Consider the following 273882-nt stretch of genomic DNA (forward strand, 5'->3'; position numbering starts at 1 on the left):
ATTTATTTCCCCCCCACCTCAGAATGGAGGGGGCAGATGCTCCAGGTTCTGTCCCTCACAATGCAGTCCTTGACTGCAAACACATACACACACACACACACACACACACCCTTCCTATGTTCTCCAGAAGCATTAGGCCATCAGAGAGGAGACATCCATTGGAAGGATTGGTGACTTCATAGGTACAAGGAACTTGTAAAGGGGTTGGAGAGGAATTCATAATGGATGATATATGCACCTCTTTGAGATGTCCTCTTCTGTTGTTGGAGGAGATGGGAGGACTCCACAGCCTGGTTTGAAGGGAAACAATTTGATTCAGTTTCCTAAGACTACTACTTGGGATGGTGTGTGTGTGGGGAGAGAAAGCAAAAGCAACTGAGAGGCTGAGAGTAAGACAGAGTGAGAGTATAAGGGTCAGAGGGAGTGGGAGAGTGAGAAAGTGAGTGAATGAGAGAGTAAGAGTGAGATTGAGAGAGAGAGTTAGTGTGTGTGTGTGTGTGTGAGAGAGAGAGAGAGAGAGAGAGAGAAAGTGAGGTGAGGTGAGAGAATGAGAGTGAGTGAGAGGCAGAGTGAGTGTGTGTGTGTGTGTGTGTGAGAGAGAGAGAGAGAGAGAGAAAGTGAGAGTGAGTGAACGAGTTCCTATGGTTTTATGGTTTTTCCAGTACATTTCACTTTTAATGCTGTTCTGCTTGTAGATTTCTTTGCTAGTCTGCTGAATTTATCACTTCCATCCAACTTCCAAACTCCATCATTCAACTTCTCTGCATTGCCAGGGAGTTGGACTAGATGACATTTGAGATCCCTTCCAACTTTATGATTCCAGTACCTCTGAGATGCTTTCTATCCATGGTTAAGTGTAGGCTTATTGCTCTTCTACCTTGTTCATGAAACATGGCAGTCTTCTGCAATGTTGAGATGAAGGACTCTTTACAGTTGCAGCGATGCCTGAGACTGAAATAATGTGATCTGATTCTTTTTCTTTTCCTTTCGTTTAAAAAGACACGATGCCAGAGAGCTCTTGCGAGGACTGGCAAAACAATCCAATTTGACTTGTAACTGAGCAAACAGGAGCAAAATAATTGGCAGGAATATAATACCACTAGGTGTGAAAATGGCCAATTTTGAAAAATATTTGTCACATTCATATCCTGCCCTTGACGACCTCAGGATTTTGAGGTCACTCTGAGAGAGAATGGCAAACGCAAGGTCACCCACTGAGCTACATGATTCAGCAGGGATTTGAACTTGGCTCTCTAGAGGCCACAGTCAACCCTCTATCTGTGATGCCACTGTTCTCTATTTTCCAAACATTTGTAGATTTGTAGTAATCTTGTGCTACATATATATTGAATTTCTGCTTTATGCTTTGTGTGGAGGTGCCTTGACAATTTCGAGAGATAAATATATAAATGTTGCAACAGGTTGATTGCATCAAGAAATTGCATGCACGCACGCACGCACGCGCGCACAAACACACATACACACGCACACAGCGGTGAGACTCTCAATGAGTCAGTACCATGGACAGATCACAGTGGCGCCGGTTCAGCACCAAGGACAGCAGCCAAGGATTATATATGTATGCATCTCTCTCTTCCCAATGGCTTCTTTTTTTCTGCCCAGCATGTTCTCCCAGACATTGTAACCAAACAAGTAGCAAGCAAATAAATAAAGGCATCAAATGATTTCAAGACCTGTTTCCTTGAAATAAAATATCGTTATAACATGCTCTTCAATTGTGCTGAATGCCCCAACCCCTCCATCCCCCTAGATCTACGCACAATAGGCTGGAACATGATGGAGAATGAAGGACTGAATTAATGGACTTCGGTAGCCAGTAGTTAGTCCATGCCACACTGTTCCTTGCTCAGTGAGGACTGAAAGAAGCAGCTTTTGCAGTCTGAATGTAAGCAGCATTGAGTGTTTGGGGGAGGAGTGGAGAGAGAGAAACAATCAGTGTTTGGAAATCATTGGAGAATTTTGCTAAGAGTTCTCTAATAGGCAGAAGGAAAAAGATTGTGGCACAATGTACCTCAGCTGAAATATGTGGTGCAATAAGAACATGAAGGAAGTGGATTTCCACTACTGTTGACCTCTAGCAAGTAGAATTCAGTGGCATACTGCTTCTGAAAATGGAGGCTCTGCTTAGCCATCACCACCATTCTTGCAAATCCTGTGTTACCACAAGGTCTAGTAGTCTGAGAATGGTCAGATAAAAATATGTTTGCCCATTTCCCTTGAGACTGGAACAAGTGTACACTTTTAAAATAAGTATACTATAGATGAACAGGCAACGGTAAAAACCAAAAAAAATGTTCTTTTTAAAAAGACCAAAAGAGGTTGAAAACATGTGATGTCAGATCAGATGCTGTTTGGGGCAGAGCAATTAAACTGGCACTGAAGTGTTGAGGGATAGGAGACTGTTTGGTGCAGAGCCAAGAAACATACTGTTTTGCTATTAAAACTCAAGCATTGAACTTCTTTGAAAATATTTTTTTTAGAAAATAACCAATAAAAACTAAAGTAAAACAACAACACATTCCAAGTTTCTTCCAGTCTATCAATTCTGTTGCTCCATGCCAGCTTTTCCTCTTCTTTCTGGTGTCTTGTCTATCTGCTTTCATCTCTTCTCTCTCTCTCTCTCTCTCTCTCTCTCTCTCTCTCTCTTCTCCCCCTGCTGTCCTTTCAGCAGCTTTCACTTGTCTTGCCCTTTCCCTCCGAGTGTTGTGAACTGAGCTCAGAGGAAGAGGTCAAGCACATGGGCAGTGGTAATGGTAGTGAGGAGGAAGAGGGCTCCAGTGAAGATATCTCCCCTGAAGGACCCACCAAAGCTTGAAGCCAGAACTGCTCAGGGTGGCTTACAACAATTAAAAAATAATAATCCCAGGGAAGTTTATTTGGCTCTCCTGTTATTGGCCTTTGGAGGGCTAGTAAAAACTATACTTTTCCACTAAGCTTTTATGGCAGAGGTTGGCAACATGTGGCCCTCCAGATATTTTGGCCTACAACTCCCATGATCCTTCACCATTGGCTATCCTGCTAATGCTCATAGGAATTGTAGGCTAAAATATCAGGAGGGCCACAACTTGCCCCCCCCCTTTAACTGATTAAGGGTTTCCATTGATTTTAGATGGTTCCCCTATTTTATCATTATGTATTTGATCAATTTTTGTTTTTGCATTGTTCGGAATTGTTGCATTCTATTGAGCTCATGGTTTTATTGCGAGTTGCCATGAGCACTCATTGAGTGGAGCAATTCAGAAATATTTGAAATATAGAAACAAGAGTGTGTTCTACCATGTAAAAATCATGACAAGTAGCCTTTGACAGACATTTCATCTGCCATGAATTTGATGGATCCCCTTTCAAAATGATTTTAGCTCATGGCCATCACAGTATCTTGTAGCAGCAAATTTTATAGATCTATTATGGTGTTATTTTAGCTGTCCTGGTAATAAGGAGGGAGGGAGGGAGCTCTGTTCGTGTGTGTGTGCATGTGATTACATTTATATCCCACCCTTTTTCCTCTTGCAAGTAGCCCAAAGTGGTTCACATAGCCCTCCTCCTCCTTTCCATTTTATCGTCATAACAACCTTGTGAGGTAGCTTAGGCTTAGAGTCATTGACAGGCCCAAGGTCACCCAGTGAGCTTCATGGCTCTGTGGGGACTCGAACTCAGATCTCCCAACCCCCAGTCCAAACAGTCTAACCACTACACCAGCCTGGGTCTCTATCTGCTTTCTCCATGCCATGCATAATTTTTCTTAATCCTTAGAATTTCCTATTTAGTCTTTTTTTGTGTGTGGGGGGGGGGACTAGATGTTTGAGTATATCCACGTTTTGTAGTCCCAAACATCCAGCCAAAAGAGAAAAAAAGATTAAAAAAACAAACAAACCCCAGACCATTTATTGAGCCTCCAGCTGAACCTGTTTCTGTAGAGTCTCTGGATATGGTGATCTCCAGCCTGGCTACGTAATGCTCGCTCATCAGAAACAACCTGCCCAGGCAATACTGCAGTCATTTGCTTTTGTGTCTAATTCTCACTTCCAGGACTACGACTGGAGGTTCAGAATGTTGAGTCTTTCGAGAGCGGCTGCCTCTTTCAGAGCTTCGCAGAACATTTGAACTCCCCGCAAACCATTTGTAAAAGGCCACTGTTCTTTTGGCTCAAATGCTGCTGTTCCTGCACATTGTTCCATGCTTTTATAATTGCTCCCTCACCAGCCTTGACTTGAAATGGCTTTTGCCTCCCATTTCTGTAGGGCTGAGTTCCAACCAGGGCTTGAATGTGGAACGCATGTAGGGAAAGACTTAGGGGGACATTGGACAGATAAGATGGATGTGGATCCAAAGCCTTGGTCTTCTTATAGGTCTATCCTGCCCAGCATTCTGTTTCCAGCAGAGGACGGCCAGATGCTTCCCAGAAACCCACAAGCAGCAGGGCATGAAGATAACAGTGTTGCTCCATTCCCCCTGATGTTCATTCCCGCATCTTGCACTCAGAGGTGCACATGTACTGAACATGAAGCTTCCACTGAGCAACCATGGCCAAGAGTGAAAGATCTATCTATGATCCCTTCCAGTTCACCATTGGGCATGCCGGCTGGGAATGATGGGACTGAGTGAGACTTTCAAAGTAGCGCTGCACCGAAAATTTCTTCCACATTTTTTGTGATCATTCTCATTCAATTTAATAGAAGAGAAATGGCTTAATTTCAATAGTGAAGACTTTTTGGAAAAATTCTTATGGGTTGGATTTGTGTTTCTTGGGCTTCCCTTACTTAGGAGGCAACCAAGGAGTGAGCACAAGTGTCCTGTCTTTCATTGTACAACATCTCTCCAGCAGCCTATAGCCTCCTCAGCTTCCTACACTTCAGTTAAAGGCCAGTTTAGGGCACCATGAGGTAATTCCTCCCATGGGGCTTTTTCAGATCAGGAAGTGCAGGCAGCCTGGGAGGCTGGCTGTGATTAGGTAAGCTCAAGAACACCCCCAAAAGAAATTCAACATAATTTACAAACTGTCTTGAGAATGAGGCAGAACAATGGAAGCCCCATTCATGGGGGAAGAAAACTTTCTGAAAATTCGAGGACAGATTTTGGCAAAGAACTAACTCCACCTCATCCCTGGAGCTTGACACAATACTGCCCCCCCACCTCTTACCTGCATTGAGGTGGATGCAAAATTGGGGCCCACCTGCCAGCACAGTTGATGCTGTTGCAGCACAAAAAAACCCAAAACCCTTCCCCCCAAAAGAAAGAAGCTGTGCTACAAGCCCTGCCAATGGGGAGCCCTACCTGTGAGAAACAGTTGAGAATGTCTCCTCCCCCTGGAGAAATTCAGTGAAATTATCTCCCAAATTTCTCTGCCCCCAAATAAGGTGGAGAATTTTGAGAGGCCATCTGTGCACAGCTCTATTTCAAACTGTAAGAGAAACAGGTGTGGGCAGGATGGGGTCTATAGAGTTCAGGGGGCCTTTATAGACATCTTTTCAAAGCATGATGATGAAAAGTTCCTACTGTGATATTGTGTAGGACATTTTTTCTCGTAAGTGCTCTTGATTCTTAACAAATTGCATTTCCAAGTGCTCAATGACCAACCCTAATGTTTTGTTGCTGGCAAAAGCAAGATTCTGCTCCCTATCTGGGACATCCACTATGATTGTGACTGTTGCGTGGCATGTGTTGAATTAGAATCATAGAATCATAGAATAGTAGGGTTAGAAGGGGCCTACAAGGCCATCGAGTCCAACCCCCTGCTCAATGCAGGAATCCAAGTCAGATAGATTAACGTCTTGAGTACCAATTGGCTAGTATCCATGATATCATGGGTGATAGACATTGCAACTCCTTGTCGTCATCCCCCCCCCCCCCAGGCCTGGTCATTTTATCTCATTTTAAACAGTTGCATTTTATGATGTATTATTTTTTTATGTTGAATCATCCCCTACAGAACAACATAAGTATGGGAATGCCCATTTAGCTTTAAACAAAAATGGAGGCAAGCTCAAAAAGGAGGGGGAAGCCCCTATGGCTATTTTCATCCTCCCCACTTCATACATTATTTTCTTTTTATTATTTTAAGTTGGGGTTTCAAGTCTGAATGTTTCCTCTCTTCAGAGCCCCTTTCTCCTCCAAGTAAAAAAAAAAAAAAAGCACAAAATTTGGGATATGACCATGGTTCTATCCCAGGAGTGTAGAACCTCAGACTTGGGGACCAAATCTGGCTTGCCTGGGGTCCCAATCCAGCCCTCTGAGGTTGCACAGAAGGCCACAACCCTTCCACTGGCCCCACCCCCTTTCCCCCAACATGGATTGTTGGGTGACTTCCTGTCTTTTGTGCAGTTTTTCCCCATTATAAAAGGTTGAAATGTCTCTCCTAAGACTCAGTTATTGGCAGTGAGAACTTTGAGCTACAATATGCTAGGTTTGTTTGTTTGTTTTTTGCCTTTGTCCCCACATGCCACTGGTATGCAGCCTTCGAGGGCTTCCCCGAAATGGAATTTGACCCTTGGGGTGAAAAAGGTTCAACACCCTTGCTCTATCCCATTGACAAGTCTTCCCTACACCAGTAGAGCTGCACCTCACAACACCCTCTGCCTTCCTGTCTTATCTTAGGGTCAACTTGCATGCTACATAAAATGTCTCTAGCTGTAGCCAGATGACCCTTTTTGAAGAGGAAAAGCCACATCCAGAGACACTGAGAGTGGAGAAGTAGCAGACAGGGGTGGGGGGTGGGGGGTGGGCAGGGGGCGGTGTACTTAACTCTTTCCCCCAACCACTGCCTTTCCCTCTTTTAAATCACCACCTAGGAAACTAATCTGCCCTCCCTCCATGTGTTTTCAAATGTTTGCACATTTGAAATACTATTTGCAGGGCTTGGGTGGGCAATTTGGAGTGGGGAAATGGCCAGCAGCGAAAGGGTTAAGACCCCACCACCACAGCCACCCAGTTTCCACTCCTGATCATCCATCTGGGAGCAGTTCTTCCTGTAAAAAAAGAAAGAAAGAAGGAAAGAAAGAAAGAAGGAAAGAAAGAACTTTTTCTGAAAGAAACAGAGGTAGATTTGCACACATATGTATATAGCATATTGTTTGGTCCTTAAATCATCACCAATTTGAGCACAGTGACTAACCTCTATCTTCGGTCACCCACACATGCTCCCTCCCCCTTTGCCTCTGAATGGCTCCATGCTTTATTCTTCCACGGGCCAATCCAGGACAAGAATTGTTGCAAATGGCATTAAGAAAAACAACAACCCATGGCCTAGCACCAATGTGCCCACAGAACCTCTCTTGGTGTTTGCCAGGCTTGCTCCTCCTCCTGGTTTTTATTTTATTCCTTAAGTGTTTGGTATATTTATTTTTAAACTGGGGGGGGGGGGCTGACATTCTGCAAAGCAAAGTGGTACCCTCCAACCAGTGCAGCCTGGTGGCTCCGATTTCAGTGGGGCTGTAAATCCATTCTGAGTTTCAGTCCACACCAGCCAGCCAGAACTCTAAAGGAGCTGTCCAAGGTGCTGAACCCTATCCCCAACATAGGCTCAGCACCATGGATAGCCCCTTTAGAGTTCTGGCTGGTTCTGACCGAAACCCAGAATGGATTCACAGCCCCACTGACATCGGAGCCACCAACCTCCTCTGCCATCTTTATTTGGGTTCAGAAGAATGGGTTTGTGTTTCATAGCTCAGATCTCAATGCTGCCTTGTAATTAGGTTCTTGGGCAAGTTGCTTTTCTTTGAGTCTCACCAATTTGTTGTCTGGGAAATCAGTATTTTGTGACTGGCCATGCCCACCATGGTGGCCATTTTGTGAGAGCACCCATAGGACCCTCTCTCAAAATTCCAAATTTGCCTGCAGTCCCCAAAAGGGACTCCTGACTTAGCACAGGCACAATCACACCTTCACAAGTGTGGCATTTGGAATCGGGAGCAGAATTCAACATTTTTTCATTAAAAAATTAACATTTTTAAAAAAACAACAACACAAATTTAACAAAGAATTTAACAGAGTCTACGCCTTGAGATAAAGCTGAAAAGGTGCGTCCTGTTCAGGGCTAAGGTTTGTGGAAGAGCTCCTGTCCAGGGGTGGGTTAGCACCGTGAAGAGTTCCAGAAGTAGGTGGATTTAGGCAGAAGCAAGTGGACAATTCAGGTCAGGCATTTGGGATGGCCAGCAAGGATTCAGCACCATGGATGGGGGCCACATGAACAGAAGGCCAGAAAACAGAGCCCGTGCAAAAACTACATCACCACATACAGCAAGGTGAGATATTTCATCACAGGGTGGCTGCTTCTCACAAGGGTCCTTGCTGATTGATGATGTCCACAGTGCATCTTTGCTGCTGCGGCAGCAGGGAACGTCAAAGCTGTAAAATGGAACGCAGGCCATCCTTGTGGCCTGTGCACCGTTCAGCTGGTGCATGGCAGAAAAAGGGGCTTGCTTCAGTGTGGGTGGTGCAAAGTCTCTTTCTGCTGCAGCTGCCAAAGGAGTGGAGGCTGGTGGGTCCAATTCCAGTGGGGTGGGGACTCCACTCCAGGTTTCAGTCAGAACTCCAAAGGAGCTCTCCAAGGTGCTCAACCTATTGGGGGCCTGGGCGCTCCTTGGAGAGCTCCTTTAGAGTTCCAGCTGGTTCTGACTGAAACCCAGAGCAGATTCATTGCCCCACTGACATGGAAGCCACCAGGCCTCCACTGTGCTAAAGGTGGATTTCAGGGTAGGCTGAAGCATGCAGGAAAGCAGTGCATTCAGGGAAAGAAATTTCGCAACTTTGGGGTGCTGTTTCAAGCGACTAGGTTGCTGGATGCCAAGAAAAATGAGGCTGGGGTATCCAGGCAAAGATACGATATGTCTTGATGAGAACCTAGACATATCTGTTGACTTATAGATGCCCCCATTCCCTTGCTTCCACTTATCTCTTTGTTCTTCGCTATATCCATGCCCCCTCCTGTGCTCCTTTTGGTACCCGAATCCTTTGTAAACCCCAGATTACATCTTCCATCCCCCCTGGCTCCATCCGTACTCTCTGACCCTTGGAACGCGTTACCTCCTGGCATCCGTCTGGCTCCTTCCGTTGCTGTATTTAAACTCTTGATAAAAGCTCGCCCCTTCACACACACATTCTCTAATTGATCTGGCACGTCTACTTTTTTTCTCTTCACTCCCCCGCCCTTGAGTGTCTTGTCTTACTCAGACAGTAAGCCCACAGGCATGGCCTGTGTCTTGTTTTTGTTGTATGCAAAGCACCCAGTCTTGTAAGCACTCTAGAAATAAAATCATCCCAGCATAACTGCCATGTTTCCCCCATCCCCAAATAATGCTGGGAATTTGAGTTGTTTTGTTTTATAGCAGGGTCTTAAGTCTGGGCTGGCTGGTGAGGACAAAAAATAAGAACTGGTGTATTCTAAGAGGGTTCTACAGACTGGGGTTGCAGCACCAAAGTATTGTGGGGGCTGGGGGGGGGTCCATGGTAAAAGCTGGTCATTATTCTGGGTGCTGTTACAGGAAGTGGGGTGGCTGAGCTGTTGATGGGGCAGAAAGCTAGCAGGGTGCTCAAAAGGTAGATTGGGATCTACTTGTAGATCTCCAGGTGATTTGCAGTAGATTTCCATTGGTGTCTTATTCTCAGTACTTGAACAAGAGCAAGTCAAGTTCCAAGAAAAGTGGGACAGGGATGTGGCGTGGCCAACTTTGTGTTCCTTGCTTATCTTTTGGCCTTGGTGTTCTTTATCTGTAAAATAGGAGTATTAGTTGGTGGTTTTTGACCAGGTCTTGGTTCAGCTCAGGTTCAGAGTCTTGTTTTATAATCCTCGATGTTGGGTAACTCACGTATAGATTTGTATGTATATGCCAGTGTATGGTTCCATATCCTGAGGCACTATTTTACATCCAGCTCTGGTCAATAGACTCAACATTCTGGAAGAAGGCAAAAATACATCCTGCAAGCCTGAAGTCTGCACACTTCCAGAAGAGTGGAACAAGAATGTAAACACAGAAATGAGGATGTATTTTGGGTAACAGGTGAGGAACTGGTGCAACTTTGCACTACTTAACTTGAGCTCCATTTTCTTTGGTGGAAAGCTGGGGTATAAATCAAACCAAATAATAATAATAATAATAATAATAATAATAATAGAATAAATAAAACCCCTCTAAACTAGGGGTGGGCAGAAAATAGATCTCCAGGTGTTTTGGACTTCAACTCCCAGCAGTCCCGATGGTTGTGGCCATGATGACAGGGCCCTCTGGGGGTCAAAGTCCCAAACATCTGGAGATCTACCTTCCACGTTCCACCCCTGCTCTAAGCCACTCCTAACCTGCTTTCATATGGGGTGGGATGTTTCAGAGCTGGGATGGTGTGTGTGAAAGGAGGTGGGGTGGAGGAATCCAATCTTTGCAGCTGTTTCTGCAGAAATCACCAAATCAGGATGCGATGTTTGTTTGAAAGTGTATGTGTGTGGGGGGGGGGGCGGGGGGATGGAGAGGATGGCACGATAACGATCCGGGGCAACTTCTGCTCACTTCCTTTGCAGGGCATCAGCTTTTGTGTACAGCCTGTGGGGAGACAGGTCCAAGGAGGTGGTGGGGTCGGGGACCGTGTCTGCGCCACCATACCGATTCCGGTGCTTTGCAAAGTTGCCCTGGCGCGCCACCTCGGAAGGAAGCGATGGGACGGCGGGGGGGGGGGGGCTTGTTAGCTCCCTCCAGCTGAAGGATGGCGGGCGGGGGCGGGAGAGGACGCCGGGGCGGGCACGCGGGAACGATGCCCCTTGGCTGCCCGGTGCCAGGGCTGAGCGATGGGGGTGGGGCGGGGCATCTTGGAAGTGGTGCCCGGGCCGAGGGACTATAGCAGGGGGAGGCCAGGTGGATCCGGCCCAAGCCGGCCACGAGACAGGGTCTCCCCGCCCTCCCCTTACACACACACACGAACACACACGCCAGCTCCCCCGATGCCACCCGCGTGGCAGTGGACGGACGTGTGGGGTGGTCTCCTTCTGCTTCCTCGCCCTTGCCCCCCTCGCGCTCTTCCCCGGCGCGGGCACTTCAGACCCGTCCACCCTTCCTGTGCGGCGGCGGCTTGCGGGTCTGGGAGGGAGGGAGGGAGGGGATGGGGGGGCCGGCTGGTCTTTAGCGCCTCCCCCCTCCTCCTCCTCCCCCGGAAGCGGAGGGGAAGGAAGGAGGCGGCGGCGGGGGAGGAGGAGGAGGCGGCCGTGGGTGTTGGGGAGGGCATCCCGAGCCCTGCGGCCGGAGGGGGCCCGGGAGGAGGGAGGGAGGGAGGGGAGGAGGGGGAGGGCAGGCAAGAAGGAAGGAAGGAAGGAAAGACGGGAAGGAGGAGGAGGAGGAAGCGGCGGCGGCGGCGGCGGCGGCGGAGGGCAGCGGGCGGGCGGGAGCCGGGCTGCCGGTCCGGGCAGCGGCGGGGGCGCCTGGCGGCGGTGGCGGCGGCGGCGGCGGCGGAGGCGGCCGGCGGCGATGGCGGCCAAGTCGGACGGCAGCGGCTTCTCGCAGCTGCACAACCTGGACGACCCGCACCGGCCTCCGCTCCACGCCCCGCCCCGCGGCGCCGGGGCGGCGGGGGGCGGCTGCGGGGGCGACGACGAGGCCGGCGGCAGCAGCTCCATGCACATCTGCCACTGCTGCAACACGTCATCGTGCTACTGGGGCTGCCGGAGCGCCTGCCTGCGCAGCCTGCTGGGCCGGGCCGGGGCGGCGGCGGCGGGGGCGGGCGCGGCGGCGGGGGGCGCCGACCCGCTGGCGCCGGGGGCCGGCGGCGGCGCCGGGGGGCCGGCGGCGTCGCCGTCGGCGGCGGGGGCGGCGCTGGCGGTGGAGCGGCCGTGGCTGGACTGCCTGTGGATCGTGCTGGCGCTGCTGGTGCTGCTGGGCGACGTGGCCACCGACCTCTGGCTGGCGCTCGACCACTACGGCCGGCGGGACTACCTGTGGTGCGGCCTGACGCTGGCCTTCGTGCTGCTGCCCTCCGTGCTGGTGCAGATCCTCAGCTTCCGATGGTTCGTGCAGGACTACACCGGGGGAGGCCTGGGCGCCGTGCAGGGCCTCACCAGCCGCGGCCCGCCCATGATGGGCTCCGTCGGAGCGGGCGCCGGGGGCCGCCGCGCCGGGCCGGGACACCCCGCCGCCGCCACCCCCGGGGCGCAGCGCCTCTGCAGGCTCTCCGTCTGGATCTGGCAGTCCGTCATCCACCTGCTACAGATGGGACAGGTCTGGAGGTAGGACGGGACGGGGCGGCGGGGGGCGGGGGGGAAGGCCGGAGAGAGCAAGAGCGAGGGGGGGTCGTGCCCCCGCACCGCGTCCAGGAGGAAGGCCCGGAGCCCCCGCGCCCCACATCGCAGGTCAAGGAAGGGTGACCTCGAAGGCGCCTTGTGCCCTCTCGGGGAAGGTGGCGGGAGGCGGCGGCTGCGGAGCCGAGCCCCTCTCCCCAAGCCGCACGTCCAGGCGGGAGGGCGACCCCGCCTCTCCTCAGGAGGCCATGGAAGTGGCCTTCTGTGAGGAGTCGGGCTGGGGCTGGGGCTGGGGTGGCTGGAGAGGAGAGATGCCCCCTTTCGGGCCACAGGTAGGGGAGGGAGACCCCCTCCCACGCACACCTCCGCACGGGAGGGCGCGGGGATCGGAGCCACCCGACTGCAGGTGAAGCAAGAAGAGCTCCCATCCTTCTAGCGGAGCAGGAGCGTGGCTGGGTGAATGAGGCTGGGGAGGGGGGTTCTCAGAGAGGGGCAAAGGAGGGGTACAGACCAGGCGTCTCCCCAGATAGACTGACTGCAACACTCTGGAGAGACAGGAGGGAGCGAGGGAGGGCCGGCAGCCCACCTCCCCAGGCACAAATCGCAGGTGATCACATGTCCTTGTTCCAAAGCTTATGCACCCTGCAGTCCTAGGATACAAACGGGGGCATCTCCCCAAAGGGAAAAGTGCAGGGCCAGTCCCTAGAATTTGGGGGCAGAGAGCAAGGGCTGCTCTTAAAGCCCACCATGATGAGGGGCTTAGGGGTGATGCTGTCCCCTCCCCAATACTCCATGTACAGGCACTCTGAAGAAATAGGGTACCAAGGGACATATTTTACAGCTTTCTCCAACCTGCTGCCTTCCAGATGTGTTGGACTCCAAGTCACATCATCCCCAGGCAGCATGGCCATGATGGGAGTTGCAGACCAGCTCATCTGGAGGGCACCAGGTTGGGGGAGACAGGTAGAGTCACCTCTGAGATTCCAGCTGGGTCATCCCCTCTTGGCAAAGGAAGGACACAGCCACTCTGGTAGGAATGGACGCAGCAGAAAGAGGGGGGTGGGATGTGCGGGGTGGGCTTTCAAGCACATCTTGGAGATCAGACCTCCTGATCCTGCCTCCAAAGGAAGCAGCAAGGCTCAGCTCCCAGGATGCACCAGTCCAGTTTAGATGGAAGAATGGAGGAAGGGAATACTATAGGCTTTTCAGATATTAGGAAGATGGGGAATTTCCCTCCCATGCCAAAAGCCTGGATTCATCTGCTGCGGCAGAGTAGCCCTTGAACCATGGCAGAGAGGAGAGGTTGTATTCTGGGGCAACTGAGCTGCTCAAGGACATCTCCCAGGAAAGACATCTGACAAGGGAATCACTCGGAGAAGGCCTTGGACTGAGAATGATATTCTATAGAGCAGGGGTGGGCAGGAAATAGGCATCCAGACATTTTGGACTTCAGCTCCCAGCATTCCTGACCATTGGCCATGCTGGCAGGAGCTTCTGGGAGCTGAAGTCCCAGACATCTGGAGGTCTACCTTCTGGCCAACCCTGCTCTAGAGCAGTCTCTCCCACCCTGCTGTCCTCCAGATGTGTCGATGGTCACACCAGCTGGGAATGATGGGGTTGAAGTTTGACACATCTGGAGGGCACCAGGTTGTGGAAGCCTGGCATGGACAATGCTGGGGGTGGCTGGACACCCTCTAAAATGAAGTGGGAAGTGTTGGGAGTTGTTTAGTGCTGTGCTTTCAGTAAACATAGGGATTGATCTGCTAACCTCAATGTGGGATGGGAAATTTTGGCATTCTCCAAAATCGGGGGGGGGGGAGAATTGTGTAGAGCAGCCTTCCCCAACCTGGTGCCCTCCAGATGTGTTGGACTACAACTCCAACAAGCTGCCTGGGGATTATGGGAGTTGTAGTGTGGGATATCTGGAGGGCCCAGGTTGGAGAAAGCTGGTGTGGAACAAAATGCCTTTAAGAGAACATATCTTAAAATTGCTGTCTTAGAGAAGTAAGGGCACCCTTTAGACTTCTCCTACAACAGTGGTTTCCAACCTTTTCAGAACTGCTTGGGAGCCATCATTAACCCTGGGGAGGGGGGAAAGAGGAACGATCACCACCCAACACATTCCAGGGGCCAGAAGATGGTCGTTCCTGACCTCTCATGCGAGAGAGAGAGAGAGAGAGAGAGAGAGAGAGAGAGGGAGGGAGGGAGGGAGGGTATTTAACTGTATTTCTACCAAAAAGGAGAGAGGGGGAAAGTCCCCCCGCCCCAGAAGGAGCTATAGATGCCTAGATGAATTCTTTGCACAGACAAGCATAGAGTAAGGCAAAATGGAAGTGTTGGGGGGGGGGACTCGCTCCTCCAAAAATGGGCATAGTAGGGAGATGGGGGTACCTCTGGAAAAAAAGAAATTAAGAGGAGCTGTTGAGGGGCTTACTTCCCAAAGGCAGTATAATTTGGGATTGGAGGGGATCTCTCTTCATCTTCTCTACACAGAGCCATAGGATCAGCCCCCACCCCGGACAAAAAAAAAGACAAGATTCACGCCTCGATATTCCAACCCCTGAACCTTCTCACATGGGATGGTGGACCTTGCTTTTCCTGTAGGGCAAGTGTCATGTGTGAATTGACTTGAGAATTTGTGAATGTAGAGCTGGACTCCCTCCTCCCCTCTCGGCCGGCCCCCCACCCCCATCCACCCACATGGTTTGGCTACGTGAAGGTAGAGTAATGAAGGGACAGTCTATGCCCCTGCCGGACAGAGGGGGAGCTCTAGGGCAGCTCAGGCTTCGTAGAGAGGAACTGTGGGAAAAGATGCAGAGGGTGTCCTGGAGAGACCTTTGCTAAGAGAGGAAACCTTTGCAGGGAGAAGATGGAGGACACTGGGGGTACAGAGGAGGCCTTTTAATTCATCCAGGCCTGTTCAGTGCATTCCTTTTCTAGAAACACACACCCATGCATGGCATGTGGGATTTTGCAAAAAGAGTCACAGCAGGATATCAAAGTGAATTAGTTTTTCCTTAAGTTTGTTTTAGGGGTTGTTTGTTTTTGGAGAAATCAAGGGACACAAGGCATGGCGGGGCAGGGGAAGTAACCCAAATAGCTGCTGGGCTTATGTAAACTGAACCAATGATTAGAAAGCCCCCCGTCCAAATGATGTGTAGGTGGGTGTGCATGTACATGGTGTGTGAAATTAGCAACTGGAATAAATTGGGTCCTCTTTCTTGAAATGATTTTGGGTCTGTGTGTGTGTGTGTGGGGGGGGGGATTTTGAAGATGAAGCCAAAATGAAAAGGAGGAGGTGAGGCAGACAGGAAATGAAATGGAGGGTTAAGAAATGTGTTCTTTTAATTATTGTCTTTAAAAAAAACAAACACCTTCTAGGTAAAATAAGAGGATGGGTTTGGATTTCAGGTGGACTGGAACATTTTCATATCAGTGAAGTGTGGGGGGAGGGGGGAACAAGAAGCAGTTGGATGTAAGATGCTGTTGAGATGAACTGGAAGGGTTAAGGTAGCTCCTGTAGAATTCTCTGGATTTGCTTTGAACCGATTTAAAATGGAGGCAACCTATTTGAGAGGGTGGGGAGAAGTCAGATTGGTGCTGGTGCGTGTGTGTGTGTGGGGGGGGGACGTTCAAGGAAAAATGGAGACTGCACAGCAAAGATCTGGAGCGGAGGAGAGATGAGGGGAGGGAGGCACCCGCTTGAGCTTGTGTGGGTAGCTTGTATGAGAGTGCAACCTGGGAAATATGACGGTGAAATCATACACTGCAACAGAATATATTTCTTGCTTCCCCCAAAGGTCATTTGCACCTCTTTATGCAAAGCAGATCCCTTCCACTCCTTTTACGTTAGCAAAACACGGTGTGTGCAAGCAGGGCAGGGTTTTCCAGAGGGATTTCTGTTTAGCCTATACCATGAGAAAGATGGAAGTGTGCACAGATTGTTTCTCCCTCCTCCTCCTCCTCCTCCTCCTCTTCCTCTGATGTACCCATGTACCAACCAAATAAGCCAAGGAAGCTGTTGGAATAAAACCCATGTCTGTCTGTCCATGTTCAGGTTTCCTTTGGCAGCTGCATGAGTGTATGGGACTGGGAAATGAGTGTGTATTTTCTAGGGGGGCTGATCTCAATTACACCTCCCTGATCCCCTGCCCCAAACATAATTCTGTGACCCACTGGAATGAACTGTGTGGCATGGGGAGCTTTTAACTGAGGACTAGAAGATATAAATGGTTGGATTCAGGAATCAGGACTGAGCGTTGCCTATCGTGAGACACTGGAAGAGGGCTTCGGTCTAACTTAATTTTTGCTCATCTCAGAGCCTCTTGCATATTCATTACAACCAAGTGGAATCTAACAAGAAAGGTTTTCTCCAAACTTTTGCTATCTGGAATGAGGGATTTGTGTTAACACTGGAGTATTTTGAATCTTCCCTGATGGAATAGTCCAGGAACCTCTGTTCGGAACCCCAGACAGCCATAAAAATCCACTGAACACCTACTTAAGAGGTAACCGTCATCAGTCTTCTGTGGGTATAATTTCATTTATTCTGGGTTTTGTAACATTTGTTCTCTTGCTGTTGTGACCATCATTTGAATGATTACTGATGCCGTGGTGGTACTAATCCAGAAAGACAGTGTTTTATGCTGCCTTTGCCAGTTGCAAATTATTGCATGGTGGACTGCTTATGTTTGGAGGGATTTCTTTGGAGAGAGACAAAACCAATTCATTGCAAAAAGATCCGTATCAGGTTCAGGTTTACTTACCTTCATGGTGATGGAGGTGGGTGTGGGAAACTCAGGAACGTGCATGCTCATCTAAACTGATGTATAAAATGTTCAGATGGAAGGATCCTTTTGTTTTTGTTTTTTAAAGGATGGGTTCCTTTGGAGACATGTTGATGTTGAACATATATTAACTTAATCTTTCAAATAGCCTGCTGTATGCATCATTTTCTGACCAATGACACTGAGTGATAGCAACACTGTTTTCTGGTGTCCCACACCGAAAGGGATGATGGTGTGAGGTTGCTCTCGCAGAAAGATCTGGAGAGACAGGGATTGATTGTACAAGAAAAGCTGTTGGAATCTCTGTCTGGAGATGTGGATGGCACTGTGATTGGTTACTTTTGAGGGGTGAGTTATGCCAATGAAAAACTCCTGAAGGTGAGATAGTGTCTGAAATGTCACCTGGGGAGATCTGAAAAGAGTTAATGGTTTACCTTAGGGAAGCTTTCTCCTGAATGAATATAGTTACTCCATGTGGTTATTCATACTGTAAACTGCTGGGTTGAGTTGCAATTCCGTCTTCCTTCTTGTGTAGTAGGCCTTTTTCACCTGGACACAGGTGAAAAAATGAAAGATTTCTGAATGTTCTTCTTGAAGAGGGAGTCCCCCTTCCACCAAATTTAGATGACTGCAGATGTGTATTTGGTTGCTGTTATGGGGAGGGGAATGTGTTGAGAGTCAGAACAACTCAATTTGTTCATCTTTAAGGTGCCACAGAGGCCCTTTGTTGTTTTTGCTCCAACAGGGCCATCACAGCTACGCCTCTGGAAATTCGTAACTCATCTCCATCTGACTGTCGGAACCAGAGGTCTTTATATAAAGACTTGGCCACACCCTCAAGCGACATCAGCCAATGGGAATTAGGGGGTGGGGCAGTGGAGGCTGGTGGCTCCAATATCAATGGGCCGGTGAAACGGTTCCAAGTTTCAGTCAGAACTGGAAAGGAGCTCTGCAAGGTGTTTTGCACTGTGGATGACTCCTTTAAAGTTCTGGCTGGTTCTGACTGAAACCCAGAGCTGATTCACTGCCCCAGTGACATCGGAGCCAGGAGCCTCCATGAGGTGGGGTGCAGAATGACGCCACATTCTGGGCATTTCTGAGGTAGGCAGCAAGTGTGGGAACTCCAGCTGGTGGTCTGCCTGCTGGAAGTGTCCTGTTTCTTTGGAGCTCTTCTGGCTGAACAGGTCAGGGGTGGGCAACTGAAGGGAAACCCTGGCCCCTGGTAATCCTGCTGAAACGGATGAACTTTGAATTCCCTCTACCCCATGAGTCTTTCGTTTTCTTTGATCGCCAAGGACAAATTTTGGCTGGGCTAGATAGCCAGTGAGTCTTTGCTTTCTTGCAAGTATATAGTCTGCAAGTAGGTCACTAGCTTGTGGCACAGATGCTGTGCCCTGATGTGGGAAGGAAATGGGGAGTTGCCATCTTCCAAGTTAGGCTATTGTTCCATCTAACTCAGTACTGTCTACACCAGGGGTCCCCAACACAGCACCTGCAGGCACCATGCTGGCCATGGGGACCTCCCAATGGTGCCTACAAAGCTCTCCACTCCCTGCCCCTTGGAAAATGTTGGGGTAGTCTTGCTTCTCTCCCTTTCTAGCCCCTGGCCTTACTCTTTCATTCCCCTCTCCCCCTTTGCCTTGCTGTTTCTCCCACCTCCCAGCCTCTAGCCTTGCTCTGTCTTTCCCCTCTACCCCTTTGCCTTGCTGTTTCTCCCACCTCCCCACCTCTAGCCTTGCTCTTTCTTTCCCCCCTACTCCCTGCCTTGCTGTTTTCCCCTCTGTCCCTGCCTCTAGCCTCACTGTTTCTCTCCCTGCCAAAAAACTCTTTAGGTCATTTTTGACAAACCAGGCCCCCATGGTAGCCATTGTGTGACTACTAGCCACATCCTCCATGGGAGCTATTTTGTGGTGGTGCCTGCAGCAGTTTCACAAATTCCCAAATTGCCCACAGGGCCAAAAAGATTGGGGACCCCTAGTCTATGCCAGGGGCTGGAAAACTTTTGGGCCAAGGACACATTTGAGAATTTGAGAAACTGTCCTGGGCACCACCACAAAATAGCTTCCATGGGGGATGTGGCAAAGGACAAGTAACCTGACCAAATCACTGTGCACAAGGCAGAGGTGAACTCTGAGCCCCAACACACTAAACAACTCCTTGGAACCCACAGGTTTCAACACCAACAGAAACCTGTTTCACAGCAATCTTAACTGCTGGTAAGAAAAGGTGTTAATCTTTCTTTTAAAAGTGGGAGGGGTAGGACACCTTGGCGGGTGCCAAGAAAGGTGTCCGGGGGCTTCACCTTGCCTAGACCTGGTTTACACTGACTGGCAGTGTCTCTCCAGGAGTTTCAGACAGGAGTCTTTCCCAGGTCTACCTGGAGGCTGGTGGCTGTGATGTCAACGGGGCGGTGATCCGCTTTGGGTTTCAGTCAGAACCAGTCAGAACTCTAATGGAAAGGAAGGCCTAAGTCATGTTTCTCAGGAGCTTTGTGAACAGGTCATCTGAAGCCCAATTGAAGGTGTTGTTGTAAAGTGACAAATTGAATACTGCTGTTTTACGGGCTAATATGGACTCTTGCTTCTAGTTTATTGACATAAAGATACAGGAGCTGATCAAACCAGCAGTTGGATCTTACTTCAACCATGGCCACAGGAAAGGATCCTCAACTGCATGCACATAAAGGCAGCTGGCTGGCTTAGACGAGGCAGGGCAGGGCGTGTGCAACACACATCACTCTGTCCTCCACCACCTGTCTGCCACACCTCAGTATCTGCCACCTGAGGCAGCTGCCTCACTCTGCCTAACAGTAGGGCTGGTCCTTCCTGAGTGTAATAAATGGTAAGTCAGGATAGAAAGGTGGCCTAGCTGGATCAGGGGTCGAGTCCGTAAACTGAAGCAGAACCAGGAAAGTAAGGACAAATGGGCAGGGAAGAGAACAGGTAGGATTTAGAGAAGATATGGGTCAGCAGCACCGAGGCCCACGACAGAAAAAGGCAAAAGTAAAAGCAGAGAGTGCAAGCGGGTTCAAAGCACAGGTTCAAGGAGCTTAAACTAGAGCTCTTGGCTGGCCGCTCCACCACTTTTTCCTGCTTCCTTTTTGTAGGGGCTGCTGGGATGAAAGCAAAGAAAACAGGTCTGTCACGTGATCAAGCCTCCCAGCACAGCTTAGGTTTGGAGGGAGATTCCAGAGAGTCTCTCTTTCAGACCAGGGGTACATCCAGCTTATCAAAGCAAAGGATGCCCGGGTGCCTCTTGGATTCCACGTTGCGTGCCTTTTGTAGAGGGTGGATGCAGCACAGCAGAGCGCAAGGGGGTTGAACCTCTATCAGCCCAAGGGTCAAATTCAGTTATGGAGGAGATCTCAGGGCACACACATTCCAGTGGTGGGTGGAGCTGAAAGCAAAGGGGGTGGAGCCAGAACCAAAAGTGGCAGGGCCCAAATGCCCCAAACCCAAGCCTATTTTAGCTTGGAGCTCTTACGGCCAGTAATTACACATTTCAACCTTTTAGAATGGGGGAAAAACCTGTGCGAAAGCTGGGCAACAACCATGTGATCAGTGGCTGGGGAAAGGGGGTGGGGCCAGGGGAAGGGGCGTGGCTTTCTGCGGGACCTGGAATTGGGGTGGTCTGGGACGCCCATAATGGCTCCATGTGGACGCTTGTACGAAGCAACAGGCAGCCTTGCTGGCCTCATACCCTTTCTGTTGCCACCCCATTTGCCCTGAGAAAGCGGCTCAGAATACACTGTTGCGTATTGGCGATTCAGAGGAGCAACTCCCAAGGATGCTATACTGTTTCTTCACTTCCCTGTTGGGGGTACCTTTTGTTTAAGGCTCTGTGGCTGCAAGTAGGTTACTGGGTCATAATTTGCTGCCCTGCAAAATGTAAGAAGTTTTGCGTGCGACCGAGGTTGTATAATTTATCCCCCTTCGTTCAGGGACAGATTGTGGTGTGGCATGTCTGGAGCTACATGGATTCCCAGCTGTCCCTCTGGCAGATGGTGCCGGAGAGAATCGCGTTAGAATTCATGCCCAAGTGCGGTGAGGTTCCAGTGTAGACACGTTTTACGTGCTCAAATACAACTCCAAACTGAAATCAGGGTCATGAGTCTGTCCTGCCTCATCCTCCTACTGATCATTGATATGGAGGCATAAATAATTATTTCTTTCTGCTTTAGGATGTGGAGCTGTGAATGCTTGTAAGGGTATTCTGGCTGCATTTCCCCATGCTGCTGTATGTTTCTTTTCTTTTCTTTTCTTTTCTTTTCTGGACACTGTGGGAAGTAGGACATGCTGAAGTATAGGGACCTTTGCTCTGACCCACAGTGATGTGGGTTTTCTGGGAGGGAAAAATGAATTGGAAACATTTCTGGAAAAATGTCCTAATCAAATTAATTTGCACTGGGTAATTTGCATCAGATTTTTTTTCAGTTTGCATTGGAAAACATTCTGATGCCCTAGGGCAGGGGTAGGAAACCTGGTGCTTCCTGGGTGTTTTGGACTACAGCTCCCATCAGCCCTAGCCAGCATGGTCAATGGTCAGGAATTCTGGGAGTTGTAGTCCAAAACATCTGGAGGGCACCAAATCACTTACCCCATCCAAGAGAGTGACCTAATTTAGCATGTTTATTTTACTTGTTTTTAGTAAGCAACAAAGCTATAAATAAAAAATTACCCCATGTTAATTTTGTGTCGCAGTACACCATTAGTATTTTGACTTGAAACGTTTGAGGGTGGGAAATGAAAGCACACTTAATGTGATTTAAATGTTCTATTACATCAACATTTTTAGTGGAATACTTGTAAAAGTGTAAAGACAATAGCATGTACTTCCCTTACATTGTTCAAAGTTAAGAAAAAATCAAGGCACCAAAACTGCTGACACACTAATAAATCAAAACCAAAGCAACCAAAAGTTTTTCCATGTGTTGACAACCACTCATCTATTTCACCACAGGTCAGCTCTCCTTCAGTGAGGTTGCTGGGGCACCTTCACTGTGTCACTACTTATTAATTCCATTCCACACTGAGATTTATATATGTAATTTCAATGACATGGATGTATTCTTTCACATACTTGCTAGGGATAATCGCCTGAAAACATTAATTACAACTTCGAAACTGCCAGGGTTGCCCAATATTATATTTCCAAGTTGTTCACTGTTATGAAATGGAACATTTTCCATGGAAAAATTAAGCAATCGAAAATACCTGTTTTGGAAAACCTTTCCCTGGAAAATCCCCCCCTCCCAATCACTGCTGATCCCGCATGACTCTTCTCAAGTTCTACCCTTCACCTGTGGAGAATTGGATCCAGGTGAGGTAAGGGAACTTTCCTCAAATTTGTGCTCTTTTTCTCTTTTATGTTGTGAATAACAAACATGGGGATGTTTAGGCAAGTGAGATCATAAACATTTTTGTGGGCCATTCCAGACCTCTTTGCAAGCCTGCCTTGATCAGTTTACCTTCTAATCCAGGCATAGCCAAGGTATTTGGAAAGGGACGCAGACACATGAAAGAAAAATTACAAGAATGACTCTGTGTGATTTACATGGGTAATAAAAGTAGAGAAAAACATTTTTAAAAGTATTAAGATACTACTGACACACTAATAAATCAAAACCAAAGCAACCAAAAGTTTTTCCATGTGTTGACAACCACTCATCTATTTCACCACAGGTCAGCTCTCCTTCAGTGAGGTTGCTGGGGCACCTTCACTGTGTCATGTATGTATGTATACTACTATGTATACTACTGATGTAACTTTGGTAAATGAAGGAACACAGAGCAAAGTCACGCCATCTGATCTAAGATTATGGGGAAAGCATATGGGAGAAAGTGCTTCCTAAATATTGTAGGACCAGTGCCATTTAGGGCTTTAGGTGTGATAATTTGCACTTTGAATTGGGCCTGGAAGTAAATTAGAAGCCAGTGAAGATGAAGTGGAATTATCGTAAGCTCTCTGCTACTCTCCCTTTTCAGTTGTTGAGCTGCAGAATTTTGGGCTAGTAATTTTGAAGCCATCTTCAAGGGCAGCCCCACACAGAGCACGTTGCAGTAGTCCAGTTAGGAGATAATCAATTAATGGATGACCATTTGCTCTGGCAGGCAGATAGGAAACTTTTGGCACAAAGAGCAAGGTCAGACAGATGGTCGAGGCTTTTTAGGTTGAGAGACCAGTAACAACACCAGAAGACTGGAAGGGAGATGAGTGCAGAGGTTTATAAAATAGTGAATGTTTTTGAAAGGGGTGAATAGGGAAAAGCAGTTCAGTCTTAAAATGGGGTGTCCACTGCACAGGGTATCCACTGAAATGAAGTGGTGGAGGAAAAAAACAGAAGTAATATTTGTTTGCAAAACACATCCTTTTTTAAATGAACCATTTTCATTTTCATAATTAAAAATGGGGAGGGGGAGATATACATAAATAATTTCCATGCTAGAGGTGTAAAAACATCCTATACAATATTTAGCATTTCTTGATGAGCTCTCTTTTCTGTTTTAATGTTGTTCCAACAGACCAAGAAAGACACGTAATTAAACTGTGGGACTGCCAATAGTATGAATTGCCTTGGAAAATAATTAGGTTTCTTGGCCAGCCAGTTATGTATTGATGGCCACTAGCCATGATGGGCAAAAACACAGCCTTCATGTCAAGAGATTCTGTCATTCTGGCTGCCAGATGTTATGGATTAATGGGATGGTCGCCACAATCCTGTGCGGCTCATGGCCATCCTTCTGGCATCTGGCGGGCCACAGCTGGCAGCCAGAATTCTGAGCAGACTGGACCATTGGTTTGAAGAAACAATGTTTGCTCTCCTATACTAAACTGACCATTGGTACGGAATAGTGGTTTAAGGCACAATCCTATGCATGTTTATTATTTATTTATTACATTTCTATACTGCCCAATAGCCAAACCTCTCTTTTAGACAGAAAAATGTGTAAAAATGTTTTAGGCAGACATGTTTAGACAGAAAAAAGTCCAACAACTCCCAATGTGGCCCCACACCTTTGGAACTCCCTCCCCAGGGAGATACGCAGTCATGATGGCCTCATCACTGCTGGCTTTAAAAACAACAACCATCTGAACACACATTTATTCCCATCTGCATGTGATGCTCAAAGATCGTTAGCTGCTTCTGCTACTGCTATGTGTGCATGTGTTTTTAATAGTAATTTGTATGTGTCATATTTCTGTAATATTGTAAGGGTGCAATCCTATGCATGTTTAGACAGAAAAAAAGCCCTACAGCTTGCAGTATTCTCCAGCCAGCTATGCTGGCTGGGGAATGCTGGGAGCTGTAGGGCTTTTTTCTGTAAACATGCATAGGATTGTGCCCTTCATGACTGGAGCTACAAATCAAGAAATTCAGAGGAAGGCATGCCATGTGGCTTATTTTTCTCGAACAAGCCACCTTGAGAACCCATGGTTTGTTGTTGGGTTGTTCAGGATGGTTAACAAGCCACATTGCATGGTTAACAAACTACCCTGTGGAAAATGTCCTGGGTTCAGATGACATGCTAACCCACGGTTCAACAAACAACCCATGGTTCAACAACCACACTCAACCACTGAGTGTGGGTTAGCATGTTGTGTAAACAGCCCCAGTGAAGATAGTGTGGGAAATCAATCCTAGGAGGAAAGGCTGAAGAAACTGCATATCTTTGACCTGAAGAAAAGTGGGGATGTAATAGCTCCCTTCAGTTACTTGAAGGCAGGGGCATTGCGAGGCCTGAGCCATTCAGGTCCTGGCCCCAAATCTACTTCCTAGGGTCCCCAATCTACCCCAGAGAGCCCTGTATGTCCATCAGTGCCAATGAAAGTTTTTTTTTTTTTTTCTCAGCTTAATTGTGGCAGAGGTGGCAGTCTTTCAGAGGGATTGCAGCTGGGGCAGGAAGGGTTAACTCTACTCTGCCCACATGATGTAACACCACACACACACACACACACACACTCATGCCCCTTCTCCTGTATGGCAGTAACACTTCTTTTTAACACTTTTCCCATTGGCTTGGGATGATCTGGGTCTGGGTACAAATTAATGGAAGACTTCATTTTATTTGAGATGATTCGGAGGAGAAATTAATTGGCGAAGTTTACCTCCTGTGAAATTTAAATAATTCCTAGTAATTATTTCTCAATTTGCATATACAGATATAAATCAGCATGTGGAGATTTATGCAGATATGTGTCCTGTGGTCATAGGCCCTGAATCTAAGTTTCTAAAGGCTTAGCAATGCCCCCGCCTGGAGGGGTGTCATGCAGAAGGGGACAAAGACTTTTTCTTTGCTGTCCCAGAGAGCAGTGACTAGATCGAATAGGGTTAATGGGGAGGGTAGATTTTGGCTGAACATCAGGAGAAGTGTCTTGATGGTTAGTCCTGTCTCGGTAAGCTTTTGAAGTTCTTTGAGAATGCCAGTAAACAGGTGAACTGGAGTGATCCAGTAGACATTGTACACTTGGACTTCCAAAAGGCCTTTGATGAAGACCCTCACCAAAGACTCTTAAGGAAACTTAGCAGTCATGGAATAAGAGGAGAGGTCCTCTTATGGATCAGTAACTGGTTAATGAACAGAAAGCAGAGAGCGGGAATAAATGGAAAATTCTCCCAGTGGAGGGATGTAAACAGTGGGGTCTCACAGGGATCTGCATTGGGACCAATGCTTTCCAACATTTATTTATTTATTACATTTATGTCCCACCTTTCTTCCATCATGAAACTCAAGGTGGCTACATGTGGTTCCCAGGTGGCCTCCGAGCACTGACCAGGCCCAGACCTGCTTAGCTTCAGCAAGGTGGCTGCCTCACGTGCCTTCAGACCACGTCTTGGGAACATGTTCATAAATGATCTGGAATTAGCAGTGAGCGGCGAGGTGGCCACATTTGCTGATGACACCAAGTTATTTAGGGTGATTAAAACAAAAAAGGGATTGTGAAGTCCTCCAATGGGCATTAAAATGGCAAATGCAGTTCAGAGAAAGCAAATGTAAAGTGCAGCATGTTGGGGCAAAGAATCCCAACTTCACATATACACTGATAGGGTCTGAGTTGGTGGTGACTGGCCAGAAAAGGGATCTCGGAGTTGTGGTGCGTAAGCGTGATGAAAACAATAAGCTGGTGTGCAGAGCCTGTGAAAAAGGTGAACTCTGTATTGGGGATCACTAGGAAAGGGATCAGAAATAAATAAATAAAACTCTCAATATAGAAATGACTTTATGAAAATCTATGCTGTGGCCATACTTGGAATACCGTGTACACTTCTGATCACCAAGGATAAAAAGGGTATTTTTTAGAGCTGGATAAGGGCCAGAAAAGGGCAACCAAAATTATGACAGGGCTGGAGCAACTTCCCAATGAGGAAAGGTTATAACATTTGCGCCTTTTTAACTTAGAATAAAAGCAAGTAAGGGGAGACATGATAGAGGTGCACAAAATTATGCATGATGTGAAGGAACTGGATAAGGAGACATTTTTCTCCCTCTCTCATAAGACTAGAACCCAGTGGGGTCATCCCTTGAAGCTGAAGTTTCTTGGCTGAACTCTGCATACCCTTCCCTTAACAGAATTCACGTTCTGTTCCAAGAAGACACAAATTGCAGATCAGGCTATGAAAATTAGCATGGAAACCCAACAACAAAAATGGGATGGCACCACAAACAAAAAAAAATTAGTGGGCCTAGGCCCTGAGGGCTTTTTCTGAGGTGGCCCCCAGCTCTGGAATGCTTTCCCAAGGGAGCCTTGCCTGGCACCCACACTCCAGTCATTTCGGCACCGGGTTAAAACTTTCCTATTCTTCCAGGCTTTTAAAGTTTTTTAAAGTCTTTCACATTTAAAAAAAATGTTTTTAAACATCTTAGTATTTTTGCATTTTATTTCTTTAGTCCCTGCAATCTGGTTTTACCTCATACCTGATATTGTATGCTATGCTGCATTGGCACATTTATTCGTTTTGTCTTGTTGATTTCATTGCAAATCTTATTCGTATTATTATGCTTTTGTAAAAAGCCTTGAGAAATGTATTTTATGAGATGTTTGATAAACGTAATAAATAATAAATGCAATTATACACTTGAGGACTAGAAACATGATTAGAACAGAGATTCTCAGGATCCCAAATTCTAGGCTGGGTACCAGTTTTATGCTTGTAGCTCTGAGCCTGCAAGCAGGCAGAATACATATAGCCCATATGTAGAAGAGCTGTGCGAGATCAGACCAAAGGTCTATTTAGTCCAGCATATCTGGGTGATATGAATTAATCTCTGTGTGCATGAGAAATGTGTGATGTGCCTGGAGCATAATATATCCATTGCAGATCTTAGGTATGTCATCAAAGTGTCATTTACAGGTCCTTCCAGCCCTATGTTTCTAAGGGGAGTTGCATTTTGCCCAGAAAATTTCTGAAACTTGAACAAGTTGAACTTCAGTGGCTTTGGAAATACGTTTTCTAAAGGTGTTTGTTTGTTTTGATGTATCTAGTCCTTGATCTGATGACTGTAAGTCCACAAAAGCTTGTGCCATAAGCCATTTGTTAGGCTTTAAGGTGCCACAACGTTCTGTTGTTTTTGCTGCAACAGACTAACACTGTGTTCCCTCTGGAAATCCTTGGTATGTGATGGTCAATAAGTTGCAACAAGCTGCCTTTCAGTAGGTGGTCGTGGCTGATAGCCTGGGCAACAGGGTGGCCACTTAGGGATGACCAAAACAGAGGACCCAAAAAGAGGACATACAACACCAAAGCAGAGGAGAAAAGAGGGGCACTTGTTTGCATAACATTGCACATCCTATTTCATATGTACAGATGCACATTTAGAAATAATCACTAGAATTTAAATAGAAATGCAAAACATCTGACTATGGTGGGAAGGCTGTGACCAGGTGGCTTCCTGGGTGCCTTCTCAGTCTGCTCTTGGCTAATTGATAGGCCATGTCAAGGCTGATGAGCTCCCTCCTTTTTTTATGGTTCTTTACCTTTAAGCAGGCTTTGGACTGGACAGTCCTTGAAATAGTGGACTGTCCACTGACCACCCTTCAAATAGAGGATTGTGCTCTGTAAAGTAGGGCACATGGCCACCCTAAATTGGGCAGTGTGGTTGAAGTTAAATCAGATTGCAACAGGACACAGACTAACGAATGATCTGTGCTGGTAAATCCACTCCGGGTTTCAGTCAGGACCAGTCAGAACTCTGAAGGAGCTCTCCAAGGTGCAATGGGGCAGTGAATCCGTCCCGGGTTTCAGTCAGCACCAGTCAGAACTCTGAAGGAGCTCTCCAAGGTGCAATGGGGCAGTGAATCCGCCCCGGGTTTCAGTCAGCACCAGTCAGAACTCTGAAGGAGCTCTCCAAGGTGCAGTGGGGCAGTGAATCCGCCCCGGGTTTCAGTCAGCACCAGTCAGAGCTCTGAAGGAGCTCTCCAAGGTGCAATGGGGCAGTGAATCCACCCTGGGTTTCAGTCAGCACCAGTCAGAGCTCTGAAGGAGCTCTCCAAGGTGCAATGGGGCAGTGAATCTGCCCCGGGTTTCAGTCAGCACCAGTCAGAACTCTGAAGGAGCTCTCCAAGCTGTGAACCTTGGCAAGCTCCTTCAGAGTTCTGACTGGAACCTGGGGAAGATTCACTGCCCCACTGACACTGGAGCCACCACCCTCCACCGAATCTAAGATCTCTTTAACTGTAGATGTGGAGAACTGTATCTAGGATGTTGTACATGCAGAACATGTCTTCTGCCACTGAGATATGGCCTCTTCCTGTTGGATAAGCTGCTGTATACTGGGTCAGGACTTATTTTGCCATACCCGCCCATTTAGCTGGAGACGTCAGCAGCTGAACCTGGGCTCACTTGCATCCAAAGCACTCTGCTCTGGGCTTCCTTCCCCTTAAGCAAGTGACAGGTAAAATAAAAAGGAAGAAAAGAAAAATTGCCCACTGTTTCAGTTGTAGTTCAACTGCTTTTTAAAAGGGGAGTGTATGAGAGAGAGAGAGAGAGGGGGGGGGACAGACGGACAGATGGACGGACAGACAGACGGACAGACCGACGGACAGAGGATGAGGAGTCAAGTCTGCAGTACTGCATCTCTCTTTGAGTTTTGGGTGTAATGCCCGAGAAGTGCGTGTGCTGCGTAACTGTGACATCCGCACTGTGAGAAAGAGCTTAGCTTAGTGGTGATGCGCACACTTTATGGGGCAACCTCCTAGGTTCCGGCTCCAGCATTGCCCATTGAAGGCTCTCAGCTGGCAACTGTGCATGAGAGCTGCTGCTACCAGTGTGGTGTGGTGGTTAGAGTGCTGGACTGGGACAGGAGAGGCCTGGGTTCTAGTCCCCCACTTCTCCATGAAGCTCCCTAGATGACTTTGGCCCAGTCACTGACTCTCAGCCTAACCTACCTCTCAGGGTTCTTGTGAGGATATAATGCAGAGGTGGGGGGTCATGTGCATTGTCTTGGGCTCCTTGGAGGAAAAGTTGGGATAAGAATGTAACAAAATTGAGGAGGGTCAGGGGAGATGTGAGAGAGGTGTACACAATTATGCACGGCGTGGAGAAGGTGGATGGGGAGACCTTTTTCTCCCTCTCTCAAATTACTAGAACTCAGGGTCATGCTATGAAGCTGATTGGTGGGAGAGTCAGGACAGATAAAAGGAAGGATTTCTACACACAGCGCAGAGGTAAATAATGGCATTCGCTACCCCATGATGTAGCAATGGCCACCAATTTGGATGGCTTGAAAAGGGGGTTGGACAAATTCATGGAGGATGAGGCTACCAATGGCTATGTGCTGCCTCCAGTACCACAGGCAGTGAGCCTATGTAGACCAGTTTCTGGGGAACATGGGCGGGAGGGTGCTGTTGCACTTATGCCCTGCTTGTGGTTTCCCAGTTGACAGCCGGTCGGCCACTGTGTGAACAGAATGCTGGGCTAGATGGACCCTTGGTCCAATCCAGCAGGGCTCTTCTTATGTTCTTAAAGAAGTAAATCATGTTGGCTGTTCCAAATAGCCTAGTGGTTTAGCTGACTACGAGATAGTGTCATATATAACCCCATGTTTTATTATCACTGGGATCCCCTGTGACCAAAGCATAGGGTGGCCACTTATGCATTGCCCCCCAAGCAAAAAAGGACAAACATCACCCCCCATAAAACTAAAGAGGATTCCAGTTTACATGCAGTTTGCATGTATAAACATAATTGTTATGTATAGGTGAACATCTAGAGAACTTTACTATATAATTGAACAGAAATACAGTACATCTCATCATAATAGGGAAGACTATGACCAGGTGACTTGTGCATCTACTTCTATTGCTGTCCAGGCACTAATTGTGGATGGGCGACTCCAAGGCCCCTCCTCGGTAATCCTTTCTTCTGGTTCTTTACCTTTAAACCAGATTTAGACTGGACAACCATTTAAATAGAGGACACCTTGAAACAGACACTGCCCTCTGACAACCTTTCAAATAGAGGACTGTCGGCTGTAAGGCAGGAGAGTTGGCCACCCTACCAAGCCATGGTTCATTTGCAGAGTGGTACTGCCCACAGCACATTTTAATTACCTGCCATTGATGTAATCAGAGTATCGTTTTCATGTATGACGCCAATGCCAAATGGGAGTAGGTGAATGTGTCTCTCTTGCTGGAAAATAACTAAAAAATGCCTGTCTTTTTAATGTCAAAAAAGCATAAATAGAATCTGGGACAGAAAAGACTTGGATATGGATTTGTAAAGTTCTAAGAATCTGGCAGAAACAATTATATTTTCATTAAAAGAAGAAGGAAGAGGAGAAGAGAAGAAGGGAAAGACATTGTTACTTTACAGATTTATAACTTTACAGTTTTTTTTTTTAATATGTAGATTTATCCATGAACTATAAAGGCTAGAATATATATTATTTATTCAAAGTATTTTATCCCAGAGTGGCATACATATAATCAGTAATTAAAAAAAAAAAAAAGACCAACAGGCTTATACTCTTAAGAAGGCATGACCCACAAGGAAAAGGGAATGGGGAGAGGAAAAAAGCAAGTGGCCTTTCAGCAGGTCTGGTGGAATGGCCCCTCTTCCCTCTCTTGTCCCCTTCTGTACAGCCTGCTGGAATGTCAACTGGTGGTGACTGTTGAGGGAGGGGGAGCCTTCATGGGGGTGGTCTTCACACACACACACACACACACACACACACTGGGGATGTCCAGGCTCCCCAAAATACTTTGGTGATAAGGGTGGTACCAACCCCCAGAATGGATAGTTAGATCCAAACAAGTACATAAGAACACAAGAAGAGCCCTGTTGGATTAGGCCAAGGGTCCATCTGGTCCAGCATTCTGTTCACACAGTGGCCAACCAGCTGCTCACAGGAAACCCACGAGCAGGACAGGAGTGCAACAGCACCCTCCCGCCCATGCTTGAGCTTCTTGGAAAGCCCCCTAGAAGACTTAGCTAGGTCTCCCATCCTTAAGAACATCAGAAGAGCCCTGCTGGATCAGACCAAGGGTCCATCCAGTCATGCATTCTGTTCACACAGTGGCCAACCAGCTGTCGACCAGGAACCCACAAGCAGGGCATGAGCACAACAGCACTCTCCCACCCATGTTCCCCAGCAGCAACTGGTGTACGTAGGCTCACTGCCTCTGGTACTGGAGAGAGCACATAGCCATCAGGACTAGTCGCCATGGATAGCCCTCTCCTCCAGGAATTTGTCCAACCCCCTTTTAAAGCCATCCAAGTCTTTCTGGTCCAGGGAACAATGTCTGCCAAGTGGCCCCTACATGCATGCAGCTGTATATGCATAGGTTCTCCATGTGCTTGGGAACCCTGATAGTTCAGAGTTCCCTGCCGGATGGAGGGCCAACGTTCATACATGGGTTAGCCTGCCCTTCCAGATGCCATGCCAAATGCGTGGCTGCCAGGGCACAGGACTAGAAGACACACAGACATTCCAAGCACGACCTCTGTGCGCTGTGTAAGCACGGAAGGTGTTCCCTTGAGCAGACATAGGAATGTAAGCAGAGCCCTGCTGGATCAGACCCAGGGTCCATCTAGTCCAGCATTCTGCTCACACAGCGGCCAACCAGCTGCCCACGGGAAACCCACAAGCAGGGCATGAGCGCAACAGCACCCTCCCACCCATGTCCCCCAGCAAAGTAATTGCTATTGTCTACTGATGTAAGATCATGCATTTGTGTAACATAAAAGCTTGCATATTCTTACACCTCTGATTGGGAACTGGCATGCAATGGGCCAAAGAAGGCATGCACATTTCCAGCCAATGTTGCCTCTACTTGTTCCCTTCCTTGCAAAGGACTCTAGCTTTTCTCCTGCTGCTGTGCAAGGAAGGAACCGAGCTGCAATGGAGGAGAGCACTCCCATATTGCTTCCTAGTTCTTCATGCACAGAGAAGGGGGACTGCGTCAGTTCCTCCCCTTCCCTCAGTTTTCCTTTTTGGATTGCCACTGCTGTCGCAACAAGGTAGAAAGGAAGAGTTTTGTCTCCCACTCATTGCGAGCATTGGGAAGGGGTGGCACGAGATGGGTTACAGGAGCCTTTTCACCAGTGCTGTGGAAGCGGCATTCTGTGTCCCAGATCAGGTCCACAGATGCCTGCCCACTAAACAACGCTGCCCCTAGCTGCCTGTAGGAGATGTGGAGGCATTTGGGCAACTAAACCTGTGAGGCCACCATGAGATTTCCCTGCCCCCGCCTAAGGGCTATCTAGTTGTGTCCCACTCATTTCTACCCCTTCCCTCCATTTGTTTTAGAGTTAAAATATGCTACTCATAATTTTTATAATTTTTGAACATAAGAACATAAGAAGAGCCCTGCTGGATCAGACCAAGGTCCTCCTACTCCAGCATTGAGTTCACATGGTAACTAACTAGCTGCCGGCGGGAAACCCACAAGCAGGACATGAGTGCAACAGCACCCTCCCGCTCCCGCCCAAGTTCCCCAGCAACTGGTGTCAATGTGCATACTGCTTCTGGAGGTACTGTATAACAATCAGGACTAGTATAGCCTTGCTCTCCACGAATTTCTCTAACCCCCTTTTAAAGCCATCCAAAGTGGTGGCCATCACTACATCGTGTGGTAGAGAATTCCATGGTTGAACTCTGCGCCGTGTGAAGAAGCCTTTCCTTTGATCCATCCTGAATCTCCCACCAACCAGCTTCATAGGATGACCCCACTGGGTTCTACTGTTCTGAGGGAGGGAGAAAAACATCTCCCTATCCACATTCTCCACACCGTGCATAATTTTGTACACCTCCATCATGTCTCCCCTTACTCACTTTCCCCAACAGGCCTTGGGTAGTCCAGGGAGGGGCCCCTGACCCCGTGGGGCTCTGCCCGCCTGGGTGTTTGGTGACGCACTAGGCAGGTGTGGGTGTCAGATCAGGGAGTGCATTCATCCATAAAAACTCTGCCTTGATCCCTGTCCTTGTTGAAGTGATTCTACAATGTCCTTCCAGGTAGCTGACCAAATGAGCATGGCTGGTTCTCTGAAGCGTGGCTTTGCAAAGTCAGCAAACCATGGCACAGCATCTGGTAAAGGAAGGGCTGCTTGTCTGGGGGAGGGAGCTAGGCACCTGGTTAATAAGGGATGGGATCTGGCTAGAAACTGCTGGAAAATCCTTTCCTCATGGCCAGTCAACTTCCATGACTCCATGGTAATGCATAGCATCTTCCTAGACTTGCCGTTCCTTCTTAACGCCAACCCTGCACCTCCCAAATCCACCGCAGACATCACAGTATGTCAGGGGTAGCGAACCTCTTTCAGTCCGAGGGCCAAATTCCATCTCAGAGAAGTTCTCAGGGGGCACATTCCAATGGTGGACAGAGCCAAAAGAAAATGGGGGCGAGGCCAAAACACAAAAAATGCCAGCCTATTTCAGCTGAAAGCTCCTCCTGCCAGGAACTCAGCCTTAAAAGAAGCATTTCAACCTCTTAGAATGGGGAAAGAACTGCACAAAATCTGGGAAGCCACAAACAATCAGGGGGTGGGGCCAGGGGAAATGGGTGGGGCCTTCTGGGGAAACCCAGAGGGCCAAATTTGGCCGATGGGCCTGAAGTTCCCCACCCCTGTGGCATGGGAAGGAAGAACATTTAAAGAAGAAAAAATGTGGAAGCTTTTCTTTCAGTGGAGCCCTGTAGGACAGGGGTGGGCAGAAAGTAGATCTCCAGATGTTTCTGTGAGCCCAAAGTAATCACCCAGACAGCTTCCTGCTACTGCCCTGCATTATGTGACCTGTTGAGTCTGACTTCTTCCAAAAAGGCTTCACTGAGTTGTAGCTAAGCTTCCACACCCCTGTCTCAGGTGTTTGAATCCTAGAATCCTAGAGTTGGAAAGGGCCATTTAGGCCGTCAAGTCCAACCCCCTGCTCAGTGCAGGAATCCAGGATAAAGCATCCCTGACAGATGGCTGTCCAGTCTCTGCTTGGAGACCTCCAGCAACAGAAAGCCCACCACCTCCCTAGGCAGTTGGTTCCATTGTCTGTCTGCTCTGACCATTAGGAAGTTTTTCCTGATGTTCACCCAAAATCTGCTCTCCTGCAACATAAACCCATTATTTTGGGTCCTACAGCCTTGGATGATAAAGAACAGATTGGGTGCCTCTTCTATGTGACAACCCTTTGGGTACTTGAAGAGCCCAATCATCTCCCCCATCAGTTTTCTCTTCTTAAGGTTAAACATGCCCGGTTCCTTCAATCTTTCTTTGTAGGACTTTGTTTCTAGTCTCCCGATCATCTTTATTGCCCTTCTCTGAGCTCATTCCAGTATATCACTCCCAACACAGAGATGCAGAAGAAGTACTGGTCTTCAGAGGAGGCTGCTCACCAGATCTTTGCATGAATAGCTTCCTCTCAATCACTCAGAACAGGGACTCACACAGAAACACACAGGACCGAGTTATCTCCTCTGCACATGCATCATTCTTACTTCTACGCTAGTCTACCCCAACCCAGCTCCATTCAGGTGGCTTGCACTACAACTCCCATAATCCTCAGCCAGCATATTTGTGGGTTGTGTTGGCTGGGGATGATAGACATTGTTACCCAACACATTTTGAGCACACCAGGTTGGGGGACACTGCACCCAGGCTGCCATGGAGAGTGCACCTGTCAGGAGTGTTTCTGAGCGCAGGGAGTGGGATGGTAGTCCAGATTCTGAAGAAGAACTGCCAGACATGGGGAAGGAATTTTCCCAGGCTAGTCCAGACATGGCTAGGCAGGCTCCACAGGTTTCAAAGGTCCAGCTGGAGGAGGAGGGTCCCTCTTCACACACACACACACCCTGTGAGAGATAGCGAACAGGGAGAGGCGGGGTTCGGGGAGTCTGAATTAATAGATGCCAGACGCAGACGCAGAGCAAAGAGGGAGAATCATAGAATCATAGAATAGTAGGGTTGGAAGGGGCCTACAAGGCCATCGAGTCCAACCCCCTGCTCAGTGCAGGAATCCAAGTCAGAGCATCCCTGACAGGTGGCTGTCCAGCCTCGTCTTGAACGCCTCCAGGGTGGGAGAGCCCACCACCTCCCTAGGGAATTGGTTCCATTGTCATATTGCTCTAACAGTCAGGAAGTTTTTCCTGATGTTCAACTGGAATCTGGCTTCCTGTTACTTGAGCCCATTATTCCATGTCCTGCACTCTGAGATGATCGAGAAGAGATCCTGGCCTTCCTCTCTGTAACAACCTTTCCAGTACGTGAAGAGTGCTATCCTATCTCCCCTCAGTCTTCTCTTCTCAAGGCTAAACATGCCCAGTTCTTTCAGTCTCTCCTCATAGGGCTTTGTTTCCAGTCCCCTGATCATCTTTGTTGCCCTCCTTTGAACCCTCTCCAGTTTGTCTGCATCCTTCTTAAAGTGTGGTGGCCAGAACTGGACACAGTACTCCAGATGAGGCCTAACCAGTGCTGAGTAGAGGGGAACTAGTACTTCCTGGGATTTGGAAGCTATGCTTCTATGAATGCAGCCCAAAATAGCATTGGCCTTTTTTGCAGCCACATCACATTGTTGGCTCATATTCAGCTTGTGATCAACAACAATTCCAAGATCCTTCTCGCTTGTAGTGTTGTTGAGCCACGTATCCCCCGGGGCGAAACTGCCGGGGTGGAACTGAAGGCCAGGGTGGAACTGAGACCATCTACCTGCTTGGCCTTGCATGAACAGCTGCACCTAGAAACCTCACGAGAGAGTCAGAGACCCCCCCCCACCCCTTAAGTTAGGCTAGTGAGACCATCTTCCTTTCAAATGGCGGGCAACATTCTTAGCTACCTTTTGAACCCGCTGAAGGCATTTCCTTGTAGGCTGAGAGTCACTGAGAATTTGCATCTGTATGCCCCTTTGAAGTTTGGATTAAAAGCTGCAGACTGAAGCCTCTTGTCTGTGTTTGATTCTGTGTTTGAGGTTCAGTGGGGGCAATAGGAATCCTGACAGCACCCAGGGTTAATTTAGGGGGGAAATGCCTTGGCTGACAAATGTTTGAGAAATGAATAGACTTGGGCATGGGGCGGGGGGAGATCGCATGGCTGGCACCCACTGCCGAAAATGGAAAGCAGGCAGATTCGCCCTCTCTAGCACCTCCGTCAATTTGCTGACGGCGTTGGAAACGCCAGCAGCCCACAATGCAGCAGGCGCACAGAGCTATGGACGGCTTTGGGCTCGGGTTGGACGGCATCCCAGTTCTGTCGAAGTCGAGGAAACACTCAACAGATTGTTTATAAACAGAAGGCATTTGACAAAATGTACACATAGTCTGACGCAAACGGAGAGGTGGGAGCCGTTCCAGGAATAAAACATAAAGTAACTTTGGGAGGGGAAAGAGAGAGACCAAAGCAGATAAAATCTACCGACTCTTCAGTTCCTGCCTTATACCGAGTCAAACCGTCGGTTCATTTAGCCCAGCTTTCCTAACCTCTAGATGTGTGGGATTGCAATGCCTATCACTCCCAGCCAGCATAGCCAATGGGACATCTGGAGGGCGACAGCATGGGCAAAGCTGACCTAGCCCACGGTGCTCGGATGGACAGCTGCCGTGCTGTCTGAGGTTTTGGAGCACATGAAGCTCAGGAGGCTTTGAAGTGGCATGGCAGAGATGAACGTGTGCCCTGCTGATAGGGATGTTAGAGAATTCTGCCATGGACTCCAATGAGTCCACCGGAGTCCGTGGCGGAACGGAGCACTCCCCCCCACCACCCCGTGAAATTTTCCCAGGATGGACCCTACCTGGCGTCAGCCAGTCGGGTCCGTCCCCTGCCCCGGTCTGTGGCCGCGAATGGCTGCCTCAGTCTGCGGCCACCATTTGCCTCCCTGCGTTAGCCGTGATAGGCTACGTAAGTATTTACAGAGCCTATCACAGCAAAAAGCAGGGGTGCAAATGGCGTCCGCTACGCCATTTGTGTCACTACTCTTTGCCGTGATAGGCTACGTAAATATATACGTAGCCTATCACGGCTAATGCAGGGAAGCAAATGGCAGCTGCTACGCCATTTGCGGCCGCAGCCCGGCAGCGGACAGAAGTCTGGCTACGGGCGGGCCCAGACTCACCACGGAGCAGAGCTGGCCAGGGAGGATTCCGGGGGGAGGGACAGATGGCCTCCCCCGCCCAGCGGATGCCCCTACCTGGAACGGGGTAAGTAATCCACCCATCCCTACCTGCTGACTGGGGTTTGGCATCCACTTAAAAGCCAGGACTCCCTTCCAGGAGATTCAGGGGGGCTTGACAAAGAAAGGCCACTTTTTGGATGTTCCTAGACTTGAGTCTGTGATTGCTCTGGCCACCAAACCTAAAAAAGGCTATTGTAGAGTTGAAAGGGGCAACTAAAGTTCAGAAAGGGGCAACTAAAATGATCAAGGGGCTGGAGCAATTCCCCTAGGAGGGAAGGTTACTACATCTGGGACTGTTTGGCTGAGAAAAGAGGCAAGTAAGCAGAGGCAGGATAGAGGTGTACAAAACTGCATGGTGTAGAGAAAAGGGACAGGGAGACATATTTCTCCCACTCTCAGAATATAAAAATCCAGGGTCATCCCATGAAGCAGAACAGTGGGAGATTCAGGATGGATAAAAGGAAGGGCTTCTTCACACAGCGCAGAGTTAAACTATGGAATTTGCTACCACGGGATGTAGTGATAGCCACCAATTAGGATGGATTTAAAAGGGGATTGGACAAATTCATGGAGGAAAAGGTTGTCAATGGCTGCTGGTCCTGATGGCTACGTGCTACATCCAGAACCAGATGAAGTGAGCCTATGTGCACCAGTTGCTGGAGAACAAGGGTGGGAGGGTGCTATTGCACTCATATTCTGCCTGTGGGTTTCCTTTTTACAGCTGGCTGGCCACTGTGTGAACAGGATGCTGGACTAGGTGGACCCTGGGTCTGATCCAGCAGGGCCCTTATGTTCTGAAGTCGAATGAAACAAGGCTCCCTTTTTTGCTTCCTACCAGCTCAAGTCATCTTGGATATGCCTGGATCAAGACAAGAGATTAGGCAGGTATCTTTCCTGTAACTGGCATAAAGTTTTCTGTTTGCAGAGAGCTCGTGGAATGTCAGCTTCACACAGGTCAGAATTACGGTCTGTTGGTTTTCAGGAAACAAGTAACACTTGGCATATTTGGATTATTATTTTTTTGAACCTACAAAACATTTCACATTAGCTCAACGATTTTTACAACAACCTTGTAAGGTGGCCTTTATTATTTTCATCCCTGTTGCGTTGCATGCTTATGGGGCTGAAATATTTCCAATGGCTGTGCTGGCTGGGAATTATGGGAGTTGTAGTCCAACACATTTGGAGGGCCCCAGGTTGGGAAGGCTGGCTTATACAACTTCATGGATAGATCTCTCCCTGTTAGCTGCGGTTGCTCAGTGGAAACTTCATGTTCAGTGAAGCTGGCATGAACGTGGGGGTGGGGGCATGGAACAATGCTGTTGCCTTTGTGCCCTGCTTGTGGGTTTCCAGGAAGCATCTGGCTGTCCTCTGTTGGAAACAGAATGCTGGGTAGGCCAGACCTTTGGCCTGACTTGGCAAGGTTCTACTTAAGTATCTGCATTTATTGTGTGCTTTTAATGTGGGCTGGAGGAAAATTCTGAGACTGCCTTGGACTGCAAGAAGATCAAACCAGTCCATACTCCAGGAAATCAAGCCAGACTGCTCACTTGAGGGAAGGATATTAAAGGCAAAACTGAAGTACTTTGGCCACATAATGGGAAGACAGGAGACCCCTGGAGAAGATGCTGATGCTAGGGAAAGTGGAAGGCAAAAGGAAGAGGGGCCGACCAAGGGCAAGGTGGATTGATGATATTCTGGAGGTGACAGACTCGAGCTTGGGGGAGCTGGGGGTGGTGACGGCCGACAGGAAGCTCTGGCATGGGCTGGTCCATGAAGTCACGAAGAGACAGAAGCGACTGACTGAATAAACAACAACAAATGCTAAGGATGTCAGAGGAATTCATCCGGGGGGTGAAGCTCGCCGAGCTTTCATTATCTTGGCCCCTCAGACTTCGGCTCGTTTTTCTGTGAGCTGGCCCGACTTCATCTGCATCACGTTGGGCCAGTTTGCAGATTTTCTGGGGGGAGGTGGATTTGCATATTGTGCAAATCACGCAAATTAATTGTGCAAATTACACAAATTCTGGCCACCATTTGTGCGAATTGTTATTTGTGCAAATGGAAAAAAAAGAAGAAACCCATGGCTCGGCTTGCAAATCCAAGCTGAATCGGGGGTGCCATAGAAATCCAGTAAGCCCCAAAAGGGCTGGATTTCCCGGTGGTGGACATCCCTAGTTTAAGCAGCTTGTTTAGGGCCAAGCCCCCAAAGCCCAACGGTAGAGGACAACTGTGTGCAGAAAATCCCAGATCCAATCCCTACCACAGGAGTGGGGGACCCAAGGCCTTCCAGATGTTGTTGGACTTCAACTCCCATCTAGGGATGGACAGACTCACCCCCTACCCAGCTTTGTTGGGTGCTCGCTTCACCACAGCCCGGCGAGTGCCCGACGAAGCTGCAGGGCCCACCGCCCTTCTAGCGAGACACCACTGTGCGCAACAGGAGCTTCTGGGTGCGTAATGCTGCATCATTGGTGGCCGTGAAGGGTCCATTTATGCAACATTACAGGTGTGGATGCTCCATTCATGCCTGAAACGTTGCATAAATGGGCCCTTTGTGGCCGCCAATTATGCAAGATGATGCAAGCACCTAAGCCGCCATTGTTGCACATGGTGGCTAGCTCACTAGGAGGGCCGGGCAGCTACTGAGTGCTTGCTGGGCCCCGGGGTGCTTGCCAAACAGGCCGCAAGTGCCCTGCAGTTCCACGAGCAGGGTCCTGGAGGGTGGGCAAGGGGAGTCCGTTGGACTCCGCCCCCCATGGACTCTCGCAACATCCCTACTCCCATCCTCCCTGATCATCAGTCATGCTGGCTGAGGCTAAGGGGAGTTGGAGTCCAACAACCCTGCCCTATCATCTCTCCTTATATCAGGCTTCCCCAGCCTGGTGCTCTTCCAACTCCTACCACCCTCAGGCCATGGCCATGGGATTTGCAGTCCAATACCATCTGGAGGGCACCAGGTTGGGGAAAGCTGAGTGAAAGGGTCTTGGATGACATGGCTGAGAAATAGCACTTCTGGAGAGTTGTGGCCAGCCACAACAGACAGGGCCAGTGTCGCAAGGACCAACAGCTCCGTGCAAGGCAGTGTTGTATGTTCCTAGAGCAGGTGTGTGGAATCTCTTTCCATCCAAGGGCCAAAGTCCTATTTAGAGAAGCTCTCGGAGGTCGCGTTCAGTGGTCAGTGAGGCCCAAGGCAAAAATGGCAAATACAGGCAAATACCAGCATATTTTAGCTTAAAGACCCTGTTGCTAGTAATTTCACCTTGGGGAGGCATCTCAGCCTTTTAGAATGGGGGGGAAACAGCGCAAACACCAGGAAACCACACTATTGGAGGTTGGGGAAAGGGGCGGGGCCATGGGAAGGGGGCAGGGCCATCTGGGGAACCTTGGAAGGCCAGATTGGAACCCCAAGATTGCTGGTTTTGGACCATGGGCCTGAGCTTCCGGACCCCTGTTCTGTCGGTATGCTCGTAGGATATAAGAACATGACAGCATAAGAAGAGCCCTGCTGGATCAGACCAAGGGTCCATCTAGTCCAGCATTGTGTTCACACAGTGGCCAACCAGCTGTAAACAGGAAACCACAAGCAGGACATAAGTTCAACAGCACCCTCCTGTCCATGTTCCCCAGCAACTGGGGTACATAGGCTCACTGCCTCTGGTACTGGAAGTAGCACATAGCCATCAAGACTAGTAGCCATTGATAGCCTTCTCCTCCAGGAATTTGTCCAACCCCCTTTTAAAGCCATCCGAATGGGTGGCCATCCCTGTGTCTTGTGGTAGTGAATTCCATAGTATAACTATGTGCTGTGTGAAGAAGCCCTTCCTTTTATCTGTCCTGAATCTCCCACTAATCACCTTCATGAGATGACCCTGTTGGGTTCTAGTATTTGAGAGAGGGAGAAAAATCTCTCCCTGTCCCCTTTCTTGACATCACACATCATTTTGTAGACATCTATCATGTCTCCTCTTACCCTCCTTTTGTTCCTATTGACCCTAAGTGGTGCACCCCAAAGGTCTGGGGTCTCCAACGTAGTTCCTGTGGGCACCAGTATGTTCGCAGACACCTCCCTTGGTGCCCAACAGGCTCCCTGCCCCTCCTAAATTTTATTTTATTTTGTAAGATGAAAATGGGCATCAAACTGGCAAATGGAGTTCAGTGTAAGCAAGCGTAAAGCGATGGACGTTGGGGCAAAAAATCCCAACTTCATGTATCTAAACTAGGAGTAACTGACGAAAAAAGAAATCTTGGGGTTGTGGTGGACAGGTCAACCCAGTGTGCAGCTGCTGTGAAAAAGAGGCAAATCTCATGTTCGGTATAATTAGAAAAGGAAGTGAAAACAAAACTGCCAACATTGTACTGCCCTTATACAAATCTATGGTGTGACCACACTTGGAATACTCTGTACAGTTCTAGTCACGACACCTAAAAAAAGAAATTGTAGAGCTGGAAAAAGGACAGGAAAGGACAGCTACAATGATCAAGGGGCTGGAGCATCTCCCCTGTGAGAGAATGTTGCAACAACTGGGAGTGTTTAGCTTGGAAAAAAAGGAGGGTCAGGGGAGACATGATAGAGGTCTACAAAATTACGCATCGTGTGGACAATGTGGGTAGGGAGATTTTTTTCTCCCTTTCTCAAAATACTAGAACCCAGTGGGGGTCATCCCATGAAGCTGATTGGTGGGAGATTCAGGACTGATCAAAGGAAGGGCTTCTTCACACAGTGCATAATTAAACTATGGAATTGACTTCCACAGGATGGAGTGGTGGCCACCCATTTGGATGGCTTCAAAAGGGGTTAGGACACATTCATGGGGGATGAGACTATCAGTGGCTAGTAGTCCTGATGGCTATATGCTACCTCCAGTACCAGAGGCAGTGAGCCTATGTACACCAGTTGCCGGGGAACATGGGTGGGAAGGTGCTGTTGCTCTCATGTCCTACTTGTGGGTTTCCCATGGGCAGCTGGTTGGCCAATATGTGAACTGAATGCTGGGCTAGATGGGCCTTGGTCTGATCCAGCATGGCTCCTCTTATGTTCTTAAGATTTTTTTTTTAAAAAATCTTCTATCTTGGAGGTTGGTATGCTGCAAAGAGAACATCTCCTCTCCAGCACCATTTTTATTTGGATTCAAAATGTGGTTTTGTGTTTAGGAGCTCAGCCTCCACCTCTGCCTTGTATGTAATTTCTTAGGCAAGCGAATTTTCTTTTAGCCTCACTAGGTTGCTCTCTGGGAAATGAGTGTTTTGTGATTGGCTGTGCCCACCGATGGTGGCCATTTTGTGAGAGTACCCATAACACGCTCTCAAAATTCCAAATGTGCCCACTGACCTAAAAAGGCCAGAGACCCCTGGCCTAGGCCAATGGCTTCTGATAGCAATGCACGAAGAAATGAGCCAAGAGGGAAATTAGACATTTTGACGCTCGAGTTACAGCAGACGGCCATCTGGCATAGAGAGGGAAGGCTATGCTCCAGATTAAAAGCTTTTGGTCACTGGATGTGGGCTGGATGCGTCTTTTGCCAGGTATCTTTTTAATTAATTTATGGCCCATGCTGGAATGGTAGTCGACAGCTGCAGCCATTTATGTCACAAGCCAGGTCAGTAGCCAGGAGATTGAGTCCATTGATTTCAGCCATGTAGAAGGACAGCAGTATCAAGGCCAGCCCAAGTTTGTAGAACAAAAATCATGTGACAAGCTCTGAACTGGAAGACCTCCCAACTCAGTTCTGCTTATTGGCTTGAGCAAGAAAAGGCCTAATCCTGCACAAACATATAAAGCCCCCCCTTTGTAACCACTTTCTCAGTGATGCTCCAGTTCCCTTTAACTGACATGACATGCTTTCTGCTACTAGCAACATGCTTTTGTTTGTTTTCTGATTTCCAGAATGGGGTGAGGGTTTTTATTAGCCATTTTCAACATTGTGCTGGTGAGCTTTTTAAATGGCAAGTTCACCCTTCCCAACTCCATAGGGACACACTGACAAAGGATTCGGATAAATCAGCATACTAATTATGTTGTGCTCTCCCTCTTGAAATGTGAGATTCAGTTAAGAATGCTTTACTGATACTCGCTGTCCACATGTACCAGTGATGGGATGCCAATATCCTACTGCCCCAATACAAATCTATGGTGCGACCACACTTGGACTACAATGTACAGTTCTGGTCACCACACCTAAAAAAAATAATTAAAAAATTGTAAAGCTGGAAAAAGTGCAGAAAAGGTCAACAAAAATGATCAAGGGGCTGGAGCATCTCCCCTGTGAGAGAAGCTTACAAGACCTGGGATGGTTTAGCTTGGAAAAAAGGAGGGTAGGGGGAGAGATGATAGAGGTCTACAAAATTATGCATGATGTGGAGAATGTGGGTAGGGAGATTTTTTTCTCCCTCTGTCAAAATACTAGAACCCAATGGAGTCATCCTATGAAGCTGATTGGTGGGAGGTTCAGGACAGATAAAAAGAAGGACTTCTTAGTGGGCTTTCCCACACTGGAGGCATTCAAGACGAAGCTGGACAGCCATCTGTCAGGGATACTTTGACTTAGATTCCTGCATTGAGCAGGGGGTTGGACTCAATGGCCTTGTAGGCCCCTTCCAACCCTACTATTCTATGATTCTATCATTCACACAGCGCAGAGTTAAACTATGGAACTTGCTACCACAAGACGTAGTGATGGCAACCAGTTTGGATGGCTTTAAAAGGGGGTTGGACAAATTCCTGGAGAAGAAGGCTGTCAATGGCTACTAGTCTTGATGGCCATGTGCTACCTCCAGGACCAGAGGCTACTAGTCTTGATGGCCATGTGCTACCTCCAGTACCAGAGGCAGTGAGCCTATGTACACCGGTTGCTAGGGAACATGGGCAGGAGGGTGCTGTTGTGCTAGAGTCCTGCTTGTGAGTTCCCGGTCGACAGCTGGTTGGCCACTGTGTGAACAGAATGCTGGACTAGATGGACCCTTGGTCTGATCCAGCAGGGCTCTTCTTATGTTCTTGTTGGCATTATGCTGTTCTTATCACTGTCTTCCCTGCCCCCTCAAAAGAGGACTCTCTCTCTCTCTCTTCCAGTATACAGCTGATCTCTTCCACTTGTCCTTCCTTTATGTACAATCTGGAAACTTGTTCACAAGAGGCCTGCTAGAACACACCAAAAGTCCTTCTAGTCCACTTCCTGGAGTGACCGATGCCACAAGGAAGCCCACCGCAGGGCATGATGCGCTCTCCCTGCTAGTATTCAGCTCTGAATGCCGATGTTCCATATAGCCATAGGAACACAGGAGCGTGTTTAAGGTAGCCTTGTAACCTGGAGATTCCATGCAGCAGGGTGTTGAATCCAACTGGGATCCCAATCTGAGCCTCCAGGGTTCTCCTGAAGGCCCCGCTCCTTCCTTGGCTCCACCCCCTTTCCCTCAACCCTCTGTCATTGGACGGTTCCCTAACTGTTGCACAGTTTTTCTCCCCCATTCTCAAGGGTTAAAAGGCCTCCTCTTAGTTACCGGCAGGAAGAGTTTGGCTTAAAATATGCTGGAATGTTTGCTATTTTGGCCCTGCCCTCTTTTGGCTTTGGCTCCACCCACACTTCGAATGCGGCCCCTGAGAGCTTCTCTGAAATTGAATCCGCCCCTTGGAATGAAAGTGGTTCCGCACCCCTGCTATATAGCCACCATGGCCACTACTGGCCATGAAGAGATCTTCCCCTCTATGAATTTGCCTCGACCCCCTTCTAAAGCCTGTCACTTCTTCCTTTGAAGAGGCATCTGACTGTCCACTGCTGGAAACAGAATGCTAGAGAGGATGGGCCTTGGTCTGCTCCTGTGAAGCAGTTTTTAGATTCTCCTTGATTGCTTCATGCTTGCATCGGTGCTTGATTTGCACCATGTTGGGCCTTTGTCACGTTCCTTCATCCTCTCCCTCCTCAACCAACATACTCCAAGAAACAAGGCTTTGAGTTACACTCCTGTATTAGTTAAGGACTAGCTTCTTTACAAACGCAGATTCTAGGAAACTCTCAGACTGCAGTGAAACAGCTAATCCACACATGTACGAATATCAATAGGGGAGACAAAGTGGAAGTTAGAGAAGTTGCCAGCAGTCTAGGCAAGAACTTCTTGGCCAGACTAGCTTCTCAGAGATGCCCCTCCCTTAGGGTGGCTTGCTCCTGCATTAGCTTCCAAGAGTGGCCAACCTGATGGAGCGTCTGAGCCCTACCTCTAACTTTTCCCGCTTCACTCTGTGACGGACCCTAGCATCCCTCAAATCACACCCCTTGACCTCCTCCTCCTCCTCCTCCGAAACTTGAATTCTCATGGTGGAGGAAAGGGGGAGGGGGCATTCAGGCTGGGCCTTCTGTGTGTCAAGGTCTTGGGAAGAAAGCCTTGCCATATCTGAGCTCGCTGTGGAGGGAGCCTCCCCCTGTTCTGGCTGTTCCCAATTCTAAATCTGAGCTGCCAGACATCTCCACATGCTCAGATTCATTCCTGACAGCCTTTGGTGGAGAGCATTTGTTTGTACCCTGTTGGGTCATTGGCAAAGATAGTTTGTGCCCTGCCGATTGAAGAAGGTTAGCAGAGGAGGACATCAAACTGTGTTTGTGGCTTGAGGCACACTGCTTTGGTGGCGTGCGTGTGCTTTTTCTGCATACCTGAAGTGTATGCAAAGGCCACGCTTCACATGCCTTCTCCAGGTTGATCATAAACATTTGTGTGGAAGAAACAAATGGCCACAAATATACGCTTGCAAAAATGCTTCTTTTAGAGACAGCATTTCGTGTTCCTTGGCATGGAGCAGCTTCTGGTTATAGCTTCTAGTGGAATCCTTATTACATCTCTGTTGGGAATGTTTATTGCAGCCCAAAGAATTAAAACATTCGTGGCTGATTTTTGGATCTTTTACATGATAGTGACCCTTCTGATCAACAAAGGTTTTCCTGTCTTGGTAACAGAGTCTCCTTTGGGGATGGTATTAATTGGATGTGTGAATTAATTGTAGACTAAATTTCATTAGGCAGTCATTATCATTGCATTTATATTCTTTCTGTCCTAAATCCTTAGTGAAAACATCTGTTAGTCCGACAGAACAGGACTACGCATTTGGGGAACCATTTTTTCCTTTAGGAAAAAAGTGTGAATTTTAGCATTAGATGTTAAAGCTCAGATGGACTCTTTGAGAAATCCTTCCAGCCACTTCATAAACTGTATCATTTTGATAAGATATCAATTGTTTGACTGCAAATTGATCGTATTAGAATTTCTTAGTGCTCCAGTGCCAGATTTGTCCGGCCTTGGAGGCATTAGAACAAGGTTGGCCCAGCGGTGCCCATGTAGATGTTGTCGGGTTCCAGCTCCCATCATTCCTGACGACTGATCATACTAGCTAAAGCTGATGGAGTCCAGCCACAGGTTCCCCTCCCCTGTTTTAAAGTAAGTGAATAAATATTAGTTTTGTGCAAATATTACACTTACATGAAAGCTAAATTGGAGGTCCCAGGTGAACAGATGACAATGACGTATTTGTTCATTTGTTTAACAGATTTTTACCCTACCTCTCCTGAATAGGGCAGATAATTACTACTATCATCATTTATTTTAGGCAAAGAGCCCAGCAAAGATGAGAGTGTTAAAGATCCCATTAATCTCAGCTCTCATTAGAATTCTGGGGAGCTCAGCTTTTCTTTAGAAGTCACTAGTCCTCACTGAAGCATTTCAGGATTGATGAAAACATTAATTCTTCGGAGTTTTAAACGACACCTTTTTATTTATGTCCTGTAAGTTGACACAAGTATAATGGCCCCACATGAACAAACATCTTTATAAGAACCTGTCCAATGAAGCATGTGTGTTTTCTGCAAGAAATGAAAATGGAAAGTCTTACATAAATATCAATAATCAAAGACAAGTTTAAAAAGTAAAGGATCTAACCTTTTCCACCACACCTCCCAAATGATCTTGTAACACCCTCCCAAGAAGTTCCAACACACCGTCCTCATAATCTGAGCTATTTCATACACGTTACTTTTGTGATGCTAATACAAATTAATTGGTTCCCTGCAAACACAGTTTGCAGAGAAAAATCAAATCTAACAAAAGGTTTAACTTAAGTAACTGTGTTTATTGAAACATTCAAACTGTAGGTGTCTCTTAATCCCTTCATGATTTGGTTACAGGCTATATGTTACTGGCATATCGTTGTACTTTGGCCTGCACCTGTGTGTATAAAGGTGTTCAGATAATTTTTTGTGTGTGCTCATATTTCATTTTGTTCCAATTTGCAATTAATTATGTTTGCTTAATTGTACTTGACATTTTTGATATGAAAAATAAAACTTTATAGTATATTGTTACAGAGATAGCCTAATTCTTAAAAAGTGGGGGTTATGGACAGAAATCAACTCCCGACTTTGACTTACAGTGAAAAGTGTTGCTGTTTGTGGAATCTGCATGGCAAGAGCTTTCCAATGACGTGTGTTTCATGAGGATCAGTCAATGGGAAGTCAGTCAAAAAGGGATGGCCAATTCATGGAGAATTATAGGAGCCTTACACAGAGCCAGACCACCGTTCCATACAGACCAGAACTGTCTACGGCTCTCCAGGGTTTCAGACAAGGAGATTCTCTCAGCCCTACCCGGAGATTGAACCTGGAACCTTCTGCAAGCAAGGCAGGGGCTCTACCACTGAGCCACAGCCCTTTTCCTGCTTGCTTGTTTGTTTATTCAGATTTTCTTACCCTTCCATTCCACTTTATTTCTAAAGTGCTAAAACCACAAATGTTAAAACAGGCAGAAAACAGCAGATAAAAGACATCTGGTGTGGCGGTGTTTCCATTTGGCATAGGCGCATATTGAGGACATGCGTACAACAGCATCCTCCTGTTCGTGTTCCCCAGCAACTGGAGTATATAAGCATATTGCCTCCCATACTGGAGGTAGTTTATAGCTATCAGGACTAGTAGCCATTGATAGCTTTATCCTCCATGAATTTGTCCAGTCCCCTTTTAAAGCCATCCAAAGTGGTGGCCTTCACTACACTTTGTGTTAGCGAATTCCCCTTTGCAACTTTCATTTAATGTGAGAACTTTCCCTTTATCATAAGTATTTTGTCATGTGTTGTCTGTCATTTCTTTCTTTCTTTCTTTCTTTCTTTTATTTATTTAGTATCCTGCCTTTCCACCCATTGGTGCTCAAAGCAGATAACAACAACAGTACAAATGCAAAACAGCAACAACAATAAAGCAGCAATAACATTAAAATAGCAGGTGAAACATCGATTTAAAAAATGACCAGTTAAAACCAATGTCAATACATTTACAAGTCAGCTCAGTGGCCAAAGGGTTAGTTCATAACCAGCACTTTGAATTGTGTCCGGAAACTGACCATTAGCCAGTGAAGATGTTGTCGAATAGGAGTCACGTACTCCATATAACTGGCCAAGGTCATAATCTCGCTGCAGCATTCTGAACCACCTGAATTGTCCAACCACAAACACGCATCAAAGGTAGCTACACGTACAGTGTGTTACAGTAGCCCAAATGAGAAGTACTGAAGGCATCTGTTCCCATGGCCAGCTCTGATATTTCAAAGAACGGGCACAGTTGGCATGCTGGCCTTAGCTTATACATTGGCATTCTATCCCCTTTCTCAAATCTGGCACTCACAACTTTTGCTGCTAACAGCAACAATAATTATGTATTTATTGATTTGATTTGATTTGTACCCCACCTTTCTACCAAAAACGACACTCAAGGTGGTTTACAATCACTGATGAAGATAACAATAAGCAAATACATTAAAACACAATTCAAAACAGTTAAAAAACACAACAACACCAGAGGAAAAACAGCATCCAACTCAATAGACCCACTTACACACTCAAGGCCCGCTTGAATAAAGCAGTCTTTGCCTGCCACCAGAAGGACAGCAAAATACTAAGATGTTTTTAAAACCTCTTAGTTCTTCATGATTCCAACTGAACAGAGAAATGGACTGAGATTATTAATGTTATTCTGATGTTTGAGGCGCTCTTTATGATTTAATAATAATAATAGTTAATGAAAGTTGTAATTTATCACATGACCCTCACACATGCAATGTGCCTCTCTTGATTTATACCACCACCAATAAGCATTGGAATCGTTTGTTAGGAATGCAATTTTTACACATTTGTCTATATATACAAGTAAATTCTGGACTACTGTAATTTATTGTACATGGAGCTGGCCTTGAAGACTACTCTGAGACTTCAGATGGTACAAAATACATCAACCAGATTACAAACGGGGAGCAGTCAAAGGGAACACGCCACTTTCAAAACAACTGCACTAGCTAGCTGTCTATTTCTGAGCAAGCTATTAATTGCACCAGCTATGTGTCAAATTAAATACAATTAATATCCCAGATCACTTCTTGTAGGGGATTGCATGTTTGAATGCTTCCTCATGAAAACAAACCAAAAACAAACTCCCCACACTAAATAAACTAGCATGTCATGAGAAAGTATTTGGCTTATCTTTCTGCTTGCACAGTAGATCTCTACATGCAGCGAATTTATTCTTTTCTCCTTTTTCATGGTGGGGGAGCATTCAAACTTGTAAGCTCTCACCTGGAGTCTGAAGCGATACAGTCTAGAAAAAGCACTGATGCTTGATACCAACTATCACCTCTACTGGCCTGTAGTTATTTAAAGCTGCTCCGAAAATGAGGCATGACGGGTTACGCTGTCCCCCCAACAAGCTGAGATATTAATAAAAGTGATTAGAGGCACAATGGACTAGGTGGAAAGCTTTTGCCACGCAGAAGCAATTGGAATTCAGGCAATCGGCTCGTTTAAATTAATAACGTGGAGATTTGTTGCGATGGTGTCTGATTGTCTCATTACCGCCAAAGCTGCATTAACAGGCCTGTGTAGCTGGAAAGCAAGTGGCTCAGCGTTCGAACTTCCACCCGGGGTGGGGGTGGGGGGATGTCTTTCTGCATCAGGCAGTGTGCTGTGTGTGCAGAGGGTTGTATATCCTCTAACAGAGACACTTTCCGTCCTTGTGACACCCCTGCTTTTACACCAAGGAGCGAGTGCAATTACACATTACCCCACTGCACACTCTCTGTGCCTGTACATACTCGCATTCACGTGTGCACACACACACACACACACACACACACACACACACACAGCAATAGCCTGTCCTGCATGGACTGTAAAGCCAAGAGGAAGTTTGTTTTTTGGATTAAGGATGTAATAAAAATGGGGGATGGAATGTTGCCCTTTGCTTACCTGCAGTTCAGAATGAACTAATATAACAAACTGAGACTCAGTCCAGACAAAATGGAGGTACTGTTAGTGGGTGGTTCATCTGCCCAGCTAAGTGATGTTCAACCTGTTCTGGAGGGGGTTGCACTCCGCCTAAAGGGGGTACTCTTGGACCCAGCACTGTCACTCGAGGCTCAGGTGGACTCGGTGGCATGGACTCATGGAGCATCTTTTATCAGCTTAGGCTGATATACCAGCTATGGCCTTGTCTGGGCGGAGATAGCTTAGCTACAGTTATCCATGCTCTGATAACCTCTCGCCTGGATTACTGTTATACGTGGGGCTGCCTTTGAAAATGGTCTGGAAACTCCAGCTCATCCAAAACAGGACAGCAAGACTGTTAACAGGGAATGGCCAGCATGATCATTATTATGCCAGTACTTTTCCAGCTGTGCTGGCTGCCAGTCCATTTCCAGGCTCAATTCAAAGTGCTGGTATTAACATTCAAAGTCCTAAATGGCTTGGGGACAGGTACTCTGCAGGATTGTTTCCTCCCATATGTACCTGCCCAGATCCTAAGATCATCTTCAGTGGTCCTTCTCCGGGAGCCCCTGCCAAAGGAAGTGAACAGGGCCTTTTCTGCTGTAGCACTCCAGTTGTGGAATGAGTGGCCCAGAGAGGCTCGCCAGGTGCCTACATTGTGCTCTTTCTGGCACCAGATGACAGCCTTTTTATTTTCCCAGGCATTTTAGTCTTTTAGCTCTGTTGTTTTAAATTTGTTATTGTATTTTAAATCTCTGCATTGCTGCTAGGTTTTATTTTTGGGTTGTACTTTTATACTGTTGTTTTAAACTTTTGCATTTTATATTGTATTTTATACTGTACTTTGTGGTTTTAAATGTTGTGAACCGCCCAGAGAGCTTTGGCTCTTGGGTGGTATAGAAATGTAATACATACATACATACATATCTGAAGAATGACAGACCCAGCAATGCTCACTCACAGTGGTTTGGGGGTTTTTAAGGCACCCCTGAAATCTCACTGAGGCAAAATTTGGGACATCATGACAGAGAGAGTTATTTAACAGAGAAAGGGGCCAAGAAACCTGGACTGCCCCTGGTAAATTGGGACAGCTGGGGCGTCATGGTATTGGCAAAATGGCACAGACCACATAGGTGCTGGGTCAGGCCCCTGAAAGCAAGCCCAAGCCCAGAGATTGCAAGCCCCCAAATGCATACCACTAAGGGGCCGGCATCTCCCCTCCGGGTGCCTCACGTTCCATAAAGCCCACTGGCTGAGGACGGAGGAGAGAGATGGCAGAGTATGGTAAGGTATGATGCTACAGGCTGGAGGGCTGCCCCTTGAAGGCTCTCCATTCCTCAGCAAAGAGGTGGAGCCTCAGAGGGGGTGGAGCCTCAGAGAGGCAGTATATAAAGCAGGTTTCCCCAAACTGGTGTCCTCCAGGAGTGTGGGACTGCAACTTCCATCAATTCCAACCAGCCTGGCATAAGGCAAGATTTGAATTAGGGACTTCCCAGCGTAGAGTACATACCATTAGCCACCGGTTGCCAACACTCCCTGGATTATAATACAAACAACAATACAAGATCAAGCCTTCCCCTTTTCTAACTGATTTTCCCTTCAGATACCCAAAACGTGGTGGTGGGTGGATTGTCTCTAGCATACTGGCTAAAACAGTGTTGTTACTCTTGCCATTCACACCTTCAGGAACTTGTGAATCTGATCCCAATTAAAGTAGGGAGACTCTTGTGCAGGAGTCAAGTGCAAGAATGTGTTATTAACGAGTTACATCTCCTGTCCTTCATGGCAAGACTGATTCGGATGACTTCCGGAGCCTAATGAAACATTGCCTGCAAATCTACAGAAATACACACCTGTGCCCTTTAAATGTTTTTGTTTTGTTTGAAAAATCCAGCTGACGTTCCTGTTCAGATTGATGAATTTCAACGTTGCTGTTTCTCTGGGCCAAAATGGACATTGATTTAAATCTGTCTAGCAGCTACATCTCCCCCCCCCCATTTGTACTCTAGAGTAGGCACAGGGGGTCCAGTCTGGACTGAGACCCCAGTGTGAGGAGTAGGGCGACTTTTAAGATCTGAGTCAAGCCTCCTGCACCTACGCTAGAGTAAAAATGAAAAGGAAGGAAGGAAGGAAGCCACAGATTTAAAGTAATGTCTGCTTTGGCCCTTGATAAGGCAGATTTGGGGAGGGAACCCAGGAGGCCCTGGAAGTGGAGAACTGGCAAGCAGGAATGAAATGTTTTGCCACATACTTCCAAGTCAAGGCTGAGTCTCTGCATCAGGAGGACAAAAGCCACACTGCTGCAGGCTATTTAAAGTTGCCAAGGGATGGAGCCTGGAGCTAATCCATGGTGCCTGGTGGGTACTGCCCCATTTTATTTATTGAAACTCTGTGTTTATGGTTTAATAGTTTCTTCATACATGTGAGATTGCCTGGAGAGTGAGTATGGGACCGTGTGATGGGTTGAGTGCCGGGTTACGGGTCAGTGAGGGTGTTGGATGGGAGGGGGTGCAGGAGTGAAGGAGTGTCAGTTAAAGGGAGCAGTTGAATATATAGGTGGTACAGACAGGGATTGGCTTGCTTAGCATCATCATCTCCGGGGGGTGAGGGGTGCGGGTGCTGATAGCAGCCTTAGGCCTTAGGTTAGCTTAGGTTAGGAGGATAAATCATAATTGTTTGGTTTTAGTTTTTGTGAACCGCCCAGAGAGCTTCGGCTATTGGGCGGTATAGAAATAAATAAATAAATAAATAAATAAAATAATGTAACCAAGAACAAGAACATATTAAAGAAATCTTTCTATAATTTAAATATTTATTTTAAAGTATATAAATGGCTTTGGTTATATTACACAGAGTCTGTACTTGATTCATAATCATGCTACTCATACATAACCCAGGTAAAAAACGAAAGGGCGCCTTTCACACACTCCACGACTCTTAAAGCAATATAAGAGTATCTTCACGGTTGTTAAAGGCGGAAGCCTGAGGTGGATGGGGACAACCTGCCCAGGCTGAAGTGAAAGCGAAGCCCCTCTTGAGGGACCGTAGGCTGGGAGAAGAGAGATGAGGGTTTCGCTACAGGGGCATCTACTTCTGCTTGGTGGGGCAGAGGTTGGCACCTGGCTGGTCAAGGGAAGAGCCAAGGTGGACCTCAGGAAGGCTGTGTGAAGTGAATGGCGAAAGCTTGCTGAGCTGGAAGAGGAAATTGCCTGCCCGCTTTGATTCAGGGCCCTCGCCCTGAGATTCTCCTTCTTCCCCTACAGATCCTGAGAAGGAGGAGACTTCACGGGGAGTAGGCTCCATTGTACACAGTGGAATTTACCTCTGATCAATCATGCACAGGATTGCATGGTAAAACGCTGAAACTCCAGGTCAACTGTATGCCTATTTCTCTATCTCAGGGGTAAGGGCCTTGTGGACCTCCAGAAGTGGTTGGACTCCAACTCCTATCAGCCTCAGCTCACAAGGCCAGTGTTTGGGGATGATGGGAGTTGTGGCCTTCCCGATGTTGCTGGACTACAGGTTCCCTACCCCCTCTCCATTCGCTCTGCCTGCTGCCAGTCTGTCTCCTCATGCCAACCTCCTCCCTGATTCGGACAGGTGCTCCATCCCACTCTGGTCCCAACCATGCTGGGGCTGGGCCATTAGCTCCCCATGTGCTTGGCAGATGATCTGCTTCATGTTGTGTGGTGGGAGAGCCTTCTAGCCTCTGGATGCCAGATGTGTATGGAAGCATAATGTGCAATGAGGACAAGCTAGAGAGCTGGCATGAGAAGCCAGCGGATCCCTGCTTGGGTGTAAGTTGTGAGGGACACCATCATTACCTATGTCCAGTGGGGGCTGGGTGTTCCAATGTCAGGGTGGTGGTGAATGTGCTCTGGGTTTCAGTCAAAACCAGTCAGAACTCTACAGGAGCTCTCCAAGGTGCTTCCGCACCTTGGAAAGCTCCTATACAGTTCTGACTGGTTCTTCTGACTGGTTCTATCCAAGGCGCTTCCACACCTTGGATAGCTCCTATAGAGTTCTGACTGTTCCAATTGAAACCCGGAACGGATACACCACCACCCTGACATCAGAGCCACCAGCCTCCACTGCCTATCTCTCATGGATGGGTAGTGTCTAGGTGCTCCCCAGCATTACTAATCGCCTGTGATTAACTGTATACACACACACACACACACACACACACACACCACCTTGTTTTTGTTCTTGCTCGGTCTTTTTAATCACTGTGATTGAAATGTTGTGCTGCCCCTGGAAGTAGGCACTGGATGCATTAGGAGAGGAAGCAAAGCTGAACAGATGGGCCAAAATAATTTGTAAGTATCTTAGCTTACAAACACTAGGTTCTATCTCCAGTGTCCTCAGAAGGGATTAAGAAAGAATCCTGCCTGAAACTCTGGAGAGCCACTGCTGTCAGTCAGTGACATCAGTACAAATTTTGTTACCCGCCCAGAGAGCTTCGGCTATTGGGTGGTATAAAAACGAAAGGAATGAATGAATGAATGCTGGGCTAGATGGACCAAGGGTCTGACCCAGTATAAGGCAACTTCCTATGTTCCTTTCAGATTGTTGACTGTTAACCCCGAGGATGCGGAAAGACACCTTCATTGGAGAAGTGAGACCAACCAGGTTTATGCTTGACCCTTGTCCATCTTGGTGGCTTCAAGTGGAAAGACTGGGCATGTTGAATGGGGTTTCAAGGGTAGACAGTGCCTTCTTTAGAGAGGGAGCAGTGTCTGCATTCTGAAGGAGGCTGTGGTGAGACCCTTATTAAAGAAATCAACCCTTTGCCTTGACACTATTAATTCTTATTGCCCTGCCTCTGATTATTTGTACCTTAGTATGCTTGACTACATGGTTGCATCCCAGGCCCAAGGCTTTCTGAATGAAACTAATCAGTTGAACGCATTCCCATCTGGTTTTAGGCCTGGTGTGGGGACAGATATATTTACGTAACCTATCACAGGCGACCATAGGGACACAAATGGCGTCCCCTACTCAGGATGCCATTTGCATCCGCAGCAGCCCGGCAGCGGCTGCAGCCGCCGCCACCGCCACCACTGGAGCCACCGCCGGAGCCGGAGCTGCCGCCGGAGCCGCCGCCAGGTAGGCTCCGTTCCGGGGGGTTTCACGGGGTGGTGGGGTGGGTTGCTCCTTTCCGCCATGGATTCCAGGATCACTGGAATTCAGCCCCCCTGGGATCCATGGCAGAATTCTCTAACATCCCTAGGGGGTGCACTTTTTGCATCCATGCTTTAAAGCCCTAAGGGCTTAATCCTATGCATGTTTAGACAGAAAAAAAGTCCTACATCTCCCATGCTGGGGAATGCTGGGAGTCGCTGGCTGGAGAATGCTGGGGGATGTAGGACTTTTTTCTGTCTAAACATGCTTAGGATTGAACCTTCAATGTCTTAGGACCAGGTTACCTTTGGGACCACTTGCTCCCATATAGGCCTGCATGGATGGAGTTAAGATTAGTGTCAGTGGCCTTGCTGTTGGCCCCACCTCGGGAGATTCAGCAAGTGAGCATGAGAGGCAGAGTCTCTCTGTGATAGTGCCATGACTCCGGAATGCCCCCCCCTCCCCAAATCCATCAGGCACCTTCTTTGTGCATCTTTCCCTGGAAACCAGAGGCACTTTCGTTTCGATGGTCTTTTAATGCTAGTTTTATTGTTATTTTTAATATAAACCATTTTTTACTCTTGCTGGCAATAGGTTTGTATTTTGCTTTGTTTTTAAGCATTGGCTATATTTTCTTATTGCTTTTGGAAATTTACCTGCATTGTTATTGATTATGCTATTTTATTATTAGGTTGTACTTTTAGTAGGAGACCACGTTCTTGTTGTTCTTAGCGTGTACTTCATGTAACACATCAAATGCGATGATACATTTGGACCTGCTGTAGCCAGTTGTTAGGCTTTGATGCTACTGGTATGCTTGTTGCTTTGTTTGTTTGCATTGTTTAATCCTATCACCTATTTTTTATGAAGATCCCACTGGAACCTATCAGTTCAAGAAATACAGAGCAAAATTGTTAACTCCATTCTTGATTTCCGTTTGTTTGGAAAAGTTAGGAAAGACCTGTGCTTTTTAATAACCTCTGTAGCTGCTTTACGCAATGCAAGGCCCTTTGGGACCTCCGATGTGACCCACAGCCATCCTTTTCTGGGCCAAGAAGCCACCTGGAGCAGGCTGGCAGCCTCGCTGGCAAGTAGAGTCAATGTTGCAACTTGCCACTTCAGTTGCATCATGTGCTAGAAGGTTTACTGTAGGCCAGTGTTCCTCTTGCACACTGCAGAGTAGTGAGCAAATATATAGAAGTGGGCTGTGGGTCAAGATGACTGCAGTATTTGTGAGGATATTTGAGTAATGGGACACAATTTGTTGCAGTGGGGGGGGCAGATTGGATGCACATTCCCCATGTACCTTTTCTTGCTAGGTGGAATGGTGGTGGTGGTGGGGAGATTCTACAACAGGGGTGCAGAAACTCTGGCCCATGGGCTATGCTGGCTGGAAATGATGGGAGTTGTAGTCCAACACACCTGGAGGGTGCCAGGTTGGGGAGAGCTGGATTAGCCCATCCTAAACTTAATGCACCCATTGTCAGGATTGATTCTGAGTGCAGGGAGATAGCAGCTCAGATTCAGAAGAGGAGCAGCCAGAACTGGGGGAGGCTTTTTCACAGGCCAGTTCAGATATGGGTAGCCGTGCTTCTCAGGTTACCAGCTCCTGGATGGCTGGGCCTGAAATCTCATCCTTACCCCTCTCTGTGAGAAGCAGCGAGCAGGAGGAGGAGGGGCTTGAGGTCTGTGACCTAAGAAACACCAGGCGGAGAGGCAGAACTAAGAGGGCATCGTCAGGGACAGAGCTTAGATGTTCGAACCAGTTAGCAATGCATGATAGGCTACGCAAGGGAGCAGCAGGCGAGGGGCGGGACCTCCCTCCCTAAGTTAGCCTAACCAGACAGCTGCCCTTTCAAACTACCGGCTACTTTTGTTTATCCCATTTGAATCTCCTGGAGGCGTCCTTTGTAGCCAGAGAGTCTTCGTGGATTTGCATCTGTAATGAACCTGTGAATAATGAATTAAAGGCGTGAGACTGAAGCCTCTCTTTTTGTGTGTTTGTGAGTATTTGAGGAAAGAGGGGGCCAAGGGAATCTTGACACCCATGGCCTGGCTCCATTTGAGGCAGGTTTGCATATTTGGGCAAGTTTGGGTTTTATGCCCTGGCTGTCCGCTCTGCTCTATACATGGATTCAATTCTCAGTAGAGCTAAGTGAGCGATTGGGGGAGGGGGGAGGAAAGAGAAGGAAGCATTTAGAAGTGGACGAGCTCTAGAAATTTTGGCCAGTAAAGCAAGTGTTCTGACATGCATGAGGCTGGCAGAGAGGAAGACCCTTGGCCAGACGCCTTGGTTAAGGTCTTCCCAAGGACCGTGTGTTGCCTTGGCAGTCCTCTGAGCCTAGCAAACTCCATATGCTTCACCAGAAAGACTTCGTTAAAAAAAAGAAAAGAGATTAAATTCATAGGCCACCTACCGCCAAAGAATGCTGCTCCCATACATCCAAATTCTATTATTAAGAACCAATATAAAATCATTAAGGATGCAATGCTATTCTTATTTACTTAAGGATTACTCCCACTGAACTAAGTGAGGCATTAGTATTATTATTAGCCCCTTGTACCATCTGAAAATATGCTCCAAAGGCTGCAAGCTTCCAGAATAGCATGGTTGGTGGCTGGGGCTGGCGACAAGGGTAGGCCTGGATTGGCACCTGTTGAGGTCCTACACCCCAGGAGGGGCCCACTGACATAAGCCCCCTGGCGTTGCTCCTCCTCTTCACCCTTGCACCCTGCTTGTCATAGAATCATAGAATCATAGAATAGTAGGGTTGGAAGGGGCCTACAAGGCCATCGAGTCCAACCCCCTGCTCAATGCAGGAATCCAAGTCAGAGCATCCCTGACAAATGGCTGTCCAGCCTCGTCTTGAAGGCCTCCAGTGTGGGAGAGCCCACCACCTCCCCAGGTAATTGGTTCCATTGCCGTATTGCTCTGACACTCAGGAAGTTTTTCCTGATGTTCAGTAGGAATCTGGCTTCCTGTAACTTGAGCCCATTATTCCGTGTCCTGCACTCTGGGATGATCGAGAAGAGATCCTGGCCTTCTTCTCTGTGACAACCTTTCAAGTACTTGAAGAGCGCTATCATATCTCCCCTCAGTCTTCTCTTCTCAAGGCTAAACATGCCCAGTTCTTTCAGTCTCTCTTCATAGGGCTTTGTTTCCAGTCCCCTGATCATCTTTGTTGCCCTCCTTTGAACCCTCTCCAGCTTGTCTGCATCCTTCTTAAAGTGTGGTGCCCAGAACTGGACACAGTACTCCAGATGAGGCCTAACCAGTGCTGAGTAGAGGGGAACTAGTACATCCCGGGATTTGGAAGCGATGCTTCTATGAATGCAGCCCAAAATAGCATTTGCCTTTTTTGCAGCCACATCACATTGTTGGCTCATATTCAGCTTGTGATCGACGACAATTCCAAGATCCTTCTCGCTCGTAGTGTGGTTGAGCCACGTATCCCCCATCTTGTAACTGTGCATTTGGTTTCTTTTTCCTAGGTGCAGAACTTGGCATTTGTCCCTATTAAATGCCATTCTGTTGTTTTCTGCCCAGCACTCCAGTCTATCCAGATCACTTTGAATTTTGTTTCTGTCTTCCAAAGTATTAGCTATCCCTCCCAATTTTGTGTCATCTGCAAATTTGATCAGCATTCCCTGCACCTCCTCCTCCAAGTCATTAATAAAAATATTGAAGAGCACTGGGCCCAGGACTGAGCCCTGCGGTACCCCACTCGTTACCTCTCCCCAGCTTGAGAAGGTCCCATTGATAAGCACTCTTTGGGTCCGATTCTGTAGCCAACTGTGGATCCACATGATCGTTGTTTCATCTAGCCCACTTCGAGCTAGTCCACCTGCCCCTTGCTGTCGCCCAGACAAGGGTGGCAATGAGAAGGAGGAGCAGGAGATGCCGCGGCCCCCTTGCTCACCGGCTCTCTGCCTACCAAGCAAGCAAGTGGCAGCAGTGATGAGAAAGGGGAGGAGGAGGAGGAAGAGCAGCTCGTGACGGTGGTGGCGAGAAGGTAGGCCTGTGGAGCAAGGACGGGGCCCTTGAGGGCGTCTTGCCCATGGGCCCTCAAAAGCCTGGAGAGAAGGTGATTCCATTTGAAAGTTGGGATCGGAAAGCAAGTATTAAAATCCTGAGTCTATTGTTGTTGGGGTTATGGTTTGAGAGGGGAATTTGGGATTACCTCAGAAACGGAAGCAGCAGCAGCAATAGCAACAACAACAGCAAGAGTCGAGGGTGGATAAAGCTATTTTTAAGATCAGGCTTGGTTGGCATTACAAGCCATTCATGTCAATTATATCAGAAGTCTGGCAGTAGTGAGGGAATGAAAAGGAGATTTGATTGCTGAGGCAAATGTAATTTACACAGCATTAAAATCAGGGATGAGCAGCTCTCCAAGGTGGCAGATTGCGTTCTCATGAGATGGTTGTGCCTTTTCCCCTTGCGTTGGCTGAGAAGAGGGTATTGCTATTCTGGTCATCCAACGCAGGCAGGCTCCTGACAGGTATAAGTTCCATCCAGGCTCCAGCTGTTTGTGCTGGAGAATTCCTGGTTGGATCATGCCCTGTGTTGGCCCGTCTTAGTGGAAACGAGAAGTGTCTTCTCAATTTTCCAGCGCAAGCCCCGCAACACCTTGGCCGCTCACTCTCCTCCTTCCTTGCCGAGGGTTACCATGCATGGGAATCCCTCTACCCCAGCATGACCTGGCTGGAGATGATGGGAGTTGTAGTTAGGGATGTCAGAGAAATCTGCAACAGAACCAAATGAGTTTGGATTTTCATGAATCTGACCCACAGATTCCACAGCAGACTGGCTTTTCCCCTCTCAGGTGGACTCCATGGACTTGTGGGCCAATTTTCTAACTTTCCTAGATTTTGTACAAATTTAGTTGCAAAAAAATACATTTAAAAACAAAAAATGGCCCAAAATGCACATTTTCCCCAAAGGCTAAAGTGAGGAAATGTGCATTTTGTGAAATTCGTGCATTTTTGCACAGGCAAAATTGTGCAATTGTGCATTTGCACAAATGTGTATTTGCACAAATCCAGAAACAAAAAAATCCAATTCCGTCGACGATCCATGAAACAGAATGGATTTTACACACTCCATACATCCCTAGTTATAGTCCAACACAGCTGGAGGGCACCAGGTTGGGGAAGGCTCACATTCCCTCCTTATTCATACTTTTTCCATTCTTTCATGGCAGTTCTTAAAAAAAAAAAAAAAAGCAATCCAAGATTCTTTGAAAACCTGGATGTTGAGAACGAAACAAAATAAGATAAATACAGATGCCAGATTATGAAAGAAAAACCAGTGATTCGTCATTGGTGACATGACAGTAATAACACTTGACATGTCTATAACAACCTCAAACACACAAAGTACTTCACGTACAACACGATCTTGTTGTAATGCTTTCAAGAAGTATCGAACATTGGTCAGTACTATCATGTCCATACTATGCATGATGGTGGAGCGGGGACACACACGGGGCTTCTTATAATAAATTTATATCTTGCATCCTGAGAATTCGTTTCTCTTCTTTGTGATCAAACTATTTCTCCATCTCATTCAGCATTCACCATTCCAGCCTTCTCCAAGCTGGTGCCGTCCAGATGTTCTGGACTGCATTACCAGTTGGCCATGCTGGCTGGGAATCATGGGACTTGCAGTCCAGCTGTCCAGCACACTTGGAGGGCCCCAGCTTGGGAAAGGCTGGTCTATTCTGACCAGCAGTGTGTCTCCATCATCTTAAGTCACAAGGCTTTCCCATCATCTGCTCCTTGATCCTTTTAACTGGAGACACCTGGGGTTTGAACCAGGGACCTCCTGCACGCAAAGCAGTGCTCTGCTACTGAGCTGCAGCCAAATGTAAGGTGGAAGATGCTTCTTAGGGCCTTTAGAGAGTGCCAAGTTCCAGCTTCTGTTGCCCTGGTGAGACTTCTTGAATTGTGGAACTTTTTATCCTGGGGTGGAGTGGTGGGGGCAGTCTGTTGAGCATCAGCATAGAATTTTATGAGCTCAATTCTTCCACTTCCCAATTCCAGCCATTGCTTGGAACTGTAGATGGCACATGTATGCCTCATCAGAGCTTGGGGGCACCAGCAACCCACAGAGCAGGAAGAAGAGAAGAAGCCCAGTGATAGGAGGGCCTTTCCCTCCTTTCATCTTTGTCCCCTTTGGAGCAGTTGCTTGCCAGTCCTACCAGTTGCCCCTTTAAGAGCAAAGTAATACCAGTGGAGCGAGCTGACCTAGACAGAAGGAGAGACAATTCAATGCACATGAATCAGCAACTGATCGGACTATGGCACACGGCTGTCAGAAGAGCACTTATTGATGAACTGCCCAGGTAGAGTCTAAGCTGCATGGGCTCAGGTGTCCCAGAAGCCCTAGGCAAAGAGTTTCTGTCCGTTTTAATATTGCAAGTTAGCCTGGATATTTGGAACAGTTTGGGAAGCAGAGCTGGAAGAATCTTATTTAGCTGATCTGCTCACCTAGGTGTCTAGATCACTCATGCCCAACCTGGTGCCCTCCAAATGCTTTGGACTTCAACTCCCATCAGCCCAATGGCCAGGAATGCCGGGAGTTGTAGCTCAAACCATCTGGAGGGGAACAGATTGGAGAAGGCTGTTCTAGCATCTAGAAATGTGCCTCTCCACTCCTAGGTATGGCTGGCTCCTAGAAATTTTGCATATTTTTCTAGTTTTGATGAGGCGTCAAACTAAAAGCGTGCATAATTCAGCCAAAGGAAGGTGAACTTGACTCTGTTTGATTTCATCAAGAGAATGAATCATGTGCTTAAGGGTGCATTCCTACACACCTGATAGTCCTATTGAACTCAATAAGGCTTCTAAGTAGAGGTGTATATGTTGCACTGAGAATCAATCCAAGAGAGATTCATGGGATTTCAAAAATCTCACCTTTGCCCAGATCTTGGCCTAAAATAAATGATGATGGTGATGATCCACTTCAAACTGTTCAGGAGGAAGAGGGTGCAAATCTCTTAAACAAATGAACAAACAAATGCGTTTTGGTCATTTGTACACCTGGGACCTCCAATTAAGAATTGGATACCCAAGTCCTCTGGGAACTAATATATTCAGTTGGTTACTTTAAAATGAGTGGGGGCCATGTGGCCCTCCAGATTGGACTCCAAATTCCCATCAGCCCTAGCAAGCATGGCCAATTGTCAAGGATGATGGGAGTTGTAGTCCAGCAACACCTGGAGACCCACAAGTTCCTCACCTCTACTAAAATGTATATCCCCGTCTTGTAGCCCAAAAATGATATCTTGCATGTTAAAAAAAAAAATCCAAGCACAAAATCTGTGATAAATCATTTTTTAAAAAAACAAGAAAATTGAATAAGTAAATGCAAATAAAATAGAATATAAAAATTTACCATCGCTTGCACCTACAAAAAGGCCCCCTCACACACGCAGTGGTAGCTAGTTTGTTAATCGGAGCAGCAATCCACCCCGCACCTGCTTCACAGGGTAACAATAAGCCACTGCGACAGCCTGCAGCACCTTGAGCATTCACAGTGGCTGCCAGCATGTGCTGTTACCCACCATGGCTTAAATAAGCCATGGTGGGCTGTGGCCAGTGGTGGCTGGAGCCTCCTATTTCAATGGGGCTGAAAATCCGCTCTGGGTTCCAGTCAGACCCAGTCAGGACTCTAAAGGAGCTAGCCAGAGTGCTGAACCTTATCCCTAAAATGAGTTCACCATCTTGGATAGCTCCTTTGGAGTTCTGACTGAAAACCAGAGCAGATGCAGAGCCCCACTGAAATAGGAGCCAGCAGCCTCCACTGGCTGCAGGACTCTTGCAAACCAGGCAATGTCTCCAATCCGTACAAGTGTGCAGTGCTTTTTTTATTCAGGGTTCAGCTCTATTCTGTTTCCCCTCCTTCTACTTTTTAGGTTCCTCGAGCCCCCAACAGTCAGTCAGCATTCCATAGCTACGAAATATCCAAAGTCCTCGTAGGGCTGTTCTTGGATCCCCTGACACATAGGGTCCCCCCGCCCCCGGAATACTTTTTATACATCTGCAAACCTGGGAGTTCCCCTGAACCTGCTGATACCTCTCGTGTGCAGGTGGCTGTTTCAGCTACGTAAGCAATGGCACTCGCAGCCTGGACACCGGAAACAGAAGGGTGGTTGCTATTGTGCCATCAGTGTGCACTTCAGAATTTCGTAGGCTAAAACAGACAGGCCCCTGCTCTCTAAAACAGGTAATGGGGGAGACTACAGAGAAGGTCAAGACAAGTAACGATAGGAAAGGAAGAATGCAGACAAATGTCCCTGCTTATATAAATAACTATTTGTACAGTGCTTTCCAGTGTTCATAGCACTCACATGCACTACGGAGTTGTAATCCTTACAACAACCCTGTAAGGAAGGCCAGTATTATGATCTCCGCAATTGCAGGTGGAGAGACTGAAGCAGAGAGAGAGTGCCTTGTCTAGCGAGTTCATAGCAGAGACAAGATCAGAACAAGGGACTTTCTGATTGAGAGCTCATTTCCGCAGCTCTTAGAACTTGGTTACAGCTAGGGATAAAGATAAAGAGGATAAGTCTAAATTCACTCGGGAAAAACGTGGGTTTGGGGAGAGGGATTTCCAGAAAAAGGAAGAAGGGGCACCATGGATGTGTTCTGGGAGGGAGTTCCATGCAGAGGGGGGAGGGAGGGAGAATGGGTGGAGCAGTAAGCCTTTGGTCAGCTGCTGAGGACGGTGGTAGATTTGGAGGGGGGGAGATACGCTGAAGGGCAGTCTAACATTTTAAAAGTTTTCTCTTATGCACAATATTTTACACTCTTACTTCAAAGTAACCTACTTTGAATGTGGCAGGATTTATTTCTGAGTAGACAAGCGTAGAATCAGGCTGTATACCATATTAACAAATTTGGGCTAACAGGAGACATTCCTTCAGGTACCCCCATTCTCAGGACTTTTAATAAAAGCAACACCAATCAGTTTTGTCAGGTCCCCAGTCTATCGTGTTTCGTGTACCCTGCGTTAAGTTGCCCCCACCCACCTGGATTCTGCAGTAACTGAACTGTGATAAATCTTTTTTTCTCTTCTGAGTGGTAGTAGCATCACTATTTTCTTCTTGCGAATGGCAAGGAACGGCAATTAGCAGAGAATAACTGTGTAGGACAAACCCCAGTAATTGGCGGAACAGAAAGTGGATCAGGCACGGCTCCTTGGTGGAACGCGCAGCTGCTCAGGGTTTCCCCCCCCCCCTTCTCTAGTTTTCCTGAGCATCTAATAAATCGTTCATCTGCAGAGGCTTGTAAAAAGGAACAGCGATTGCCTTTTATCAGCCTGTAATGTGCTTTCATCACCCAGGAGAAATATGTGATATTGATATTAAGTTGGTCTCCGGAGAATTCTAGGAAGACATCGTTAGCCGTTCTGTATTTAAGAACACCGAGTTCCCCTGTTTTTGTTTTAAGTCTGAATTCCTTTGTTAAAGGAGGCAGACAAAAGGGCCCCATCACCAAAACTTCATGAGTTGCAACAGACAGATTTCTTTTTATTTTACACTGCTGCATATGCTTGGTGAGGTGGTCAGTGATCAAGGGAGTTAAAAATCACTTTTGCTTGAAGCGTTCAAGATATCCATCTATTACATATTTATTTGTGCTTTTTTGGCATGGTGCTGGTCATGGCTGTGCAAAAACAAGTTTGTGCAATTAAGACAATAGTCTTTGGTGGAAAAGAAAACATGCCTTGATTGATTGTTTTTATGTTTTATCACTTTAAATATTTTAACTGTTTTAGGGCACAATCCTATGCAGATAGGTGGCTGCCTCCGAACTTGGAGGCAACCGCCTATACAATGTAGGGCAGGAGAAGCACGGAGGGGATCGTTCCCTCCAGGCTTCTCCTGCCCTGCATTTTTGGCTAGACAGCCGATTGCGGCTGTCTAGCTGCAGGAAGGCAGAGCGGGACAGGAGGCTGCCATTCGATACATTGGATGTGTCGTACATTGGATGTTTCTGCTCTCCCCACCCCAGAACGCCCCCCAGGAATGCTGTATATTGGCTGCTCCGTGCTCCTCTTGCAAGCACAGAGCATGGGGCTTTTCCACGCTGCCTGCAATGCAGTGTGGAAGGGGGGGCAGGTCGGTTCTCCGGGAACCGACCCAGAGTGCAGGGTCCAAGGTCGGTTCCCGAAAAGCCAGATATCCTGTGGCCGTCTAGCTGCTGACTAGCAGCCATAGGATTGCTCCCTTAATGTATTTTATTGCTGTAAGCCTCCTTGGGAGGGCTTGTGCCCTGAAAGGTGGCCAGGAAATATTTTAAATAAATAAATGAATGTCACAATGGCCAGGTGTAAAAATGGAGGTAACAACTTGCAAAGTTGGGTATGTTTCGCCTGGTGAAGAGGTGATGAAGAGTCAATACAATAGCAACATATTTAAAGAGCTGCCACGTATATTAATTTGTGTTCTTTTACTCCAGAGGGACCTGAGCCCATGGGTACTTTAAATAATTAGAAAAAGGATTTAAACTAAACATTATGAAAAACTTTCTGACAGTGAAACAGATTGCCTTGGAAGGTGGTGGACTCTCCTATGTTAGAGGTCTGCAAGCAAAGGCTGGATGGCACCTATCAGGGATGATGTAACAGCAGTTTTACTGCATCTGCTGGAGGCTGGGCTACATGATCTTTGAGGCCCCTTCCAACTCTGATGCAATTATTTCATCCCCCGGCTTTCTCTGTGATTTACACCCCTGTGATGCTTGTGGAGTGATACTGACATTACAAAGAGGCAGGTCTGTGGACACTTGCTGGTCTACATGTATGTTGAAAACACAACTAATGGAATGTATCATTTTGAAGCCCCTAGTATTTTGAGACCAGGAGACCTCCTGTGTGCCTACTCAGTCTACTTCTAACTGTGGATGGGCAACTTCAGTCCCTTCCCTGCCCTCCCTTCTTCTTGTTCTTTATCTTTAAACTGGACAGCCTTTCAAACAGAGGACACCTTCAAATAGAGGACTGTCATCTGAGAGCCCTTCCAAATGGGCACTATCCACTGTAAAGTAGGACACATGGCCACCCTATAGGGGGTGCAATCTCCCCAAGTCCTCTAGCAAATTGTTGATGCTGGAGTGTGTTTTACCAATGGAAGGAGGGCATTTGGATTTTCTGCCTTGGAGGATCAAGGGTTGTGTGCATGTGCTGATTTATGGGGCTGTATCTCTTTCCTTCGTTCCCAAATCTATTGAGGTTGAAAAAAAAATTGAGCAGGTGATTGCAAAGTAACACAGTGCTGCATGTGATATGAAGAATGCTCTCTTTTCAGCTCAGAAACCCGTCAACATGTTACTGTCCCAGGCGGAAGAGAGATTGTCAAGATTTTTCATTTGTGCATTCATTGGGGAGTTAGGTTTGTTCTAACTAGCATGGCCCAGCAACTTCTCATACTTTGGGGAGTGTGTGAAAATGCCCCTTGAACATTCAATTAACTTCAGGAGGTGAAATCAAAGAATGCCAGGTGGGGGTGGACTTACTGTTAGAGATGGAATAGCCTACTGTGATAAGCTTTTAAAGATAATGCCTCTCGAGAGTTGGCTTAGTCTCTCTAAACTCTTTGAGAAAGCTCAATATTTTCCAGCATGGCCTTAAACAAGAGATAATAACTGGCTCATCATAGAGGCTGATGCTTTTCTCATATATAGTCCCAGGGTCAATTAGTCCAACTCTAAATCTAAATTAGCTCCTACAGTCCTTCAAAACAAAACTTGTCTGTCTCTTGTATGGCTTCACACACAGGGCTCCTTGTGTTCTCCTCCATCCATACCTTCCTTCTGTCTTCGGTCAGCTTATATTTTTTCCTGGGCTTATTAGCTACACGTGACAGCCTGCTCCCACCTCCTTCAGGAATGCTTCCATTACTTTCAGGCAGAGTAGTTTCCACCCATGCACAGCCTCTCACACACCCCTTCCCTTAAAGAAATCACCCTTACATCCTTGCTGGCACTTCCTGAGCTTGCCACCCAGCAGGACAAGAAAGTGGCATTATTATGTTTACTCACAGCCCTGTGCTTTACTGTAAACCCCAAAGGTTGCAAGTCTAGCATCCACCATTGCACTTCAGCATTGAGGCAGTTCATGGTGGGGTCTATAATTACAAGAATGGAGTTGTTCAGAATAGCGTATGGTACATGTAGGCCATTTCATAGTGAGAGCTTCCTTTTTTACTGCCGAGTAGTTGCATTTCCTAGAGAACAGTTTCCTGCTCAAGTATAGCACTGGATATTCTATCCCTCATATTCCTGAGACAGGACTGCCCCTGTTCCTACCTCTGAAGCATCACAGGCTAGTAAGAAGGGTCTCTCAAAATCTGGGCCTTTGAGGAGTGCAGGGTGTGCCAGTATTGACATTTTTGACAATCCCCAGTCCAAAGCAGAGTTTCCTCATTTTCTTCTGAAGCAAATTTCTTAGTGGAACTGTTAAAGTAGCAGAATGTGAATCTACTACAATAGACCATCAGCCCTAACAACTGCTGTACTTGTTTTTGTTTTTTATGGATGGAATGGGAAAATCTTGTAATGCTCGTATTTTATTTACTACTGGTTGTACTTCCCCTTGGCCCATGAGATACTCCAAATACTGAACCCGGGTCTTCACTACATGGCATTTAGCTGGATTGAGGTGTAGGCCTGCTGCCTTGATGGTCATGAAGACCAACTCAAGATGATGCAGATGGGCCTCCCACAAGTTGCTGTATACCGTTGCATCATCAATTCAAACAGTGGCAAAGTCTTGAAAGAGAGCCAACAAAAAATCCACCAGTCATTGAAAGGTGGCTCCCGCCCCCTTTCACCCAAACAACATTGTCCTGAACTGATGGAAGCCCCATGAGAATCTGCCAGTAGCCTTTGGTGATGTCGAAAGTGGTCAGATATCGAGCCTCTCCCAGATGGTCTAGTAAGGTGTCTTTCCATGGCATAGGAGAGGCATCAAAATGACATATCTGATTCATGGCTCTAAGGTTGATGCACTGTCATATAGAACCATTGGGCTTTGGTACAATAACCATGGGGGTACACCATGAACTATAGGATATCTCTATCACGTTCAACCAGAGCGTCTCTTGTACGTCACTTTTTACTGGCTCCCTGTTTCCTGGGTAGAATTCTCAAAGGATTTTTTTTTTTTTTACCACCTTGCCAGATCATTCTGTGAATCTCTTGACATATAACTGGTGTCCATCCTGGCAAGGCAAAGAACAAAGCCCGATTCTTCTGTAGTTGTGAACCTGCTGGTGCTCATCTTCCGTGAAATGTGAGGGAGTCTGTTACTGGTAAGGTCTCCTCACCTTTCTTTTTTTTCGGGCAAAAGCACTCTTCCCAGGAGGAAGAATGTATCCCAAGAGCACCTCCTGCTCTTTCAGTTTCTTTTCAACTGATTTATATACACAATGAATTTATTTATTTATTCATTACCTGAAAATGGGCCCATCCCACGTTCACCTCCAACTGGAGCAGGCCCTGATGTTCACAAACTACTGGTTAACAACCTTGCATTAACTTCTTCATTAATAATTATGAGAGATTTTACAGCTATAAAATAACTTTTAAATGCAGAGAGAAATATACTTGTGCCAATACACCAACCTTGCAATTAAAACCTAACAATGTATTCCAAACTTTATATTCAATATAAACACATCAAAATTATATTTACTCACAGGAACTGTGTATTTAAGTACAACTACTAAGTAGAAACATGCAAAATACTTTTGTATAAGTTAATGCTATTACTCAGTGATTGACAATGTCACTGCTTGCTTGCATATTTTAAAACCAAAACTGCACATTATTAATCTGCTAGATTTTGTTGTTGTTGTTCAGTCGTTCAGTCGTGTCCGACTCTTCGTGACCCCATGGACCATAGCACGCCAGGCCTTCCTGTCCTGCGCTCTCTCCTGGAGCATGCTCAAGTTCATATTCATTGCATCGGTGATGCTATCTAGCCATCTCATCCTCTGCCGTCCCCTTCTCCTTTTGCCTTCAGTCTTTCCCAGCATCAGGGTCTTTTCCAGGGAGTTTTCTCTTCGCATTAGGTGGCCAAAATATTGGAGCTTCAGTTTCAGTATCTGTCCTTCCAATGAGCACTCAGGGTTGATTTCCTTTAGGATGGACTGATTTGACCTCCTTGCAGTCCAGGGGACTCGTAAGAGTCTTCTCCAGCACCACAGTTCGAAAGCATCAATTCTTCGGCGCTCAGCCTTCCTTATAGTCCAGCTCTCACAGCCATACATTACTACTGGGAAAACCATAGCTTTGATTAGACGGACCTTTGTCGGCAAGGTGATGTCTCTGCTTCTTACTATGCTGTCTAGGTTTGCCATAGCTTTCCTCCCCAGGAGCAAGCGTCTTTTAATTTCATGGCTACAGTCACCGTCTGCGGTGATCTTGGAGCCCAAGAAAGTAAAATCTGTCACTGCTTCCATTTCTTCCCCTTCTATATGCCAGGAAGTGATGGGGCCAGATGCCATGATCTGAGTTTTTTTAATGTTGAGTTTCAAACCAGCTTTTGCACTCTCCTCTTTCACCCTCAACAAGAGGCTCTTGAGATCCTCTTCGCTTTCTGCCATTAGGGTGGTATCGTCTGCATATCGGAGGTTGTTGATAATTCTCCCAGCAATCTTAATTCCGACCTCTGATTCATCCAACCCGGCATTTCTCATGATGTACTCTGCATATAAGTTAAATAAGCAGGGTGACAATATGCAGCCTTGTCGTACTCCTTTCCCAATTTTGAACCAATCGGTTGTTCCATCTCTGGTTCTTACTGTTGCTTCTTGACCCTCGTACAGGTTTCTCAGGAGACAGGTAAGGTGGTCTGGTACTCCCATCACTTTAAGAATTTGCCACAGTTTGTTGTGATCCACACAATCAAAGGCTTTAGCATAGTCAATGAAGCAGAAATAGACATTTTTCTGGAATTCTCTTGCTTTCTCCATGATGCAGCGAATGTTGGCGATTTGATCTCTAGTTCCTCTGCCTCTTCTAAACCCAGCTTGTACTTCCGGTAGTTCTCGGTTCGCATACTGCTGAAGCCTAGCTTGTAGGATTTTGAGCATCACCTTGCTGGCATGTGAAATGAGCGCAATGGTGCGGTAGTTTGAACACTCTTTGACGTTGCCCTTCTTTGGAATTGGAATGTAAACTGACCTTTTCCAGTCTTGTGGCCACTGTTGAGTGTTCCAGATTTGTTGGCATATTGAATGCAGCACTTTAACAGCATCATCTTTTAGGATTTTAAATAGCTCGGCTGGAATACTGTCATCTCCGCTAGCTTTGTTGTTACTAATGCTTCCTAAGGCCCACTTGACTTCACTCTCGAGGATGTCCGGCTCAAGTTCAGTGACCGCACTATCATGGCTATCAGGGACATTCAGATCTTTCCTGTATAGTTCTTCTGTGTATTCTTGCCACCTCTTCTTAATCTCATCTGCTTCTGTTAGGTCCCTGCCTTCTTTGTCCTTTATCATGCCCGTCTTTGCACAAAACGTTCCCTTGAGATCTCCGATTTTCTTGAAGAGATCTCTAGTCTTTCCCATTCTGTTGTTTTCCTCGATTTCTTTGCATTGTTCTTTAAAGAAGGCCTTCTTGTCTCTCCTTGCTATTCTCTGGAACTCTGCATTCAGTTGGGTATATCTTCCCCTTTCTCCCTTGCTTTTCGCTTCCCTTCTTTCGTGAGCTACTTGTAAAGCCTCATCAGACAGCCACTTTGCTTTCTTGCATTTCTTTTTCTTTGGGATGGATTTCGTTGCTGCCTCCTGAACAATGTTACGGACCTCCGTCCATAGTTCCTCAGGCACTCTGTCTATCAGGTCTAATCCCTGAAATCTATTCCTCACCTCCACTGTATATTCATCAGGGATATGATTTAGGTCATACCTGAACGGTTTAGTGGTTTTCCCGACGTTCTTCAATTTAAGCCGAAATTTTGCAAGAAGCAGCTCATGATCTGAGCCACAGTCAGCTCCAGGTCTTGTTTTTACTGACTGTATGGAGCTTCTCCATCTTTGGCTGCAAAGGACATAATCAATCTGATTTCGATATTGACCATCTGGTGACGTCCATGTGTAGAGTCGCCTCTTGTGCTGTTGGAAAAGAGTGTTTGCTATGATCAGCATGTTCTCTTGGCAAAACTCTATTAGCTTTTGTCCTGCTTCATTTTGTACACCAAGGCCATGCCTGCCTGTTATCCCGGTGATTTCTTGACTTCCTACTTTAGCATTCCAATCCCCTATGATGAAGAGGACATCTTTTTTTGGTGTTAGTTCTAGAAGGTGTTGTAGGTCTTCATAGAACCGATCAACCTCAGCTTCTTCAGCCTCAGTGGTTGGGGCATAGACTTGAATTACTGTGATGTTGAATGGTTTGCCTTGGATTCGTACTGAGATCATTCTATCATTTTTAAGATTGTACCCCAGTACTGCTTTTCCCACCCTTTTGTTGACTATGAGTGCTACTCCATTTCTTCTAAGGGATTCTTGCCCACAATAGTAGATATGATGGTCACCTGAATTAAATTCGCCCATGCCTGTCCATTTTAGTTCGCTGATTCCCAAGATGTCGATGTTCAATCTTGCCATCTCATGTTTGACCACCTCCAGCTTACCTTGATTCATTGATCTGACATTCCAGGTTCCTAAACAATATTGTTCTTTACAGCATCGGATTTTCTTTTCACCACCAGACACATCCACAGCTGAGGGTCCTTTCGGGTTTGGCCCAGCCGCTTCACTCTTTCTGGCGCTACTTGGAAATACCCTCTGCTCTTCCCCAGTAGCATATTGGACACCTTCCGACCTGAGGGGCTCATCTTCCGGCGTCATATCTTTTAGCCTTGTGATACGTTCCATGGGGTTTTCTTGGCAAGAATACTGGAGTGGGTTGCCATTTCCTTCTCCAGTGGACCACATTTTGTCAGAACTCTCTGCCATGACCTGTCCGTCTTGGGTGGCCCTGCACGGCATAGCTTATGGCTTCACTGAGTTACGCAAGCCCCTTCGCCACAACAAGGCAGTGATCCATGAAGGGGCTGCTAGATTTATGGATACATTATTTTTAAATACATATTTAACATGTAGCAGTCAAATAGAACACAAATGTCTGCTCATGTTGTAAGTTACTATAAATGATTAGTTAGGTTTGGAGTGGCAAAGATAATTTGATTTCTTATTTTTGTTAATATTATATATATATATATATATATATATATATATACACACACACACACACTTATATATAGTGGCTTTCTTCAAAGTGCAAACACATCTCATTATTATTGTTAAGTATAAGAACCATGTGAAGACTTTATGCGCCTGTCCCTCTTTAGTGGCCAATTGTAGGGATGTGCGAAACCACTTACCTGTTTCATAAGTGGCATCCGCGGTGGGGTGGGGGGCACTCCGTCCCTCCCCCCAGAATCCTCCCCGGCTGGCTCCGCTCCGCGGAGCTGCTGGCCAGGTGCATCCGCAGCCAGGCATTCAGCTGCGGCAGGGCTGCGGACACAAATACAGCTGCCATTTGTGTCCCTTCGCTGAGCCGTGATAGGCTACGTAAATATTTATGTAGCCTATCACGGCAAAAAGTGGGGATGCAAATGGTGTAGCAGATGCCATTTGTGTCCCCGCTCTTTGCCGTGATAGGCTACGTAAATATTTACATAGCCTATCACAGCTCAGCGAAAGGACGCAAATGGCGGCTGGTGTAGCGGCCGCCATTTGCGGCCACAGCCCGGCAGTGGCCGGAGCTGCCACCGCCGCCAGAGCCACCACCAGAGCTGGAGCCAGAGCCGGAGCCGCAGCCAGGTAGGCTCCATTCTGGGGGGCTTCCATGGGGTGATGGGGTGGGTTGCTCCGTTCTGCCACGGATTCCAGGGGGCCATATTCACTGGAATTCAGCCTCCCTGGGATCCGTGGTGGAATTCTCTGACATCCCTAGGCCAATGACTAGTAGCCATTGATAGCCTTATCATCCATGAATTTGTCTAATCCCCTTTTAAAGCTGTCCAAATTAGTGACCATCACTACATCTTGTGGTGGCGAATTCCAGAGGTTAACTGTAATTAAATTATTGTGGATGAATATCAATGTGGTCGTACACTGCATAGTACTGCAAACAGGTCTAACATCAATATCAAGTAGCATCCTTGGGCAACTAGCTCTCAGGACCACAGCAGGATCCACCAGATCCACTGGGTCACCCCAACCCCCTCACAAACCTTCCCCATACCCCTAGCACAGCAGTTCTTGCCCAACACCCAGGTCTGGAAAGTAGCATTTCAATTTCCCACGCTGTCCCTGCTGTGACATCATTTCAAGGCATTGTGGGAAATTAAAATGGCAGCTCCACAGACCCAGCACTAACTAAAGCACAGCAGCTGTCTGTTCTGGCTGCCTCCACTGCCAGACATCTCTGATGGAGGATGGGGTCCGTTGATGCTGGAGGGGCTCCAAGGGAGGGCGCTGTGCCATGTGCCCCTCAAACCTGGAGTCAGACCACGCAGTGAGAGGTCTACTGTTTTCTCTCACATTTCTTGGCCTGTTGGGCCCAGATTTTGTAAACTGGCCTTTTCTCTCTGTACCTACCAATTCAGAAAGCCACACTTCACATGTAACACAGTGTCTTCCAGCCCAGTGAAAACTTATGTCACAAAATATTTGTTAGTCCTGAAGTTGCCACGGGACTCCTCATTTTTATGAAGTTCCGTCTGAACCTGAAGTGACACGCTCTGCCCCTCGCGACAGAGGTCTGCCTGACAAATGCGGAATGGCACGCTGATGTCGGTGGAAGAGTCATGCAGCTCCCCTCTGGTCCATGATGGAGGATGTTCTGTTTGTTTGCAGTCTATTATTCCATTATCGGAGATGACAGAGATGCACAACAGTGAGGTTCCAGGGGGAAAGTGTCCAATGAAACTAAGACAGTGGTCTCTGCTAGCTTTTATCTCTGAAGTAACTCAGAATCTTTCAGTAGATCACCAAAGGCCTCTTCGGAGGTGTCTCTCCAGGTGTTCATTGAATGCAGGTAGAGTTGTACTCAGAGAGCCCCACAGGCCAGGGGGTCCATATTATCACCCAAAGAGTGACAGGTGATGGGGGCAGCTGCAACTTCCTTTCTTCACATCACTGCAACATCCTTTCTTATTTTTAAAAATGCATTATCTCCTTTAAAGCCACCCAAGTTGGTAGCCATCACTACGTCTTGGGGTAGCAGATTAAACCAAAGTAAAACCAGCAGCAAAATAGAAGAGTGTTAAGATTTAAAGGCACTACGAACAGGTCTTAAAATGCCTGGGAGAATAAAAAGGTCTTCGTCTGTTGCCAAAATGATAATGTAGGTTCCAAGTGAGCCTCTCCAGGGTGTGCATTCCAGAGATGGGGTGCCACTACAGAAAAGGTCCTCTCTCTTGTAGCCACCCGCCCCACCATATGTGGCGGGGCACCTGGAGGGGAACCTCTGATGATGACCTCAGGGGTTGGGTAGGCATATATGGGAGGGGACACTCCTTCAGGTAACCTGGCCCCAAGCTGTTTAGGGCTTTAAAGTTAAAACTAACCCATTGAATGGGGCCTAAAAATGGACTGACAGCCAGTGCAGAAGGCAAAAAAACTGGTGTAATATGTTCAACTTGGCCAGTCCTAACGTAGCAGTCTGGCCACCCTGTTTTGGACTTCAGTTATTGTGTGTGCAGAAGAGACAGACAGACAGACATAGACTTCTCTATGACCAGATCCAATTTCTCAGCTTTCTCCAATTCAAATTAAGCACTAGGGTGGGTTATTAAATATTTGCTCTGAAGGAGGGGCTGTGAAAGAGGCCCTTTCAGACTCAGGAAAGGAAATAATAGGATTAATGCCAATGTGACAAGGTGGGTTTTTTTTAAAAGGCATGCCTCCTGCTGATATCGGCATGTGCTCTCTTCTTGAGGGCTGCGTGTGAAATTGGGGACAATGCAAAAAAGAAAAAAGAAAAGTCCAGCTTCACTAGAAAGACATCCAGTTGAGCATTCATTTCTGCATGGATCTGCATGCAAATACCACTGTGAATTTGTGTCCACCTGGTCACTTCTGTTCTTGATTCTGCTATAGGGGCTTTAAAACCTTGTTCTGGGGAACCAGAGAGCTGCTTGGGATCTTATCAAGTAAACCAATATTATTATACACTGGCTACCAGTTGTTTTCTGGGCCAAATTCAAGGTGTTGGTTCTGACCTTTAAAACCCTATACGGTTCTGGCCCAGCCTATCTTAAGGAGCGCCTCCAGCAACACCAGATAGGCTGCTCAACAAGATCAGCCTTGGATGGCCTTCTCTCTGTCCCATCAGCCAGGACAGCTAGGCTGGTGAGGATGAGGGAGAGGGCCTTCTCTGTGGTGGCCCCCACTCTGTGGAACTCCCTCCCTAGGGAACTCCGCCATGCCTCCTCTTTAATGAGCTTCCGCCACACATTAAAAATGTGGTTGTTCAGGAAGGCATTTGGGGTGGGCTGGGGTAATTTTAGAAATGTGATGTTTTTAATGTTTAATTTTATTGTATGAACTGTTTTTATTGTTGTACATCACCCAGAGTGGCTGGGTGACTGGGCAGATGGGCGATTAATAAAATAAACAAACAAACAAACAAATAACACATACTGCAGATGGGGAGGCTGAGAGATTTTGTAGCTTGCCTGAAGGCCACCTAGTGAGTAGACATGTGACAGCTTGAAAACAGTGGCAGCCCGTGACTCCAGTTCTAGAGGGACTGTGATTCCATTCAGGGTTTTAGTTACCACCAGCCCAGTGATGCTATCCAAAGTGCTGAATCCATTGGGGTTCAGCACCTCAGATAGCACCTTTCAGCACTTTGGCCAGCACCATTAGCAGTTTGGCTGGGAACGAAAACCCTGAATGGAATCCCAGCCCTTCCGGAACTGGAGTCTCCAGCCACCACTGCTTGAAAGGATGAACTGTCCTTTCAAAGCACCCTCTCCTGCTGCTCATAATATAACATAATAACTGAACATCTGACCTCCATTTTCAGAGGCTGTACCCCTTCCTTCATTGAGCGAGGGGTTGGACTCGATGGCCTTGTAGGCCCCTTCCAAACCTACTATTCTATGATTCTATGATTCAGTCACCAAATCCTTGGTGGGGGAAGGACAACAAAGGGCTTGCTTCCATCTTACTTTGATTGTATCTCTCTCAGCAGGACCTGGTTGACATGTAGGGTGATCCAGCATAGGCGATTCTGTTGGGGAAGGGCCTGGAGCTCTGTAGTGCAATATGTGCTTTGCATGTAGAAGGTCCCAGGTTCGAACCCTATCTTCATTTTTTAAAATTTATTTATTGACTGTACTTTTAAACTGCCCAATAACCCAAGTTCTCTGGGTGGTGTACAATACATTAAAAACATAACATGCAAAGGTTCAAATAAGCGAACAAACAAACAGCCCATCCCCAGGAAGGACTGCAAAGTCTCCCATCCAGAGCCCTGGACAGCCACTGCCAGTTGGTGAAGTCTAGCCTTCCCCACCCAGTGCCCTCCAGATGTTTTGGACTACAATTCCCAACATTCCTGACCATTGACCATTGCCCATTGGTGGCTGGAGCTGATGGGAGCTGAAGTCCAAAATATCTCAAAGGCACCAGGTTGGGGAAGGCTGATTTAGGCAACCCTGGGTAAAATTCAATGTAATCCTACTTAGAATTCACCCATGGAAATGAATGGGACTGAAATTAATCATGACTAACTTAAGTCTCATTTATTTCAATGGGTCTACTCTAAGTAGGATTTATGTTGGATTTTACCCACTGAGCTTAATGGATCAGTGGGTCAACTGTGTATGTTCCTGCCTTAATTGGAGATGCCAGGGGTTGGACCTGGGGCCATCTGTATGCAAAGCAGGGGTGCTCAGCCACAGAGCTGGTTTCCTCCTTGTGGCTGTGGCTGCCCCTAAAACAAACCTTGTCAGTTGCTTTCCTCCATGCAAACTGCAGCCCTTCGAAGCTAAACCCTTCTTGCAACACCAGAACAGACTTGTACACCATCAGGGGGCAGTTCGTAACAGAGAGTTCATAAAAGTTCTTGTAAAATGAAAATTCATTTGCGGTGGCCGTGCTGAATTTTATTTTACAAGACCCTGGCTGCCCGGGAGCTTACTGAACGTGTCAGTGGGCTGGATTCCAAAGACTGCCATGCCTGCCTCATACCTTCTGGGCCATGGGCTTGTGTGTCTTCCTGGCTTTTAGCCTGAGATCCACCGCAGGAAAAAGGAAGGACCATTCACAAATGGGAACTGATTCCTTTCCATGCCAATAAACCCATTTTCATAGTCCTGAAGGGAACTTGGTGTTCCTAAGCAGACCCAACTTGGGACTGATGCATTGTCCCAAAAGAGGGCTCCAGTTTCATTTTCACTTGCGTGAAAAGGTACATACAATCTGCATGTTCCAAATGATACGTGTAGATGAACATTTAGAGAAAATTACTATGTAACTGAAATAGAAATACAGAACATCTTACCATCGTGGGGAAGGATGTGACCAGGTGAGCTCCTGTGGACCTGCTGCTGTTGTCCAAGTGCTGCAAACTGCGGATGGGCAACTTCGAGGGCCCAGCTCTGCTCTCCCTTCTGATGGTTCTTTATCTTTATAGTGGCTTTGGGTACAAAAGCCAACCAAAGAGAGGCCAACTTCACACAGAGGACTGTCCTTTGACAACCCTTCAGATAAAGAGTTGCCCTCTGTAAAGCAGGACACATGGCCACCTTTGTACGGTGGTTTTGAAAGGGGGAAGGATGCATACTCTGCATATGGCTGGGCTCCAGAAAGAACGTAAGAAGAGCCCTGCTGGATCAGAGCAAGGGTCCCTCTAGTCCAGCATTCTGCTCACACAGTGACCAACCAGCTGCCCATGGGAAGCCCACAAGCAGACATAAGTGCAACAGCACCCTCCCATCCATGTTCCCCAGCAACTGGTGTACACAGGCATACTGCCTCTGGTACTGGAGGTAGCACAAAACAGGGCAAGCTTTGTTCTTTGCAGCAGAGGCCCCTCTCCGATCTTCCATGCGTCATTGCTATGTTTGTATTCCAACCCTCCTCCAAGGAAGGCAACATATCCAGATCTCCCCCAACCCCTGTTTTATAGTCTCACGACAACCCTGTCAGGCAGATTAGGTCAAGAGATGGTGATGACCCAAAGGCCATTCGGTGAGCTTCATGACTGAGTGGGGATTTGAACTCTGGGCCAATGGGAAGGGTAGACATGGTTGAGCATCTGATGAGGGCCCACACCCCAGCAGGGCCCCACTTGCAAGACCCCCCTGGAGTTGCTCCTTCCCTTCACCATTGCAACCTGCTTGTTCACCCGCCTCTCGGTCTGGCCCAGACAACAGTGGTGGTGAGAAGGAGGAACAGGAGATGCCATGATGGCCTCCTTGCTCACCGGCTCTCTGCCTATTGACTCAATTGAGCAAGCAAGTTCTAGCAATGATGAGAAAGAGGAAAAGCAGCAGCAGCAGTGGTAGCTGGTGCCAATGGCCATGAGAAGGCAGACTCACTGAGGGAGAGGACCCATAGAGGGTGTCTTGCACAAGGACCCCCCAAAACCTGGAGCTGGCACTGTTTGATCCTGGGTCTCCCAGTCTTCTTCACTCCATTCACTATACCTGGAGTTGCCTGTCAGGTGTTGGCTGGTTGGAGCGTGCTGGAAGCCCTGCGTTGCACATGGGACCAGCATAGGTTGGGTACTCTCTATGATGGGGCTTCTACTACCCCTCCCCCCCCACACACACCCCTACATAGTACCTGTTAGATGTTTTTCTTACCCTTTCAGATGTCAATTTTTTATGCCCCTCGCCTTGAGGCTGAACATTCCAGTGGCATGGGAGCAGGTTATCTGAAGGACTATCTGCTCCCATGCAAAGCTACTCCTTCTTTGAGATCTTGGTTTGATGCCCAGCTCCCAGTGCCATCACATTCAGAGCAGGGGTGTCAGTCACTTGGAAATTTGCCCCTTTGCAGGCTCAACAACTTCTTCTGCCTGCCCAGCTCAGCTCACATATGTGGGCTGAGCCACAGGCTTTTCCCGAAATCCAGGAACTTTTTGCGCATTTTGAAAAATTTGCGCAAATAGAGATCTGTGCAAATCCCAGCCAACATTTGTGCAAATCATGCAGATTATGGCTGCAGTTTTAAATCTCTGTGCAAATAAAACTAAAATACAGAAAATCCGCAAACTGACCTGACTTGATGCAGATCAAGTTGAGCCAGTTCATGGAAAACAAAGTGAAGTCTTGGGGGGGGGGGGTGGCGAACCAAGGGAACCTCACTGAGTTCCACCCCAAAATGGGTTTTTCCGACATCCCTACTTCAGAGTTGAGGTGAGTGGCACCAGGAGAATGGGGCCTTTTATGTGGTGGCACTTTGACAGTGGAAGTCCTTTTCCCAGGGATATTCAAATATCTGGCATGCTCTTACACAGAAGGTGGAACAGACTTGCTCTCTCCTGCTCCAGAGGACAGGACTAGAACTAATCGGCAGAAATTGCAGAGAAGCAGGTTTCAGCTAAACATCTGGAGAAAAGTCCTAATGGTGAGAGCTGTTCGACAGGGAAACAGAGTGCCTCAAGAGGTGGTGGGATCTCCTTCCCTGCAGATATTTAAGCACAGGCTGGATGGCCATCTATCAGGGATGCTAGCATTCCATCCTGTATCCCAGATCCCACATTGAGCAAGGGGTGGACTAGATGATCTCCTTGATCCCTCCCAGCTCTGTGATTCTGTGGTTCGGCTTCATCATCTTTTAGGTACCAAGACAAGATGTTACTTTTCTCCTGGGCCTTTGCAATCAGTTGTTTTGCTGCCATTATTAATTGCTCTTTTATTCCACCTTGCATTGTATTATGGGTTGTAATCATTTTGAGTGTCCTTAGATTTGTTCGTTAGCACATTTGAAAGTTCTACTAAAAACCAAGGTAAAATGTGTTAAATAAATAAAATATATAAAGTATGTGTGTGTGTGTGTGTGTGTGTATCTATATCTATATCTCTATATATGGGTGGTAGGTCTGGAGGAGCAAAGCTCAAGGGCTTTTAGGAGCTGCTAGATCTGTGTGGAGCTGTTCCTATGTGTTGAACCCCTGAGCCCAATTCAAAGTGTTGGTGTTGACTTTTAAAGCCATAAACGGTGTATGGCCAGAGTATCTAAATGCACGTCTCATCCCACAAGTACCTGCTCAGATCCTTAGGGCATCTCCAGAGGCTCTCCGACAGGTGCCCTTGCCAAAGGAAGCCAGGTGCGTGGCTTCAAGAGAGAAGGCCTTCTCAATGGTGGCACCCCATTTATGGAATAAACTCCCCAAATAGGTTTACCTGGCACCAACCTTGTTATCACTTTGGTGGCAGGTAAAGACCTTTATTTTCTCCCAGGCATTTTAGAGACCTAGATAGAATCATAGAATCATAGAATAGTAGGGTTGGAAGGGGTCTACAAGGCCATCGAGTCCAACCCCCTGCTCAATGCAGGAATCCAAGTCAGAGCATCCCTGACAAATGGCTGTCCAGCCTCGTCTTGAACACCTCCAGGGTGGGAGAGCCCACCACCTCCCTAGGGAATTGGTTCCATTGTCGTATTGCTCTTACAGTCAGGAAGTTTTTCCTGATGTTCAGCCGGAATCTGGCTTCCTGTAACTTGAGCCCATTATTCCGTGTCCTGCACTCTGGGATGATCAAGAAGAGATCCTGGCCTTCTTTTCTGTGACAACCTTTCCAGTACTTGAAGAGTGCTATCCTATCTCCCCTCAGTCTTCTCTTCTCAAGGCTAAACATGCCCAGTGCTTTCAGTCTCTCTTCATAGGGCTTTGTTTCCAGTCCCCTGATCATCTTTGTTACCCTCCTCTGAACCCTCTCCAGTGTGTCTGCATCCTTCTTAAAGTGTGGTGGCCAGAACTGGACACAGTACTCCAGATGAGGCCTAACCAGTGCTGAGTAGAGGGGAACTAGTACTTCCCGGGATTTGGAAGCGATGCTTCTATGAATGCAGCCCAAAATAGCATTTGCCTTTTTTGCAGCCACATCACATTGTTGGCTCATATTCAGTTTGTGATCGACAACAATTCCAAGATCCTTCTTGCTTGTAGTGTGGTTGAGCCACGTATCCCCCATCTTGTAACTGTGCATTTGGTTTCTTTTTCCTAGGTGCAGAACTTGGCATTTGTCCCTATTAAATGTCATTCTCTTGTTTTCTGCCCAGCGCTCCAGTCTATCCAGATCACTTTGAATTTTGTTTCTGTCTTCCAAAGTATTAGCTATCCCTCCCAATTTTGTGTCATCTCCAAATTTGATCAGCATTCCCTGCACCTCCTCCTCCAAGTCATTAATAAAAATGTTGAAGAGCACTGGGCCCAGGACTGAGCCCTGCGGTACCCCACTCGTTACCTCTCCCCAGTTTGAGAAGGTCCCATTGAGAAGCACTCTTTGAGTCCGATTCTGTAGCCAACTGTGGATCCACTGGATCGTTGTTTCATCTAGCCCACTTTGAGCTAGTTTGCTCATCAGGATATCATGGGGCACTTTGTCGAAAGCTTTGCTGAAGTCAAGGTATATGATGTCTACAGCATTCCCACAGTCTACAAGGGAGGTTACTTGATCAAAAAATGAGATCAGATTTGTCTGGCAGGACTTGTTTTTGACAAATCCATGTTGGCTTCGAGTAATCATGGCATTGTTGTCAAGGTGCTTCCAGATGGATTGCTTTATGATCTGCTCCAGAATTTTCCCAGGGATTGATGTCAGACTGACTGGTCTGTAGTTCCCAGGTTCCTCCTTTTTTACCCTTTTTGAAGATAGGGACAACGTTAGCCCTCCTCCAGTCATCTGGCACTTCCCCCGTCCTCCATGATTTCTCAAAGAGAATAGACAGTGGTTCTGAGAGTTCTTCTGCCAGTTCCTTTATGACTCTAGGATGCAGTTCATCTGGCCCTGGAGATTTGAACTCATTCAAAGTAATTAGGTGTTCCTTGACCATGCCTGTCGATCTCAAGCTGCAATCCTGCCCCTTCAGCCTGTACTTTGCCTTTGCCAGGGGGGTCATAGACCCTCTTTTGGGAGAAGATTGAGCCAAAGTAGGAATTGAGCACCTCTGCCTTTTCTTTGTCATCTGTTATCGTTTTGCCATCCTTATTTAATAGCTGAACCACCATTTATTTCCTCTGCCTTTTACTATGCACGTAGCTGAAGAAAGCCTTTTTGTTGTTTTTAACATCCCTTGCTAACCTCAGCTCATTCTCAGCTTTAGCCTTCCTGACACCATCCCTGCAATTCTGTGCTATCTGCCTGTACTCTTCCTTTGTTACTTGGCCTTCTTTCCACTTCCTATATGTTGCTTTTTTTTGTTTTCAGGTCATCCCTAAGCTTTTTGTGAAGCCACATTGGCTTCTTCTGTTGTCTTCCACCTTTTCTTCTTGTTGGAATTGCTTGTGATTATGCCTTGAGAATTTCCTTTTTTAAAAGCTCCCACCCATCTTGGACTCCTTTTCTTGCTAGCATCACTTGCCATGGGACCTTACTGATCATTGTTCTGAGTTTATGAAAATCAGCTTTCCTAAAATCCAGGGTACGCGTTTGACTACACTCGGCTTTTGCTTCCCTTAGAACCAAGAAGTCAAGTGCAACATGGTCGCTTTCTCCCAGAGTTCCTGTAACTGCTACTTTCTACACTAAGTCATCTCTGTTGGTTAGGATCAAGTCAAGGATAGCTGATCCTCTAGTTCCTTCCTCTACTTTCTGTAGGAAGAAGTTACCTGCCACACAAGTCAGGAATTTCCTGGAGGGGCCATGTTTTGCAGAATTTGTCTCCCAACAAATATCGGGGAAATTGAAGTCCCCCATTACCACTACATCATGCTTCCTTAAAACATTGACTATTTGCTTTTCAAAAGTTTCATCCTTGTCTTCTCCTTGATTGGGTGGTCGGTAGTAGACTCCGACCACCAGGTTCCTTTTATTCTTTGCTCCATTTATTTCAACCCAGATGCTCTCGATGGGGCTACCAAGCTCCTCCTCCTGTATTTCTGTGCAGAGATATGTATTTTTCACATACAGTGCAACCCCACCTCCCTTTCTGTTCCTCCTGTTCTTTTTGAACAAGTGATATCCTTCAATTGCTGTATTCCAGTCATGAGAGTCATCCCACCAAGTCTCAGTTATACCTATCAGGTCATAATTTCCCTCTTGTATTAAGAGTTCAAGTTCGTTCTGTTTGTTTCCCATACTCTGGGCATTAGTATATAGACATCGAAGACCATGTGCTTCATAGTCTGGCTTTCTTCCTACATGTGTCTGAAGACTATTACTGGGCGCTATCAGAGCTGTTCTCTCCATTGCAGTGCATGCGCCTATGTCCATTGTTACCCCCAACATTACATCTCCCTTCCCCGTAGGATTCAGTTTAAAGCCCTCCTGATGAAGTTCTTCATGCTGTGGCCAAACACATTCTTCCCATCCTTTGTGAGGTGCAACCTGTCCCTAGCCAACAGCCCATCTTCCAGGAAGTATAGCCCGTGGTCCCAGAATCCAAATATCTCTCGTCGGCACCACCTTTGTAGCCAGTCATTCACCCGGAATATTTTTCATTCCCTTTCTATCCCTCTTCTAACTACTGGAAGGATGGATGAGAAAACTATCTGGGCCCCAAAGTTCTTGAGTTTCCTTCCCAAAGCTTTAAAGTCTGACGTGATCTCTTCTTAGCTCCGCTTGGCGGTATCATTTGTTCCCACATGGATGAGAAGAAAGGGACACCAGTCAGTGGGCTTTATGAGTGCAGGCAACCTTTCAGTCACGTCTCTAATCTGTCCTCCCAGGAGACAACATACCTGGCGAGTCCATGGGTCTTTGCGACATACTTGGGTCTTGATCCCACGCAGCAAGGAGTCTCCCACTACTACCACTCTTCTCTTCTTCTTGTAGGCCTGGGTTTCATCGCCTCTGTTTGACTGACCTTCAGCCTCGTGCTCACTCTCATGCAGGTTCCCCTGTGATTCTTCCTCTGCAGGCTGTCCTCCAGTCTCATCCACAAGTACCTGGAATCAGTTCCACAGCTCCACTGCTTCCACTGGTGCAGAGTGGCGTCTCGTTCTTCTTCTCCTAACTGTCACCCTTTTCCAAGGAGTATCCTCTACTCCATTTTTCTTCACCTCAGCATTTCCCACTGCCTCATCTTGCTGTTGCTCTTCAAGCTTCTGGTCTGCCCTTTGCTGCTGTAGTTCCCCCATTCTGTCCAAGAACTCTTCGTGTTCTCTTATTCCCCGGAGGGTCGACAGTCGCCGCTCCAGTCCACTTACTTTTTCCTCCAGCAGCGTGATCAACTTGCACTTGTTGCAGGTGGCGGCCATGTTGTTCTCAGGCAAGAAAACAAACATTGCACACACCTTGCAGGTCACCACCACTGGAGAGTCTTGTCCTTCCATAGCCTCTTTTCCCTTTTTGTGTCTAGCTTTGTGATTGTTCTAGACTAGCCTGTGCCTGCTCCTCTACTCAGTAGAGGTTAAAAGCAGAGTCCCACTGGTGTGAAAGTGTGTGTTACAAGACAAATAAATGGAAAAAAGTTAGTTAAAATAAAAAATAAAAATAATTAAAAAAAATGTTAGGTTATTATGACTGTTTTATCAGTTCCTGTGCTGTTATTGTTTTACACTGGATTGTATTTTATTATTTTAAATGTTTGCCTCGTACTTTATATTTTAACTGTTTTTAAAAATGGCATTTGAGTTCTTTAAGTGATTGTAATCTGCCCAGAGAACATCAGTTATTGGGCGGATTAGAAATGCAATAAATAAATAAATAAACTGCAGGCAGTAGGTTCTCAAAAGGAGCTATCCAAGGTGCAAAGCAAAGCACAGCACCTTGGAGAGCTCCTTTAGAGTTCTAACTGGTTCCGATTGAAACTCGGAGTGGATTCACCACCCCACTGCCAACGGAGCCACCAGCCTCCACTGGAAATACCCTTAAGCCCTGGAGTGACTCCACCCACCCTGAGTCGCCACTGGATCCTCCTGGGCAGGAAGGACTATAAAGAGCTTCCTCTCCCACCTGAGCCTTGCTTGAGCAACAAGTTGTCCCTGTGCCCTGGTTCCCAGACCCTAGTTATTCCTTGGTCCAGCTTTGCTCTTCAGCCCTGACTACTGGCTTGTCCCACATCTCATGGCCAAGCCAGGACAGAGGTCTGAGGAAATGTGTCATGAGGTCTGAGAGACAGGAGAGATTAACTATGCTGATAGCTACACTCTTTTTGAAGATGATGGGATTGGGGAATTACAAGATGGGCAGTTTATACAGACAGTGTTGTCATAACCGGAATGTCCCATACCTTTAAAGAGTCTCCCCTTCCCCTCTTGAGTGGAAGATCTGGGTTCCAGTCTTACCACGCTCTTAGAAAATTTGGAAGCTGCTGCTACCAAAAAAAGAAAAAGCGGCTTGTCTGGAATCGTTATGGAATTGTTAGCAGAAATTGCTATTGCTTTGTTCTTTTGTACTTTCTTTTTGAAAAGTGTGAAATCTTGAATGTGTAGTAATCTATCCTGAGCCTTGAGGATAAAGCGGGATATTATTAAATAAACAAAAAGTCTGAATCTGCCTAGTACCAATGTAATGTTTGAGGTCATATTTTATTGATTTACAGCATTTGTAAGCTATCATATAACAAACAAAGTGTGATTCAACAGGGGATGTTTGCATCTCAAGCCCCTCTCCCCCTCAGAAATTCACATCATCATTATTCCACATGTCCCTTGTCAGCATTTGGAGAGCACTGGCCAAGCCTTTATTTTTATTTTCTCAGCTGAGGCACCTGCCTTATAACCAGGTCAGACTGCTTAGCCATTCATTCTAGGAATGTCTGTTCTGAGTGGTAGCAGCTTTTCAGTCTTGGAAAGAAAAGGTCTTTCCCATCACTAAGGATGTATGAGAAATTTGTTTCAGGTCATTTTTGATCAGGATTTATCCAGTTCGCACCTTCCGGATCGAACACAGACTCAGATGCAATCTGTGGTCCAAGTCTGTACATTTCCGAGCTTGCAGTGTGATTTGCGGACCCCAAAAAATGTGTTCAACAGCATGCTTACAATTGAAAAATGCACATGAAAACGCATACTTTTGAAAAATGTGCACAAATACGCTTTAATCAATGGGAGAAGAATAGGTACATTTCAAAAATGCACACAATTGATGCGTACATTTGAGAAAATATGCCCAGATTTTCATGCAAAAAGGAAAAAGCAAAGCCCGCAAGCTTTAATGGACTCCAGTCAGAACAAGCTTTGAGATGGAATTCAGAGAAGTTCAGCAAGCTCGAATTTGCACATCCTATGCATCACCTGCTGCTTGGATCCTCATAAAACTGGAGATGTAGGGATTATGCAATGCCTCCCCCACAGAGCTATGGTTAGGGATGGGTGAGAAATTTTATTGGGTTCTCATTTTTATGTGAGATGACCCAAATTGCACCTCTCAGAACCGAACCAAATTTGCTGTCTGAGATCCGCACATTTTCGAGTTTGTGAGGCCGTTTGTGATGCAAAACAAAAAATGCATTTGGAAACATCCACATATTTAAAAGATGCACACGGGAAAAAAGGGAAAATTTCAAATATGAGCAAAGCCACACTTCAGTCAATGGATAAATGCTTACAAAAATGCACAGACATATTTTGAAAGACGCGCACAAAAATATCCAGTAATTTCTGTGGGGGTTGGGGGGAAGGCTTGCAGGGTCCTGCTGAATGAGCCTTATGGTGGGAGAAAAGAAATCTGAACAAGATTGAACTTGAAAGATTTGCCTATCTCTGTGTATGGTGAACACTTCCCTAGGTCCATAGCGATCTCCCATACCACTGTTTAAACCTTAGGAACACCCAGCATTGAAGATCAAAACCAGTCTCACAGTTTCATAGAAACACCACGAAACCGTTGAAATCTTTACAAATATTCAAAGACCACCAAACTGTTTTCTTCTTACATCATTGCTGAGGGATGGGAATGTATCGGAGTTCTTTTTTTAAAAAAAATTAGTTCTTTCATTATTTTTATTTTTTTGCACTTGTCCTTAAAATAAAATTATTTTCCTGATCCTTCAGGGTATTACCTGTTTTGTAATCTTTCCATAATGAAATGTAGAAATCCGCTTGCGAGCGGCTTGATGGATAAACCCCTCACAAACGGGATCGCTTATGCGTTAACCTATATTTATAGGTTGCTTTCGTTCCTCCCGGCTGTAATTACCCAGGCTTTCGAAACGAGGATTAATCCAGAACTTGCTGAATGTGCTTATTTTATATATGTATTTTTTTTTTATCCTCTCCATCATGGCATTAGCCAGCCGCAGCTTCTCAAAACTTGCCCCCTGTGGGGTGAGTTAACCATTATCCATCAAATAAGTTGACCTGCACAAAAGGAATAATAGCACAAGTTAATTAGATTCCAGGGGCTTCAATCCCAGCTTGGAATGGGCAGATAAGACCAAAGAAATGGAAGAATGGATCAGCTGAACTCCACCATTCCTCAAGTGATCAAAGGTCCAAATTACCCTCCCTAGGGTCAGGAGGTTTTTTTGGACCGGGGGATAACTTTGCTGTCAAACTTTCAGAATGTTACAAGGCCTGGTCAAGATAGTAAACATTAGCTGGCTGGCTTCTTTGCAGACTCTTGCTCTCCCATTCCTGATCTGCCGGGTTTCTTCCCTGAGTTTATAACGTTTTCATGTTTTATGTATCTAACATAAAGGATGGATCAGCCTGGGTTTAGAGGAGGACAATGAAGATGGTCAGCAGTATGGAAAACAAGTCCCTATGACGAAGGTTTGAAGAAACTGGGTACATTTCATAGATCACATTTCATAGAATCATAGGGTTGGAAGGGGTCTACAAGACCATCAAGTCCAACCCCCTGCTCAATGCAGGAAGCCTGACTCCCAGGCAGTCTCCCATCCAAGTACTATCGAGGGCTGACCCTGCTTAGCTTCTGTGATCAGACGAGATTGGGCGCATTCAGCTCTTCGCTTAGCTAGAGAAGAGAAGACTTCATAGAATCATAGAATCATACAATAGTAGGGTTGGAAGGGGCCTATAAGACCATTGAGTCCAACCCCCTGCTCAATGCAGGAATCCGAGTCAGAGCATCCCTGACAGATGGCTGTCCAGCCTCATCTTGAATGCCTCCAGTGTGGGAGAGCCCACCACTTGATAGCCCTCTTCAAATACTTGAAGGGCCAATCAAGGAAAAGGGGTCAAGATATATTTTCTGCTGCCCCAGAAAATATATCTTGACATGACATTCTGGCCATGTCAGCTTCCTTCTGGCCTAGCCAAGGTATTCTCTGTGAAAGCATCTGTCCTGCCCCTGCTGGAGGGATCCTCCTCCTCCAAAGAACTAGAACTTCCTGGGACAAACAACGTCATGGAGCTACCTCTGTCAGGAGTCATGGGGGAGCCTGGGCCCATAGGGGAGAGGACCATAGGTCCATCCCTGTTGGAAGGCGGGAGTTCTGCTTCAGAAACAGAGGGTGAGTGCCCACCTAGTCCCAGAGAGTATCATCACCTTAAAAGACAGATCGTTAGCGTTCCTTTAAGAAGATGTACCCAGCTCCAAAGAAGGACTCCTCAAGAGCAAAAGGAACTCCTTAAGAGCGAGCCTTGTAATGTTCTGCAGTTGGGCCTTGAGTAGGGCTCAGGAGGCTCTGGTAATATCATAGAATCATAGAACAGTAGGGTTGGAAGGGACCTACAAGACCACTGAGTCCAACCCCCTGCTCAATGCAGGAATCCAAGTCAAAGCATCCCTGAAGGTGGCTGTCCAGCATCGTCTTGAATGCCTCCAGTGTGGGATTGCCCACCACCTCCCTAGGGAATTGGTTCCATTGTCGTATTGCTCTAACAGTCAGGGTGTTTTTCCTGATGTTCAGCTGGAATCTGGCTTCCTGTAACCTGAGCCCATTATTCCGTGTCCTGCATTCTGGGATGATCGCGAAGAGATCCTGGCCTTCCTCTCTGGGACAACCTTTCAAGGACTTGAAGAGCGCTATCCTATCTCCCCTCAGTCTTTTCTTCTCGAGGCTAAACAGGCCCAGTTCTTTCAGTCTCTCCTCATAGGGTTTTGTTTCCAGTCCCCTGATCATTTTATGTTGCCCTCCTCTGAACCCTCTCCAGTTTCTCTGCATCCTTCTTAAAATGTGGTGCCCAGAACTGGACACAGTACTCCAGATGAGACCTAACCAGTGCTGAGTAGAGGGGAACTAGTACTTCCCGAGATTTGGAAGCTATACTTCTATGAATGCAGCCCCAAATAGCATTTGCCTTTTTTGCAGCCACATCACATTGTTGGTTCATATTCAGCTTGTGATCGACAACAATTCCAAGATCCTTCTCACTTGTAGTATTGTTGAGCTTTCATTAGCAGACTAGCCTTTGCTGAAAACCACACCATTTCCTCAGCTCCACTATCTTGTACTCTGACCTTGGCTTGGGTTTGGACCTCCATGCTATTGACCTTTGGACTTCTGACAGATGCCACCTGCTAGACCCTGATTCTACTGGACTGATATCCTGTACACTTGACCTTGGCTATGCTGTGGACGTCTCTCTGAAAAAAACCCATGTTTGCCCTGTAAAACTGTGCTTGACTTTTTGGTTTGCTGAATTGACTTTTCTGTTGCAATTAACTTCGTGTTCGCATAGCAAAGAGCTGGACCCAGTTGGAGCAGGACAATGTCCTGGACTGGCTTCAATCAAGTATTATTTATTTTGAGGATACCCAATGCTAGAAAATGGCTGAACAAACAACGTTGAAAGTAAGAATCACCAAAGAAGGCCTGCTTGCCCAGAGCGAAGACCAGCCCTGCCTCGCCAGAGCAAAGGTCTATCTAGTCCTGCATCCTTTTTCCCCCAGTGGTCAACCTTCACGCCTCCAGGAAGCCCACAAAGAGGGCACAGAGGCAATGGCCTTATTATTCATCTCTCCACAACCAGCATTCAGAGGTATAATATACTTCTGGAAACCTTGGGATTCTCTCAACATACTGATACTCCCCTCTTGTTTCTCAATGGCCTTCAGTGGTTTTGGTTATATTTCTGTTGACACTCACCACCTGAGATCACTATTAGAGGGAGTGAGGATGTCAAAGAGCAGGGAGGTAAGGCTGAGTGATGACAAGGGCCTAAAGCTATCCTCCAAAAGTTCCTTGATGAGATACAAAACAAAGCAGTTGTCAAGGCCTAAGCATCCCAGGAGACCACCCCCAGAGATTATGGTGGGCCCACCTATGCATTCCCCTGGCTGCAGGCTTATGTCAGTAGCAGCTGTGTCTAGAAAGCCAGCCACCATTTTAAATTTCCCACAGTTCCCTGGCATGACACTACGTGAGGGCAGTTTGGGAAATTCAGAATGGCATGTGGCTTGATTGCATTGCTGCAGGTGTCCACAAATCCCTGCACCAGAGGCCCATATGATGTCAGGGAGGCCATCCTGACAGCATTTTGCCAGGGGAGCTGTATAAATAATAATAACAGCCCCTCACTGAAGCACGGAGCACCGGGCTCTTTTGGATGGAGAGCAGAGTTACATAATTTCTGTACTTGCAGGTCTCCCAGTTGCATTCTGAAGTGGGACACTCCCAGTGGGAGGGATGAGGAAGCTGTCCCATGTATAATTTTTTTAAAAAACTGTCTGGATGAGCTCAGTGGAAATCCAGATTCTGCCCCTCAAAATTAGTCCTGCCAAATCAGATACAAATTATGATAATGATTAAAATAATTATACAAATTAAGATAATTTGCATAATTAACTTGTCTTCCATAATTTATTTTGTTTCCAAAATATGCATCATGTAAATGTAAATAAATCATTATCATAAGTAATAAATAAAAGGCAGAAGAAATTTGGAGAAATCCCCCGCCCCCCGTCCGCTCCATATGGACAGGGCAGGCAGGAGCTATATACATAAATAGCCATGTTTCCCTTTGGGGTTTTATTCTGGACTTGTCAGATCTCCTTTGGCACGTGTTACCATGTGATGTATCCAGGCTAAATCGAAGACAGATGCATCTCTAGGAATGTTCGTTGGTTCACCGTCATCATTGGAATGGAATTACTGGGATAAAAGTGATGACTTTGTGGAATCAAAATTGATTTCAACGGATGCTCCTTTTTCTCTCTTCCAGTTACAGCCTCTCAGTGTTTTTGCAGTATTTGGGCTACAGGCCGAGGGATTCCATCTCCGGCCTTTATTATTTAATGTATTTTTTCTAAATATAGACGGGGAGTACAATCCACTGGGAACTTCTCCAGGGCAACTTCTCTGTGTTTCCCGTACTCCAGGAGTGAGCAATTAATGCTTTGAAGCTCAGCACCCTCAAGGGGAAACTGCTCATTGAGAAGAAACACCAGGCTGTTTCCAAGAATGTCTACCCTCTGTCAAGCTCCCCCCCCCCTCCAATGCATTCCATGCTGGCTGGAAATGATGGGAGGTGTAGTCTAACATGTTGAGAGGGCACCCCCAGTTGGGGAAGACTGGGCTGAAACCAGGGAGAGACAGATTCAAAACTTCAAATCTCCCACTCAGCTGATTACCTGTAGCGTATAATAAAACATGGTGTTTATGTGACGTTTTTCAAATGTTCAGATGGAGTGCTTCATGTGCATTATTTCAGGAGTCTGTACAACAGCCCTGCACAGTAGGTCAGCATTATGATAATATAACAAGAGCATTTACGCACTATGCATGTGTAATGGCTTGGGCATTACACATGGGAAGGCAGGATATAAATAAAGCATGTAAGGATTTAGGCTAAACGTTCAGAAAAACTTCCTGATGGTATGAACTGCTTGACAATGGAACAGGCTGCTTCGTAAGATAGAAGATTCTCTTTTGTTAGGGTGTGATAAGCAGAGACTGCTGTAGTAATGAATTTCCTGCATCTGTAAGGGGGTTGGACTAGATGATATTTGATTTCCCTTCCAATTCTATGATTCTAAAATATTGTTGTTATTATTATTAATTTATTGTACTTTTATACTGTCCAAGAACTGACATTTTCTGGGTGGTGTACAATACATTAAAAATATACAGTACAAACATGAAAACAAAACAAAAAATAAAAACAGTGCAGAATAAACCCAAGATAAAAACAGCAGCAAAGAATAAAACTGTTATTTTTTAGTTATTTCTTTACAACGTTTATATACCCCTCCACATCTAAACAGATTCCAGAATGGTGAACGATAACAGATACTGTAAAAGGAATAAAACACAATATTAAAGTCCTTTTATTAAAACAAAACAAAACAGAATATCAATAAAAACCATGGCTGGCCATTTAGGGAAGACTTGTTGAAATAAAAATGGCTTCAGCAGGTGCCAGAAACAAAACAGTGCTGATGCCTGCCTGACATCCTGAGGCAGGGAGTTCCATGGGAAGGGGGCTACCACACTGAAGGCTTTTCTCCGGGTGGACTCCAATCGGGCCTTGGGTCCATGTGGAACCACCAGGAACATGCCCTCCGATGACCTTAGTGACTGGGCAGGTTGGTAAGGGAGAAGAGGCTCTCCCAGGTTTCCTGGTTCCAAATTGTTTAAGGCTTTAAGCACTAGTACCAAATCCTTAAACCTGGTCCGGTAGTGAGTAGGCAGCCAGTGCAAGTTCCCTCAGCAAAGAAGTTGCATGCTGAAAAGATGCAGCTCCCGATAACAGCTGAGCTGCTGTGTTCTGCACTAGCTGCAGCTTCCGGACCAGCCTTAAGGGCAGCCCCAAGTAGAGCGAGTTGCCGTAGTCCAGCCTTGAGGTTACTAGTGGCTGTACCACCGTGGCCAAGCTATCCCTGTCCAGGAGAGGCCATAGCTGGCGAACCAGCCGAAGCTGGTAAAAGGCACTCTGAGCTGCTGCTGCCACTCGGGCCTCCAGCAACAGTGATGGATCTAGGGGTACTTCCAGACCTGATCTTTCAGAGGGAGTGCAACCAACCCACCCAGAACAGGCAATAAGCCTTTCTCCCAGACCCGGGAACCACTCACCCACAGGGCTTCCATCTTGCCTGGATTCAGCTTCAGTTTATTGGCCCTCATTCGCCCATCACTGAGCTGAGGCACTGATCCAGGCCTCACTTGATTCACTTGCACAGCCTCACCTGATTCAGTTGTCACAGGGAGATAGAGCAGTGTGTCACCACCATACTGATGGCACTTGGCTCCAAATCTCCTAATGGGAGGTGGGTGCTCTGACAACACCCCGCCCCCAGCTCACCCCCTGAAGTCTCAGTAATATACACCAGATCAGCCCTCTCATCTGTGATTCCCATCCATGAATGAGTGTGCTCAATAATAATAATAATAATAATAATAATAATAATAATAATAATGGATAGTAAATAATAAATGATAATGGGAAAACGAGGGGGAAAAACTGTTTTAATGAAGCATGAGTGGGAGAGGGGGCTTTTGTAAGTGGTAAAAAAAACCCGCCTTCCTCTTAATTCTAGAAAAGGAAGACCCCCAACAGCCTGCCAGATGATGTGTCAGAACCTATATGCCGGCCTGTGAAGGACCCAGGAGGCCTTGTATTTTGAACACACAAGTTATTAGTCTTGGCAGGGAGTACGGAATACTCACCCCATTCCGGGTGGGGCCATCCGCTGGTGGGGGAGGCGATCCATCCTTTCCCCCAAGAATCCTCCCCAGCTGGCTCCGCTCCACGGCAAGCCCGCAGAGCCACCAGCCGGGCCTGCCCTCAGCCGGACTTCCGTCCACTGCCAGGCTGCAGCCACAAAGGGCAGCCGCCATAGTGGCTACCATTTGCGTCCCTGCGTTAGCCATCATAGGCTATGTATATATTTACGTAGTTTGTTGTTGTTTATTCGGTCAGTCACTTCCGACTCTTTGTGACTTCATGGACCAGCCCACACCAGAGCTTCCTGTCGGCCGTCGCCACCCCCAGCTCCCCCAAGGTCGAGTCCATCACCTCCAGAATATCATCCATCCATCTTGCCCTTGGTCGGCCCCTCTTCCTTTTGCCTTCCACTTTCCCTAGCATCAGCATCTTCTCCAGGGTATCCTGTCTTCTCATGATGTGGCCAAAGTACTTCAGTTTGGCCTTTCATATCATTCCCTCAAGTGAGCAGTCTGGCTTGATTTCCTGGAGGATGGACTGGTTTGATCTTCTTGCAGTCCAAGGCACTCTCAGAATTTTCCTCCAGCACCACAGTTCAAAAGCATATATTTTCCTTCGCTCAGCTTTCCTTATGGTCCAGCTCTTGCAGCCATAGGTTTACGTAGTATATCATGGCAAAAGGCAGGGACGCAAATGGCACAGTGGACGCTATTTGCGTCCGTGCTCTTTGCCGTGATAGGCTACGTAAATACTTACATAGCCTATCACAGCTAAAGTAGGGAGGCAAATGGCAGCTGCAGACCGGGGCAGCCACTCACAGCCACAGACTGGGGCAGCGGACAGACCGGACGGCCGACAACAGGTAGGGTCTGTCCCGGGGAAATTTCGCGGGGTGGCGGGGGGGATTGCTCCATTCTGCCATGGACTCATTGGAGTCCGTGGCGGAATTCTCTAACATCCCTAGGGCAAGCTGGCTTTCTCAGCAGTGGGGAGGACGGGTGGAATGATTAGTTGGCGCTGGGGGGGGTTGACATCCAGTGAACCCTGTTTGGGATGGGGATGGGTACATTGTCCAGTGAGGATGAATGGTAAATGGTGGATGCCAATTTTAGTTCTTTTAGAAAGAACTCTGCCTTTTAAAAATGGTCGTCATTAAGATGGCAACCTAATTAAAGGAATTTCAGTGGATACATCATAGGAATTTTGGGTTGACTCATCAAGCAACTTGAACCAGCATTTCAGTAAAACCGATATTTCCAGATGTTTTCACCTCTGTTGTACCAAGCACCAGTTTAGAAGAGGGATGCATTCTGTGTATGAGAAAAGGGAGGATACCTCTTTTAAGATGGTGCCTGCGATCGGAAGTTTTTATAAGTGTTTGTGTGTGTGAGAGTGTGTATATATGTAACAGAGGTTGGTGTAAAGCAGCACAACATCAAAACAAGGAGGCTCTGGAACACTGTGGATGAAGTCAGTGTTAATGTAAATGTATATAAGTAAGATAGAAAGACTAACATCAGAGTATTCAAAAAATACAAATACAGATAGCTTCAGCTATTGGGCGGTCTAGAAATGAAATAAATAAATAAATAAATCTGCCTGGTTAATTGGGCACATTTTTCACCAAGGTACAAAAAATACTGGCCACATTCAGTCATCACAAACCATGGTTACTGTGGTAAGATCATAGCCTGTTAATCATGGTTTGCATGAACCACCATTTCCCAGATGATGTGGGTAAAACAGGTAACTGAGGCTCACTTCACATTTCCTCTCCTTATACATGAAGGAGGGAGAAAGGAAGGAGGGAAGCACATAGACCTGAGGCTCACCATGGTGTGTTCATGTAACAAAAAAATCATGGTTTGTTGTTATATCTGAATAAGGTAATTTGCAAAGTTCTTCAGTACTTTTTTTAAAAGAGAGAAATCCAGTTTTCTGATTGATTGAATGAAAACATTTATACTCTGCCATAAAACTTGAGGTAGCTTCCAGCAGAAGAATAAACAATACAATTAGATAATGATAATGATAATGATAATAATAGACAGCAACATGGCACGCATCGTACCCATTGAGCAGCTATTTGTCTTCCAGAAAGAGTAGCTGTTGCAACCTAATGGATAACTAGGTACTGACCCACATGTCAGTCTGTTGTGTTGCAAAGCATATTGGTTCATGTTGGAATTTGCACAGATTGAATTCCCCACATCCCTGCCTCCTGGCATCTACATTCGGCACTAGTTGAACCTTCTTGGCCTCCTTCAAGGGTGCCCCCAAATAAAGCTCACCGCAGGATTCAGGGGGCTGATGACAAGTTGGGTGTAGGCAAAAATGAAGGTGAAACTGGCTGCGCATTGAGAAGGTTCCCTTTGGGAAATTTCAGCAGTAAGGGTAATAATAGAACAGACTGGGTGGAATACCGTGAGATTGGTCTCCCACTAATCACTGAAGAACAAAAACAAAACAAAAATAGTTGGACAGAAGCATAGCTGAAGAGGGAATTTTGGATGCTCTCCAAGCGTTGAGAAACAGCAGGATCGTGGGCCTTGATGAGTTCCTGGTGAGGCTTAACAAAAGAAAGAATAGACCAATATATGAATGCTGCTTCTTGGGGAAACATATGAATTGGTTGTGGACTAAGCACTTTTGGCCCCTGAACTTCAAAAATGGGATAATTAATTGTAATCCTGAAGAAGGAAAAAAGTTCCGCACCCATCCAAAAGCAGCACAGCAAACTTCCTGCTAGAATTGTGATAACCCCCAAACAGTAATTAGCACCTAACACCTCTGTCTTGCGCAGTCTTCCCCAACTTGGCACCCTCCAGAGGTGTTGGACTACAACTCCCATGATCCCCATCCAGCCATGGTCATGGGCCATGCTGGCTGGGAATGATTGGGACTGTAGTCCAATACCTCTGGAGGGCACCGGGTTGGAGATGGCTAGTCTAGTAGCGTCAGGTGAAGACTTGACTTGGGAGCCACATCTTCAAATTCATGGCTCAGCTATGAAGCTCATCCAGTCTGACATTTGGCCATAGGTATTCTCAGACTAACCAACTCCGCAGGGGGTGTGTGGGGAGAAAATGGGAGGGGCAGCTATGTATGCCTCCCTGAGCTCCTTGGAGTAAAGGCCAAATAAAAAATGTAATAAAACAAATAATTGTTTCACAAGAGCAGCGATTAGGCACAGGGATCCTAAGGTGTGGGTGACAAGGTGGCAGGGAGAGAAGTGACAGATGATCCACCATTTCCAAAGCTTTGAATTCTCCCCTCCCCTTGAATGTAACAAAGCACAGTTTGTTTGTTTATTTATTTATTGCATTTATATCCAGCCTTTTTTCCTCTTGCAAGGAACCCAAGGCAGCTTACATTATCCTCCTCCTCTCCATTATCCCCCTCCTCTCTATTTTATCTTCACAACAACAACCCTGTGTGCTAGTTTGGGCTGAGAGTCTGCGACTGGCCCAAAGCCACCCAGTGAGCTGCCATGGCTGAGTGGGGATCTCCCAGCTCCCAGTCCAACACTCTCACCACACTGGCTCTCAGTTACCTGTCACCTGTTTCACCCACCTCTGGAAAACTGGTTTGTGCAAACCGTGATTTACAAACTTGGATCTTACCACAACACAAACGTGGGGGTGGGGAGGGAGAGGGGGGTGGATTTACTACACCAGCTTCAGGATTGGTGCAGTTGATGGGCCTGACCTTGGGTCTCTCTTGGGAATGATGGGGTTTGGGATTCAGTGGTTCCCTGTCTAGTTCTGACACACCCCTGGAATGCCCCATGTCAAGGCCTACTGGCAGTAGAAACAACACCGGCAGTTAGGGATGCTGGAGAAATTCGAGACGGACTAAAATGAGCTCAGATTGCTAAGAATCTGACCTGAGGAATCCACTGCAAAGCCACCCCCTCAGGCCGCATGGGGTCTGTGGACTTTGGGATTTTTGTTGTTGTTGTTGTTCAGTCATTCAGTCATGTCCGAATGTTCGTGACCCCATGGACCATAGCACGCCAGGCCTTCCTGTCCTGCGCTCTCTCCCGGAGCGTGCTCAAATCCATATTCATCGCATCAGTGATGCTATCTAGCCATCTCATCCTCTGCCGTCCCCTTCTCCTTTTGCCTTCAGTCTTTCCCAGCATCAGGGTCTTTTCCAGTGACTTTTATCTTTGCATTAGGTGGCCAAAATATTGGAGCTTCAGTTTCAGTATCTGTCCTTCCAATGAGCAGTCAGGGTTGATTTCCTTTAGGATTGACTGATTTGACCTCCTTGCAGTCCAGGGGACTCGTAAGAGTCTTCTCCAGCACCACAGTTCGAAAGCATCGATACTTTGGCGCTCAGCCTTCCTTATAGTCCAGCTCTCACAGCCACACATTACTACTGGGAAAACCATAGCTTTGATTAGATGGACCTTTGTCAGCAAGGTCATGTCTCTGCTTCTTACTATGCTGTCTAGGTTTGCCATAGCTTTCCTCCCCAGGAGCAAGCGTCTTTTAATTTCATGGCTACTGTCACCATCTGCGGTGATCTTGGAGCCCAAGAAAATAAAATCTGTCACAGCTTCCATTTCTTCCCCTTCTATATGCCAGGAAGTGATGGGGCCAGATGCCATGATCTTAGTTTTTTTAATGTTGAGTTTCAAACCAGCTTTTGCACTCTCCACTTTCATCCTCAGCAAGAGGCTCTTTAGATCCTCTTCGCTTTCTGCCATTAGGGTGGTATCGTCTGCGTACCTGAGGTTGTTGATAATTCTCCCAGCAATCTTAATTCCAACCTGTGATTCATCCAACCCGGCGTTTCTCATTATGTACTCTGCATATAAGTTAAATATGCAGGGCGACAATATACAGCCTTGTCGTACTCCTTTCCCAATTTTGAACCACTCAGTTGTTCCATGTCTGGTTCTTACTGTTGCTTCTTCACCCTTGTACAGGTTTCTCAGGAGACAGGTAAGGTGGTCTGGTACCCCCATCTCTTTAAGAATTTGCCACAGTTTGTTGTGATCCACACAATCAAAGGCTTTAGCATAGTCAGTGAAGCAGAAATAGACGTTTTTCTGGAATTCTCTTGCTTTCTCCATGATCCAGCGAATGTTGGCGATTTGATCTCTAGTTCCTCTGCCTCTTCTAAACCCAGCTTGTACTTCCGGTAGTTCTCGGTTCGCCTACTGCTGAAGCCTAGCTTGTAGGATTTTGAGCATCACCTTGCTGGCTTGTGAAATGAGCGCAATTGTGCGGTAGTTTGAACACTCTTTGGCGTTGCCCTTCTTTGGAATTGGAATGTAAACTCACCTTTTCCAGTCTTGTGGCCACTGTTGAGTGTTCCAAATTTGTTGGCATATTGAGTGCAGCACTTTAACAGCATCATCTTTTAGGATCTTAAATAGCTCAGATGGAAGACTGTCATCTCCGCCAGCTTTGTTGTTAGTAATGCTTCCTAAGGCCCACTTGACTTCACTCTCTAGGATGTCCGGCTCAAGTTCAGTGACCGCACCATCATGGCTATCAGGGACATTCAGATCTTTCCTGTATAGTTCTTCTGTGTATTCTTGCCACCTCTTCTTAATCTCATCTGCTTCTGTTAGGTCCCTGCCTTCTTTGTCCTTTATCATGCCCGTCTTTGCACAAAACGTTCCCTTGAGATCTCCAATTTTCTCGAAGAGATCTCTAGTCTTTCCCATTCTGTTATTTTCCTTGATTTCTTTGCATTGTTCATTTAAGAAGGCCTTCTTGTCTCTCCTTGCTGTTCTCTGGAACTCTGCATTCAGTTGGATAGATCTCCCCCTTTCTCCCTTGCTTTTCGCTTCCCTTCTTTCCTCAGCTACTTGTAAAGCCTCATCAGACAGCCACTTGGCTTTCTTGCATTTCTTTTTCTTTGGGATGGATTGAGTTGCTGCCTCCTGAACAATGTTACGGACCTCCGTCCATAGTTCCTCAGGCACTCTGTCTATCAGGTCTAATCCCTTAAATCTATTCCTCACCTCCACTGTATATTCATCAGGGATATGATTTAGGTCATACCTGAATGGTTTAGTGGTTTTCCCTACGTTCTTCAATTTAAGCTGAAATTTTGCAACAAGAAGCTCATGATCTGAGCCAATTTACGCATGTTTATTCGTAAGAAAATACGCAAGTTTCAGCTGAGGAAAAGTGGAACGGAATGGGGGACAATACACAAAATGTTATGTGCTAAGGTATATTATGTACATTGTTACGAAACCTCTTACATAATTATTGGCATATTTTTCCTCATGGCGGGAAAAAAATCGCATCCGTCTGTGAACGGGCGATGGAACAAAAGGCAACTGATAATCTGTGAAACACAAATGGAGCGGATTTCACACAGTCCATACATGCCTACCGGCAGTAGATCTACTCCAGGGGTGTAGAAGACAAACAGGATGGAGGCCAGAGGACGTGAGTGGGCCACTGATGTCATCACCCCACCCCACTCCACCCATTTTGCTTTCTCCAGGCTGAGAGAGGCACGGAACTCTGTCAGAACAGAGAAGAGGACTCGTGCACCTCCATTGCGTCCATCTTGTGCCTCCTTTGCATTTCATCCCCGTTGGGGTGGTGACAAGCACACAAAGGATGACTCAACCCAGGAGGAGACCAAGCCTCGTCCCCTGGAGAAACCCAAGGAAGCTCTGCAGGTCGGATGCAGAACCTCCATGGGCCAGGTAAATCCCACAGGCCGGAGGTTCTGCATCCCTGACGTACGTCCACAGAACTTTCCACAGGCCTGCTGGAGGCCTCCACAGTATATGCCTTCCCTCCAACCCCAACAGAGAACCTCTCCAACAGCAGAGGGGTGCTTTCCCCATCCAACCAGCAGGGACAGAATTGCACCGTAATTGGGTTTTGACGGGTGGGAAGGTTGTAATGAGCACAAGTATCAAATCTGTTGATGATTCTCTTCTCAGCTGTCCTTGTAGCATTAACATTTTACAAATATTTAATCATTTGTGTCAATAATTCAGTGAATCCATTGATCAACGGTAAGCTCTCATCCAGTTAAAGGGATGTTAGGCTCTCATTTGTAGGAGTTGTAACCAATTCCACCAATTTACCTATGAAAACACCTGGGCCGGCAAGTCTGGAATTTCCTGGATCTCTCCCCCACCTGCCCCACCCCACTTTTGGTAAGGAGCATCATTTAGTAATGTTACCTATTTTTATTTCAGACTATACTTTTCCCCACATGAATGCCATCCAGCCCCTTTGCATGGGGATCCTATGATCTCAGAGCATCATATAAATACATTTTCTGAGTTTGCAAAATGAAGTCAAGCTACAGAATGAGCTGCTTTTTTTGCAGAATTCTACGGTGATTTATTTTTAGGGGTTTTCTAGCATGGTGCACATTCAGCATACCTATTCTGGAGCTAGTTTTGTTTTTGAATACCAATCTCTATCTTTCCTAATAGTGGAGCTACCATGTTTTTCTTACATTCTCTGCCTTACCCAGGTCCTGTGATTCCTCCTAGGCCTTGAGCAGGCATGCAGAACCCTGATATTGTTGGACTCCAACTCCCATCACCCCTGACCACTGCCCCTGCTGGCTGGGGCTGATGGGAACTAGAGTCTGAAATATCTAGAAGGCCACATGTTCCCTGCTGCTGGCCTAGAGACATATGCAGATAAGTCTGAGTTTTTATATCTAGACAAGCATGAGGGCTGGGGATGATGGAAGTGGTTGTCCAACACATTTGGAGGGACCAGGCTGGGGAAGGCTGCTGAGGACAGCAGACAGGGCTCAACACCGTGCATTTCCACACACACACACACACACAACATTTCCACATATTTTTTTAGATGTTCCTATCCCAATTAAGGAAGGGTTCTCTGTAACTTGGAAGGTCACACCCTGTGTTGCAAATATAGTTCCTTATACAGGCATTGCCATACCATTCCTGTGAATCTAGACTTGGGAATCTTTCCAGAAACGTGCTGGAGGGGAAGTGTACTTGATCCATCCATTGTAGTGTGTCACCCAGACCTAACGGGCATGAGAAGAAACCCCAATTAACATGCAAATAAATATGCAAATCAACGGCAGCCTTTCCGGCTCCTGGCTTATCACCAGCATGACACTGAACTTGGCCAGGCCTCCTTTGGAGGGAACAGATTGTTAGGGCGAGTCACGGATGGTGGCAGCTGAGTCCTTGAATCTCCAGCGCAGCCTCCTTGATTTATATTGTCCTCTGCTCCCGCCGCAGCTCGACGGGTGATATATCGCCGAGCTCCTTGAAATGAACGAACTAATCGCAGAAGCAAAGTCGTGGGAGATGTCTCTCTTTTGACGTTCAGGCCGAGCAGATAGCAGGGGTGTCTTGCGACTGCCATGCTCCAGTTGAGTTCTCATCTCGCGCAGGCATCGTTGAGCGCACGCTGCTCCCATTAACATGGGAAGCTTACTTATGCCAGGTCAGATTAATTGTCCAGCTAGTCCAGTATTGACAATGGTGTAATGGGACCAGGTCTCACAGGGACACAGTGCTGACACTTTTTTTATTAGCAGGGACACTGATGCCATCTGCCGCCGCCACCCCTCAAAATTCCCTCTTCCCTCTGAGCTTAGCTGACATTTTCAAGATAGCTGGGGGTGAGACGATGGATTTCCCCAACAACGATATATTGTTCTTGGTTGCAATGCAAAGTATTTTGAAGCAGCTTGTTCTTGAATGGGCAATTATGACCCATTAGCTTCACAAAAGACCTACTCCCAGTGGAGAAGAAACCTGCTGGAGCTGGAGCTGGTTTGGATCGACACAGCTGCCTGCATTTTGGGATTCTCCATGGAGTCGTGGCTATGGAGACTGTCATGATGGGCACATGCACTTTAAAATTTACCACTATGCCATTGGGTATTGTCTCATCTAGCAGGGCTCTTCTGGGCCTCAAGAAAGGGATCCCCCCCCCCCGCATTTCTTGCTTCCTAGTCATATCAACATAAAGAGCCCTGCTGGATCAGACCAAGGGTCCATCCAGTCCAGCATTCTGTTCACACAGTGGCCAACCACCTGTTGACCAGGAACCCACAAGCAGGGCATGAGCGCAACAGCACCCTCCCACCCATATTCCCCAGCAACTGGTGTACAATAGGCTCACTGCCTCTGGTACTGGAGGTAGCACAGAGCCATCAAGACCAGGAGCCATTGATAGCCTTCTCCTCCTTCTAAATGGATTGGAAAGGATTGAACCTGGGACCTTGTGCATGCAAAAAGCATGCTCCACAGCTGAGTTATGCGCCATCCCTAGGGATGTACGAAAGTCACTTACCTTTAACGAAATTTGATTCGCGGTGGGGGGGGAGGCGCTCCGTCCCTCCCCCTGAAATTCTGGCCCGGGGGGAGGCGCTCCGTCCCTCCACCCCTCGTGAGGAGGGCCCAACTCATGAGTAGCCCTCTCCAGTAAGTGTGCACTCCTTCGCCTGGCAACCATTCTGTCACGGCCCTTAAGGCGCAGGCATTCTCGAGGGCCAGGGGGTGGCTCAGCCTCTTTCTCTGCCCGAGAAGCCGAGCTCTCCACCTGCCTAGGAGGCAGGTTCAAAGGCATCACCCCCGAGGGTCCTGGACCATCCTGGCCAGTGCCAGGGTCTCCTGAGGGGCCAGCTGGCTCTGCTGGTTCCGGTTCTTCCTCTGAGGACCACTCTAGTGGCAGCAGGATGCCTGGGACCATGACAGCAGCTCCATGCAGCTGGTGCTTGCCACTTGCATCTCGGCCACCGCACAACATTCCTCGTGCCCTAAAAAACCAGCTGAGCGGCAGAAGGTGCAAGAGGGTTTCCCCTCCTTCTCCTGTTAATTGTAGTGACTAGAGAGTGCATTGCAGCTGACATAGATTTGTAGCCGTCTCCATGGTAACCGGGCCCAGCGAGTTGTACGTGAAGCATGTTCATTGTTAAGTTTCTAATTTCAGAAAAGCCAGTTGGATTCTTCATCACTCTCTAGAGAGGAAGAGCGGGACTATCCAATCTCAGCTTCCCCTCTCTCACTCTCCCCGCCCCCCAGCCCCCACTCCAGCTCTGCTTCTTCTCAAAGATCTCAGCCACAATCCTGCACTCAGTTAGGGTGAAGACGTAACATTTCGAGAGGGGCAGAAGTTGTCTGAGTGCACTTAGAACAGCCTTCCCTCAGCCTGCTGCCCTCTGCATGTGTGAAATGAAAATGAAATGAAATAAATGTGTTGCACTACAACTCCCATCATTCTCAGCCAGCCCCCAACACATCTGGAGAGCAGCAGGATGGGGAGGGTGACCTGCACATACTTTTTTCTGTCCTGGAGTGATGTCTGAAAATAACACTGTTGCACACATCTTTCAGTTTGGGGTTTGGGGTTTTGAACCGAATGTAGGGGGAAGGTATCTATAGTGAGCACCTATTGGCCAATGCCTGTAACGTCACCAGCACACCTCATTCCAGGCTCTGGAGAAGTTTTGCAACTGTTTTAAAAATGTTTGTTATCTGGGGAGGGCTGGGGGGAAAGGTGAAAGATTAATGTATTTGTAACTGCTTAAAAAAAAATTGAAGACAGACCATCCACCTGATGGATGTGGGGAAGATATCCTTTTTGAAAGGGGGCTACCAGAACAGTACACAATATTTGAAGTACATACATCAGGGGTGGGCAACCTGTAGCCCTTTTCATAATTTCAAGAGCACTCTGCAACTGCTCAGTTCAGACCCCTGGCAAGAATGATCTGTCCTTCCCTGGCAGCCTGCTGGGTGGAGAGGAAGAGGAAGAGAGAAGGGGTGTCAGAAAGAGAGAGACAATAAGTGAGTGTCAGAGAGAGGGGGTGCCAGAAAGAGAAAAAGAGAAGGGGGTGTCACAGAGGGGGTTGACAGGCGGGGGAGACAGACAGACAGACAGACGGCCAGAGAAGGCGTCAGAATGAGAGGGGGGGTGTCAGTAAGAGGGAGAGAGAGGGGTATGCCAGAAAGAGAGAGAGAGAGAAGGTGGTGTCAAAGAGAAAGAGAGAAGGGGGTGTGAAAAAGAGAGAAAGTGATTGGCGGAAAGAAAAAGGGTGGCCCAACTCACTGCCAGCATGCAGCCTCCAACAGAAGGGAAGGTGGCCCCCACCAGAAAAAAAAGTATCCCCATCAGTAGCATTCCCAAAGAGGGGCTACATGTGAACAATAGATGTGGCTGCTATGTGAACTGGCCCATCACTTCTAGTGAGCACTGACTCAGTTGTGAAGTTGATTTCATGCAGGGAGGAGAGAGCTTTACGCAACCACCCTTTGAACGTTGTGTCTGTCATCACTTTTAGGGGCACTTAAGCCCCACATATTAAAGGAGATGTAATAACACATCACTCTGTGTGGGTCTGGGACCCTTCTGTGCTCCTCCACATCTCGCATCATGCTTTTTTTATTTTTTATTTTTTAAAACAACCCTCTTTGGGTGGGATCCAGTCTTTTGTTGTTGTTCAGTCGTTCAGTCGTGTCCGACTCTTCGTGACCCCATGGACCATAGTCATGCTTAAAGTCATGCTTGAAACAATGGAGCAAGCGGGGTCAGGACCAACGAGCTCTTGTCTGTGGGCCCCTGCTGGGGTGCGGGCCAATGGCAGGCGCCCGACCATGCCTCCCACTGCTGCCAGCCCTGGCGCCTCCACTGTGTGGTCTGCCTCGACTGTGTGAGCAGTCTGAAGGTGTTTCCGCAGGAGTCTTTTCAGGAGGAAAAGACAGAAGCGGTGCATGGTGCCTTTGGACGGGAGTGTCAGGAGCCCTCTGGCTAGGAGCACCCTGAGAAAGGAGGAGTGGATCAGCTGGCATGGTCTGTTTTCAGCGGAACCAGCACCACTGCCTGCTGCCCCATCCTGGTCCCCAAAGTGAGTTTCTTTCTCCTCGGGGGTGCAGACAAGGTAGTAGGTGGTAGAGAGATTGGGTCCCTAACGCCATTCTTTTGCTTGGACGGTGCAGGCTAGTGGCAGAGGAGGGGTGGTTCCCATCCGTGGATGCTGGTGGCTGTGATGACAGTGGGTCCACTCTGGGTTTAAGCCAGAACCAGGCAGAACTCTGAAGGATAGCTCCTTTTGAGTTCTGACTGGTTCTCACTGAAACCCAGAGCGGATTCACCACCCCAAGACATCGGAGCCACCAGCCCCCTTTGCTTGGTGGGGGGTGCAATTTCAGTTTCAAAATCACACACTCAAAAGAGCGTGATTTCTTTTGGGGGTGAGCACAGAGCTGCTTTGCCACCACTAGTCCTAATGATGTAGACCAGCTGTACCCAGCTTGGTGTTCTCCAGACGTTTTGACCGCAGCTCCAAGCATTCCTGGCCATCAGCCCTGCTAGTTGGGGGGTGCTGGGAGCTGAAGTCCAAAACAGCCTTTGCGAGCTTCTGTGGCCAGGCATTTCCTTGTGGAAGTTACCCTAGTCAGCTCTCTACATAGCTGATGGCACGTGACTCACACACAGCCTCTCGGGGGGCACATTCAGCAAACACACCATCTTGGACACTTTATTTACTGATACTATTTCTATACCATCTTTTGAAGACCAATCAAGGTGGTTGACAAAAGATCCAAGAACATAAAAAACATAGATAAAAACATAGTAGAACAGTAAAAACGACATTGAAAACTGTAATGGCAATTTTAAAAGCCACGTTAAAAAGTGCATCTTCACCCCCTAGGAATGTATGGATTTTGTGAACGCCATTCTGTCTGCATTTCACAGATTGTCAGGTGCCTTTGGTTCTGTTGTCCCCTTACTGGTGGAATCAGATTTTTCCCAGTTTCCCAAATTTGTGCAAATTCAGATGTGAGCAAATTTGCACTTGTAGAAATACACAAATCCCCCCCCCCCAGTGTGCATTTTCATGCTTTACCTATGGGGGAAGTGCACATTTTTGGCTGATGTTTTTTTTTTAATGTATTTTTCTACAACTTAATGTGCATAAAATTCCGAAAAGTAAAAATACTGGTCTGCAAATCCACAGATTTCATGTGTCTAAGGAAAACCTGGTCTGCTGTGGAATCTGTGGATCAGATTCATGGAAATCCAAACTCATTTGATTCCACTGGGGATTTCTTCAACATTCTGTGACCCCCTTCGTGAATGCAGAGAGAGTAGGGACCAGTCGTAGCTCAAAAAGGAGTGTTTTCCAGACTGTGGGAGCAACATAGGAGGGAGCCCTGTCCCGTTCCTGGCAAGCAGACCTCTGTAAGTGAGAATGTCTTCAAAAGGGCCTCTCCTGCTGATCGTATTAACCAAGCAGGTTCACACCAACATAGGCGGTCCCTTCAATAGCCAGACCTTTGACCCTTTAAAGGTTAACACTAACACCTTGAAATGAGCCTAGAAAACAATGTGCAACTACTGCAGATCTTTCAGTATCGGGACGATGTAATCACAGTTCCATGCACCAGTTAGTAAAATGCACCAGCTGCTGCATTTTACACCAATTGAAGCTTCTGGACCCTCCTCAAAGGTAGCCCCACGTAGAGCGCATTACAATAGTCTAACCATGATCACTTTGTGGCCTTGTGCTCTAACGCAAGGCTGTAATTAACCAATTTTGGATTACTATTATTTAGCCACCTTACATTCCCGGCAGAGCTGAGTGACCGATGCACCTGCTGATGCCATGTTTCTGGTTTAGCATTTTGCCTGAAGTCTCGGCCCTTGATTATTTGCTTCTGAAGAGCTTTTTCCCTCTTCTGACATGAGTGTTTTGGTCTTTCTCGCCTGCAGCTTTAAATCACTCAAGCTTTCATTCTTAGAGATGAACCGAGCATTCGCAGTGAACTTCCAGTTCAATTCATTTCACAAAGCTTCGTGGCGAGGCTCGACAAAATGCCAAGCGCTCCTCTCTGAACACTGAGAGAACTGGACTCATTTACCAGCTGCCAAATGTTAAGCTGGGCTGCCAGCTTTGATGGGATCAGGAAAGGTTTGAGAGCAAGTACCTGGGCTTAAGTGGTTTGAGGATCGCGCTGCTCAGTAGCTGCACTGACAAGAAAGAAAGTCCAGGTATTTTTCATAGTTGTGACTGGTGGATCAGCCTCCATGTACACCTGTGCCCTATGGCGGCACACTGCCAGAAGATGGATGTTGCATGGGGGGGCCATCCTAGGGCTGATGGTAGTTAAGCTGTATCCATTCAGTTCATGTGATTTATTCAAAGCACCATTATCCTGTCCTCCGGCCACAAGTCCCTGCCCACAAGTGCACAATCAAAAAGACACAACACAAAAGGAAAGTGGATTGGGAGGGAGGAGGAAAAAAGCCAATTCAGGCACTAGGTCCTTAGTTGCAAAATCCAGCAGCTCATGGAGCTGAACCTAAATGCAGTGCGACGGCTGCTGCTTCCTCATCCTCTGAAGTCCTCAGCAGTGGCAGCTGGTAGCAGGAGGGAGAGGGTGTTCTCATCTGGAGTTCTCTCCAGGCACAACAGAGGGCTGCCTGACTCTAACTAGGGATGGTGCAGACGCCCAACTGGGTCCAGGAGTCCATCAGGCTCCCCCCCGCCCGCGTCCCCAGACTGCACCCGCCGAGCCTCCGGCCTTGCTCTCCCCCACTCATGCCCTCCAGACATTCCTCGCACTCACCCAGACCTGTCCGCAAGCGCCTGCCATTTTGCCGAGCCTATTTTTATGGGGGAAAGGCAGTCATTTTATTATTTATTACATTTATATCCCACCTTCTTTCCTCCTAAGGAACCCAAGGCGGCATGCACAATCCTCCTCCTCTCCATTTTATCCTCACAACAACAACCCTGTGAGGTAGGTTGGGCTGAGAGTCTGTGACTGGCCCAAAGTCACCCAGTGAGCTTCCATTGCCGAGTGGGGACTAGAACCTGGATCTTCCGACTCCCAGTCCAACGCTCTAGCCACCTGCACTCACCCTGAGTGCATCCACGAGTGCCCGCCATTTTGCTGAGCTTATTTTTATGGGAAAAGGTCATTAAAAACGTGCATATTTAAATATGCACAAATTCGGGCTGGGAAAGCTAGATATATGCAATTTTAGAGCCATACAGTAAATGCCCCATTTATTATGCCTCTAATATTGCGTATATCAAGCTTTCCCAGCCTGAATTCACATATATTTAAATATACGCATTTTAATGACCTTTTCCCATAAAAATAAGCTCAGCAAAATGGCGGGCACTCGTGGATGGGATCCAGGGTGAGTGCAGATGGCTTGGCAAGCTCGTGAGGGCTCGAGTCCGGGTCCTGGGGGGCTCGAGTGGGGGCAGCTTCAGCGGGCAGCTTCAGCGGGCACCTGCCGATGCCAGACAGGAGTGGGTTCGGTCATCCCTAACTATAACTGCCCTTCACAAGAAAGTAGCAAGGCCTTCTTCTTCCTCAAGGTGGAATGAACAGGACTGAGCCCAAACCTGGGTTGTGTGTGGCTCTCTGGGGAACCCGGGAGGGTGGACTGGGACCCCAGGCAGGCCAGACTTGGTCCCCAGAACTGAGTTTCTGCACCCTGGCATAAATGGTGACACTGTAATCCAGTTAAAGAAAGAGATTATGGGAGGTATTAAAGATGTCATAGGATTTGTGCTGCAACTAACCCCCTTAGCAACACCTTTGGGGTATATTAAAGTTCAAGTGGCAGGAGATTAAAGGGTCATAGGGTGTCCCTTTATTTAAGGAGAGCTGAAAAAAAAGAAGGTTCCACCTAGCGCTTATAAAATGACACGTGTTGAATACCCTGAACCGTAATATCCATGCTCCACCTGATGAGGTCTACAACTGTACCAACTTTATCGGATACAAATTGCCACAGGTTGTTGTTGTTGTTGTTCAGTCGTTCAGTCGTGTCCGACTCTTCGTGACCCCATGGACCATAGCACGCCAGGCCTTCCTGTCCTGCGCTCTCTCCCCGAGTGTGCTCAAGTTCATATTCATTGCATCGGTGATGCTATCTAGCCATCTCATCCTCTGCCGTCCCCTTCTCCTTTTGCCTTCAGTCTTTCCCAGCATCAGGGTCTTTTCCAGGGAGTTTTCTCTTCGCATTAGGTGGCCAAAATATTGGAGCTTCAGTTTCAGTATCTGTCCTTCCCACGAGCACTCAGGGTTGATTTCCTTTAGGATTGACTGATTTGACCTCCTTGCAGTCCAGGGGACTCGTAAGAGTCTTCTCCAGCACCACAGTTCGAAAGCATCAATTCTTTGGCGCTCAGCCTTCCTTATAGTCCAGCTCTCACAGCCATACATTACTACTGGGAAAACCATAGCTTTGATTAGACGGACCTTTGTCAGCAAGGTGATGTCTCTGCTTCTTACTACGCTGTCTAGCTTTGCCATAGCTTTCCTCCCAAGGAGCAAGCGTCTTTTAATTTCATGGCTACAGTCACCGTCTGCGGTGATCTTGGAGCCCAAGAAAGTAAAATCTGTCACTGCTTCCATTTCTTCCCCTTCTATATGCCAGGAAGTGATGGGGCCGGATGCCATGATCTGAGTTTTTTTAATGTTGAGTTTCAAACCAGCTTTTGCACTCTCCTCTTTCACCCTCAACAAGAGGCTCTTGAGATCCTCTTCGCTTTCTGCCATTAGGGTGGTATCGTCTGCATATCGGAGGTTGTTGATAATTCTCCCGGCAATCTTAATTCCGACCTCTGATTCATCCAACCCGGCATTTCTCATGATGTACTCTGCATATAAGTTAAATAAGCAGGGTGACAATATGCAGCCTTGTCTTACTCCTTTCCCAATTTTGAACCACTCGGTTGTTCCATGTCTGGTTCTTACTGTTGCTTCTTGACCACAGGTACAGCCAGTTAAAAAGTGTTGGAAATTGACACATTTCTCCTTCTTTAATTCCAAGCAGCAGCTCAGCATATCACATATTTCTTCCACATAGTGGGGGAAATTAGTGATGTACGTTTTGCAGGCTTATGAAAGATCTGTGCCTTTCATTGGCTTGGCGAAGTTCTGAGCAGCTGTTCAAAAGTTATTAAGCCATTTCTGCCCTGTGAAAGCCTGTGGCAGCAAGCGCTGGCAAAGTTATGTTGGGCATGGTCAGTTTCACTCTGAAGCTAGAATGCTGCTTTTCAGAGGAATTTTGAAAAGCTTTTCAGAGGAATTCTATTACAGAGGGCTTCTACAGCACTCCCTCTCACTGTTTAAGCCATGGCCCATCCTGCCAACTGCTGATGTAAGCAACAAATTGCCATGGGTCAACTCACAGGAGGATTCCTCTAGCAGTACAGTAAGGCTTAGATGCTTCATAAGCCAAGAGAGGATCAGAACCGCATGGGCATCTTTGCTGTTCCCAGGCACCCTATCCTCCCCACATTGGGAAAGACCCAGGGAAATTGTGGGTGCCTGGAGCATATGTTGTAAGCAAGCATGATTGGTAACATTGCACAACTTAATCACTGGGCACATCAGTTAAGGCATCAGCTTTAGCTTCCAGCTTTCTAGCTTTGGGGAATTTAAGACAACCTTAACTTTGGTCTTAAACCAGCAGCATTTTTTTTTAAATCATTGGATTATACTGTGATGGTAATGTACACGAATCATGCTAACAAAATCCTAGAAAACAGCCCATCTTCCTTGATCGGTAGAAAAAGAAGATAGGAACCATTATGCTTATGAATAAAATGATCAGCCACAAATTGTTATGGGAGAGTAAGATACTGTAAGTTCTCTACAGACTTTCCCCTCAAAATGGGCACCTTTTATTTATTATTTATTTATTACATTTATATCCCACCTTTTTTCCTCCTTAAGGAACTCAAGACGGCGTACATAATCCTCCTCCTCTCCATTTCATCCTCACAACAACAACCCTGTGAGGTGGGTTGGGCTGAGAGTCTGTGACTGGCCCAAAGTCACCCAGTGAGCTTCCTTGGCCGAGTGGGGACTAGAACTCAGATCTCCCAGCTCCAAGTCGAATACTCTCACCACTACGCCACACTGGCTCTCAGTTACTGGAATCAATCTAAACTGGGTGAACTCCTAACTTCGGAAATATTGCATGCGAGATGAATATTGCATGTACAAAATATCAGCAATGTGAAGTATATGTCAATCTTAGTCTACAAAAATCTAAAAAGAAAAGTACAGAAAGTCTTTTTTTAAAAATCCCAGCATTTTTTAAAAAAAAAAAGCTTGGCAAGTAATCCTATGCCCCCTAGACAGCATCTGGGGGACATAGGATTCTTTGGTTTCCTGGATACAAGGTCGGAGACAGGGCTTCGACCACATAGCCAGAAAACTGTGCTCCCCACTCCTCCCGCTCCCTCTCCCCCTCATAGCCGGTGCAGAGAGAACCATGGCATCTACCTCTCCATGCTCCGTTAACAGAGTGCAGAGACAGAGGAAAGGGGTCCCCTGGGGTGGGGAGGGGAAGGAGACTAGGGTGGCTGGCTTACGCCTTTTCCTTCCACTGCCCCAGCCTCCTTCCCTCCCCCTCCCCGAAGCTAGTGCGAGGTGCCTCTTGCTGGACATAGGATACCCGTAAGCCTCTGAGTTCAGGGGCTTAAGAGTAATCAGGGCACAACCCATAGGATTTCACCCTTATAGGCTGTGATCCTATACCTACACATCTGGGAGTAAGCCTCATTGAAATCAGTGGGGCTTCCTTCTGAGTAGATGTATATAGGATTGTGCTGTAAAGCTATAATTAATTTTTATCACAGCTGAGCTTTACCCTGCATTGTGCTGCTGCACTGAAGGTGCACGATTTAAATTTTCAGGCAGTCAAGAACCATTCTTGCTAAACGACCCTTCCCCAAAGTGGTTGGACTCAAATTTCCATCATTCCCTGCCAGCTCGTCCTGCGCTGGGGGTGATGGGAGTTTTAGTCCAACACATCTCAAGGGTGCCAAGTTGGGGAGAGTTGCACTAAACTAAAAGACAGTCCAGGGTGGTTGAAAAGTTTCCACTCAGAGAGATCTTTCTCAGCTCAGACCACTCGCGAGTCACTTTTTGCGGCTTCCTAACTGGCCGCTTTGACACCTGGCACCCTTTTAAAACCAGGGCTCCGAGAAGACTTGCAGCTGAGTGGCAGGCCCACAAACGATTCGTAAAAATGCTAATTTTATGTCGGCTAATCCACCCCATGCTTTAAATAGCTTCTTTCTTTTCAGGTTCTTTGTCCCTGAACACTTTACAATCAAATGAAGGGAGGTTAAATATAAAAATTGAAAAAACCTGCCAAATAAACATGTCCTTAGCTTTGATTTAAGGCCTCCCAGACACTTTGAGGTGCAAAATAAAGACCTTGGCATGTACTTCTTCTAAAGGAGGCCTATAAGATGCAGTGAGCAGTATCTAAAAGATCAACTGTCTCCATATCAGCCTCCAGATTATCTTTGGAGGCCTCTACCATCTGAGGTAAGGTGGGTGGTGACAGAAGAAAGAGCCTTCTCAGTGGTGGCTCCCTGGTTGTTCAATTCTCTGCTCAGTTCATCTGGTGCCTACTTTGGGGAGCCCCTGCTTTGCATGCAGAAAGTCCCAGGTTTGATCCTCCGCATCTCCAGGTAGGGCTAGGAAAGGATCCTGCCTGAAATCCTGGAGAGCCATTGCTGCCAGTCAGCGTCGACAATATTGGGCTAGATGGACCAAGGATCTGGTTTGGTATTAAAGCAACCTCTTATCTTCCTCTGTTAACAATATTTCTGGGACCAGTTGAAACCTTTTTTGTATGTTTCTAGGCTTTTTTAATAGTTGTATTCCTTCTGAAATGGATTTTATATGCTGCTTTGTGTGTTGTTGTTTTTAATTTATTATAGTTGTCATATAATTCATAAGTATTGTATTGATATTTGTAAGCCACCCAGGGCTGAAGGATATTTTTTCAAGGGCGGGGAATACATTTTGAATTAAATAAATGAATAGTAAGGCCTACGAAGTCACAAATGGTACTTATTATTATTATTATTATATTTATATCCTGCCTTTTTCCCAATACTGGGCTCAAGGCGGCTTTACAACCTTAAAACTTATACAATTAAAACCTATAAATAGAAATAGAAATACAAGTGAGCAGGGGGTTGGACTCGATGGCCTTGTAGGCCCCTTCCAACCCTATTATTCTATGATTCTATGATAAGTGCACAAAAGTTAAAAATATAATTAAATCATCAATATTAAAATTGTAAAAATATCAAAACATTAAAAGACAACAAGAAAAATAGTATCCATCCGTCATATTTTCACAGGTCCAGACTAGTTATCCCCAAAGGCCTGCTGGAACAAAAAAGTTTTTACATGCCTACGAAAGCATACCAAGGAGGGTGCCACTCTCGCCTCCCTGGGAAGGGAGTTCCAGAGCCTTGGGGCAGCCACCGAGAAGGCCCTCTCCCGCGTTCCCACCAGGCGTGCCTGAGATGGTGGCGAAGAGAGAAGGACGTGGTCTCTCCTGGATGAAATACAAAACCTTAGTAGAAGGGGAAACTTTCATTATGTTCCTGTGGCAATTCCAGAGACTAATACACTGCAGTTCATTAACCAGTGGAACTGTTCGTCATATGAACTGAACATCATCTAGAAAAAGACAAAAATGGAGGACAGAGAGAGAAGGCCATGATCTTTTACTATTAAATTCACTTGGAGTAGAGGAGGCTTGTAAATAGCCTCTCAGCTGGTCGCCTTTGGTGTGCCCCATTTGCACCCAGGAGATCAGGCGGAAACTTAACAGAAGGCTCTTTTCACTTTTCAGTGCAAAAATGAATGACATGGATACATTTGGATAGGCAAGCTAAATTTGGAGAGCTAATAAGTTACTTGCAAAGCTGGAGTAGAATCAGGGGACATCTCAGTTACAGATATAGATGAATGTAAAGATGCTTGCTTGTAGGCTTCTGTGGGACTCTGCACAGTGTTGTGAATTTTGATGTGGCAGACCCGAAATTGCCAGTCTGAAATTCTGAGATTTCAAAATGAACTTCCACCATACCCAATTGCAGACGCTCAGGATATTTTTCTACAGAACTCTCTGTGCCCAAGCACTACTCAAATGTACTTGAATGGGGAACAGGCTCAAAAGGTAGACACATGGCCTTCATATTTGCTGTGTGTGTGTGTGTGTGTGTGTGTGTGTGTGTGTGACCAGAACAAAACAAAACAAAGACCTCTTGAGAACAGGCCCCTTACCTCAGCTTGCTTTGTGCCGGGGTTCTAGCCACAATTATGAGGCTGATTTCGTGTCTCAGCTTTTGAGAGAGATGAAAACTTCCATTCAAAAACATTCCTAGAATTCAGGGCATCTTACTCTTTAGGTGTATTGGATTTTACCTTTGTGTTGAGGGGGAAATGAAACATCTCCAATTTGCTGCCCTATTCAGGGGTGGAGAAATAGGGAGAGCCATTTCAGTTATTTTTTTCAGGGGGATACCCCCAAACCAGTGAAGGTTGGCAGCTCTGAAGTCAGTGGGGTGGTGAATCTGCTCTGGGTTTCAGTCATAACCAGGGGAGTTCTGACTGGTTATGACTGAAACCCGGAGCAGATTCACCACCCCACTGTCATTGGCACCACCAGCCTCCACTGCCCAAAACATTGTGGCAGGGGGCACTTACCTTTTTCTTCATCCTTTGTTTTTAAGCTCCAAGAGTTTTGAAGGTGCTGTTTCTGGCTCTGAAAGATAGAAAGAGAGGCATGTGCTCCTTGGGGCAGTCAATCATTGGGCTCCATTATTCTCCTTCCCAGAAGGCAATGGTGTCGCCCTGATGACCTGCCCACCCTAAAAAAGGTCTCTTGCAGAGAAGAATGTGTACAAGCTTTTAAAGTCCTAGGGCCTAAAGAGGGAGAGAGAGAGAGGTAAGTGACTCTGCCCCCAAAAGTTCAGGCTATTCTGCCCCTGAAAAAATGCCACCACCTTGGCACCAAAATTGGTGCAAAAAATTTGCTGGTTTAGGGCCAAAATAGTTCAGTCCACCCTTTATGTGTGTTGTGGAAGTACCTCAATGAGTTACTTTGTGAGGTGAAATTATCTTGAGAGAGAGAAAGAGAGAGAGAGGAAGGAAGGAAGGAAGGAAGGAAGGAAGGAAGGAAGGAAGGAAGGAGTTCCACAGCTGAAGGAAAGCCACCAAGAACCACTCTTTTCTTGTCCCCATGGTAAGGCCTCTTTGGATGCCATTGTTGAGAGTACGTTTTCCTCAGTCTTGGAATTCTTGATGGGGCATTGGATGGAGGGAAATGATTCTGGAGTTGTGTCAGGGCTTAAACCATTTAGAACTTGGTGGGTCAAAATCCCAGGATAGTGTTTAAGAACGTAAGAAGAGCCCTGCTGGATCAGACCAAGAGTCCATCTAGTCCAGCATTCCGTTCACACAGTGGTCAACACGAATGCAACAGCACCCTCCCACCCACGTTCCCCAGCAACTGGTATATGTAGGCATACCGCCCCTGGTACTGGAGGGAGCACACAGCCATCACGACTAGTGGCCAAGGATAGTCTTCTCTTCCAGGAATGTGCCTAACCCACTTTTAAAGCCATCTCAATTGGTGGCCATCACTACATCTTGAGGAAGCGAATTCCATAGTTTCTTCCGAGCTGTCCGGCCAACTTGGGCTTTGCAATACCTGGATATCTCCTTGGAAGAAATATCTTCCCCTTTCATTCATACCCTTTTGTTTTTGCCGAGCACTTTGTAGCTCTCCCCCTTGCCACTCGGAGAAGCATTTCTGTCGAATCATAGGCGACTGTAGCCAGCAGCTGCCTCTCCGGCCTTGACACAATCAAGGCTCTGAAGAGAAAGGTTTGAACTGAGGGGGAGAGATGAAAAATGGCTCTTCAACATCTTTTCCCCCTGAGATCTCATTTTCACCTGGACATCTTTTATCACTGCTGTGTGAGCCTTACCTGTGGCTTTTGCCAAGGCCTGGGCTTCCCTCTTGCCTTTGCAAAGAGGCATTCCTCCACACAGACCACGGGGATACCCTCTTCAGAGCGTGATGAATTGCCAGCCAGGGGCCCTGGTTCTGGACTTGGCTTTAATAATAGGCCCATGAGTCATCTTGAGGCCTTGTGGGAAATGACTGGTGATCTTTACTTTTCTCTCAGTTGTTCATATTTCATGAGAAGACAGATAAAGGGAATTTCCCTGCACTGGTGGAACGCCCAGGACAGCTCTTTGGGGGTGAATTTGGCCAGAACAGCAGTGAAGTTTGCAGGGAGCAATACTCTTTTGTCAAAGCGGGGGTGGGGGAATGGCGCTCATATTGCAAATTTGCTTCAGTGGAGGCAAGGTGGGCGGCTGTCTAGTAGAGAAATCCAGGAACTCACTGCTCGTAAGGAGTAATTAGTCAATGGAGCTTAAAAATCTATAGCAGCCCTTCCCCAGCCTGGTGCCCTCTAAATGTGTTGGAGTCAGTGGAGGCTGGTGGCTCTGATGTTAGTGGGGTAGTGAATCTGCTTTGCTTCACACTTTGGATAGCTCCTTTACAGTTCTGACTGGTTCTGACTGAAACCCGGAGTGGATCCACTGCCCCACTGACATTGGAGCCACCAGCCTCAACTGGTTGGAGTACAACTTCCAGCATCTCCCAGCCAGTGATGATGGCTGGGGGATGCTGGGAATTGTAAATGAACACATCCAGAGGGCACCAGTGTGGGGAAAGCTGATCTATAGTACTGAATTTCCCCAGATCCCTGTTGGGTCCTTTATTTCCATTAACGGTTGCAAAGAGAAGGCTCATAAAAACGCAGGGAAAATAAGCCAGGCCTGGAGTTTCACAACAGGAAAAGGTTTTCTTAAGCACATTCATTGCACACTTTAAAAAAAAACACCCTGAAAAACATACTTTATTGGCTAAGACAGAGGTTTGTTGAAAAGAGTGGAGTTAAAAAAAACAGCTGTGGAATCACTTTGAGCTCACTTTTCACTGTATGTGCATCTGTGGCATAGCATTTCACTGAAAGCTGTATGTTACAGCCACTTAGCCAACTCCTTCTTCACTGCTGCCACTTCCTCCTGAAACAGGAGAAGATTGCATCTGTGGGGTGCATTCCTTTCCTGCAGAAAAGGAAAAAGAGGCAGGTGAGTGAGCCACCTCTACACCCAGCCTCACCAACAGGGTAGGTGAGTGAGCCACCTCTATACACATGTTCCCCCTCGCCTTGCCTGCAGGGAACTCGTGCACAGCTGCCGATGCCTCCTCCTCCTGACCAAGAAAGTGCCCTGTGGCCACATCCGCCCCCTGTCTCAGGTGCGCAGTTGCAATGTGCTTTGTACCCCAAGAGGTGATAGAGGAGGTGATAAGTGTTGGCTCAGCTAGAGACCCAGCTGCAGCATAGCAGTTTTCGATGTGCAGCTTTCCCATTTATTCAAAAGCAGCTGGAGTTCCTGAACTGGGTCTGGCCTGGCACTGGAAGAGGGTGGGTAACTTTTTTACCCCATGCTATTAAATTGTTCCTAGTTGTTATTAATCTAGTGTGTCCAGAGGTCCTACTTCACAGAGGACAGTCATCTGTTTTGGAAAGCTGGCAGATGACAGCCCTCTATTTGAAGGTGTCCTCTGTTGTTTGTATGTATGTATGCTTTTGATATGCATGAAAATGCGTATCTTTTCCAACAATGAACATTTCAAAGTGCACTTTTTAAAAAATGCATTTTTTCGAACGCCATCGCAAATCCAAATTTGCAAACATCTCTCTCAGAAAAAGCACTCCTGCTCACGTTCGTGATTGCAAACAAGACATGTTTGCAAGTTTTGCAAACAGAAAAGAATTTCATGAACATCCTTAGTACCCACCAATCAGATCATTATTAAAGAAAGGGCCAAGGACAGGGCCTCCAACACAGATCGCAAAATTCATAGGACTGATCCCTGAGATCACTTAGTCCTAAACTATTTCACAATGGAAAGGTCAATGCCAATATTTTAAAGTGAACTGGGGAAGAAACTGGATGGAACGGAAACCAATGGAACGGAAGTAAAATTGGTGTGGTATGTGCATACTGTATTCTCAACCAGTCGCAGTTTCCAAAATGTCTTTAAAAGTAGCCCCACGTAGAGTGAATTGCAGTAATTTCACCTGGATTGAATGAATGAATGGGAAACTAAGGCCAGATTTGCTTTCTCCAGATAGGGTCACAGTTGGTGAACCAGGTGAAGATGCCTAATGGTCCTCCTGGCTGCAGGGGGTAGCTGGGCATCTTAGGATAACGTCAGGTCTGGGAGAAGCCCCAAATCACCCACTTGATTATTCAAGGGGAGTGCAACCCATCCCAAAGCAGATTATATATCTCCATCCAGATTGGTATATAATAAAATCAAGTGGGACATGAAACCATACCCTCTTCCAGACTACTCCATTCCTGCCTCCCTTTTAGTTTTCCATTTCTTTTCCCCTGACGGTCAGTTAGCATTCCATGCTCACTAAGCATACTCAGTCCGTGTTGGGCTGTTTGGGATTCCCTAACCCCTTTAGGGTTTTTCCTTAAGATTTTTTGTGTTTCTGCAAACCTCAGAGTCCCCTGCCCCACAGCCTGCTCCCAATCATGCACATACCTCCCTCTTGTGTGTGCGCTTTGACCTTTTTGCTACACAAGGATCCAAACAAAAAGAAGTTTTCTCCAACCATGCCAATGCACAGTAGAAAAACTAAACTCAAACCTTCAACTCATCTGTGATAGGTTAAAAGCTGTTATTCCAGGGCTTTCATTCGAGGGCTGGAGCTCTGGCATTGAGAATGGCGTATTAACAATAAAAACATTGACCGATGGTAAGAACAATACAAACAGCTTTTAATGTATCACCGATGTGCAGAAAGTTTGAGTTTGGTTTTTCTACTATGCATTTCAGCAGTCAAAGAAAACTCCTTTTGTTTGGATTTATGATCTACAAGGCTTTGTAGGAGAATGCATATACCTTCGCCAAGTTGCCAATTTATTACATAAGGATCCACGCTCAGAGAATGAGTTAACTATTAGTATACAGAGGACACTAGTTAGGAATAACTGGGCCTCAGGCCAGGATTTAGCACAGTGCATCTAAAAAAACCCTGTAAACCGAATAACTCACACCTATCAACGCAGGCATATTTAACATCTAACTGGTCTTGATGTTTGAGAGATGTGGAAAGAAAGACATCATTATGGAGGAGTCAATAGTGGGTCTTTAAAAATTGTATTTAGATTTGTACATATTTACACGTATTGACCTAGTGACACAGTGCCTGCCGCAGTTTATTATCACCAAGCTTCTAATAAACTGTCAGAAGAAAAAGAGGCATTTGTCAGTGTTTTGTTCAACTATTTCCCTTTTGAAGGAAGGTTATGACATCGCAAATCCTTTTGATTTAACAGGGGTTAAAAAAAAATGGGAGATCATTTTGTTTGATAGGTAGGCATGGAGTGATAATCATGGTCATATTTACTGATCTGAATTTCTGGTCCAGCTCATCTCAATGCCTCACTAAGGGTAATAAATAATAGTTAAAAGCAACCATAGAATGCATGCCCAAAGGAGCATAAACATAAAACTATTAACGCTTCCTCGTCTGCCTTCTTTCTGAAGGCTACCCCAACAAAAAGGTTCATCAGAGCTGGTCATGCCGAAATCTAGAACTCGAGGGTGTGTTCTTCAATCCAGGCCCCCAAGGATAGTGGCTAAAGGTGGATTCTGGAGAACATAGGAAACTGCCTTTATACTGGCAGAGCATAGGATTTGCATGCAGGTTGCAGGTTCAATTCCTGGCATATCTAGTCAGAAGTATCTCCGATAACAAGTGAAGGGAATGGCCTCTGCTTGAGACACTAGAGCAGGGCTAGGTGACCTGATACCCACCAGATGTTTTGGACTCCAATTCCCATCAGCCAGTGGAGGCTGGTGGCTCAGATGTGAGGCACCTTGGAGAGCTCCTTTAGAGTTCTGACTGGTTCTGACTGAAACCCGGAGTGGATTCACTGCCACACCACCATCAGCCCCATCCAGTATGGCCAATAAGAAGAGGTGGTGGGATTTATAGTCCAAGACATGACATCTGGAAGGTGCCAGCATGCCTACCCTTGCTCTAGAGAGCTACTGCCACCCAGACTACACAATGCTGAGCTAGTTGGTCCAGCGGTCTGACTTGCTCTAAGGTGGCTTCATGTGTATGATGACTCGTCTTCCCTTCCAATGTTCAAGATTCAACAGACATGGCATGTTCAAGGCAATGACCTCAGTAGTATGGGGTTTGTGGCCTAAGCGGGCAAGGGAGCAAGGCTCTAGGCAACAGATCTGACTCTGGTAAAGTAGAGGAGAGCAAGTCAACATAGGGTGAAAGCTATGTTCACAACCTGGTGTTCTCCAGATGTGCTGGACTGCAACTCTCATAATTCCCAGTTGGCATGACCAATGGTTGGGAATTATGGGAAGGCTGGTCTAGGTTCATTCAAGGCCAGAGTTCAGAGATGGCTCCATGTGGCAATTTAAGGCTGGAGGCTTTGAAAGAGCAGAGCTCCAGCATTGCTTCATCAAGCAGCCGCCCCAGACTGGGCTCTAAATAGAGCTGCAGCCCCATCTAGGTAGCTCATGCCCCCTTCAGTGGGAGGACCCTCTTCAGTTAAAGGGGCCTGGCCTGATTTGAGCAGCCATCCAATCCAACAGGGCAGTGGAGGAGACTGCAGTTCCATGGGGGCTTCTCAGCTGGCGTCCCTGAAGTCAGAGGAGAGCAATACACATCTCCTCGGCTCAGAGCAGTGCTGCAACAATAGGCTCCTCCTCTGCTGGCACTTCTGGGGCAGTAGGCACGTCCGGGGCTGGGTCTGAGGGCAGTTCCTTCTCCCACTCTGAATTAAGGATGGGGGAGAAATTTATTCAGTTTGCACTTCATACATTTTAATGCAAACTTACCTAATTTCTCAGTTTTGAACTGATGCATAAACCCGAACCAAGTTATCCTTCAACATTCACCTTTCTCTGAATTTTGCAATTGTTCTCCAAGCAAAAAATGCAGTCAAAAATATGTACATTGGGGAACATGCTCTTCAAAGTGCATTGTGTTAGAGAAATTACTTGCAAAAAATGTGTATATTATGGGGAAAAAATACATGACTTAGGAGAAATGTGCACAAAAATGCTTATGCCTTTTCAGGCAGGCATTTTTTTAAAAAAAATGTCAGATTTTGGGATGAACCAAACTTTACACTAGAGAAATTCTCAAAGTTCAAGACGAACCAAACTTAAGAGCCAAACTCAAATTGACAGATCTGTCCATTCCTACTCCAAATGCACAGCCTCGTCCCCTGAGAATAGGGAATCAGACCAAGGGCTCATCACACAGAGGGGCTGTTAGGAATGTGTGAGGGTGTACTTATAGTTCAACATGGAACTGGGATGGACAGGCTTCAGGGCTACCAAATCTACTTTGCTTCTCACTAGAATGCTGATGACCACCACTTGGAGCCAGATGCAATATGCCTCAGGGGGTGGAGCCAGATGCAAAATGATGACTCGGGGGTGGAACTAATGACCTACTTCACCCCATGAGCTGTACACTGGGTTCACCTGCATGCACAAAGACAGAAACAGAATTCAAAGAGATCTTGATAGGCTGGAATTCTGGGCAGAAAACAACAGAATAAAATTTAATAGGGATAAATGCCAAGTTCTGCACCTAGGAAAAAGAAACCAAATGCACAGTTACAAGATGGGGGATACGTGGCTCAACCACACTACAAGCGAGAAGGATCTTGGAATTGTGGTAGATCACAAGCTGAATATTAGCCAACAATGTGATGTGGCTGCAAAAAAAGCAAATGCTATTTTGGGCTGCATTAATACAAGTATAGCTTCCAAATCCCATGAAGTACTAGTTTCCCTCTACTCAGCACTGGTTAGGCCTCATCTGGAGTACTGTGTCCAGTTCTGGGCACCACACTTTAAGAAGGATGCAGACAAGCTGGAGAGAGTCCAGAGGAGGGCAACAAAGATGATCAGGGGACTGGAAACAAAGCCCTGTGAGGAGAGACTGAAAGAACTGGGCCTGTTTAGCCTTGAGAAGAGAAGACTGAGGGGAGATAGGATAGCGTTTCCAAGTACTTGAAAGGTTGTCCCAGGGAGGAAGGCCAGGATCTCTTCGCGATCATCCCAGAGTGCAGGACACGGAAGAATGGGCTCAAGTGACAGGAAGCCGGATTCCAGCTGAACATCAGGAAAAATGTCCTGACTGTTAAAGCAGTATGACAATGGAACCAATGACCTAGGGAGGTGGTGGGCTCTCTCACGCTGGAGGCATTCAAGATTAAGCTGGACAGCTCTCTGTCAGGGATGCTTTGACTTAGATTCCTGTGTTGAGCAGGAGGTTGGACTCGATGTTCTTATAAGCCCCTTCCAACCCTACTATTCTAGAATTCTATGAAATCTCTATCTGATTTATACAGGTCCAGCATAAACTCTCAAATGAGTTGGCAGAGCTCCATAAATACCTGGTGGGTGACCAGTCAATACTCACACTTTGCAGGTGAGGAATGCTGAAGATGTGGGATGAACAATGAGCACAAGGCCAGGGGTGGCGGAACATTTCGTTCTACTTGTAGTTTTACTTGCTATTGTGGAATGTCTGGGCATTCCTCATGGAGAGAAGGTGGAGAGGGGGACATTTTTCTCCCTCTCTCCTAATATACTAGAACCCAAGGGACTGATTGGTGGGAGATTCAGGGCAGATAAAGGGAAGGACGTCTTCACACAGTGCACAGTGCAAATTATGGAATTTGCTACCACAGGATGTAGTAAGGGCCACCAAATTGGATGGCTTGAAAAGGGAGCTGGACAAATTCCTGGATGAGAAGGCTATCAATGGCTACTAGTCCTGGTGGCTCAATGCTCCCTCCAGTACCAGAAGCAGTGAGCCTATGAACACCAGTTGCTGGGGAACATGGACAGGAGGGTGCTGTTGCGTTCAGGTCCTGCTTGTAGGTTTCCTGTGGGCAGCTGGTTGGCCACTGTGTGAACAGAATGCTGGACTAGATGGACCCTTGGTCTGATCCAGCAGGGCCCTTCTTATGTTCATCATAAACCCTTCGTAAGCTACTGAAAATCGCTTTAGCCTGCTCCTGCCATACAGCATTTCTCAGAATGTTCTGCAGCATTCAGGGGTTCCATGGCCAAGCGAACAGGGGTTCTTCGACACACAGAGCATTGTGGAAAGGATCACGATGAAGGCTTCAGAAGCCATTGACTCCTGGGAACTGACCCTCAATGACTAACGAAACCCTGCACAAAATCCTGGGGGTGCAGGAGGCAACGGCCTTTGCCCTGGAGAGGCCATCTTTCCTCCCTCCCCAGACTCTCTTTGTTAGCCTCTCTTAGGCTGCTCCATCGGAAGTGTCTGTCTGTGTTTCGACTATCACAGACTGCTCATTTTTGCAAACAGATACTTAAGTGGGTGTTATTCTGCGGCCTGGCAGATGGCTAATACAGCTGCCTTTCCCCACCACCACCACCACCACCACTCCCCTCCATTACATACCTCCTCTACAATTACAACTCCTCCTTATTTTTCTCTGTAGCTTTTATTTTAAAAAGACAAGGAAAGAAATGATCGAGAGACCATTAAAAGAAGAAAAATGGCCAGGGACAGGCAACGGCAGGTGCTGGGGAGGGCAGCATTAAGCCCCCAACCCAAAGAGTGAAAACACTGTCCCAGCCACACACACACACGTTGCCACCTCCAGCCCGACTGCTTGCTTACAGGTGTTCTTTAATCATTTATTGTTATTACTGGTATCATGCTTTTCCATTGGCATAAACAATGCGGTTTGCAAAATGAAAACTACAGAAAGAATTGACAAGGAATGGAACAACTCATGAGATTCCCCTGGGAGTCCTGAGCTATTCTCCACACTAGCTTCGACAACCTGCCCCTGGTCAGTCCTCAATCCTGCAATTCGCATAGGCCCCAGACCCCCTATATACCTGGCTGCTTCAGTGGCAGCAGAGAAGTGATGGCCACCAATCTGGCTGGATTTAAAAGGGGGTTACACAAATTCCTGGAGGCGAAGGCTAGCGATGGCTACTAGCCCTGAAGGCTATGTGCTCCCTCCAGTACCAGAGGCAGTATGCTGGGGAACCTGGGTGGGAGGGTGCTGTTGCACTCGTGTCCTGCTTGTGGGTTTCCCACAGACACCTGGGTGGCATCTGTGTGAACAGAATGCTAAACTAGATGGAGCCTTGGACTGACCCAACATGGCTTTTCTTATTCCATTCCATTTCATTTCATTTATTACATTTCTATACCACCCAATAGCCAAAGCTCTCTGGGCAGCGTACAAAAAAATAAAAAGCTTAAAAACACAATGTTGTACAAAATATTTTTAAACTGTTTATATACAAACATAGAAACAGACAAAACACACATATCTATATCTGAACACTTTTAACAATAAAACCATAAAAATCCCAGGAACCAATTACAAAACTTATTGTATGCTGTCAAATGCCAGAGTGTACAGGAAGGGTCTTATCCTGGCACTGAAAAGATGACCATGTTGGCCCCAGGTAAGCCGCACAGGGCAGATCCGATATGGGGGTGGGTTGCACAAACCTGTCCAACCACCTTGTTGATGTCTTCGACCTGTACTAACTGAAACTCATCCACCAACACTGAACAAAGCTGTTCTCTGGATCCCTCATCTGATTCACTTGCTATAACCCTGGAGCCTGAGTCCTGTCAGATGTAGGAGATTTTGACTTGGAAGTTCCTAACAAGTATATTACAGCGGGCCTCCAGCAAATCCACAGCATCCCTAGGCCCCAGATGACCCTGAAAAGCTTTGCCGGAAGGCACATAGAAGATTCTGTAGAGGCAGTGAGATATTCTTTGCGGCCCTCGGTGCCCCTGAATATACGTGGCCATAGGCACACACCAGCGCTTGATTGCATAGTAGGAGTTTTTCTCCACCTGCACTCAGGCCGTCTCCTATTTGTTCCTAATTGTGTAACAACAGGAACAATTAAATCCCAGTCCCCAATTAGGTTGTGGAAAAAGAATGCTTGAGTATGTGGGGGACCAGGAGTGGAGTTCTGTGTGGGAGGACTTGTGAGCTTGGTTATTTTATTTATGTTTTTATTTATTATATTTCTATTATGCCCAGCAGCAGAGGCTCCCTGCACACTTCACAACAATTAAAAGCATAAAATACAACATGATAAAACAGAATATAAGACTTTACAAGTTTAAAAGTAGCATGTAAAACCAGGGAACAGGAAAGGGGCTCACTTCTCCCTGAGAGTCTGGTCACTTTGCAGTTAGTACAAGGAGGAGCTGGAAGGGAAGTATTAATCTTCTCCCTGGCGGCGGCTGCTGCAGGTTAGAGGGTTCTTTTTTTAAAAAAAAATTCCTTTGTCTGGAGTGCAAAAATGGGGATTTCCCTATCAGATCCTGCTCTTCCAGCTCAGGGTCAGAAGGGACCCAGAATGCAATGGAGGTCATAAGTACGTAAGAAGAGATGAATTGGACTTTGTCCAGCAGTCCTTCCCAACTCACTCCAAAGTAGCTGTAAAACGGCAAGGTAAGGGGGCAGTGGTTCTGGCCCTTCCTGGAGCAGCAGACACAGAAAGTGGTGCTGGGGGACTTCTGTTGCACGCCATGGCCATTGGCTTGTGGGTTGCCAGATGCTTTTTAACATCTACATGAAACCACTGGGGGATGTCATCAGGAGGTTTGGGCTGAAGTGTCATCACTATGCAGATGATACATAGCTCTACCCCCCATTCCCATCATAGAATAGTAGGGTTGGAAGGGGCCTACAAGACCATCGAGTCCAGCCCCCTGCTGAATGCAGGAATCCAAGTCAGAGCATCCCTGACAGAGGGCTGTCCAGCCTCACCTTGAATGCCTCCAGTGTGGGAGAGCCCGCCACCTCCCTAGGTCATGGGTTCCATTGTCGTATTGCTCTAACAGTCAGGAAGTTTCTCCTGGTGTTCAGCCAGAATCTGGCTTCCTGTTACTTGAGCCTATTATTCCACGCCCTGCACTCTGGGATGATCAAGAAGAGATCCTGGCCTTCCTCTCTGTGACAACCTTTGAAGTACTTGAAGAGCGCTATCCTGTCTCCCCTCAGTCTTCTCTTCTCAAGGCTAAACATGCCCAGTTCTTTCAGTCTCTCCTCATAGGGCTTTGTTTCCAGTCACCTGATCATCTTCGTTGCCCTCCTCTGAACCCTCTCCAGCTTGTCTGCATCCTTCTTAAAGTGTCGTGCCCAGAACTGGACACAGTACTCCAGATGAGGCCTATCCAGTGCTGAGTAGAAGGCAACTAGTATTTCACGTGATTTGGAAGCTATATTTCTATTAATGCAGCCCCACATAGCATTTGCCTTTTTTGCAGCCACATCACATTGTTGGCTCACCTTCAGCTTGTGATCTCCAACAATTCCAAGATCCTTCTCGCTTGTAGTGTGGTTGAGCCACGTATACCCCATCTTGTAACTGTGCATTTGGTTTCTTTTTCCTAGGTGCAGAACTTGGCATTTATCCCTATTAAATTTCATTCTGTTGTTTTCTGCCCAGCACTCCAGCCTGTCAAGACCACTTTGAATTTTGTTTCTGTCTTCCAGGGTATTAGCTATCCCACCCAATTTTGTGTCATCTGCAGGTTTGATAAGCATTCCCTGCACCTCCTCATCCAGGTCATTAATAAAAATATTGTTGTTGCTTTTACATAATGGGTTTTTTTTACATATTTTCTTATATTGTTTTCCAGTAATGTAACTGAGTCTTTCATGCAAAAATTTACTGTTGGTTTCTTGCCATAGAACATTGGTTCAGCAGCCTCGTTTAGTAACGAAATGGCAGGGGTGGGGGAGATTTTTTGTTATTGCTGCTATTAAATTATTTGCCAACTTAGTGCAAATCACTTGGAGATCTACTGGTTGATCTTCTTTGGGTCCGGCCCATGGGATCTGACGGAGTTGTCTTTCCCAGGCCTGCAACATGAAGTCATTTTAGCCGGCGACGGGGGAATCAGAGCTGGGACCTTCTACATGCAAAGTGTGTGTTCTGTCACTGAGCTACAACGACCCCTCTAAGTTCCTCCCTGGATAACCAAGAGCTTTGTCAGATCGCCAGAGACAGGCAAGGATTCTGTTTCCTGGCCTGCTGCCCAGTCGATTTCTTTCTTTCTTTTTTCCCCCAGTCCTGCTTTCTATGAATGAACCAAATGGATTTGGCCAAGTGCCTAAAAGCTTTTATCAATGGAATCAACAGTTTGTCGGATCAGCAGCAGTGATGAGTCACAGTGAGGTCCTGTTACTTCTCCTTAATACCTTGGACTGCAGAGGTCACCCGGCTCAGAAGTTGCCAATCTCTACGCCCAGATTCAGGAGAACAGGGAAGCTGCAGGCCAAAAGCAGGCCTGCTCTGTGGTGGCATCGTATGGCCTGGTTGTGTGTTTTAATGTTGTCTGTGTTTTTTTAATCAGTAAAAGAACACACAGGCATTAAAAGAACACACAGTTTAATACCTTTAAGGACATAGGAAGCCATTGCTCAAAGAGTCAAAAAGGTGTTGTTTTTATTTTATTTATATCCCGCCTTTAAGTGGAGATGCTAAGGGTTGGATCTAGGCCCTTCTGAGTGAAAAGCAGGTTCTCTACCATTGCAAGGATAAGGTGGATCTGCCAGGTCCATTTCTGTGGACTTCCCCCATTTCTCACCTCCAGGTCCATTCCATGACAGTTTTGTGTGGATTTTTAATTTTACAAGTGTGTGTGCGTGCTTCAACGTGCAAATTTTGGTGCACATTTCTCAAATTGTACATGTTTTGTATGCATTCACACATTGACTAAAGCATGTTTGTACACTATTTTTAATGTACATATTCTTCTTTGTGCACTTTTCAAATGTGCACATTTTATTGGGTGTCTCCCCTCCCCCCCCCCCCCCCCGCCTTCAGAACACATTTCAGCTCCTGAAATGTACGGCTATGTGAACACAAAGTGCATCCCATCCACATCCATTTCTGGGTAACGCAGATTGGAGAAATCCACATGCACCTAAAGATCACTTGGGAGTGACGTGGAAGAGGTAGCCCTGACTCCCCCTGAAACACCAGAAACAGTTGCAACTAGGGTGATCGGGTGTTCTACTTTATGCAGAAGAGTCCTCTATTTTGGAGAGCTGCCAGAGGACAGTGCTTTATTCAAAGGTGTCCGCTATTTGGAGGGCAGCCCAGTTCAAAAGCTGTTTAAAGATAAAGAACCATAAGAAGAGAGACGTCGCAGGGGTGTTGTAGCTGCCCATCCACAGCTGGCACCTGGACCACTGACTAAGCAGGGCACACAGGTCACGTAGCCAGTCTTCCCCACTATCATGAGATGACTTGCATTTTTAATTAAATTATAGTTATTTCTAAATTTGCACTTACACATACAAATTGGCATATGCAAATGTTATGCAAATTGGTGCCCTATTTTGTCCTCTGTTTTGGTGATGCATTTCGTCTTTTGTAAGCTGACCATATTTCCTTGAGACAAAAACGGGATATTGGGATGACAAAAACGGGATGGGGTTATGTAATATGCCGTATTCATTGAAAAACAACCTAAACTCACTGCAAAAGAACATGGAAAGGGGTGCAAATGAATAACACTAATTTATTGCATATACACAAAAAAACACTCATAAATATACATATATAAAATAATTATAAAATATCACATGAGCAGTAAACAAATCTGTATGGCATACCACACTGAACACTCTAATGCAGGACTGCAGTGGCCAGACTGCAAAAAAACATAAACATAGACCAAAAAGACTGGAGGAAAATTCTGAGAGTGCCTTGGACTGCAAGAAGATCAAACCAGTCCATACTCCAGGAAATAAAGCCAGACTGCTCACTTGAGGGAATGATATTAAAGGCAAAACTGAAGTACTTTGGCCACATAATGAGAAGACAGGATACCCTGGAGAAGATGCTGATGCTCGGGAAAGTGGAAGGCAAAAGGAAGAGGGGCCAACCAAGGGCAAGATGGATGGATGATATTCTGGAGGTGACGGACTCGACCTTGGGGGAGCTGGGGGTGGCGACGGCCGACAGGAAGCTCTGGCGTGGGCTGGTCCATGAAGTCACGAAGAGTCGGAAGCGACTGAACAAATAAACAACAACAAAGACCAAAAAGAAAAAAAAAAGGAATTAACACCCCGACTGCTATCACAAGCTGGTATATGCTAATGTCCCGCTGGAGAGTTCTGCTGTAATAAAAAAATAGCTAACAGCCTGTTGAACCAAAATATGAGTCTGAAAAGTCCGAATCAAACTGAATGTAGAGATGCAGAAAGAATATGGGTGGAATGATGGTAGACATAACAGTAAGACTCACCCTCCTGTCTCCCACATGCTGAACGGGTCTTAGCGACCGCCTCTTGAATTCCCCGCCACTGCAGAAAAGCCAGAGGGCAGCATCTGATCGTTGCTAGCTCAAGAAGCCTGTAGGGATGTCAGAGAATTTCGCCGCGAATCTTGGGGAGGCCGAATGCCAGCGCATTCGGCCCCCCGAAATTGGTGGTGAAACGGTCTGCCCCCCCGCCCCCCCCCCGGGACGGGACTTACCTTGGGCGAATCTCCCTGGCAGCGGCAGCTCCGGTGGTGGTTCGGTGGCGGCGGCAGCGGCGGCGGCGGCCGGTCTTCCGACCGGCTGCCGCCACCTCCATTTCCAGTAAAAAAAAAAAATGTGATAGGCTACGTAAAGATTTACGTAGCCTGTCATGGCTAGATTTTTTAAAAAATACCGTGATAGGCTATGTAAATGTTTACATAGCCTATCACGGCTGAGTAAAAACAAACAAAAAAACCCGCGCATACCCAAATGGCGGTGCCTCATGGGCGCCGCCATTTGCATTCCTTATTCTGGTACGTCTAGTCTACTTAAACATTTACGTAGACTACGGCGAAAATAAGGGGAACGCAAATAACGTAGACGCTACGCTATTTGCGTTCCCCTTATTTTCGCCGTAGTCTACGTAAATGTTTACGTAGACTACACGTGCCAAAATAAGGAACGCAAATGGCGGCACCCATGGGTGCCGCCATTTGTGTGCGGGTTTGTTTTTTTTTCAAAGTCAGCCGTGATAGGCTATGTAAACATTTACATAGCCTATCACGGCTGATGGCAGGGACGCAAACGGCGGCGGCTATGGCCGCCGCCATTTGCATCCCGGCAGGAGAGGAGGTTTCACGGCCGGAGGGACGGGGTGCCTCCCCCCCGCCCAGAATTTCGGGGGGAGGGACGGAGCACCTCCTCCCCACCGCAAAGCAAGCTGCGGGATCAGGTAAGGGACTTTCGTCCATCCCTACCGCTACGCCCAGGCAAATGCAGAGTGCACAGAGAATCTTGAGACAGAATGACCCACATATGGATCTTTTAAGCTACAGGCCAAAACTCCTATTATCATCATTGTCATCGTCATTTATTGTATGTTCACAGACCCATTAAAAACAAAATACATCATAATCATTAAAACGTAGAAATATAAACATGGATTCATTACACAACAGGCAGAAGAATAAAAGCATAGTCATTAAAACATACACATTTAAAAATATATAAACATACTTAAAATAGAATGTGATACAAAAGGTAAAACATGAATTATAAAATAGGAATTACAATTAAAATGAAGAAATTGTCTTACAAGACCTTTGGACAGAAAAGAGGAACTTAGCCCCTAGCTCTGATATTGATTTGTTTATACCAGCCAAAAAGAATTTCAGGTACCATTCCAATGGCCTTCCAGGGTATTTCCTCCTAATAGGGCAGAGTAGTCTTATTATGTTCCTCCCTATGGAAGCTACATTTTTTAAAAAAGTGATCCAAGGTTTCAACTACTTCGCCTCCACAAGAACACAACTGATCCTCATATGGGGCACCCTGATAGCGCCCCTTCCAATCTGGCAGAAGGGAGATGATTAAATCTTGCCTTAGAGAAGTCATGGCGATACTTGGAGATGGTCAAATTATCTAAAGATCTGGCATATCTAGGGAATTAAAAGGTTAAACCCAAATGAATTGGGGAGCAAAATCTATGGGCATTTGAAATGGAGTATTGAAGGTGGAGCCCTGCTTCAAACAAAAGGCGAGGAGAGGGAAGATATGTGGATAGCATCACGACATGGTCTGGTCGCTAGGTGGCACTGGACTCAGTTGTATCTGGGTGGAGTCAGGAGTTCCAAATGTTCTTCTTTAAGGCACATATTAAAGTTCTTGTCTAGCTTTCTGACTGGTGTGTCCTGTAAACCAGGAAAGAGAAGTCGGAAGGTCAATCTCAATCGACTGGGTGATTTGCAGTAGATCAGCAAGATCAGTTGTTTAATAATAACTGCCAAAAAAAAAAATGGCCCTCTCCCTATCCTAAATCAAACTTCTGCAATGAAGAAAGCTTGAGGTGACCAGGCGTGGAAGGACCATGAGCTCAGAACTAGGTATGCCTTTTGCATCAGGCTCCAGTTGGTGAAACTCAGGGATCTAGTAAAGTTCTGGGTGGTTCTGATGGAAACCCTGAGTGAATTCACAAAATTGGAGCCACCAGCCTCCACTGTCTGGAGGGACATGCATTCTCCATCCATGGTATAGAATCTATACCCTTTTTTTCATAAATAAATAAATAAATAAATAAATAACCAACCCAAAAAACCCCAAAAGGACAAAAAAAAACCCACCCAGCTATAAAAAGGAAAATGGTAGTGACACTACTGTGCAGTGCCCTTTTGATTGTCATTCACAGTCCACCAGTTGAAAGCCAGCAGGTTAGATTAGTGGGGTTTGAGCTTTCTCCCTTCAGAAAGGGATGGGCCATTTCTGCGCAAGCCCATCCGCTGAGGCACCCCTGCAACTCTGCCACAGAATGCCCCGCTTGTTGCAAAGGATTGTGGGATGCGTCAGAGGGTGCGTGGCCAGATTAAACAGAGTTCTGGCCAGGCCTATCAGGCAACATCAGCTTCTCTGGCAGGGCTGAGACGGCAATCCGAAAGCAACCCTGAGACTTCCTGGGATGGCACGTCATAGAGGAAAGTGGATAGTGATGATCCAGTTGGCTTTGGGGGACGTTTGTCCACCATTGCTCATCATCTCCTGGAGGGACCCCAAGTTTGGAACCAGGCATAGTGTTTGGGAAGTCGATGGCATCTGGAGCTGTACCTTTCCTGGACGTTTCTCCTTGGCTGTCTCTGTGCACTGCATTTCCCTCCTTGCACAGGCACGGCCACTCAGCAGTCTCGGGAACAGAGTGTGCAACTGGCTCCTCTGTCTTCCACTCCATTTTCCCGTTGCCCTCATGGGGCATCCTTCCACTCCAGGCCTGCCTCAGAAAGAAAAGGAAACCCACTGCTTACAAGAAACACACTTAGCCGAGCCTTTTTCCTCTGCTTGCCCCGCAGGGGAAGTTCTCTTTTTGCGTCCAAACAATGCCGTCTCTGCCCGGGTGGCTGTTCCGTCCTCCTCCTGTTCCTTCCTTTTGAAAGACACTGCGTGATGCTCCACCAAACTCCCTGAGATAAGACACACAATATGCCCCAGCCAGAGCTTCCCTGATTGGATGGCCTCTTTATTCCTGCCAAATCTGCCCATCTCAGGCTGTGCAACAAGCCGCTACATCACCAAACCAGGAATGCTAATTTGATTAACATCTCACCTTGATGACAGTTCAGATTTGAGTCGCACGACCCCTCCCACCGACGCAGTCATGGCGTTGTGCAATCCTGTCATTATCTCACAGTACGAGACGTCCATCATGAGGCAGGGAATTCATCCTGCTCCGTTCGGAAGGGCCCGGGAGTCGTGTCATAGGAAAACTGCTTTCCCTAATCTGGTAGCCCACAGATGCCTTGGACTTCAATGCCCCTCCATTCCCAGCCAACATGGCCAACACATCTGCAGGGCACCAGGGTGGAGAAGACAGCCTTAAAAGAAAGTAAATTGGTGAGGGGGGACCACCCTGAGGGGCAGTCTTGACTAAAGATCCGAATCACACATTAACAGAAAAAAGGCCTAACTGCACCCTAACTGCGCAATCCTATGCATGTTTAGACAGAAAAGAACTCCTATATCTCCCACGCTGGCTGGGGAATGCTGGGAGTTGTAGGACTTCCTTCTGTCTAAACATACATAGATTTGCACCCTAACACACACACACACACACACACACACACACACACACACAGAGAGAGAGAGAGAGAGAGAGAGAGAGAGAGATCTGCAATATAAACTCTCCATACCTCACAGAACAGCAGGAGGCAGTCAGTATTTGGAAGGGGGCGGAAAGAGAGAGATTCTACCTGCAGACACCCCAGCTCTAGGATGGTGTGGGTGATCTCTCAGAGCTAAATTGGACATGATGTGAATAGGATCTCCCATGGGTTTTAAAATGTCAACAGCAGCGATAGGGGCAATTCAGCTGGGGGGGATGCATTGCTGGGGGAGAGGGGTTTCATCTTTCCCTCACCATGCTGTTTTCCCAGTTAAAATCCTCCCCCAAGCTTCTATTTGCAAAGCAGGGCAAAACATGCAGGTAACATACAGGTGTCCGTATTTTTGACTGGGGGAGCTTGGAGCCAATTTCCTTTGTGGGGGTGGGAGCTTTTCATTGGGAGAATAGCTTGAGAGAAAAGGGATGAGAACCAGCTCGCCCAGTCAGCAGTGTGGAGCCAGGGCTGACGGGGCAAAGTGCCGGGACTTCTTGAGAAGCACTGCTGTGCTCTGCCAGCCCCCTCAGAGGCTTTTTCCGGCTTTTTTGGCCAATCGGCTTTTTTCCTCAAGCTTAATTACCATGCGGAACAGCAATTGGAGAGGAAAGGGCCAATCCTGACACTGTGCTGAGACACAGTGCATTGAGCAGGGGGGTGGACTCGAAGGCCTTGTAGGCCCCTTCCAACCCTACTGTTCTATGAGTCTACACATCCCATCCCTCCAGCATGGGAATGACTCCAGTGGAGCTGGTGGCTCCAATTTGGGTGGGGATATGAATCCATGCTGGGTTTCAGTCAGAACCAGCCAGGACTCTAAAGGAGCTTTCCAAAGTGCTGAACCCTATCCCCAAATAAGCTCAGCACCTTGGAGAGCTCCTTTAGAGTTCTGGCTGGTTCTGGCTGAAGCCCAGAATGGGTTCACCGCCCCACCAAAATCAGAGCCACCAGCCTCCACTGAATGAGTCTTGAAAAATGCCTTCCCTTGGGTGCCAAGAAAGGCTTTTTTCAAGTCTCTTTGGCACTGGAAGCAAATGTTTTGTGGGAGAGGCAAAGCTGGGGATAGGAACGCTAAGCTTCTCCCCGTGCACTGTGACTCCCCCCTAAAATCCCTTCCCCACATAGCAATGAGGCTTGAAATAACACCCCCCCCCCCGGACTCCAGTTAGAGCCTTTGTTCAAGCCAAACTGCTGTGTGGGCAGGGCAGGGATGTAGCAGGTCCAGGAAGCACAGGGACCCAGTGCTACTGCATTTTTATTACCAGAGATGTCATTTGCTGCCACTGCCACTACCCTTCCTCAGAATTCCCCGTTGCCTGTGAGCTTAGCTGCAACTGTAGCTGGCAGGAAATGAATTTTCCCAGCAACGATACATTGTTCCCTTGTTCTGATGCAAAGTATGTTGGGGTGGCCTGTCTTGAATGGGCAATTAAGACCCATTCGCTTGACAAAAGACCTGCTGTCGGAGATGAAACTGCAAGAACGGGATATATAGATATATATATGGATCCACACAACTGCCTGAATGTTCGGACAGTCCTTGGCGGCGTGATGATCGAGACTGTCCTGATGAGCATCTGCACTTCAAAATTTACCACGACACCTCTGGGGCAGGGTGAGTAGCAGGGACAGTGTAGACGGCTGTGTGCTAGCCACGAGGGAAAATGGTTCCCAATCCGTGCTGCAGACCTTGAATAAATACAGCCCTCGACATTAAGAAAAGGTGAGTATATTAGGGCAGAGGAGTGTACGAAAGGTGTGGAATTTTCCCCATTAAATAAGATGTCCAAGAAAGCAAAGGGCAAGCAAAATGATACAGGGGTAGGAGCAACTCCCCCATGAGGACAGGTGGAACATCACATGTGGAACTCTTTAGCCCGGGGGGGAGGGCAAGTAAGTGGAGACAGGCTAGAGGTGTGCATGGTGTGGAGAAGGTGGATAGGCAGACATTTTCCTCCCTCTCTCATAATAATAGAGCCCAGTGGGGTCATCCCATGAAGCTGATTGGTAGGAGGTTAAAAGGACAGATAAAAGGGAGGACTTCTTCACACCATGCATCAGTAAACTATGGAATTCACTTCCACAAGATGTAGTGATGGCCACCTCTTTGGATGGCTCCGGAAGGGGATAGGACAAATTCATGGAGGATGAGACTCTCAATGGCTACTAGTTCTGATGGCTCTGTGCTACCTCCAGTACCAGAGGCAGTGAGCCTATATAGACCAGTTGCTGGGGAACATGGGTGGGAGGGTGCTGTTGCACTCATGTCCTGCTTGTGGGTTTCCCGTGGGCAGCTGGGTGGCTACTGTGTGAACAGAATGTTGGACTAGATGGACCCTTGGTCTGATCCAGCGGGGCTCTTCATACGTTCTTATGAGCTGTCCAAATTAATCCAGGTTGATTAATTTGGGGAGGGACTGTGGCTCAGTGGAAGGCCGCAAGTTCAATCTGTGATATCTCCAGTTTCTACATCCTATGGCCGAGAAAGCCATACAAGTGAAGTGGAGCTCCAGTTTAGCATGAGTCTATACGTGATACATAATTGATCATAGTTATTCCTGTTATACCCGTCTTCATAATGCAACTTTAATGAGGACAAAAAAAGGAGGGGAGGTATTTATTTTGCATCTCTCTCTCTCTCTCTCTCTCTCTGTCTCTGTCTCTGTCTCTCTCTCTCTCTGTCTCTCTCTCTCTCTGTCTCTCTCTCAATACACTGCATTATTAAATGCAGACATTTCCTGCTTTCCTTGCACTTGGCTCGGACTAAGGATACAATTTGGCTTTTACAACAAGCTTCTCCGGGTGCTGTTAGTTCATCAGAATTGTACCAAAAACAGGAGCCTTGGGAAAGGCTGGCACCTATTCTCCCATGGTCCCCACCAGCAAGCCAGAAACTATGAGCTTCCAGATGAGGCTTTTAACACTCCATCTCCCGGCCTCATTCATGGAATTTTACAGGAGATCCAGACAACCTCATTATCCACTTGTAATCCTCTCATGTTTTCCCACCACTTCCTCCATCTTTTTTTTACCATGAAAATCCATTAAGAAGAAAAAGATGGAAGAGCTACACAACGCCTTCTCATTGTTAGTGCTCGGATCTCCCCATCTGGAAGCACCCACCAGCTCTCAAGGGAATGTTGCCACGTTCATAACCTTGAGACACAGACACATAACTAGGGATGTTGGAGAAATCTGCAGTGGAATTTTTATTAATCTGACATGAGAATTTTGCAGCAGACTGGCTTTTCCCCTGTCGGATGGATGCCACAGTCTTGCGGACTGTTTTTCTAACCTTGGGGAATTTTGCACAAATTTGTTCACAGAAAAATGAGGAGGGGAACCCTAGCCAAAATGCACATTTCCCCCATAGGCTAAAGCACGAAGATGCACATTTTAGGGGGATTTGTGCATTTGTGCACTTGCGAATTTGCACATATTCACATTTGTGCAGATGTGAATTTATCCAAATTTGGAATCTAAAAAAATCCAATTCCGTCAACACATGGACGACAGAACGAAAGGGGCCTAATAACCCATGAAGCACAAGTGGAACCTATTTTACTCAGTCCATACATCCCTACCTGGAACTGTTCCCATCAGGGAGAGTGCTACCCCATCCAGGACAGGCTGTCTACCTAATTCCCAGGTCTGGGAACTGCCTACACACAGAGCCTCTGTCTTATCAAGATTTAACTTCAGAGTATTGATCCTCATCCAGCCCACCGCTGCCTCCAGGCACCGGTCCAGCACTCAATAGAACAGAGAGAGAGAGAGAGAGAGAGAGAGATGGGTGTCATCCACATATTGGTGACCCAACGCTCCAAGTCCCCAGATGACTCCCCCAGCAGTTTCATATAGATGTGACATAGCATGGGAAACAGGATAGGTCCTAGCAGGACCCCACACCACAAGTGCAATGGCGTCAAGCAAGCGTCTCCTAAGGCTACACTCTGGTAGCGACCCCGCAGATAGGAGCAGCGCCTGTGATATGGTGCCTCTCACCACAGAGCCGTTCCAGGGGGAACCATAGAATCATAGAATCGTAGGGCTGGAAGGGGCCTACAGGACCATCGAGTCCAACCCCCTGCTCAAAGCAGGAATCCAAGTCAGAGCATCCCTGACAGGTGTCCAGCCTCATCTTGAATGCCTCCAGTGTGGGACAGCCCACCAGTGCCCTAGGTAATTGGTTCCATTGATTGAAAGCCATCAAGAGATAAAGGAGAATCAACAGGGTAGCACTCCTCCCATCTCTCTCCTGAAGAAGGTGAACAGTCAGGGTGACCAAGACTGTTTCAGGGCCGCATCCTGGCCTGATGCCAAACTAAAATTAGTTTAGATTGTCTGCTTCATCCAGGAACATCTGCAGCTGGTCATACACCACCCTCTCAAACACCCACCTTGCCCAGGAATGGGGTATTTGCAACTGGGCAGTAATGCTCAAAAAAGCCTCTGGGTCCAGGGAGGGTCCCCTCAGGAGGACACACCGCCACCTCTTTCAAGGTGACATGCATAAGGCCCCCTTGCCCTGTAATGAGGCATTTAACGCTCCCCAGACCTGCCCAGTCAACTTGTCCCTGCTAGATTTCACAAGCCAAGAGAGGCAGCGGCCAGGGGGGCTTGTAGTCAGCCTAACCCCCAACAAGCATCCTGTCCGCATCCTCAGACTGCAGCATCTGAAGTGGATCCCACAGCTCGTGACCAGACGATGCTCTGAATACTTCCCCAGTGCTTGCAATAACTGCGAGGCCCAGCCCTCGGAATGCTCCCCAAAGCCCTCGTCACAGAGCTCCTCCAAGGGCCTCGCTGGCCCCATTCCCAAACCACATCTCACCAGTCCAGTCACCCCCCAAAGCAGCTCTGTGGGGTGGGTCACCAAGGACACAACAATGGCAGAGAAGTCAGGTTCTTCGCTGCTGCCCCATGGTAGGCATGCCGCTCACCCAGTGGAGGCTGGTGGCTTCGATGTCAGTGGGGTGATGAATCCGCTCTGGGTTTCACTCAGAACCAGTCAGAACTCTGAAGGAGCGATCCAAGGTGCAATGTCAGTGGGGCAGTGAATCTGCTCCGGGTTCCAGTCAGAACTCTGAAGGAGCTACCCAAGGTGTGGAGCAGCTTGGAGAGCTCCTTTAGAGTTCTGACTGGTTCTGACTGAAACCCGGAGCAGATTCACCGCCCCACTGACATTGGAGCCACCCGCCTCCACTGCTTTCACCTGTGTTCAGTTAGGGATGTACGGATCCCCTTACCTGGGGTCCGTGGGGGGGGGGAAGGCGATCCGGTCCTCCACCCGGGATCCTCCCTGGCCAGCTCTGCTCCGCGAGGAGTCCGCAGAGCTACAGGCCGGCTCTGGCCACTGCTGGACTTCTGGCCACAGCCAGTCTGTGGACACAAATGGTGTCCGGCGTAGGGGATGCCATTTGCATCCCTGCCCTTGGCCATGATTGGCTACGTAAATATTTACGTAGCCAATCATGCCCAACGGCAGGGACACAAATGGCACCTGCTACGCCATTTGCATCCGTGCTCTTTGCCGTGAGGGGCTATGTAAACATTTACGTAGCCCATCACGGCCAATGGCAGGGATGCAAATGGCGTCCGCTATGCCAGAAACCATTTCGTTCCACAGCCCAGCAGCAGATGGCTGCGGAACGAAGACGGCGACCCGGACCAGTCGCCGTCAAGTAGGTTCCGTCCCGGGGGGATTTCGGGGGAGTAGTCCGTTCCACCACGGACTCCGGGGTGCTGGATTCCAAAGAATACGGCCTCATTGGAGTCTGTGGCAGATTTCTCTGCCATCCCTATGTTCAGTTTCCTTTGGATTGAGATTTACACCACCTGCACACTAGCTGTCATCCCGGCCATTTCATTACTCAGAGTTCTTTGGAAAACCAGGGAGTCTTCCGGGCTCCATGCAGTTGGAGAGAGCACTCTGTGTTGTGTTCAGCCTCTGTTGTGATGAGGGCTTCTCATTGCTGTCTGCTGGTGAGGAAAACTGGGTTACAAGGTTCCACTCTGGATCGGATGTTTACCAAGGCTGTGGGCAAGGCAGGTTTCCAAGGAAGGCAGGAATAGGAACCGGACAACACCTTGGGCTGGAAGCCAGACAAGCTTGTCTGTGTGGTGCTCCAACAAGGATCCAATTGGGACTGAGCCTTAAGTAAAGATTTTTCTTCTTTTAGGCTGGTTAGCTCCACCTCTACCCTGACTGAGCCTTTCTCTCTTAAAGGGGCCTTGTCTATTTTAGTAGCGTCAGGCTGCAACTACGTGGCGGTGGTTGTAGGAGGTGAGATTCTTTATGGCTAGTGTCCTCAGGGTTAGAAGATGGCAATGGACTTCCTCTGAATGTGGGGGGGGGGCAAGTCCTGGGGTCTTCCGAGAATTGGATCCCAAGGGGCTGGAAGTCTCATGATGCCTTTCTGTAACCGAATCCTCTCCATGAACCATTGACTCCGGAGCTTCTTCTTCTGAGAACAAGGGATCATGATCCCCCAAGGATGAGCATTCAGGGTTGAGGTCTATGGCACTGTGATCACATCGATAGCTCTAATCATCTCAACATCCCACAATGAGATAAGGGCATCGACAGGTGTGACAGCCATATCAGCCAGAAAATCCCCCAGAGCTTTCCATAATCCTTTGAGTTCTTTAGGACTTTGGAGGCAGACCATCCTAACTGGTTTCCCCCACCCTCAGTGGAGGATGGGGGTGCTGGGGATGTGATCTGTGGGGAAACTGCCCTGCTCCCTTAGAATCATAGAATCATAGAATAGTAGGGTTGGAAGGGGCCTACAAGGCCATCGAGTCCAACCCCCTGCTCAGTGCAGGGGGTTTGATTCCATCTTGATTCCTCCATCTTGATTCCACCTTGATTCCATCTCCTCCACCCCAAGTTTTAAGTCCTTCACCTGGCCCTCTTGAGACAGAAGCTAACACCCTGAAACATCTGTTCCATTTGGGAGTTGGTAAACTGATGGGCTTTTTTTCTGGATTCAGCCCGCCACCCCCACCCCAATGCTGAGGTTCTAAATGTTGGATGTTTGGTCTGTTCCACCCGTGGTACTTTGGGACCGAACGCCATTTTTCAGCAGGTGCCACGCTTTCCTTGTTAGAAGCTACAGAAAGCTGCGAAAGACTCCCCCAATATTTGGGCGGGGGGGAGGAACTAGGTGCAGAGGAGTGTTTTATATTGTACAGGCCTGTGTAATGCATTAGTTGCCACGGTAACTGTGCAACCATTGAAGGAGGATGCAAAGATGTGGGGTTGCACATGGGGGTGGGAAAATAGTTCTTTTCTCTTCCAGGTTCTTAATTATACTGGTAACACCTTGTTCCCTGTGGTGTGTACAGACCCAGCAATACCTTGGACTCTTCCACTTCTCCCCCCGCCCCACCTTCCATGGCCCTTGATACTGAGCTGATACTGAGGCCTGCTGTGACCTATCAGCTGGGCTCCAAGGAACCGGAGAGACCCACATTCTGCTCCGAGAAAATGCTAATTCAGCGCACAAAACAAAACTCAGTGTTTACCTAAATCTGCCTGGCGCACATGCTTTGAAAACTCCTAATTCTGATTTTTCTTTTGGAGAGGTAGAGGATTGTAGAAAGGAAAGGAAGGGGTTCCCAACACCCCTTATTTTGTGCTGGGGGGCAGGGGTAGGCACCCTTTTGGGGGCCTGGGCACATTTCACAATTTGAGAAACTTGTGGGCACCACCACAAAATGGTTGCCATGGGAGGCAGGCATGGCAAATGACAAGGAACCTGCCCAAAAGACTGAGTACCAGGTAGAGGAGGGGTCTGCACCCCAAGACACTAACCGACTCCTTTGAACCCACAATTTTCAGCACCAACATAAACTTACTTTGCAGCAATCCCAGCTGCTGGGAAGAAAATGTGTTAATTTGAAATAATAAGTGGAAGGAGTCAGGCACTTTGGCGGGCGCAAGGAAAAGCCTCCAGGCCTCGTTTGTGTCTGTGGCACAGTGTTGCCAACCCCTAAGGTAGAGGAATGACAGCCTGGAACCAAATGGAATGATACTCAGCATGCATGGCACAGAAGCTTCGGCACTTGAATGACTTGAACTCCATAGCAACGAGGACTAGAAACTTAGCTGCTGCTGCTCCTTTTTATGTGATGACTAGAAACTTAGGTGCTGCTGCTCCTTTTTATGTGAGGACTAGAAACTTAGGTGCTGCTGCTCCTTTTTATGTGAGGACTAGAAACTTAGGTGCTGCTGCTCCTTTTTATGTGAGGACTAGAAACTTAGGTGCTGCTGCTCCTTTTTATGTGAGCATGTCAGGAAAGTGGTGCCTGATAGCAGAAACCAAGTTAGGTTCCAGGTGCACAAAAACATAAAGATGGATGCTGAACAGCCCTATGTTCAGAAGCCGTTGCATTATGACTGCAGGCAGGTAGCAACTGCTCAGCCCTAGACAGAAACATGGTGGACCAGGGCTACGGTGCAACCAGGACCAACAGAAGGGCATCAGGGGTGGTGCTTTTGTGCCCAGCAAGGGAACTGAAGAGTGCTTATGTGAGCTGTTTTTGATTCAAGCCTTGTGCACGAGGAAGACTTGCATGCCCCTGCTTTGTATGTAGACCTGTCAAAAGGCCTGTCATTATGTGGATGGAATGGGAAGAGCTCCTACACCGTGTATGCACTGTGGTGCAGTGGTTAGAGTGTTGGGCTGGGTCTGGGAGACCCGGGAGACCTGTGTACAGTTCTGGTCACTGCACCTAAACAAAGATATTGCAGAGCTAGAAAAGGTGCAGAAAAGGGCAACTGAAATGATCAGGGGGCTGGAGCATCTCCCCTGCCAGAGAAGCTTACAACAGCTGGGAGTGTTTAGCTTGGAAAAAAGGAGGGTCAGGGGAGGCATGACAGAGGTGTACAAAGTTGTGCCTCGTGTGAGAATGTGGATAGAGAGACGTTTTTCTCCCTCTCTCAAAATGCTAGAACCCAACGGGGTCATCCCACGAAGCCGATTGGTGGGAGATTCCGGACAGATAAAAGGAAGGGCTTCTTCACACAGCACAGAGTTAAACTATGGAATTGACTTCCAGAGGATGGAGGGATGGCCACCAATTTGGATGGCTTTAAAAGGGGATTGGGCAAGTTCATGGAGGATAAAGCTATCAACAGCCACTAGTCTTGATGGCTATGTGCTACCTCCAGTACCAGAGGCAGTGAGCCTATGTGCACCAGTTGCTGGGGAACATGGGTGGGAGGGTGCTATAGCTTGTGGGTTCCTGGTCGACAGCTGGCTGGCCACTGTGTGAACAGAATTCTGGACTAGATGGACCCTTGGTCTGATCCAGAAGGGCGCTTCTTACCTTCTTATGTTCTAGTGTTCTTATGTTCTAGTTCATGTGGCTATGAAACTCACTGGGCGACTTTGGGCCAGTCACTGACTCTCAGCCTAACCTACCTCACGGGGTTGTTGTGAGGATACAATGGAGAGGAGGATGATCATGTACTCCTCCTTAGGCTCCTTGAAGGAGAAGGTAGGATATAACTGTAACAACTGAATAAATTAAATAAATAATACTTCGCAAGGACCTCTGGTGGGAGGGCACATCCATCCTTACAAAACTCAGGTCCAGTGTCAAGGGTAGAGAGGGAGAGTTTTGCTCCACTGCAGCCATGTTGGCAGCTGCAGCCCTTACTTTTCCCCAGTGGAGGCTGGTGGCTCCGATGTCAGAGGGGCGGTGATTCCACTTCAGGTTTCAGTCAGAACCAGTCAGAACTGTAAAGGAGCTACTCAAGGTGTGAAGCACCTTGGAGAGCTCCTTGAGGGTTCTGACTGGTTCTGAGTGAAACATGGGGTGAATTCAACGCCCTGCTGACACGGCACCTTGGAGAGCTCCTTTAAAGTTCTGACTGAAACCCAGAGCAGATTCACCACCCCACTGACATTGGAGCCACTAGCCTCCGCTGCTTCCCCCCATTATTTTCCTTCCATACAGCAAGCACCCCCTTGCATGGCAGCGAGGAAAGAGGTGCACTCAGGTAAGAGCAGCATCGGGGTCGGTGCCCCATTGCCCAGCTGTTCAGGATCAAACCTGCTGCTGTCTGCATGGCGCCACCCCTTGCTCTGCACAGCCTCGCCACCTGGGCTCTGTTTCTAGGTCACGCTAGAATGTGACGGAGTGTTCAGAGGGGCGGGGAGGGAATGCTGAGGGTTTGCTTTTAGAGAGAGAGAAAGATCAGGTCTGGTTTCTCAGCAGGATACGGGAGGTATGTTTGTTGTCCAGGCACACCTCGTCGCAGGCCTTCCTTCGAGGCCTGTGGCACCCGGAGCCCTCCGCAGAAATCCCCCCTTTCTCTGGCCAGGGGAGCCTGGGATGAGATGCAGTCCCTCCACGGCCCTCCCGGGTCTTACATCAAGCTCTCCCACGTAACCAAGGACAGTGCGATGCAATGCAGACATGATCAATAAAACTGTTAGCGAGGAGACCCAGCACTTTGATCTCTGGAACACGTCCTCACCGGGGCTGCTGCGGTCTACCCACTGTCACAACAGAGGGAGGGGGAGTGCCAGCACCGTCTCCATCTTGCCTTGGGGAAGGGTATGTGGGAAGATGCGCGCGCGGCCGCAACAAAATGTCGCAGTGTATCCCCACTTCATAGCAGGAGTCCCACTTCCGCGGGGCTACTCCATTCCACCTTCTCTTCCCCTCCCCCCCTTTCAAGGGACACCCAACAGTCTGCGGCTACTGAGCATGCTCAGTTCTCATTCAGCTGTTTTAGGTGTGTTTTTGCCCTCTTGCGTTTTATTCTCTTAGGCTCGTCTCTGATCCTCGTATTCCCGCCGAGCATCCCGATACCTCCCTCTTGTTTCTTAGTGGCCCCCTTTCGACTCCAGTCCTGTTGGCACGCACCACTTGCGTTCGCTATTAGGGGGAGTGATGCTTTCCCTCGAGAAGTGGCTATTAACCAGGAAGTGGAGCCTGGTGGCTCTGATGCGGAAGCACCTTGGAGAGCTCCTTTAGAGTTCTGACTGGTTCTGACTGAAACCCAGAGCAGATTCACAGCCCCACTGACATCGGAGCCCCCAGCCTCCATTGTAACCAGGATAAGTAAGGGGAATTCCCATCTTCAGTGAGAGCATACAATTGAACAGGAATTGCTGGGGGAAGCTGGATGCTGGACTAGATGAATCTTTGCTCTGATCCAGCAGGGCTGTAACTATTATTTTTACTATCTGGTTGGTATTGGGCATGCAGGCGTGTGTGTGTTGAACACATAATCCTCTTTCTGCTAAAGGCAAACAAGCAATTGAATAAAAATGGACGTAAAGAGCAGAAAGGGAGCGCTGTTTGGAACAAGCTGAGCTCCCAGGGTCTCCACTTTTAAAATGTTGATCTGGGAAGCTGAGAATCAACCACTCACTTAGTTCTACTCGTTCATTTAGGGACAGCCAAAGAGAGCAAAGGAGTGGAGACCATTATTTCCATGAAAATGTTTGCCTCGCTGAAAAGAAGGGGAATCATATATCCAGGACACTTCCTTTTTACATGCCCTACCACAACTAAGCCTATAACCAAGATTAAGTATGTGTAGCTGAAACAATTGCATATGGTTTTCCTGCTTACCTTTGCTGCCGCTCTTCCCTCTTTTTCCTCTGTTGTTTTTCCCTTTGTCAAATTTTAGATTGTAGACTCCTTGGGGCAGGGACTTGCAGTCTTGTGCTCTGTAAAGCACTGTGTACACTCATGTCAGATAAATTGATAGATAGGTGGTTAGATGATGATGATGATGATGATGATGATGATGATGATAGATAGATAGATAGCCTTTGCTCTGAACAAACCAATCCACATTCAGTAGAACTAAATAACTCAAATCTTAAAATAACCACATCAGTCAAAATGGAAGGCCAAGGTTTAAAAAATGAAAAACATTGAAAAGACACAGAAGATTTTATTTATGTATTTATTTGTTTGTTTTAGGTTTTAACATGCCTAAAAACTAGTGATCAGTTGTGCCTCCCTGGAAAGCCGAGTCCAAAATTGCAGTTGCACCAAGAAGAACGCACTGCCTCCAAGCCTCATAAGAACATCAGAGGAGCCCTGCTGGATCAGACCAAGGGTCCATCTAGTCCACCATTCAGTTCACACAGTGGCCAACCAGCCGTAAACAGGAAACCCACACCAGGGCATGAGTGCAACAGCACCCTCCCACCCATGTTCCCCAGCAACTCCCTCTAGAATTCATTTCACAGAGAAGGAGGACGAATCTGGAGCAGAGGTTCCCCTGCCAATCTTGAGTTGCTGGGAGGTCCATAGCAGTGAAGATACTCCCACAAGTATGGCTTCCGCAAAAGCAGCAGTGCAAATCCCACAAGTATAGGATGGTTCATATGGTTAGTTCACAGGTTGTTTCTGATCCTGGCTGGGGTGCAACAGGCTTCTTAATTGTCATTGCTCCAGGCTATTGCTCAAAGGGCCCACGATTCAAATTGTTGCACAGAGCTCTCCAGTCAAATGGCCACTGTTTCACAATAGTTCCCCATTCAAATAGCTTGCTATTTCACTTCATGTCAGGCTATTGCGCATCCCCTTCCAGTATGAGAGCTGGCCTACACTGACACCAGAACCCTGTTCCTCCCCCCACCCCCAACATCGATAAACAGTAAGTGTTCAGGTGGTGCTTAGGAGCATGAGCTACACATCACCAAGTCGCCAGTTTGAACCACACATCTGCTGCAGCCCAGATCACCTTAGGAAGCTACTCAGCCGCAGCCCACCCCTAACACAGGGATGATAATAATGCTGATGCACCTTGCAAGGCTGTTGTACGGATTACAATATAATGCATGTAAAGCTCTGGGAACCCTTTGGCGTTCTGGTATCTGTGCCATTATGTTTCATGAGAACAGAACTCAGGATGGGCACTACAACCATAGTGGGTGGGTGTAAGATTCTTACAGCACTCTGGAAGATACAGAGAAGTGGTCTCAGCAGAGTTGGGTTTTATTACAACAACTTTACTATCAAACAAGTACTGTGATGGAGGCCAGCAGAATATTTCATGGCTTCCTGACCAGGTTTAGATTAGAGATCGAGAGAAAGGGCCAAACAAAATGTTTTGCTAATCACACATAGTGTAGTTTTGTGCAGTGTAGTCAGTTCTCTTTACTCTTGTGTAAGCGTGTGCAGCTCTGATTCGGATCAGGACCAAGGCGTTCTAGGTGAGGGGGGCTAAACTTTCCTCTCCCCATCCATTCCCCCCCTGAAATTTCACACACCCTACTTGGGTGTGGGGTCGGGGTAATAAAATAAAGAAGAGTCTCCAGTGGAGACTTTTCAATGGAGACTTTTTCCCTTTTTAAAAAAACACTCCACCCCCGGCAGCAGGGATGGACTTTTGGGGGAAGGTTTAAGAAATCCCTCCTCAAGCACCATGGTCTAGATCCAAATTGAGGCTGTGTGCTTTTACACAAGACTAAGGAAAACTGTTAGCAGAAGGTTTAGTTTGGCTCAGAGAGAGAGAGAGAGAGAGAGAGAGAGAGTGCTCACCTGGATTGGAATTTCTAGGAAAACATGGCGTTGACTTCTGAACATTACAAGGTGGGCTTTTTCAGCCCTTCTCCCTCTTTCTAAGCTTCAGAAGCTGCTCTGGAAGGAACAAGGATGTCTGAAAATGAGCGGGGATTTAATCAAGGACTTCCCTGCTGGGGCCAAATTTCTGCAGACAACCTTTACATTGGCTGCACTTAAAACTAGTGTGGCCGTCTTCTCTTTTGCATGCTTCCCTTCCTCCCATGTGCATGCCTGTGCATGTCCCCTTCCCAGCTGCCAGCCATGTGACCCACAGTGCACCCCGGGAGACACAATCTGCCCCAGTGAACATCTCAAGGCCCTCTGAGGCGGAGGCAGGAGAGCACGCGAGGCCCAGAGTGTGTGCCAAGTCCCTCTGTATAGAACATATCTTGTCGTGGCAGAAAGGAGAGAGCCGTTACAATCACGACTGTCATGCTTCATGAACCAGGGAGGTGCTCTCGTCCCTTCTCTTCACCCACCAACCTGCCTGCCCTCCCCCATACTTTCCTCTTTTTTTGCGATTCTTTTTGACACCTGCCATTTTGAAGCAGGCATGGAGAAGACATCTGCAAGAAACAGGCACGCTGCGTTGGGAGAAGGTTTCATGCTTTGACATTGTTGACAGAGGCACTCTTGTGCCTCCGTGGCACATCTGTGTCATCTGCTGCAGGGTTGGGCAGAAGGTAGATCTTATAAGAACATAAGAGCCCTGCTGGGTCAGACCAAGGGCCCATCCAGTCCAGCATTCTGTTCACACAGTGGCCGACCAGCTGGCGACCAGGAACCCACAAGCAGGGCATGAGCGCAACAGCACCCTCCCACCCATGTCCCCCAGCAACCGGTGTACATAGGCATACTGCCTCTGATACTGGAAGGAGCATAGATCCATCAGGACTAGTAGCCACGGATAGCCTTCTCCTCCAGGAATTTGTCTAACCCCCTTTTAAAACCATCCAAATGGGTGGCCATCACTACTTCCTGTGGCAGCGGATTCCATAGTTTGACTGTGCGCTGTGTGGAGAAGCCCTTCCTTTAATCCATCCTGAATCTCCCACCAATCAGCTTCATGGGATGACCCAACTGGGTTCTAATATTCTGAGAGAGGGAGAAAAAGGTCTCCCTATCCACTTTCTCCACACCAGGCATAATTTTTTAAACCTCTGCCATGTCTCCCCTTATTCACCTTTTTTTCTAAGCTGAACAGGCCCTGATGTTGTAACGCAGAGGTGCTGCTCCAACCCCTTGATCATTTTAGCTGCTCAGGCATTTTGGACTTCAGCTCCCAGAAGCCCCTGCCAGCATGGCCAATGGTCAGGAATGCTGGGAGCTGAAGTCCCAAACCTCTGGAGATCTGGCTTTTGCCCACCACGGGTTCACTGCAGTCTTTGACCTTTTCAGGCTGGGATTCTCCTTGAAGCTCCTAACCTGCAAACAGACAGGGAGCAAGTCTTCAAAAAGGGAGGGGTGCTCAAAAGTAAAACCCCACACTCACAAATAATGGCCCCAATTCAAGGCAGATACTGACCCCCTCAAACTGGGGCTCACGTCGGATCTACAACTCACCTGTGTCATGCCCTGCCAGACCATCTGCCCCTTCCTCAAGGAAAAAAATTATCAAGGGGAGCATGCTGGTGGGGGTGGGCAGGGTGTGTGTGTCTCCCATTGGAACAGGCTGGTCGCCATTGACCAGCAATTGAAGCAGCTTCCCCACCTCACCTCCACCCATCTTTTTCTCCTCTCCCAAGCTAAGAGATTTTTTTTCCCGCCTTGGGGAAGCGAAGGGGGAACTCCCAGCATTTTTCTTTGCAAAAAGACAAACAAACCAAAACCAAAACAGCAGTGGATTTATTGCTGGTGTGTGCCATCTAAAGCCGAGGCATGAGCCATCAGTTGAACATTTTATTTATTTGTTTGTTTATTGTATTTATATATCTCCTTTCTGCCAAAGAATGGCGCTCAAGGTGGCTGAGAGAAAGTGATCTACGATCTAAGGTAGAAAGTGGGACTAAAGAAGAATCACTCCCCCTTCCCATTTTGAAAATGATAGCAATAATAGTGCAGTATAGTGATTATAGTGTGTGTGTGTGCGTGTGTGTGTGTGTAGAGACAAGGGGTAATTGTAGCTATTTTGGAGGTTGAGTGTGAATTTCAGGGAGAGCTGAATCTTGCTCGAGCTCTTGAACCTCTATTGTATTGGTGACTGCCATGTTAGATTTCCCAGAATGCCCCATCCCATGGGGCATTTCAGGGGTCACTGCTGTTCTGCCATTTTTGTGGCAGCTGCCATTTTTCTCCCAGAATGCCCCTTGGAATAGGCATTCCATGGAGGCTGACAGCACCATCAAGGTTCAAGAGCTCCAGTTAAATTTCTACACACACACACACACACACACTCACACCCAACTCTTCTTCCTCCACCATTCTCTCTCTCTCTCTCTCTCTCTCTCTCTCTCTCTCCCCCCCCTCCGTCTCCATCTGTTACACTCTGCCACTCAATGGACAGAAAGTCAGTTGTGCAATTCTATGGCTGGATGTCTTCCTCAGTTGAGAAACTGAGGAAGTTTCTTAGTTCATCCTGGCATCAGTAGCTCACACCCTTGGGCAGTGGCCAGGGCACCTGCACCCTAGTGGGGGCCCCTGGCACAGACACCTGCCCAGTCTGATGCTGATTGGTCAGGTCAGCGAGCCCCCATTTTACATCTTCCACAATGCCCCCAAGATAGTGTTGCTCTGGGGCACTGTGGGAAATTAAAATGGTGGCTGACGGTGCCCTGGAGCAACACGACAGCAGCGCCATTATGGAGAAAGTTAACACGGCAGCTCCCAGATCTGACTGTCACTGCTGTCAGGTGAGCCCATGGCTGGGGCGGCCCAAGTAGGAGAGGCCCCACTGGAGGGCAACTTGCCCTCTCAAACGTGGAGCGAAAGGGGGGAGCAGCCCCTTTGATGTGGGTGGAACAAATACCAATTAGAAGCCAAGAAAATGAACTGCATGGCAGCCATCTTGTCCGGCTGTGGCAGGAAGAGGAGAAAATGTGGCTGGATAGAGAAAAAGGCCCTTAACATTAGTGCAACAGCGAACGTTTCTGTACGGGGCTCAGAGGACTTTGGTGCAAAGCGTCTGTTGCCCCAACGGTCATTATACTCCATTGCTGCTTGAGGTGTGGCCCGTATATTCCTTTCCCCCTGCACACTGGGTAGCCAAATGGTAGCCCACCCTTTTCCCCAGCATCTTGAGAACCACTCCCTTTTCATTAGGATGTTTGGCATGTGTGTCTGTATGTGCGCGTGTGTTTATCTTTTCTGAACTGAATCACAACCTTTGGCCCCATTCCTGGCTGACATGCTCCCTCTGCCCATCTCCCCTCCCCATCCCTGTCCCCAAATGCATGCCCTCCCCCCCGCCATACACACACGATTCCCCACATACACCGCTTCCAAGGCTGTGACGGTGCTTCTAGAAATGGTCGTCTCTGATTAAGATGGATAGATTGGTAAGAAGCATCCAGTGTGACCGGAATAGAAAACACTGCCGCTCCTGGCTGGCTTGGGGGCACAAAGCCAGAAAATAGCTTTGCTCGGAAGACAGTTGCCACACTAGTGCAGCTTCTCCTTAAAATAGCAACCTGCATCTTCTTCCTTTCCTCCCCCCAACCCTGTTCTCTGTTGTCATTTACAGCCCAATCCTATCCCTTCTTACTCAGAACTCAGTCCAACTCAGTTCAGTGGGGTATACCATGTGCAGTGAAGCCAGGTCCTGGACGATGCTGCAGGTGGATGATCCATCCGGCACACCGGTTGAGGACCAAATACCATCAGGGCACATGGCTGTACCCTCCAGTGTCACTCCGCCTGTGGAGGCTGGGGAGGGGGCGGGGTCATCAGTTCCCTCACCCAAAACAGTTTGACACTCCTGCACAAGTTTGTAGAATTGGCTGTGAAATAGGCAGGCACAGAAGCATCCATCAGGGAAACTTTTCATAAGAAGTTGTTTTGTATCAGGTGAGGGGCCCAATATTGTTTATTCTGAGAGGCACCAGCTCTCCAGGGACACATGCAGAGAAGTGTTCTGCTACATGTATGATTTTTTTTTTTTTAAACAACTGCCTGTTTAAGGCCCGAGTTAAGCCTATGAAATCATGTTGGCTCAAGCTCCACAAAGACAGGAAACTGGAAGTTTCCAAACGGCCCGGTCACTGAGGTCGTCAGAGGGCATGTTCCTGGTGGTTCCACATGGACCCATGGCCCGGTTGGAGTCCACCAGGAAAAGAGCCTTTAGTGTGGTGGCCCCCTTCTTGTGGAATTCCCTGCCTTTAGAGTTCAGGCAGGCACCAACATTGTGTTCCTTCTGGCACCTCCTGAAGACACTGTTATTCCAAGAGGCCTTCCTTGTATGACTAGCCGTGGTTTGTTAAATTCCACTTTGTTGGGGTTTGTCTTTTTAAAAAATGTTTTAACTCTTTTAACCTGTTGTTTTATTCTTTTATCATGTTGTTCACCACTCCGAAATCTTCTGATGTGGAGCGGTATATAAATATTGTAAATAAATAAATAAATAAATAAATAAGTGAAAGCTGATGCCCTAAGTGACGTGCCTTGTGATCAGTGATGATGTTGTGCAATGTCACAAATTGTGCTTGCTTACAACTAAGGATGTATAAGAATTCCACTTGCAGGGTGAAATCTCAGTGGACTTTACTAGTTCGGCCCTGGTGGGTTGCATTCTGTTTCCCACCACTGGCGTCGACTTGATCTGTAGCGAGCTGATCCAATACACATATTTGGGGAGGGGTGTTTATGGCAGTGGCAATTTGCGCAAATGGGATCATGGATTGGGCGGGTCTTTAAATTTCCACAAATGAGATGGTGGTTTTTTTATTATTATTACTATTGTTCAGGTCTTTAAATTTGCACAAATGAGGGGTCCCGTGATTTGCGCAAATGCAATCATGTTTTTAAAAATTATTTTTGGGTCTTTAAATTTGTGCAAATAGGGTCCTAATTTTTTTTTTTAATTATTGGTGGTATTTCACAAGTCCACCTGTCCACTATGTTCCCATCAGTTTCATCCACAGGGACCTTCATTTAGCCCAGCAGAGCCATATTCCATACCTGTCAAACAACCTGTCAATTTCTTCCTCCACTTCTGCACCTTCCTCCCTAGGCCACTTCCCTTGGGAAGCCCCAAAGTAGAGGATGAGATTGACAAGTTATTTGACAAATACAAAATATGGCTCTGCTGGGCTAAACAAAGTAGTGCATGGAAAGGATGACTGCCAAGGATATTTACAATGGGAATACATACTGGATAGGTGGAGTTGCACAAGACTACCAATGAACTTTTTTAAAATAAAAATTAGGACCCCGTTTGCACGAATTTAAAGACCCAAAAATAATTTTATAAAACCAGGATTGCATTTGCACAAACCACAGGAGCCCCCCCAAATGCATCTATTTATGTAATGTGTGCAAAAAAAAATATGAAAATTTCTGGAATACAATTAAAAATCACTACGGTCTACCACCACTTATCAGAACAGAAAAACTGCAAAATCCTGTTGGGCTTAAACAAAAAGGGATTGCTAGCATCACACATCCCTACTTGCAACTTACCCTCCAGGCATCCACAATTTTCTGGGGTATTTCAGGCCCAAATCAAGGCGGGGAGCATCCATGGCCTTGTGAAGCACCTGAGCCTTGCTGTATTGCTATAGGAATCCTGCTGTGAGTTGACCCATGGCAATTTGCTGCCTACATCAGCAGTTGGCAGGATGGCTTAAAAAGTGAGAGGGAGCGCTCTTCTAGCGGTAAGGCTTGATGCTTCATTAGGCAATACAGGACCAGGACAACATGGGGCATCTCTACTGACCAAAGGGAAATCATAGATGCCCAGGCTTCAAGTGATTAGCTCAACGGGTGTCATTTTTATGAGGCTTATAATGTGCGTGACTCACCTCAACGAAAGGGCCACTCTCGTGCCCCTTTGATAATTCTGCTAATGCTCTCCATTTAAAACAATGGCTTACCACAGGCCTCCTCAAGCTGGCGCTCTCCAAATGTGTCGGACTATGGCTCCCATCATCCCATCAACACAGCTGGAGGGCACCAGGCTGGATAAGGCTGGCTTACAATCTGAGAGACATGATACAAAAGGAAAAAAGGGAAACAAGCAGATGCGGGTACTGGCTTTGCTACTGTTCGACCATGAAGGGGATGTCACATAAGGCCCTGCAGGAATGGACCCCTCCTCTGCACCTCAGGCATAGCCGCCCTCTCACTTGCCATCTTCCTCTGGGTCCAAGTCTGCACAGCCTTCCAAAGAGAGAGGCGAACGGAGGCTGGTGCGCCTTTTCCTCCCTCCTGCCACTGCCCGCCCCCTTGGTGAGCAGGCCAAGTGGCGGCAGCAGCAAGGAGGAAGAGCAACAGGGTCAGAAGGCTTCCAGGATTGGCAGTGGAGCCCTTACGGAGGCATGAGCCTCGTCACATGCCCAGCTATGTCGACCCCTGGAGCCAGTCCTCCCTTCTCCCCTTCCACTAGTCACTCGACTTGGCAAAGCAGCAAGAAATGGGTCAAAGGGATGATTTTCCCCCCACCCAGCCACCCCCATCCTTTCTACAAGGTAGCCTTTGAGCCCACCTGAAATTCCCCCCCTCCCAGCCAATTAGAATCTCACAGTGCCAGGTTTCCTTTGGTGAGTCAGCTGAACGTTGCGGGGGGGGGGGGGATGCTTGTTGCATTTCCCTTGGGAGCAGATGTTAAAGGTTCCCAGGATCAAAGGAACCAGACATCATGTCAGAAACAATTATTGTACTGCTGTGCCTAGCAGCCATTCATTCATTCCAGGGACTTTCCTTTAGAGGAAACCAAAAAATAAGGAAAGGGGGGAAAAGAAAAGGCCAGAAGATTGTGAGCAAAGCAAACAACTGTGGATGTGTGCGGAGCTGGATTTAGGCTTCACATGAAGGCCAAAAGGCCTATTTTCCCCTTGCATTTGTACAAGGTAGGTCTCCAGAGAAATGCACAGATCTTCCCCATGTTATCCCTGTCCCTCTCCTTCTTTCCCTGTGTTGAAATTTAGATGAAAGCTCCTAGGGGCGAAGGCCTATCTAGTTTTTTTCTTACTGAACACTGTCAAGTTACACTCTCGCGTATGCCATCATCTTCATCTAGCCCAGTTCTGCTGCTGTGGTTGTTGTTATCAGCAGCAGCATTTTAATACTAATTGAAATCATTAATCATAATAGTCCATGACCCACTTATGAGAGCTCATGCACTGTAGTGGCTACATTAATGAGTCCCGAATTAAAATCCTGCCTCTGTTTCCAACTCACTCAGTTGGCCCTCGAGCCACGCCACCAAAAAGGGTGAATTCTTACCAACTGTCATGATTAATCCTAACAGTAATTTTTGGTAAGGTCTATATCTCAAGGACAGGAAGGCCTGGCGTGCTATGGTCCATGGGGTCACGAAGAGTCGGACACGACAGAACGACTGAACAACAACATATCTCAAGAGACGGAGAATAGGTGATAGACTTGTGCCACTCCCTGCTGGGCTTTGTCTGAATTCACAATTTATTCCCTACACATACACATACACACACACACACACACACACACACTTTTTTGGGGGGGGGGGTCCAGTTTGGAACGAAGTGATCACACTTTTCAAATATCCCCATCCAGGGCATTCATAGTGGAAACAAAATGGGGTCTTTGCTGTTCCTGCCACCTGCTAATGAAGAACCTGAGAACAAATTTCACCACCATCTTTTAAAAAATCAGCGAAATGCCCTCTCCCAAATTTGACACCCATAAATGGGGTGATGAATTGAGTAGGGAGCATGTCCCAGCAGCTGTTATGACCCCAGAATCGAACAGTGACCTGGACACAGACACAGATGGAGGGGTCATAGCTCACTGGGTATAACCCCTGCTTTGCAAGCAGAAGGCCCCTGCTTTGCTCCCTGGCATCTCCAGGTAGGGCTGGAAAAACCCCTGCCTGAAAGTCTGCTGCCAGTCAGTGTCAACAATACTGGGCTAGATGGACGAATGGTCTGACTCGGTATGAGGCAGCTTCCTATGTTCCTAAAGGGTAAGCAAGGGTGCCGATGGAGGAGACACTGGGCCAGAGAACCTCTGTGGAAGTGGAGACACCACCACCCCTGCAAGACTGAAACACTGGAGGCCCCTGAGATGGAGACCCACCAGCCTGGACCAAAGACTACGGCTCCCAAATCCAGGTTCAGCAATGGACAAGCGCACCCACCTCCCAGAGCCCTACAGTCCATAGGCCCAGAGGTTCAATGCAGTCAGCACACCTCTTGGAGACACAAAGGAGGGCTAGGCTCCGGGCCAGGGGCCTGCCCCTTGAAGACTGTCCACTTTGCAAGGAAGGGGCATGCTCTCCTGTTTTGTGAGCAAAACTGAAACACTTCCATCCCTACTTGTGTTTAACAACCCACGCTTAAGCCATCGTGCCAAGTTCGGACACCACAGCAAGCCACTCTGAAACAAACAAGGGTGACAGCCCATCATGGGTTGTCGTGTGATGCGAACCAGGTCCTTGTTAGAGCACCCTGCTCACTAGGAGCCATCCTTGATGCTGCAAGATCTGGGCTGCCTTGCTACGCCGAGCCCTGTGGGCTCCTCCTTGGAACCAGAACAGAACCACACCCCTAAAAGGTCTTGCAAGGTTTGGATGGCTTCGTTGGGGCAGGAGTCATCCAGCACCGTTCAGCAGGCATGAGGGCAGGGGGAAGCAACCTGGTGTCCTCCAGATGTTGTAGACTACAACTCCCATAAACCCTGGCCAAAATCTGGGAGTCAGGGATTCAGCCTCGAAATGCGCACTCAAGAGAGAGTGGAGTGCCAACCCTGCTGCGAAGCTTGAGTTCTCCACCACCCCAAAGTCGTGGGGCAATCATTGGGAAGGTGTGTCTCATATTCACTTGCTGTCCAGATATGACACATCTGACAGGCAGGAGGAATGATATAGCACTGCCTCCCCCAATCTGGTGCCCTGCAGATGTGTTGGATTACAACTCCCATCATGCCCACCCAGCATGGCCAAGAGTTGCAGTCCAACACATCTGCAGAGCACCGGGTTGGGGAAGGCTAATGTAGCATTTCCAAGTGTTCCAAGTGTTTCACGTGCATTGTCCTGCAGTTACACAACAACCTTGTAAGGTAGATCACTATTGTCTCCATATTGCTGATGGAGGAGGAGCTGAGGGAGAACGAAAGTAGCTTGCCCAAGGCTACCCAGTGAGTTCATGGCACAGCAAGATTTGAACGGAGGACTTCTGTTGCCTCCTTTGCTAAATCATGTGCCATTTTTCTCGTCGGTGTAGAAAAAGGTCCCATGTAAGTGGAGAGTTCATGCAAGGCGAGTCCAGCCTGGCCAGGGAAAGGCTTTGCGGAATAAGTAATCTGTGAGCGTCTTTCTCCGAGTCACAGCATGTTGAAGAGCCTGCCTTGCCTGTTGGGCACGAGATCTTTCCCCCAAGTAGAGCATGACAGAATGACAGGAATCTGTAAACCATGTTTTTTTGAGGATCGTTTCTCCTTTAGCAGATGGTTCTCTCCAGGTTCGACTCTGAGGGTGAATGCATAGCGTCTTCCAACATGTTCTTTTGGGGTTTGATTTAAAAAAAATAATTCCCTGGCACAACTAGCACTGAACATTTCTTTCACACCCATGTAGAGTGACACAGTCCCTGCCTCAGGATGCTGAGAATTTCCCTGGGGGTGGGGGGCAGCAGTGGTGTGGTGGAGCCCAGGCTCGCAGGGTTGAAGCACCGGCACTTTTTGATTAGCAGGGTCAATGACATCACCTGCCCTGCCCCCAGACTCCCTTGTACCTTCTGAGGTGGTGGTATTATTATTATTATTATTATTATTATTATTATTATTATTAATAATATCCCGCCTTTTTCCCAATACTGGGGCTCAAGGCGGCTTTACAACCTTAAAACTTATACAATTAAAACCTATAAATAGAAATACAAGTGTGCAAAAGTTAAAAATATAATTAAATCATCAATATTAACATTGTAAAAATATTAAAACATTACAAGACAACCACAACAACAAAAATAGTATCCATACGTCATATTTTCACCGGTCCAGACTAGTTATCCCCAAAGGCCTGCTGGAACAAATAAGTTTTTACATGCCTACGAAAGCATACCAAGGAGGGTGCCACTCTTGCCTCCCTGGGGAAGGGAGTTCCAGAGCCTTGGGGCAGCCACCGAGAAGGCCTTCTCCCGCGTTCCAGTTTAGCTGTAGTCCTCACACTGGTTTGCTGACCAGTGAAGGGATTGATTTTCCCAGCAACAATATATTTTTGTGAGCTTTCCCCATTGCAATGCAAAAGATTTTGGGGCTTGGTCTTGGCAATTAAGACCCATGCGCTTGACAAAAGACCTGCTCCTAGGGATGTCCATCAATGGGAAATCCGGCCTGTTTGGGGTGCTCCCAACTCAGCTTGTATTTGCAAGCCAAGCCACAGGTTTCTTCCCAAAGTCTGGGAAGTTTTCCTGTCGTTGTCTCTTAATTTGCGTAAATAGCAATTTGCACAAATCACAACCGTCATTTGGGCAAATTGGTATTTACGCAATTTTTTAATGAAAAAAAACAAAAATCTGTGAACTGGCCCAAGTCGATACAGATCAAGTTGGACCAGCTTGCAAGAAAACGAGCCAAAGTCTGGGGAGATGAGCTCATGAAAGCTCGGAGAGCTCTACCCCTGGTCAGATTCCTCCGACATCCCTACCTGCTTCTGGTAGAGATGAAAACTGCTAGAACTAGTTGGTTGCTCTGGATCAGCACAGCTGCCTGAACTTTTGGACTCTCCTTGGGGATGGGGACTGTCATGATGGGCGCCTGCACTTCAAAATTGACCATGACCCCACTACAGGACAAGGGTGGGAAGGATCTATGGGCCAGTGACAGAGCTCACACTTTCTTTGCAAAAAATCCCAGGTTCAGTCCTTGGCATCTCCAGTAGCATATCTGGGGAATATTTTGGCCAAGACCTCAGGGAGCCCCTGCTGGTCATAACAAACAAGGCTGGGCTGGATGGAACCAATGGTCAGACTACAGAAGGCAGCTCATCCCATGGGTGGGAGGGGAATAGCCGAGCAGCAGAGGACATGCCAGGAGTGGTGCCAGGATTGCGAGCTTCAGAGCACGCACAGCCTGCATCTAACCAATGCCATTTCTGTGCATGTGCTGAATTGGGTTCACCCTCGAATGATCTGGTGCATCTACCACTGCTTCCTCATCATTGTCACCACCACAGCTTTGGGTCTGTGAGGAGGAGGAGGAGGAAAAGGACTCTGTGGATCCAACTTCTTCCTTCTGCATACCGACAGTCAGCAAGTAAACATCGCATTACATCATCTGTAGGCAGACCATATGAAAGCAACCAATCAGGAAGGGGACACATGGCGTGGGGATGCGTGATGTCATGCTGCGCTACACGATTCTAAACTACAGTTCCCAAGGTGCATTTTGATATTGTGCATGTGCAAAAACTCATACACACAGAACAAGATCTCGTATTCAAGGAGAACTCTCATCTGAACTCACACAGACAAATTTGTTACTTTCCAAATCAATAATGAACTTACTCCGGGTAAGTTCACCCATCGCTAATTCTGGGGATGTAGGGATTTTGTACAGTCTGTTCTGTGTGCGTTTAGCAGATTGTCAGGTGCGTTTTGTTACTTCGTCCACTCATTGAAGGAATCAGATTTTTTCCCAATTTCCTGAATTTGTGCAAGTTCACAAATCATTCCAAAGTGTGTAAATCTCCCACTTTCAATTTCATGCAATTTCATGCTTTAGCCTATGGGGAAAATGTGCATTTTCAGTAAGTTTTTTTTTTAATTTTACATATTTTTCTATGACTACATTAGCATAAAATTCTGGAAAGTAAAAAATTCCTGTGGAACCATGCGGAATCCATGCGACCTGGGAAAAGCTGATCCACTGCAAAATCTATGGGTCAGATTCATAGAAATCCAAACTCATTTCCCCTTGTTGTCGATTTCCCTGACATCCCTAAGTCTCATACAGATCACAGGGGGAGGGGGGACCATGCCTGTGTGCTGCTATATGTATGTACATGCATGCACGTATGGTCCTCACCCACCTAGCCATTATCACATGTAGCCCTCTGGGCCAAAAAGGCTGTGTACTCCTGGCCTGGATGGACCTCCAATCTGACTTGTGTGTACGGATGTGCAAACTCGCCCCTGTCCGGGTTCTCCAGACACCCACCCAGCCCCTGCCCCTACTCACCAGACCTTAGATCACACTAGAGCTCCTCCCATGCTCGGCAAGGAGCCCATACTCACCCCAGTGGCCTCATCAAGCTCCATGGTCACCATTTTTTGAATAATAAAATGCCCATCGCAAAAATGCACATCTGTATGCACGAAAATGCACATTTTGCAAATGTGCATATGCTCATGTATGAAATGCACGTTTTTGTGAAGGTGCATATTCGCATAAAAATGTGCATTTTCGCACATACACGAATATGCGTGTTCGCAAAAGTGCACATTTTGCGAGTGTGCAAATATGTGCATTTTTCCAATCGCCATTTTCTCAAAAATGGCGACCGCGAAGCTCGATGAGGCCACCAGGGTGAGTGCAGGCCATTCGCTGAGCGCGGGCAAGGGGCAAGCAGGGGCTCGGCGAGCGGGGCTCGGGGGTTCAGGCAGGGGTGGTTCTGCTGGATTCCCGGACTGAATCGGGCACCCGCGCCATCCCTGTTTGTATGTAGATGTGAGCTAGCCCAGAGCAAGTCAACAGACACACTCTGGAACCAACTGCAAGGGGCTTACCTTGTGCTGTGGTGCACAGGGACACTGTGGAGGTGGAGGAAGCTTAAATAAAGACGTAGCACTTCAGTCTTGGCTGCGCTACTGCTCTGCTGTGCTCAGGCGGCTGCTACCTTGGCAGCCTGCCCTCTGCAAAGCTGCCGTTCAGACGGTGGCCCAGTGCCGAGGAAACACTTGGTGGAGGGCAATTCCCTCCCCCCCCCCCCCGGCATCTGCTTCCAAAATGCTCGTGGCTGAGTAAGGAAATTGGATGAGGAGTGTGTACATGTGCGTGCGTGCTCGTGCACTAAACACAGATGTAACCGCACAGCTCTCCTCTTGTATGCATCGGCATTTTGAGCCAGCTGCAGAACTGCTGCTTTGAAATGGATTCTTTCACTTCTTGGTTTCAGTTGCGAGCCGGCTGCATCCCGTTTACTTTAGGTGTGTTACACTTCTAGCAAATGCACAGTCCTTAAAGTGTTTGGGCACAAATGTGAAAAGAGCAACAGTTACATTAAGGTCACACAGTCTTCACGGCTTAAACCTGCCGACCAAGAGCTAGCACCAATGAACTGGTCTTGCCCTTCTCCAAATCCTTTGGTAAATCTCTAGGGAAAAGGCGCCTTATGGGAAAGCCACAACTTGGGGCAATTGTTGTTGTTGTTATTGTTGCTGTTACTAATTACATTTATGTCCTGCCTTTTTTCCTCGTTAAGGAACCCAAGTGGCATACATAATAATCCTCCTCTCCTTTTTAGCCTCACAACAACAACCCTGTGGGGTAGGTTGGGCTGAGAGTCTGTGACTGGCCCAAAGTAACCCAGTGAGCTTCCATGGCCAAGTGGGGACTAGATCTTGGATCTCCCAACTCCTGGTCCAGCACTCAAGCCACTACACCACACTGGCTTATGAGAAAATCCAGAGGCTTCAACGCAGCTGTGATGCCTTATTAAGGCCCTGTTGTATTGTAAATGTAGCTCCAGCATACTGTTTCCAATGGGGGTCAGCAAATTCCTCTGGGAAGCTCATCAGGATGCCATGAAGGCAACAATCCTCCCTTGCTGTTTGTCCCTGGCATGTGTTATTTAGAAGAACACAGCCTCTGAACATGGAAGTCCGATTTAGCTACGCCTCCATCTAGCTATCCCTCCTGCAGTGACCGCAGCCAATTAGGGATCACATTGTGGACATGATGATGTCACGATGCTAAACAGACACTCATGAGGAGACTGTGAGAAGGGTTTTGCCAGGGTCAAATGAAAAGTCCATCCATTCCAAAGCAGCCTCCAAACACCAGTTCAAGAGTCCATAGCCTCCCTTGGATGTGTGTTGAAAGATGGAAGCCAGATTCTGGCTGAACATCAGGAAAAATGTCCTGACTGTTAGAGCAATATGACAATGGAACCCATTCCCTAGGGAGGTAGTGGGCTCTCCCACACTGGAGGCATTCAAGACGAGGCTGGACAGCCCTCTGTCAGGGATGCTCTGACTTGGATTCCTGCATTCAGCAGGGGGCTGGACTCGATGGTCTTGTAGGCCCCTTCCAACCCTAGTATTCTATGATTCTATGGTGGAAATGGGGGGTAGAGCTATGTATCATTTGCATAGTGATGACACTTCAGCCCAAACCTCCTGATGACATCCCCCAGTGGTTTCATGTAGATGTTAAAAAGCATCTGGCAACCCACAAGCCAATGGCCATGGCGTGCAACAGAAGTCCCCCAGTAGCACTTTCTGTGTCTGCTGCTCCAGGAAGGGCCAGAACCACTGCCCCTAAACCTTGCCGTTTTACAGCTACTTTGGAGTGAGTTGGGAAGGACAGCTGGACAAAGTCCAATTCATCTCGGAAGAGATGCATGTCCTGAAAGCCAAAAAAACACATTTCTGTTCCACTCTGGCCCCCATCATCCACTCATCAGCTGTTCGCTGACTGTTCACAGCATGGAATCAGGCAGCTAATTCTTGTTTGTTGTGCTCATTGTCAGCCTTGTTAACCTCCCATCAGGGGTTTCCCTCATTTTTCCCTAACTGCATTTTGCCTCTGGTTTAGTGATCCTGGCTTGAGGCCTTTTTCCACACAGTCATTTATTTGCGCAAAGACATTGCTCTCCTTTCTCCTTTGCTGTGCACCATCCACACAACGACCAGCTTCGGACAGCACACCACAGCTCGTCATGCATCATTTAACCTTGCTCGGGGGTTATCGTATCGTGCAAACTCTCACATTCAACAACCCTCACATAACCCTAAAACAGACCATGGGTTATGAAATGGTTGTTTACTCTTCGCATAATCCACGCTCCCTGGGTTCGCACAACACGCCAAGCCCCGAACAGGGGTTGCATATTCAAAATATGTAACCTAGAGTGGGCTGTCGTTTTGTGCAAACAGCCCCATCTCGTCTCGAGGTTATGCATCTGGTTGAGGCCATGTTAGATTTTCAGAATACTCAAAACTGTCATATTTTGTCTAGGGATGTCAGAGAATTCTGCCATAGACTCCAGTGAGGCCGGATTCTAAAGAATCTGTGGCGGAACGACCTCTCCCCCCCCCGCCACCCCGTGGAATCCCCCCGGGACGGATCTTACCTGGCGGCGGATGTGGTGGCAGCTCCAGGGGTGGATGCGGCAGTGGCTCCAGCTGGTCTCCCGGCCAGCCGCTGCCGGGCCGCTGCGGCCGCAAATGGCGGCCATCGTAGTGGCCGCCATTTGCGTCCTTGCAGTCAGCCGTGATAGGCTACGTAAGTATTTACGTAGCCTATCACAGTAAAGGCAGCCATGCAAATGGCATAGCGGCCGCCATTTGCGTGGCTGCCTTTACCGTGATAGGCTACGTAAATACTTACGTAGCCTATCACGGCTGACTGCAAGGACGCAAATGGCAGCTACTACAACGGCCGCCATTTGCAGCCACAGCAGCCCATCCGCAGCCGGAACTCCGGCTGTGGCTGGCCCCAGCCAGTGGCTCTGCAGAGCCGCCGTGGAGCAGAGCCAGCCGGGGAGGATTCTGGAGGGAGGGATGGAGCGCCTCCCCTTGACCGTGGATGCCCCGGAGCGGATCCAGGTAAGACTTTTGTACATCCCTAATTTTGTCTAGGGGAAAACGCATTTCTTTTCTGCAGTTCCACGGCAAATACTACGTGGAACGTGGCTGGGCAAAAGTCATGACGTGGGCCCTTTGGGTTGTGCAGTGAACATAAAAGCAGCCCTGCCAGTAGCATAATGAAGCCAGGGCTCACAGGGTTGAAGCACCCAGATGTTTCGAGTAGCACGGACAATGACATCACCTGCCACCCCACCCCCACCCCACCCCACCCCAGACCTCCCTGTTCCCTCTGAGCTTAGCTGCAGTCTTCACGGTAGCTATGCATGGGGTGGAGGGATTGATTTCCCCAGCAACCGTACAGTTTTGTGAGCTATCCCTTGATGCAATGCGGAGTATTTGGGGCTGACTTGGCCTTGAATGGACAATTTAAGACCCATTCGCGTTACCAAAGACCTGCCCCTAGAATATGAAAATTCCTAGAACCGGTTTGTTGATATGGGACCGCACAGCTGCCTGCGTGGTTGGACTCTACTTGGGGGCGTGGCTATGGGGAGTGTCATGATGATCTGCACCTGCACCTGCAGATTTACCACACCACCACTGCATGCTGGAGAATACACCCGGGACCTTCTGCATGCCAAGCTTGTGCTCTGCCACTGAGCTACAGCCGATGGTTGATGAGACATGTGCCTAGACTCGGTGCAACGTAACAGAGATGCTAGGCTACCACTGCAGCCATCGAAACGCTCCAGGTCTGCCAGATCATTCGCTTGCCTCTCCATTATGGTTATCCACCAAGGCAGCTGAAGCTCTTACTGCCTGCAGTGAGATCCTCTAGAACAAGGTCAGGCCTTTTCTGTACCTGGCCTTCAGAGGTGGGGCTCCTGTCCTCAAGATGTCAGGATGCCCAGTGATGTTGTCACTGCCAGGGCAAGAACCCATCAGTACATGTTAGCTCTGTGTTGATGGGCCTTGAGGTATGATTATGCTGATGGCAACAATAATAGGGCTGTGGCTTTCTAAAGACGTGTCGGCATTTTTAGTCATACGTGAAGGGCACGGAGACAGTCCCGCTGGGTTTCAAAAGACCAGGTAGCTGCATTGCTCCATTTGAGCAAAGTTCACAGGCTCCGTAGCTGCCCTGTCATTAGGACCGACTGATGTTCAAGAGTCTGAGTTGCACGTAACCCTCAGGAATGCTGGCAGAAAAGGCCAAGGGGAGAATTAAATGGGAGAGAAAGGGGGCAAGCAAAAAGAAAGGGTTAAGAAATGCATGAGCCAAGCAAAGTAGACTTTGAACATATGCAGAGTGCTGCTGAGTGGGTGCCATTTGCAATTTATTTATTTACTTATTTATTTACTTACTTGTTTATTTGTTTTTTATTTGTTTGTTTATTTATTGTTTTCCTGTATTTCTATACCAGTTTTCTGAAGCCAAACAAGGTGATTTACAAAGATTTCAGAAGGTAAAAAACGCAGTCAAATAAAAACGTAGTAGAACGTTAAAAAGAAACTTTAAACGCTATAACAACCATTTAAAAAGCCAAATTATAAAGATGTGGTGTGACCCCTGCCCCTTCCTGAATGTGGACAAAGTGGGGACTAATCACAACTCCAAAGGGAATATGTTCCAGAGTTTGGGAGAAATCCCTTTCCCAAAGACCTTATCAGCTACCAAGGCTGTCTTCAAAAGAGCCTTTCCTACTGATTTTAATAGGTGAACAAGTACATACCAAGACAGGCAATCCCTCCGATAGCCAGGCCTTAAGCTATTTAGAACTTGAAAGGTTAAAACCAACCCCTTGAAATGAGCCCAGAAAGCAATTGTCAACCAGTGCAGGTCTTTCAGGACAGGTGTGTTACGGTCTCAGTACCTAGCTGCCACGTTCTGCACCAATTGAAACTTCCAGACACTCGTCAGGCGTAGCCCCATATAGAGTGCATTGCAATAGAGCGCACTGCAATACATCACATTGCGCATTGCAACTCTGATGTAACCACGGCATGGCTATTTCCAGATCAGACTGACTCAGGAACAGCCAGAGCTGATGCACTGGACGTGACTGCGTAAATGCGCTGCTCGCCACCTCTACCACCAATGACTCAGTGGTGAGGGCAAGGCATTCTGCATATGTTCAGAGCCACTCTGCATTACTAACATAAAATCTCCAGAGCTGTTGGGCCTAGCTCGAGCGGTGCTGTGGGCCCAACGGCTTTAGAGCAAGAGTCTGATGCAGAGTTGGATCAGGATGGCTTAGAACCCAGTCCAGCCATGGGAAGCTGGGCCTGAGAGCTCAGCTCTGCCTAGCGTCTCAGCTGAGGAGGGTCCTACTTCCTATCTGCCACAGCTGCAACATTCAGCCTCGAGTGAGGCCTCTGATTCACAGCCTGGGACTGAGAGAACCGGAGAGGACGGAGGTTCTGCAGTGGAGGGAAGCTCAGGGGTGCCCTGCAGATCAAGGCGTCAGCTCGAGAAGGAGGGGCCCTATTCAGGGTAGTGCCCACCTATGGGCCAGATCCCCCTGTCAGAATACAACTTCAGAAGGAGAGCTGTACCAGCCCTTCCTCAGTATTCAAGCTGGTGTGGAGGTCAAAGAGCCTTTGCTGGGAACAACTTCTTAACTGCCCAGAATACTCTCTTGCCTGGACTTTTCATGAATCTTGGACTCGTGTCTGCCTTGAATCCTGCACCACTGAGATCCTGCTTGGGGATCTATCGCTGGACTTGAACCTTGTCCTGGACTCTGCATGGATTCTAGCCTAGGAACTTTCTCCTGAGCAAAGTAATGTGCCAATAGCCTCTGCTTGGCTGTCTGATTCATTGGGACTTCAAACATGTCAGCTTTGCCATGGGATCTGAAAAGCTGGTCTCTGTAACCTGACCTACTTAGGGATGTACGAAAGTCACTTACCTTTTCGCAGGGGTGTTTCGCGGTGGGGGGGAGGCACTTCGCTTCTCCCCCCGAAGTTCAGGTGAGGGGGGGGAGCCGTCCCGCCTCGCCCGGCTGAAATTCAGGCTGCGGGGGGAGGCTTCCCGCCTCGCCCGGCCGAAATTCAGGCCGGGGAGAAGCGCCCCGTCTCCCCGGCCGTGAAACAAAGTGTAAAAAAACAAACAAACCGTGATAGGCTATGTGACGATTTACGTAGCCTATCACGGCTAGATTTCCAAAGTCAGCCGTGATAGGCTACGTTAATCGTTACGTAGCCTATCACGGGTGACTTTGAAAAAAAAAAGCGTGTTCGCAAATGGCGGCGGCCTATGGGCATAGTCTACGTAAATCTTTACGTAGACTACCGGGAACAAATAAGGAACGCAAATGGTGGCGCCCATAGGCCGCCGCCATTTGCGTACGCGCTTCTTTTTTTTTCAAAGTCACCTGTGATAGGCTACGTAACGATTAACGTAGCCTATCACGGCTGACTTTGGAAATCTAGCCATGATAGGCTACGTAAATCGTTACGTAGCCTATCACGGGGTTTTGTGGGGTTTTTTACACTTTGTAATGGCGGTGGTGGCAGCCGGTCGGAAGACCGGCTGCCACCCCCGCCCCCGACGAAAGGCCGATGAACCGCCACCGGGACCCGCCGCCGGGAAGGACATTCGCCAAAGGTAAGTCCCATCCCGGGGGGGGAGAATTTCACCGCCGATTTTGGGGGGCCGAATGCGTTGGCACTCGGCCCCCCGAAGATTCGTGGAGAAATTCTCCGCCATCCCTAGCTACTGCAATGAAGGGTCTTGCTGTTATGTGTGCCCTGTGTTGGCTTGTCAGAGTGTGCCAGAAAGTCGGACCTTGACAAGAGCTGTGCCCACTTACGGAAAGAGATTCTGAAGCTTTGCTACCTGAAAGCAGAGGTGAGGGGAAGATGATCAGGCCAGAATGCATCCCACATTGGACCTCTGCCCTCATTGGCATGATCAGGTCTCCATCACTCTTTCCCGTTCTCCAATCTGGCTGTCAAGCAGCAGCTCTGCACAGTGTCAAGCTGAGGTCTTTCATCATCTTCCATCTGGTCCTTCTAACTGGAGATGCCATGGATCGAACCCGAGGCCTTCTGCTCTCCCATTGAGCCATGGTCCCCCCACTGTGCGCGAGGTCAAGATGGAAGTCTTATCCAATTTGGAAGCAAGGCCCAGGATTAAAAGCTGATGACAGAACCTTGGATCGGGAAGGCTGGAATGTGCTGGGCTGTTGCGTATGCTGTCATCGCAGGACCCCAGACACCAACTTCTCTGCATGTGGCTTGCTCACTTTCCAGCCAATTAACTCATTTAATGCTCAGCTTAACACTACTGAATGGGATTTGCTGGAAAGTTTGACAGGATGATCTCCTTAGCGATGCAACGCACTACTCCATCCACTTTCTCTCTCCTTTTCTCTTACCATGAGATAGAAGGTGGAGTATTCCATCAACTCGCTCAAAGGCAGTGTTAGAAGAAAAACCGAAGGGATGCTGCCTCAAAGTAGCATACATTTAACTAGAACTGCATCAGGGTGTGTGCGTTTTTAACCAGAGTTCAATTCCTTATTAAATTTGGGATTTCAGAGGATTTTCCTGTACTAGTGAGTACTATTAATGTGGTATGTGATGGAAGTCAGAGTCATTTTCCCTTCAAGTGACAGTATATCCAAAGATAGCTATTTATTTTGAATGGTCACACACACACACACACACACACACACGTTTGCTGCGAGAAGATGGCATCGTAAAGATGGCATTATCCTTTTTAAAAATCCTGCCCTTCTCTTCTTCACCACAATTTTATTCTCATAACAACCCTACGAGGTAGGTTAGGCTGAACGAAAGTGAGTGGCCCAGGGTCACCCAATTAGCTTGTGGGGGAAAGGAAAGGTTCCTCCTGTGCAAGCACTGGGTAATGACTGACCCCTAGAGGGACGCCGCTTGCGCTGGCGTTTTCATGGCAGACTATAGCGGGGTGGTTTGCCATTGCCTTCCCCAGTCGTGACCACCTTTCCCCCAGCAAGCTGGGTACTCATTTTACCGACCTCGGAAGGATGAGTCAACCTGAGCCGGCTACCTGGGACCCAGCTTCCGCTGGGATCGAACTCAGGTCGTGGGCTAGAGTTTCGGTTTCAATACTGCCGCCTACTACTCTGCACCACACGAGGCTCTAGCTTGTGGGGGAGGGGGATGCAAAAGGCCACTAAGTTGGGGGAATTTTCAAGGAGCTTTTCACACCCTTTGAAAATAGAGTGCCAAGGTGGAGTGATGGCCACCAATTTGGATGGTTTGAAAAGGGAGTTAGACAAATTCCTGGAGAAGGCTATCAGTGGCTACTAGTCCTGATGGCGATGTGCTACCTGCAGTACCAGAGGCAGTGAGCCTATGTACACTAGATGCTGGGGAACATGGGTGGAAGGGTGCTGTAATGCTCATGCCCTGCTTGTGGGTTCCCGGTCAACAGCTGGTTGGCTGCTGTGTGAACAGAATGCTGGACTGGATGGACCCTGGGTCTGATCCAGCGTGGCTCTTCTTACGTTCTTCTGTTTTCTTAACGGCAGTTGGGATTACTGTAAAATAGGTTTCTGTTGGTGCTGAAATCTATGGATTCAAACGAGTTTGTTGGGGCTCAGACCCCACCTCTGTCTTGCACTCAGTCTTTAGGTCAGGTTACATGTCCTTTGCAATGCCTCCCATGGCAGCCATTTTGTGGTGGTGCCCAGGACAATTTCTCAAATTGCCGAAGACGCTCACTGCCCAAAGGGTCGCCTCCCCCTGGACCAGATGAGCTCCACAGTCCCTTCTGTGATTCTGTGATTCTTTATGTTTTTTTATGTATTTAAAGGCAGGCTTCAGATCTCAATAAGCAGGGGTGGGAGAGTCCAGATAGGCAGATATGCTGGATGATGTGCAGGGAAAGCTCTTGGAATGCTCTGTTTCATGGACACCTCTTCCAAGATGACCTCTAAAAAAAGGTTGCCTGTGCCAGCAGGCCAGCTCTGATGATTGTCACATGTGTAATAGCTGTGTAACCGTGTGGAGTGGTCTTCAATCCGATTGATGCCCTGCACAAATTGCCAATGCCCCATTATCCTCGTTCCCATTGTGACCAAGCAGGATTCTGTCTATCTTGTGCAGTTTCTACTAGACGCGAAGGGAAGGACATACGCGGATTGTTACTCTGTTTTATGAATAGCTCACCAAAGGTCACAGATTAGCAGACCACATGACAGACCAAGTGAACACTGATCCAAAAGTTCTTCCAAAGGAAACTTTGGCTTCAACTGTGTGTGTGGGTGGGTGGGGGGGGGGGAGTGATGGTAATAGCAGCAGTTTCTTTAATCCCCCCCCCCCAGGAAAAAAAACTAGGAATGGCTGGTGTTTTTTCCCTGGAAGCCCTTTGGCATGGTGCTACTTCACGATGCATTGCCAGTTTAAGGTCACTCTGTGGAAAAGGCAATGGGGTATGGAGACCACTGCCCACTGGGAAAGTCTCTGCTACCACCAAAGGTTGTAGCAACAAGAGTTTTTTTATCATTAAAGAATAAAAGGGACTGTGGCCAGTAGTTGGAGACAGCCCAAATGTTTGGGGGATTTCACAGGGACTGCTGAAAAATGGACAAAACACACCCTGTTTTCACCACCTGAAAATGGGGAGTCATTTTGACTCACCACTAAGGATGGCTCTACATTAAAGGAAAATCCAGGAGCCCCCCGGAGCACTGTCTGCCATCCCCATGGCACAATGAGAATTGACTCGCTAGACAAGGAACACCGCCAAACGTCCTTTCACACCTGCCCGTATATCTTTGAATGAAAAACGGCACCATCTAGTGGCTAAAATGTGGCAGTGCACCCCATTTTATGTAAATACCTCGTTTAAACATTTGTTTTAACTCCACTTCTTGCCAGGGACAGCGTGGCGGGGAGGGGGAGCTGGATGACGACAGCATCATGCAGTGGACCCACAAACATCCGTGGGTGGCCAGTCACGGGTGCACTATGAATGCCTTGTGTAAAGATACTCCGTGTCTCCTAGGTCCAAAGCCATGCTATATCCACTACAGCAAGGTTGTCGAACCGCAGGACCAGTCAAACCTCTTGTTCCCCAGATGGCCACGCCCCCTGCTCCTGGCCACACCCCACAATTGCTGGTTGTTTGGTGGCTTCTTGGCTCTTGTGCATTTCCCCCCATTCTAAAAGGTCGAAATGCCTCTCCTAAGGCTTCATTTCTGGCAGTAAGAGCTTGATGCTCAAATAGGCTGGCATTTTTTGGAATTTTGGGTGCACCCCTTTTGCCTTTGGTCCCACCCACAACTGGAATGAGGCCCCCAACAGCTTCTCCCAAATTGAATCCGACCCTCGGGCTGAAAGAGGTTCGACACCCCTGCACTATAGCCTGCCTTATCCTAGAGGACATTCTAAATACTCTCCCCTATTGTGTCCTCCTAGAAACAGGATGGAGCAAGAAAGATTCAGACCAAATTGGTAATTTCAGGGGGTGTGGGGGTCGCACACCCCTGCACTACACCAAATCTGTCCCAGTTCAGACTGGTTGTTCATAAATGCCAAGTGGCTCTTTTTCAAACTTTAGTACAAGATGTGAGCCACCTTTGCACTTGGTACTTCCACTTAGCACACAAAGGTCTCCTGTAAGATGCAGTTCACAGCATTCCTTTTGTTTGCCGACTGCTGGATGGTGCTAACACAGAGTGCCTGCTTTTCTTCCCAGCCCCTTCTTCTCACAAACATTGTTGTTCGCAACCTGTATGACTGTTAAGCAAACATTTACCTCCGGTAACCCTCTAATCTATTCTGCGTGGTAGCCAACAAGAAAGGCGTCTGTAAAGCTGGAAAAAGGAGGAAAGCTTGAGGATGCAACATTTGGGGGATCCCTTCTTTTCTTTCGATCTTTTTAGTTTCAAGGAATCTTTTCCACATCTACCCATCTGCCAAGCATCCCCTGTACATCTGCAGTGGCAGGACCCCAACCCATTCCCACCTATAACTGATGCTGAAAGTTTGTGCTGATATCCCAAGTGTAGCAGTCTCTGACTGTCGTACACTTGGAGTTGGTTCTGCTGCTCTCCACCACAAGCCCATCACATTTATACCCGGCCAGATTTGTTGGCCCCTCTACCACAGTCTAGTCAACTTTGAACAGCAGCGGTTGACCAAGGCTGGTCCATCTCAGTGGAGAAAGCAGTGGTTTTGCGATGATGACAGAGAAAGAAAGAAAGAAAGAAAGAAAGAATCGTTGAGCTGGAAGGGACCATGAAGCTTAACTAATCCAGCCCCCTGCTCAGTGTAGGATCTCCAGTGCAACTACAGCATTCCTGAAAGATCCAGAAAGCAAGGAAGGGAAACACCAGCATTAGCATAGGACATAGTGGGGGAAGACCAGGCCATCCCGACAGAACAGCTCACGAATGAGTGACTGCTCCCCATTTCCATCTCTGTCTATTTTTCAGTGATTCTATTACACATGAGCAAACAACATTGGCATACTGGATTAGAAGTGTTCCAATTCTTTGCATTTTACCATCCTCTGCCTACAGTCCTACCACACACACACACACACACACACACACACACTTTTTGCCGTCTCTCTTCTTCCTAAAGTCTCGCCTGTCAGAGCAGATTCTTGTGCATGCAGAGACTGCCATCCCAATGCTACAGGCGAGCTAGTGGGAGTGGGAGTTGGGGCTGGGGTGGAGAGTTAAAACTCAGGCTACAACTTGCAGCCTGCTAGTTATTTTTGCCTCACCTCACTACACTGTGGAGGAAGCCTATCTATCTGTACAAAAGCTAGCTCCCAAAATTACGTCACACGGGAGCGTGGCCAGGAAACAGGAATCCAGGGCTGAGCAGTGCAGATAGGAGGCACGGTTATTGGTGCCTCCCATTAAGTTCTGCATAATGAAGTGAAGGGTCTGCAAACTGAGATGCAGATGAGAGGTGGGTATGTTGGAGACTCAGTGTGCAACGACCCTGCAAAGCAGGCTGATGGCCATGAAATCTCCTTTCTTGGACTGTGCCACCACCTTGCAATTACCCCCTGGCCTGTGAGGTGCAGGGAATCTCACAGCCAATAGAATGCCACCAAGAGAGATCCAGCGTTCTCTCTTTATCCAGAGCTTGTACTCTGGTGAGTGCTTAAAGGAAACCAGTGGAAGCTGGTGGCTCTGATGTCAGTGGGGTGGTGAATCCGCTCCGGGTTTCAGTCAGAACTCTAAAGGAGTTATCCAAAGTCCTTTGATAGCTCCTTTAGAGTTCTGACTGAAACCCGGAGCGGATCCAATGCCTCACTGACATCAGAGCCACCAGCTTCCACTGAAGGAGACAACCAACTCCAGGTGCCCAAATTAAGAAAGAGTTCATTAAACTTAAAATGGGGATCCGAGAGAAAGCAAGCAGGATACAATGTGAAAGAAAATCAACGAGGGAAATTCTGTAGCCTAGGCCAGGAGTAAGCAATCTGGTGCACTCCAGATGTTTTGGATCACAATTCCTATGATCCCAGACCATTAGCCATGCTTGACTGAGGTTGATGGGAGATGTAGTCCAAAACATCTGGAGGGCACCAGGTTGCCTACCCCTGGCCTAGATCAACAATTACAAAGCTAGGTTCCAAAACATACATGTTTGAAAACTACATGTTTAAAGGAAAGAGGCAGTTTCCACTGACCAAAGGATCTATTATTTTGAATCCTACATCAGCTCTTTCCTAGGATACAACCCAGCTCTCACTTTTGCTCTTCTGATACATTTTGGAGAAAAAAAAAATCTCCCAATTTTAATTGTTGTAGTTACTCATCTGTATAATGGTTATACAAGCTAACATGAGTTCAGCTCTGGTCTATTCTTCAAAATGGGGCAAAAGGCGAGTTGTTCCTTAAATGGACTGGATGAAAAGTGCTCTAATGTATCGCAATGTTCTTATCAGTAGGTTTCTTGGTAATTCTTTACATCTATCTGTCCATTCATCTTATACAGCCTTCCCAAACCTGGAGCCCTCCAGAGGTGTTGAACTACAACTCCCATTATCCTCAGCCTGGTTGGGAAAGGCTGCACCAAAAAATATCCCACCTTTATGCTGTATTGTTGGGCGGGGGGGATTACTGATGGACAGGCAGAGAGAAACCTTCCAATCAGGTTAAACTCAGGTGAATTGCTTGGGTCCAGTGACAAGGATGCAGGAAGATGGCCCCTTTTTAGACCAAGGGAGGAGACCTGCACGCTGTTAGGGGGACTGGTGTTCCTTTTCCTTTCCTGTTAGATAGAACTGTGTATTTCAGGGAGATGCTTCCTCTGTGACAGTTCTGTTGGCCTAGGATTTTAATAGGGACATGCCCTGTGTCTGTTCAACTTGATGTCAGAGTGGCAATCCTTGCGTTTCACTCTAGATGCTGGGATTATCAGGGCTAAACCATTTGTGCCTTCTGTTTTTTAGTTTAGAAAAGAGACGGGGGCGGGCAGAGATTTTTCCCCATAACCCACCATCGGCACAATGGTACATCATCACCTTGCAATCAGCTGAGAATTGAAGGGGGGATGGTAGCCACTGGGAGAGAAGCCACAACTGTGATGGTGAGAATTTTCTGGCTGCAAATTCCCCAAAGTATGCTGGGGGATTTCACTTTTCCCCATTCCCCCACCTCCACAGCCCAATAATTGATCTGAAAATTCTCAGAACTAATTCAGAACCCTGAAACAAAACAGTCTCGGGCCAGGGCCAGCCTCAGAGAGTTTTGGCTATTGGACAGTACAGTAATGTAATAATAGATGAAATGAAATAAGGCGACTGGTTCACGCACGAGGTCCATTCAGTGCTGGTCCAGGACACTTTGCTACCTAAAAGCAGGGTCCAACTGGTGTCCCTCTCTCCTGCTATGGCCAAAAAAGTCTCACTGCACCATTCAGGCACCAATTTCTGCCAACCCTGGTCATGGTACCACCTAAAGCGCATTATTCCACGTTGCCTCATGGCAGGGCCGGCCTTGTATCCCTTTATATCATGGCTGCTTCTAGCCTAAAGGGAGATGAAACACTGACAGACACACTTATATGCCAGGTCTTTATGTCCTTAAATCTCTGCACTTGCATCACTCCAGCAGCACCACATGAGCTGGCTGCAAGCTGAAGTTTGCCTTACCTTGTCATTTTATTTGGGTTCAGCTCCGCAGCCGAGTGTTTGATCCAGGCAGCAGGAGTGCTGGAAGAGGGAGAGAGAGAGTTCCCCATGAATGGGAGGGTTTCATCTCACTCTCCTGCGCCAAAAATAAATTCCACAAGCCGCTCATTAAAGCGAAACTGGAAGCTGGAACTTCCTAATGACTCCCGGCTCCAGAGTACAGACGCGCTCGGCGTTTTTATATCTTCTTGTTATGCAGGGAAATGGGTTCACCTTTGATACTTCAGGCAGAGGGAAAAAGGAGTCCCAGTGGTGAAGAGTAAAATCGGGCGTGGGGGGGATGCGAATGCTGGAAAGCAGACAGTAAAAGACCTCTTTTCTTTCTTCTTCCTAGCCTTCACTTTAGACTAAGTCTGAGAAAGTACTTACAGGTCCCGTTCCTGGCTGGCTGCGCCTTCGCTTTGTCCATTTCTTTTTGTTTCTATCAGAAGCATATTGTCACAGTCAAAATGGGAACCCCAGAAGATCCCTGCTGGATCAGACCAAAGGCCTATGTAATCTACCCTTCTGCTCCCACAGTGGCCAGCAAGATGCCTCTGGGAAGCCAGATAGACCTGCACCTTGCACCTGAGGTAAAGGGCCCACACTTTGGAGGGGGGCCCAAATGGCTACCTAGAGAACAGCAGGCATTGGGGGCAGCAGTAAACAGCTTCAGCATTTGGGCCGCCGTGGACATGCCAGGGCCCACTGGGACAGACACTGCTCACTGCAGCATCCTTTCTTACATAATATTTTTAAAAACATTTTATTTATTTATTCATTCATTCATTCATTCATTCATTTCATTTCATTTCTATACCGCCCAATAACTGAAGCTCTTGGGCAGTATAGTCAATGGTTATAGTCAAGGATTGGCCTGAAGAGCTGTATATGGTCACAGTTGCCCATTTTATTATTTTTACTATGCACACACACACACACACACACACACACCTCTCTCTCTCTCTTTCTTTCTTTCTTTCTCTCTCTCTCTCTCTATATATATATAACCCTTTTCTACAGCCGAACGATGCTTATTCCTAAGTCTATGTGTTTAGCATTAGGGCAGCAGAAGCAAACACCACTTTATTCCTGCAGTCATGATGGTGCCATGATTTCTTGGAGGAGAAGGCTTTCAATGGCTACTAGTCCTGATGGCTATATGCTACCTCCATTATCAGAGGCAGTATGCCTATGTACACCAATAGCTGGAGATCATGGGCGGGAGGGTGCTGTTGCGCTCATGTCCTGCTTGTGAGTTTCCCATGGGCAGCTGGTTGGTCACTGTGTGAACAGAATGCTGGACAAGATGGACCCTTGGTCTGATCCAGCAGAGCTCTACTGATGTTCTTACGTGGTTAAGTGAAATCCAAATGCAAAACTGCAGATGATCAGCGTATTCCTCTCTTTTTTTAATCAGGGTGAGGAAGCCGTTTGTTTGTGCGTTTGGGTTTTTTGCTCTAACATAGGAGGAATGTAGAAACAGTTGCAAAGCACAGAATGGCAGGGGTGGGAAGATAGTTGTGTGCGTGGAGTTGGCCAGGGGAGTTGCAGTGGAAGAGGAGACAAAGGAGACAAAGGCAAAGAGGTAAGTGGGCTGGAGTAAGCCCTGGGCTGTCCTTTTCCATCTGAGTGGCTGTGAGCTCACCAGGTGCTCCTGAGAGCTCCAACTGAATTCAGAGGAGGGGTGGCCTGAGTACTCCCAGCAGCTGTGTGGGCAGGAAGTTTCAGTCTGTTTCCTGCCTCCCAGCTGAGCAGAGCAGAGGAAGCTGCTCCAGCTGGTCTAGGAGCTATACAAGGAAGCAAGCTCCCAGAGAGCGAGAGATCAGAATGAGCAAACAGGGAAAGCAAACAGAAGTTGGCCAGGGGGGTTCGGCAGGGGAGGTCAAGGGGGAGGCCCCTAACATTAAAAAAACAACATTTTTTTAACTTTATTTTTCTTGTAACGCACACTTCCACACCAGTGGGACTCTGCTTTTAGCCTCCAGTGAGTAGAGGCACAGGCACAGGCTACTCTAGAACAATCAGAAAGCTAGACACAAAAAGGGAAAAGAGGCTATGGAAGGACAAGAATTCTCCAGTGGTGGTGACCTGCAACGTCTGTGCCATGTTTGTTTTCTTGCCTGAGAAAAACATGGCCTACACGTGCAACAAGTGCAAGCTGATCACATTCCTGGAAGAAAAAGTAAGAGGACTGGAGCAACGACTGTCCACACTCCAGGGAATAAGAAAACACGAAGACTTCTTGGATAGAACGGTGGAACCACAGTAGCAAAGTGAAGACCAGAAGCTTGAAGAGCAACAGCAAGCTGAGGCAGAACAGGGAAATGCTGAGGTGAGGAAAAATGCAGTAGAAGATACTCCTTGGAAAAGGGTGACAGGAGAAGAACTAGACGCCACTCTGCACCAGTGGAAGCAGTGGAACTATGGAACTGTTTTCAGGTACTTGAGGATGAGACTGGAGGACTGCCTGCAGAGGAAGAATTACAGGGGAACCTGCATGAGAGTGAGCGAGAGGCTGAAGGTCAGTCAAGCAGAGGCGATGAAACCCAGGCCTATAACAAGAAGAAGAGTAGTAGTAGTGGGAGACTCCTTGCTGCATGGGATCAAAACCCAAGTAAGTCGCGAAGACCCGTGGCCTCGCCAGGTATGCTGTCTCCCGGGAGGACAGATTAGAGACATGACTGAAGGGTTGCCTGCACTCATAAAGCCCACTGACAGGTATCCCTTTCTTCTCATCCATGTGGGAACAAATCATACTGCCAAGCAGAGCTACGAAGAAATCATGTCAGACTTTGAAGTTTTGGGAAGGAAACTCAAGAACTTTGGGGCCCAGATAGTTTTCTCATCCATCCTTTCAGTAGTTAGAAGAGGGATAGAAAGGGAAAGAAAAATACTGTGGGTGAATGACTGGCTACTCAGGTGGTGCTGACGAGAGAGATTTGAATTCTGGGTCCACAGGCTATACTTCCTGGAAGATGGGCTGTTGGCAAGGGACGGGTTGCACCTCACAAAGGCTGGGAAGAATGTGTTTGGCCACAGCATGAAGAACTTCATCAGAGGGCTTTAAACTGAATCCTACAGGGAAGAGAGACGTAAAGTTGGAGGTAACAATGGACGAAGGCTCATGCACCGCAACGGAGAGAACAGCTCTAATAGCGCCCAATCATAGTCTTCACAAATATGTAGGAAGAAAGCCAGACTATGAAGCACATGGTCTTCGATGTCTATATACTAATGCCCAGAATATGGGAAACAAACAGAACGAACTTGAACTCTTAATACAGGAGGGAAATTATGACTTGATAGGTGTAACTGAGACTTGGTGGGATGACTCTCATGACTGAAATACAGCAATTGAAGGATATAACTTGTTCAAAAAGAACAGGAGGAACAGAAAGGGAGGTGGGGTTGCACTGTATGTGAAAAATACTATTTCCTCACAGAAATACAGGAGGATGAGCTTGGTAGCCCCATCGAGAGCATCTGGATCAAAATAAATGGAACAAAGAATAAAAGGAACCTGGTGGTCAGAGTCTACTACTGGCCACCCAATCAAGGAGAAGATGAGGATGAAACTTTTGAAAAGCAAATAGCCAATGTTTCAAGGAAACATGATGTAGTGGTAATGGGGGACTTCAATTTCCCCGATATTTGTTGGGAGACAAATTCTGCAAAACATGGCCCCTCTAGGAAATTCCTGACTTGTGTGGCAGGTAACTTCTTCCTACAGAAAGTGGAGGAAGGATCGAGAGGATCGGCTATCCTTGACTTGATCCTAACCAACAGAGATGACTTAGTGGAGAAAGTAGCAGTTACAGGAACTCTGGGGGAAAGCGACCATGTTGTACTTGAGTTCTTGGTTCTAAGGGAAGCAAAAGCCGAGTGTAGCCAAATGTGTACCCAGGATTTTAGGTATTAGCTATCCCACCCAATTTTGTGTCATCTACAAATTTGATCAGCATTCCCTGCACCTCCTCCTCCAAGTCATTAATAAAAATGTTGAAGAGCACTGGGCCCAAGACTGAGCCCTGCAGTACCCCTCTCATTACCTCTCCCCATTTTGAGAAGATCGCAGGTGAACCCACAGATGGCTACAGAATTGGACTCAAAGAGTGCTTATCAATGGGATCTTCTCAAACTGGGGAGAGGTAACGAGCGGGATACCACAGGGCTCAGTCCTGGGCTCAGTGCTCTTCAACATTTTTATTAATGACTTGGAGGAAGAGGTGCAGGGAATGCTGATCAAATTTGCAGATGACACAAAATTGGGCAGGATAGCTAATACCCTGGAAGACAGAAACAAAATTAGAAGTGATTTTGATAGACTGAAGCGCTGGGCAGAAAACAACAGAATGAAATTTAATAGGGATAAATGCCAAGTTCTGCACCTAGGAAAAAGAAACCAAATGCACAGTTACCAGATGGGGAATACTTGGCACAACAACACTACAAGCGAGAAGGATCTTGGCATTGTTGTAGATCACAAGCTGAAGATAAGCCAACAATGTGATGTGGCTGCAAAAAAGGCCAATGCTATTTGGGGCTGCATTAATAGAAGCATAGCTTCCAAATCCCTGGAAGTACTAGTTCCCCTCTACTCAGCAATGGTTAGGCCTCATCTGGAGTACTGTGTCCAGTTCTGGGAACCACACTTTAAGAAGGATGCAGACAAGCTGGAGAGGGTTCAGAGGAGGGCAACGAAGATGATCAGGGGACTGGAAACAAAGCCCTGTGAGAAGAGTCTCTAAGAACTGGGCCTGTTTAGCCTTGAGAACAGAATCATTCTATGATTCTATGGTTCTAAAGTAATGCACATGGTCCTCTAAAGCTGGGGGCATAAGACCCGTGTATCTAGGGTTTGAAATTACCTAGCTAGCAGCCACTGATACCCCTAACTTCCACATCAAATCCTGGTTTGTTAGAATGGGCATGGGTTCATAGAATCATAGAATCATAGAACAGTAGGGTTGGAAGGGGCCTACAAGACCACTGAGTCCAACCCCCTGCTCAATGCAGGAATCCAAGTCAGAGCATCCCTGACAGGTGGCTGTCCAGCCTCGTCTTGAATGCCTCCAGTGTGGGAGAGCCCACCACCTCCCTAGGGAATGGGTTCCATCGTTGTATTCCTCTAACAGTCAGGAAGTTTCTCCTGATGTTCAGCCGGAATCTGGCTTCCTGTAACTTGAGCCTGTTCTTCCATGTCCTGCACTCTGGGATGACCGAGAAGAGATCCTGGCCTTCCTCTCTGGGACAACCTTTCAATGGGTTATGGGCCAGGCACTCAGCAGTGGATTGTAGTCCAAAGCAGAGCAGCAGCTTCTCCTGGGGCAAGGAGATCTGCTCCCCCCACTCCCAGCCTCACTCCTCAAAAGACATGCGCCCCTCATTCGGAACTGAATATAGATTGTTGGCCCTCCTCCATTTCTGTTGGCACTCACCATTTAAGAGAATGAGAGCATCAGCCCCCTGCAGGAGCTTTTCATGCTGTCAGCAGGCACAACTGCTGTAATCCTAACAGGAGGATTAGGGGCATCTGATCCGCTCGTCTTGGACCCATAAACCACCGTACAAATATGTTCTCCGTTCAGAAAGTCACTCATAACAGACCAAAGTGCTCGTGCACATGAGCTGTCTTTGCTGAGTCATTTCCATGGAGGTTTTGCCTTGTCACCCTGGGAGAAACACCAACATAGGAAAGATTGATCCTGGGCGAGGGAATCGGTGATGTTGCCTCTGGTTCTGACAAATGACTCCAGATCACATTGCCTGAGAATACGACCCCTTGGATCGTGCCCCCAAGGGGAAAAGAATGATTTCAGTAATCGGCCATTGCAAATGACATGTGAGCGCCGAATGCTTTGGGGGAAGAGACAGAACAGGAGGACAGTCTGAAAAGCAAGACAATCCGAGGAAAGAAGAAGAGGCTGGGGGAGAGGGTGGGGTTTGTCCAAGCCACAAATGCCCAGTATATTTCCAACTGGGCTTCTTAAAGAATTATATTATACTGCAGTGGCTTTCAAGCACTCTTCCTTTAGGGAAGGATTTCCAGACCAGGTTGGTGTCATGATCCCCAGCCCTTCCAGTGTGCAGCAGAGGATGAAGATGAGGATGAAGATGAAGATGAGGCACAGGCTGCTTCCTCAGAGGGAAGACAGTCAGTAATTTGTACAGGACCTTCCCAGCCAGAGAACGGAGTTCTACCACCATCCTCTGACTCAGGCCCCTGCAGAACCTCCATCTGGTGAGGGCCCTTTAAATACACCAGCCACCTCCTCCGGAAGGGGTGGAGCTGACCACACTACAGGTCTTATCAGTCTACATTATGCTTCAGTTGGCTTTAGCTCCCTGCTGAGACAACATCCTCCTATTGCCCTAGTAGGAGAGAGTTCTACCCAGCAGGACCCACTTGGAGGTATCCACAGTCCTATATTCTTCCTGACTTGATCCTGTGATCATCTTCACCTGTGAGCCTCATGGAACCACAGGATGGAGCACATGTCTGCTGAGAAACCTCTAAGCATCTGCCACAGAACCCGCATGCATAGCTGAAGATTCGGGGATATGTTCTACAATGCACAGTCAGTTGCGCCAGGGAACTGGTCTAAACTTTGGGCCTCACTGACATCCTATGCGCCCTGCCACACACATTGCTGGCACATTACACGGGGAAACAGGTAACGAGAACAAGTTACCCCAGTAGTAGACACATATTTTGCAGAGTCCCCAGTCCATTGCCCAGCACCTCCAGTTAAACATGGGAAACTGCCTTTTACCAGGTCTGAATGTGTGTCTAAACTAGGTGAGGGATGTAGGACTGGATTGGGGAAGGGGAATGCCCCCACAGGCCCTCTTCAGGCCAGATCTTGTGTCTACCCCCCACTGCCCATTTTGCCTTTCTCTGTGGTGAGAGAATGTTCCATGCCTCTCCCAGCATGAAGAAACGGGCTTGGCCAGCGCTGAGGGGATTCCTCCAAGTAGCATTTCCCTGCCCCCTGGAGGAAGCCAAGGAGGCTCCCTGGGCTGGATTAGGCCCATGGGAGCAGAGGTTCTGAATCCCTGATCTAGGCCAGTGTTGTCTGTTCTGTCTAGTATTGGCTTTCCATGGTCTCAGGCAGAAAAAGGTCTCTCAGTCATGTGCTACCTGATCCTTTTCACTGGAGAAGCCAGAGATTGAACCCAGGAACGTCTGCATGCAACGCCGGTGTGGGCCCTAAAAGGATCTCAGGTACCAGGTGTGCAAGGAAAGGCCTTTCTCTGCTGGGGACCTTGGAGGGTGGTTGACCGTCAGGGGTAACCAGTGGAGGCTGGTGGCTCTGATGTCAGTGGGATGACGAATCCGCTCTGGGTTTCAGTCAGAACTCTAAAGCACCTATCCAAGGTGCTGGGCCCTATCCCCCAAATAGGTTCTGGATAGCTCCTTTAGAGTTCTGGCTGGTTCTGACTGAAACCCAGAATTATCCATAGCCCCGCTGACATCGGAGCCACCAGCCTCCACTGGGAAAGCCCACACCAAGCTCAATAGAGCAGGGACCAGTCTCAGCATACAGAGTGGCTTCGTGGGTTCATAAGCTGTCCTGAGAAGCTTGTCTGCCTGATCTCACTCAGGAACCCTTGATAAGATCTTAAGGAACCCCAAGGTTCCTTTTAAAAAGAGAGTAAATGATCTATAATGGGCTCACGTTACAGGAAGCCAGATTCCGGCTGAACATCAAGAAAAACGTCCTGACTGTTAGAGCAATATGACAATGGAACCCATGACCTAGGGAGGTGGGGGGCTCTCCCACACCGGAGGCCTTCAAGACGAGGCTGGACAGCCATCTGTCAAGGATGCTCGGACTTGGATTCCTGCACTGATGGTCTTGTAGGCCCCTTCCAACCCTACTAGTCTATGATTCTATGATTCTGTTTCTTTAAAGAAGGGGAGGAGAGAGTAAAGAACAAGTCCCAGTACCTGAAAGAGAGTTGTTGTTGTTTTCTTGCTCACAGCATTGATTTTTACCCCAGTTACGTTTGAAAGCCTGCACTGGTTTGAATCATGCCAGCGTTGCTCCATCAGCCTCTGGGGCTCTGCGGGAAAACTTCTGCCTCATATTGCCGGACACCGATTGGTGGGATGGTTTTGGGCAAGTCACTTAACCTCTGTGCCTCTGTCTTTCTACATCCAGCTGTACACAAAGATTGACATCTTGTGGGGGGGGAATCTCCAGAAGATGACCCCACCCCACCCCATCTCTCGGTCTCTGATATTGTTCACTCAACTGGTAGGAAAGCATTTTGTGTCAGTTGCCTGGGCTAGCCTGGCCTGGGTGACAACTGCGTGAGCAAGGACAACTGGAAATCAGTTGTAATTATTTATATAGCATTTTTCTTGAGCCTGCACCCCTGCCAGAAGGCTGATTTGAGAAGTGTGTGGGGGGGGGGGGGAATGGGGCCTTGGACAAAACCATCTGCTGACCTGCCTCACACACACACACACACCCCAAACTGGTCTGCAGGCCCTGGGCTGGCAGCTCACTGTGCAGTCAACATCTTTGTCACAAACTCATCTCTGAACCTCTCGCCATGAGGACTCCACCACCTCCCACACTCCGGGTTAGGCCTGCATTGCACTTGCAGCGAATGCCGTGGCAGGATGTGCCGCAGCAGGTGGCCATTTTGAATGCTCCCCTGCAGTATAAGCTTCCTGTGCAGAGAAAACTAGCACAGCAGGGCAGAGCTGGCTTTCAGATTTGATGCCCTGATGCACCAATTCTCTGTTGACGGGAGCATTAAAACCTTGCACCTTCCCAACCATTGTCTGAAGTGGCACAATCCATCCCAACATGACATTCTTCTCCATGTGGCAGACACATCCTCATGTTCCTGTCACACGAACTCATGGCTGCATCTCAAGCCACCACCCCCACCTGTTGCCCTCCAGATGTGTTGGACTGCAACTCCCATAATTCCCAGCCAGCATCGCCAACAGAGGTTTCTCACTTCCTCCCTCTGGTGCCCTCCTGATGTAAGGCCTTCCTCCTCCTCCATGGGGCAGTGAATCTGCTCCGGCTTTCAGTCAGAACCAGTCGGAACTCTGAAGGAGCTGTCCAAGGTGCGATGTCAGCGAAGCAGTGAATCTGCTCTGGGTTTCAGTCAGAACCCAGTCACACTGTGTGACTCCCGGTTTCAGTCAGAACCAGTCAGAACTCCAAAGGAGCTGTCCAAGGTGCTTCCGCACCTTGACTGGTTCTGACTGAAACCGGTAGCAGATCCACTGCCCCACTAACATCACAGCCACTAGGCTCCACTGGATTCTGGTACACTAAAACGTGATAGTCAGGATAACTGGAGCAGACTCCTGAAGATTACAGCAGCCTCCCCCAGTCTGGTGCCCTCCAGAGGGTTTACACTTCAATTCCCATCAGCCCCAGCCAGCATGGTCAATGGTCAGGAATTCTGGGCATTGTAGTCCAAAACATCTGGAGGGCACCAGGGTGGGGAAGGCTGCATTACAAGAAGACACAACAGGTGAGCCAGTTGAAGTTTACGGTGTGTGCCTGCTCTTCAGATCCAGGCTGTACCAAACAATCCAAACGTGGGAGAAACCAGGGATGTCTTGTGTGCTCCCTTGTTTGCCTTGTAATTTCCTCAGAGAACAGGGTGCGCATGCATGTGTTTGTTTACAAATGGTTCGAGATCCTACATGATCTTTTCTCTGGCCAGGAATAACCGATGAGTAATATGAAGCAGCAGAAGCGATGAATATTAAAGAGCTGTAAAAACCTTACGGGCTGCATGGGTAATGGAGCTGACATGCACTGGACGTGTGCGTGTGTGTGTGTGTGTGTGTGTGAGAGAGAGAGAGAGGGGGGGGGAAGAAGAGTGGGAGAGTGCAATCTGAAAATCCAGCTAAAGTGAGGCTTACAAGGTACATCGTTTTAGTAAATGGGAAACCAAAAAACAGATATGGAGGAGGAGGAGGCGGAGAAGGCTATCAATGGCTACTCGTCTTCATGGCTCTATGTTACCTCCAGTATCAAGGCAGTAAGCTTATGTACATGAGTTGCTGGGGAACATGGGTGGGAGGGTGCTATTGGACGCATGTCTTGCTTGTGGGCTTCCCATTCAGGCAGCTGGTCGGCCACTGTGTGAACAGAATGCTGGATGAGATGGACCCTTGGTCAGAACCAGCAGGGCTCTTCTGATGTTCTCATGTTCTTCAGAATGTGTAGTGTTCATAGCACTTTTGTATGTTATCCCAGCAATCGTTATGCACATCCTCAGGCCAAGGCAGCACCCCTCCCTCTCCAGTCCATGTACAGAAGCTGTCTGAGCTGGCAGATGAATCTTACCTCGATGCTGGCACTGGGATAATGTTCTCCACCGTCCCTGGGGGCAGCAGCGGGATGTAGGACAGGCTGTGTGGCACACAGAGTCCTGTCCTCCCAGCAGGTTAATGGCCAGAGGGCTCCGGAGGAAAAGCTGGTGGGTTCCCACTGCTGCCCCCCCCCCATTTGCCGCCTGAGCCAGGGGCCTCACACCACCTTATGATAGGGCCACCCCTGTTGTGCATCTGCCCACCGCCAGAGACCCCGGACCCGGCAACTCCCCCTTGTTGCTACCACAGCCTATTCATCCGCCCTCCTCAAGTGAATGAGCAGCGACAGGAGGAAGGGGGGAGCCCCACCCTCCAACTGGAGCTGACATCAGTGGAGGCTGGTGGCTCTGATGTCAGTGGGGCGGTAAATCCACTCCGGGTTTCAGTCAGAACTCTAAAGGAGCTATGCGAAGCACCTGAGATAACTCCTTTAGAGTTCTGACTGAAACCCGGAGCAGATTCACCACCCCACTGACATCGGAGCTGCCGCTGGCTGACATTGTTTACAACAGTCCTGTAAAGTAGGTTGGTATTGTTTTCCCTGTGTTGCAGTTGGGCGGGGCGGGGGAGACTGGTACCGAGGGAGGGTCTTTCCTAAGGTCATGCAGTGAGTTGATGGCAGAGGTGAGATTTGCACCAGAGACTTCCTGATGTGCAGCTCTGACTCTGAGCTACTGTGCCACATTCGCTCTCCAGCTCCTCAGAACAAGCTGTGGACTCATCCAGGCTGGCTCCAGGTTTGAGGATGCCCTTAGCAGAGTGCCCTCTATTGGGCCCCATCCTACGTCGGACAGTCTCACCCCCAGGCATGTTTCATGGTGGTACAATCTGAGCCACCCGCCATTTTAATATCCCACCATGACCCTGGCATAGTGACACTCCAGAGCATTGTGGGAAATGAAAATCAGGGCAGACATCAAGCAGTGGGTCCTGGCCAGACATGGGGTCCCTACAGGGCCAGCCCAAACATTAGGCAGGGTGAGGCGATTGACTCAAGAGGAAGATGGTGTGGGTGGCAGTGGTGACAACTGCCCGGCTGTTCCTCCTGAACTCCCCAGCCATTCCCCTCTGTCGTGTATGCCTCACAACCTGTCCTGGGCCCCTTAAACTAGCCTGTTGCCTCACGGGGGATACTATCCCGTCACCAGTCTTGACATAAGATTTGGTGGCCCGACACATATGCCAGCCAGAGCCGAGGGACCTGCTTTTCAAAATGAGAAGTAATGCCAGGCTGAATCCCACCTGCAGGCCACATAGAATCATTGTTGTTGTTGAGTCGTGTCTGCCTCTTTGTGACCCCATGGACCACAGCATGCCAGGCCTTCCTGTCCTCTGCTCTCTCCCGAAGTGTGCTCAAGTTCATACATAGAATCATAGAATCATAGAATAGTAGGGTTGGAAGGGGCCTATAAGACCATCAAGTCCAACCCCCTGCTCAATGCAGGAATCCGAGTCAGAGCATCCCTGACAGATGGCTGTCCAGCCTCGTCTTGAACGCCTCCAGTGTGGGAGAGCCCACCACCTCCCTAGGTCATGGGTTCCATTGTCGTATTGCTCTAACAGCCAGGAAGTTTTTCCTGATGAAGCCAGAATCTGGCTTCCTGTCACTTGAGCCAATTCCTCCGTGTCCTGCACTCTGGGATGATCGAGAAGAGATCCTGGCCTTCCTCTCTGGGACAACCTTTCAAGGACTTGAACAGCGCTATCCTATCTCGCCCCAGTCTTCTCTTCTCAAGGCTAAACATGCCCAGTTCTTTCAGTCTCTCCTCACAGGGCTTTGTTTCCAGTCCCCTGATCATCTTCGTTGCCCTCCTCTGAACGCTCTCTGGTTTGTCTGCATGTTGTTTGACTTTGGAATCCCAGATATCCAGGGCCAGGTGCTGGTTTCAGTCACTGTGGCGAGGCAAACGTATTCCGCATGTACTTAGAGGCAGGCACTCTTTTGCACTATTGTGTGAAACAACAAAAAGAAGAGTGCCTCAGGGCATGGACAGAAAGCAACCCCTTCCCAGTGAGCAAATATCAGGCCATATATTTGAAGCAGAGATGGGGAACCTCCAGTCCGAGGGCTGGATACAGCTACAGGAGGTTTCCCATCCGGCCCCAGAGATAAAGCATTTCCTCTCTTCCCTCCCACACTGCAAATGAAGCTTTTAAAAAGCCTCCGTTGGTGACAGTGGAGGCTTTTAAAAGACTAATTCCAACAGAGGACATGGAGCGGGGTTGCTGCTGGGGAGGTAAGGGTTCATGCTTCCCTCCCCAACACTGTGTCCCAACCAAAGAACGTTCCTCCCCTGCTGCAATCGGGCTTTTTAAAGGCCCCCATCGCCGCCAATGGACATTTTTCAAAAGCCTGGTTATGACGAGCGTGTGTATAGGAGTGTGTGTGGAAAGAATGTTGAGGTCACATGCCAGCAGTGGGGTTGCGCATGTTTGGCCAGCATCTGCAATCTCGTTGGGGTCACATGCCAGCAGTGGGGTACCCTCCCCACACCACATGCACACACACACCTTTAAAGTGTCCAGGTTGAGAGGACGTGTCATGTTTCAGGTAACCCCCGCCCCCAGCATGCTGGGAGGATGCCGGTGTGTTTGTGCATTCACAGATCTGAGGATCCATGGTGGGGGATGCAAAAAGAAATCCTCGTTGAGCGTGTAAGCCTCACCCTCTATCCACCCCCCCACCCCGCAACAGCCCTGTGCAGCCATTTCCCAAAGAGCGGCCTGAATGAATTGGCGGGGGGGGGGGGGCTCCTTTCTGGTTCTCTGGAAATGACAGCATCTGATGGCAGCCTGCGTTGCTCTGTGAATCCAGAAGGCGAGAGGGCCCTTTGCTAATAGATGTGGTGCTCCTGAAGAGCTAAAAATAGCAGCCATCAGAGGCTGCACTGTCCAGGTTTCTCACAGTCGCTTCCCTGACGGTTATTTCTGTGCCTATTGCAGCAATAATTTTCACGGTGTGGGGAGGGAGGCTTTACTGCCAACGTGGTTTCTTTTTGCAAAAACCAAAACCCACCCTTTGGTTTATTATCTGCCCCATTCCAAAGTCTGGAAGAAGGTGACAGCACGACCATATCTGCTTGATCGCAACAACCCTGCGAGGCAGGACCGCCGCCGCCATCGCCCTTGGGAAAGTGTCAGAACCCCAGTCCAATAAGAAAAGGCCAGTGGGGCAGTCTTCCTGAGGTGTTGTCAGTTTGGAACGTGGAAGGCCACTTATTTGAAGGTTGCCCCATCTCAGGGGGGTGGGGGGAAAGGCCTCCATGCGCGGGGAAAGATTCTAGTTTCTCTCTGATCTTCTAACTTCCAGTGCGCAAAGGGATATTTGATGTGAGGGAGCAGTCAAGCCACCCTTGCACTCCAAAGTGGTAGAGTCCTACTTGCTTCCCACCTGACAAATTGGCTTAAAAGTGACAGAAGTGCCCTCCAGATGAGTTGAACTGCATTCCCAGCACTGATGGATTTACAGCAATATATGCCCACTTCCGCCCTGAGCATCTGGACATTATAACAACTAAACGAATATTATACAGCACAAATTGTTGTTGTTGTTGTTATGTTTGTGGTAACAACCCATTGTGCCTCAGTTGTTAGGGGACTGAGCTCAGGGATTTTTCATTGTTATGTTGCCTTTGGGTTTGTTTGTTTGTTTGTTTGTTTGTTTTTCCTTCTTTTTGTTTTCTAGATCTATAATAAAAATATTTTTTTGAAAATCCCCAGCACTGGTCTGGTGCGTCCTGGAGCAAGGCAACAACATGGTCACATATGTGGCCCAAGGTCTGGAATCCTCCAACCCTTGCTGCGGCCTTCGCACCAGAAATCGGTCCCTCTTTAACCACAGGAGCACACGCCCCTTTGGATCGCTCACCAGAGGCGGGCCGGTGGGAAGGAGTGTTCCATTTCCAGGCCAGCAAAAAAAGCCACAGCCTTCTCAATTACTTGTATGAGTGATGCCTCCAAGGGAACCGGGGCAAGAGCCGTAGCTCCATGCTGCAGTTGTCGTACACCAGATGACACCGGTTGCAGATGCTGGCCAAACATGCGCAACATCTGGAACATGGAGAAATAACTTGGGGCCGTAGCTCAGTGGTAGAGCACCTACTTTGCATGCTTAAGGACTCAGGTATAACCCCCAGCATCTCCAGGTAGGGCTGGGAAGGACTTCCTGCCTGAAAGGAAGGGAGAGGGCCTTTTCTGTGGTGGCCCCCACTCTGTGGAACTCCCTCCCTAGGGAACTCCGCCATGCCCCCTCTTTAATGAGCTTCCGCCGTGCATTAACAACATGGTTGTTCAGGCAGGCATTTGGGGTGGGGTAGGGTATTTTAGAAAATGTTTTAACTGTAGAATTTTATTGTTTTAAACTGTTTTATTATATACTTTGTACATTGCCCAGAATGGCTGGGTGATCAGCCAGATGGGTGATTAATAATTTAATAAATAAGTAACTAAATAAAGCCCGAGAAGCCACCTGGACCAGCCGTACCACTAAGCAGAGTGAGGCAGTTGCCTCAGGTGGCAGACGGTGGGAGGAAGCGGGAAGGTGTTGAAGGAGAACGTTTTGTGTCATGCTCCCTCAGCAAGCCCGCTGCCTTCAGGTATGGCAGAGGGCATTGTCCCATCACCACTGTTATAAAACTGCCATCCAGACATCTTTTGTACATGGCATGGGAGGGGCGCCATCGCCTCAAGCCGAACTTTTTCATCTGCACTGGCTGCCGGTCCATGTCCAAGCCTGATTCAAAGTGCTGGTATTAACATTCAACGCCCTAAACAGCTTGGAGCCAGGTTATCTGAAGGATCACCTCCTCCTATATGTACCTGCCCAGACCGTAAGAGCATCCTCTGGGGTCCTTCTCCGGGAGCCCCCCCAAGGAAGTGAGGCAGGTGGCTACCAGGAAGAGGGCCTTTTCTGCTGTGCCCCCCCCCCCCCCGGCTGTGGAATGAGCTTCCAAGAGGGGCTTACCTGGTGCCTATGTGGTGCACTTCCTGGCACCAGGTGAAGACCTTTTTATTTCCCCAGGCACTTGAGTCTTTTAGCTCTGTTGTTTAAATTTTGTTATGTTGTTTTAAATCTCTGCATTGCTGCTAGGTTTTATTTTATTTGGTTTGTACTTTTATATTGTAGTTTTACGCTTTTAGATTTTATATGGTATTTGGTTATGCATTTTGTGGTTTTAATGGTTGTGAACTGCCCAGAGAGCTTTGATTATTGGGTGGTATAGAAGTGTACACAGTAACTGAGCTAGATAGACCAAGGGACTGACTTGGTAGCAGGCAACTTTTACAGAGGGGCTATAGCTCAGTGGTAGACCACCTGCTTTCCATGCAGGAGGCCCCAGGTCGGACCCTGGCATCTTCAGATAGGGCAGGAAAAACTCCTGCCTGAAACCCTGGAGGTCCTTTGCCGCCAGTCAGTGTCAACAATACTGGGCTAGATGGACCAAGGGTCTGACGCAGTATAAGGCAGCTTCCTTTGTTCCTAGCTTCCTACGTTCATGTGTTCCCAGCTTCCATAGATATACAGTTTAAGCCCAATTGACCCAACTCTGGATGCTCTGGACTCCAATCCAAACTGAATCTGCAATAGTCAAAGTTTGTCCAAAGTTGTCCAGGAGCTCTTATCATTATCGCAGTACAGTCTGTGACTAAAAAAAGTATAGCTCATTATGGAACATAAATATGAAGTTGATTCCTTTGGGATCAAGGGCCAAAGACACCCTAGAAGAGCCTGTCTGTAGAGCCTTTCTACATGAGGCTTTTCTTGTGTGTTCACGATTGCTCACTCATGGTACCAAGAAATAAAGTAAACAGTTTAGATTTTAAAATTAGGAATGTAAAAGGCCTGGAAAGAAAATATAGAAGTCTTCACCTGGTATCAAAAAGTCCACAAATTAGGTAGCATGTGAGCCTCTCTAGGGAGGCCACCACCAACAAGGCCCTTTACAAAGTAGCTCAGAAGGTCCTCTAAGGATAATTTCAGGGTACTTGACAGGAGGCAATCCCTCAGGTAACCTGGTCCCAAGAAGTGAAAATATATCATGTGAAGATGTGTGTTTCTGAATTGCAGGGAAATGTATATTTGGATGTTTAACATTTCATATTTTGTTTGGTTGTGTATGTCACCAGTCCTCATGTCCCTCTTACAAATGTGCCACTAGAAGAAGCAGCCTCCTAAGCAGCCAGCTAGGGTTACCTAGTAGGCAAGATGTCCCACCGGGTCAGTATCTGTTAATGCCAAGCGACTTTTGTGGGTTTTGTTTGAGCTCTGGAGTTGGCCTTACCTGATCTCTGCTGGAGGAAACCTTGATTTGAAAGCAGAGAGAAGATATGATGGACAAGTATGTTTTCTGCTGCCCTCTAGTGGACTCTATGGAAGCATAAAGATCACACAAGAATTCAGTAGATTTTTTTCTCCCTTCTTCTCAAATGGCAGCTGATCCAGTTTCATCAGAAGCATCTTAAAAACAGACTGAAATCCTCCGTTTGGGGGAAACAGGCAGCCTAAATTTTGAAGCCAGAAAAATTTTGAAGCTTATGCAAGAGACTCAGAGACTTTCGTGGCTGCTATGGCTTTCTTGTGTACACATTTTCCCCAAGGTTTGTAGCAGTTGGGACAGTCCAATTACAGGGGGAGGGAGACAAAAAAAGTGTCAATTTGTGACTAAGAATGACTACATTGTGCAGCATGAACAACCCATGCAAACATAAGAAAGTGGGCTTTAGCCGCCTCACTGATTCTGTCATTCTGCCAGGAATGAAGGACTTCTCAGAGCACTGAAAATCCTGACCCCCAGCTGATTGAAACTGAATGTCAGACCTACCTCTGAGTTTTCATATTCCATCACACCCACCTTAGCATGGGAGTGGGGAAGCGGGATGAACCTGGAGATGTAGAGAGGCCATCAGGACAAAACTGTTAAGAACTCTGGCCATATAAAAACATAAATGATACTTTAGAACTGCCAAGTTACTTCACCAGGAATTTTTTTACAAGCTGGTCCAAAATAAAGGACTAATAAAATTTAATTCAAAATGAAAGGAGAAAAGATAGCAGAGGTGGGCAAACAGTAGCCCTCCAGTCTGGCCTGCAATTCTCATTGGCAATGCTGGCTGATGGGTGTTGTAGGCCAAACTTCTAGAGGGCCACAAGTTGCCCACCTCTAGTCTATAGGAAAACCTTCCAATACTTGGAGGTTAGGGGGTGTAAATTCCATGGAGTTGTACCAGTAATTTTGATTGCTGCGATAAGATTTGGTGGCCATGTCAGGACAGGAATGTCAGAGGAATCTGTCTTGGGGGGGGGGGGGTGAAGCTTGCTGAGATTTCATCAGCTCAGCCCTCTGGACTTCAGCTCATTTCCTGCAAGCTGGCCTGACTCGATCTGCATTGAGTTGGGCCAGTTTGCAGATTTTTTTTTTTAAGTGTAAATATAAATTTGCACAAATTGCACTTGCAATTTGTGTGATTTGCATAAATTTCAGCCACAATTTGCATACATTTCAGCCATAATTTGTGTGATTTGTGCAAATTACACAAACTGCAGCTGCAATTTGCACACGTTTCTATTTACGCAATTTTGAAAAAAACTGCAAAGTTCCCGGATTTGGGGAAAAGCTCACGGCTTGTCTCGCAAATGCAAGACAAATCAGGGGCACCACCGAAATCCGGTGAGCCCAAAATGCAGCAGACATCCCTACATGAGGATTGCTTTCTCTGTCTGTATGGGATCTTGCGAGGTTTGCTGGAGCAAATCACAAGCAACGTTAGAAGAGAGCAAGTGACGTTTTGAACAGTGCACTACCGTCCTCAGCCAAGAGGAAGGTGAGGAGAGAGGAAAAGAGGGAGAGCTTGTATAGCAGTGAACCTCTTGCAACCTGAGGGCTGGATTCAGTTCTGGAGAAGCTCTCAACAGCCACAGTCCAGCTGTGGGTGGGGCCCAAATGCAAAAGGGGCAAGTCCAAAATACCCAAAATGGCCTCAAGAGCGGCATATTTTTGCTTAAAGCTCTCCCTGCCAGTAACTATGCCTTAGGAGAGACGTTTCGACCTTTTAGAATGCGCAAAAGCCAGGAAACCACTCACCAACTAGCAGTTGGGGGAATGGAGCTAGGGCCAAGAAAAAGGGGCATGACCATCTGGGGTACCCGGAGGGCCACATCAGGACCAAGGCGGCCCAGATTTGACCCGTTCAACACCCTTATTGTACAGGGAGTGCTGTTTGAAGGACAGAAAGAAGTGGGGCACCATCTCCAACTCAACATCCTCTTGCTTCCTGCTGGTGTTGTCTATGTAAAAAGCAGGGGAGGCAGCAACAGACTCTGGGTGCTTCCAGGCAGAGGACTCCTAGCGCTACCAATCAAAAGGGACTTGTGCAGCTATTCCCTCTTTTCTTCTCTTCCTCCATCTTTTCCTCCTTTTCCATCTTTGCCGCCTCCTCCTCCTCCTCCTCCTCCTCTTTTTCCTTCCTATTTTCCTCCTTCAGGCTTTTCCTCCCTTCATGGTAAGAAAAAGGAGTAGGGAAACCATCAGAGGGTTACAACTGGAAGATGTCACCATCTGGATCCCCTGTTAAATTCTGTGAATGGTGCAGGGCAATTGAAGGATGAAAGCCTCGTCTGAAAGCACCCCCTGGCGCCCCCTATTCAGGACAGATAAAAGGAAGGGCTTCTTCACACAGCGCAGAGTTAAACTATGGAATTCGCTTCCTCAAGATGTAGCCATGGCCAACAATTTGGATGGCTTTCAAAGGGATTGGGCAAATTCAGAGGAGAAGGCTGTCAATGGCTGCTAGGCTTGAAGGTTATGTGCTACCTCCAGTACCAAGGGCAGTCTGCCTATGTACACCAGTTGCTGGGGAACATGGGTGGGAGGGTGCTGTTGCACTTGTGGGTTCCTGGTTGTCAGCTGGTTGGCCACTGTGTGAACAGAATGCTGGACTAGATGGACCCTTGGTCTGATCCAGCAGGGCGCTTCTTATGTTCTGATGTTCTTATAAGAAAGGGACAAAAGGCAATTAGCTAAAAAGCAATTAGCTCAGCGTGATAGAGCACCTGCTTTGCATGAAGAAGCTCCCAGGTTCGATCCCCGGCCTCTCCAGGTAGGGCAAGGAAAGAGTCCTGCCTGAAACCCTTGAGAGCCGCTGCTGCCAGTCAGTGTCGACAGTACTGGGCAGGATGGACCAATGGTCTGACGCAGTATAAGGCAGCTTCCTATGTTCCTATGACAAGCACTGTCATAGTTAGGAACATGGAGATCCCGGGGATGTAGAGAGACAGCCAATGCTACCGATGGGGTTTACATACCCCAGAACATTATAGGAGCATTTATCTTCAGAGTGCATAGAGAAGCCGCAACTAGACCCCAGGATGGGGAACAGGGGGTCTAAGAAGCATTTGCACCCCTGTAAAATTAGTACACATACATGCCCTACTGCAATTTCCAGCTGTAAGCACAAATCAGGTCACCAGAGATGGAAGGAGTTCAGAGGGAACTAAAATAATAGGGTCAGAATCCCAAGCAATTCCCTGAGTCTTCGAAACAGGCAAGGAATCAGTATTACAAGTGTGTACCAATTTCCAGAGGTAGCTGTATTAGTCTGTTGCAGCAAAAACAGCAAAGACTCTTGTTGTACCTTAAAGACTAACAAATGCATTATGGCCATAAGCTTTTGTAGATTCAAGTCCACTTCATCAATGCATGATGTGTTATCCTGAGTTACAGGCATACAAAGGCCAGAGGTGGGGATTTTAAATGGTGAGGTCAGAGAAGAAGAAAATGCAGAAAGTACAGACAGTGATAATTACTTTACCAACAGTGGCCATTTGTAACACAGATGTTGGTGATGCTTGCCATTTTTGTAACAGCACATTTGTACCCAGCTCAGTTAAATAATTTGGTGTTTTTTTCATTTGTTTTTAATGTTTGTAAGCCACTGTGAACTTCACTTGGAGAGCTTTGGGACGCAGTCCTGCATAGAGTTAGGCTGCTTAAATCCCACTGAGTTCACCTACTGTTAAAATTAGTTTTGTGCCAGGAAGTTGAATGGACATATGTGTTTCTAACCCTAGTTTGATTTCCCCCTCCCCAAACAATATATTTTTGTTTTTAAAAAAATCATGCAGTCATGTCTTCAAATCTAAGAAAGGTGTTGCAATTTGTTTCTCTCCGTCCCAGGTGGTATCATGAATTTCCTCTGGTAGGGAGAGAAGAATTTCACATAAGCTCAGAGACGCTGGGTGTTTAATCACATGGAAGTCTTGTTGTGGGTGCAGCTTGTTGTGCTCCATTTTTCTTTAAATGCAGAATTTCACATTATCTGCCACACTGCTGAACTTTTCTTCCTGCTACCCGGGATGTGACGCAATCTCTTGTTCGCACACCTGCCGTTCGTCCTTCCCCCTTGCCACCTCTTCCCCACCACTCCCCTGCCCCTCCGTTTCTTTCCTCCTGCTTCAGTCACTCTCTGTGGGTATGCACATAGCTGAGTCAATCTACCTGTGAGCACAATTTTTTTTAAAAGGGAGGTGTCTTCAAATTGCGCAAGACTGTCAAGGTGGTAACTCCAGAAGTGTGCTAGGACTGCGCCATCAAAATAAAAAATAAGGGGAAAACAGTCATGTCTCTAGTACACCAGCTGGAAACGAAATGCCACAAACGGGAGCAAAATAGTGCTACGTGGACTTGCCCCATTCAGAAACATCACAGTAAACATCACAACCACACCCCCACAGAAATGGGGCGAGGCCCCACATATAGGGATCACACTAGTGGTTCTTTGCAGTACCATGGTGCGCCAGAAAAAATGAATGGATTTTCCTCATTGTGAAAAAATAAGGGCAAAGTGAGGGAAAATCACGGAGCAGATGCAGGAGCATGGCAATGTCATGTGGGCAGCTCGCAAAATCGCACAAGCGGGGGAAGGCAATAGCACATTAAAAGCGTCATCTGATCAGTCCTGGAGCTTAGATGCCACATCTCCTGTAAACAAAGGTTGCAAGCCAGCTGGAAAAGGCAATCTGCCTCGGCCAGAATTAAAGTTGGCTTTCTGGATATTGGGCGAGAGTTGGTTTCTCCTTCACGCCTCACTCGAACCTCTCCAGCAATTTTTCCTCTTTCATTGATTGCCAACCAATCCACTTGAGTTTACCAACACATTTGTCAAGCCGAGTCTAGACACTCCACAAACATTTGTTCCGGGACACAAACATTTGCCATTTACTGCAAACTGCTGAGGAACAAGGTTAGCTAACATTTAGAAACACGTTAGCTAACTTCAGTTAATCAGCCATTAATTAACCCAAGTGCAAACAGAGGCAAGGGGCGGGGAAGAAACCTCTCCCTAAGAAGCTAGAAGATGGATCTACACATGTAGTGGAATGAGATGGGGGCGTGTTGGTAAACTCTTGTGAGGAGGTAGAATGGACTCTGCCACTCTGACTGGCAAGTAGTGGGCAGGGGGAACAATTTTTTAATGCTTCCATATATATATATATATATCTCGACTGAACAATAACAATATATGTATCCCTGCATGTAGAAAACTAGCACCTCAAGGAAAAAACCCACTCCGTCCCATCTCTTTCCTATTATATTCACAAAGAAACCCTTGTCTTGGTAGCTGCTGTGCTATAAGGCTTCAGATGTCACCTCTTTGTTGCCTTGCAGCTTCTGCAACCCTTTCCTATCTTCCCAAGATTCGTGTCGCAGCTTTGAGAGCTAGGGTAGTGTAGCTGCAAAGAGACTGGTGATGTGCCTGTTCCCCATGGCTCGCCTTGTAATTAGCTCCATTTTCCTGAGCTCTTGCGGAGAACTTCCAGGGAAACTTCTCTGAAAAAAACCGGGCCTCAGGGAACCATCCGTCCATGCTCATTCCCTTTTGTCATGAGCTCTGGTCATAAAGGACTCTGGGGGAACGTCATTATCATTCTTCTTATTATTGGGGGGGGGGGTGTTCTTCTTTCTCCCTGCCCATCAGCCCAGTTCAGGCCTTAATCTCTCTTGCCATTTCTTTGGACCTGAGCTCACTTTATCTCTCATGGTGTCAAATTTCTTCCCAGTGTTAGGCTTGACCTGGACCCAAAGGCAGAGCTCTCCTGGTACGTGCACTGGTCTCCCTCAACACTGAAGACTGGAGGGAGAAGGAGCAATATTATTCTCCCAGGTCCAGTATGGCTCCACCCCTGGAGCAGCCCTTTGGTTCCTCCCCTGGCTAGAAGTGTTTCTGGGTCAGGTCAGGTCAGGTCTTTGCTGCTAACCTTGCTTGTGTGGCTCCCTAGTTCCTCCAGGTTTCTCTTCCTGCCTGGTTGGTCCTCCTCTGTCTCCTTGCCTCCCCTTTCTCATCTCCCAGACTGCTGTCTTCCCTCTCCACTTGCGTCAGGGCCGGCCCTACTATTGGTCAGAGTGAGGCGACCACCTCAGGCTGCAGGTGCTCAGGGATGGCGGCGATGGACAGAGCTGCGCGTGTCACCCAGCCTGCTCCATGTGCCCTAAGCTAGTCTGCTGCCTTCGGGTGCATGCAGTGAACCTTTCCCATGGCCACTACTGAAGTGAGATTCAACTGCCAGTCTAATCAGCTTCTGTACATGGAACTGAGGGGAAGGGAGCCCTTTCTTGAGCCAGCCCTGATTGGCGTTGCTGTATTCCTTTCCAGCCCTTTCCCCTCAGGTGGACTCCTCAACTCAGAGCCTGCTTGATCCAGATAGATCCTCCTGCGGACTGCGCCATCCAGCTCCAGTTCTAACCTGCTGGAGCTCACACGTGGGCTCCCTGCATGCTTTGCTTCCAGGAGCCCATGCTCCCATGCAGAGAACTCGTCTCTTGTAAAGATCCAGGTCCCGTGAGCGCAGTTGCATCCCAGCCATTGCTAACACTCGGTATTCTCTGGCAACTTGCTGCCTCTGGAGAAAGACTCCCCGGATGCTTGAGGCCCATCTTCTTCTCCACTGCCGCTCAAGCAACCTTGGTGCACCGATAGCCAGAGCCATCCAGTACGCTCAACGGCTCTGCGAAAATATTACACTCTTTATCCAGTTCTATTTATCCTTCAGCCGTACAAGGAGAGGCCTAAGCGAAGTGGCTCAGAGGTCGTAAATCTGGCATTCGTTGGCACCTGGTTATTATAATGGAGACCTGCAGCTGTGGGGCATTTGCACTCCAGAAGGAGAAGCAGCCAGGTCCGAAGCCAAAGCTGGGGCGCTGGGAGCAAACGTTTTTGCCCCCCTGTCAAATGCACTCCTTTTTCTTGGCAGTGTTTTGCAACCCTTTGAAAAAGGGTCTGAAAATGTTCACAAGGGGGTAGGCAGGTGTCAGGGGGAAGAGAAAATGCCTCCCCACCAGTGGTGTGGGGGTAAATTTTGAAGTGCTTAGCATGGCAGTCCCTGTAGCCACGCCCCCAAGGAGAATCCAAAATGGCAGGCAGCTGTTTGGTTCCATATCAACAAACCAGCTCTAGCCGTTTTCGGGTCCACCAGGAGCAGGTCTTTTGTAAAGTGAATGGGTCTTACTTGCCCGTTCAAGACCAGGCCACCCCCAAAATTTTGCATTACACCAGAAAACAATATATTGTTGCTGGGAACATTAATTCCCCCTCTCCCAGCTACCGTGAGGATTGCAGCTAGGCTCAGAAAGAACAGAGAACTTGGGCGGGGGGCAGATGACATCAGCGTCCCTGGCGATAAAAAAGCACCACTGTTGGGTCCCTGTGAGCTCTGACTCCACTACACCACTGCTCCCTGCTGTCAAAGCAACCAGGCTTTACTGCCGCAAAACAATGAGTGAAAACTTGCCAGGGCCATGGGATATATTCTGTCTTCCCCTCCCCATTTAGAGTGAAGGTAATGGGAGGGCTTCGTTGGTCCTCAGTGATGTCATGCAGCCAAATGTGATAGGCTATATAGCACCGTGATGTCATCATGTTCACTGATTGGCAGGGACTGTGCAATGAAAAAGCGCTTTCAAGTATTTTGATTTTAAAATAATAGTTATTGCTAATAATAATAATAATAATAATAATAGCATGGTGCCCAAGGAGGAGAAGGCAACGGTAGTGAATAGACAGAATACGAGAACCCAGTGGGGTCATCCCATGAAGCTGAATGGTGGGAAACTGAGGACAGGTAAAAGGAAGGGCTTCTTGACACAGCACAGAGTTAAACTATGGAATTCACTACCACAAGATGTAGTGATGGCCACCAATTTGGATGGCTTTAAAAGGAAATTAGACATATTCCTGGAGGAGAAGGCTATCAATGGCTTCTAGACCTGATGTCTATGTGCTACCTCCAGTACCAGAGGCAGTGAGCCTGTGTACACCAGTTGCTGGGGGACATGGGTGGCAGGGTGCTTTTGCACTCGTGTCCTGCTTGTGGGTTTCCTGTGGGCAGCTGGTTGGCCACTGTGTGAACAGGATGCTGGACTAGATGGACCCTTGGTCTGATCCAGCATGGCTCTTCCTATGTTCTTAAAAGAAAGTATGAAAGTGTAAAACAAAGGGGGAGTTTTGTGAGCATTTCAGACACACAACTTGCATGGTGAAGTTGACATTTGGTGCAGCGAACATGGAATGGAAAAGCCAGGAGCTTTTTTCCAAGCCCTGGTTTCTCCCTGAATTTTTTGAAATATGCTATCATTGGATCAGATCGCCACCTTGTGGCAGGTTGGAGCCACTTCCTGTTTGCTCTTTTAGGGGATGCTTTTGAGCAAGCAACTTCCCACCCCAGTCCCAGAAGAAGACCTTCTTTTGCTGACATCCTTGTTTAGCAAGCACTGAAGACGGGGGAAGTTTGTTGGACCGCAAAACCTGCTCTCGGCGCCATGTGAAGCAGACGCTCCAACATTTCCTGGATGAATACAGGAAGATAAGATGGGGAATCAATGAGTTATAGTCCCTCCCCAGAGCTCAGGGAGAGGGAACGTTTTTGACACATACAATTCTCCCACCAAGGTTCACTGTCTAAGGCAGCCTTCCCCAACCTGGGAGCCCTCTAGATGTGTTGGACTACCATTCCCATAATCCCCAGACAGCACAGGGATTATGGGAGTTGTAGTCCAACACATCTCAAGGGGCCCCAGGTTGGGGAAGGCTGGCCTAAGACACTCCCGACCACTGAGCATGTTCACTGCACATTGAGTCTCTTCTCAATTGAGCAAGTCTCTTCTCTGCCTCCTCTATGTAGCGGCCGTTTACTCTGCAATAGCCTGTTCTCAACCAGCTTTTGAATCAGGGGGCATTGATAAACCAACCTGTACAGTTGCCTTTTGCTAGAAGAGAGAGAGAGAGTGTAACAGAATGTAATGGACCTGCTTCTACTTATCACAGAAGACTGCGGCAATTCAGGCGCGTTCTGCAATGGACCATAACTCAGCGATAGAGCACATGTCTTGCGTGCCAAAGGTCCCAGGTTCAATCTTGGACACCTCGAGATAGAAAGATCATCTAGCAGTGGATGGGAAAGAACCTCTGCCAGCAATTCTGCAAAGCCACTGCCAATGAGAATAGATAAGACTTGAATAGACAGTGGTGCATCTAGGGTTGAGCCATGGGGCTGACATCCAGGACTCCACAGCGCAGGTGAACCCCGAATGAGCACCCAGAGAGTGGCAGATGATTGGGGCAGCATCAAGCAGACCCATCATCAAACCTGGGTTGGCTTGGGCATGGTGCGGCCCACTAAACTGACCCTGCTTGCTGCAACTCCCTTTCTTCTTAATTTTTAAAATGTGTTATATTCAGGAGCTGTCCAACCAGACATGTACAGATGCTAATTTTATCATTTTTACTTTTAAAATACATCATCCTTTTCTATGACAAAATGGTTCGTATTCCCAAGTAAACGTGTTTCGCATCAGGGCAGCAGAAGCAAGCGCCGTTATGCTCTTGTCATCATGATGGTACTCTGATTTAAGTGAATTTAAAATACAAAAGTGCACATGCCCAGAGTATTTTTTTTTAAAAAAAAAATCGGGGTTTGGCAAACAGCTTTTTATGTGTTTGTTTTGCGCTAACATAGGAGGAATGTTGAAGCAGTTGTAAAGCAAGGAATGACGGTTGGGAGGGAGGAGAGAAATGTTAATTCTGTGCTTCATAACTGAAGCAATACACATGGCTGTCTGAAGGGAAGGCAGCCATGAGACCATGAACTCCAGGGTCCAATACTACCGAGCTGCCCTATGGGGCTAGATGGACAAATAATTTGGCCCACTCTGCAGCAGCTGCCTACACGGTAATTTTGGGTGTCCAGGGCCAGCTCTGGGTTTGAAGAGGCCTGAGGCAAAGGGCCTCCTGCTGGAGCCTCTCCTATGCCAACGGGGTCTGGTTTACCTGGCCCTGGCAGAAGCAGCATTTTCCCATGCCCTGGGATACTACTATGTTGAAGGCATTGTGGGGAGTTTAAATGGAGGCTCCAAGTTCCCTGGCATGGGGGAGTCCAGTCCAGGCAGTGGTACCGGCTCCAGGTTTGAAGAGTGGGCGTCACTTACTTATGAATCGCCAAAAGAGAGGAAATGCGTTACTAAAAAAAGAAGATGGTGATTTGCAGAAAAATTTGCTCATACTGATTTCATAGAATCATAGAGTCCAGCCCCTTGCTGAATGCAGGAATCGAAGTCAAAACATCCTCGACAGGTGGCTGTCCAGCCTCGTCTTGGATGCCTCCAGTGTGGGACAACCCACCACCTCCCTGGGTCATGGATTCCACTGTCGTATCTAACAGTCAGGAAGTTTTTCTTGATGTTGAGCCAGATTCTGGCTCCCTGTCACTTGAGCCCATTCTTCCGTGTCCTGCACTCTGGGATGATCGAGAAGAGATCCTGGCTTTCCTCTCTGTGGCAACCTTTCAAGGACTTGCAGAGCGCTATCCTATCTCCCCTCAGACTTCTCTTCTCACGGCTAAACATGCCCAGTTCTTTCAGTCTCTCCTCATAGGGCTTTATATGAAAAGATGCAAATCTAGAAATAATTATTAAAAAAAACAAAACAGTACATCTCGCCATAGTGCGGGAGACTGTGAGCAGGTGAGCTGTATGACTGCCTGTTCAGTCTGCTGTCCAGGGTGTCACTCTGGATGGGCAACAGCAATTCTTATGGTCCTTTATCCTTAAACCGGAACTGGACAGGACGGCCTTCACGTAGAGCATGATCCTCCATCAGCTCTTCAAACAGAGGCCCGTCCTCTGTAAAAAAAAAAAAAGCACAGCAGCTGCCCAAAGAGGCCATGTGCTGGCACCAGGCTAGTTTGTGTCTACATACATGCATTTGGGGGGATGCATCTGCCCTCTCTAAGTAAAAATTTACTTGCTGAGTGGACATGCAGAGTATCGCGCTGTTATTCACCTGGGCACTTGTGGGATGATTTGTTCTTACTGGTGGGCCTATTTCCAAGGTGATTACTTTCAACATTGCCATTACATGATGTTTTTGTTTTTATTTATGAAGTTTCAACCCTTCTTGATGCTGCTGTCCATTTGCTTGGATTTTTTTTAATGTGTATTTTATTGTCACTGAGGATTTTGTTGGTAATCTGTTGTAAGCTACCTTGGGAGCTGATAGCAGGAACTTTACTTTTTCAAGTTTTCTTCATACAAAAACTTATGGAGATTTAGTTCACTGGGTCATCTATTAATCATTAAGGGTGCAAGCATAGGCATGCTGAGATGGAAAAAGTCCAACAACTCCCAGTATTCCCCAGCCAGCAGGGGATGTAGAACCTTTTTCTGTCTCAACATGCCTAGGATTGCACCTTAACACGCATACAATTTCTTTAAATGGGAAGGGCGAGGCTATAGATTGAAGTACTAGTCCCCCTCTACTCAGCATTGGTTAGGCCTCATCTGGAGTACTGTGTCCAGTTCTGGGCACCACACTTTATGAAGGATGCAGACAAGCTGGAGAGGCTTCAGAGGAGGGCAATGAAGATGATCAGGGGACTGGAAACAAAGCCCCATGAGGAGAGACTGAAAGAACTGGGCATGTTTAACCTTGAGAAGAGAAGACTGAGGGGAGATAGGATAGCGCTCTTCAAGTCCTTGAAAGGTTGTCCCAGGGAGGAAGGCCAGGATCTCTTCTCGATCATCCCAGAGTGCAGGACACAGAAGAATGGGCTCAAGTTACAGGAAGCCAGATTCTGGATGAACATCAGGGAAAACATCCTGACTGTTAGAGCAGTACGACAATGGAACCCACTACCTGGGCAGCCATCTGTCGGGGATGCTCTGACTTGGACTCCTGCACTGAGCAGGGGGTTGGACTCGATGGTCTTGTAGGCCCCTTCCAACCCTACTATTCTATGATTCTATATGGATGGATGGATGTCCTTTAATCCAGTCCTATCATCAATTCACACTCTGCCTGTTCTTTCTTCCTTGTCTCCAGGTATATCCGAACCATGTACCTGGGGATCCAAAGCCAGAGACAAAAGGAACACCAGCGGCGCTTTTACTGGGCTATGATGTACGAGTATGCGGACGTCAACATGCTGCGTCTCTTGGAAACTTTCCTCGAGAGCGCCCCCCAATTGGTGCTACAGCTCTGCATAATGATCCAAAAGAACCGTGCAGAAACCTTACCGTGTAAGTGGCCTGATCTGGATGGCATTTGTGTTTATGCCTCCAATGATGGCTCCCTTTGATTTGCCCTAATGGCCTGCGACAGCTTCTCCCAACCCGGCACCCGCCAGATCTGTTGCTTGACTACAGATCCAATCATCCCCAGCCAGCATGGCCCTCCAGGTTGGGGAAGGCGCTGTAGAACACGTCACAGGAAGCACCAGCCTCTTGGTGGGGTGGGACACAAGACTGGTTCCACTCCTCACTTTACAAAGTCTCAATACATTTTCATTTAACCATTCCCTGAGAATAGGGGTATGAGGAGGTATCCCTTCCCAGGTAAGAATGGGAGTTCTCAAGAGAGGCACAAATCTCTGACCCATTCAGTGCTACATACTGACTCTCCAGAAAAGAGAGCGGGGAGAGATATCCTCAGGAGTTGGAAAGCTACAATCAAGGTAACTTAATAGCTATGATGCCATTGAAAAAGGCTGGGGAAGATATTTATTGCATCTAAATCTGCTAGATTGTGACAGCATAATGGTGTTCCAAAAAGACTCTAGCTGGATCGAATAATAGTATGGGGGGGGGGGAGATACAGTTCAAAAAGGGAGTTTAAAATACCTTGCAGACTTTTTAAAAAATGAGGATTCCTCTATGTCCAAAGGCAACATAATTCACTGAGACGATACACCGAATTCCAGTCATCACTAGCTGTTGGCAAGATCCGCTTCCACCTCTGGCTTGCCTTGAAAGCCCTTCACTCCTTCACACCTGAGCTTTCTTGGAGAATGCTGGGGGTGGGGACCCCCCTTGGGTCTTTTTCAGTTTTTACAGGTATGCTGGTGGGGGGGGATAAATCGGTGAAGCTCACCTCCCCTTCCCTGATAGTCACTCTACTCCCTTTGCAAACAATCCCTCCTTTGTTTTAGAAAGAGGAAAAAGTAACTGGCTTTGTGGGGAAAGGCATGCTCAAGAGTGTAATTTCCAGCTACAGAGTGTGGTATTCAATCCAGGAGGCAGAGAGAACATAAGCCCATGCTTGACAGCAAGAAATGGACTTCCTAATGATGCTCAAGAGCTTCATTTCAAGTTAAGGATGAGAGAAATCTCATCCTTAGTGCAGCGGTGATTCCCCTGCAAGTGACCAGTTCAGACCTCTGGCAAGAGCAATCTATCTCCTCCCCTGCAGTCTTGTTGGGTGGGGTAGGAGAGGAAAAGAGAAAGAGGGGGTGTGCTGATAGAGAGAAAAGGGGTGCCATAAAGAGAGAGATAAAACAGGTGACAGAAAGAGATAGAAAGGGGTAACCCCACCCACTTTGGGATCTGGCCTCACCCACCACTAGCTTCAGCCCTGCCCATTGCCTGATTGTGACACTGACAGATTACCCGGAAGGAACGGAGCTCTCGACAGGAAAGCAGTTTCCCACTTCTGCTCCAGGACAGCCTCCTCACTAGCAGTTCCACCCCCTCTCCTGGATCTGTTTTTGTTTGCAAAGAGGGGGTTGGCAGGAACGTTGTGAAATATTTTCCCGACCCCTTTAATCCTGAGCTTTTTTGGATAAACTATGGCAAAATTAGGGGCGTCCCCTCCCCCAAGCATTATCCAGAGAAAGTTGTAAAAAAAAACAATTCTGAATTAAACTGCAGGGGGTTCACCCATCACTACTGCTGTCTCACACCCCAGTACCCTTCTATGACTAAAAAGTGCTTTGAGGATTGAATATGCTCACTCCAAGATAGCCCGCTAGGCTCGCTCTTAGCGTCAGACTGAGGCCTCCGATTCAAGTCCCTTGGGGGGCTGTGTCCTCTTTTATGGGGGGGCTGTCCTCTGTTTGAAGTCATCTCCTGTTTGAAGAGCTGTCCTGTCCAAATCTGGTTTAAAGATAAAGAAACATTAGAATGGTTGCTCATCAGCAGTCAGCTCCTGGGAAGCAGACTGAACAGGCACATGGCCACAGTCTCCCACTCTATGGTGAGATGTACTATATTTCTATGAAAATTATAGTGATTATTTCTAAATTGGCATCTTTACATACAAATTAGCAGATGCAAATTTTGTCTTCTTTTTTGGCAATTCAAAAGAGGCCACCCTACCCAGAGTCCCTGACAACAACGTTTTCCTTTTCACACTTAGTAATGTTATTATTGTTATCAAGTTACCCTAATAATTTGTGTGGGTTTTCATGTCTTGATGGTGACCGCAGGCAGTGCACCAAAATGTGTCATGCACACCCATGCTGCCGCTTTACACATAGATCATAAACATACATGTGCACAAAACTGGGCAGTTTGTCTCTCTTCCCTTGAAGTTATTTTACTGCTGAAGACTGGAGCAGAGTGGCAAAAAGTGTGGCCCATTGCCAACGCACAGCCTTCCGATCCCTGTACGGCATCCCCTGAAACCTGCAGCATCTCCTGCCACTGAAAAAAAAGGGGGGAAGCACTCTAGGAATGGGCTCCACGGCTCCTGCCATAAAAGCCTTATTGCTAGAGTAGCCAAGGAAGCGGTGCTCGAAGGTTTGTGCCTGCGTCCTAAGATGCTCTAGGGGTGCTCTAGGAACAAGGCTTCTGTGGCAGGAAGCATAGAGCCCATTCCTAGATTGCTTTCTCTTTTCTCTATTTCCAGTGACTGTGGAGGGAAGGGAAGAGTGAAATCTGTGAGCGAGTGCAGGGAAGTCACTGTGTGTGAGTGAGTGGGGGGAGAAGTGAGTGAATGTGTGTGTGAGGGGGGCATCGGGGGACCCCAGCCCCTGACAGATTAACCCCAAAGGAATGCAGCACAAGTTGCCCACCCCTGTCTTAGACTGAAGAGGGTTTTTTTATATATTAGAAAAATTAAAAGACAGTGTGAGAGAGGGGTGTGCATGTGGGAGAGACAGAGAGTTGTACGTGAATGTGCGTGCAAGCACACAAGCAGCTCTTGCCACCCCAGCAGGCAACCAATGTGGTCCTCATGGCCAAAAAGATTGCGCACCCCTGGATGGAGGAGTAGCCCTTGGTTAGTGCTTCCTTAGGGACAGTCTCCCAAGAGCCTTAACATGCTAGGAGCCCATGATGCCCACCGTTGGGATGGGTTTAGCGCAGTGTGTTAGCTTGCAGAAGATCCCAGGTTCGAAAGACGATCAGGGGACTGGAAACAAAGCCCTATGAAGAGAGACTGAAAGAACTGGGCATGTTTAGCCTTGAGAAGAGAAGACTGAGGGGACATGGGATAGCACTCTTCCAGTACTTGAAAGGTTGTCCCAGGGAGGAAGGCCAGGATCTCTCCTTGATCATCCCAGAGTGCAGGACACGGAATAATGGGCTCAAGTGACAGGAAGCCAGATTCCGGCTGAACATCTGGAAAAACGTCCTGACTGTAAGAGCAATACGACAATGGAACCAATGACCCAGGGAGGTGGTGGGCTCTCCCACACTGGAGTCGTTCAAGACGAGGCTGGACAGCTGTCTGTCAGGGATGCTCTGACTTGGATTCCTGCACTGAGCAGGGGGTTGGACTCGATGGCCTTGTAGGCCCCTTCCAGCCCTACTATTCTATGATTCTATGATTTTATTCCTGGCAACATCAAAGCCGAGGTTAAGGGAAATGTATACCTCCAAGCAGTATGCTGTTAATACAAGTGAATACACATGTTATAACAATGTAGCAATGGCAATTAGATCAAAATTAAAAATCGCGACCCAAACGTATAACATAATAGCCCAAATGTGTTTTGGCGGCAGTCTTCAAAAGTGTCCTTAAAGAAATACAAAGCAGAAACAGTGGACCAACCACCAGCTAGCTGGAGCGTAGCTGTAGCTTAGTGGTGGAGCATCTGCTTTGCATGCAAAGTCCCGGGCTGAGCCCCCAGCGTCTGCAGGTAGGGCTGGGGAAATGCCTGCCTGAAACCCTGGGGATCCGCCGCCAGCCGGCGTCAACAGTACTGAGCTAGGTGGGCCGAGAGCCAGACTCCGCGCCCTAGGCGGGGAGGGCGGCCCCCTTCAAGTTGTTGCACATAACGCTAGTGTCGCCCCCTGGAGGCTAGTCCAATTTGCCCCAAAGAGGAGAGTCAACTTCAGGCTGGGTCCAACTCGATTTTATTGTTTGCAAACAGTTCGACAGAGGAGCTCACGCTCAAAGCAGAGTCGACCCTGGGCGACCCCCGCGCTGCAGTTTTATCACTTAGCTTGCATTCCTCAGCCAGCGTGTTACTTTTGATTGGTTGCCAGCGGTTTGCTTAGCAACCTTATCTTAGGGTTACTGTCTGCTCATTCCAGGCATGCGCAGCTCTTACAGTACTATGTGCTGCTTAAGACACATACAATGGCTTTTAGGTTACATTTTTACTACAAAGTGGTTTGTGGGAGAGCTTCATTGAGCAGGTTTTGTTCCATCAGCTTGTGAATTCACCGAGTGGGCACGGATAGCAGGGCTGGTTGGGCCATAGAACGTGAGGAAAGCGTTGATCACAGCTCACCATTTTCTTGAATACTTTCAAAATAGCGACTGGCCAAGGAAGTTACGCAGGTTGGAGCTGGGGTGCACAATCTATTCAGCCCTGAGGGCCACACCAGGTAACTGCTGGGGTGCCAGGGGCCACACATGGGCGCACACAGAGACACACACATGCATGTACACACAGAGACACAGACACTTACTCACACAGACACAGGCTCAGACACTCACATGCACTCATTCACATCCCCACACACACAGACTCTCCCATCCCACCCACCCTGACCGGATTGAGCTTTGAGAGGAATCATCCTAATATCAGAAAATACCATTTACGGTGGATTTACAACATAGGCACCCCATCGAATATTGCACAATCCCCACCTTCAGAGGCCTTCTGTCAATGCTTCAAATGCAGAACGCCGTGCTTCAGGTTGGGATATCTTGCTAGATTAGAGGTGGCTGAGGAAAATGCCACTGGCCATTTCCAGATCACCAAGGATTATACTCTAGCAAAGCTTTTCCTCATTTACTCCCAGAAGAGCCAGTATGTGGGGTGAGTTGTCCTATTGATAGCTATGCAGGTGAGCGGGAAAGGTTTGGCAAGTGAGATGCAGTTCGTGGGCTTTGGCTATCCATGGGCAATACATTTGTCTTGGTTCATTCTAATTCTTCAGTCCTGTGATTTGGTCAGCTCAGTGCTACAGCCATAGTAAATTTAGACCCTGGACTTGATGGTCTTGCAGGAGTAAGGGCCCTTTATGTGGCCATGGGTATTAGTTATAAACAACAGAATGAAATTTAATAGGGATAAATGCCAAGTTCTGCACCTAGGAAAAAGAAACCAAATGCACAGTTACAAGATGGGGGATACGTGGCTTAACCATACTATACTACAAGTGAGAAGGATCTTGAAATTGTTGTAAATCACAAGCTGAAGATGAGCCAACAACGTGATGTGGCTGCAAAAAAAGGCAAATGCTATTTTGGGCTGCATTAATAGAAGTATTGCTTCCAACTCACATGAAGTACTAGTTTCCCTCTACTCATCACTGGTTAGGCCTCATCTTGAGTACTGTGTCCAGTTCTGGGCACCACACTTTAAGAAGGATGCAGACAAACTGGAGAGGGTTCAGAGGAGGGCAACGAAGATGATCAGGGGACTGGAAACAAAGTCCTATGAGGAGAGACGAAACGAACTGGGCATGTTTAGCCTTGAGAAGAGAAGACTGAGGGGAGACAGGATAGCACTCTTCAAGTACTTGAAAGGTTGTCACCGAGAGGAAGGCCAGGATCTCTTCTCAATCATCCTAGAGTGCAGGACACGGAAGAATGGGCTCAAGTTACAGGAAGCCAGATTCTGGATGAACATCAGGAGAAACGTCCTGACTGTTAGAGCAGTACAACAATGGGACCCATTACCTAGGGAGGTCGTGGGCTCTCCCACACTGGAGGCATTCAAGATGAAGCTGGACAGCCCTCTGTCAGGGATGCTTTGACTTGCATTCCTGCTTTGAGCAAGGGGTTGGACTCGATGATCCTATAGGCCCCTTCCAACCCTACTATTCTATGATTCTATGATTTCAGTTGTGAAGCACACAACTAACATTTTCCGCACCCCACCATCCCAAGCTATACAACTGTTTCTATGGCTGAATCTACACAAAGCAGTTATACTGTTATCATAACTACTGGTACACATGACACCAATGGGCACCAATAGTTATGATAACGGTATAACTGCTATGTGTAGATTCAGCCTATGTTATAGCAACCTCCCCGCAGAAACAGTTTGCCAACACTGAGAGAGAGAGAATGAGAGAGAGAAAGAAAGAAAAAGACAGACAGCCTCTGGGCATGTGCAGTGTCACATTTTAAACTCAGATCATAGCACCATCATGAGTACAGGAATAAAATGTAGCTTGCTTCTGCTGCCCTGGTGCTAAACACATTTACTCGCGAATAAGCATCATTTTGTTATAGAAAGGGATAATGTATTTGTAAAGTAAAAATAATAAAATCGGCATCTGGAACCATATACATGCCTGACCAGGTGCCTGCCCGAAATTAGATATAGATATAGAAACCATGCTGGCCCAGGTGCTGATGCCAGGTGTGTTTGCCACTGCCCTGATCTCCTGCCACTCTCCGGGTCATCTTTTAGGGGCACCCTGGACTGTGAGGCCCTGAACTTTGGCCCCAAAGTTCAGCCCTAGCTCGTGTCAGCTGGCAACAGGTTGCTGATTTGTTCTGATGTCACAGGAACTGGTCTAGCAGAGGCCACGATGGCTTCCAATGGCTTAGCTGCTGTGATGTCCCAGAGAGGGGATGGACAGCTAAAGGAATAAGACCCCTGCCATTAACAGCTACTGTGGTGCACGGAAAGACCTGGACAGCTGAGGGCTAAAGGGGATGGAAGAGATGTTAAAAGCGGAGATCTAAGGCTGAAGTGTCAGCTTTGCTAAATGAAACCATCTTAGCAATTGCCAACAGGCAATAAGCTTCATCTTCATGAAGTTCATGATAGAGGTCAAGCCCTGCTCCTTGGAGGAATCCATGAAGGCTCTGTGGGCTAGATGGAGACCCTCCACAAACCTAATGTAGCCCGCGTGCTGGAGGATCCCCTCCCATGACATAAATCATCATTGGCCACACAAATTACACTTGCTGCATCTGTAGGTGATTAAAAAAAAAATGTGCCAATGATGTGCCGAATGTACTACAGTGTGGGCATGCTCACATAGAAGTTCAAGGAATTATGTTTCTGCTTATTTTCTCTCTCTCTTCCTCCTCTAGATCTTTTTCGCTAACCTGGCCCGCACTGTAAACATTCTCCACACCACACCTGCCCCCCAGGAAGATGATGTAGGCAGCTGCATTCCTTGTCCTGTGCCTCCTGTTTAACTCTGTGGATTTGTGTGTGTTCTTCCGGCAGGTGTGTCCTCTGTGGCCTCCCTGATGTCCCTGGCTTGGGTGCTAGCCTCCTATCACAAGCTTCTCCGGGACTCTAGGGATGACAAGAAGAGCATGAGCTACAGAGGGGCCCTTATCCATCTCTTCTGGCGCCTCTTCACCATCTCATCCAGAGTTATCTCTTTTGCCCTCTTTGCTTCCATCTTCCAGCTCTATTTTGGGATCTTTGTCGTGGTCCACTGGTGCGCCATGGCCTTCTGGATCATCCATGGCGGGACAGACTTCTGCATGTCTAAATGGGAGGAGATTCTCTTCAACATGGTGGTAGGGATCGTGTACATTTTTTGCTGGTTTAATGTCAAGGAAGGGCGGACCCGATACCGAATGTTTGCCTATTACACCGTAGTCTTGACAGAGAATGCTGCCTTGACGCTCCTTTGGTATTGGTACAGAGATCCCGACACCACTGACTCGTATGCTGTGCCAGCACTTTGTTGCGTCTTTCTTAGCTTTGCTGCCGGGATAGCGTTGATGCTCTTATATTACGGTGTCCTGCATCCCATGGGGCCAAGAGCTAAGATTTTTGCCAGCTCCTGTTGCGCCGAGCTGCTCTGGGGCATTCCTTTGCCCCCTGACGTTGAACCCATGGCTCCCCAAACCCCTGGGTACAGGGCGGCCCAGGCTACGCCCACCAGAGCGGCCACGGAGCAACAGGAGGAACTCACAGCTGACACTTGCTTGCCAGTTTTCCAAGTGAGAGCAATGGTGCCATCAACTCCGTCTGGGAGACCCTACTACCCAGAAGGCCCTCTCATTAAGATAGACATCCCAAGAAAGAGGTATCCAGCTTGGGACGCTCATTTTGTAGACAGGAGGTTGAGAAGGACTATAAACATTCTCCAGTATGTCACCCCCACCGCTGTAGGAATTAGGTATAGAGATGGACCTCTCTTATATGAATTGCTACAGTATGAATCTTCACTTTAAAAGCTCCTTTAAACACACACACACACATATACACACACACTCACACACACACACACACTGTCACAAACAAACAAACAAACAATGGCGACAAATTAAAAGAGGGAATTTGGGGGTGGGAACGGGTGGGTTAATTGTTTACGGTCAACACAGCTCATGAAACTTAACCTTCCAATAAGTTTTCTTTCTGGTTGCTGTATGTATTTAAAAAAAGGGATCCTCTATGTTTTGTAAGTAAAAACAAAAAGAAATTTTTTTCTTTTGTTTTTTACGCACAGGAGAAAAAAAAAACCAACAAGAACAACGCGAACCAACCAGTATTTCAAACTTCCATGCTTCAGAGTTTGGAGAAAAGTGAATACCTCCACCTCTGAGTTTTATACCTTACACCAAGTGTAGGACATTATCATAGGGATTGGTGCTGATTGAAAATAATACTAATAATACTAATAATAAAAAATAAAACAAACAAACAAAAAAACCTACAACTGCCTTATGCCCTTAGGTGCTGAGTTTCATTACGTACTGTCACCTCCCTCATGCAAAACTCTTGATGATTTTAATGACATATATACACACATACATGTATGTGTATGAATATATTAAACCTATATTAAAAATACCAAACTAGACAAAAAAAGTCAGATGAAAAGGAAGTTTCATTGCTATTATTAGACTGGCACAAAAATGGTCAAAATTATTACCCCTAGCCAAGAAAATGACCACGCTAATGATTTGGCACGGAGGTTATTTTAATAAAACACATTAAGTTCCATTTCCTCAGGCCAGTCTCGACTGAACTGTGTTTGTAATGTTATGCTGCATCCCTGATGCAGAAAAAAGGGGGGGTGATTCTTTATGATTCACTGTACCAAGTTTGAATCTCAGGGTGTAATCCGGTTTCTTTCCAAGCCAGTGAAAACCCAGCTTTTCACTCATGCCCACAGTGCCATGACCGAATGATTCACATGCCCTCAAAAGCTCAGAGGTGTCTCTTTTGGTGTCTTGGCTACCAGTTCATTGAAATAGAAGGAGTCGACTCATGTGCCTGAAAGGTTTAATGCACAGATCTGCTTCTTCCATTGAACTGAATGGGGAAGCCACTGATTCTTTCCACTGGGACTTCTCTGCCTGTAGGAAATAGTTGAATTGGGGGGTGCTGGTGTCCAAAAGCTAGTTATTTGATTGGTTTTCTTTGTGATTGATCAATAACCTTCAGAACAAAAACTTGTCTGTTTGATTTCTGGAAACAAAATTTTGGATGGCCTTTAACTTTTAAACCAAAAACAAAATAAAATGAAATAGTAAAAAGAGCTTAAAAAGTATTTTTTTAAGTTCCATAATAATTTCCTTATCCCCACCCTCACCCCCACCCCCAAAACCATTCTCAGTCCTAATAAAACTCAGCATAGTAGCAAAAAGAAAGTCAATTTAAAGACACAGTTCTTAAGCTTTGACTGGTAATTGGGCTTTTTGACCTGCAGGCATCATTTTAAGGCTGTGAAGAGGGAACACGAATTGAATTTGTAATGATGCATCTCATTCTTGTGTGAGCCTTAAAGTGATCTTACGGCGTTCTGTGATTGGTTTATGTTTTTCTATTTTCTAAAGAAAAGAGGAGAACAAAAAATGGAAAATGGTGGATTGAATTTTTGAATGGAAATAACTCATCACTGATGCGTTTCTGGCGAAAATTTGGTGCTTAATATTTCTATTGTTTATTGTTGTGATGGTTTAAGCCAAGAATCATTTGACTTTGCTCACTGCATTTTCCGGGGAGCTTCAGACACAAACTGGTTTCAGTGGTGCCCTCCTCTATATGTTATGTAGAAAGGAAACAAGCATCCAAACAGCAGGACAGCTTAACGCAGAATTCCATCCTCAACGTTTCAATCGCTGCTTGCAGGAAAACTAAAAGGCTAGACTCTGTGTAAAACATATTTGATGTCTGAAGGTTTACATTTGGTTGCTTTCTTCTCTGTGTCTGGGTTGGAATGGCAGGCCGTGCATACATTATTTCCCTTCAAAGAATATTGTCTCTTTAAAGGAACTTTTCTCTCATCTAGAGCATCTTTTCAGTCCCTGCCTCCAAGATAGAGGGGTGAACAAGCAAACCAACAGAATCTAGTTTTAATTCAGTGGAAATAACTGCATTTTCTGTGTCTAGGTGCAATTTTTTATTAAAAAAACAACAACAACATGGTGGGATGTGTGCAGTAGTGGTGAATTATCTGTAACTACTTTTCAAATTTAATTTGCAATGGCATCTTTAAAAAACAGTCATGCCAATTTGGTTTTGGTTTTGTTAAAAAAGCTGAAAGTTTTTTTCACCTGAATATACCTGATGGAAAAACAACTTTTGCAAAAGATATATACTTTGCGGCGGGTCTGGAAGACATTATTATCATCATCATCAATGTGCTTCAAAAATAGGGTTGAAGCTTTATTGTCACCAAACTTCAGACCCACAAAGGTCCTATTTTTGTAAGCCAAATTTTCACTGGTCTCAGGGCAATCAATTATTCTTTTATGTCTAGCACCTTTGGGCTTCTTGTTGCAATTCGTCCAAAGACCATATTTTCCTAAGAAAAGTGGCACCTGTGTTTTGTTCTATTTTATTCTTTTCCACTCTCGTTTACTCCAGTTGACCCTATGTACAGAGCTTTGGCTATTGGGTGGTATAGAAAATAAATAAGTAAGTAAGTAAGTACTGGGGACAGCCCTATTTTACGGTCCCTACACCTGATAAAACTCTGTCTTAAAATGTTGTTAACGGGCACACATGTACTAGAGTTCATTTCAGATCCCTCCCACAATTCCTAGACATTCAAATATCTGTGTCTGGCTGGAAGTTTTGTTGTGTACTGTCTTTTTAAGAGCCTGGCCCAGAAGGCATCTACATGAGTAATGCCGCTGGGCGGAAGAAGCCTCTTCTGCTCTTGTTCTTACATATGTAACAGACACAGCTTGACTTGAGAGGACATGCATGTAACTTATATGCACACAGACACAAAATGCATAGAGAATTTTTTTTTTAAAAAATTAAAGCTTAGAGTCACACACCTCCACAGTCCTTATTGGCTCTCCTGGTCTGCCTGATTTCATCTGATCTCGGAAGCTCAGCAGGGACAGCCCTGGTTAGTACTTGGCTGGGAGACCACCTGGGAATGTGCATTGAGCAGGGGGTTGGACTCAATGGTCTTGTACGCCCCTTCCAACCCTATGATTCTATGATTCTAAGACTAAACAGGGTTTTCACTATAGAGATGCCAAGAGACAGAGTGACACAGTTTTGCACCAATAGAGATTCATGACCCATGCGGCTTTCAGTAGTTGCTAGAAATCCAGGCTGTTGTGACTCTATCATTTTTTTTTTGTCTCTGTGGAAAAAGCCTCTGTGCTTCTGTTCCAACCATCCTCTCCTTTATAAGTGTCCAGCCAGATAATCAACAAGGCTGATAGGATTTGTGCTGCAACAAGTATGATAGGACTGATTGTAAGATTAGGGCTGCAATCCTACACCCACTTATCTGGGAAGTAGACATGCACAGGGTTGCACTGTCAGTATTTTTAAGGGTAGTTATTTTTATTTTTTTTAAATGAGAGGTACCTGTTAGGATCACTTTACTAACATCCTGCTGCAAGACAGGGCACTGAAGAGTAAATTAACGCAATGGAGAAGAAGCAGGTGAGAATGGGTCTTACAAATACAGTGCCCCAATGTCCAACAGTGAAATGTTGTCCTTGCACCAATGTCAGTGGGGCAGCACATCCACTCCGGGTTTCAGTCAGAACCAGACAGAACCCCAAAGGAGCTATCCAGAGTGCTGAACCCTGTCCCCAAAATTGGTTCAGCACCTTGGATAGCTCCTTTAGAGTCCCAGCTGGTTCTGACTGAAACCTGAAGCAGATTCACTGCCCCACTGACATTGCACCTTGGGCAGCTCCTTTAGAGTTCTGGCTGGTTCTGAGTGAAATCTGGAATGGATCCACAGCCCCACCGAAATCAGAGCCACCAGTCTCCACTGGCTTGTACCGCACTTCGAACACAAGGGCTCTTAGGTGATTTATTTTAACCTGGTGTTTTATTCTTTTATCTTGTTGTTCACTGCTCTGAAATATTCTGATGCAGGGCGGTGTATAAATATTGTAAATAGATAGAGTACTGAGATAATAGATGGGCTTGTACCACATCAGATTGCAGGTGGGAGATTAACTTTCTGAAAGCTTCCCTGCATCTAAAAAATAAAAATCTCAGCGAATAGAAACCTTGCACATTATAGGTAAAAGCTGCACCCAGCCACCTCCTGCCACAGGCAATGTAGCTCATAAAAAGCTCTCTATCTTTGCAGCTGCTAATCTAGAAGACTTCAGATCTCAGTCTCTATCTTGCACTTTCTAGAACAGCCCTCCCCAATCTGTTGTCCTCCAGATGTGTTGGACTACATCTCCCATAGTTCCCAGTCAGCATGGCCAACATCCATGCAGGCTGGGGAGTTATGGGAGTTGTAGTCCAACACATCTGGAGGGTGCCAGGTTCGCACCATTTTGAAATGATTCCATTCACACCATTTTGGAATGCCCCCATTGGAAAAATTCCCTGTAAGTAGAAAAATAGCCCAGCAAGTAGGGGGCTGGGCTAGAATTCCAGGGTTTCCCTGATGTGGTTGTTTCTGTCAGGAGCGCCCTAGTGGCCTCTTTCAGTCTACTCCAATAGCCAACTCAAGACACAGACAAAAGGATTCTTTTCAAGGCTTTAATCCTTTTACAACTTAATGACTCTTTCAGATGCTGATCACCAGCAACTAAGCAAGGAACAGCAGAGTAGCCTATGCTCCGAGTAGGCAGTTGATGCCCATTTGAAGGAGAGTCATTTGAAGACCCTGAACTTATGGGCTACGGAGAGATCCTCCCTCTTTCCCTTGGGTCCATGGGACGCGACCGTTGCTTGCGCGCCAAACGGACTCTACGCCTCCTTTCCGCGCCCTCCATCGTTCGTCGCTCCCTGCGTCTGCGTCAAGCATCTAGCAAGCCCCCCTCCCGCACTCTCTCACTGCCAGGGTCACTATCTATCCCAGGAATGCTGGCAGGAGGAATCTCTGCCAGCTGCTGTGCCTGTGAGGGATGAGCGGGCTCCTCTCCCACGGATTGCTGTTCCTCCTCAGAATCAGAACTGCTCTGGGGTTCTATGGGCTCAGTTTCCACCCTGACAGTTTCCTACTTGCCGGAAAGTTGTTTGTTTGTTGGGGCTGAGAGAATTCAAAAAATGGTCTCCCCCACTTGCAGTATGAAGTGGTGCCAGGGTGCCCCCTCAGGAAAGACGTGCCTTTCACCCTTTTTCCCTGTCACTTCCACAGTGGCATTTCCCCCTATAACCCTCTTGGTGTAATGCTACCTAATGACACAGTATTGTACAGGGGGTTATGAGGGAAAACAGGCTGCAAAGCTAGGGTGGGGTGGGCAGGGGGGCTTTGGGGCCAGCTAGAAATCATGTGTTCCATTTCTCTTCCTTAGGTGTGAAACAAAAAAGCCACTTTCCCAACATTTTAAATGAATTGGTTTTTTAAAAAAAAAATCAAAGAATCATAAAATCAAGACATCGTTAAAAATAGAATAAAAGTACAACGAGCTGTACTGAGCAGCACAGAGAGTACAGGAACTGAGCGTGTCTCTTCCCCACCTCTAAACCTGGCTGTATAAGGAAGCCTGGCTTGTTTCTGGCCAGTCAGCAAGGCACTAGACCTCTGGACTCCTTGATGGAGCGTATGCCAAAGAGGAAATGCCCTATTCCTCCAGCCTAGCACATGGCCCTATCAAAAGGTTTCATGTGGGAAGAGGCGCTCTGTAATTTCCCCACGTTTGGGCACGAAAGTCAACATCAGCACTTTGATTTTAGCCAATAGAGTTCTTCTTCCTATATTAGTGTGATGTGATTCAAGCACCACACAGCCAAAACAATGGCATATCAGAGATACGGCCCCTATGGAAATAAAAATAATCCTTGCAAATTGAAATCTGGTATATCAAGGAGAAGAGTTTGACCAAACCTTTTTCTTGGCATGCTGCCTTCAGAAAGAAGGGGAGGCTGACAGAAACACCGGGGTTGCCTTATAGGGAAAACAAGGACTGAAATACTGTACCTTACGCAACAAAGGGGCTTAAGGGAAGGGACCTTAGCTCAGTGGTAGATCACATACTTTGCATGTAGCCGGTCCCAGGTTTGGTCCCCAGTTAAAAAATCAGGTGATGAGGAAGTCCTCCATTGGAGAGATACCGCCAGTTGGAGTTGACAGTAACAGGCTAGTGGGCAAGTTGTTGGACCTGGTATAGGGCAGCTTGCTCTGTTTCATAATTAGACTGTTTTGCTTTGTGTAAAATCTATGCTGCAATGCACATGGTGATTTTATGGTGGTGATGGTAATGAAGCCTCTGGCGATGATTGGCTGAGCTGCCCTGATGTCACGGAGCGGTCAGGCAGGCAGAAGGGTCTCAGGTTACCTTTGGTGGAGTTGTTTCGATCCTTCGGAAGAGGGCGGCAGGCAGAACAGCCTAAGAAAGGAGGAGGCAGGGACCCCAGAAGGCAGTAGGCCAAAGAATAAGGGCTGGGAAAATTCCTTAGGAAAAGGATTGGTCCTGAGGGCTGAGGTGGCCAGGAAAAAACCCTGAGAGGAGAACGAAAACAGGGACACAGCGGCCAAAGAGGAGATGTGCATGTAGTGAAGGAGCTTGCCCAGATGGTGAACCTGAACTTCACATATCAATTTGAAGTAGCCGGCCAAACCTTTGGCTTCAGGCCTCAGGTTTTCCTTCTGAGTTCCAGTTGCCTCACAAGGTCCCCACCTTGTTCACGCTAAACAATCTGTTCGCAAATCAGTTATGAATCTTGCAGATTTGTTAGCAAAATCCGGATCTTAAATGGCGGATGGGTTGACTACATTTCAAATATTGTGGCAAAAACATACAGAGTGGGCTTTTGAGGCCAACCCTGTCTAGTTTGAGCTGCCATGTCGAGTCCTCAACTGCATGATTGATTAGGCCCCCTGTCAGATTTTCTCAGCCCCTCTCTTTTCCTCTTAGCTCCTCATTCTGACTGGACCTTTCCCACAGCCAAAGCTTCTTCCTCATAACACCCTATTTCTCCTCAGTCTCTTGGAGATATTCCCCCCGAGACAACAACAAAAATCTACCCTCAAAAATATTCTCCGATGTTCCTCTCAGGGAAATAAAGGCCCCTGTGGGGAAGGTTTATTATATTGCCATTACTTGATATTTCAGTGGCTTTGATCCGTACTTAGACATACTTGGAGCAGACCCACTGAAATCAATGGGGCCTATGTTAGCCATGATTAACTTAAAGCCCCATTGATTTCTATGGGTCTACTTGATGTATGAACCAACCCAGTGAATAGAAGATTTGAAGCAGTGTTTATTTATTCACTGACATCCCCTTCACCCAGATGACAGAACCAAACCATGGTGTTTGAATTTTGAGGTGGAATTTTGAGTTTGGGATGCTGAAGTCAGATGCTGAGGTCAACCTCTGAATTTTTAAATTATTACATTTCCTTGCCTTTTCATCATTTTCAGAAATTATTTTTAGTCCTAATGCCCTTCCCTATGATAACCTAACAATGTGCCTTGTCTTACACTCCATGATGCAAAAGTAACAGAACTTGTTTGTGCAAATCAGCTGTTTACCTGCTGAATCTGAACCAGAGCACTGACACCATAACTATCAACCCAGAATTTTTCTCAGCCAGTCACTTATTCAGGGAACCTCCAAAATTTGTTGCACTCTGAATAGCTGAGCCCACTGAAGAGGGCTCCAGATGGAGCAAATGCCCCATTCTCTACTTCAGACTCTTTAGCTTCTTTGCAAAATGTATGTTTATTTATGAAATATTTTATATCCTTTCCTTTTTCATAAAACCAGGACAGCTTCCCAAATATAAAACCATTTAATTAAAAAGATAAATATAATATGTAATAATAATAATAATAATAATAGACAAGATAGCACATCTACTGTGCACAGTTGTTCCTATGGGAGATGAAAAGCTTGCTTGGAGCACAAGCCTATGCCGGTCTACTCAGAAGTAAATCCCACTGAATTCAAAGGAGCTCAGTTTGAGGTAGGTGCATATAGGATTGCAGCCTTAGGACACAATCCTATGCATGTTTAGACCGAGAAAAGGCCTATAACTCCCAGCATGCCCCAGCCAGCCATTTTAGAAAAAAAGATTTTAGAGGAAAAGGCGATGGCTGACGTCTTCATTTTCAGTAGCATCTCTGCAGCAAATATAATCCATACTTTGCCCTTAAAAGTGGCCAAAAGCATCCCATTGATTGTTCCCATGACAAGCCCGTGTGGTGTAGTGGTTAGATTACAAGCTAGGACTGGGGAGACACAGCAAGCTTAGCGGGTGCCCAGTCACCATCTCTCAGCCTAACCCTGCTTCGCAGGATTGTTGTGAGAATAACGTGGGGGTGGGGCATGTATACTGTTTTGAACTCCATGGAGGAAAGTTGGAATATAAATGCAATAAATAAATAGCTGATTTGAGTATTGTTTGTAGTGGAAAGGCAGGGTATAAATGTAATAAATAAATAAGGGGAGGCAAATTCCAGTAATGAAATTTCTTCATCCTGAAAACTCACCAAAGTTTGAGCTTAAATAGTGCTAGGGTTGTATAATGGGTGGAAGGTCAGACTCTGTACAAATCCCCATGATAATTACCAGATTATCTTGAGCCAGTCACTACTTCTCGGCCTACCTCATAGGACTGTTGTGATGATAAAAAGAAGAAACCTATGTGTACTGCTCAGAGGCCCTGGGGTGGTGGTAACTGATGTAATTAAGATCCCAGGAGCTGCTTCTTCAACCTGCCTTTTCAGTTGATTCATTTGTTTTTAGTGTACAGTATTTTAATTTTTAAATCAGCTTTCTGCAGTTCATATTTGGTTAAGGTTTTACATGAAATATTGCCTAAACTGAGCCTTCAAGTTGGGAGTAGGATAGGCATTAAAATAATATAAATAGGTGATGGTTAGTCCAGGAGGCAGAGTATGAATTTGCTCTCCATCCCTTGTAACTCAGGCAGCTAGGACCCTCTTCCCTCTCTACTCCCCCCCCCCTTAAGCTGATTGATGGTGCTGGGGGCTGGTAGGGAACAACTTCTCCCATGTGAATCCCTCGAGGTCTGCTCCTGGACATTTAAAACAATGTATGCTCTCTCTTTTGGTTAAATTATGGTTTATCATCTCTATTAGTGCTCTTTTCAGTATGTCAAGCATTCCTCTATATATCATTCACAACAGCCCTGTGAGGTAGGCTAGGCAGAGAGAGAGAGAGAGAGAGAGAGAGAGAGAGAGAGAGAGAGACTAACCCACGGCCACCCAGTGTACTTCATGGACAAGTGAGGCTTTGGCACTGCTCTCCTGCACCTAAGATCAATACTTCCTCCACTGCATTGCACTGGCCATCTCTTTTGCAGACATCTACCTCACCCCATGTCTAAGGACATGTGCGCACAAGTCACAGCTAGTGACTGTGCAAGAAGTGGGTGCTGTTCACATTTCACCCATTGGGTGAAAAGCAGTTGGGGCTATGAAAAACTGGGAGACGTGCATTTGTATGTAATATGAATATACAACAGGCAGCTATTGAATGCTACTGTAATCTAGTGGCTGTGAGGAAACCTAGTCTCCCGTTCTAGTCTGCCTCTTCCATGAACCCAGTCGTTGGCCCTAGGCAAGCTATGATCTCTCTGCCTCAATTTCTTCATCTGCAATCTGGGGATTCTAATACTGGTCTACCTTTCAGGGTTGTAAGTTTTCCTAAGAGAATGTAAGTGAAGTACTTTGAACTAGTACTGAAACTACATCATTTTTGGCACACTTTTTGTGGGCATAGGGTGGGGTGAACAGGAATTCAAGCCTCCTGTGGCACATTTGAGGGGTCTGGGTGAAATGTGAGAGAGGCAAAATTCACCCCTCTCCACCAGGGCTCCTCACATCAGCTGGTAACCACCATTTTCCCCCGAGCAGCCCCTTCCAGAGCAACCCCATGTAATCACACAGTATTAATCCCTGGGGCTTTGGTGGGGAAAATGCTGGCTGCGAATCAGCAGGTGCTGGGAGAAACTCCAGTGGAGGGTTGTGGATGGGAGTCCTAGGTGGGTGCCCCTTCCCCTCGCAAAAAAAAGTTAGCCAGTATTCACCTCTATTTCACCAGTCCTTACTTGGGGCCAAAAAATAGTGGGGCATTTCTGCTCAGCTCTAATTTGAACATACCGCAGTGCTCTATAAATGTGAAATATTATTAGCCATGCCTCTATCATTCCACATATAACAATATGGAGAACTAAAAAAAAATGTGTGTTTGCAGTCTTGAGAAGGCTGCAAGAGTTTGACAGGCTAAAAAAAACCCATCCTCCCTGGCATATTTCAACAGAAGCTCAGAGGTGCTTTGAACAAAAGAAAGTCTTAAGTCTGCAAGCACCAAAGTACACACATAGGACCATTAGAACCCCTGCACACATTTACTTTGGAGCCAACAATTTGCCCAGCTTGCAATTAGTCTACCACAAAACCCTTCTTGTGCCTGTTTTACTGCACTGTTTTTGGCAGGAGGCTCCAGAAATCAGTGCGTCACTGAAAAGTTATAGAGACTGGCAGTTCTCCCCCCCCCCCAAATCTCACAAATTAAACCAAGGGTAGCCTATTTGGAATGTTTCTTGTTTCACACATTGAGAAGCAAAAGCAGTTCATTTCCTGAAGGTTGTGTGAAGGTGTTTTCCCACCTGTCTGCTGCTGCCTTAGAAATCCTTGAGAATGGCCTATGACTGTTCAACTCATGTGGGGGTGGGGTAAGGAACGGGGGTCAATATTCCTCTTCACATCTCAGGTATATTCTGGTGCAGAGAACCCCAGCTAATTGTTAGGAGATCAGAAGGCTTCCCCCAAAGGGATGTGAGCAAATGTTTCATTGAGGCATGCTATCACCACGAGTCTCTTCCAGAAGGATTAGCCAGGACAACAGTGTGAAAAACTCCTGCAGAAACATCATAGGATACCAAGATATTGACCTGATACCAAGATATTTTGTAGTAGGAGAGTCTATGAAACCCAACAAGAGCTCTGGGAGAGGGAAATGACATGGGTGTGTGTTTCCACTGGATCATCTTTGAACCGTGGGCTGGTTCACTCATGGATGCAAATCACTTGATGGCTCTGGAGTTCATTTCACTGGGTGACTTGAAGCTGAGCGTGTGAAATGATGCCAGTGAAAAGCTTTCTGTTCAATGTGACACTGGGCAATATGAAAATTCTTTTTATGGTGTTACATCCATGACGGCTCAGTCAGACATGCAAGTCATTTCATGTTGCAACCATTAAATGGGGCTGCATAGATGAAAGAGCCCACAGGACTGAACAGACTTGAACGTAGATGAAACAGCCCACAGGTTAGATGGGGAGGGCGACACCTATGGAATGAGAGCAAAATTAAATTACTCTTCCTCGGGTTCCCCATGTATGTCAGAATCTGGATACTGGGAGGGTGGGGAGAGTAGAAGAGAGAGCATGACAATACCAGGGGTCATTTTGTATTTGCAAACCGTTTTTTAAATTATTTTGGATTCTTTTGGAATACACACAGAAACGTCAAGACCTTCCAAGTGCTTCGCAATGTGTTCTGTTGGGTTCATATATATATATATGGAATTGATGGTCTGTTTCTGCCAATGGTAAGATAATGCTGAGGTTGTAAAGAAACCCATTCCAACATTTATGACTGGGAAACTAGATTCTCTTCCCATTTATTTCACGGAGGACTTTGCATGTTGTGGAGTCTGTCTTTTAAGCTTTCTGTGTCTTCAACTTACCTATTTGTAAATTATTTGTGATCACCTTGACCTACCTCACAGGGGTGTTGTGAGGCCCAGTTGACCACCTGCCAAGCTTGTGGACAAAAGGTGCTAAACAGTATGGATCATTATTGTCTTTGCTGTTAGTTTTATACTATCACTTGCTACAGTAGTGCATTTTTCATCACAAACTGAAAACAAGGTCTTTGCCAAAAGCAGAGCGGTCAATCTACCCCAGGTATGGGCCTGGAAAATGATTTTCCCTGTTGCATAAAGTCAAGGCAGGAGGTTATCACGAGGCTGGTTCACTTGTTCACCTGATGACTCCCACCTGAATATGCAAACAGGCTCCATCGAAAAGCCTTGTGTTTGGGGTGATATGAACGTACCGTCTGTGGCGTTTGATCCAGAAGAGCACGTTCATTCACACATCATTACTTATCAGTGCAGCCCACGCGGTGGAGATGTGTGGGTGAACTGGTCTGTTATTCAACCTCTGATTTTACCTGGTTTTGCATGCCATTTTCCAAAAGTTTAATAATGGATTTTCTCTCTCTGTTTCTGACCTGAGCAGCTTCCTAGCCAATGCTTGGTGACAGTTGAGTTAGTCTTAATGCTCACCATCTTCCTGTCAAACAGTGAAATGCTTGCTCATACTTTGGGGAATAGCCTTGATCCAATAGGGGGAAAACAGCCTACCGTTGTATGCTGCTGAGAAACCCCTCGTTGCTTGACTTAAAGAGGTTCATTTAATTGCCTTTATGTTTCCTAAAATTGCCTAGCATATGAATCTCAGTTGAATTTGTTATATGGGAGTTGTTATTTTTAAAACTGTTATTGCTGTCGTTTGTTCTTACTATTATTTTAACTGTATTACCTTATACAAAGTGCGGTGGTGACGGCGGCAATGAATGCACAAAAGAGATGTCAAAAAAGCCTTCAGACTTGCCCAAGCATCCATATGCAATTCCTCCCAAGACATTGGCTGTGATCCAACAAACTGTGCAACTAGTTTCATGCACCCAGACAGGCTTCGGGCATGTGTTTTTTCAAAAATCATAGCCCCCTCCAATGCTCCACGGCAAACTACATTTGAAACCGGGGTAGCGGAGTCTCAAAAGAAGTTTTCAATATGGTGGGAGGACTACTGTTCAAAGGAGAAAAAGTTACAATTCCTGGAAAAGGTTGCTGAAAAAGGTTCTTGAGATCCAGTCCTTTGACAGCAAGTGGAGAAGGGGAGAGGGATTCTATGTTAGAGTAAAAGGTCAACTCTCATCACTTTCCCATGTTCCTGGTGATGTTCAGAGGCATCTTTAACTAAATGTAGGCAATGAGCAGTGGTCTTATTATTTGGTCAGGTGAATATCCTTGGGGTGCTCTGTTGAAATTGGCAGAGCTGAGTGTTCTGGGAGGTTATCTCCAATCTTTGGAAATAATTCAGTTAATCATTCTCAACTGGTTTAAGCCGGGGTGGAAAATATAAGAGTGAGGAGGAAAGGTGGGGGAAGGAAGGGAAAAATATATTTCAAATATGTTTATTTCTTTTCTAAAATCAAATCTTCCATTTTGGGCTGTGATTCCCCTCACTTCCAGCCAGTTCACACTGTTTATATACTGCTACCCAGGGGATGAATCAGGGCAGGGGTAGTGGGGTTAAACCTGGATTATTGGAGGAGGAAGGGGTTTGTGGGAGGGACTTTTGATTCCTACATGTTTTATTCAAACAAACCATTCATTGGCTGCCCCAAGACCATGGTGACCACATTTAACAGAGTACAGAACACCCAAATAGTTTGTTGTTGTATAAAAGGGTCAGATCAATGCCGCACATGCCCAGTGCGAGGTAGCTGTCTAGGCTCTTTCCCCGCCCTCTACCAGAAGATCCCAAGGATTACATTTGTGACCATATGCATGCCAGTCGTATGATCCACCACTGAGCTATTGCTGGTGTGGTTAGAGTGCTGGACTAGGCCCAGGCAGACCCAGGTTCAAATCTCTGCTCAGCCATGAAAGTGATCATGAGCCAACCATTATCTTTCAGCTTAACCTACCTCAGAAGGTTTGTTGCAAGAATAAAATGTATGGGTGTGGAAAGAACCGGAGTATACCCCCTTGAGCTCTTTGGACAAAGGGTGGGATTAAATTGTGTTAAATAATTCCCCATGTGCAGAAAGGGGTTTTTTTTTCCATGTATTTATTTATTGGCACAGTGCTGCAAGGGTAAGAAAAGTGTCACCTTCCAACATTCCCTGTTCTACGCAATTTCTAAAGAGACAGGAGCCCTGTACTCTGTTGCATCTGGTCACCCAACCAAGGCTTACAAAAAATCCCACCTGTTGGGAAAAGCAGTGATAGACCCAAGAGCCTCCATGTCTGTTTAAGCCGGAACTTGGGCTGCCTTGCTGCTACGGCTGAAAGAAGATTGTCCTGGGCGTAGTGGGGCCCCTTTTTGATCCATTCACTCAATTCAGTGTCTCTGGGGTTTGGCTACAAAGGAGAGCTTATCATCATTGATCCTGCTGAGGCAAAGAGTGAGAGAGAAGGGGCCAGGGGGAAAGGACCCACAACCCCACTAATTTAAATGGTGTCAGAAAGCTGTCCTTTTAGCGCCTCTGGAAACCAAGAAGTCTCCTTAATGTGGATGGCCAAACTCTTTTTTTGTTTGTGAATACCGAAAGATCGCCTTGTCTCAGCTGTCTTTGATTCTCTCTCCTTGCTGCCCAATTTCCTGCTTTGGAAGGATCTTGTCAAAGTTTATGTCTGATGCCAAGGTTATACCTAAGTATTATTGATTACTGAGTATTATTCTGGGAATCTGTTTCAGTGCCACCAAGGCAGTGTCTACACAATGGTGCCTATTTCGGTGCTTTCATAGAATGAACACTCTTGTGATAGCAAGTACATGCTGAAAGTATAACAGCGTGGTGAGGGAAGGGCCCACTTCTAAAACCACCGCTGATGGCATGCAGACATGCAATCACAGCAGCAACTGCATTCATCTGCAGTGCCTGTTCTGCAGCTGAGCTGCACACCCAAGCCACGGACTGTACTGCACATGTCATGTCCAACTGCCTGGTCTGTGTACTCATGCTAGCACAGACAAAGCCTGAAAGAAACTTGGTCCACCTGGATGCTTAAAATTGAGCTACAAGGGCCTGGTGGGATCCCCGTTCTTTCAGACTGGTTCATGTCTGTCTCATGGCTCTAATTAAACATCTGTGCCTTTAAAAGGCGTGGCCTTGGGTGGGCAGTGTTAAAGTGCAGGGGGTGAGCTTTTCAGGTATTGAGTAAAGAAGATGGAAGTCTAAATGGCTACTCACTTTAAAGTCTGCTTGTGAGCATCTTCATCAAAGGACTAGTCCTCAGTGAGTTTTGTAGACTTGCATAAGGATGTGCCACTTCAGGCTGCAGATGGACTAACATGACTTAATGCTCCTTCATACAAAAAAAGTTCCTTGCACATAGAAAACTAGCATGTCAGGGAGAGTGCTAGGCTAAAACTTATCTCCCTATCAATGCGGAGGGAATGCTTTTATGTGGAGGAGCACTCAGTGATGTGATCCCCTGACTCTGGAGTATGGAGTGATGCAACCCAGACGCAAGTTCACCACTTCACTGAGAACTAGGTCAAAATTAAGAGCTGCCTGTACAGTAGAGGCTACAAGCTGGTTCATTCTGAATGCTTGCTGTGGATGCTAGGCATCTCATGGCCATGGAAGGAGAGGGAGGGTGAGCTGGAGAATCATGCGGGTTTCAAATGGGGAGGGAGTCAAAAGATAGGGGCACCGTTTATAGAAGGAGAAGAAAAGAGAATTTCAGAAGGAGAGAGACTATGACGACGGTTCCCTCTGCCAGGCAGCCAAATACATACGAGCAGCTCCACTTTTAGATCTCTGGGGCAGTGATTCTTCTTAAACGGTGTTGTATGGATGGCCACTGGTTTGCTTGCTTTTTGTACACAAGCCTATTTTCTTATCTTGTGACTACTGTGCAGGAGGAGGATTGGAAGGCTTGTGAATTAACATTCAGTTGCTGAATGTGACCATGATCCAGTGACATTATGTGCACAGATAGAAGAGAAGCACACCCCGGGGTTTCTTTGAAGTTCCCACTGCAGTGACTTGCACTGCCGAAGAGGCAAATTCCTTCTAAAACATAAACAGAAAAGTGGGTTACCTCTTCAGCATGCAGTGGAAACATCAAAGGATTCTCTGTCACTTCAGTATTTCCCTCTTCTGTTTTCATTTGGGACTACTGATTACACACACACAGTTGAAGAACCACTGTTCAGGCAGTGGGGGGAATAAAAATCATAATAATTGCAGGAAAATTGTCTTAGGTTTGTATTATTTTCCCATCAACTTTTGCTTTTCTCATCATTTTAAATAGCGGGGGGGCAGGAGAAGGGAGGGAGGGAGGGGCCAGCCTGATGTCACTACGCAACATCCTTGGGTAGCTACCGGGGTCCCAGTACCCCAGCAGGGCCCACTACCTATGCCAGCCCTGGGCACACCTTTATTTTTTTCCGGGGGCGAGGGGGCTGATGTAATAAATGAACCAGTGCCAAGGACCCCTCAAGCCTACGAAGAAGGCAGAGAGGATTGCTTTATACTTTGGGACATTATCCACCATAAACCTCTTCCTGTGCAAACTCCATTGAAATGAATATTAGATTCATGTCAGTAGCGTTTGACAGGAGAACTTTATGGTGTGTGGTGCCTTTCATCTGCATGAGTATTCTGTGTCTGAAGTGCCAACATGCAAGAGACCATGATTAAGCTTAGTAATACAAATGTGAGTATCACAAACATGGCAAAATCAAGGGCCACAGACTTTTCGCCCATTTCAAACTTAGGTTTTCCCATCACTCGTCATTGTTTCCTATTCCTATTTTTTTGTACACTGATGGGGCAGTTTGGTATATCAGGATAACTGAAATGCGGAAGAAACATAATAGAGTGTTCAGTCCTATGCTCACTTACCTAGGAGTAAGTCCCATTGAATTCAATAGGACTGACTTCTTAGTAGATATGTAGAGGATTGGACTGTAAGAGATGGCAGAAGAGGCCTATCAGATCACAAGATTTCCCTTGAGTCAGTGTAGGGTTGCTAATTTTTCTGCCTTCTCCAATGTCATAATGGAACCATGTTCAAAGGAACTGAAGTTGTTCCACAGTGATACCCGAAGGACTGCATTTTAGGTAACCCAGAGATAGTAGAGAGACAGAGGGAGTTTTCTCTTAGAACTGCTTACCGTTTAATATCTAACAAATTTCCTACATAAATCTCATTTCCAAAGAAGGAGACTACACGTGAGTTGTCATGTGTGATTAGCACACACGTTTATTATGTGACTCAGTGTGAAGTCCCAATTGGTGGGGAGTTCCCATAACATCTACATGTGGAGGAATCTGCACAGGGATTATTTATTATTCATTTTTACACATTTTTATAATGCTTATTCCTATTAATTTCAAAAGCAATTCATAAACTAGAAAAATCAATAAAATAATACCATCTAAATAAAACACACAACAATAGAAACAAAACAAAAAGAAACAGCAAAACAACGGCATCCACATAAGGGGCAGAAAAGAAAGGGGAATAGAAACACAAAAGATTTTGCCTATTTTGGAAAATGAGGAAGGAGAAGGCCCTGCTTCTAATGGAGACTAACTTAATCTCCTCATAAAATGGAATTTGGAATGGCGCCTCATCAGAAAATCCTAAATGCGTGGGAGCAGGGGCTCATATGAGAGAATGTATTCCACAGACGGATGTCATTGTATGTGGAATATATGCAATTTTCTACACAAAAGTTATGTCCATTTAGAAAAATAATCACATATGAAAAAACCCTTAGTTATACATCTACCACTTTGAGCCACAGGCTGTGGAATTTTCCATTCTTATTTTTCACCCCTCCATCCATACTTTACTTCCAGTTTCACCATTATTGTTATTCATTATATTGCACATCACTGGATAAAGAAACATGAAATTCTGACCAGAAACAAAAGGTCACTCTAAAGGTCTTTGAAGCCAGCAGAAGCATTCCTGTTGAACTTCAACGGATTAGGAACCCTGTTACTTTGGTCAACACAAAGTCAGCACAGATTTGGATAATAGGAAGACCCAATATCCAAGTCTATCTCGGTCCTTTTCATGTTGGCCTGTTCAGATCCGTTTTCACATTTTATTTTATTTTTAAAATCTTCTATAATGTATGATTTTTGGTGCTCAGTTTTGGGATTTTACCAATGACAACTTCCATTTGGTTTTTGAGCTAGCACAGAGAACATTCCAGGATGCTGCTGCCTTGTAAGTTGTTACTCCCATCACAGTGTGCTATTACACTGGTATCAGAAGAGTTGTGTCAATGCTTGCTTGAGAGTAAAATAAAGCTAGGGAGGAAGGTCTTTAATCTGAGCCAAAATTTCCAAGGACTTAAGTTGTTTGGGTGGGATGGGCTAATAAACTCTAATGCCAACAAACAATTGGTGCTATTTCTTGGCAAAATGGTGCCTGTAAATTTGTTTTATTTTACTTTTTAATCTTGATGCAATTACCTTGCACAGACAAAAGCAGCTATTTATACATGCCTCACATAAATAACCACAATGCACATATTGTGGCATGTTATATCGCTTGTTTCACAGGAGGGCTTTTGAGTGTGCTCTCTGTGTTATTAACCTGAATCTGATACTGCTCAATCCTATGCAGGTTTACTCAGTAGTAAGTCCCACTGAGTTTAACAGGGCTTACTCCCAAGGGTGTATACGATTGTAGCTGTAACTGGGTTTCCTCACCTGCACCCCAGGATGTGATTTTGAATTTGTTTGCAAAGGGACAAACTTGGACATTCTGAGTGAATTTTTAAAAAGGGATTTAGCATTGCCAGATGAACTTTAAAAAAAAAAAAAAGAGGAAGAAGAAATGACAGGCTTGTGATTTTTCTGAAGGGCCAGTTTAGTCCAGTTTTATTGCTATCAGCCAATGTCCTTGACAAAGTCACTAAATGATAGGCATTAAAAGGCAGCCCATTAACATAAGTCATGGATGAACAATTAGTGATTCACAGTCCAGACCCAAAATGCTGTCCCATGTTTTATAGACCACCAGTCCATCCTTGATTAAAGAAGAGCACTCACATATGTCTGACAAGGTTCCAGACCTCATTGCCCCTGCTCTGAGCTTGCTGAACTTCTTTTGACTGGCACCACTGAGTTGAAATATAAGGGATGAAAAAATGGTTAGATTTGCTATCTGATAAAGAATGACGGAGGGAACAATAGTTCTAAAATTAGAAGAAATATCATTCCTCAGTTGCTTTGAGCACTTCTCTATTATTTTCTGATCAAGAATTGTGAGTTGATCTATTGGGCAATCCATGGTGTCCAAACAGAATGACACTGAGGGCAGAGAAAGGGAAGGGCGAGAGGGAAGTTGAAGCAGCAGTCCCATAGATCACATAGGGCAGAGCAAGGGAGATATTCAGTGGGGATGACATTAGAGCAAAGAACTTACAGACATGGAAGGATGGCGCAGTAGTGAAGACATGGGCCTTGGCCTTAACAGCCTGGTATGAGTTGAGCTGGAGGGTGAGATCACATGGTCATTTATTTCACATATATAAGCAAGCACAGAAGAATTTAATGGATTTTCTCCTTGAGGTAACATTTTTTTCTTTAAAAAAAGATTTTATAATATTTACCATGTGAGTGCAAAATAAGCCGCTGTTCTTGCACTGCACAGTGCTTCTTCCACCTGTGCCCCAAGCCACAGCAAATGCTGAGTTTCAGCCTTTTTCTACAATAGTGCTGAGATTTCTTTTGAGTTGTTCCTGGTCATGCCAAATTCTACTCTCTTGGGGGTCAGCCTGAATGAACTGCCACCAAAGTGAAAGAGCAGACCTATGTCATACCGAATGTCTGAAATTCGGTGATGGTTGATATGCACATGCAAGTGTTGATGATCCCAGATTTGTTTGGTGAGTGTCCCAAAACACATAATGTGATCCTCAACATTTACTTGACTATTATAGGTCTGAAAAGTGGGAAATATCTATATCTGCATCTACTTTTTGACATCCATACAATTCACCTGGGATTGTCAACATTCACATGAAAATGTGGACATTCAACAAATTTTGCACATTCGCTGTTACATCTGAACCATAAGTGTATATTGGCTTAATAGGTGATTCCCTCTCCTTAAGGAACTCTGGGAACTATAGTTTTGTGAGTGGGACATGAGAATCCTTGGAAGGACCATAGCTCAGGAGTAGACCAGGTTCAATCTCCAGGTAGGGCTAGAAAAAATCCTGAGTGAAATCCTGGAGAGCCATTGGTGCAAGTCAATGTCAACAACACTGGGCTAGATGGGCCATGTGTCTGACTCAGTACAAGGCAGCTTCCTCTGTTCCTAACAGAATTCTCATCACTATCAACCAAACTATGGTTCCCAGAATTTTATGGTGGAAACCATGACTGTTAAACTGATACAACACTGAGATGTTTTTGTGTAGATATGGCGTAGGGCAGCCTTCCCGAACCTGGTGCCTTCCAGATGTATTGGACTTCAACTCCCTTTGGCCCCAGCTAGCATGGCCAGTGGTCAGGAATGCTGGGAGTTGAAGTCCAAAACACCTGGAGGGCACCAGATTAGGGAAGACTGGCCTAGGGAGTCCACTTGGCTTGATGTGGACCTCAGCATGATCTGAATTTGAACTGCCGCTGAAACATCCTAACAGAGCCTTCAACACCTTTGATCCGTTTCTTCCAGCTACTGAGAGCAGGACGAGAGGACTGATGCCAAGGAAATTCTGCTTCCCAAAACCCTGTGGTGCCTTTTCTTGCGGTGCTCTCTGTTCTCATAACCAACAGGCAGCCACATGCTCTGACACACAGCAAATGCCAGTATTTCCTCTCTACGTTATGTGCCAGTGCAATGTAAACTTATAGAAAGGGGGAGGGGTGGAGATAGAGAATATATAAGTACAACCAAACAGTTAGAAAACAGATATATTTCAGCTTAAAGCTTAAACTATGATGAAGGTTCCTCTCCATACCAATCTGACCAACTCTACCCCACCAGCTTTTGGGGGGCAAGGTTGGGTTCCCCTCTAATTCCCAGCTCCTTTCCCTCCTCAGAACTGCCATTTCATGCCAAAAAGAAAAGAAAAGTCACTGGCTACCAGAAATAACACAGCCAGTGAGATCCCAAGGGAGAGAACCTCTCTTCTGGGATTGGGGTGGATTTTGGTCACTGCCTTTTCGTGGTCCCCGAATGTTTGATTCTTTGTATGGCGAACTATTATCAGTTGCCATTTTGTCTAAACAGAATATTCTTAGCAGAGGCACACACAAACAGACAAAATGTCTCCTCTGAGAAGAAAAGTATGGGAGGCATAAACAGATACAGAACTACAGTGACCAGATTAAGAGGGAGAACATTCCAGATCTTTAGAAAAGTAAATATAGTAAGAAATAATTCTGCTATGCAGAGACATAGCATAGCAGGGGTCCCTATTAATTTATTTACTTTCAATCACCAACACATGTATTTATTTAGTCACCAACATATGTATTTACTCAATTAATTTACTTAATTCACTCAGTACTTCACTTTACCCCTCACGCAAAAAGGCCTCCAAAGAACACGATTCAAATGTAGAGTCTTAGCTGTCATGGCTTCCTCTCAGAAGACACCAGTAACTAGCTTTGGTGATGGTGTTGAGAATGTTTTGGATTCAGAGATGTTCACCCCAAGCCCTGAGGAACTACAATTCCTACAGAGGTTTGGAGGAGAAGCCATGACAGTAAGACTGGTTTAAAGGTGTTCCTCTTGCAGACATGCTCTTAAAAGGGTGGCACTGCACAGGGTTGGGTGTCTCCTCATGTCTCCAAAGGACAATTGAAAAAGAGAAACACAGTGTCGTGCTCTTATGTAAGCCTTTTTTATTCATTTCAAAGTGAGCTCAGCAGGGGCTAGTTTGAATCCATGCTTAAATAATACTAACACTATTACTGCTAATAGTAGTGGTAATAATAATTATGATGGTGATGATGATAATAATAATAATATAGCTTTTTAAATTACTTTTAATTCTAAAAATGGTTTAAAGTCTCCATCGTGATTGCCTCATGCTAACTCTGTGAGGTAAGTTACCATGACTACCCTGACAGACAATTGACTTACCCAAGGCTACAGTGAGCCAAAGGGTGAGCTGGGATTTGAACCCAGGTCTTCCTGGGTCAAATTCCATGTTTCTAGCCCCTTGTGTGGATATGCATCATGACAAAATGATATATTTCATTCTTTAACTGGTATGGGAATGTCTGTGATGAACGTGGTGATCGACCAATTGGCCTTGGGGTGATTGACTTTTAGCTTTTGTTCAATCTCCAAAATGCAGCTGTTTCAACTGGCATTTATCCTGTACCTGATACAGCAACTTCAGATACCTTTTTTATTTCTGTTGTTCTGTTTCTGTAGTGAAAAAGGCAAGTCTGATTTGGCCTTTCTTGAAAGGTAAAATGGCTGGACTTTTCCTTTATCTACATATTATTAGTTAAGGGGCAATAGTGTGTGTGTGCGTGTGCGTGTGTACGTAGACACACACATATCTAATTTATTGGATGTATATGGATGAATTCACCCTTCCCCTGCCCATTTTAAATTGCCTCTGTATTCCCACTCTGCCCTTCCGATACCTTAAAGTGTCGCCGTACCTGGTCCTGTGCTAACATTTGCAACGACATGGAGCTGGCGGCGGCAGAATGGTGTCGAATTATGCTATTTTATACTAAAGGAAAAACACCAGTAATTATTCTGTATAAAAGGTGCTAGAATCATTTTATATATTTTGGTTCATAGAGACAAAAAAAATCACACAGAATTCTTCCTGTGCAGCCTTACTATAGATTGTTAGAACCACGTATTTATCCAAAAATGAACAAATTTTTAAAAACCACAACACGCCTGAAAAATAAAGGTCAAGAATGCAGAACTTGTGTAAAAACAACAAAAAAGGAGGACTTTCCTAAATAAATGTAAATGATTGGACTTATATTTAACTGTACTTGAGGCAAACAGCAAAGCATGAGAAGATTCTGAAGTATTTTTTACACACAAGAAGGGTGCGATCCTATGCATGTTGGACAGAAAGAAGTCCTGTAAGTCCCAGCTTTCCCCAACCTGGGGCATGCTAGGAGTCATAGGACTTTTTCTGTCTAAACATGCATAGGATCGCACCTGAACTGTCTTTTAATTTGACAGGAGGGGCGGAGCGGGGGGGATGAATTCTGCTTTATTCCATTCTGACAGAAAACTCAACTAATAAGCCGGGACTGTGGGGAGGGAACAGTTTGGTTCTGAAAAGTTTTTGTATTTGCAAGGATGTAGTGATGATAAATTGTCTTTACACTTTAATTTCTCAATTGCGTTTAAAAGCCTCGGTGTTTCACATATAACTCTTACCTCAAGAAAGCTAATTCCTTTTTTAAAATATCAGTTTCTTTATGTTCTCTCCCCTAGCCCCATTTCTGATATATTTTTTTCCAAAAAAAAAAATTAAACAAAGCCGTGCATGAGCTAGGGGAAAAAATAATCCAAGGTTTGGCGATGACACCAAACCATTTCTGGTGCTTACTTCTCCACCCTTCCCTAACACATGTCCCCCCCCTTTTTTTTTAATGTTGCTAAAAGTCAAAATTACATGAGATGGGTCAGAAGAGCTGTGCTTTTTTAAAGGTTTTAGAACATAGCAAAACAAAAATGTATTTAAAAGAATACGGATTTGCATGGGGGAAAAAACCCCAAGATGGAACATATAAGAATGGCTGTTATTAATGTCAGGTGTTAACTATTGAGCATGTATGGGGGTGTGTGGTGTGTGGGGGTATGTGCTGTAAATATATTTTCATGTGTGACATGTAGCAGTTGACTGAAGAAAAAAATATAGATCTATAGATATATAATATATATGTGTGTGGAACCGAACAATGACAAAAGGAAATCCCAATGCTATTTTATCAGACGATGCACTTTTTCACCTTGAGGAAAAGCCACTGTTCGCAACTATGCAAACTTTCCGCCTCTCTTTTCTCTCTCCAACCTCAACTGTCCAAACAATTTTCCATATTAAAAAACCACTCAAACACCACACACACAGAATGGTTTTTCTTTTCCTTTTTGTACAAACAAAAACACAGAACAGTTCCAAACGCTGGTTCAAGGTGAGAGTGCTACAGTGACTTTTCTCAAATTATAAGAGCTAACAAATAAACAGACAAAACAAAAGGGTGGGGTTTTTTTTTTCTGTTGACTGTTTTTAAGAGGAAAAAAAATGAGATTTGAAGTGCTTCTCCTTATGTTCTCTTTGATGTCTTCTTCAAGATTGTTGAGTGTGTGTTTTAATATATTTGTACCATTCTTTTTTTTTCTCATTTTGATTTTGGGGATTTTTTTAAAAAGAACAACAAAAATCTGGTTTTATATTGTAGGAATTAGGGATGTGAAAACATGGGCAAAATTTGGCTTAACTTTAAATCCTGTATTGCTTGCATGCTTTTTGAAAGATACTAAGAAATTTCTCACCTTTTGAGATGCACTTTACAGCTTAAAATAAATTGTCTACATAAGATATACCTCCCTTTAGATATATTCACCTGAGATTTTTCTGTTAAGTGGACTTCAGACACTCAGTGATCCACTGTGGCTACTTTTGTGTGTGATAAATTAAATTGGCATCTAGTTCTGAAGCCCCGTATCTGCTCCCATGCATACATGGAGCTCCTGTGCATTTAAGGTGCCCCATTCACTCCAGTGGAGGGGACAGCTCCGTTGAGGTGAATGAGGGAGCTTCTTTTTTCTTACTGGAGCTCTGCTACCCTCGATCTCTGGATCAGGGCGACAGAGCATAATGGATGTGATGTGGTGTGTGTGTGTGTGTGTGTATATATATAAATGTTCACAGTGCCAAGTTCTCTGGTCCCAAGTAGGCACAGCGGTCTTATTGCTGGCTAAGGCCAACACAGTTCATTGTGAGTTCCTCCTCCCCCCACCCTCAAATAGCTAGAAGTGTGTGTCCCACTTGCATATGTCACCAGTCTGTTTCAAATTTCAAGCATCCATGTGTGCTTTAGTAAATTCTCTGGCTCTTTTTAGCAAACCCTTTCTTTCTTTCTTTCTTTCTTTCTTTCTTTATTATCATAATCATCACCATCTTTATTAATTAGCCTGTTTTTCTTGGGAGCCTCCTTTATTGTGAATGAAGGATCAGTCTTGCTTGGGGGGGGGAGTGTTGGGGGGGGATTCATTCTCTCTCTCTCTCTCTTTCATTTCTTTTTGCATTCGCACCTCCCTTTTCATTCTGAAAAGAAGCCCAAACCAACTGACAGTAAGTACAACACAATCAATACAGAAATATCAAAATGCCGATTGATGTCATACAATAACACATATATCAAAATGATAAACAAAGCTGGGGGTTCATCTGGCGGCTGGGCTGTGTGGGTGGCTGTTTTACTTTCCCACAGGGCCCCTGATGGAGTGTCACTCTGGAGCATTGTGGGTCACAGCCTGTTTCTTATGGGGTGATAATCCCTTTATCAAGAATTCCTAATGCTTAACTTACAGATCTGCCAAATTACTAGCCCAGTATTTTCTCTCTGACTGGCAGTAGCTGTCCTTGAGCTCATATGGAGGACTTTCCCATCGCCCATTTTCCCATCACCTTCCAGGGTCTGAGCCTGGGAACCTGTGCATTCAAAGTACATGCTCTACCACTGAGCTCTGGTTCATCCACAACATGAGACTTATACTGAGTTAGACCACTGTCCATCTAGCCTACTATTATCAACTTTGACTGGCCTTCGGTTCTCCAAATTCTTTCCAAAGCCCTACTGCCTGAGATGCCCAGGATTGAACCGGGGGCCATATCCATGCAAAGCAGTAATGTCCTGGGCATTTTAACCATAAGTGGATACTGATTTTGTGGGGAATTTGCATTGGATCCCATACACTGCTTCTGTTGGGGCTGTCAAAAAGATAAGGCATCCCAAATCATAAACCATTTCTACAACCAAGGCTATGGCATTGCTTGTAGAACATGACTTTTAAGAGTCACACTATGCCATTATTCACATTCTATCTTTGTTCATTCATCTTGTCTTGGTTAGGCTGGGCACTATAAGTCGGATGCCTCAGATCCAACAAGCTATCTACTCTTCAGAATGCCCCCTCCTTTCCCTTAAGCCCCACGGGGGGGGGGGGGGGCGGGGGGGAGTATGCTTCTCAGAAACGAATATGAAACCGCCTATGCTCCAGTCAGCAATTTTCCACTTGAGCCTTAAGGAAAACTCGGAGTCCCTATTTTATTTGTAATCGCTGTTTTCGGTGTGAATGAATGAAGTCAAAGGACAGTTTTGACCTAAGCGTTTTAACCCTCCAATTAATACATCTTTTCTTTCCATTTCTGATTTGCAGGGAAGGGGACATTGGAAAAGTATTCTTCTCTCTATCATTCAGGCTGCAGTCCTATACACACATCCCTGGGAGTAAATCTTATTGAAATCCATAGAATTTTCCTTCTGAATAAGACAGGTATAGGATTGCACTGCCACTTACAACATTTTCTGATTTAAAAAGGGAAGCTGAGTTCCTTTATTTTACTTATTTATAAATGTTATGAGTCACTTCTCTATCTAAAAGAAATATTGCATAAATAAATAAGTAAAATATAGGAGAAAAGAGGCATAAATCAACATAAAAGCTATGGCGGAGGAGGTCCAAAACATTTACCCCCTGCACCACCACCTCAGTTCCCGAAGTTGCTTCTGGAAACTGGGTATGTGTGTGTTAATTGATAGAGTTATTCCAATATGCTGAGATGTAGGACTGAGGGCATCTGTGTTGTGGCTGGTCAGCTAACCCCGTGCTCATAGGTAGTTGTTTGGTATTTGTCAAGCTCAATCCTCCATACCACCATTTTCTGAAGCTTTGTGACAGAATAGGAAAATGGAGAATGAGGTTGAGGTTGAGGTTGAGAACACCTTGGAGCAATCACACACACAAACACACAATCAACTGTGATGCAAAGCATCACAGTTCATATCTTGGCATATCATTTGGGTCTTCTGAATTGGCTTTGAGTCCCTCGGGTCATGTTCCTCTAAGATTCTATGAGTTAGGTTCCATCTATCAAGCAATCAAGCAATAGTTCTTTATTGCACAGCAAAAACATTCCCTAACCATGTGCTGAATGTATCCAAACAAATCCATAAGAATATCATCCATTGATATATCAAAAACACATGGATAAAACTATCAATCAATTATTACAGACATCTCTAAGGGTTTCAAGTCATTTGAATGACTTAACATAGACCATTACATAACTTTGAATAACTGGTAAACTAACTTTCTTTCTTTCTTTCGTTCCTTCCTTCCTTCCTTCCTTCCTTCCATAAACCTGTCACCTTTAGAACTATGTCACATTCTTAGATTTTTCTTCCCATTCATGCCATTGTTTCATTCATTCATTCATTCATTCATTTATAGTTCATGTAATACTTTAACAGTATGCTCATGTCTTTAAAGGCCAGGACAGAATCCCCAAAACACTTGAAGCATAATGCTATGTATGTGTACTCAGAAGTAAGTCCCACTGTGTTTAAGGGAGCTTACTTCTGGGCAAGTATAGGACTGAGGCCTTAATTAGCTTGCAGCCAGTTCTTTGTGAATTTGTTGCATTTGCTTGCATTACAATTATTATGTTACTGATTTGTACTGCCATGAAGACACCTGGTTTGTAATAACTATAGAAATCAATCAATATAGCCCACCATCTGCCACGAGTTCAGGGTGGATAGCAGCAATTATATATACAGTAAAGATTATTTCCCCCAAAAGGTTCACAATCTAAATTTTTAATTAATTTAAGACTGGAAGAGGAGGAGGAGGCCAGGCAAAACCAAGCAAAATATGAACATCCCATTTGGTAGAGAAATTAAAAGTGGCTAGGGAGGTTAAGGCTGCTCATTTACCTGGGAGTAAACCTCTGGAATGCAATGTGGCTTACTTCTGAGTAGACATGTATAGGACTGTGCAGTAAATCCCTTCAAACCTTTCCCAACTCCATTGTCCTCTGTTCTCTCCAACATATCCAGCTCTTCATACTAAGCTTACCTCCTACTTTCCTCAGATTCTACACTAACAATAATGTGAATTAGATTCCTCACTAAGTCCACCCATTGAAAAGGCAGAGTATGCCATTTTTTGGTGGAAAGTATAAATAAATAAACATCCACCATTCCATAATCTTATAGCTCCCCCCCCACCCCCCTTGTTGTAAGTATGTCTTGATAGTTCAGGGCCGGCCCTCCCATTAGGCAGAGTGAGGCAGTCACCTCAAGGGGCAGATGCTTGGAGGTGGCAGCAGGGTGCTGGCAGAGAGAGGTGTGCCTGCCACGTGGCTTGCCCTGCTCCCCCTAAACTAGCTTGTTGCCTTCAGGAGCAGCAGAGGGTGCTCTCCCAGTACTGAAGTAAGATTCAGCTGCTAGTCCAGTCAGCTTTTGTACATGGCATTTTATTTATTTTATTTTATTTATTTTTATTTATTTATTTCATTTCTATACCGCCCAATAGCCGAAGCTCTCTGGGCGGTTCACAAAAATTAATTTGGAATGGGAGGGGGCGCCATCTTGTTCTTTGCCTCAGGCAGCAAAATGTCTTGGGCCAGACCTGTCGATAGTTCAAGGGTGTCAAGGCATAATCCATTACCCTTCAGTGATCTGGTGTACAAGTGGGACTTGAAACAAACTGTTGAAGTATGGATTGCTGCTGTTCAGGGTTCCAGCCAGCCATTCCTTTTTCCATTAGACTCCATTCCACCACCCTCTTCCAGTTTTCTGTGTATTTTCCTCCAAAAATCAGTCAGCGTTCTGTGCCAACTGAGCATGCTCCAGTCCTCACTGAGATGTTTTGAAGCTCTCACACTCCCCCTTTTAGTCCCCCCACCTCTAAATATTTTAGAAAAATAGCAATGTCTTGCAGATGAACAGTGCAGTTTGGGGTGCAGTATTCAAATTTGGATAACAAATTCGCTGTCTTCTACAGAAACACCCCCAAACAGCCCTCCAAATGGTCATGGTATGACTGAGGTAATTTTCCCTTAGGCAAGGAGAGAAGGCCAAGCCTGGAGTGCAACAACAGAAAGAGGGGATGAGGGAGCATATGGGCATAGCTGAATGTGAGCCCTTTTCTCTCTTCATAGGGTAGAGCACTCTTCAGTTGGCTGCTGTGGGTGGTAAGACCCAGACTCACTTAGAACAACAACAGCCAAAAGTGATGGCAGCTGTGGAAGCTGAGGGCTCTGCCCTCTCTCTTCTCTTGGCCTGATGCTAGTTATGTGTGTTTTGCATTCAGACAAAATGTTTTCACCGATGGAATTGAGAATATTCTCAAATTCCACAAAGAAACGTTGCACAAATTTGACATGAGTAGATTTTGTTTTAAATTATAGACATTCTGATGTGACATTCAAACGTTAACTTTCAACGTTCATTTTGAGAAATGCCTTTGCAACAAAACAAATAAATAACACCCACCCAAATAACCTTTGTTGATTAAAAAAAAAAATGGAAGCAATAATGTTAAAGCCTTAATTCACCATTTGGCACCCTGTTGTTTTTAAATCTCCAAATTTGACAAATGTCCCTAGGCAGGATACTATACAAGCATTCCCAGTAAGGGGAATATAAATTCATACTTTTGTTTTGAACAAACTCCAATGAGTTAAGAGGATATGTTTTGCATTCTGCCCCCCAGACACCCACCCACCCCCCGAAATCCATTTCAGGCCTCAGCTTTTCATGTCTGAAACTTGTTAGTGACACTCATTATTCAGCTTCTTAGGAGAAAACAATTGGAAAAGATATTCCACAGAAGTTGGTTCTTTCCAATCTTCTTGATTCTTGCTGTATGTTGTTGTTCAGTCATTCAGTCGTGTCCGACTCTTCGTCCCTGATAGCCTCAGCAGAAAGGCATGGAGGCACTGTCCAAACCTACGGGAAACATTTCCCCCGATCCTAGGTCACAAGTGGCCCTGACAGACACCCTGATCAGCTGTGCTCTCCCCACAGATGGCTCTCCAGATCAACTGTATATTATGCAGAATAACTGAGGTGACAGAACTATGACTCTGCCACTGGAAGAGTCATATGTTTGTGTGCTCACTTTAAAAAAAAAAAAGTCCCCTGCATATAGTAAATATGAGAGAGAAAGCTTGATAATAGCCATCTCTCTTATGTGGTAGGTTTATTACACGCAGGAATTTTTTTAATGTGGGGAGCATTAAAAATATTTATGACAGAGAAACCCACCTGCTATATGAAGTGGTACAGTCCAGAATCCTTCCTGTGCATAATGATCAGCTGCCAAGGTGTTTGGACAAAGAGGTACTTACTTACCAGTACCCAAGAAACTTCCCAGGCTACCAGCTGGGCCATACAATCTGCATCTGACAATACAGAAAGTTGCCAACTAAGTGAATCCCTTTTTACAAATAATAATAACAACAACAACAACAACCTGATGCTGTTTCTTTTCTGAGGGAAGCATTTCAATTAAGCTTGTGGTTTCTGTATTGAGTACAAAGGAATTCCTCAGGAGCTTATCAGGAGTTCCTCAATGAGAAGATGAGTAATGGTAGTAACTCCCTTCAATGGCAGCTCGCCCACCATTACCCATCGTTCTCCATCGGGAGAGTGTTGGGTGTGTTTTTGTAGGCACACTCTCAGTTCATGCGAGGCCCAGCAGCAGTTCTGGCTAACCCTCTGTGTGAACAAGGTGAGTCCTCAAATACTATATCCCAGAATCCTCTGAAATGCACAGAAGTTCTATGGCTGGCTTGCAGGTGTCCTTTGGCATACAAGTGGCCATGGGAAGTGTTCCATCGAGACAAAAAAAGTTTGAAATCCACCAAGGTAGGCCCCAATCCCAGTCTCGCTTCTCCATCTGCTTCTAAGTATGTTGAATGCCAGTTGCGTTAAGCCAACTTTTGTGCCACAGGTCCTGCATATCCTAGTGTTTTGTATCTACCTCACTATGATTTCTTTAATTTCCTTGTGCTTTTGTGTGGTGTAAAATGTTGGAGGTGACCTGTAGATAAAATATATATATATATATATATAAAATATATATATACAAATATATATTTTTTGCTTTGCAATAAAACTCAAAGCTATAACACAGAAATATTCATCAGATGTCATAATCTTTATTGTTATGGTGCCCTACTTTAATGTAAAAAACTATCTGAACCTATTTTTTCTTTCTTTCCTATACACCAGAGTCAATATACTTATTTTTTCTTCACTCTGTCAGTATCATTCCTCTGTCAAAATGATATTGCATTTTAGGGATGTTGGATAGACACCAGAGTTCTCAGATTATTTGTGGGGAGGGGAGGGAGAGTGGAGTGCGGTGTTGAAATCAAAGTTGCTTTACTTTGTGACGTTAATCAAAGTTATGAAATTGAAAGGAAATAATTTTGTGGTCCTGATCATCCACTGAATATCCTAGATCTAATAAGCAGGCCAATCACAACTTAGTGAAGTTGTGAAACTACAATGACTTTAAAAAAAAAAAACACCCACAAAACTTCAGCTTTATTTTCATTAACTTTTATGGGTCTTTGCGCTGCTAATCTAAATGCATTTTCATAAATGTTATCAGTGGGACTTGCTTCCAGCAAAATGTGCTTAGGTCTGCGGGAGTAAGACTACAATTGCAACAGGTTCAGAAAAAGATGTAGTATTGCCCTCTTAGGACTATACTGCAAAGGAATGTGTGTGGGCAATGCATGTCTCCCTCACATCAAAGATGAAAAGGGAGAAACACATGTCAGGGAGAGCAGTAGAACTGAACCTTCCTCCCTGATATGCTCACTTTATTTGGTGGGGTGGGGGGGATGAATGTGTCCCTTATCTGCATCCTAAAGTTTTACAGTCCCAGAAATTCTGTAAATGTGTAAATGAGCCCTAAGACAGGTGGAAGTAAGTTCCATTGAAAACTAGGATGGTGGTGTTAATTAAACTGATCCATAATGTTATTGTTACTATTAGATTACTTTAATGGTGCAAACAAAATCATTGCAATGGCTATCTATCAGTTATGCTGAAGAGGGAGGAAGCTTTCTCAGATGGCCATTATGTTGCCTATAATTATCACTGTCAACTTCCTACTTAAAAACTAACGCAGGTGGAGATCTAATGCAGCTGGCGGTGTTTCGGGAGGTGGGTTTCAATGCCATGCATGTTGCCTGCCCGGCAGCCCAAGATTTTTCTCAAGGATCCTTGAGGAAGGCCATTGTCATTCCTGTTTTATAGATGAGAAAGTGTGGATGTGAGACAATTGATAATGATTTGCTCAAAAACGTACTCCTTGAGCCCTTGGTAAAGTGAGACTTGAACCACTGAAGCTACTGCCCACTTATATCCATCTTTGAATATGCAAAGGGCTTTCCAACCTTTCATTGTCTTTGCCCTCATGACAACACTGCAAAGGAAGTTGCTATTACCAAGGCTAAAAGACAGGGACCATGGCCACGTGGAGAGACCACAGCAGAGGTAGGACTCCAAGGTTCAACTCAGTTGGCAACTTGGCATGCACTGGCATGGACAGGGTAGAAACTAGAGTCCAGAATAAGAACATTATAGGATTTGGATAAGAGGACCATCCCTTTGTTTTGAGTATTACTTGAATGTTAAGGCTTAAAATGTACACCAGGACTGCGTCATTTGAGACTCAATTTCATAAGGTTACTTGGTCCAATTAACGTTATTATAATTATTTTATTTATAAAGTTTTAATCCCAGGCATCTTTAAAGCTGCTTAAATCCCAATGACTTCAGCTGGATTTAAGCAGCCTAAGTGTGTGGGTTTGCAGCCCTGATGCCTAATATTAAGCACTTTACAAAAAGGTTAAGTTGCGGGGGGGCAGGCGGACAAACTCTGGATTGTGCCCAATGTGGCTTACAATTTAAAAAGTAATTATTTTACAACTTACAGAATGCTTCAACTTAGCTAGATCTTCCTTTCCCCGTGTTCTGATCTGGTGTCTGTGCAATTCTGGCTTGATTCATTAATTGACGTTTATTTTTCGCTATTTCTAATTTCTTTCCCTGTCAGGGTGTATTTTTGTCTCTAATCTAATGGACTGAAATGTGGAAACCATTTATGTTTATGAGGTGTTATCTGTTGCAGGTTGGGAGTGGATTTGAAAGGGGGAGGGCAAAAGGCTTCTTGTAATAATGGCAAAGGCGTGTTTTTTCCAAGGACTTGTGTTTGAATTCAAGGGTTTTGACATTCCACCAAGCTTTCTGAGGCTATCCTCATGTGTTCATTTGGGGTTTCATAATAATAATAATAATAATCCTCATGTGTTAATTTGGAGTAACAAAAAAAAAGCCTTCCCCTTTGGGCATTTGTATTCCATTAAGCGGTTTCCATTTTATCTGGTTGGTGTGATACCAGCTTACTCTTTCAAGGCATCTGCACTACAAATAGATACCAGTTCCAACTCTGTTTAAAAATGATGGTTCCATGCAAGTTTAAAAAGGAAGTCTGGAAGACCTGGGACTTGGAGACAGTCACATGGTACAGCTCTAGCTGGGCTATACAATTCCAGACTGTGTGGTAGGAGACAGATACTTGAATGCTTCCACATATAAAAACCATGCTGAGTTGAACCTGATTTAGTCATGCTTAGAGTAGACCCACTGAAATCAGTAGGACTTAAGTTAGGCATGACTAACAAGTCCTGTTTCTTTCAATGGGTCTACTCTAAGTATGACTAAAACTGGATCCAACTCACTGTAAGTTGAAAACAAGGAGGGCTGTAGTTTAATTTTCTCTCAGAGAAACTAGTTTTCTCTAGGGAGGGTTTTGTAATATGGGGGAAATGTTCAAACAATCAATCCCCATCTGAAGTCTGAAATGGTACAGCCTAACAACAGATACAAGATCTGTAAGGCTGCAGAGCCATGTAATTCGGCTTTCAGACATGCACTGCATCACATGGTCAAATTCATCCCGTACTTCAGCTCACCCACAGAAATGGCCCATTGTGGCAGAATGTGCTTTTGGCACATAGTAATACCACCATATTTCTGCTCAGACCTGTTGCAGCAACCACTGCCTATATCACACAACCTGAAAAGGAACATACAGATCAGTCCTAAAGAAGGGATTCGGGTTAGAATCCCAAATTCTCCTGTGAGCATGCACTGGGCATAAGTTAGATATGGACTTCCTGGATACCTGTTGACTGATTAGCTAGTGTTGATTGTTTTAGCACCTTTATTTCACATTACCATGACACGGTGGCTAAAAAAAGCATCCCATTTTGTTTGGGGGTAATTTAAGCTAGGAATCCTTTGGAATTTTTGCTCATATTCAGGTATGACACTGTTACCCAAGATGGTTGGCAGTCAGTTTGAAAAAAGAGCAAGATATGATTTTGAAGCAGTTCCATGTGCTTCATTGAATTCAGGGAGATATACTTTTGAGTAGACATCTATGGGATGGATTCCTGATGTTGTATGATGTGAAACTTCTGCATACACCTTTTTCTCATGGGTGGACTCTTTTCAAATTGTCTGAAATTTGAAGCTCTCCACAGCTTGGTACCTTGGTACCTGACAGACACCTTCTGGGATTATTGGGTTTTATTTGTATCATTATAATCATTATGTTTTAAATTGTAAAACACCTAGAGAAATGTATTTTATCAGGCATTTAATACATGAAATAAATATACCACATATTGTCCACCTTCTTAGTATATTACAATTCCTCATCCACGTAGGGTACAGTGGTCTTATCTGCATGGTCATCAACAGTGAAAACAGGCCATGGACAATGACAGACCCCATCAAGCACTTTAGAGTTATTTTGCCTTGAGTCTGAAGGTCTGAAAAAAGACTACGAGCAAGGAAAGTCCTTTTGACCATATGGCGGATACTTCGTATGCAATTTTCAGTGACATTCTTTTGGAAATCCCAGTATTTGCTTTTTGCCTGTATCTTCTATTCTGGGAAGGCAATCAACAGCACAGTTTATTGGCCTGGGAAAATGAGAAGGTCTTTACCAGGCACCTAAAGGATAACACTTTAGGATGCACCAGGTGAGCCTTCCTCAGAAGAGGGTTCCAATGCCGGCTTCATGACTTTGAGGGCCCTTGGGCAAGACACCCTCTATGGGCCCCCTCCCTCTGTGAGTTACCTTCTCACCACCACTGCCATTAGCTGCTATTGCTCCTTATTCTCTTTGTCATCATTTGCTTGATTGACAGGCAGAGAGCCAGTGAGCGAGTAGGCATTGGCATCTACTGCTCCTCCTTCTCACCATCATTATTGTCAGGACCAGAGCAAGAGGCAGATGAACAAGCAGGTTGCAATGGTGAAGAGGAAGAGCAATCCCAGGGGGCTCTTGTCAGTGGGCCCCTGCTTGTGTGTGGGCCCTCAGCAGGTGCTCAACCTTGCCTACCCTTGATGCTGGCCCTGGAAGGTTCCATCAGCAGGGCACTACAACCAAGAAAACTCTATCCCAGATCTCCATCCACTCTACTTCACTCAGCAAGGGTACCTGGTGAAGATGATGGCCTAAGTGTACAAGCAGGATGATTTTGGGGAAGGCAAACCTTCAGGTGTCCTGGTCCCATGCCATGAAAGGCTTTAAAGATCAGCACTAGCACTTTGAATTGTGCCCAGAAATGAACAAGCTCTTTAAGGCTTGTAAGGGAGAGATGAACTCCCTGGGGCCTGGTCCCAGAGTTCCATCTATCAAGTATTACTATGTCTGGGAAGTCATCTGGAAATAAATGGGTGTTTGACTTGCCTTATAAAGTTCATGTGCATTGAGCACCATTATTCATAATGTGGAAAGGATGGCCAGATCACCATCAGAAAAAGAGCTTTTTCTCAAAACTGTTTCAGGTATCTGGCTAGCCTTAGGCCACAGAGCATCTAGAAGTTGTCCACCTCCAGTTCTTTTGACAATCTGTTTTTCTGCTCATGAGCTTCCACTGAGTTCCACTGAGTTCCACTGAGATTGCAGAGAATTTGTTTCTGGTCTTACTAAGGACCTACAGATGCTGATTCTCAAACTCTTTCTTGATTGGATTAGATAATGGTTTCATAGCTCAGGTATACATTTCACATCTACCTTACATAATAACGCACATGCTACAAGGCAAAAAACAGACACAGCAACAAGAACAGCACCTCCAGAACTTCAGCAAATAGTAGGAGTTTAATCTCTGTCTGTACTTTGATGAAGATCTGGGAAGAAATGGAAGCAGTGACAGATTTTACTTTCTTGGGCTCCAAGATCACCGCAGACGGTGACTGTAGCCATGAAATTAAAAGACGCTTGCTCCTTGGGAGGAAAGCTATGGCAAAGCTAGACAGCATAGTCAGAAGCAGAGACATCACTTTGCCGACAAAGGTCCGTATAATCAAAGCTATGGTTTTCCCAGTAGTAATGTATGGCTGTGAGAGCTGGACTATAAGGAAGGCTGAGCGCCGAAGAATTGATGCCTTCGAACTGTGGTGCTGGAGAAGACTCTTACGAGTCCCCTGGACTGCAAGGAGGTCCAGTCAGTCAATCCTAAAGGAAATCAACCCTGAGTGCTCATTGGAAGGACAGATACTGAAGCTGAAGCTCAAATATTTTGGCCACCTAATGCGAAGAGAAAACTCTCTGGAAAAGACCCTGATGCTGGGAAAGACTGAAGGCAAAAGGAGAAAGGGACGGCAGAGGATGAGATGGCTAGATAGCATCACCAATGCAATTAATATGAACTTGAGCACATTCCGGGAGAGAGCGCAGGACAGGAAGGCCTGGCGTGCTATGGTCCGTGGGGTCACGAAGAGTCGGACACGACTGAACGACTGAACAACAACTAGAAATGCTATTTCATTTCCTAGAATGAATTCATTCATTTCCTAGACCGTGAAGGTGAGATTCTTCTGCTGCATGTAATTCCTTCATGTACCCATGTAGGATTCGTTATAGGAACCCTCAGAAAGAAGGCAATCATTCTCGTGGGAGGTTGTTCAGGGCCAGGATTGTGATGTGGTAGAACTGCAGGGTGAGTTGCCCTTAGGGTCTGTAACTCTAAAAGATACAGCCGCTGACTCTTGTAAGGGCTGCTGCCCAGACAGATCTTTCCATAATGGCACCCAGTGTCTTCCACAGGACCATCCCAGTGTGCAAATCACCCAGCATAAGCCATGGGTGTCTGTCTATCTCCATTGTACAAACTTTCTAATGGCAAACAGAGGTTGGTCCAGAGTAATTACTGGAATTTGTGTTAGGCAGAGAAATGTAGTGTCTTGCCTTACAGCATCCATCCCATGCTTAACCATGACCAGTGGAAGATTTCCCATAGTAGAGAGACAAGAGTGCAGTCAGAGGTGGAGCATCTTTTACATGAGCAATAATAAATATATATATTTTTGGCTGCAGGCACCACTGGATATTCCAAGGGCTACTGGTCTTTTACCAGTAATTTGCTTTTACCACTGATGTCAGCTATCTTGGATTTCAATGGCTTTATTAGGATATGAATATCCCAAAGGACTTCTAGCTTAAATTTGTATATCAAGAGATGAAAAATCTACACACAAAGACAGTGCTTGTATCTATCTGGTAATGGTAATTATACCAAGACATTTCCAGCGGGGTTCCATCACATGAAAGTGGGCTCTACTCCACACAAGCTTATGTCATAATATATCTGTTAGACTTTAAGGTGCCACAAGACTTTGTTATTTATACCAAGAAACTTGACTACTAAGCATGCACAGAAATCTTTTATAGGTTATGCTTGGGAGGCCCTTTTTGCAGGATCTCCCCACAAAAGAATTGTTGGATGCGGGTTATGCTGAGCTACATTCCCAGCAGATCCAGACTCAGTTAAGTAGCTTGCCATGGAGCAGAGAGACCCAGATGAAACCTTTCAGCCCTCCCTTTTTAGACCCTTCTTACGCCTTCCATAATCCCCACAACCAGAGTTACTCAGCATGGGGCAGGAGTGATTTTGATTTGAGTCCTGGCATCAGGGAAACTACTGTTCCCAGGATAACCAACCAGCTCTTACTTAGAGCTGTGTAAGAATAGCAGATGATGGCCTCCACTCTTCAGTCTTCAGTCACGCAATCACTTTCACATGGGGCATCACTTCAACCTTTCTCGATGACACTCATGGGCCTGTTTTGGGGTGACTCCAGGCACCAATCCCTGTGAACCCTTTTGCAAGCTTCTATGTAGGCTTCTGCTATGCAGTGCCTGCAAACAGCTTCTTCACATTGGGCAAAAATTACTGAGCATTTGGCCTGAAAACGTGCATTTATCATACCACAGCCTGGATTATGCCACCTCTGCTCCTGCTAGTCCACACCCAAGACATTGCTGTCAATGGGAGTGTACTTCACACATGACACATCCGTCAGCACCTGGATGGTTCTTCTGAATCCACCCATCAGAGAGACGCCCAGGCTTGCCTGTGCCAACAAACGGTGGACATTGTACCTCACCACACTTGCTTAGGACCTTTTCCACACCTGTGTATTTACCTTACCAACTGATTGATCTAGACTTGATGACCAGCAGCTGAATGTGTGAACTGACTCCTTAGACAAGCACTGTACTTCAGGTGCTGTGAGACAATATGAAAAGTTTTTAGCTGTGGTGTTAGATCTGTAATTGCCCATTTGCCCTTCATATTGCACTCATCAAGTGATGAGACAACAGCATATGTGAACTATTATTCATTTGTTCTCAGTATTTATATACTGGCTGATAACAGAAGTTCTCTGGGCCATTTACAAGTAAAACTTTGAAACCATTAAATACAAAAATACAACAAACAACATCTAAAACAGAATGAAACTACAACAGAATGAAAACAGCAACAGAAAATAACAGATTTTAAAAGTAATTTAAAATATTTGATATTGAAAAGTCTCAGAAAATTAAAAGATCTTCACCTGGTGTCGAAAAGACCATAATGTAGGCACTTGGTGAGCCTCTCTGGGGAGAGTGTTCTATAACTGGGGTGCCACCACCAAAAAGGCCCTCTCTCTTATAGCCACTCACCAGATCTAATTTGATAGGGGTCGAGAAGGATCTCAGAAGATGACCTTAGGGTCTGAGTAGTTATATGTGGGAGGAGACTACCCTTCAGCTAAAGTTGTTTAGGGCTTTAAAGACTAATACCGGCATTTTGAATTGGACCTGAAATGGACTGGAAGCCATTGCAGATGGCAAAACGCTCGTGGAATATGATTGAATTGTCCAGTTCCACTTAACAATCTTGCTGCCCTATTTTGGACTAGCTGAAGTTTCAGGACCATTTTCAAAGATTGCCCCACCGATGCTTCACAGTAATCCACCCAAGAGGTTACCAGGATGTGAACAATTGTAGCTAGGTTAGCTCCATTCAGATAGAGTCATAGTTGGTATGTTAGCCTAATAAAAGGTGGTCCAAGCCACCAAGACCACCTGTGCCTTCAGCAGCAGTGCTGGATCCAACCACACCCCTAAAGAATGAACTTGATCCTTTAGGGTGCATGCAACCCCCTCCAGAACACCATTCTGATGGGCAGACAGACCACCCATTAACGGTACCTCCATCTTGTCTGGACTGAGTCCCAATTTATTGTCCCTCATCCAGACCAGCACCCAGGCACTGATTCAGAACAAACACTGCCTCACCTGAATATGATCAAAAGAAGAGATAGAGCTAGGTGTCATCCCCATATTGACGACACCTTAGCCCACATCTCCAGATAACTTCCCTCCAGCTCTAAATCTGGTGGCTTATCGCTGGAAGGTCCTAGATATTACCTAAATTTACTTTGAATTTGCCTGTCAGGGAAGCCGAATTCCTTTTAGCTGTAAGTGTGAATCATCAAGACTGGCTCCAAACCTAAGATGAATGAAAGAGTTGTCTCGGGGGTCATTAATAATACTGATGCTGCCTCGTCACAAGTTTAGTCCTGGTCTGTATCTGGGGAGGGCTATAGGTGTACTTCCAAGCCATTTCCAGGTCAGGCTGGCATGGGAGGACATGAGATAGTGTAGCTAAGTTATAGGAAAGATGGAGGAGCATGGACTCAGAGAAGAATGGAATGATGGAGTTTAGCTTGGATTGCATCTTTCTCCCTGCTGTTCAGATAATTCTGTTGATTCAGTTTGTATTTTTCCTTGGACATTTAAAACACTGTTCTCTACTTTGAGATCCCATTGAAGTTGAAAATCAAATAGTATATCCACATATTTTTAAAGAAAAAATTGTACAGTCCAGGAACAGCTTACTATGCAATGAGTTCTTGAGTAGACATAAGTCTGAATTCCTCCCTTTCTTTCTTTCTCTTTCTTTCTCTCTCTCTCTCTGTCTCTCTCTCTCTCTTTCTTTCTTTCTCTCTATGCCTCTTTGCCCTTGCTGCAGCTTGTCTCTTCATCTTGTTTCACTTGAATCTGTTCATCATCTCATTTCCTTCTTTTTCAGTAAATCTCTGCCTGAATCCTCACCACCCCACCTTACATCTAAATGCAATCTAAATGCACCCAATCTTTGACCGTCTTTTGTCAATCACATCATTCATATCTTCCCACACCCTTGACCTGTCTGCCTGAATTAGGACTCTTTGAGAAAGACCCCCTGCCATTTCGGTGCTCTGAACAGCACACCACATAATGTTGGTGGTTTAAAATGTCACATGATAAGACTAGTGTCAGCAACAGAAGTAGGCAGAATGAACAACATCTGTCCACAGTCTAATGAGTGTAGTGGAGCAAGAGTTTGCAGGGTCAAAGCACTAGGACATTTTGATTAGTAGCGACAATAATGTTGTCTGCCACCCCCTCAAGACTTCCCTTTTTCCTCTGAGCTTAGCTGCAATCCTTACAGTAGCTGGAGGGGGTGGGATTGATTTTGCCAGCAATAATATATTATTGTAAATTATCACTGTTGTGTTTTGGGGTGGCTTGGTCTTGAATGGGTAAATAAGACATATTTCATGGTAGAGATGAAGACTGCCAAAACTGGCTTGTTGACATGGATCAACACAGCTGCCTGCAATTTTGGACTGTCCTTGGGGGCATGGCTATAAGGACTGTCAGGATGAGTGGCTGCACTTCAAAACTGACCACAACCCCACTGTTAATGGACACATGGGAATGGTTGAGTGAAGAACAATAAGATGGTATTGGTGGAAAGTTTAAACGGGTGTTCTTAGCAGCAATTATGCTTGAATTTAGAGCAGTTTGGGAGGGGGGATGGAGCAGGATGTTGGGTTTTGATTCGTAGTGCCCCAGCTCCTGAGTATATATTCTGCACACATAAACACAAGGTGGCTTATGAACTGGTGCTTAACATTTTTCAAGGAATCTGGTGGAATAGCAAAGCCCTTGAATCAAATAACACATATGACCATGTCCTCATATATCCAACTTTTACATTTCTTTAAGTGTTGAAAGTTTAAAAACTAAAAAAAAGAAATAACATTCTAAAAAAAATTACATGCTTTTTATTAAGGCAAAACAGTGCTTGTGAATTTGTGATATTGCTGTTATTTTGTAAATGTTTAAGAAAAATGTATTTAAAGTTGGATAGCCATTCTGTGCTAGGTTTTTATCTCTGACTGGTGCATACACTCTAAACATCAGGGACCTACTGTACATAAAAAAAAACACAGCTACAATCTACAGTTACTGTAAACCTAGATACTCACCTTTTACTGTAATAGAAAACCTTGCACTGTAATGGTTATTGTTTAAAAAAAACTCTTGTCAGAAATGGTTTTGTATCTTTGATTATTATATATCTGAAATTTTAACATATTTGTATACTTGCCATTATAAATGGAGGAAAAAAAGCATTTGACACAATCGATTTTCCTTTGTCCAATCTAATGCATGCATTGCTTTAGGATGTGGGTGGGCGGGCAATGGGTAAAGATGAACATTTAAACGTGACCCAATTTATCAGCTTTAAAAAAGAAAAGAAAAAAGTTAAGCTCCAGGCTACATACTGGTTCAATCAACATGACATGTGAAGAAAAAAATAACAGTATAGACATAATATTGTCCTCGCAACTTGCTATCAGCATGGTATTGTCTAGCTACGTTTCCTAGCAGCCCATCATGGGTAGGTAGGACATTCAAGCCGATCAGAGATCTTTGAATTTACACACAACCACAAATTGTTTTTCTTTGTCTTCCCAACCCAATTTTGATTTTGAATAAAATGGACTTTGAATCAACATAACGTCACAGTTCTTCCTGCTTTTCAATGCCAATACACTCTGTGTCCAAACATCTTGTTTTGTAGTGAAGAGAATTTTTGACATGGAGCCAATTTCAAGACAATTCTCTTTCTTTCTTTTTTCTTTTATCCTACTGTAGTTTAGACCATTTTCATATGGCCTTTCTGATTTGGTGGAAGATATTGGTTTTCCCTCCCTTGGCCTGCTTCCCTCCTTCCTCATGTCATTCCATCTTTTTTACAAAAGAAAAATATATATATATATACAAACAAAGGAACAAATACTCTTTTTCTTTTCTCTCTCTCTCTCTTTCTCTCTCTCTTTCTCTCTCTAGGATGTGTAATGTTGTGTTGTCCGGATTCTGTATAAAAACAAAAATATGTATATGATGATGTATCTGATATTTGGCAGCCTCTGGCTGCAACTTTAACCAATATAATTAACAAAGAAATGCATAATGTTGGTGTTTTAAAAAGTTTTTAAACAACCTAGTTAAGATGTTTGTGTAAAATTGCATGGTTTAAAATGTACTTAGTGCATTGAGAAATGTTGTTGAGTTCCTCGGTGAAGGATGGTTTGCTTTTTTGATTCTAATGGTGATTGGTTTGTTGACCAGAGTATCCCCTATACTGTATGTCTTGCTTTATTTCACATCTTTCCCCCTTTCTTTATTTTTTCCCTCAAGACCTAGCATAGTGTTATCTATTGATATATGTAATACTGTTCCTTAAAACCAGGTTGTGGAAATGTTTCATCTGGGAAAAAGAAATTGATGTTTCACGTCATGGTTTGCATTTGGTTCCATTGTTTCTTTCTGCTGTAAAGATTCATGTCTGAAGCACCTAGCTATTTTCATGTTCCATCAAATCACTAGGGATGCCTGAGGGTAGGTATTTTGGAAGACTATCATAGAATTTCAGTTTGGAAGAATGTCATAGAATTTTAGAGTTGGAAGGGACCTTGGAGGACATCTAGTACAACTCCCTGCTTAGTACAGGAATCTTGTAACAACAGCATCTCTGATAGATGACATTCCAGCCTCCGCTTAAATATCTCCAGTAAAGGAGAGCCCATCACCTCCCAAGGCTGTCTGTTCCACTGTCAAACAGCTTTTACCATTAAGAAGGTTCTCCTTGTGTTTAGCCAAAATATGTTTTCTTGCCATTTCTACCAATTGGTTGTAATTCTGCCCTTAGGAGCAACAGAGAACAAGTCTGTTCCCTCTTCTTCATGACAGCCCTTCAGATATTTAATGAACACTATCATGTCTCCTCTTAAATCTTCTCCAGCTAAATATGCCCATCTCTTTCACTTGTTCTTCACAGGACATGGTTTCCAGACCTCTCACCATCCTAGTCGTACTCTTCAGTTTGTCAATGTCCTTCTTAAAATGTGGCTTCCAGAACTGGACATAGTACTCCAGATGCATCTGAGCAGCACAAAATAGATTGGAGCTCTCATGATTTGAACACTATGCTTCTGTTAATGTAGCCCAAGATTACTATATTTTATATATAGTATTATTTATTTGTATACTGCTTCTGTTAATCTGAAGTGGTTTACAACTTCTAAAAAAAAAAATCCTTGTAGGATGTTAGAAAACACAATAAAATTGTTTAATCAGCAACACCAACAAGAAACAGTCTAAAAAACAAATCAGGAGAACAGACCGATGAAAACTGCAGCACTCGGTTGCCCACTAAAAACACCATTAAAAACATCAGAGACTTTTAGAAACTTGCTGTCTAAACAATAAAAGGGTTGGTGTCCATCCAACATGGCTTGAAAGACCTTTCACTAACCAGTGTGCTATTCCTCCTTGGTCACCACTCACCTAACCTCTAAAGGCAAGGACTTAGATTAAGCAGAGTTTAAATTTTGAGTAAGTTCATAAGGAACATAGATCTGGTGATCTGATAGCATACCAGACCTATATAGATTATCCTTTAGTCATTTTTAGAGGCAACACACAGGTGTTTCGTAACTGGATTAATTCTTTCTCTCCCTTCCTCCCTAATTCCACACACACACACCCCTTGGGTTTCAAAGATGACAATTAGAACTAGCCATGGGCATACTTGTCCTAATCCACTCCTGAAATAAGATGGAGTAAATGGATTTATCCCTGTTGAACATCTAGAAAGTTAATTGTGACTCTGGAGTAGGTCTCCCAGGCGGTATCTAGGCCCCGGTGCAAGCAAATGACATCATTGTCTTATTCCAGGTCCTTATTCCAAGATCTCAAATCTGGTTGCAGCAATCATGCCACAGATGAGGACCTCCCAGATAGATAGACACACGCGCACAAATTTTGTGTTATATGCACTGGGAGGTAATGCTGTGCAAGCTGCATGGCATGCAAGCTGCCACAGTGACTTAGCCCTGGACACAGACATGGTTGTAGCATGGCCACTTGAATCACCAAAAAAAGAGGACACACACCACCAAAAAAGAGGACAAAAAGTTTATACCTAATCCCATAAAATTTACATATGCTACATTAGAAATAATTATTATAATTTAAATAGAAATACAGTGCATCTCATCATAGTGTGGAAGACTGTGACCAGGTGACCTGTGTCCCTTGCTCAGTTTGCTGTCCAGGTGCTGTAGATGGGCAACTTCGAGGCCCTTTAGCTCTTCCTTCTGGTGGTGCTTTATCTTTATACCAGATTTGGGCTAGACAGCTCTTGAAACAGAGGTTGCCTTCAAAACAGAGGACAATCCCCCTGGCAGACGTTCAAAAACAGGGCTGTCTCTGTAAAAGAGGACACCTGACCACCCTACATGTGTGCCTGGAGGGGACACACATGCCATCATTTCACACCAGAGCTCGAATTCAGTTAAAAAGTGTTTTCGGAATTACTCAGCAACTCTAACCGGAACCTGCGTGAAAGGAGCTTGAATCAAGATAAAAGGTTATCTAAATCACAAATGTAAGCCACTTTTAAATTTAACTGTCATGGTCTTCTCCTCTTCCCCAAATAACCCCCAGTTATTTTAAGCGTCTCTGACAGTTACCTGAAACCCAAACAAAACTACAATTCCAGGGGTTCCTTGATTGCTAAAACCCTTGATCACTAAACTATTTGCTAGATTTTAACACTTACCACAGATCTGGGAATAATGTTTGGCCCCAGGATGTCCTGTTTTCTTGTGGTTTTTCATGTTTACGTGGTCACATTGTCCTGAGGTCTTTTCTTCAAGGTTGCTTTCCAGAATCAGCAAAATGTTTTAAATGGATGCAGGGAATCCTAAACTTTTACAAGCACAAAACTTTGTTCACTACCTCGGATGGTTTTCAAAGTCACTTTATTTATTTCTTTTCTGTTTAAAGAAAATATATGTCACACCTCAATAAAAATAATTGCAGAGTGGCATGTAAACAAAACAATACAATAACCAAGTGAAATGTGATTGATTGATTGATTGATTGATTGATAGATAGATAGATAGATAGATATCTGATAAAGGCAGCATAAAACATCACAGATAAAAATGAGAATGTTAAGGCTTCAGAAAATATAAAGGTCTTTACTGAAAAGACATCACAGTAGGCACAAGGCGAGCTTTCTGTGGGAGAATATTCCACAAAAAGGGTGCCACCATCAATAAGGCCTTTTCCTCCATCACCATCTGTCTCTGATGGCAAGAGTGCTGGGCAAAGGGTCTCCAAAGATGATCTCAGCGTTTACTTGGAGTCCAAACTCCACCCATTTCTACTCCAGACAATGATCAAGCCTTCAGTAGACACACTGTTGTATTGCAAGAAGCCCAAGACACCCAAGACAGCTACTTGAATACTTCTTTATTCTAGGCCTTCACTAAAACTGAAACTCAAGCAAACACTATCCCTCTGCAATCCTCCTGACTCCTCCCTTTTGCTTCCTCTTCCTCCCAGCTCCTGCCTCTGCTACAACTGCCAACATGCAATCCACCTATCACAATACCATGCACACTAATTGAAGCAAAGAGGCTTGAGATCACTTAGCCATCTAACACACTCTCCAATTCAGTTTAACCACAGATTCATTCATCCCTTGATAGGGCATGCAAGTCAGTGTCATGTCCCCTGCTTCTGAGGCTCTACATTACTCTGAGGAGGACTCAGATTCAGATGGGTCATAGGTCACCCAACTTTAGGGGGAGCCCTTGACACCCCCTTCTATATTGTCCTGGCCTGCGGATGCAGCTCTCCCATCATCTGAAAATGGCTCCCCTGCAATTTCTGGCCTCCAGCCATGCAGGAGCATGAGGCTGCAGAAACTGCGGATGGCCCTTTAAGAACTGCAGTCAGCATCCTGCAGGGGTGAAGCTACAAAAAGACTAGGCTCTGCCAGCCTTCTTAAGGCCTCAGTTGGCTGCAGTCCTTTATGGGGACAACAGCTCTTTATGGGAGGATGTCCCCCAGCCAGTGTGTTCTGCAGTGTGGTATCCAAGATCCTGATGTGACCCAGAACAGACAGTGAGCACCCATGTTACAGTTTGTCTTCTGGGAAATGAGTGCTTTCTGATGGCCCATGCTCACCATGGCAACCATTTTATGATTGGGCAAGATGCCCATGGCAGCCATTTTGTGAGAGTGTCCACAACACTCCCTCAAAATTCCAAATTGTCCCATTGGCCAAAAAAGGATGGAGGCCCTGATTAGTCCAACAGTGGCCAACAAGCTACTTCAAAAGCAGAGCCTGAAGTAGCTTGGTTCTACTTCTTGGTTCCTAGCCACTGGTATTCAGATGCTTACCTCCTCTGAACATGGAAGTTCCATATAGCCATGCCACCTTGCCTGTTTACCTTGCTGTGCCCCTTCCCTTGTGATTTGTTGCTGCCCTCTAAGCTTTCCTTTCCTCTTTGCAGACCTTGTCAGTGCCAACAAAGTACCAAGGATGTGCAGCTCAGTCTCGGCTCATTGCCTTGCTCCTTCCTTCCTGACCTAGCTCTGCTCCCTGGTCCTGCAAACCTTTTCCTTCACCCTGCCAGCCATGCTACTGGCTTCTTTCTTTGTTTCTGTTTTTGCCTGGATTGCCTTTCCAAAACTGACCTCAGCTTGCCTCCCCAACCTATAGTTTTACATTGTCCCTCCATCAGTGCCAAACTACATATTAAGTAGGAGCTAGGTGATTGCTCTCCCGACATTTTAAGGTAGTCTATACTCAAGATGCCCACCCCAGATCCCACTGACCTGCAGCCTGTTTTGGCAGGCCAGAACTTGTGGAAGTGTACCCGTGTAAGAGGCACATGGGCAGGGTTATAGAGAAGTCTCAGGGGGGATGTGTTAGAGGTGATGACAGCAATCCCTTAGCAGGGAAAGGTAAGCCTGGATACTCAGCTGAGGTTGGAGATGAAGCTAGGTTAGAGAGGGAGCTAAATGTCCTTCAATAATTTTTCACAGGAGATCCAGAGAGGCCCCATTTGCAGCCTTCTCAGGTGGACTTCCTTTCCTAGACCATAAAAGAGACTGATTTATATTGGTCTTCTTCCCTGCATATTCCATCAAGCAAGATTAGAGGCACTCAGCCCTCACTCCTCCTTTGGAATGTCCTGCCCCACTATTAAACACTGGTAGAATTTGGATAGGGATGTTGGAGGAATCCATCTGGGAAGTGGAGCTCTCTGAGCGTTCATCAGCTTGGCCCCCCAGACTTTGGCTGACCTTCCTGTGAGCTGTCCTGACTTGATCTGCATTGAGTTGGGACAGTTCGTGGATTTTCAGAGTTATTTTTAATTTGTGTAAATCGCAATTTTGTGCAAATCGCAGCCACAATTTGCATAATTTGCACAAATTTCAGATGCTGTTTGCTGAAATTATGCAAATTGCAGTTGCAATTTGTGCAAATTGCTATTTATGCAAATAAAACAAAACAAACAAAAAAGTTTCCAGATTTCTGGAAGATACCCGCGGCTCACGAATGCAAGCCAAGTTAGGGGTGCTGCAGAAATCCAACGATCCCAAAAAGGGCTAGATTTCCCAGTGACAGAGATCCCAAAATCTGGATAACTGCTTGACAAGCAAGTAACCTTGCTACATAACTATTTTTACACTTAGGTGTGAGCAAGACTGCTTAGAATTGAAGCAATTTCACTGCATGAAATTGAAATGGCACGTTTTTGAAAAAAAATAAGTCAGACATTATGTGGCTCTACATGGGTTTCAGTGGCAATGTTCAACTCTGAATTCTCAGCAAAAATGCAACCTTTACATCTGAAATCTGAACTCAAAGTCAATTATCATGATTTGTTACTAGTCATCATTTCCATCCTCCTAAGCTTAAAATCCCGCAAGCCTATTTTGGTATTCCTCATAAGGAATTGTCCAGTCCTCTGATCACATAAGGAGAGCCCTGCTTGAAGAAACCAATGGTCTACCTAGACCAGAATCCAGCCTGACAGCCGCATGAGAAAGGCCGCTGTGGAAAGCCCACAAACAGGGTATTTAGACAATATACCTCTCCGTTTGTTGCTCTCCAGCAATGGGTATTCAGAGATAGTCTGCCTCTGAACCTGGAGACTACATATCACCACCATGACTAGAAGCAAATTGTTTGCAACTAGCCAGTAATCACAATTATACTGGTAATTTCTGTACCCACTCAAGCTTTTGGAGATATTTTTGGAGATGTCAGGAAAGATTCAGAAACCCATTTGGGGGCTGAAAAGAATTTTGGTGGCCACAATTTGAGGCATTAGTCCCTTATAGTACTCTGCATTCCTCTCCCCATGAATATTGATCTCTGTCCCCCAGCATGGAGAACACAAGATTATGTGATCTTCCTCTAGTGCCCACCTAGATCCAACACCATCAGTAGATTGGAAAGGCTGGGTAGATAGGCAAACAGACAGACAGATGATAGATAGACCAAGAATACAATTCACAGGAATTTTTATAAGAAGGTCACCACGCTCATCCAGAATTGTAGTCCTGGAAGCAACATCAAAGGCCATATATAATACACCTTACAAGCTCATCCCTGCGATGTGGTCTCTATGGAGCGTCCTTTCTTTTCAGAGACTAGTTTTTGTGACAGTGGACAAGAAGGAGGGCTGATCAGGACTGAGAACTTCTAAAAAACCCTTTTGAGGAATTTTATTTAAAATGCTTGCTTTCCACTAGGCATAAAGCAATAATTTGCTGGTTGATAGCTCTGGACAGCATATAGCATATTCAGGACCAGGAATAGCACATAGCAAAACAAACAAAACAAATGATGCTGTGTTGGTCCATAAGAAAGAAAGAAAAATCCCAGTTCCACGATCAGGCAATATCTTTATTCGGACCAACCAAAACGTCACACAAAAGTAAGCAGATTGCAGTATTACAAATTAAGCCAGCTCAGTATTTTCCTCCACATCAGCATCTCTTAGCCTCTTCAAATCTATATCAGGCTTGTATGGTGCAAGCAGTTCTGCATATCATAACAGTTCTGCTACATGAAAAGGGTTGCAAAAGTTCTCCTTTTTTCATGAAATTCAGGGTAGTGATGCAATCAGAGCAGCAATATAGTACAGCTACCAAAGGTTCTCAAATTCTGTAAATGTTTGCTGAGATGCAGTCTTGCAATATAATAAATAGCTTTTATATAGCATATTTCAAGTGACCAAAGCAGCTGCCTATAATAACTTGGTAGGTGACTTTCCAAAGGTCACCACCTAGAGGGATTCCCCCATTTATGGTACACACTGTCAGCCACACTGTGGAACACAAGCTCTTCAAAAATAAAAAGTGCAGGCCCCAGCTGTCACTTCACATGGGGAAGTGTGTGTGTGTGTGGGGGGGGGTATTTTTTTAATTAAATAGTATATAAGGTTACTACACCAATATATCATAATGTATGTTGAGATATTTTCAGAAGATATTCAAACATGAAAAATATAGGATGTATAAGAGCTGTAATGCTGCAAGAAAAGAAAAGAACATAATGGGGGGGATTTGATCCCACCACCCCATTGACACAGCCTGAAGGAAAGCAGGGCAGCTAAATCAGAGGTCCACATCAGCACACCTTTAAAGGATCAGAGCATCTCAAAACAAATTTCCCAAAACCAGCAGCACTCCAGCACCATTCAGCTCTGACTTCAGCTTTGAAAGATTGCCCTTATGTTTGGAAAATATTGACCTGATCTAAATTAGGAACTCTGCTACCCAGTGACTGTGATTCTGAAAGGCTTCCTGGTAATACAACCCATTCTCGGCTACAGGCTGGTCCAGATGTTGACAAGTGTGTTCTTTTCCTACATGTAGTGGAGTGAGGGTGTCATGTACCTTCCATTTCATGCAGGAATTGATATGTGAACTTGTGTGATTAACCTGATATCCCAGAAACTCCCACCTCAAAAAATGGGGTAGAAAGAAATCAGAAGTCAGATGAACTATGCCTCTACCTGCACTCATACACCTAGTTGAGCATAACTTCCTAAAATCTATGGGGTGTTTATGCCATCCCAGGACCTGCCCCCATACCCCACTATATATAGAAGCAACAGAACTTACTGCTAAGCTTTGTCGATTGTTGAAACATGGAGATAAAGGTGTTAAGTGTACATTTAAATACCGTCAGGTTGGAATGGGACAAAAACAGGTTTGGAAACATACATTGAACAGATATACTCATCAGAGGGATGAGTTGCTGGAACTCTGTGCTAAGTTTACACTCAGTGGCAAACTCAGTTTTGCTGCCACATATTGTGAAGAATGGCCATAGGTTTGGTCAGGTGAACAACTTCTCTGATATAACAGCGTTCTGTTGATATGTGGCTCCAACATGAGGCCTTATCCATGGTCCCAGTAGAGTTTAGCATGAAAATTGTCCTATACTGTACATCTGTAACCCTCATCCTAAATGCATTACTTAGAAGTAAGAACCATTGGGTTGGATCCAGATTAACTTACCACTGAACTTAGTTCCCACTGAAATCAGTAGGACAAGTTAGTTATGATTTTACTTAAGTCCCATAGATTTCCATGAGAACTAAGTGCAACTACCTTTGTCTGGGGGACCCATCCCACTGTTTTCAGTGGATCATTATCCTAAGTAAGTGTACTTTGGATCACAGCCTAAGCTCCACAGCATATGATTTCCTTCCATCTAGATTTAAAATATCCACCCTTTGAGTGGTATTAGCTTCTTGCTTCAGATTTGGATTTGCCCATAACTGCCTCTTTCCCTGTTCCATGTGTACATTTTGTTTTCTTTTTCATTTCTGTGCACTTTTTCTACGCTGCTGAGACTAATCCTTCTTTTAAAAAAAGAAAGAAACCATGAATTGTTGCTGTCAGCTGCATAATGGTCCTTAGGTGTTATTTTTTCTTCTTCTCCACCATGCTGTTTTCAATGAAAGTCAGTGGCTGTCTTCCCTTGGACACTAATGAATGTATATATTGTTAAGTGCAGAATACACAGGAGAGTGGCTGAGTTAAGGATCAGAGGGGTTTTTGTAAAGCCTGTTTATTTTTTTAAAATGAGTTGAAGCATTTAATATTTTTACCACCATTTACGTGGTTTTGGGGAACCCAGATTATGTCAAGATCTCATGCCAAAACAAGCCAAAATTTATTTGAGTTGTGTGTCTTTTTTCCACAAACCATATTTTAGATGATACTTTAAATGTCATTTTAAATGTTTTATTGAAACATGTACTGATGAAAAGAAACAAACAAACAAAAAACACAAAAAAACACAAAATGTCATCTTGACAAAAGATTTATACATGACTCAGAAAGTATTTATTTCAATTTTGTACCTTTCCATTTTAATACATTATACTGTATTGACTCAACTGAGATAATATAAACAGTTCATTTTAATAATATCTCTGTGTGTGGCTGATTATTTCTCTCCACATGGTACTTTGCACAAATGCTGACAAGCCTTATGCATTTCGATCGGAAGCAATCCCGGCAGGTAAGAGATTAAAAAACTGGGCAACACATACGAACCAGATACATTTCAGAAATCCATGATGGAGGGCATAGTACTGTCCACACCTAATTTATCCCCTGGAACACTCCACCCACAATAAATGCTGTGTTAGATGCCACATGGCTTCATCAAGCTGCCATTGGAGCCACTAGCCTCCACTGACCCTGGGAGCTGTGGGCAGGCCTCTTTCCCATCACCTGCTGCCTGACAATTTAACTGGAGATTCCAGTGAGGGCAAAACATGAGTTCTCAGTCACTCAGCTATGACCCATCTCTGCCTCCTCTGAAAAACCACATACAGGGAAATGTTAGAATAAGGCAGCAATCCTAAGCACTCTTACCTGGGAGTAAATCCCATTGATTTTTGTAGGACTTACTTCTCAGTAGACATGCATATTGTGTGTCTCTGCCCACCACCCAGATCTCAGGCACCCTATTAGGGGGTTGATCAGTTATCTCTAGAAAGACTGCTCTAGTGGCTAATCTTCCCTTACAGTTGGGAGGGGGAAGAGCAGGGAAGGTTAGCCTACAGAGAAATAACTGGAGACAACAACCTAGAGATGTGTGTATGGAAGCCTGCCTCCACATGCGTATTGCCCTTAGGTGGATCAGGATATCTGAGTTTCTTCAGAGGACTAATATCAAAGAATGAAGATGGATAGTCACTAGCCATTTCTCACAGATAGCATGCTACCTCTGAATCTGGAGGTTCCATCTTGACTCATCACCATTGATAGTTCTCTCCTCCATGAATTTGTCGAATCCCTTTTCAAAGTCAATTAAGGGTGCAATCCTATGCATGTTTAGACAGAAGAAAGTCCTACAACTTCCAGCATTCCCCAGCCAGCATAGCTCACTAGGGAATGCTGGGAGTTGCAGGACTTTCTTCTGTCTAAACATGCATAGGATTGCACCCTAAACTGATCTTCTTTTAAAGCCATCACATCATGTTAGCAGCAAATCCCATAGTTTAACTATGCACTGTGTGATGTCCTTCCTTTTATCTGTCCTGAATCTCCTATAGTTTAGCTCCACTGGATGACCCTGGGTTTTAGTATTATGAGAGGGGGAAAAAATGTCTCCCTATCCATTTCTTCCACACCATGCATAATTTTATACACCTCTATCATTTTCCCCACTAACTCACCATTCTACAAAGCTAAAACCCCAAACATTGTAAACTTCCCTCCTAGGGGAGTTGCTCCAGCCCCTTGATCATTTTGGTTGCCCTTTTCTGCAACCAAAATGATCAAGAAGAACCTTCTCCAGTTCTACAATATCCTTTTTTGGGACATGGTGAGCAGAACTGTGCACAGTATTCTGAGTGTGGTGGCACAATGGATTTGTATAAAGGCATTATGACATGGGCAGTTTTATTTTGACCCCTTTTATAATGATCCCTAGCATGAGATCTGCCTTTTTCACAGCTGCCACAAACAGAGTTTGATTATTTCATTGAACTATCCACCATGACCCTGTGATCCTCTTTTCCTCATTCTGGTTTTAAGATTGCAGCAGAATATACCAATTTACCTGTGGTTCTCCAGTTCTTTCAAGTAGTTCCAGAGAACTGATAAAACATTGCTCCATCACATAATGGTGGATGTGAGGTTGATGCTTTCCATCTACCCACCCACCCTCTGAAAAAGAATAAATGACAGAGAGTGAAAAAAACAATACATGTTTGGAAATGCCAGTGGATGCAATTGAAATGGTTAGAAGCCAAGTGGCTTCAGAGAGGAATCACTGCAGAGGAATTTTCTAATTCAGCCAACCAGTGATCCAAGAACTGCATTGCACTGACCTAAAAGAAAAGATATAGTGCATAAAATGCCACAGGAAAAAATGGGAGTAAGGTTTGCAGCGTCTAGAGATGAGACTGCCCAATGCAGAAGATTATCTAAGATACCATTAAATACAATTTTGCTAGCACAGATACATTTCTGGCTGCCACTAGCATGGATATTACCCTGGCTGCCACACATAACCCCATCCCTAGTCCAATGATTGCTCAAGCGTGTGCAGGAGGAAGTCCCAGCTGCCTCCATTTTGTCCGAGGTGAAGCTTGGCTGTGGAATGCTGGAATGGTTTGCTAATAGACTGCACTACCTTTTAAATGCTGCCTGGATGCATCTTGCACCTGCCATAGCTGGATGGGCAAGAGTGTCTTCAGATCTTATCTCCTTTCTTCTAACATTTCCATCTCCACAAAATGAGCATTGTGTGCAGCTCCCCTTCATGCTCAGCTTCCATGCTTCTTGCATGCTTCTTTGTACTATACCGTTCCCCTTTATACTATGATTTCCACATCAATTTTGCCTGCTGCTCTGAATCATTGTCTGGAATCATGCCTGCCTTTTCATTTTAATATCTCATGGCCACACTGCATGCATCTATCTCCCTTGCACTTCTCCCTCACTCTCTTTGGGTTCTTTTTTGCCTCCCCCACTTCTCCACATGCAGCTTCCCAAGTTTGGTTTAACAAGGCCATGGCCAATTCACCGTCTGTATTAGTGCCATGCTGAAAATTTCTTCCACATTATTTTTGGCCATTCTCATTCAATTTGATAGAAAAGAAATTGCTTTTGAAAATAAAATTAAAGAAGAAATTTCTGAGAAATTCTCATGACTTGTGTTCAGGGTTCTTGTGCTTCCTTTACTTAAGAGGTGGCCGAGGAGTGTGTACATTTGTCCTGTCTTTCATTGTACAATCATGTCTCTGCACCTGCATTAGAGAGAAGATGTATCCACAATCGCCCTTCAGAAATGTAACATTTGGAAGATCCTAGGGAAAGTGCTGAATCCTAAACAATGACAACTAGAGCTGAGCCAACATTTCTCAGAGGACATTTTTCTCAGAAAAGTCATGAGATGTTTCTTTTCTTACCCCCTTAGAAATAAAAGGCTACTTTGCAGGATTTTCCCCAAATTTTCTTCTCCATATTTGGGTGGGTTTTGCCTTCACAACCCCCAACCCCAAAGCCCCAGAATGATGCTAGTTATGGGGTACTGTGAAGAACTGAAAGTGGGGACCAGGCTGCCAACACACTTGCTGCTGTCGTCATGTGCTGTGCCTGTGCAAAAAAACAAAAACCCTTAGGAAAAAAAGAAAGAGGCTGTGCTACACACCTTGCCAGTGGTGAGCCCCCCCCTGTGAGAAATTGTTGGAGAATTTCTCCTCCCACTGGAGAAATTTGGTGAAATTCTCCCCCCAGTTTCTCTGCTCACAAATAGGGTGGAGAATTTGGAGAAGACATTTGTGCACAGCTTTAGTTTGTATGTTACAGCAATAAAGTTGACTGTCTTGCTAATTTCTACTGTTGTGCTTTTTATTTGCTTTTTAAAATGATATTATTATTATTATTTCAGTTTTAAAGCCCACCCTATCCCACAGACTCAGAAGAGATAACAAACATGTAGATAAAATAGCATACACCCCAAATCATTATACTTATAACCCCCCCATCCCTCATTAAGCTCAGGACCATTAAAGGGGGGGTCTCCCAGAGGATGACGAGACAGAGACCTTCTTAGCATTAGTGAAATATGAGCATCTTATACTCTTAAAACCATTTTCTGAGCCCAAAATATCAACTCTGAAGTAATACATTTTTAAAAATAGACTACTAAGACTAACAGTGCAATCCCATACATGTCTATTTAAAAGCAACATTGATTTCAGTGGGGCCTACTCACAGGTAAAAGCGCATAATATTGCAACCTAATAATCCTACATACTAATAGTGAACTTGTTCTCAGTGTGTGGGTCCTTAAACAGCCAAAATGGCACCATAATATATGGACAAGAGGGGGATATCGACAGGCTCCGGAGAACCCCAACGTTTGCAGAGGTTAGGTATTTTGGGTGGGGGGAGAGCCAACCTGAGGACTGAGCATGCTCAATATGAGTTGAATGGCAAATGCATTTCAATGTAAGCAAGTGTAGAGGGGCAAAAACTCCCAACTTCAATGAAAATGTTGACCAGTGTGCAGCTACTGTGAAAAAGGCAAATTCCATGTTAGACATAATTAAGAGAAGAATTAAAAATAAAACTGGCAGTACCATGTATACAAATTTACAAGGTGATCACACCTGAATACTGTGTACAGTTCTGGTCACTGTGCCTAACAAAGAATATTGCAGAGTGGGGAAAAATGCAGGAAAGGGCAACTAAAATGCACAAATCCCATCCGAAATGCGCATTTTCATGCTTTACCCTATGGAGGAAATGTGCATTTCTGGCCAGTATTTTTTATTTTACATATTTTTCTACTACTAAATTTGCATAAAATTCCAGAACATGAAAAAACTGGTCCGCAAGTCCGTGGAATGCCTGCGACTCGGGAAAAGCCGGTCTGCTGCAGAATAAGAACATAAGAAGAATCCTAATGGATCAGACCCAGGGTCCATCTAGTCCAGCATTCTGTTCACACACTGGCCAACCAGCTGTTGACTGGGAACCCACATGCAGGGCATGAGTGCAACAACACCCTCTTACCCATGTTCCCCAGCAACTGGTGTACATAGGCTCACTGCCTCTTGTACTGGAGGTAGCATAGAGGCATCAGAACTAGTAGCCATTGATAGAATCCATGGACTGGATTCATAGAAATCCAAGTTCACTTGATTCCGTTGTAGATTTCTCCAACATCCCTAGTGGCCACCACCTCACACTAGAGGGGAACTCAACACAAAACATCCCTCCTGACCTGACATTGTTTGTGCTGAGTATTTCTCTCCCCCCCCCCAGGATTCCACCCATCAGTTGCCACTGCAGGGGTACATGAGCACACAAGTGATTGTTGCTATTATTATTATTATTATTATTATTATTATTATTATTTCAATGTATGAGTTGCCCTATAGCCAAACCTCTGAAGGGCAACATACACACACAAAAATAAACAAAACCAATGATCAAACATTTCAGGAAAAAAGTTTTAAAAGCAGCAACAATAATTCAGATTAATTTTAAAAGGAAAAGGTGGGGTATCTGCCTAGGAGGTGGTTTCAGGTGCTGACTATCCTTCAGCAACACAAGACATCAGGATCAAGACATCAGACTACACGTGTCCCACGGCCTCTGCATTCACTGATTCAGTCCGCACTCTCCCTGGATGTTGTTCCCTGCCTTTTGCTCTCCACTCTCCACCCCACCCAAGAGATGGGGTGGGGAAAGAAAGAGTTCCGCAGTGCCCCACTTTCAATATCCCCCCAAAATAAGGGTGCCAGCTTATCCTTCTCAAAAGGCCTTCTGAGTCAAAGACTGGAATGTTGTGGCCTGCAAAACGTGTCAGTGCATTGATCAGGCAAGGCAGGAGATAGGCACATGGAATTCCAGCTCACCTTATGCGTCTGACAGGATTTGGGGGGCTGACCAGTGAACAGGGGCAGCGTACGTATCAAAAACAAAGGCAGAAAAGAGCCTGACGACCCACCCAATAAACTACACCTGTCCCCTTGGCTGAACTCATCATAATCATGTCTGTCAATGGTGTGTGGGGGGGTACGCTTTCAATTTCTGCTGTGCTAGGCTCACTTTAAAGTTCATTTTCTTGAGAAGTACAACGGTTAAAAATGTCAATGCTTGTACCTCTGCCTATTTAGTGCGTCACTAGATGCAATTATTTCTTTAATGGTATTTATGAATTGGCTGTGTTAAAGGTATGTCTAAGCGATGTACAAAAACAAGTCTTCATACAGAGGACAGTATTACCTTCCTGGGGATGCCTGTTGGAAAAGGTATGTTTTCAGTAGGCACTGAAAACCCAGAATGGTTGGCACCAGCCTAATCTGTAGAGGTAGGGAGTTCTAGAAAGTGGGTGCTACAACTAAACGCCCTATTGTAAGCCATGATGGACCAGACCTCCAAATCTCTTGGGTACCACCAGGAGGATATCTCTTGATGAGTGCAGCAGCCAAGTAGGCAGGTCAGGCAATATCTTAAATATTCTGGTCCTGAGTTGTTTAGGGCATTGTGAACAAGTACCAAAAGCTTACTGCCCGGAATCATATAGGCAGCCAGTGCAGTTCCCTCTGCACACGTGTAATATGCTGGAGATAAGCCGCTCCCGTTATCATCCTGGCTGCCAATTATCAGTCCAGGTATGGGACTGATACTGAAAAATCCCCATTGCCTTCACTGGATGATGAACTCTCACATTCTGAGAGGTGGAGAAATTTTCTTTTCTCTGGGTCATTCATAACTTTGTCTTTATCATACCCCCTGCCTTCGTAGTCTTTTTCCTAAACTAAGGAAGTCTCCACTGCTTTAACTTTTTCTTGGAGGGAGGAAACACCCATCCCGTTAATCATTTGCTTGAGATGCAAATTAAATGTAGAAACATAATAGTGCGACAGCACCTTTATTATGGAAGGGCAAGGATAAGAGGAGGCAGGGATAGGCAATGCTTGCATAAGGGTGCAATGGTGGAGGGGAAACTTCACCTGCTGAATTTCCATTACGCTTCAAAGACTTGTTCAGAAAATTCTGCTAGTTCAAAATTCAGACTGCAACTCTCTGCACATTGAGAGGTTTCAGGAATTCAGCACTTACCTGGGTTTGGTTTCCTTTGGAATGAGGTTACTGGAGGCTTACCAGTGTTTTGCAATATTTATTTACAAACGTACAGGTTGAGCACAGGTGGAGGTTCACAGTGTATCAGTCCAAGGAACACCCCAAAGTCTGCTGCTCTCATATCAAGACTTCAGGGAGACAGCCAGGATTGTAAGATTCCTGCAGAAAGCAACTCGTCTCTTTCTCTCTGCATTTCTTTTAGGGCTTCACCACACCAAACTTTTTATCCCATAGCTTACTGGGGCTTCTGCTTCCAGAATTTAAATCAGTGGGATTTAAATCAGTTCTTTACACAGCCAGTTTTTCTTTTACTGCATAACGCTACCAGCCATTTACACTGGTGGGTGGAGCCTCGTGGGCTGTTAGCGGATGTCAGCAGCGTTGTATGCCCCCTGTCCACCCCCTCTGGGGTAGCCCTCCCCCGTCTCAGCATGAACTTTTCCATTTCAACTTCCTTGCCTCCCCTTTTCACCTCTGCTGCCTCCGATCCCTACCTCAGCAACTTCCACAGTATGTTTGCAACTTCAGAAGTTTGCGCTCCCTCCCACCCCATGTGCGCAAATCAATCTCTGCCATGCTGTACAAGTGAAACACCAATATGCTGTACTAATGAAACACCAGTATGTAGTACTAGTGAAACACCAGTATACTGCAATTCTGAAATTCCCAGCGTTATTCCCAGGAGCGGAAGTCAAGGGAGGCGTGGGAAGGTGACACTCCCACCCGATCGTCGTTACCTAGGTGATGTCAACACCGCACCACCCAACACCTGTCTACACAAAGCATGTTGTAGCACTGTATCAGCAATTCATGGACAGGTGATGGAGGATCCATTACACAGCTGTAAATAATACTGCATTTTCTGCGTACAGAAATATCACAGGAGAACAGGGGGAAGGTGCAGCAGGACATCGTTGTCATGTGTATTACATGCAGGAAATACAATCAGGGCCAGAAATATTGGAACAAGGATAACGGTTTTGGCCGTTGGCCTCTGTACGCCACCACGTTGAAGTTGAAAGGAAACACACCCAGATGGGAGCGAAGTCAGGACTTTCAGCTGTAATTCAAGGGGTTTGACAAAAGTAGGGCGCTGACCATTCAGGAAGGACAGCCAGTGGCATACACCCCCCACCCCCTTCATTGGTGGCTCATAAGTAATGGAACGAATGGCTGGCAAGCAGCTGCATGGCCAGGTGTGGCCTGTTTCCTGGGTACCCCATGACCAATCCAGCAGATAAAAGGCCTGGAGGTGGTTCTGAATGTTACATTTGCATTTGGTAGCTGTTCACTGGAACACCCAACATGAGGTCCAAAGAGGTGTCATGCGAGTGAAGGAGGCCATCATTAGGCTGAGGAAACAACATAAACCCATCAGAGTGACAGCAAAAACAGTGGGAGTGGCCAATACAACAGTTTGGAATATCCTGAAAGAGAAGGAATTAACCGGCAAACTCAGCAACAGCAAAAGGCCTGGAAGACCATGGAAGACCACTAAAGTGGATGACCGCAGAATTCTGCTCATGGTGAAGAGGAACCCTTTCACAACATCTAGCCAGGTCAAGAACGCTCTTGAGGAGGTAGGCATGTCATTGTCAACATCTACAGTCAAGAGATGGCTTTATGAATGTAAATACAGAGGCTTCACAACATGGTGCAAACCACTGGTATCGCTCAAGAACAGACAGGCCAGATTAGCCTTTGCCAGCAAACACCTGAAAAAGCCTGCCCAGTTCTGGCATAAGATTCTTTGGACTGATGAAACCAAGATTAACTTGTACCAGAATGATGGGAAGAGACAAGTATGGAGAAGGAAAGGAACAGCTCATGATCCAAAGCATACCACATCATCTGTCAAACATGGTGGAGGCAGTGTTATGGCACGGGCATGTATGGCTGCCAGAGGAACCGGGTCACTGGTGTTTATTGATGACCTGACTGCTGATAAAAGCGGCAGGATGAATTCTGAAGTATATAGGGCTATACTTTCTGCTCAGATTCAGCCGAATGCTGCCAAACTGATAGGATGCCGCTTCATATGGCAGATGGATAATGACCCCAAACATACAGCAAAAGCTACCCAAGAGTTTCTCAAGGCAAAGAAGTGGGATGTTCTTCAATGGCCAAGTCAGTCACCTGATCTCAGCCCAATAGAGCGTGGTTTTCACTTACTGAAGACAAGACTGAAGGCAGAAAGACCCACAAACAAGAAGCAGCTGAAGGCAGCTGCATTAAAGGCCTGGCAAAGCATCTTGAGGGAGGAAACTCAGCATTTGGTCATGTCCGATTGGTTCAAAATTTGGAAAGGAGCATGACAAGGCTCCTTGTCGTACTCCTTTCCCAATTTTGTCGCAGGGCATATATTGTCACCCTGCTTATTTAACTTATATGCAGAGTACATCATGAGAAGTGCCAGGTTGGATGAATCACAGGTCGGAATTAAGATTGCCGGGAGAATTATCAACAACCTCAGATATGCAAACGATACCACCCTAATGGCAGAAAGCGAAGAGGATCTAAAAAGCCTCTTGTTGAGGGTGAAAGCGGAGAGTGCAAAAGCTGGTTTGAAACTCAACATTAAAAAAACTCAGATCATGGCATCTGGCCCCACCACTTC

At 46.4% G+C, this 273882-nt stretch overlaps 1 protein-coding gene across 1 annotated transcript; it reads left to right on the forward strand.

Annotated features, from left to right (window-relative positions):
• Nucleotides 1-11465: 11465 nt before the first annotated feature.
• Nucleotides 11466-212767, forward strand: XKR6 (XK related 6). The gene is made up of 3 exons (XM_084833043.1): nt 11466-12220; nt 204055-204251; nt 211601-212767. The coding sequence occupies exons 1-3, from the start codon at nt 11466-11468 to the stop codon at nt 212563-212565; spliced, it is 1917 nt and encodes a 638-aa protein (XP_084689169.1). The 3' UTR covers nt 212566-212767.
• The last annotated feature ends 61115 nt before the right edge of the window (nt 212768-273882 follow it).

The sequence above is a fragment of the Heloderma suspectum genome, chromosome 1 (genome assembly GCF_057233095.1).
Source record: "Heloderma suspectum isolate Gila_16-S chromosome 1, 16-S_ref, whole genome shotgun sequence".
NCBI classification, from domain to species: Eukaryota; Metazoa; Chordata; class Lepidosauria; order Squamata; family Helodermatidae; genus Heloderma; species Heloderma suspectum.

Excerpts from the sequence above, each read along its gene's own strand:
- XKR6 (XM_084833043.1), top strand. The coding sequence starts at position 11,466 with ATGGCGGCCAAGTCGGACGGCAGCGGCTTCTCGCAGCTGCACAACCTG. Across the intron at positions 12,221-204,054 it reads CAGATGGGACAGGTCTGGAG|GTATATCCGAACCATGTACC; the intron begins GTAGGACGGGAC and ends CCTTGTCTCCAG. Across the intron at positions 204,252-211,600 it reads CCGTGCAGAAACCTTACCGT|GTGTGTCCTCTGTGGCCTCC; the intron begins GTAAGTGGCCTG and ends TTCTTCCGGCAG.